The sequence below is a fragment of the Oryzias latipes genome, chromosome 16 (genome assembly GCF_053564925.1).
Source record: "Oryzias latipes strain Hd-rR chromosome 16, Olatipes_Hd-rR_3.1".
In the NCBI taxonomy this organism is placed as follows: domain Eukaryota; kingdom Metazoa; phylum Chordata; class Actinopteri; order Beloniformes; family Adrianichthyidae; genus Oryzias; species Oryzias latipes.
The window spans coordinates 9,639,639-9,889,437 of record NC_136252.1 but is presented as its reverse complement, the minus strand read 5'-3'; the positions used below and the strand labels follow the sequence as shown (position 1 = coordinate 9,889,437).

At 43.8% G+C, this 249,799-nt stretch overlaps 11 protein-coding genes and 3 long non-coding RNA genes across 59 annotated transcripts; 7 read left to right on the top strand and 7 right to left on the bottom strand.

Moving 5' to 3' along the window:
• Positions 1 to 5,230: 5,230 nt before the first annotated feature.
• On the bottom strand, positions 5,231 to 6,533 carry LOC110016612 (uncharacterized). The gene is made up of 2 exons (XR_002875023.2): positions 5,998 to 6,533; positions 5,231 to 5,903 (listed from the first exon to the last, which is right to left on the bottom strand). It is a non-coding gene; the product is annotated as an uncharacterized LOC110016612 (long non-coding RNA).
• Positions 6,534 to 6,619: 86 nt separating this feature from the next.
• On the bottom strand, positions 6,620 to 9,430 carry LOC111949009 (uncharacterized). Of its 38 annotated transcripts, none has more exons than XR_013648138.1 (10): positions 9,187 to 9,416; positions 8,768 to 8,827; positions 8,268 to 8,345; positions 7,660 to 8,123; positions 7,495 to 7,522; positions 7,386 to 7,404; positions 7,211 to 7,225; positions 7,046 to 7,082; positions 6,905 to 6,964; positions 6,620 to 6,786 (listed from the first exon to the last, which is right to left on the bottom strand). It is a non-coding gene; the product is annotated as an uncharacterized LOC111949009 (long non-coding RNA). The 38 variants fall into 38 exon arrangements; XR_013648141.1 differs by having other exon boundaries at positions 7,046 to 7,077; XR_013648136.1 differs by having other exon boundaries at positions 7,495 to 8,123; positions 9,187 to 9,424.
• Positions 9,431 to 16,136: 6,706 nt separating this feature from the next.
• preb (prolactin regulatory element binding) lies at positions 16,137 to 27,191 on the bottom strand. 3 transcript variants are annotated; one of them, XM_078932787.1, is made up of 10 exons: positions 27,170 to 27,191; positions 24,502 to 24,654; positions 23,198 to 23,393; positions 22,018 to 22,262; positions 20,096 to 20,176; positions 19,895 to 20,022; positions 19,650 to 19,823; positions 17,878 to 17,950; positions 17,653 to 17,812; positions 16,137 to 17,576 (listed from the first exon to the last, which is right to left on the bottom strand). In XM_078932787.1, exons 2-10 carry the CDS (start codon positions 24,634 to 24,636, stop codon positions 17,482 to 17,484), a joined length of 1,287 nt encoding a protein of 428 aa, XP_078788913.1. In that variant the 5' UTR covers positions 24,637 to 24,654; positions 27,170 to 27,191; the 3' UTR covers positions 16,137 to 17,481. The 3 variants fall into 3 exon arrangements, with proteins under 3 accessions (XP_078788913.1, XP_004077683.1, XP_011483222.1); XM_004077635.4 differs by lacking the exon at positions 27,170 to 27,191 and adding an exon at positions 24,831 to 25,037; XM_011484920.4 differs by lacking the exon at positions 27,170 to 27,191 and adding an exon at positions 24,892 to 25,034.
• rbm42 (RNA binding motif protein 42) lies at positions 26,764 to 36,341 on the top strand. The gene is made up of 12 exons (XM_004077636.5): positions 26,764 to 27,135; positions 27,802 to 27,858; positions 28,614 to 28,749; positions 28,874 to 28,943; positions 30,161 to 30,229; positions 30,831 to 30,985; positions 31,710 to 31,874; positions 33,608 to 33,742; positions 35,123 to 35,240; positions 35,643 to 35,740; positions 35,969 to 36,065; positions 36,145 to 36,341. The coding sequence occupies exons 2-12, from the start codon at positions 27,803 to 27,805 to the stop codon at positions 36,255 to 36,257; spliced, it is 1,212 nt and encodes a 403-aa protein (XP_004077684.1). The 5' UTR covers positions 26,764 to 27,135; position 27,802; the 3' UTR covers positions 36,258 to 36,341.
• A 13,623-nt stretch (positions 36,342 to 49,964) lies between these two features.
• Positions 49,965 to 56,513, top strand: fbl (fibrillarin rRNA 2'-O-methyltransferase). Its single transcript, XM_023963943.2, has 9 exons — positions 49,965 to 50,103; positions 51,066 to 51,200; positions 51,276 to 51,419; positions 53,350 to 53,444; positions 53,689 to 53,859; positions 54,031 to 54,163; positions 54,250 to 54,362; positions 54,490 to 54,635; positions 56,007 to 56,513. Exons 1-9 carry the CDS (start codon positions 50,094 to 50,096, stop codon positions 56,029 to 56,031), a joined length of 972 nt encoding a protein of 323 aa, XP_023819711.1. The 5' UTR covers positions 49,965 to 50,093; the 3' UTR covers positions 56,032 to 56,513.
• Positions 56,514 to 57,114: 601 nt separating this feature from the next.
• On the top strand, positions 57,115 to 102,421 carry dyrk1b (dual-specificity tyrosine-(Y)-phosphorylation regulated kinase 1B). 3 transcript variants are annotated; one of them, XM_020709959.3, is made up of 13 exons: positions 57,115 to 57,955; positions 94,902 to 95,065; positions 96,312 to 96,431; positions 96,527 to 96,715; positions 96,960 to 97,107; positions 98,709 to 98,858; positions 98,936 to 99,072; positions 99,263 to 99,409; positions 99,487 to 99,627; positions 99,872 to 99,992; positions 100,096 to 100,278; positions 100,642 to 100,745; positions 101,002 to 102,421. In XM_020709959.3, exons 2-13 carry the CDS (start codon positions 94,997 to 94,999, stop codon positions 101,509 to 101,511), a joined length of 2,019 nt encoding a protein of 672 aa, XP_020565618.1. In that variant the 5' UTR covers positions 57,115 to 57,955; positions 94,902 to 94,996; the 3' UTR covers positions 101,512 to 102,421. The 3 variants fall into 3 exon arrangements, with proteins under 3 accessions (XP_020565618.1, XP_011483224.1, XP_004077762.2); XM_011484922.4 differs by lacking the exon at positions 57,115 to 57,955 and adding an exon at positions 81,431 to 83,301; XM_004077714.5 differs by lacking the exon at positions 57,115 to 57,955 and adding an exon at positions 81,888 to 83,313.
• LOC144984447 (uncharacterized) lies at positions 70,250 to 70,816 on the bottom strand. The gene is made up of 2 exons (XR_013648120.1): positions 70,708 to 70,816; positions 70,250 to 70,401 (listed from the first exon to the last, which is right to left on the bottom strand). It is a non-coding gene; the product is annotated as an uncharacterized LOC144984447 (long non-coding RNA).
• A 3,952-nt stretch (positions 102,422 to 106,373) lies between the features above and the next one.
• On the top strand, positions 106,374 to 115,509 carry ppox (protoporphyrinogen oxidase). Of its 5 annotated transcripts, none has more exons than XM_078932784.1 (13): positions 106,374 to 106,507; positions 106,869 to 106,956; positions 107,438 to 107,605; positions 107,706 to 107,821; positions 109,420 to 109,552; positions 110,943 to 111,087; positions 111,196 to 111,389; positions 111,653 to 111,713; positions 112,841 to 112,959; positions 113,182 to 113,295; positions 113,963 to 114,112; positions 114,252 to 114,294; positions 115,195 to 115,509. In XM_078932784.1, exons 2-13 carry the CDS (start codon positions 106,873 to 106,875, stop codon positions 115,323 to 115,325), a joined length of 1,458 nt encoding a protein of 485 aa, XP_078788910.1. In that variant the 5' UTR covers positions 106,374 to 106,507; positions 106,869 to 106,872; the 3' UTR covers positions 115,326 to 115,509. The 5 variants fall into 5 exon arrangements, with proteins under 5 accessions (XP_078788910.1, XP_078788911.1, XP_004077687.1 ...); XM_078932785.1 differs by having other exon boundaries at positions 106,375 to 106,507; positions 107,471 to 107,605; XM_004077639.5 differs by having other exon boundaries at positions 106,419 to 106,558; positions 106,871 to 106,956; positions 107,471 to 107,605.
• A 1,056-nt stretch (positions 115,510 to 116,565) lies between these two features.
• Positions 116,566 to 130,679, top strand: sacm1lb (SAC1 like phosphatidylinositide phosphatase b). The gene is made up of 20 exons (XM_023963964.2): positions 116,566 to 116,703; positions 116,871 to 116,968; positions 118,432 to 118,506; positions 118,592 to 118,719; positions 120,281 to 120,430; positions 120,738 to 120,797; positions 121,554 to 121,587; positions 122,703 to 122,804; positions 122,936 to 123,021; positions 123,135 to 123,221; positions 123,306 to 123,374; positions 124,309 to 124,388; positions 124,461 to 124,559; positions 124,632 to 124,770; positions 125,134 to 125,203; positions 125,291 to 125,363; positions 125,990 to 126,083; positions 126,250 to 126,342; positions 126,413 to 126,470; positions 128,137 to 130,679. Exons 1-20 carry the CDS (start codon positions 116,675 to 116,677, stop codon positions 128,271 to 128,273), a joined length of 1,761 nt encoding a protein of 586 aa, XP_023819732.1. The 5' UTR covers positions 116,566 to 116,674; the 3' UTR covers positions 128,274 to 130,679.
• A 10,147-nt stretch (positions 130,680 to 140,826) lies between these two features.
• On the bottom strand, positions 140,827 to 167,371 carry slc6a20 (solute carrier family 6 member 20). Its single transcript, XM_004077640.5, has 11 exons — positions 167,016 to 167,371; positions 153,428 to 153,568; positions 151,211 to 151,302; positions 150,907 to 151,134; positions 149,125 to 149,235; positions 148,806 to 149,047; positions 148,305 to 148,467; positions 143,217 to 143,418; positions 142,608 to 142,767; positions 142,330 to 142,495; positions 140,827 to 142,101 (listed from the first exon to the last, which is right to left on the bottom strand). The coding sequence occupies exons 1-11, from the start codon at positions 167,137 to 167,139 to the stop codon at positions 141,937 to 141,939; spliced, it is 1,794 nt and encodes a 597-aa protein (XP_004077688.1). The 5' UTR covers positions 167,140 to 167,371; the 3' UTR covers positions 140,827 to 141,936.
• Positions 167,372 to 190,768: 23,397 nt separating this feature from the next.
• On the bottom strand, positions 190,769 to 196,243 carry ggctb (gamma-glutamylcyclotransferase b). Its single transcript, XM_004077642.5, has 4 exons — positions 196,000 to 196,243; positions 195,628 to 195,773; positions 195,394 to 195,526; positions 190,769 to 194,643 (listed from the first exon to the last, which is right to left on the bottom strand). Exons 1-4 carry the CDS (start codon positions 196,108 to 196,110, stop codon positions 194,434 to 194,436), a joined length of 600 nt encoding a protein of 199 aa, XP_004077690.1. The 5' UTR covers positions 196,111 to 196,243; the 3' UTR covers positions 190,769 to 194,433.
• Positions 196,244 to 196,879: 636 nt separating this feature from the next.
• Positions 196,880 to 211,622, top strand: tcaim (T cell activation inhibitor, mitochondrial). The gene is made up of 11 exons (XM_004077716.5): positions 196,880 to 197,004; positions 200,682 to 200,770; positions 202,120 to 202,243; positions 203,196 to 203,346; positions 203,423 to 203,675; positions 206,889 to 207,011; positions 207,106 to 207,203; positions 207,378 to 207,469; positions 207,545 to 207,777; positions 208,332 to 208,463; positions 210,706 to 211,622. The coding sequence occupies exons 2-11, from the start codon at positions 200,739 to 200,741 to the stop codon at positions 210,929 to 210,931; spliced, it is 1,464 nt and encodes a 487-aa protein (XP_004077764.1). The 5' UTR covers positions 196,880 to 197,004; positions 200,682 to 200,738; the 3' UTR covers positions 210,932 to 211,622.
• A 936-nt stretch (positions 211,623 to 212,558) lies between these two features.
• On the bottom strand, positions 212,559 to 221,949 carry LOC101168569 (uncharacterized). The gene is made up of 6 exons (XM_011484924.3): positions 220,490 to 221,949; positions 216,482 to 216,650; positions 215,610 to 215,860; positions 214,137 to 214,234; positions 213,861 to 214,068; positions 212,559 to 213,155 (listed from the first exon to the last, which is right to left on the bottom strand). Exons 1-6 carry the CDS (start codon positions 221,834 to 221,836, stop codon positions 213,018 to 213,020), a joined length of 2,211 nt encoding a protein of 736 aa, XP_011483226.3. The 5' UTR covers positions 221,837 to 221,949; the 3' UTR covers positions 212,559 to 213,017.
• A 260-nt stretch (positions 221,950 to 222,209) lies between these two features.
• Positions 222,210 to 224,079, top strand: LOC101157180 (chondroitin sulfate synthase 1). The gene has a single exon (XM_023963911.2). It carries the CDS (start codon positions 222,210 to 222,212, stop codon positions 223,635 to 223,637), a length of 1,428 nt encoding a protein of 475 aa, XP_023819679.1. The 3' UTR covers positions 223,638 to 224,079.
• The last annotated feature ends 25,720 nt before the right edge of the window (positions 224,080 to 249,799 follow it).

Sequence of the window (249,799 nt, the reverse complement as noted above, 5' to 3'; positions counted from 1 at the left end):
AGTTGTACTCTATGTGACCCACTATTGGAGAAAATTTTCCCTGGATATTGAGTTTGGAGTTTGTCCTCCAAATATTTTATTTCAAATGAACCCCGGGATGTTTGCTTTAAACGTCTTCACAGATGCTACCCAGCCAAATCCTCACTCCACATAGACATTGATAGAAACTGCTCCTTTTGTAAATTAGACACTGAAACAATCATACATCTATTCTGGAAATGCCCCCAAACAGCAGCTTTTCACAAAGACTTCACCTCTTTTGTTCAATGTAAAGTTTATAAAAAAATTGATTTGGTATACAAAGAAATATGCTTTGGTTTTTATAATGTTAAAAATTCACTAATAAAGGGAATACTACTTAATTAACCTTTTATTAATACTAGCCAAATTTCATATCCATAAATGCAAATTTTTCTGAAAAATAGCCCATGTTCAACCTTTTTATGACTGAGTTAAACCAATATACCAGAGCAATAAAACCTTCTTCTAACCCCAAAGCTCTAAGAACTTTTGACTCCCTGGAATTTTGTAAATGTACAGAATAGCATCTTACTGCTTTTACTGCTCTTGTTTATTATCCTTTTTTTTTTCCTTTGTTCTTTATGTTCCCCTGGCACATTTTGTTACTCATTTTTCTACCTGTGTACTTTAAAGTTGACTTGTTTTGTACTATGATCCTGTAAATCTTAAATAAAGTTTTTTGAAACGAATAAATAAATAAATAAGTAAATAAAAATAAAATAAAAAATAAAAATAAAAAATAAAAATCCTAAATAATACATTTAAAATAAACTGGATCAAATCTTACCTAAAAAAAATCCTATTTCATTTTGGAATATATTTCTGCATTTTATATTTTCAAATTTAGGCGGCCCTAATTTTCGTCTACTTTGCCTTTACAATGTTGATAAAATGCAAGCTGCACTATCGGCATTTAATAAAAAACTCTTCCTGCTTGGGCACTTTTATACAAACACAATTTCTCTCCCCATAACTTTTTATTTGGAACAACAATTACATATTAGACAAGAACAAATCTTTATTTTTCCACATTGGTTTGAGAAAAAAATTCTACTGGTGGGTCAGCTTTCTGACACGAATGAGTATTTATTAATGTATACTGAATTTAATTCTAAATACTGTGACTCCTAAAGAGTATGCCATTGTGTTTGATGCTGTTTCCAAAAAAATATGTCAAATGTTAAAAACTGTTAGGAATGAAGAAATTCCCTCTATGGATGCGACTGACACCACCACAGGAAAAATCAGTTTCACTCCTATATATATATATATACACACTAAAAACAAAGTTCCGAGAATTTAAAAGCACTTAAAACTATCTCTGTGTGTAATAGAGGGCTGCCTGGTGACCCCCCTCACAGTCAGACGGTCCTGGTTCGAGTCCCGGCTGGTCCTACCTGTGTGGATTTGACATGTTGTCCCTGCACATGCATGTGTCATTGGTTAAGGGATTAGTCTAAGTGTCTCTAGGTGTGAGTGTGTAAGAGTGTGGTTGTGTGTCCTGGGACAGACTGGCGACCTGTCCAGGGTGAACCCCGCCCACACTGGGACGGGCTGCTGTGAACCCATGAGCCCCAAAGGGTCATAAGGAATTAAGAAAATGGATAGAAAAGATTCAATATGGTTTCATAAAATTGAACCTGTTCAAAAGCATTAGACAGCTTCAAAGTATGTTTGCTTCGTTCCAAATATGTGGTAACTGTATCTTTCAAAATCTTTATTTCACTTCATGTATACTGTTGTTCTTTCAAACCTTCCACGTGGGAAAACTTTTAATAACAGTTTTGGTCATTTGTTTGTTTCTTTACCCCTAACATTTAGTGTTTATCTGGGTTTCTCTTTGCATTCATATTTATCTTTTCTATCCTCTGGCATTTATTTAAAAAAGTTCCTAAATAAACTTTCCAGGGGACAGTTTCAGGGGGGACACAAAATCAGACTCATTTGTCATTTCTTTGTTCTTTTGAGGATCAAAATCGTCTAAGTCCTCCACCGGTTTGAAAAACTAAAGTTCATAAAAAAAATCCAAACCATACAAATTTTTATTTTTGTAAATGGACTTTTTAAGGCAAACACAGACTTAAAATTGACTTTTTAAATGTGTCTAAAGTTGTGATAGTGAACACTTTTTCTTTGCTGTGATAATCCTTCCCACCTCACAGGTGTGCTATATCACGATGCTCATTAGACAGTGTGGTTATTGCACAGGTGTGCCTTACAGTGGCCACAATTAAAGGTCACTCTGAAATGGGCAGGTTGTTTTATTTTATGGGGTGGGGCGGTCTGGGAGACACAGGTCACCATTTGTCTCATTCATCTCAGTCACATACAGTTGATCGGGTTGTTGAGTGGCCATGGTGGTGGTGGGGTTATGGTATGGGCGGGTGTTTTGTCACTGATGGCATTGTGAATGCACAGAGACAGCGTGACGACATCCTGAGGCCCGATTCCTGAACATCACCTCATGTTACTGTAGGATAATGCACATCCCCATGTTGCTGTTCTCAGCTGGAAATATCCCAGTTCTTGCTCGGCTAGCATCTTCTCCGGAAACATGTCACCCACTGAGCACGAAGAGGAATGGCCCATCATTCCACAGGCCACAATGTTCCAGATAATGGTCTTTTGTTTTTCATCAGATCTTCTGTGATGAAGTGAGTCCAACTTTAAAATCCAACATTTCAGCTCTCTTTCTATCTAGGGTAGAACTATGAAGGTAAAAATGTGTCTAAATAGACGAGCTTGTAGATTTGATGTGAGAGCTTCCGGCCTCAATGACTCTTCTGATAAATGTTTAAATGTGACAAGTATCTCAATCATTTTGTATTAACACAGAGAGTGAACCACAAATGCTCTCAGCTGGCCTGGGAGTGCCTCGGGGTCCCCCCAGAGGAGCTGGAGGAAGTGGCCGGGCGCGGGAAGTCTGGGCATCTTTGCTTTGACTGCTCCCCCCGTGACCCGGTCCCGGATGAGCAGAGGAAGATGGATGGATGGACAGAGAGTGAACCACAAATGCATTTCAAAAGAAAAATATCAGATTTTTTTGTCTTTTATTGAGAATTGTTCTCTGCGAGCTGTAAATGCAGACACAGCAGTGGTTACATACTTTCATATTTCAAGAACTTATAAATAGTTTGGTTCTATTTTATTGTGATTTGTTGTCAGGGTAGAGTAATGCTTTATATTTATGATCAATACTTTATGAAAAGTATTTGTACATGGAAGAAGTCGAGAGAAGAGCCCTGGACTCTTTCCCAGGTACTACTCCAAGCCACTGGTTCAGATATGTGGACGACACTTGGGTCAAGATCAAAAGCCAAGAAGTGGAGACTTTCACAGATCATATCAACGCAGTCGACAAGAACATAAAGTTCACCAGGGAAGACACAAAGGACAACACCCTAGCCTTTCTAGACTGTGCGGTGATCATTGGAGAGGACAGACAGCTCCAGGTTGAAGTGTACAGGAAGCCTACTCACACAGATCAGTACCTTTTATTTGACTCAAACCACCCTTTACAGCACAAACTAGGCGTCATCAGGACATTACAACACAGAGCCCAGGAGGTGCCCACAAGCTCTGACGGAAAGAAGAAAGAAGGGCAACATATCCGCCAAGCCCTCCGAACCTGTGGATATCCCAAGTGGGCATTCACCAGATCCCAACATACAGGAAAACAAGACAAGAAGGAACAAGAGACAAAACGGAACAGTATTTCAATTCCGTATTTCTCAGGTCTGTCTGAAAAACTTAAAAGGATTTTCAAACAACATAACATCCCAGTTCATCTCAAACCAGTCAATACCCTCAGATAAAAACTAGTTCATCCAAAGGACAAAATTCCCAGCTACAAACAGAGTAATGTTGTGTACTCTATCCACTGCAAAGAGAACTGCAATGAACAGTATATAGGAGAAACCAAACAACCGCTACACAAGCGGCTTTACCAACATCGCAGAGCCAACCCAAGTGGACCTGAGTCTGCAGTACATCTCCACCTGAAGGCCACTAACCACTCTTTCGAGGACAGTGAAGTCCGAATTCTAGCCAGAGAGAAAGGATGGTTTGAGTGAGGAGTGAAAGAAGCCATCTTTGTCTAGAAGGATAAACCTTCTCTTAATAAGAATGGTGGTCTCAGGTTTATTCTTCCATCCATCTACGGCAGTGTCTTGAAACCCAAACAAATCACACCAGTTCCACCTGAGTCGTTAACCGCTGAAAGAGAGGACCAATGTGGAGAGCGAGTCACTGACTCCCCAACCCCCAGCTGAGGACAAAGGACTATTAACGACCCGAAACCATGTAGGCTAAGTGGACAACACCTCCAGTTTCGGGTCTGACTCCTCCCCCATGGACGCATATATATACCAGCTCTTAGACCAGCTAATTCAGAATTGACAAAGCCTCTTGGATTAGAGGCGAAACGTCTTCTTACTTTAATAACCAAGTCCGGATGACATCCCCTAAACCTACTACAATGGAACCAACCTGGATGAATGAGAGTCTTCATAGACACTTTATGAAAAGGTTTAAAATGCAGTTCGCGCTGAGACAACTGAGAGGAGGACACAGCGACCCCGTGTGCGTGAACAGTGAACTGCATGTGACCGAGTTATTTCTTTCTTTGATAAGTACAAATCCTCCTGCAGTCATTAATAAAAAACTCAGCAATCAGCAGATGTTCAGGTCCAGACTCTCTTCCTCTATTCAGCAGAACAAGAACACAACGCAGATTTCTATGGGTTTAGTGATGCGCATCATGAACTAAGTGTGTAACCAGGCCGGTTACACAAATGATAAAGGTTCTGTTTATTTGAGACATTCTTTACACAAAGGTTTTTAGTATTATTTTGTTTTGTTTTGAAAAACAAAAAAAATCTGTTTTGAATGTAAGCTATAAAATGTAATGTCTACTTTTATAAAGTCTATTTTAGTTTTCAATAATAGCATATTTTTATTGTATCACAAAAATGGCTGAAAATGAAGGAAACGAAAAACAATGCATGCAATTAATGCATCTGCTGATTGATAGTAATTATTATTAAATGAATGTCATCACATTTACATTGTGTTCATATGTTGTGTAGATACTTCATGTGAGTCCAGTTCATGCAAGTCAGGAATCCTCAATTCTCTAAAAAGCTGGATTTCAAAATAAAAGACCTGTTGGAGTGGCTGCTCTTTTTAAAATGGCAAACACTGATCACAGTTGAGGCAAAACAAAAATAAACTTTATATCAATAAAACTGAAAAACACATTACATTAACAAAAAGATCACATTAAACATCAAGTAATTGGCTAGAAAACAGTTTTTAAATTTTCTTTTTTACATTTTTAAAACATTTGTTCCATCATAAAGTTTTAAATAAAGAATCAGTGCAGAAGATAAAGCTGACAGCAGAAAGATAAAGATACAGTTTTAGCATCACTAAACTCAAACAGATATGATAAGTAACACAAACACACTTTTGAAGTAAAAAAAAAAGCCATTTTAAACCTGTTCAAAAAGTTTTTTCTCACTGCTGGACAGAAGATTGAAAAATAAAAACTTCACATGAAACTGTACTTTTCAGCTTTTTCGAGACAACAACCAAACAGAACCGAAAACGTCCTTTCAGCACAAGTCAAGAAGAGGATGAGTTGACCAGCAGCGTGCTGGTTCCCCTGAGCCAGCAGAGGTTCTTCAGAACTGTTGATCTGCTCCTGGTGTTGGCATGAAGAGGAGCGGCTCTGAGGCGATGAAGGTGTCATCATGGAGCTGCGTGGAGCCGGTTCTCGTTCAGCATCTTGGGAAGCCGTGGGGAATGAACAGGAAGTCCACGGTCCGTGTTCCCTGAAGGACGTGTCCTCATGAGGAACACAGGTGCATATCTTTAGCCTCCTGGAAAACGTGAACATCAATTTTTTAACTTTCATTTCCTGTAAAGAGCACTGAGTCTTGGTGTCGTCTTTGAGATAAAAATGTTGGTTCTTACTTGTAAAAGTGGCCTCATTTTCGGTCATTGCTGAAGCTGCAGGAGATCCGGAATGAGGCAGCCCATCCGTGTTTGGGTTTTCTGTTTCCTCTGCGGTGGCTCCAAACATCTCAGCATCTACATCTCAGCATCTTCTCTCCTTCTCTTGTGAACTCATGGTGCAAAGCCCCCCCCCCCACCATGACTTCTTAACAAGATCCTCCTACAGGAAACAGAAACATGCATGTTTAATGATTTGATTCATTTACTGAGACGTTGGGTTTGTGCTGCTGAGATGTTTGTCCAGGTTTGTTGTGTTGGAGCATGTGGAGCCAGACTGTGGGCTGTGGAAGGACTGGAGCTGCTGGGAACCATGACTGAGAGGAACTCACCGCCAGAACACTGTAGGAAACCAAAGGTCTGTACTTTGCATTCGAAGCATCTGGAACTAAGACGTGTTTGTGGTTCAGATAGAAGTTTGTCACCAAACTCAGCCTCCTGTGAAGGAAGATCTCCTGGATTTTGCTAAAACCTGCTTCACTCTCAGTTTCCAACATTGACCTGAGGCAGAAAACAGAAAAACACATTTTATTATCTGTGTTTTTTATGGCTGAAAATCCATTTTTACTGCTACTTTCCTTTGGATCTGTTTGAACTTGAACAGCTGAAGGATGGCGTGAAGGATGAAGGAGGAGGATGATGATGGGGGATTCTGTCAAGAGGAACTAGAAGAGTCCACTTCCAAACAGAGATGCTGGTCATCCTGAAGAACGCTGCTCCTCCAGTGGGTCTGCTCTGTTCTGCTGGAGGCTCAGACCGGTGGAAATGGAGAACAAGTTACAAAAGGAAAAGTCGTCTCTCTGCTTCTTTAAATGTTTTACAGTCATCAAGCAGAAATAAAATGGCGGTTCTCTAGACTGGAGCTCACCATGACTGGGATCCAGGCTCTGATTGATGAGGCCTTTGGGAACTCCATCCATCCTCCAGCCTGGAACAAGACTCTTATTCAGTAGAAACATGGAACTTGCTGCGTCTGTAGGGATTTCAAAATAAAGGCTGCCATACTCACAGCATGTTTCCGAGATGGAGTCATTTCTGCAGCTTTTCTTTTAAAAATATAGATATCACTAAATATCTCCTTAATGATTATTAACACAAAAACAGCAAAACTCTTTCAAAGTAAAAGCTAAACGTTTGCAATGAAAAGGTTAAAGGAAACTGTGTTTCTACTTACCATGACTTGGTTAGTCTCATTCCAAACAGTGAACATAAACAACAATAAATAGTTCAAATAGTTCACGTTAGTCATTTGATTGCAAAAAAAAAAAAAAAAAAGCTTTTGAAAAAAACAAAGATGTTATTCTGTAATCCTGTAATCAATCTCTAAAAATCATTCAAGTTTGACTCACCTTAATCCTGAAGATGATCCTTTTAGTTTAAAAAAGAATTTGTCAGTTTTGTTCTTTTTGTTTCTTATTTTGCACAAGTTTGCTAAAAGTTATAGAGAAGGGAACTTACTGATTATTTAAACGAGTTTTCGTTTCAGCTGCTCAAAAGGAAAAAATTGAAAAGAATTAGTTTGAAAAGGTAATTCTTATTTTGTAAAAGAAAAGTTCACATTGAAAAAAGGAAGGAAATAAATGCTATTATTTTAAAGTTTAAACTAGTGAAAAAAATACTTACTTTTTTAAGAATGAAAGGCAACGTACAATGAAAAACGTCAAAAGTAATCATAAAGATAAAATGGAAATAAATAAGGAAAACATAAAAAAATGATAATAAAAAATAAATAGAAACACAAAAAGTTTTCTTATAAAAGGAAAATAAAATAGGTAAAAGAGAGAAACTAAGCTGGATTTTTTTTTGCGGGGGGGGGGTTAAGAAAAAACTAAAAGACTAAAAGTAACAAACAGGAAAAATATTAAAAAAAATAAAGTAAAATGTAAAAAGTGAGCTTGTGTGTGAGTGTGTGTGCTTGTCTGCATGTGTGTGTGTGTGTGTTTCATCTCCTAGCTGTATGGAGAGTCATCCGGCCATCCCCTAAGAAGCTCCTGAATGGCCCGGGCAACAGAGTCCGGCAACGGCGGAGATTGGGGAGCGGCGGGCTGAACGTTCTCCACGGGCTCCTGGGGGTCCAGAAGCAGAACCTTTGACAGACAGAGGAGGAGGAGTCAGAAAATCCTTCAGCTGCATCTTTACCACACCTGCAGCGGGTGGAGCTGTGTGTGACACTACAGGTTTGTTTCTTTTCAAATGAAAGGAACTCTTCTACAGACATCTGGAATGCTCACATCTGGCTCTGGACGCGGCCTTCTGGCTGGAGGTTCGTCTTCACTTCCTGAGCTGCTGTCCTGCTGCTCCCACTGTCTCTGGAACACAAACCACCACAAAGAACGGATCTCAGAGAAACACCACAGACACATCTGGAAGGTCAGAGGGTTTGGGAATCTCGTCTAAATAATCGGATCATTGGAATTTGAGACAAATGATTCTAGTTTTGATCTGATGACTCAAAAATGAGTCCGATTGATGACAGTTTTGTCTCCTAGCTGCCATCAATCAAGACGCACAAACACAACTTGATTTGCATAAACTTGTGCTGAGAAATGAGACAATCATCTTTCATGGAGGTTTTGAACCTACAGTCATAAAAAACACAGCTGGTCTTCCAGGCAAATCCTAAAGATCTAACATGCACTAACCTACAGTGAGATCCAGTCAATAACATGGAGATTCTGGGATTTGATTCGTAATATTTAGCATCATTTCTCAACAGCAGATGTCTGTTTACCTTCCTCGTCGGCCTCCAGCAGTAGTCGTGGTCCTGGAGATACGAAGGAACTGGAAACATCTGTGAATATTGGCATGCGAAAAAGAAGATAAGTACAGGATTGGCAAACGTTTCTCATTTTTAACAACTGTTTTCATCCACATGACAATTCCAGCTTTACCTTCTTCTCTACAGTCACGTCCTTTAAAAAAGGTTTAGCAGAAATAGATCAATAAAAGCTCTTGAACTTATTAATGTAAGACCTGATATGTAAAATTAAGATCATTGAGTTAATGTGTTATATTATCAAGATAACAACTAAACGTATCTGGAGTGAATGCTAACATTATCTGAGCTAAATGCACGGAAACGTTTGTGTTCATAAAGAAAAGTTTTTAAAATAAGAAGGAACTACAGACAGGAAAAAGCTCTAAACTCACCTTTCAGGCCTGAATCACTTTCTTCAGAAACTTGGGGAAAAGTCGCTTTTGTACCGTCTTCAGTGAAGTCTGAGCACAAACTGAACTTTTTCAGAACTGATTCCTTAAACCAAAAATAATATTCCATCGACGTGGCAACCAATAGTTTGTCAGATAACAACTTCACTCTGAACTGTTACAGAATAGAACAGCATGGAACAAATAGATTCTAGTCTATTTGATTCTGCATAAAAACAAAGTGGTCACCGTGGATACCGATATTTTATTAATAAGCAAATTAATTCCCATGTTGTGTTTGAGCTACTGTGTGTTTAGTGAGAAAATTTTAAGAACAGAGATGACTGAAACATCCATCTATATCTTGGGATTTCTTAAAACTTTATTTTTTATTTATTTCACATGTAATTCAAATGGAGTTGATTGAGATACCTGATTGTTTGGATCTTGTTTGAAGAAAGGAACCTCCCTGAACATGTAGGAGTCATCGGTTTCATTCAGGATTACGGAGCAGAGAAAGAAAGTGACTTCTTGGGTTCTTCTATTCTCAGACACGGTGGTGTTTTTCCACATACCTCACATGTTCCGACCGATGACTTCTGTTGGAAGACAAGTTCTACTGTGGAACACAGATCACTGATCCACTTCAGACTAGGGGTGTAGGAAAAAATCGATTTGGCGATATATCGCAATATTTCACTTAGTGATACTTGAATCGATTTAAAATACTGTCAGGACGATTTTTATGTAATTATTTCTGAGTGTCCTTCAGCGTCTGACTCTTGTTTTCCACTTTGACCTCCGACCGCTAGTTGGCAGCAGAGCACACGGAGTTTGAGCAGCTCTACACGCACAAAACAACAACAAGATCTCAGAGAGAAGCAGCTTGTTTTGTTGTTATGAGACATGAATTACTTAGTTTTTACTTGGGATGGATACCAAACCAAAACTCTGAGCCATGTTGCTGCCAGTAACATATAAAAAAGCGGATTGCAGTGCTTTTTAGGTCAGATAAGAACAAGTGAAGCCCTGCAGCTGTGCAGCGGCTAAAGCACGGAGCAGCAGGCAAATGCTGTCGGCCAAGCGGGTTAAAGTTCTGCAGAACCTCCCAGCAATAGATTCTAGTTCAGCGAACTGATGGATCAGACTGATGTGAACAACACTCTGAAAAAAGGCCAACGTCATGTCGAGGAGCAGTCAAATCCATGTTTACTTCCGTGTCTGAGCAAACGAAGCTGCAGCTGCAGTGCAGACTGTCATGTAAATAAAGCATCTTAAGCACATTAAAGCATCTCCTTCAGCCTGTCATGCTCCCTCGTCATCACACTTTAAGGTTTCGGTAAAAGAATTAGTGTTCTTTTTTTCCCCCTTTTATTCTTGAAGCACCGTTCAGGCTCCTGGAGAAGCTACATTTAGAAATATTGAAAATACTTCCTCAGTCAAAAAAAAGTGTTCTGGTACAATATCGCGGTATGTATGGGATCATTGGATGCGTATCGGGATACGCGACGTATCGTCAGACTCCTGATACTTCAGACCACGTGGTGCTCCTTTTAACAGGAAAGTCTTTTGAAAAGCGGACTGCGCCCTCTTCAGTTTTTCTGTTGAACTACAACCATTTCTGAACGTTAACGCAGAACAGCCACCGTCTGAGAGCAGGAACATCAGGAACCATCGGTGAGTTCTGTCCAGGACGGCCTGCTGTGGTTCTTCCAGTTCTTGTATGGATGTCAGAACCATCATCTGTGGTCTCAGTCCTTACAATTCTAAGCCAAAGCAAAATGTCACAAACTGTTCTGCTGCATCATCACTGCGAGCACGGCCATGTCAGTGAAGCTCCTGATGCGTGAGGACACCTGTACAGACCCATCCTGTAGATGAGCGCCCTGCTGCCGGCGTGGTCCCGCTGGGGGAGGACGGCGTGGTGCAGGAGGCGGAGCACAGACGAGGGAGACAGGCAGCTGCTGATCTCAGGACTGTCCCTCCACCATCGCAGGTAGTTCAGCAGTAGTTGCTGAGGACATGACAACCAGCACAGCAGGCTAGTGGGACAGTGTCCATTCAGACACTGGGGGGTTTGGGTTCAAATCTATAGCTGGGTCATTCCTAAAAACTTCTTCCTTGATACTCAGTACTAGCAAATAATATTCTAAACCGCTCTGACTGCAGTCTATGCAGTGAACATGTTTCCTACTTCAGCACACAAAACAATTCAAAAATACTTTACCGTGGTCAGGGTGAATGCTCGATTCTGATTGGCTGCTGGGTGTGGATTAAAAGCGACAATATACATCTGAAAAAGAAGTTCCGGTCACATATAGTTTAACTGTTCTGTATCACTGTGCCAGGTTCTTTAAAAACAAACTTTTGTTGATCATGTGGACAGAAACAAGCGGTAAAAGGTGAACTTTCTCTCTGAACTGAGGCTTTATTCAACGTGACAATCAGCATAAAAACTGCTTTCCTTTGCCGCTGCAGTCGAGGTCGGCACAGTCGTCATGTTACTGTGACAACACGCCGCACCACGTATCAAATAGTCCGCTATTTGTGAAAAAAGCGATCTAGACCAAAAAAATACCAAGAATAAAATACTAAAAACTGTTTGAATATTTTTTTTCTTTGGTAAGTGGCCATAGTATAAGCGGGAGAAGTGTGCATTATCACAAATTAACGCACGCTAGGGCTGCACGATATGAGGAAAACTCGCGATATGCGATATTGGTGATTAATATTGTGATAACGATATAATTTATAATATATGTATATAAACAAATATCAAACCAACCAAAAGGATCATTTCCATTTCAATGCAACAGTACAAAAATTAGACTCCAAATGACCCTTGTCGACATAGGAGGCAAACATCAAACATAAAAGGGCTCATCTGATTGATCAACAACGTAAACGGGTCCTTCCGATTGGTTAAATGCATAAAGGGATTTATTTCATTTGTTCAATATTTCAAGCTGCCATGAGATTGTTTTTAGCACATTTAAGGTAAACATTTATTGCGATTTTCGCCGTCTTTTGCGGTTTGCATATTGCACAGCTTAATGTCGCGATACCGATAAATTTGCGGTATATTGTGCAGGCCTAACGCACGCAGTGCGTTAATTTGTGATAATGCAAACTTCTCCCGCTTCGTCCGCCATTCTTTAGAAATCTGACTTTAATACCGACTCAAAAATACTGTTAAACAAACTTTATGAAGATAAAAGGATGCAATAAAGGAAAATGTCTTAAAATCACAATACATAACAGTGCAAAGAGTAAAAACATACATAATCATTATAAAATGTACTTTAAAAGAAAGGAAAGAGAAAAGAAAATGAATAGAGTTCAGTTTTATACACGGCTAAACATGAATGTTTTAAATCTAGATTTGAACATAAACACTGTACAGCTGGAAGAGAACAATTCTCATTAAGAGCCAAAAAAACCTCTTTAGACATGCATTTGTGGTTCACTCTCTTTGTAAATACCAAATGATTGAAATGCTTGTCACATTTGAATGTTTATCAGAAGAGTCATTGAGCCCAGCAGTCTGAATCTGTGCAGATCTTTCTAACTTTACCAAGTCCTCTGATTGGTTGACTCCCCCCTCCTCTGACCCCACTCCCCCCTTGTTGCATTATCGGACAGGGATCAGTTTTAACACAAATGTCCCGCAAAGAATCTGTCAAAAGTCTGAGCGCAGTTGGGATTCGCAGCAGCAGATTCGAGCAGCTGTAATCACAGATTTGAGGTTGTAACGCTGAAAGAACACAAGCAAATGGTAGTTTGTCAGTTGTGATTTTGTTTGTCAAACTTTTCAGCAGAAGATTTTTACACACAGATGCAGATTTTTGGTGCGAAAGTTCTCACATCAAATCTACAAACTCGTCCATTTCTTAACATTATTACTTTCATAAGAAATTTTACGTTGGCTTTTTGAAAATGAAATCTTTTGTTTGGCAAATTTTGTGTCAAAGGCATGGACAATAAGAATGGACACTTTGTATTCTGTTAGACTCTGATTAGGGGGGTTATTGGATTTTTTTGTGATGGGGATGTATCTTTATGTATTGTGTATTTTGTTTTTCAGTGTCATACAAGCCCGTGTGGGCTAGGCATATTAGTGCATGACACTTAAATAAATCAAATCAATCAATCAATCAACCAATCAATCAATCAATCATAAGTACCCGAGTCTGGCAGGACTCTCAACAAACCTCCAGTCTGAAACTCTGAAAAAGACTCCGACCACGGGAAGTGAGGGGGAACATCTGTGGGTTTAGTCCGTTAAAAGGGACGAAAAAAGGTCTGAGAAAAGGCAGACTTCCCTCTGCTGGATGAAGAACAGATGAGCTCTGAAGTCACTTTGATGACTGAACGCTAATTCTGTAAAGTCAAAGTAATTGAGCCTGGACCAGGCAGCCCTGCAAAGAATGCTCATTTAAAACTAGTTTTAAATAAAAAGGTGTGTGTAGGAGTAAAGAAAACTGTCATGTCCACTTTGGTCCTTTGTGTGTGGTTGTATCTAGGAAATGTACTCTTTTGGATTTGAGTCTAACAGAAATATCGTTCCCATGAAGAGTCCTCCAAACCACCACACACCCCAGAGACAACCAAACATCTATAGCAACAGAAAGACTTCAGAGAACATTTTTGCATTGCAGAATTTGTCCCACTCTGCCACCAAAATGTTGGCACACTTGCTGCCTTTTAGCCCGTCACCATCCTTCAAACATATTCTCCATCAGTGACGTGGGGTGAGGTTGATGGCTGGTGAAGCACTGACTCCTCAGGACTCAGATTTACAATGAAAGAACTAAATATTTCACCTTTCATCCAACGGCAGCCAACAGCTTATAAAATACACACAAGAACATATTTGTCCTACAGAGAATGTTTCTTTTATTGACATGGATAGAACACTCTTCTTGTGTATAAATTATTCATATATCTTCTTTCTCTTTTGACTTTTCCCATCAGGGGTCGCCACAGCAAAACAACCGAGGAGGAGTCGCATGGTGAACTTGGCAATGTTTTACGCCGGATGCCCTTCCTGACGCAACCCTCTCAATTTATCCGGGCTTGGGACCGTCACAGAAGCAGAGAAGGGAATAGGGAGCAGCCTGGATTTGAACCCAGGTTTCGCAGACGGAAAGGTGCTGCAAACCAGCACAAGCTAAACTGGCTCCCTTATAAATTATTCATATATACTGTAAATAAATGAAAGTAAACAGGTGTGTTCAGCACACATTTCATTTAGACCCTCAGTAACTCTTTCTGGTATCTTTCCAACTTCAAATTCTGGTGTTTTAATCATTTATCAAATATTGTTGTGAAAATGATCATAAAAATAAAATAAATGATTTTACTTACATTTTTTTCCACTTACTCCCATGTTAATTTTTTGAAAACATACATTGAAAAACATGTTTGGCCTTACTTTTTGAGTCCATGTCTTGATCGTTCTTCACAGAAGGCTCTATGATCTGTTGGAAAAGTCTTCCTTATTTTCCTTTAGTTTATTTGAGTTTCTCCCTCTCAATATAGCCATCTCCTCTTTCTGTTCTGTTTCTACAGCACCAGTGTAAATAAAAAGCCGCTGTCAGCTCACGTCTGCCCCCTGCTGGCGAGGCCAGCCTCACCTAGAGCCTTATCTGCGGGCCTACAGCAGTGTTTCCACCGCATGTCTCTGTTAAACATGGAGTCCTGCCGTCAGACATGAGGGGCAGCACTTCAGTATAGTATTTGTAAAACAGGTTGTGTGCATTTCTGATTATTGAGACTGAATTAACTCCATACTTCAGAGCCTCACCCGGAGTTTCCGCACCGTCTGCTATCGCGCAACACTCAAATTCGGCGATTTTACTTCAAACTGTGGAAAACGTGTTGGGTTGACTGAAAGTGTATATTTAACACAGATCATTTGGACATAATATTTATTTAATTTACCTTTTTTCTATTTTATCACGGTTATGACAGGTGAGGCTGTGCCTCACTTGCCTCACCTGATGGCACGTCACTGTAATCTCCATCAAATTCAAAATATCTTTTGAGATTTATATGTAAGTTTTTAGAAGGATGAACATCACAGTGAAATAGCTGTCAGATTAAACACATTACACAGGAAAAGAAATAAACCCATATACAAACATTAAGCCAATGACAGCAAGCCAGGAACGGTGAATAGAGCTTTGTTACTACCCTGTTAAATGCAGTGCCACTCATGACCACTAGGTGTCACTGCGGAGAGGGCTTTTGAGTTGGAAAACTCGCACTTGATTCAACTGTTTGAGGTTACTGTATTTATCCAGTCAATAGGCTTCACTCAGCATGGCTTAAGGTCCAGCAGGGCGATATGGACCACAAATATCATCTCCACTTTTTTTAAACCAAATTTGGATTCTGATTTTAACGTTTGCAGCCAAATAGAACATAAGCGCTAAGTTTATACAACAGTGACCACATTCCAAACATAAACTTAGTGTAATGTCAGCAAGAGCATGTTTGTGTTTTGTTTTTTTCAAGGTCAAACTGTTTTTGCAGAGTGCAGTTTGTGTTGCCGGGTGCAAAACCGAACCATTTCCATAGAACTGAACCAACGGTTCTGGTGAAATGAGCCCCAATGGATGCTGGGAAAAAAAGACACTTCACCCCCCTTTTTGTCTAGCACATCCAAACACGAGCAGTCCTTTCTGTTCAGAGGATTTCTCTAGAGCTAAGTTAGTTAGTAAACCTTCACTGCTATTAGTTCAGCTGCTAAACGCATTCAATGGATGAATTAAAAGTGGTTTTCCGCCTCCGTCAACAGCTGCTAGAAGTTTTCATGCTGATGACTTTGATCACACGTGGATCATTGATCTGTAAAATCCTTTTTTGTTCCGTTATTTTGGTCTCGATTATGTTTCAGATTTTCTTCCCAACATCAAATTGGAAACGAGAAAAAAACATTAAACCACAAACCATTTCTTACCTTTTATTTGTTACAATGAATTATTCTCTGGATGCATTTTTATTTCCAAATGATCGTTCTTTCTTCACTGAGAGCTGACCTGTGGTCAAAGTGCCACATCATCATCATCATCATCATCACTATTAACTGCCTTTCCACCGACCACGGAATTGTGCAGATTGGATTTGCGATGAGGCATCCGCCTCATGGAAACACGACTATTTCGGAAAAAAAAATGGCATTTATCGGGGGGGAAAAAAGTTCTCACGCTTGGAGGAGATGCTTTTGAGACATGTCGAAATTCAAAACTGTAATGATGGCGGATGGCGTTGCGCTTATTGAACAGCAGCCGCCACCAGAGGTCCTGCAGCTACACAGCTCATCAGACGTTGAGCGTGTCGTGTGGAAATGTTGGATCCACAGCAGACGTCTCCTTTGTTAGATGATAGATGAGCGCTAGAAAATACAGAAATCTGAATGTATCTGCTGTCAAAGTATTGATCACATCCGAATGACTTATCGCGTGAGTCGGTTCGTGTTTATTCACATAATGATAATTTAATGGAAACAGTGTAATTGTGTTTTTTAAACATTTGTAGAATTATGGTGAGGTTTTCTGCGTGTGATGGAAACAGCTGCTGTCACTCAGGCTCTAACTGAAGCTTTTCTCCTCGGCTCAGCAGGATTGATGTTCACCTTTCGCCACATCCCTTCGGGGTCGCCGCAGCGATCCTCACATCAATTCTGAGCGTGTGAACAGAAACCATCTTTCAGGAGTTCGAGGATTTAGAGACAAACATCTGCTGAAGGGAAGCGTCATCTTCTGGCATCTCTTGGTCTCAGACTAGGAGAGGCCCTGAAGAGCTGACATTTCTGCTAAAGCCGCATCCCATCATTCCGTAACGACACCATAGACACCGTTTTCGTGTTGCTAGAACCCCGAACACCTTTCTCAGAGACCTGTGCCGTCACCACCTTTATGCATCTTCTCAGTAGAAAACGAATTTGAAAGTTAAAATTCATAAAATCAGGAGGATTTAGAGCTTTTAGTCTCATTCAGTTTTTTCTGCTTCCCGACCACAAACATTAATGCTGCTTCATTCAGACAAGTCAGAGGAGAGCGGGCAGCCGTTCGGTTGTGTGGTTTTACAAACAGTTGTGTAAACCTCCTGCTCCACGTTTGTACAAACATGTATTTTTCTGTGGGGAACATCAAGGTCGAGCCTGCAGTGACCTTTAGGGCCAGACAGGTCAAATCACCAACGCTCCTGCCCTGAGACCACTGAGCAGATCAGGACGTCTAGCAGAGCTGCACCTGACGGCAAAGTCCAAACCCCGCCAGCGTCAGCATCCGCCTAAAGCAGCCCAGGAAAGAGGTGCTGCAGGAGGAGGACGGCTGCCACCACCAGCAGCCCGCAGAGGAAGAGGAGCAGCCAGACGGGGAAATCTCCTGAGGGCAAAGCCACAAAACCAGATGAGTGGAGGTCAAGCAGCTTCCTGCTGAGCGCCGATGAGGATGGACTTACTGCGGCGGGCAACAGCGTGCACCTGACAGCGACTGTCTACAGCCACGCTCAGCATGACGGCTTCGTTGGTGCCCTTGATGCTCCTGCCCTTCAGGGTGTTGGGCAGGAAGACCAGATCCGTCACCACGATGCCGTGGGATTCCTGGACATAATACAGCCTCTGCACACAGAAATACAGCGCCGTCAGCACGCCGTTGCTCAGGTGAGTCCTGTACTTGCTCATACCTGTAGGGAGAAGGCGATGTAGATCGCCACAGATCCTGTCACCGTCCCAAGACCCAGAAACGTCCCGGAGTCGCTGTGGAAGAGAAGCCGAAGTTCATCGCAGAAAGAGGGAAACCGCAGAAACTTCAGGAGAACGTTCCAGTTCAGAGTCTGTGAACCCGTCTTCATTTCCCATCATCCATCTGTTCTCACTCTCTCCTGTTAGCTTGCTGCCTTTAACACCCCAAACCGAACATTAGCGGTACAACAAAAACTGTGATTCATATCAGAGCTATCAGTACAGTTCTGATCCAGAGTCCAGCTCAGACGAGGAAAACAAAGGCGCACATGGATCCATTTGTCTGCCAGTGGATTAGATCCAATTATACTTTATTAATCCAACAAGGGGAAATTTAAGGATGCATCAGAATGAAGCAGAGCAGGGAGACTGGCCTATTTTCTACATCCCAAATGCGATCTTAGTTTGGGGGTGTGAGAGGCTGTACGCTAGTGGGGGGGGGGAGTGTTAGCAGATGGATGATGGGAAATGAAGGCGGGCTCACTCCGTGCCAGCTGTCTCAGCCACAACTCAGAGGTGAGTTTCTGATGAACTCCTGCAGAAACTTTGTTCTAGAAATCCACATAGGTTTGTGGATTTGGCCTAAAATCAGAACACTGTGAAAAGAGATGAGCAGATGATGGGAGTGGGCCTTCAGGGACAGCTGCATCAACCTCAAACATCTACAAACACTTTCAAAAGTCCAACACTTCTGCTGAGGTAAACATCGGTTACACCCATTCTCTACTAACAACATACATGCTGGGAACATGTTTGGATTCAATGCTTTGTGGTTGAATTTGGATTATTTTAAATAATAATGAGACTCTGTATCATCTGCTGAAAGAAACCAAAAACCATCTGTGACCAGAGGAGACGTGGATCCTCTACCTCAGTGTTTTACAACCAGTGTGCTGTGGGAAATTGCCCTCATTAACTGATCTAAAAACATTTACCATCTCTAGGAAATCAGCTCTTTGTTCATCCAAACAGGCCCTGATAAAACACTGAGTAGTTAGGAATATGAAAGATAGTAAAATACCTTTTTCTTTGTGTTTATTTGATTCTATTAAAGAAATTTTGATAAGAATGACAGTACCATGATTTAGCAGCAGCTTCAACTGTTTTCTGAAAAGTCCCGCCCCTTTAACTGTCTCCTCCAATCATTCTTGGAGTCTTAATCACATGTCATCGGTCTGACCAATCAGAAGTGGTTAAAGTCTTCACTTCCTTGTTCTGATTCTGCTCATAAAGTCTCTCAGTTCTAACAAAAATACCAGCTAAAGCTCGTCTTTAGCGGTGTAGCTTTCCACAGAATCTGGTATCAGACCGTGGAACAAGTGAACAAAACAATGAAGCTCAGAGACGCAAGTCTGTCTGCGTTCGCCGGATTTTTGCACTACATCTCCCATGATGCATTGGGTTAAAGTGACAGCGTCTCGGCGCACAATAAGTCTCTCTTCTTAACGTCTTAAAACCACAACGAACACACAAACAGTTTTTTAATCTTCTAGTTTAACTTTTATGACATCTTTTAGAAAAACCGCTGCAGCTTCCAGCTTTTTCTGCCACAATCATCACAAACATGCATGTGAGATTGCAGAGGGGCTGTAGATCAATATAGACTATGAGTTTCTACTTTTTTTTTTTTTTTTTGGATGCTGGTGTGCCGCAGGATTTTTGTCAAGGTTAAAGTGTGCCGTGGCTCAAAAAAGGTTGAAAAACACTGCTCTACCTGACGGTCAGACAGGAGAAGACCTCCACGCCGCAGGCAGACGTCAGCATGGGCAGGAAGCTTTTGCTGTCCCACTTGGTGAGGTAACAGGCTGCAGGTTTCCGGCTTCGTTTGTGAGGGATCTGGACTGTGTAAAGCCTCAGAGCATCCTTCTGGTCCTCCACCCTCCCAAACCTGGAACAAACAAGCTCACGTCGACCAGCTCACCCTCGGCAACGTTCACTGCTTGATTCGTCTTTGCTGACCTGCAAGCCAAATATCTGTGAGACTTTGGAGCCACTTGGGGCGTGGTTTCCTCCCAGTTCAGAGCTGCAGCCATCTGGTTACCACTCCACACGCTGCACGCAAAGTCCCGGCCCACAGTCACAAGATGCTGCAGAGAAACAGAGAAAATATGCATGAGAAGCACCAGAACGCGCTCACAGACGGAGGTGACGGAGCTTCACCTTATTCCCAGGACTCAGATCCAAGTCTTCAATCTCGCCTTCGTGCGCTTTGAAGTCCAGCTTCTTCTTCAGAGACGGGAACTGTAGGAAACAAGCAACTGATCAGTCCAGTCGCTTCCACAGCCCGGCAGAGACCCAGGGCTTCTGCAAGAGTCTAGGAGGACGTGAGAGTCCCAACATGAGCGTGTCAGGAGCTGGAGGCCAGCTTTCACCTCCAACTGTGACAGAAGGAGAGCAGCTCAGAACAAGAAGAGGATCCGAGTCTGAATGTTTCCAGCATTCACACATTTAGCGTACTAAACCGCTGGGTTCATGCACAGCAGCCTGTGGCGGTTTCTAACAATATTTAGAGAGCTGCCTCTCTAAGACGCAGCTCATCATCTGCGCTGTTGCTTCATTTTGTGCCACTTCCCTTTTCTTTTTTTGCAGCTCATTGTGTTCTGCGTCCTGATTGGCTGTAGATAGTTGGTACCGGGCCGCAGAGAAAGAAACATTTACTACATTTACTTTGATTTACTTATATTCTGATTCTAACGTTTTATTTTGGAAAACTACTAGATTCTCTTTCTTGACGCATGTGGAGTCGCTCAATGGAAATGTCCATCTAGCCAAGTTAACAAAATTCAGAAGTAATAGAAATGTTTATTTTCATTAAAAAGATTAATTCATTTGTTTATTTTTTAAAAAATCATCGATTTATTAAACTCATTACAGAAGTTGTGAAATCTTTTCGTAAACAGAGTACAAATGATGCCTGATACTCATCGTACCACAGATTAATAACTTAGAGAGGCCTGTCAGTTTTTATCATAGGTAAACCTTAACGAAAAGACAAACTGAGAAAAAACAGTGGGAGAACCTGCACAACGAGTGGCTGACTGAATACTTTTTTGCCCCACTGTATTTTTATTTTATCATCAGGATCCATCTCATGACGGCAGGTGAGGCCGTGCGGTTTTCTGGTTTGGTTTCCAGATCCTCTGGCTCAGTGTTTTTCAAGCTTTTCTGAGCCACGGCACACTTTAACCTTGACAAAAATCCTGCGGCACACCAGCATAAAAAAAAAAAAGAAAAGGAGAAACTCAGTCTGGATTGATCTACAGCCCCTCTGCAATCTCACAGGCATATTTGTGATAATTGTGGCAGAAAAAGCTGGAAGTTGCAGCTGTTTTTTCTAAAATATGTAATAAAAGGTTAAGTTAGAAGATTTAAAAACTGAGTGTTCGTTGTTGTTTCAAGACGTTTAACAAGGACGACTCATTGTGCGCTGAGACGTTGTCACTTTAACCCAATGCATCATGGGAGATGTAGTGCAAAAATCCACCGAACGCAGATAGAGCTTCATTGTTTTGTTCACTTGTTCCACGGTCTGATACCAGATTCTGTGGAAAGCTACACCGCTAAAGACGAGCTTTAGCTGGTATTTTTGTTAGAACTGAGAGACTTTATGAGCAGATTTAGAACAAGGAAGTAAAGACTTTAACGACTTCTGATTGGTCAGACTGATGACATGTGATTAAGACTCCAAGAATGATTGGAGGAGACAGTTAAAGGGACGGGACTTTTCAGAAAACGGCTTTAGTTGAAGCTAAATCACGGTAACGTCATTCTTATCAAAATGTCTTTAATAGAATCAAATAAACACAAAGAAAAAAGTCTTTTACGATCTCTTTTATATCCCTAACTACTCAGTGTTTTATCAGGGCCCGTTTGGATGAACAAAGAGCTGATTTCCTGGAGATGGGAAATGTTTTTAGATCAATTAATGAGGGCAATTTCCCACGGCACACTGCTTGAAAAACACTGATCTAGTCTACATTTCCAGGTGTTTGCCTTTACTGCTTCCTAAACTGAACCTCTCAGGACTGTCAGGAGATCCTGGCAGAGTCCAGAGGACTGGGAACCCCTCGCTGAACACTCACCTCCCACACACGGACATGTCCATCGGTGCCTCCAGTCAGGAGCAGACTCTTGTCAGGACTGAACCGGACCACCTTCTGGAGCGGCTCCTGGGGGTTCAGGTCCGACTGCACATCAGCCAGGTGGGTCACAACGATGTTCGGGGTCTCTGCTCTCGTGTCTGAGCCACGCCCTCCAGGCTCCGCCTCCTCACCTGCGCGCCGCTTCACATCTCGCTGCCGGACACTTCCTTTCTGCGAGTCGTTTCCTGCGGACAGACACGCCAAAGCTTTTGATGACTATCATCAGACAGAAAGACTCTTGGTGGAGATGCTTCCCTTCAAGCTACATTCACACTGACCTCGGAAGCGTGCGTTCAAGAAACCACTTCCAATCAAAAGTCTACGTAAAGGCCTGTTTGTATGCATGTTTTGGGCTTCCGCATTCCAAACTTTTGTGTTCACGTGTCGCTACGCAGGTTTTTTTAGTCCGTTTTGTGGCTCTACATACAAAACACGGACGCGTGTTTTCCACACGCTGGCCTGGAACGATGGCTCCATCGTGTCTTGCTGCATCACATGTGTGATGTCAGCTGTGACACTTGGTCGTTTTTTGGTTGTAGTAAAATAAACCTACAAAGTGTCAATCCAAATGGAATTTTCTAAGACCGGTTATCGATTTCTTTCCTTCTGAGACAGTTTTATGATGTTTGAATCTGCCTCAGACAGATCGATCTGGTCGGATCGTAGGAACAGAAATCGATTCATTGATTGATTGATCGATACATCCTTATGACGTACACACCAGCCATATGATGCGGTAGAAACATCACTGTCTAATCCCAGTCCCTCTGTCTAATCGCGTCTGTTTAATCCAGTCCCTCAACGAGGACTCAATAGCAGCGCTTTTTGTATGTGGAGCCCGAAAACAGTCGTAGAAAGTTGCGTAGCGACTTGTCAATGCGGGAGTTTTGAACGCAGAAGCCCGAAACGCACATATTTACAGAGACTTTACGTTGTCGCTTGAACGTCATTTGCCGAGCCCGATGTGAACGTAGCTTCAGACAGAAGGTCCTGAGGTTAGACAAAAGTTCACCTGGAAGCAGAAACCTGCTCCCATGAAAAGCACCAGCCTCCACCATGAGATGCTTGAGGCTTCCACGGTCAGAACCACAGTCAGTTTCAGCTCAACAGCAAGCCTCACCTTCACTCTGAGCAGCTCCTCTCTGCTTCGGAGAGCAGACTTTGAAGGTCAGGAGGCAGCAGGTCCCGTCCTGCCCGGCAGCAAGCACACCGTCGCCCACAGCCATGTTCATGGTGGCTCGCGTGTCCGTATCATGAGCGTGAAGCAGCGTGGCGCTATACTGCTGATCCCCCTCCAGCTGTAGGTCCAGGAAATGCTGAAACACACAGCATCTCGTGATGTTCCTCACACTCATTCAGCAGAACCGCACCGGGTCACCTTCAGCGCCAGCCCCTTCCTGAGCCGTCTGTCTGCTCAGTGGGACTCTAGGTCAGAGTAGATTCTCCCTCTGCACCAAAAACCCGCTCTGGTTCTGTTTGTTCTAAGACAGGTCCACTTGGAACGATCCAATTACTGTTGATTGCTGTGACTCAAATGTGTGAGGGAGTGTCAACAGGTTTTAGTATCAAGGATCTCCTAGTCGGACCAACTTCTTTAAGATAATTCCTCCTCCAGCCTCGTGGACCTGCAGGTGGACCGTGGAGTCCTGCAGGTGGACCGTGGAGTCCTGCAGGTGGACCGTGGGAGTCCTGCAGGTGGACCGGGGGAGTCCTGCAGGTGGACCGGGGGAGTCCTGCAGGTGGACCGGGGGAGTCCTGCGGGGAGTCCTGCAGGTGGACCGGGGGAGTCCTGCAGGTGGACCGGGGGAGTCCTGCAGGTGGACCGGGGGAGTCCTGCAGGTGGACCGGGGGAGTCCTGCGGGGAGTCCTGCAGGTGGACCGGGGGAGTCCTGCAGGTGGACCGGGGGAGTCCTGCAGGTGGACCGGGGGAGTCCTGCGGGGAGTCCTGCAGGTGGACCGGGGGAGTCCTGCAGGTGGACCGGGGGAGTCCTGCGGGGAGTCCTGCAGGTGGACCGGGGGAGTCCTGCAGGTGGACCGGGGGAGTCCTGCAGGTGGACCGGGGGAGTCCTGCAGGTGGACCGGGGGAGTCCTGCGGGGAGTCCTGCAGGTGGACCGGGGGAGTCCTGCAGGTGGACCGGGGGAGTCCTGCAGGTGGACCGGGGGAGTCCTGCAGGTGGACCGGGGGAGTCCTGCAGGTGGACCAGGGGAGTCCTGCGGGGAGTCCTGCAGGTGGACCGGGGGAGTCCTGCAGGTGGACCGGGGGAGTCCTGCAGGTGGACCGGGGGAGTCCTGCGGGGAGTCCTGCAGGTGGTGCGGGGAGTCCTGCAGGTGGACCGGGGAGTCCTGTAGGTGGACCGGGGAGTCCTGCAGGTGGACCGGGGAGTCCTGCAGGTGGATAGTGGAACCTTGCAGTGATGTTCTTACCACGGCGTTCTTGATCCCCGTCTTGGAGGCTCCTCCTCCTCCAGCTGTGATCAGCAGCCCCGTGGACGGGTCCACTCTGACGGCGTACAGTGGAAACGGAGACCTGTACAGGTCCGGAACCCTTCTCTTCCCCATGACGCTCCCCAGGCTCACCTGACAGGAACAATTTCACCACATTACACACAGAACCAAAGTCTTCACGACACAGAACCAAAGTCTTCACGACACAGAACCAAACAATTCCACAGAACTTAAGTTTCAGTCATTTCTGCAGCTTTTGTTTGTTATCATCACGCGCGTGCTACAGACAGAGCGTGACACAGACGGACCTCGCTCCGGCTCGGTTCTGACAGGAAGTCGTAACGCTCTCCGTCGGGCCAGTTAGCGCACCTGTGGGCCGCTGCTCCCTCCAGCGTCTGTCCCGCTGACCTCAGCTCGGTTTCGGCCGTGGAAGCGACGACGTTCACCGGTGAAGTTGAAGGCTGACTTCGACAAGCTAAGCCGAGGCTCCGCCCACCACCACGTCAGCACATTTCTTCTTTTTCTAACGGAAGTTTTTCACCTAACGGGGAGCGATCGCCACCTACCGACGCTGACCGGTACTGTGATAAAATACCAGCTAAACTATCGGCATTCCACAATCGACTCTTCCTGCATGGCCACTTTTATACAAACACAATTTCTTTCCCCACAACTTTTTATTTGGAACAACAATTACACATTATACAAGAACAAATCTTTATTTTTCCACATTGGTTGGAGAAAAAAAATTCTGCTGGTGGGTCAGCTTTCGTAGCTTTCTGACACGAATGAGTATTTGTCAATGTATACTGAATTCAATTCTAAATACTGTGACTCCTAAAGAGTACGCCATTGTGTTTGATGCTGTTTACAAAGAAATATGTCAAATGTTCTAAACTGTTAGGAATGAAGAAATTCCCTCTATGGATGCGACTGACACCACCACAGGAAAAATCAGTTTTACTTCTACCCACAAGAACAACTACAACAAAAAAACGTGGTTGTTTCAAAGGGATGTCATTTCTATACCAATTAACAAAACCTACTGGAGACGTTTTGTTCCAGACAGTATTTGGAGAAAAGCGTGGAGTGTGATCCAAATATGTATGATAGATAGACACAATTTACCCCACCAATCAATTCATGCTAAGATACATTAAAACAATTGACCCTAACTGTACTTTTTGCAAAGAACATCCAGAAACAATTAACCATCTTTTTTGGAATTATACTTAAACCAGAATTTTTTTGAAAAAAGTGTTTAAAATTCATCAAAGAACATATTCCCCTCAACTTCACTCTGAAATTTGAACATATAACTTTTGGCTTTCACGATAAAAATGTGGACTCAAATAAAAAACTCATAATTAATCTTATTATTATATTTGGCCAATTTTATATTCATAAATGCAAATTGTCATCATCTTCTATTTTTCCCACAATATTAATCAAACAAATTGAAATGCATGTCAGTACTATTTCTAAAAGCCTCAATCAGAAAGTTATATGTAGATATGAAAGTTGAAGAGCCTTGAATGTTTTTGTATAAAAAATACATATGTGTGTTCCCCTGACATATATGAAGTTTATTTTGTAAAATTGTGTTTTATACAGTAATCCCGTTCTGTACAATAAATTTTAAGAAAAGAGATTAGAAATATTTCATGTCACGTTATTCTTTTATCATACAACAAATTCACTGACAGATGTTTCCTAACATGTACCATAACATACAATGTATTTAAAATAATCCAGAGCACCTTATTAGTGGATTCATTCTTTTTTTTTTTAAATAACTTTGTTTATTTACTATTTTCAATTATTATTTTATTGTTATTTTTGATTATATTAATTATTGCTTGTTTATCAACATTTTACATATTAACAGGCATACAGTGCATAATGAGATGTCAGAGCAAGGACAGTGCTATGTAATATGTGGATTATTTCTGATTCTAGAGATCCAGTAAACCCAGGTGAAGTCTGACGGACTGACTCTTTTGATGGAAAATGCCAGTTTTGGCAGAATAATGAAACTGGAGAACACGTGCTGTTGAGGTGTAATAAATCCTGGAGACAGGAGGGAAGCATTTCAAACACAAATGAGGAATTTTTTTAACTAAATGCGCAGTCTATACAGTTTTATAGGTAATGAATGGAGTCACGGATATTTGATTAAATTTCGGTGAAAAACGGGATACTGGGAGGATGCGTCTGGGGGAGAAACAGGTTCAACACTCCAGACCAGCTGGTGGCGCTATTGCGTCGTGACGTTACCGATCGCCAAAAAAAAAAAAAAAAAAAAAAAAAAAGAAGAAGCAGCAGGAGAAGAAGAAGACGAAGAGCAGGCCGGGAATCTCCAGCGATAGGAATCATCTTAGCCGGTGGACTCTGCCCATGACTCCCGCTCTTGTCTTGCTGTAAACGGCCTCTATAACAGCCCCTCACCTGGAAGCATCGGACAGCAGCGGCGGAGCTCAGAGCTGCGGCTTCTGGGAGCTGTGGGGCGCGCGCACGGCTAACCGAGCTAGCTACTGGAGATCAGCGTGAAGAGAGCACGCACACACATACACACACGGTTGCTGCGGGATCGGAAACTCCTCTGAACGCCAAGTGAGCATGCGCCTGACACCTGTTCCTCACGTACCTGCTGACATCAACTGATGTCTGATCCGTAGCGGGTCTTTTAGTTTTGGTGATATACCGTCATCCTTTGCGGCCACAGCAAACCTCGAGAGTTGAAAACCAATCTAAACTGCAAGCTTTGGTGTTTCTCTGCACCGTTTCGAGCTGGACTCTGCTTTAAGAGACTTCTGAACTGCTTCAGTCCAGAGACTGTCTGGCTCGCTAAACATGTCAAAAGAAGCTGGAGATCCAGACCTGCACGTGTTTGTCATGAATCCGGTCTTCTGACACCAGAACACAGAGGAGATTCACCAAGAATCTCCAGGATCATTGGAAATCACTGGGATTTTCAGTAATTCTCAGGAATCATCTGGATTCTTTTCATCACTGATTTGATCTGAAATTCCACTGGAACCATCACAATTAGAGCATCATCAGATCTTCAGGATGTTAGGCGTTTATTCTTAAATCATTTGCTTGTTTTGACCTGAAGTTGGGTATCACCTAAGGGAACTGCAGCAGCTTCTTTGATGTTTGATTAAAAAACGTAAAGCGGCGACTTTCAAACTGTGATTTTCTTTGTTACACATTCAAACATATGAACATCTTTATCACCAGGATCTGCATGTCTAACTTTTTTTTCTTTTCTTGCAGCATGGCGGCCAAATCTGGAGATGAACGTCTGAAGGAAATGGAGGCTGAGATGGCGCTGTGAGTTCAGCTTCACGGATGACCTTTTTGCAAATCCCCCCACCCCTTTAGTTTAAAAAAAAAAAGGCTCTCCAGACAGCTTCAGTTTTTGTTCCATTTGTTCCATTCGTCCATCCATCTTCTGAATCTGCTGAATGCCTTTCGGGGTCACGGGGTTGCTGGAGCCTGTCCCAGCTACTGCTGGGAAAGGGCGGAGTACACCCTGAACAGGTCACCAGTCTGTTCCAAACTCACATGCACACCTAGGGACAATTTAGAGACACATATTAACCTCTGAAGCATGGTTTTGGACTGTAAGAGGAAATGGGCGTGTCTGGAGAAAACCCACGCACGGACGAGGAGAACATGCAAACTGCACACTAAAATGTCCCAGCTGGGATTTGAACCATGACCTACTTACTTTGCAAACACACTACTCCACCATGCAGCCCCTTTTCATTGATGGGTCAGCCTAAATGATTTCTTTGCTCCTCTCCTTGACCTTGTTGCCAAGCGTAGAGAAGAAGCAGGAAGTGTAAATGTCTGCAGAATTAAATTCATCTTTGCACCGACGTAAACATGCAGCATATAGAAAAGTTGTAGTGCGACTACAAACATGTGAAGATGGACTACAATAAGCCCATTTGAGTACAGGAGTCCTGTTCACCAGTGGGAGGCCTTCAGTCAGAGGCTTCTACAGTGAGGGGGGAGGGCGTTTTATTTGTTATGTACGTGTTTTCTCCTCCAGCAGTAAAAAAGCTGTAATGTCTCTGCAGTTTTGAGCAGGAGGTTCTTGGTGGACCAGTACCGCTGTCAGGAAGCCCCCACGTCATGGAGCAAGTTCCGGTGGCTTTGGCCGTCTCAGCCGTTCCTATGGTGCGGCCCATTATCGGCACCAACACTTACAGACAGGTCTGTGTCATCAGCCTTTCTCTGAGAAGATTCAGGATGATGATGATGATGATGATGACTGCAAGCATTTCCTGACTTTCTCCTCTCTGGGCGGCTGAACTTCTTCTTGATGGGTTTCCTCCAGGTCCAGCAGACGCTAGAGGCCCAAGCTGCAAGCTTTGTAGGTCCTCCTCCACCCACCTTCATGGCACCAGGTCAGGAACCCACGGAAACATGGCTATCGATGTCTCAACCTATTGTTTCTTCAAGAATACTTTTTAAGGAAGCTATGGGAGTAACAGGTGGAGATTTCTCCCTGGCATTTCTCCAAAGTGTGTTTTCTAGGTTCTAGCTGCACGTGTCTATGTGCAGCCAAAGCCCCCAGTGTAGCTCTATGTATCCAAGGCAACCACTGTGTTGCCATGGCAAAGCTCTGAGAAGAGCAGCATGGTGATATTTTGTAGACGCATCAGTAAAGAGAACTCTGCTTCATTTCCACTCTCACCTGGCCCCATCTGATGAGCTCTCTGGTTTTTGAATTCCATTTTCCATGGATTCAGCATGAAGATCAAACTGTAGGTCAGCTGAGGTGTTCAGAAATGTTGGGTTGATCTGAAAGCAGCCTTCTTGTGGGTGGTCTTCATGTTCTGTACAGATTCTGTGTGGGGTTTAGGTCTGGGGGGTGGGGGGCTTCTTTAATGTGGGAAGATCCTGCTGGAAAGTGAAGCCATCATTTTCAGTTTTCTGATGCAGTCTAGTGCTTGGAGACGCGCTCTGGTCAGCTTCCATGACGATGACCTTCTGTCTGTCGGCCTCTGAGTTCAGACTGTGAATGAAGTTCTACTAGGAAAGTGCCGGGCCTGCAGTCTCCTCCATGGCTGTGTGATCCAGACCCAGTTTACAGACTGAAGAACCCGTCACAGTCTCACGTAAAGATCTTTAGAAATGGGTTTTGGCAGGTTTATCAGTGTGGTCATGGCGGTTTATGTCATCACAGTAGCTGCATTTCCATTGACTATGAAATGGCACAAATTGGATTTGCCATTATAAATTCACGCCTAACAAGAGATTTGAGAAAAGAATTTATTGGAAAAACGTTTCTACATTTGGTGGAGGTGGTTTTTAGGATTAAATGAGTCACAGGACCTACAACCGGACGGCGACGCGCTTCTTGGTAGGAACTGGCTGGACAGCGGGCGCCACCAGAGCTCCCACAGCCCCACACAGCTCATCCAAAGTTGAGCGTGTCATGTGGAATGTTTTTTTACATTCCAGAATTTGGATGACGTTTTCTGCGTGTGTGTGTGTGTGTGTGTGTGTGTGTGTGGGGGGGGGGGGTGGGTGTGGGTGTGTGATGGAAACACGGGTAGTGAGGCTCACACCCCCCTTGGTTTTCCTTCACTCACTGTTTATGTGACTCCATCTCTCACAGGTCCACCGTCTCGTCCTCCTCCCCCCATTTTGAGACCGGCTTTCGTCCCACACATCCTGCAGCGTCCTGGTAGGACAACCTCTTGCTGTCACACACTGATATATGTTTCGCTGCCTAACACTGGTGCGAACCTGCAACCGCCGGGAGCAGGGTGGGGTGTCTGTCCCAAGGACATTTTGACACATGGACAGGCCAGGACGGAATTAAACCTGCAATCCTACAATCACAGGCACTTCTCTAACTCTGGAGCATGGCCGCCTAACACACTGAGGTTAGGTTGGGCGATGGACGGGTCCACTCCTGCGTCCTTAGTGGAGAGCATGTCGGCAGAGATGGTCAAAGTTTTCCCTCCTCCTCCTCCTCCTTAAATGAATCTGTTAGTCACTGTTTTACTTCTGTTACTAAACTCTTGGTTACTTTTTGTCTCGAAATCTTATCCACATGTTATAAACTTGAAAGATGAAAATCCCTGTTTGACTGTTAGATGATGACTTCACCCGTCAGACCAGAATCTACGTCTTTTGTCCTGGCACGTGTGTTGGTGTGTGCACATACCTGTGCACGAGGGGATCTGGTGGTTCAGGATGGACGGCATCCAGAAAGCTGGTGTGGGTGTGTGTGTGTGTGTCACAGCTTGAGGTTCTCTCCTGTGTTCCTGCTGTCTGTTCAGGTGGACAAAGGCTGCCAATGATGCGTGGACCCCCAGTCGCGCCCCCTTTGCCCCGGCCTCCTCCCCCGCCCCCCATGATGATGCCTCCTCCGCTGCAGGGTCCCATCCTTCAGGGACCTTCTCAGTCTCTTCAGCACATGGGTGCAGCTCCTCAGGTCAGAGTTGGTCCTGCAGGATTTCAGAACTAACGATGCCTGAAAGAAATGGAAGTATTTAGGATTGCTAGTCCAGTCTAATCCCCCATTTATTCACTGAAGGTCCATAAGAGAAGTAGCTTTGGTCAGTCAGGAAAATAGAAAGTCAGGTTTGAGGAGCTGCTGATGATTGAGTTGGTGAGCCTCAGTTCAGACAAATCAAATTAAAAAATAATTTCAACAGCTAATAATAACAAGTTTAACCATGAGAAGAGTTGAAGGTTCAAACCTGAGTGTGACAGGCAAGACAAGAGGAATAGAATGAACGCAGTTCATGGTTTGACTCTGGAATTGAGACTTTTCCATCCCAGTTTCAAGACAATAACCTTTGATCATATTCAGTGATACAATCATTTGTTTTCATTCTCATTCTTTTGTCATTTAACTTGGTAACAAAAACAAACACATCAGTGAACAAACATGAAGTCGTGTTTGTGTTTTTCCATCAAATGTCTCTAAATCTTTGATGGTCCCTCAGCTATAAGGTCCACATGTCTGTAGACCGATGCATCTTTGTTAGTTTGTGTTCGGAAAAGCCTCGATAAAGATGTCTGCTTTATAGATCTGTGTTGGTCTGCATCAGTGACCAACATATTACATGAAGGAATGATCAGTGCCCCTCCCCTTTTTTAAATAGGTGTGACAGTATGGACATTTCTTATAAATATTTGATTTATTTACTCAGGTTCCTGACATGGTATCTATGGCTCCATCTCCAAGATCAATGGCTCCACTCTCCATGAAACCTTCACCATCCGTCATCCAGGCAGCTCCAACGGTTTACTCGGCTCCTCCTGTCACGCTGGGTCATAAGAAGGTCGACGCCCGCACCCAGAGGCAGGCCAGAATGGTACCCACCTCCTTTCACCACAACACTAGTCTGTCCAGCTTCCTACCCAAAGAAAACAGGAGGCCCTCTCCTTCATGTGGTCTACACAACACAACATGCGGTCTGCACTACACAACATGCGGTCTGCACAACACAACATGCGGTCTGCACAACACAACATGCGGTCTGCACTACACAACATGCGGTCTGCACTACACAACATGCGGTCTGCACAACACAACATGCGGTCTACACAACACAACATGCGGTCTACACAACACAACATGCGGTCTGCACTACACAACATGCGGTCTACACAACACAACATGCGGTCTGCACTACACAACATGCGGTCTGCACTACACAACATGCGGTCTGCACTACACAACATGCGGTCTGCACAACACAACATGCGGTCTGCACAACACAACATGCGGTCTGCACAACACAACATGCGGTCTGCACAACACAACATGCGGTCTGCACAACACAACATGCGGTCTACACTACACAACATGCGGTCTGCACTACAAAACATGCGGTCTACACAACACAACATGCGGTCTACACAACACAACATGCGGTCTGCACTACACAACATGCGGTCTGCACAACACAACATGCGGTCTGCACTACACAACATGCGGTCTGCACTACACAACATGCGGTCTGCACTACACAACATGCGGTCTGCACAACACAACATGCGGTCTACACAACACAACATGCGGTCTGCACTACACAACATGCGGTCTGCACTACACAACATGCGGTCTGCACTACACAACATGCGGTCTGCACAACACAACATGCGGTCTGCACAACACAACATGCGGTCTGCACAACACAACATGCGGTCTACACTACACAACATGCGGTCTGCACAACACAACATGCGGTCTGCACTACAAAACATGCGGTCTACACAACACAACATGCGGTCTGCACTACACAACATGCGGTCTGCACTACACAACATGCGGTCTGCACTACACAACATGCGGTCTGCACAACACAACATGCGGTCTGCACTACACAACATGCGGTCTGCACTACACAACATGCGGTCTGCACTACACAACATGCGGTCTGCACTACACAACATGCGGTCTGCACTACACAACATGCGGTCTGCACTACACAACATGCGGTCTGCACTACACAACGTGCGGTCTGCACAACACAACGTGCGGTCTGCACAACACAACGTGCGGTCTACACAACACAACGTGCGGTCTACACAACGCAACATGCGGTCTACACAACGCAACATGCGGTCTGCACAACGCAACATGCGGTCTGCACAACGCAACATGCGGTCTACACAACGCAACATGCGGTCTACACAACGCAACATGCGGTCTACACAACGCAACATGCGGTCTACACAACGCAACATGCGGTCTACACAACGCAACATGCGGTCTACACAACACAACATGCGGTCCACACAACATGTGGTTTACACAACGCAACACAACACAATATGTGGTCAACACAATATGTGGTCAACACATGTGGTCCACACAACACATGTGGTCTACACAACACAGCATGGCGTCTACACACGGCAACGTGCGGTCCACGAACAGTTACAGGTTTTCTTCACATTGCAGCGTGTAGTCTACACAATGCAATGTGTACATTACACACTGTAACATGGTGTCTACACACCGCAGCGTGTCGTCTCTTCCGGAGCTTCTGGGTGTCAGCATTTGGAGCAGGTTCTGCAGCTTTTGTTGTGTTTCCTTCAGGAAGAGCTGGCAGCGCGGGTTGCAGAACAGCAGGCAGTTGTGACGGCAGCAGGTCTACTTGACAGGAAGGACAGTGACGACAGCAACACAGTGATCGGTCCCAGCATGCCAGAGCCTGAGCCCCCCCACCCTGAGGTGAAGTCACTGTGCTCTCATTGTGTGGCTGCAGGCCTTCCAATAATATCCAACTGAAGAAACTAATCTGTTTTTCCGCTTGTGACATATCAGAATATTAGGATGTAGAATGTCCGTTTAAATGATCATGTCTTTAAAGGAGCATCTCCTCTGGTCTCTGGTAGGTTTGTTTGATACGGATTCAGGTCTGATTTGGTTTCTTCTTTCTGCTTCGGGTCTTCTTGGTTTGGCTCACCTCAAACTGAACTCTGGGGGAAACCAAACAGTCCCATGTGGTGGAGATCCACATGTTCTGCTTAAAGACAAGTCATGTGGAATGTCACATGACTTTGTGAAACAAAAGCATCATCAATCCCGTCTCCATGTCTGGGTTCATGACATCATGGCAGAGATTCTCCCAGTACGGTCAGCGTCTTGTACTGCAGGTGCTGCGTCTGAATGACGGACGCTTTCAGCGGTACTTCTGTCTCTCTGAGACCCAGTTTGATGATCAGCTGCCCTGCATTGGTCTGAGGAGGGAAAAATGAGAATACATTTAGAGGAACTTTGCATTATTGCCTTGATTGAAAAAAGAAAAATTTAAAGTTCAGGAGGGGAAAAATCAGATTCTCCTCTGTGTTGGTTTTGGACTCCACCTGCTGATGACATCATCAGCACAACACATGCTCAAAGCTGAGTCACTGATTGGTTAATGCAATGAGTCTTCTTAACCACAGTTCAGATATTTGAACTCTGGATATGCTGTGAAGCCCAAAACGAGTCGTGGCGCCCAGAATGCGCTGCTGCCAGACCAACGTAGGAGCTCTGATCGCTCTGACTCACCCCAGAAACTGGCCTCACTAATCTCCACAAGAGAAGACTTTTTGGAGAAGGATAAAGCCTCAAACGTCAGAAGCTCACATGTGGAGCAAATGACTACCGAGCCTAGGTGTCATTCCAACACCTGATTCCACCAGATGGGAAAGGGGAAACAAAACTACCATGCCAAGTCAAACCTAAAGGTCATTTGCACATCGGTGCTGCGATACGGTCAACTTCTGTAGAATCTCACCTAAAGGAAACATTAAATGAAACAAGTGGTCCTGAAACTGACCCCCGAGGTGCAGTGAGGGTGAAAAGAAACAATTCAGAGGAGGGGCCAACCCAGCAAGAGCTGCAAAGTTAGAACGAAACCAATCATGATCCGAGGTCTCCCAGGCCACCGACTTCTCTTCTAATGAGTCTGAAAGTAGGCTCTAATCAAATGCTGCAGGTCTGTGTGGCAGCAGAACCACTGTCTGGTTCTGTAGGGCGGTCCCTATGTGGTACCGCTGCCCACTGATGGTTAAAGAAACGGAGGTAGAATTGAGTTGTGATGGATCCGTGTGTTTATGCTTCTAGCCGGTGGAAAGCGTTACAGAGGACAAAAAGAAAGGAAAGTCGGAGAAGGTGAAGAAGTGCATCCGAACTGCAGCAGGAACCACCTGGGAGGACCAGAGTCTTTTGGAGTGGGAATCAGGTAAAAGGAGGCTCATGACGCTGGAGGACAGTAGGCTGCCACAGAACCGCACACAGAACCAAAGCAGTTCCTTAAAGCACAGTCACACGAGTGTCCGTCTGAGGAACACTCGCTTCATCTGGAAATGTAGAAGCTTTTTCCACAGATGAAAAAAAAACACCAACATTTATACAGAATCCAAGTTTGTTGTATATTTATAACACTTTCTAACCTTCAATAAAACCCAAACCGCTTTCCAGTCGGTCCCACTCCCCCAGGCTCACAGCCACACTCTGATCAGGGAACAAACGAGAAAAGCCGGCTCGGTACTTTGAACTGAACCGTCTGGGTTTGTTCAGTCAGACCCGCTGCGTAGCTGACCGACACGCTGACCCCTCCCACGCCTGCTCTTGTCTTCAACAGACGACTTCCGCATTTTCTGTGGAGATCTTGGGAACGAGGTGAACGATGACATCCTGGCCAGAGCCTTCAGCAGATACCCGTCTTTCCTCAAAGCCAAGGTGAGCTGCTCTACCGCTGTGGTAACTCCTCCTCAACAGGACCGAACTGAAGAAGAGTTGGCCTCAGTGGAGGGAGTCCATCTTTGTTGAGGCTGGAGTCAGTGTGCAAACATTTCTAGTGTTATTTGAGTGTTCACAGTGAAGACAATCCCTCCCTGCTGCATGCCTGAATCCACCTTCTGTGGGACTGAATCCGTTCAGGAGAACTCAGGGTGTTGTTGTCAACAGGTGGTCAGAGACAAACGCACTGGAAAAACCAAAGGATACGGCTTTGTGAGCTTCAAAGATCCCAACGACTACGTCCGTGCCATGAGGGAGATGAACGGTGAGCGTGTCCTCACAGGCCTGCGGCATCCGCTCGCACTGTGGAGTCTGACCCGCCCTCTTCTGTGCCGCTTTTGCAGGGAAGTACGTGGGCAGCCGGCCCATCAAGCTGAGGAAGAGCATGTGGAGGGACCGCAACATCGATGTGGTGCGCAAAAAACAGAAGGAGAAGAAGAAACTGGGCCTCAGATAGGCTGGGTGTGGGGATGTCACCAGCACACGTCCCTGAGTTTCTGTTCACATTTGTTTGTTTTACCTCAATAAAGCGTCATCTTTACCTCGGACGTGTGGCCTCTTCTTCCGATGGATGTAACTTCTGCATGAAGGCAATCGATGCTTTATACATCTGTAAACGTCAATGTGGGTCTTACAAACATCCAGAGGAGACCCGCGGGCCGAGTCGTGCGGGAGCACACAGCCACAGGTTCTACACAGAGACCTCCAGCGGGCTCAGTCTAAAACCTGGAGCTGGAACCCACAGATGGTTTCAACAAATCATCACAGAACAGGAGTGGGTACTTTGATGTTCTTTGGTTGCTGTTTAAAGGGATGCCATCTTTCAGCTACGCTAGGCAAACATTTGGAGTGGGAATTTGAGCCCCTGAAGTTCTGAATTTGGGCCCCTGTAACACAATGACCCACTCTGTCTACTTCTTCTTCTTCTTCTTCTTGTGATTTTATTGGCGGGAGGCACTAACGTGAAGGTGCATTACCGCCACCTACTGTGTTGGAGTGTGGGTCAGAGTGGGGATTACCTAACCAAATGTAACTTAAAAAAAAAAAAAAATAAAATAAAAAAAAAAAAATTAAATAATAAACTAAATTCTCCTCAATAACCTAGTTCTTTTCAAAAAACCTATAATCGCACCATTGAAATTCTCCTCCCCTCCCAAAAGCTTCTTTAAAGTCATTTGCTCACCCTCTATCATCCGTACCCTACTTTCCAGTTGTCGTCTTTCCTCCCTATACAGTTCACACTGACATAGCACATGCTCCACCGACTCTTCCCCTCTCCCGCACTCACACAAACCAGTTGGATGTTTCCCTATCAAATGCAATGTATTATTTAAACCAGTGTGTCCCATCCTCAACCGTGATATTATGCAGCTATCTCTGGTGTTTACTCTGACATTCATACCTCTCCCTACTCTGTCCTGAATACTAAATAGATGTCTTCCTTTCCTCTCCCTTTCCCATTGTGTCTGCCATTCTTCCATAATACGCCTCCTAACAATTGCCCTAAATTCTGTCCTATCTAATGGAATTTCCATCTCTATTCCCCGTTTCAATGCCCTTTTTGCCAGGAAGTCAGCCATTTCATTTCCCTCCACCCCCCTATGTGCTGGTACCCACATGAATCTGATGTTTATTTTCAAGTTTGCCAACCTGATCAAACTCTCATAAATTTCATATAAAATATCTGATCTGCTCTCAGAATTGTATGACTTCAGAGACATCAAAGCTGACAATGAATCTGAACAAATTATACCATCCCCAATTCTGTTCTGTTCTAGCCAGTGTAAACTATATGATATTGCCAACATTTCAACTGTAAAAACTGAAAGATCCTTTGACGTCTTAACTCCAACAGATTTGTCCAATGTAGGGATACAGAAAGAAAAACCAGTTCGCATTGTTGCTGGGTCTTTAGATCCATCTGTATATATGGGTATAAATGAAGCGTGGGCTGTGTCTAATCTGTCTGCTGTTAACTCATCCCAGTTTCCCTTCCCTTTTCTATCCTCCATTGTTCTATGGAGATACAAATCCACTTGCGCAGTTGGAAAAATCCAGAAAGGAGTGGTCGGGTACAAAAACGTCTTAACTAGGGTTTTGCCATGAATATTTGCTTTTTTCGCTAACCTAGCTAATTTCCAAGCAGCACTTTCATTTGTCCCATTATCACTTTCCCAACAAGGATCAATAGCCCTCCTAACCATGTTCTCTACATCTACACAACCCTGTATTTTCACCCAATAGTTAAGCATCAGCTGTTTAATTCTTAGTTTCAATGGTAGCTCCCCCATTTCAACTTGTAATGACACAGCAGGAGTTGACCTCATAGCCCCAGTGCATATTTTCAAAGCCTGATTTTGGATGACTTCTATTTTATGTAATAATGTTTTGCACGCTGTATTGTAAACAATAATTCCATACTCTGTGACTGACCTAATCATTGTAATATATATTTGTTTTAAAGCCTGTGCACTAGCTCCCCACCCAGTACCTTTCAAGCATCTCATTATATTTATGACTTTCTTACATCTCCCTACTATACTATCAATGTTCTCTCTCCATTTCAATTTTGTATCCAATATAACACCCAGGTACCTAAAACTATGTACTTGCTCAATTGCTTCTCCATATAACCTTAAGTTCAAAACAGTTCCACGTTTCCTAGTAAAAACCATGCATTTTGTTTTAGTTACTGAAAATTTGAATCCCCAGTCATAAGACCAGTTTTCCACCTCCGTAATCGCGTCTTGTATTTTTCTCTCCACATAATGAATATTTCTTCCCCTCTTCCACAAGGCTCCATCATCTGCAAATAGTGCTTTCCCAAATTCACATCCAATTGAATTAAATATATCATTAATCATAATTGAAAACAACACAGGGCTAATCACACTACCTTGTGGGGTTCCATTATCCACTACGTACCTATTAGAAAAGGACTTTCCTATCCTAACTTGAACATATCTATCAAACAAAAACCCCTTAATCCAATTATAGATTCTTCCATTAAGTCCTAACGTACCTAATTTTATCAATAAACCCTCTTTCCAGACCATATCATAAGCCTTTTCAATATCAAAGAATACCGCCACCAAATATTCTTTATTTACTTGGGCTTTCCTAACGTCTGCTTCTAGACAGATTACAGGATCCATTGTCCCTCGACCTTTCCTAAAGCCATTCTGATATGGGGACAGCAAATTTTTACTTTCCAGGTAATACTGCAATCTCTCATTTATCATTCTTTCCATCACTTTACCAACATGTGATGTGAGTGCTATAGGCCTGTAATTTTCTGGGCTGCTCGGATCTTTCCCAGGTTTTAATATGGGAATAACCACCGCCTCTTTCCAATTGGTCGGCAATTTACCTTCACTCCAGACCCTATTATACATGTCCAATAATTTCAATTTCATTTTCCTACCTAAATGTTTTAACATAACATAACTTATACCATCCCTACCGGGTGATGTAATTTTAGATTTATGTAGTGCTAAATCCAATTCAAAGCAGGTAAACGGAGCATCCATGGTTGTCAAATAAGTGTTATCATCAAAGTCCTTGTAGTGCCGTTCCCTAATTTCATCTCTCCTCCCTTTCCTATACCCTGACAAATTCTCATTACTTTGACTTCTCACAAAAGTTTTAGCCAACATTTCTGCTTTATCCGTATCCGATATCGCCAGGTCATCACCTATTTTCAATACTGGATATTGTAACTCCCTCCTTATACCCTTCATTTTTCTAATCATTCCCCAAACCGTATTAACTGGAGTTGTTCGACCAATTTTATCACAAAAAGCCCTCCAGTACTCCCTTTTCTCCTTTTTAATAATCCTTCTTGCCTGTGAACAAAGTCTCTTATAATTCAACAGATTTTCATATGTGTGTGTCCGTTTTAAGAGTTTCAAACCCTTATTCCTATTCTTAACTGCTATCTTGCAGTCTTCAGTCCACCATGGAACATTTTTCCTCGTCATAGTTGCTTTACTTCTCGGAATTGTTTTTTGCGCCGCTGAAATTATTAAATTTCGAATTTTCTTTTCCATTTCTTCAGCCGTACTCTCCATACTAATGTTTGAACATTCCTCATCACACATAAAAGTAAATTCACCCCATTTTGCTTTATGAAAAAGCCATCTTCCTTCCTTTCCATTACTTGGTGGTTCTCTATCACCACCAACCCTAGAGAACACAGGATAATGGTCACTCCCCATTGTGCTGTTGTGTACATTCCACTCACTACCCCCTGCCAAAACGTTTGAAACAAAAGTAAGATCTAGTGCTGACATATTCCCTGTTCGAACATCAGTTCTTGTTCCTCTCCCATCATTGAGACACACCAAGTGTAATTCATCCATCAAATCCTCTAATACCTCACCATTAACATCTGTCACCTTCCCCCCCCATAATGTGCTATGTGCATTAAAATCCCCACAAACAATGACATGCCCATTGTCTAGATGAATAATTGATTTAAGAAGACTGAGATCTAACTTTTTGCATGGATTATAGTAATTAACAACGTTTATTCTCCCCAGACCAATATAAATTTCAATGCCAATAAATTCTTCTTGTGTCCCTATCTTAATCACCCTGTAATTGAAATTATTTTTTATAAATGTGGCACAACCACCCCCACCTCCCTCTGCTCTATCACACCGGATTCCCGTATATTGGGAAATTCTAAAATCTAAATTTGGCCTTAACCACGTCTCTTGAATACATATAATATCTGGTTTTTGATCCAGGTCATCTATACACTTTTTCAATTCCTGTCCATTTGCCAATAAGCTCCTTGCATTCCATTGAAGTATAAGAACCATTTACTATCCCACACTTCCCACCTCCTGACTAGACTGGGCACTAAGGTTATTCCGAACCTCTTCCCATGTCAACTCATTGATGTCCAAATGGTTCGCTGCTGCTTTTACAATGATTTGTATTCTTTCTGTTTTTGATTTAGTTTCCATCGTTGCATTTATAACTCCAGCTACAAACGTGACCAGTTTCTTCAAATCTATCAAAACTCTCCCCTCAACATTCCTGTCCTGTATACTGTTTGGCACTTCGTGTATGACTCCTGCCTGTCTATCAGAACTTTTACCAACCATTTTAACTGCATCTGCATATGAGATTCTATGTAGTACTCTGGTTTTTTGAATATGGACTTCTCTCCTCATAACCTCACAACCTGCATATGCAGCACTATGGTCCCCCCCACAGTTACAACACTTTGGTTTCATCTTGTTTCCACAGGACTCATAGCCATGATCTTCTCCACACCTAGGACACCTCTGCTTGCCTTTACATACAGCAGCAGTGTGTCCAAATCTCTGGCAGTGAAAACATCTAATGGGTTTAGGAACATATTCCCTCACAGTATAAGACATGTATCCCAGGGACACTCTGTCCGGAAGGCTCCTTCCCATAAATTCCAACAATATTCCCTCAGATTCCCTCCTCAAACCATCCCGAAAAACACTTAATCTCCTTGCTTCTCTTATTTCTGCCCCTCGTAGGTTAGCTTTAAATTCCGTAATAGACATTTCCACAGGTATGCCCCAAATCACTCCCCTCCGCCCCTGACCTCCCAATCCTACCTTGCTCATACTAACAATTTTATGTTTCCCCACTTCTCTCATTTTACAGGCCCTGTCCCTCTGCTCCTCACTTCTACAAACAATCAACAGGTTCCCATCTCTCAGGACTTTAGCAACTTTAATGTCCCCCACTTGATTCTTCAAGATAGTCGTCAATTTTATCGGGCTCAAAGTACTTAACCCTTGTCCTTCAGAAAATCTCAAAATGACTTTATAGCCATCCCTTCCTTCTTCATCACTGTCAGTTGACATCACTCGTCTTTGTTTTTTAGGATCAGCTCCATCAAAACTATTTCCTCTCTTTTCCCTTCCTGTTTCAATCCCAAAGCTCATCTCCATACTATCCTCACTTTCACATCCCCCGTCATCTCCCCACTCCTTCCCAGTCACAACACAGCTGTGCCTACCCGTCACCGCCTTAGCGTCCATCTTCGATTTAGCCATCAGCCCTCCTGCTAGCTCCCCCCACTCTGTCTACAACAGAAAGACCAAAAGATGCCATAAACCAGAATCACCGGGAGGGGGTGGGGGTGGGAGGCACCAGAAACACCGGGAGGGCGGGCACTTCCGGGTAGGAAGCGGCACGGAAGGTTCGAGGGAGAAGCCGCTGCAGGTTGTTCCGAACCGGTAACGAAGGACGGTCCAAAGCCTCTCGGTCCAGTTAGAGATCCGCTGAAGTCTCCTCAGAGAACTGGACCTGAGAACCGGCAGAGGAACGGGGAAAGGACGGGAAAACGGCAGGGAGACCCGGGGATCCAGGACCGAGGAAGAGGTCAAAGCCTTGAACCTGACGATGACTGAAAACCACGAAGAAGAGGCGGGAAAGCCTCTGGCTGCAGATGATGACCTCTGTCAGAACCGGATGTAAAGTCACACAGGTGAGTGGATTAATTAGGCTGAATACCTGTTCGCTGTGAGGGAGGAGGAGGGGCCAGGGACGTATCTAAAATGTCAAATGGAACTGGATTCACCTGATCCTTACGTCATTATTAGAAATAGCTTAAAGAGAGCTTTCCAATGACATAAAGATCATCCAGATAGCTCAGACATCCGAGAATGAGAAAGTTATGCCACTTTTTTTTGGGTGTGTGTGTGTGGGGGGGGGGGGGGGGGGGGGGGCAGGAATGAATCCATCAGAGGATTTGATCATAGTGGATGTCTGGAGATAAACGTAGAGAAGCAGAGGGAGATGTTTGGACACGTTGAGAGGAGGAGCTGTGAGGATGAAGAGGAGACACCAGGAAAGAGAGGAAGACCAAAGAGGAGGGTCATGGAGTTAGAGGAGGAGGACATGAGGATGTTGGTGTGCGTGAGGAGGAGGTCACAACAGAAGAACTTCTGAATAAAGTCAGGCATACCTGCAGATTACATCCAGATTCTTCATGGATGTTCGTCCCTAAAGCAGAATCTCCTCTGCTTTAGGGACGAAGGACTGTCCTGACGGAGTCTGGATCCATGTCTGAGGAACTGAAATCATTCCATAAGATATTAGGCTATTGGGCTTTTACTTTTTAATTTAATTTTATTTATTTGGGGGCAGGGGGGTGATTATTAAAAATTTATGAGAAACGCTTGAAATGCATTCTTGAGCTTTATTTAACACTTCATTTAAAGATTTTCAATTTTTTTTATAGAAACACAGATACATATAAAAAGCAACTTTAGAACTGTACAGTTGTAGAGGGAAAAAAACAAGTATATACACATGTACATGCCTATGCAAATAAAAGTAAAATAAAACCTGCCAACCAGTTGCATGTGAAATACCATTTGCATATAGTTTACTCTAGGCAAATTTTTTATAAAACAGACGGAAAAAAAAAAGAACAAAAAAACAAACAAACCAAATAAGAGTCAGTTAAAAATGAACCAAAAACAGCATAAATGTTGCAACATATAAAAAACCAAAAACACACAAATACACATACGCTGCAGCTCCCTCCAAAATCGCTGATAAATTCTTTAAAACCCCTGCCTCATGCAAATGGCAAACCCTCAATATATGTAATGAAAGGAACCCACATTTTATGATATTTGCCCATTGAGCCCTGTATACTATACCCAAGGTATTCCATTTGTAGACGCATCATAGCTTCTCTCACCCAGGGGGATGTTTATCCTTCCACTTCACTAGGATCAGTCTTCGTGCCAGGAGAGACAGAAAAGCTATTGCATTCAATAGCTTAGGCCCAAACACTGTTGTAAATGGATTGGGATCTATTTTCCTCCCACACAGATGTGAGAAAGTTTTTAAAGCAGAGTCCCAGAACTTATCCACGGCAAGTACATGACCAAAACATGTGACTCATCGTGGCAGGTGACTGGTTACATCTTGGTCATCCATCGTCACCGCTGTTGTATATCTTTGCCAGCTATGCCTTTGTTAAGTATGAGTGATGAAAAACTTTGAATAGTGTCAAACTGTGTCTAATGTAGATGGATGTTGGATGTATGAGAGTATTACTTATGTTCCAGATTTCCTCTGGAATCTCTGAATTCAAGTCTTGCTCCCAGGAGTTTTTCAACTGATTTAGCGACGTAGGATCAATGAGATGTAGTGGATTATATATTTGTGAAATCTGACCTCTGGTGGTGGGTTGAGGCTGCAGGCAATTTTCGAAAGAACCGGGGAGCGGTTGTGTTGGATAGGTAGTGTGAAGTGTGTCCCTACAAAGCTGCGAACCTGTAGGTATCAAAAAAAAAAAAGAGACTTGGGAATATCAACATTTTTACATATGTTTTCAAAAGAAACGAATGAGCATTTTTGAGCTCTTAAGTGTATTATAATTAGGCCTGCATAAAAAATTGGAAATTTGGCGTTATCGCGATATTAAGCTGTGCAATACACATATCGCAAAAGTTGGCGAAAATTGTGATAAATGTTGCTAAAACAATCTTATGGCAGCTTGAAGAGTTTAAAAATCAAATAAATCCCTGTACGCATTTGACCAATCGGATGGACTCATTCACGTTGTTTACCAATCAGATGGACTCCTTTTATGTTAGATGTTCGCTTCCTATGTAGACGAGGGTCATTTGATGGATAATTTAAATTATATTGACTCTAATTTGAATTAAACTGTTGCATTGAAATGGAAATTATGTTTTTGGTTGTTTTGCTATTTGTTCATGTATCGCAAGCTATATTGTCATCGCAATATTGATCACTAATATCGCAAATCGCGGGTTTTCCTCATATCGTGCAGCCATAATTATAATGTTCATTCCTCACAGAACACCTGAAAAGTGTATAAAGTGTGTAGTGTTTTACAGCCTTAAAACATCTATAGAATAAATGAGTAAATCAGACTACTTTGTAAATTTTCCCTATCATGGGGCATGTTCAGAGTGAAATTCCTGCAAAAACAAGGGACGACTATACTAAAAATGTAATTACAGCATTTAGTAATTATCAAAAGCTTTTATTGACAGACACACTAACTTTATGGAACGACTCAATATTTGCAGTGTTGACGCTCTTTTTTAAGACCTCTGCACAGCTCACTGGGATGCTGTCAATCATCTTCTGGACCAAATCCTGTATGATGGTGGTCCATTCTTGCTCTATCAATGCTTGATCTTTATCAGAATTTGTGGCTTTTTGTTTGTCCACTCGCCTTTTGAGGATTGACCACAAGTTCTCAATTGGATTAGGATCTGGGGAGTTTCTGGCCATGCACCTAATATTTTAGTTTTTCTCCCTAAGTCATTTATGCCTCATTTCCACTGAGCGGTCTGGTCCGGTATGGTATCGTCCAATACACTTCCAGGATAAAATGGACCCATCAAGCCAGACCGAACCATACCATTTTTGGGCCCTTATTGGTTATAGGTCCATAGAAAAATGAAACAGACCAGTTAGAGCGGATCTACTTTTTAAACCCGTTGATTGGTTGAAGGTCATTACGACAAAAGAAAGCTCCAAGAAAGTGACTGTTTTCCTCATCGCTGCCTGTAATCTTCTCTCAAACAACATTAAATGGTTTCTATGTACAAAGAACCAAAAGCCATGCGGTAAAATTGACCTGCTGGATGACCTCCACCTCCTTGAGATACTTAGCTATAAGACAAACCATTGGACAAAAAAATACCCACTATGGAAGCAACGGTTGGAGGCTAAAATCAAGGCAGCTCAGAGGGATGTGAGTCAGCTAATAGAGGCCCAAAGAGGTGCAATGAAAAAACCAAGTGCCTATGGCCCATACTTGAAACACAAAAAACTGGCAAACAAAGACACCTGGCCTCTAGCAGCTGCCTAAAGAGGTACACAAGAGACAATGAAGCCAGGCGGATAAACAGGCTGTTTGCAACTCAACCTGCTAAAGTTTACGCTCAGTTGCAGGGTCACTGAGTGTCAGGGTCAGCAGAACAGACACATCAAGGTTTGAAACTAAACAGTACTGGAAAGGTATATGGGAGAAAGAGGCAGCACAAAACAGCAATTCTCAATGGCTGGTCTCTGAGAAATAAACACAACAACCATCACAGTGGCATCCAAGAAAGAGCCTCATGTATTAAGAGCTGGACAGCACCAGGCCCTGACATGATACATGCCTACTGGCCAAAAAAAAACTCAATGCACTCCATGACCACCTGGCAGCACAAATGAACCAGCTGCTAAGAGCTGGGATTCATCCCGAAAGGCTTTTACAAGAATAGAATATTAGAAGAAAGCCTATGACTAAATGCTGCACATATGGACCACTAATACTTGGAGCCGTATAACATCAACATCCTTCATAGGAAACTCAATGAAGTTGTGGAAAACACCCTTGAAGCCAATGGCAAGCCATTTGCACCATCAAATGTGGCATATACCAAGGTGACGCTCTGTTCCCACTGCTGTTCTGCATAGATCTGAACCCCCTCTGCCAAATAATCAACAAGACTGGCTATGGATACCGACTCAGAAATGGGGCCACCATCAGTCACGTCCTCTACATGGATGACATCAAGCTATATGCAAAGAGTGAGCGTGACATTGACTCCCTGATCCACACCACCAGGATCTACAGTACTGACATTGGGATGTCATTCGACCTCAAGAAATGTAGCCAGGTGGTGGCAAAGAGAGGCAAGGTAGTCCACACAGGAGGGGTCTCACTCCCAGAAGGAACAATAGCAAACATTGAGGACAGTTACAAGTACCTTGGAATTCCATGGGCAAATGGCAACCTGGAGTAGGCAACAAGGAAAGCTGCAGTAGCCAAAAACCTCCAACGAGTAAGGCAAGTCTTGAGAAGCCTGCTCAATGGCAAGAACAAGACCTGGGCAATAAAGGGTTACACACTACCAGTTATCAGATACCCTGCAGAAATAATAAGATTACCAAAGGAAGAGATAGAAACCACGGATGTTAAGACCCGAAAGCTCCTCACATTATATGGAGGGTTCCATCCCAAATCCAGCATCCTGAGACTGTATGCTAGCTGCAAGGAAGGAGGCCGAGGACTGGTGAGCGTGGAAGCCACTATCCAGGGTGAAACATGTGCTCAGTGAATGTCTCAGGAAATGGAGAGAAGTTTTTAGAAATGCCAAACTTCACACATATACAGAGAGAGGCAGAGAACGGACAACTAGATAGAAAATAGAGCAAGCTAATGGAGAGATGTCTTATATCTTGCAGCACTAGAGAATACAATTTTTTTTATTGCTGTCGCCTTCGTGTTGCCTGCTTCTTTTCAATGGACAAATATACCACTTCTATGGTGTCAATTCAGCGCCTTAAGTATTGTGCATCAAAACTGTAAAACCGCGCATCAAAAAACAAACCCCAAATCTGCTAATCAAAATGCATAAATTGAGAACCAAAACCTATAATTTGCAACCAATAGCTATAACCCAAAACACAATCATATTTCTCAGTTGCCAATTTGTCTTCTCGCCATTCTGAAATCGTCTTTTTGAGTTGTAGTTTTATTTTGAAATCCTCTTTTTGAGTTGCGCTTTTATTTTTTGCGGTTTTGATTCTAAAACCTGTCGACACGTAAAATCATCCTCGTCATCCAGTAGCTCATTGGCTACCGAATAACTCAGTCTTACGTCAACATACCAGTTTCGGAAGGTGAGTTTTTCATATTTTTCAAATCTTTTTCTATATTAAAGCTATATTAGAGCTCCACCAGTAGCTGCTAGTGAAAAAAAAGATGTTAGAAAGTAAGATGTTGCATGAAAAACTATCGCCATTCATTGTACAAAATGTTCTCCTGTGGTAGCCATGCTAGCTAGCTCAATGGTAGTGCTGTTTCCGGCTCATTTCATAACTTTTACGGATTAAAAAAAGTCAATTTTTTACGACAGTGGCCGGGATAGGCTCTGGCAGCCCTGTGACCCCGAAAGGGAAAACGGGATTAGAAGATGAATGAATGAATGAGTTTCAGCAAGGGGACGGAAGGCAGATTGGAAAAGTTCATACAGATTATTGGAGGAAATATCATGAGCATGAAGCTGAGCAGATACTATTTTCTCAAGAATTTTTTAAATGAATGGAAGGTTGGAAATGGGACGGTAATTATTGAGGTCTGTGGGATCTGAACCCAATTATTTAAGTATGGGAGTGACAGCAGCAGTTTTCAGTGCAGAAGGAACAATTCCAGAGGAATGAAGCATGGATTATGTTGGTGATGAGAGGACAAAGAGAAGGAGCAGTAGCTTTAACAAGGATGGTGGGCAGTGGGTCAAGCTGGCATGTGGAAGGTTAGGATTTTTTGAATTAATGTAGAGATTTGACTAACTGTGGGTAGGGTAAATGAAGAAAACCAAATATCAGACTTAAAAGACGGAATGGAAAATAGAAATGGAGCAGAGTAGGGGGTAAACTGTTGATGGATTTTTGTGGTGAAAAATGAAGCCAAGGTGTTGCAGAAATCAGTTGAATAGAGGTGTGATGGAAGGGAGTTAGGAGGTTTGATGATGTTAGAGATGAGGGAGAAAAGAATCATTGATTATTTTTTATTTTAATTGATTAGATTGGAGTCGTAGGCAGATTTGGTTTTTGAGATGCAGTCTTTATAGTAAAGAATGTGCTGTATGTACATGTACCTGTGCGCTCACAGACACTGCAAGTGTATGAGCAGGATGACGTTCATGTTAAAAATAATGTACGCCGGAGACTATCGTGTCGTTTGAAAACTATAAATGTTACTCTGAAGTCCATCGGACAGTTGCGATCAAAAACAGCTGACATCAGTATGAACGAGTATAAACCAGCCCTTTTCTGATTTTGCTTGGTTATTATTCAACAAACTGAACGTATAAATTCCTAAATGTCAGTCACTGCGACGTAGGGGTGTGTATTGGCAAGAGTCTGCCTATAAGATACTTATCCCAATACTCGTCCCACAATACGATATGTATTGTGATATTTAACCGGAACACATTTTCTTTCTTTTTTTAAATATGACTTGAAAAAACTCTACCAGAATTTCAATACGTCTTTCGTTGTAAAAAATAATTGTAAAATTTAGTTTATTTAATGATCACAATGTTAATAATATATATATAAGTTGATTTTACCCAAGCAAATTCATAGTGCTTTTATTTAGGTAACTTCAAATATATAAAGGGAACAGTCAACAAGTATTTTGACAACAAAATAATTTTCAGAACAAGAAAAAAAATGGAATGACTGTGCCTTAACCAAAAAAGTATGATTTAGGAAATAAATAAATGTTTATTTTTCTACATTAAAGTAAATTCTCAAGTACCTTTAAACAGTTCAGGAGCCTGAATGGTGCTTCAAAAATAAAGGGGGGAAAAAACGAATTATTTCCAAAAACAATAGAGTGTGATGAGGCAGCATGACAGGGTGGAGAATCTTTAATGTGGCTATGCTTTATTTACATACATAATATTTGAGCGAACCCCTATACTACAGTCACAGGGCCCAATGAACTACTGTGAATGACGCTGCCCCCTCTATGCTGACAATCCAAAGAAAGGCTCTTTCCTCACAGCAAGAAAGCTCCCAGTTCAAGTCCCGGCTGGGGGACCTGAAACAGAACATCAGTGGGGGACCTTTCTGTGTGGAGTTTGCATGTTCTCCCTGTGCATGCATGGATTTTCTACGGGGACTCCAAAAACATGCTTCATAGGTTAATTGGTTACTCGAAATTGTCCCTAGGATGCATGGGTGTGTGATTGTGGCCCTGCGATAGACTTGCGACCTGTCCAGGGTTGTACCCTGCCTTCGCCTGCAAGTGGCTGGGATAGGCTCTGGCAGCCCTGTGACCCCGAAAGGGAAAAAACAGATTAGAAAATGAACGAATGAATGTTTACGTATGTATTTTGAGCATAAACAAAACTAAATATTTTAGTTGCCAAAACACTTTACACCTGCCTTTTTTTTAAATGGGCACCATCACACTTCTCCATTCCTTAGGCATCTTCTCACATTCTAACATCCTGTTGAACAACTCAGTCAAAAGCTCCACTGCCATCTCTCCTAGACACTTTATTTTTGTTGGACTTTTTATTCTAAGCGGGGGTAGTCTGTGCAGAGACATGTCCAGAGCTACAGGGGGCAGCACCTCTGGAACAGAGCGGCGGAACGCCCCGACTTCGTTTGAAAACGGAAGTCGTTCCCTGCTGCAAAGAATAAGAAGCGCACGTGGCCACGCAGCTCGCACGCGCGGTTGGACCCGGACGGTTCGAAGAATCAGAGGTCAACTTTCCCGGTTCTTAAAGCTATCATGAAGCCAGGTAATATCGTAAGCTCCGCCCGGATGTATCTATAATGTCAATATCTCAGCTCCGAAATAAAGCATTTTTTGCGTTAGGGAAGGAGGGGGGTAACAACAGAAGTTGCCTCGTGCGCCGATAAGTTACATGTTGGTAATAATCAAACCGATTTCCCATCATGCTCGGCAGCGGCGTCTACGAAGCCCCTAAATTTTATTCAGATGGTTCGTGTTTTGGTGGGGGGGCTTCTCGCTAATACTCCCGAACCGTGAATGTTATGGGTCAGAACGACGGAAAGGACAAACTCTCCATTCCGAACCCAAAAGCTAAGATTCTCCCCGAAACCAAACCACGAAGTCTGCGGTCACGTGATTTTTATTAGGATTAGATTACCTTTTTTTTAAGGACGTCGCTGTGTTGTCTCTAATGACTCTTGTTTGAAAAAAAAAAAGAGAGATTTTGTTTATGAACAGCCACTGGCCCTCTTTACAGCTCATGATTGGTCACGGCAGGCAGAAAACCACGCCCCCAATTTGGGGCAATTTTAATTATTCATTTAAAATAAGTCTCCAAACTCCTATCTCAAACAATATAGTTAAACTTTGTATACAATCTAGACGAATTGGACGATCTCTGACTTCACTGGTTGGACTGAAACATAAAGTGAGGGGGGGACAGAGTTAAGTCCCCCACAGGTGTTGACTTTTGGGCAGGACCAAGGCCCCACCCTCCATTCGAAATCCAAAGTGTTTCAAGTCCCACTACGATCATCATTGGATCTATTTTCAAAGTGTTCCCAGTGGTCTTTTAATTCTGATTTTGTCGTTTTCAGGCAAGATCCATAAACTGTTGTTTCCTAGGACATAGTTCCTGCAGAGCAGCAGGAGTTCATTAAAAATTCACCTCTGAGTTGTAGGCGGGACTGTAGGCGTGGAGTTAGTGAGACCACCTGACTGCAATCTTTCATGTGTTGTGTGTTTCAGGATTCAGTCCCCGTGGAGACAGAGGAGGAAGAGGAGGAGGAGGATGGGGTGGAGGACGAGGGGGGTTCAGTGACCGAGGAGGAAGAGGGGGGTTCGGTGACCGTGGAGGAAGAGGCGGGTTCAGAGGTGGACGAGGTAAGAACGGCGCCGTAGTTCCGTTCCGTAGACAGCCAGCAGAAGGATCTGTTACTCACAAAAGCCTCTTTTTAGGTGGAGGATTCCGGTCCCCCGACGGTGGAGGGTTTCGAGGACGCGGGGGCGGCAGAGGAACCCCAAGAGGACGAGGAGGGAGAGGAGGCCGTGGAGGGTTTGGAGGAGGGAAGAAGGTGGTGATAGAGCCGCACAGACATGAAGGTACTTATGGACTCCTGATGATGATCTTTTCCATTTTAAACAGGCGTCTAAAAGCTGATTTCTACCTGCGGTGCGTCTGCGATGTGGTGACACAAGAAATGTGCCAATCAGAATGTTTACACCGTCTCCGTCACATGTCCGTCCCTCCACAACCCAGGCTTTACGCAGCAGTTCTATTTTCTGCCAATCGACGCTTCAAATTCGTCCCTAAAAGCCGGGAAACGGATCCGGGTTTAAAGATAAAATCTTCTGTTGTATTTTCAAAATAAAACTTTCTAAGACTTCATATTTACAGTGACGTGTTCACATGATGACGCACGTCAACACCGCCGCTAACACCACCACGGACGAGGAAAGTTTAATTGTGGAGGTTAAAAAACACATGTATGACACAAAATGTGTATTTTACAAGGACTCAGTGAGGAAGAGGAGGGTACGGGGTTTGATCGTTTAAGTATTGGATGAGCAAAGAGACACGGGGTTGAAAGGCCAATCCACTCCTCCAGGGGGAGGGTCTTGAAACAAACTCCTCAAACAGCGCGACGGCGGCACACTGCAGAGGGAGCAGTGTAAATTCAGGGTTACTCTTCACCCAAAGCTCATCATGCACGCATGAAAAAGCAAACAAGATGAAAACGACAGAGAATCCTCATTCAAATGTAGACGCAGCAGGTCAGTCTGAACGGACAGAAAGACACGACTACCCCCAAACCATCCTCTAGTTGTTTTTAACATTGAGGGAGGCTTTGTCCTGAAATGAAATGGACTTGGTTCTGTTGTTCTAGAAACCACCAAACAGAACCGGCTTTTTTTTTTTTTTTTAACTGGGGTCTTTGGAGAGTACGTGGAGCATGAACATTTAAAGTTTCCGTAGAAAGAATGTTCTGTTTGAACAGAAAGATGTCTTCCACCAAATTTCATCAAAGCTCTGCTTACAGTTGTCTGGATGAGCTGAAGGCTTTTCAGAGCTGTTCTGGAACAGCCCAGTCATCAGGAAGTTCCATCACAGATGCATGGACTAGTTTCTGTACGGCAGGACTCGTGCTGTTTCAGGGTTTCCTCGAGTTAAAGGTCATGTTGCTGTGGTGAGAGTCTGAAACTGACGTAGGAGAGTTAAGTCAGTTTGCTTCAGATGTTTGTCATGGATGGTTCCTCTGAAGTGAGTCATTACTACTCTACAGGTCTATAGTGAAGAGCTGAACAGCTCTGTTTCTTAGCTGAGTTAAAGGTAATGTAAATGTGACGTCTTTAGAGGAATGAACAGGGGTCTGCAACCACAGGCGGCCCCTTTAACAGTCTGTGGTAGCTCTTTGGCTTTAACCTCTTCAGATCTGTGTGTGGACATCACAGTTAAATTGGGTTAGATGACCACATTTCTGCTTAAACTGAGCCCTGTAATTACTTGATTCGAGGGTTATCTCAAACATTAGCCTGGGTCTTAAGAGGTTTAAACAACGCACAACGATGTCTGGTTGTTGTTCAGAGTTTTTGAAGTCTGTATTTTGCATTTACACGAGTGGATTTAAAAAATTGTTTTCTACACCTATGTTTAGTTTTGACAGTAAAAGAAATAAACAGGATGAAAGCGCACCAAAGTCATGACAGAAAATGTCACGTTTGACCTGTTTTTTGTGTATTTTTATTGTAAGTAAATCTGCTGCATCAGAAGGATCTTATTTGACACAGCGTGCACTTTATTTTGAAAGGAACACAGATCTGCTGCTGTAAAGAGTAAAGAAGTTCCAGATGTTATCTATAGAAAAATATAAGATTTTAGAAATATTTAAAAGGTAAATCTTACAAAGGAATGGGTGTAAAAAGGTGTATTTTTCTAAAAGGTTAAGTGGGACGGCCCTTTGAGCGTTTCAGAATGAAGATGTAAGGAGGTTATGTATGTGGGTCTGACGGTCTGGGTCGTGGTTTCTTCCAGGGGTGTTTATCTGCAGAGGGAAGGAGGATGCCCTCGTCACCAAAAACATGGTGGTGGGAGAGTCTGTGTACGGGGAGAAGAGGATGAGCGTGGAGGTAAAGAGCCGCTTCTGTATTGTGAGGTTGTCCCTGTAGCTCCAGTGCTGAAGGGTTGGTTAACCCTCAGCCTCTGGTCCCTGCAACAGCAAAGTGTAAAAACTGAAACCATAACTCCTGTTTTTAAAATGTTTGGATCCTTTCCTGCTAGATGACGTAAACTCTTGGCTGGCTTCTGCAGCAGAGCTGGACTTGGTGGATTTTTCTTCTGGAAGATGATTGTGGATTTCCTGTTTTTGATCAGGAGGGTGATACTAAGATTGAGTACAGAGCCTGGAATCCTTTCCGCTCCAAACTAGCAGCTGCCATTCTTGGAGGAGTTGACCAGATTCACATCAAACCCGGAGCCAAGGTCATGTACCTTGGAGCCGCATCGGGAACCACGGTGTCCCACGTCTCTGACATCGTTGGGCCAGTAAGTACATTTCAGAAGTAATCGCATTGTTGTTGCTGTTGTGAAAATGCGTCACTGCTGTCAGTACCCATATGTGGTTTGATCAATATGCAGCTTTGACACATTTTGTCAGAATAAACCGTCTGACTCCGCCCCCTCTAGACTCATGTTGGATCTTGTTTTTGTTTTAAGGAGGGGCTGGTCTATGCAGTGGAATTCTCCCACCGATCTGGCCGCGATCTCCTCAATGTGGCTAAGAAACGCACCAACATCATCCCCATCATCGAAGACGCCCGCCATCCGCACAAGTACCGCATGCTGGTTGGTAGGTGTCAGTGCCTCAGCACAGCGGCTGTGCGGACAGAGCGCTTCTCCTCCCCGGCCTCACGTTGGCGCTGTGCTCCTCTGCAGGCATGGTGGACGTGATCTTTGCTGACGTCGCTCAGCCTGACCAGACCAGAATCGTGGCCCTTAATGCTCACAACTTCCTGAAGAATGGTGGACACTTTGTCATCTCCATTAAGGTATGACGGCTCACATTTCCGTTGGAGACGCACTACCCTGGGGATGAGGAGAGGATGTGGTGTTGAGAAGGAATCCGTGTTTTGTGTGTATCTGTTCGGTTCTGATCATAGTTCTCTCCTGATTCAGGCCAACTGCATCGACTCCACAGCAGCTCCAGAGGCTGTGTTTGCGTCAGAAGTGAAGAAGATGAGCTCAGAGAACATGAAACCGCAGGAGCAGCTCACCCTGGAGCCCTATGAGAGGGACCATGCGGTAGTGGTGGGCATCTACAGGTAAAGTATGGAACGTTTGACGGCTTGGGTCAGTGGGTACCAGCAGGTGATGGTAACACATTTCAGAGGATCAGACATGCTTACAGCCTGCGCTGCTGCACGTCCTGCTACTAAACCCAGAGAACACTGCTCCATTTTTAAACCGCTTTGATCTAAAATCAAACAGGAATTTGACATATTTTGCCATTTTGGTCTGTATTTAGAACAGCAGGGGCTTGTCAACATGCAGCCTCTGAAGCTACGTTCACACCGGGCTCAGAAACGCATGTTCAAGCAACTGCTTCCACTGAAAAGTAAATGCGCTTTTAAGGCTTCCTTGTTTTTTGGAAGTCCGTTTTTGGGCTCAGTGTACAAAATGCACGGCCACTGAACGCGCATCACTAGTTTAAACCCGTTGAACTTTGACTAATCGGGGACTCTTTGATGGCGACGTCTGGATGGCGTCCTTTTCAAAACACGGAAGTGCCAATCGTATAAAAATTGATCGTGAAGGAGAAAATAACTGTGGTTTAGTGTCCGGCCGGAATTCAATGACACAAAGTCTTTCATATATTGGAATAGAGCTGCGAAAGAAAGTCTGGAGCAAAATTTACCCGATTAGCACCGTTTCCACATTTCCCACGTAGACTTGTCCAACTGTGAGTGAATGCGCCAATAATGGGCAACACCGTCTGCTAAAAGCGTGTTCAAGAATGCCCGTTGCGTTCTTGAACACGCTTCACACGACCGGTGAGGACATAGCACAAGTCATCTCTGACCGTCAGTGATGCTGCAGAGACGAAGACGGGCGCTGGTTTCAGTATCACTGTGTTTAACCGAAGGAGCCTTTTTGCAAACGAAAAACATTCACTTTGAAGAGTGAATGTTCTTTATTTGGCATTTCGTTTAATATTTACAGTAAACTTTTATCAGTAAACAAAGGAATGTTGTGTCCGTTAACATCTAAATACAGGGAAAGAAAAGAAAAAGTAGAAGCAAAGAACTCGTGGAAGTGCAATCAGAAAAGCCTTTGACCCACATGTTCGTCTTTAAACTTCTGTTTTTTATAAACGCTGCAGCGCTTAGAGTAAAATGTCTGCAGAGATTTAACATTTGTACTCCACAAAGAGGACATGATGGTTACATCCTCTCCTCACTTCATTTACTGCATCTCATTGATGTAGAACAAAACCTGATAAAGGGGAAAACATCCTGGTATGTTCTGGCTTTCTGTGGATGATCTGGTATCTCATGAACTGTGAACTGCTGTGATTGGCTAAAGGAGATCTGATGTTTGTGTTTCATGAAAAATCCAACATCTTTAGACGTCAGATAATTGGATAATTGGGTTCAATGTCAAAGAAGTGACGTCTTTCTGTTTTCTGATTCCAGACCGCCACCAAAGCAGAAGAAATGAGGTGAACGAGAAGACCTTTGACACTGGCTGTTTTTACCTTTTTTTTCTTCCCTTCTTCTTCAGTGTTTTTTTGCTTTTGTAAAGTCCTGAGCCCCCCCCCCCCTCCTCTGACTAAAGACTGGTTGCCCTAACTTCCTCAAAGGAATAAGCAGCCCTGTTCTCTGACTAGACGAGGCTGGAAAGGTGTCATTCGTGGTTACTCGCTGCGACTTCAGCCTACTGCTGTCTAAGAAACCTGCTAACGCTTTGAGGTTCAGTTGTCACAAGCGTGGTCCGACTCACATGTTCGCTCATCCCTTCATGGATGTTTGTGGATCTCTCCATGGAAATAACCTATAACTGTTTAAGGAGCCTCTCCAGGCGTGAGAGGAAGACCACTTTCATTTGGTTATCAGTCCATCAGATTGCATGGTTGATGAGAAAATATATATTTGAACCCAGCCGTTTTTCTCCTTTTTTTTAAATAAAGAAGAAACTTCTAATTTCTCTGTTACTGTTTGAAATGAGCACATGTCAAGAACTCCGTGTCCACATGTTTACCAATGTCCCATTCAGCTCTTCCCATCTGTCCCAACGCTGTTGGAACTTCATCCAGCATCTGCTTCAGTCGCTGAGTGACGAGACACGAAGGCATCCCTATTAGTCAGAAGGAGCCCATGGTGCCAGTCTAAGCTTCTGCAACTGTTCCTTACTGATGGCCTACAGATGCTTTAGGATCCAGCTTTTGGTTCTCTCCATTGTGGGACGTCAGTGTGCACGCGGAAGCCAGCCATCCTCTGGTTCATCTGCATGCCAGCAGAGCCTGGTCTGGCCTTGGTTTGCACCAGATTCAGGTGGGCTAATGCCAAACCCAGAGAAGCGACAGTGTGGATCAAACCTGTTACTGTGGGGTTTGTTGCCGTTTCAAATTGTTCAGCTAACCTTCAAAGAACCTAGCTTGAGCCAATGTGATCCATCCCTAACCCTGGTACAGCTGGTCCAGGCTAACCTGACCTGGGCTCTAGCGGGGCAGGGGCAGACATCCGCCAGGTCTGCAGCACAGAGAAACCGCACTCTCTGGCCGCCAGCAGAGGGCGCACTTCCCCCCCGAACTGGGTCGCCTGTTTGCGAAACCGCGCAAATGTTAACTCGTGTGACCTCCTGCCAAATTAAGCTACCTATTAAAAAACTAAACTTTACCCGCGAGCTGTTTGTTTTGGCGGCCATTTTGTGGGGGAAGTCGTCGGAAGCGTGAAGGGTCGGACGTGTCCGCGCTCGGGAGCGCGCCTCAATGCGCCCCCCACCCCCCGCTCTGACCGATACTTCCAGTACAGGGCCGGCCAGAGGAGGGCTACCTGTCGCAGAGCCTGCTCCCGTTTTCCAGCGCCTTGTCAGCGCTGGTGCCCCGGCCGGCCGTCGCCCCTGCAGCCGTTGTCGCCCCCCTCTTTTTTTTCCCCCCCTTCCCGACTTCGATGACGGCTCTGCATTCGGCAGCTAGCATGCTAGCTACTCGCGAGCTAGCCCCGCTAGCCTGTTATCTTTGTATGAACTAAAAAGCGGCGGAATTACGAAATTGTCCGAACCGGATTCTCGGAGGGCTCTACCGGAAACCGGAGAGGAGCGTCAATGAAGCTGGCAGGATAGACGAGCGAACCGTCTGCGGTCACGGCAGCGGGCTGCCCACCTCGGCTCGCTGCGCCGGCACTCGGTCTCCGCGGTAACCCGCCTGTCCGCGGTGCGGGAGGGGGGAGACTCACCTGCCTGAAAATAACGTCTTTGGGAATCTGAGGAGGGAACGGAGGTTCGGTTGTGTTTTATTTGGATCTGTACTACGGAGGACGAACGATCGACCCAGAGAGGAGGGGGCTCGGTTCCTTTCGACGAAGGGAGAGAGGGGTTGAAACATGGCTGCTTCGCAAGACTTAGTTTGATCCTCCGCCCTTAGGTAAGACCGCCGCCGAAGGCTCGTTTGGGCTACGTGATGCTGCGGGGAGGGTCGCTTTTGCAGCCGGCGGGATTTTCTGTACGTGTGTGTGTGTTGGGGGGGGGGGGGATTTTTTTTCCCGCCGCCCTGCACCTCCGGCATGATTGGGGGGGCTACAGCGGGTCAGCATGTGGAGCAGCAGTGGGGGGTTGTTCGGTGTGGGGGAGCTGCCCTGCACTGGCTGTTGCACCGTGTGGTTCTGATGCGGACGGTCCAGTTGCCCCTCGCAGAGAGGGGGGCATTTGCACCGGGGTCATGGGTGGTCTGATCGGCGCTTTGCCGCTGAGGAGCGCCGGTTCCCGGTTGGCTGGGTCCTCAGAGCTCGGTCTGCTGGGCGGCGGGTCCCGTCATGATGTCTGAACGCTGACTCTGCTATTGCTAGCTGCTAAGCGGGTTTCCTGCAGCAGCCCCCCAGCGTCTTCCTGTCCATGACGCGGGAGCGGGGCGCCGCCTGCAGACAGCCGCTCCACTGAGCGCGGATGGGCACTGGCAGTGCAGTGGCAGCCATGGCCGACCGGTCTCCCCGTCAGAACATCGTCGGCCCGGTTCCCCTCCATAAGGCGTGCAGATGATGAATGTGGATCGGTGCAGTCTGAGGCTGTTCAGATCCAGGTTTTCCTTCAGAGGTTCTGGTTCTTGAGCGGCAGCCCAGGTTCCTGTTGGTCTGGGCTGGTATCAGAACAAAGATGATCCGTGAGTCCATGCAGTGATCAGGGCCTTCCCCTGCTGTCCGAACAGAAATTCCTCATTTTGACATTTAGCAGGTACAGGAGGAACCGAAGAGGAAGCCGTTTTCAGGGCTTGACAGCCTGCAGCATGTCAGTGATGTGGTTTGGGGATAGAGATGCTGCAAGGAGTCAAACACCTGGAGCGAGTGGATCTGATGGTCACCTGTAGGGCATTATCTTACCTTGTGAGGTTTTTAAGGTGGATAACCCACACAGCAGGGATGTCCAACCCTGGAGATCCACCAAAAATCCTAAAACAGGTCGGGGAGGTAAACCTCAGTGCCCATCAAGAGTAAAATTGCAGGTTCATGCTCAGGCTTTCATTTGATATTTCTGTCGCCACTTCCAAAAAGAGTGGACGTGTTCTTGATAGCCATATGTGTGCACATGACCAGCTGGTGGGGAACATTATGGAGAACTTTGATAGCAACCATGGTTTATTCCAGTGAAGATGCTGGATGTCATCATTTAGATCAGCGGTCCCCAACCTTTATTGCGCCACGGACCGGTTTGATGTCTGTTAAAATGCTCACGGACCGGTATGTTATATGTGGCGGACACACGTTGCAGCAACGCTGCAATAAAGGCAGAGACACGTGATGAGACGTACTCTGTACTTTTATTTTGACGTGTAAAACATTGTACATCGCACAGCTGTCATCATCCTCTCCCCTTCCCACACTCATGGTGCTAAAATGAAGTAAACACAACAGGAAGAAATAACTAAGGGTGAAACAACATAACTGCCAGATGAACGGCAAAAAGAAACACCCGTGCTCAACCCTATTTTGACCAAAGCAGGCAAAGGGGATTGATTTCATTCCCTGTGAAACTCCGACAGCAGACCAAACGTGCACGTCATCGACGCTACAGTACAACAAAGTAATATGATTGCATGAAAACTGTGGTATTTTCTAAACATAACAATAAACACCAATGATGACATGAGCAACGTCCTCTCTGCCTGCAACACTCTCTGGTCGCTATTATTATAACATTTAAACATGCCTTCAAAATAAGTGCATGGAGAATCCAACTCACCACAGTGCTGAATGGTTGGACGGAATCGCCCGTTGGGATAAATCTGTATTTTAAGTAGGACTTCTGATACTGTCTATTAAATGCAGCCATTTTTTTTGTCCCGGAAGTGGAAGGCTCCTCTTCTGTCTCCTGGCTGGGCCTTTTCCACTTGGCAAAGAAAATTTTAGAAGATGTTTGTTTTTGATTCATTTTGCTAGTTCCTGGGTTTTATTTTAGCGGTATCCTATCACGCTCATCTTCTTTCGGATTCTGACATAAATAAAACGGAAGTCATGTAAGTTATTTTATTTTTTTCTGTGCGGCCCGGTACCAAAATGACCCACGGACCTGGGGGTTGGGGACCACTGATTTAGATAATGGAAAATTGAATGTTGTGGTGATGGGCTGTCTCTGCTGACCATGCTTGGAGAATCTATAGATGTGACGGCGGCCAACGTGTCAGTGGCGAACATCTAATAGCTTCATATTTTGTCTGATCCAGCATGAAAGGGAGCCTATTTATTTAGGCAGTGTTTGTCTGTTTCTTTCACCTCCTGGGGGTTATAGAGTATTAAGTAATGTTTTTCCTTTTTAACAAAAGTTAATATTTCCATTTTTCCAAGCTTTTAGTGACTGTCCTCTATCTTCAGTCTTCTCTCACACAACTTTCCCTCCGCAGAAAGCATTGTTTGGGAAATGTAGAGCAGCTCATTTGAGTCTAACTGAAGGAAACTTTAACATGCAACAGCTCCTCAAAGTCAGACAGGTGTCGGTTACCTTGACTGGTTTACCAGCAGGGCGGTTAAACTGTGCTGAAGTTCTCCAGACAATATGACATATTACCAGTCATGTGATGTAGATCACGTCGGTGCACACGCTCTCCTCATTGGTTTTGCTGTAGCTGCTGGGTTCTGTCAGGTGTTTGCTGCTGCCAGGACAAAGCGCTGAACTGATCTGTGCAGACCACAGTTCTCCATGTCCAGGGCTTTTCGTGTTCTTCACAATTTGGACTTGAGTGTAGATTCCGCTGTTTCAGCTGCCATACAGTAGGTGGCAATATTCACTCTTAATTTTTTACCATCCTCTAATACAATGTTTTTCAACCTTTTCTGAGCCACGGCACACTTTAACCTTAAAAAAAATCCCGCGGCACACCAGCATCCAAAAATTTAAAAAAAAAAGGAGAAACTCATAGTCTGTATTGATCTACAGCCCCTCCGCAATCTCACATGCATTTTTGAGATAATTGTTGCAGAAAAAGCTGGAAACTGCAGCTGTTTTTTCTAAAAGATGCAATAAAAGATAAGTTAGAAGATTTAAAAACAGTTTGATGTGTGTTCGTTGGTTTCAAGACGTTTAACAACAGATCTCCGTATGCGCTGTCACTATCACAACCCAATGCATCATGGGAGATGTAGTGCATAGAACGGCCGGAGATTACTTTTCGGAGCTTCATTGTTTTGTTCACTTGTTCCACGGTCTGATACCGGATTCTGTGGAAAGCTACAGCGCAAAAGACGAGCTTTAGCTGCTATTTTTTTTTAGAACTGAGCGACTTTACGAGCTAAATCGGGACAAGGAAGTGAAGACTTTAACCACTTCTGATTGGTCAGACTGATGACATGTGATTAAGCCTTCAAGAATGATTGGTGGAGACAGTTAAAGGGACGGGACGTTTCCAAAATACAGCCGAAGGTGCAGCTGAGTCGCGGTACCTTATCAAAATGTCTTTAATAAAATAAAATAAACGCAAAGAAAAAGTTTTTTATGATCTTTTATATTCCTAACTCCTCAGTGTTTTATCAGGGCCTGTTTGGATGAACAGAGAGTTGAAATCATGGAGATGGAAAATGTTTTTAGATCAGTTAATGAGGGCAATTTCTCACGGCACACTTGACCATCTCTCACGGCACACTAGTGTGCCACGGCACACTGGTTGAAAAACACTGCTCTAATAGATAAACGACAAATGGCTTTTGGGCTTACTGGAAAACAAACAAACTTCCAGAGCTAAAAGTGTCATTTTGATTTTTTGCAAAGTATATTATTATTTGTGGTTTCTTCATATTGTGGTTTTACTCTGAACTTTTTTTAAATTAATTAACAGCCAATGCCATTGAAGTTGTAGAGTAGAGAAGGCGGTGTTTGTGTCGCCTCCTATGACCCAATGCTCTCATTTGTCTGCAGAGTTAATGTTTCTTCTGTGTATCACATTTTGTGTTTAAAGATCCACTCCGGTCATCTTCTGATCTATTTTCAAAGTGTTCCAGTGATCTTTTAGTTATGATGATGCCGTTTTTAGCTGAAAATTTTTTTTATGACAGAGGTTCTGCGGAGCAACAGTAGTATATTAGAAATTCAGTAAGCCTGCTCTCATTTCCCATCATCCCTTTGGTTCCACGCTCTCCCACTAGCTTACAGCCCCTAACAACCCCAACCTAACATTAGGGGTGCAACAAAAATGTCGAGCAACATTGAGGCTAAGCAGTCGTACAGTTTAGATTCAGATTCCAGCTCAGAGGAGGAAAACAAAGACGTACGGTACATGAATCTGTTAATCTTCAGGTGGATGCATCAGAATGGAGCGTATCAGGAAGCATGTGGCCTGCTGATTGTAGTTTGCATGTAACAAATCAACCTTTTTCCAATCGCCTCTTTTTCTTAATTTTTTTTTTTTTGCCTGCTCCAGATTTACCCCAATTGAAATAAATAGATAACCAGAAATCCAGTTTGAATTTTACTTTATATATGTCCTTCATCATGAGAAAAAAGTTAAAGCACCTTTTTTTTGAGTGGCTCTTTAAATTCAGCTCAGGTCTGATTAACTACCTGGAGCCTGATGGGGAAAAGGACTAAATTGGAGGAATGGACAAAATCCAATGAAAGCAGATGTATAGAAAAGCTTTATTGGTACAACAGAAGTGATTGATCAGCAAATGCATAAATAATGTTCAGTCTGACCTCCCATCACTTTGTCTGTTTGAAAATACCTTTTCTAGTTTTCATTCCTTCTTTATGGTTCTGTGCAGAAACAGCAGATCTCTGACCGTGAACCCACATGCAGCCGATCTCTGCATTCTCAGGGTTGCAGTCAGAAAAACAAAAATGAACTGAAATGACACAGTTCCAACTGTCAGTTTCTGAGCTGCAGTCATTGGTTGATCTTTTCCAGTGTTTATGTTTTGAACTCATTGAAACTATGGGTTAGTTTGTGAAAAAGCTGAACAAACGTCCCCAGAAGAGCCTGATCAGAAACACCCCATGACAGTTTGAGGTGATTCAACGGAAGCAGCACCTGAGAAGCTTCTGAAGAAGCACAGCAGTGAAAGATGATCTACCAACCCACAAACAGTTAAAGTTCCAATGGGTCAGTGTGGGGAAGCACAGATGGGTCAGCGTTAAAAAGCTGGATGAGGTTGTCAAAACCATGAACATGTATTTCATTCCTGTACTTCTGATGACGTTTGGACAATCCCCTTCCCACATGCTGACCGCTAAACCAGAGGTCCAAATGAACTTGCCTAACGAGGGTCCTGCTTGGTGCTTGATAACAGACATCTGATGTCTTGAAAAGCACATCAGCTAAACAAAGGTGATCCATGTGAGATCAAATGCATGCTCCCAGGCCTGATCAAACCTTCAAGAACATTTGATGCCCTTCATGTTGATGATTTTCTACACGGTGAACATCGTGTAGCTGTTTTTTTTCTTGCGAGGAAAACAGTGGTGGCCTGGGATACCAACACTACTTTGGGGTCCCATTTTACTTTTGTGTACATCTTACTTGTAAAATCTAATGATTAAAGAAACAAAATGATGATGGGATATTAGGGGTGGATGTTAACAGGTTGGGCAGCTGCTTATGTGACGTACATCTGAGAGTTAAAGGGCCTTTAAAGGAGACCGTGTTGACCTGAAGATTCAATATGTCTGTTATTGATGCTGCAAAGATAAAGTCAGGACACCTGAGTTGGGACTCTGTAGGTCATATTTGGTTATTTGAGTGATGGTTTACTCAGAAGTTGATCTATCATAGTCAAATTAAGCGTTTTAGTGTCAGAGTGGATGCAGGTACATTGTTGGGGATACAATTATTGTGGTGTACTAACCTATAGAACCATTGTTTTACTACATTAACATTTTACTGACACCATAATAAGCTGTTGTTAAAACATTTACACACAGTAATGTCTATGAATTATTTGCTTATTGTTTTACACTGGAACAAGACAAAAACTGAGTAAAAGTCAAATATAGTCCCCAATAATTGACTGGACAGAATTATTGGCACCTTTGCTTGAATTTTGGTTGTGCCCCCTCTGAAAAAAGAATCCAAAGCAATCTCTGTAACCATGACTGAGCTTCTCACTCTTCTCCACTGGGATTTTGGACTCTTCCTCTGCAAACTGCTCATCCAGGCCTTCTTCCAGCTGCTGTTTGAGGTTCCCTGCAGATGTTCAATGGGATTCAGATCCAGACTCAATGCTGCCATTTCAGAACTCTACAGCACTTTGTTTGGAACCATTTCTGAGACGTTTAGAAATGGGTTTCAGGTCATTGTCCTGATGGAAGTCCAATGTCTTCTGGTGGAGACGCAGCTTTACTGTGGTCTCATCTGTCCACAGAAAGATTGTGTTTGGACTCAAACTCCTGCCGGGTTTCTTTGACAGGACTCTGACTACCTGTAGGTAGCATCGGTAATCACATTTTCATGTCTGGGTCATTCACATCCCGGTACGGTCTCCGTCCTGCCACAAAAGCCGCTTTATGCTGCTACTTCCGTGTCTCTGTGACCCACATTTATTCAAGAGGGGAAATATAAACAAGAATGATGGATTTATTATTGTCTGTTTATTAACATCCAAAGGCTACATGCTACATATCCCATCATGCATCACACATCTCCCATAATGCATCTCGACCAATCACTGTGGCCCTGTAACTGTGATGCGTTCATAGACAATAGGACAAATGATAGGCTACGTAGCATGTAGCCTACTAGCCTTTGGATGTAAAGCGATTGCTAACGAGTATGTTAATAAAAGACAAGTCCTGAATATTATTTTCCTATTCGACCCTAAACTACGATATCCCATACTGCAGCTGGCTGGCCGGTAGACGGACAGCCAGCTGCCCCAAATGCCGGCATGACAAGCAAAAAAGTTCTGTGGCGGGGCTAGGAGCTATGTCCAGAAGGTGAGGCAGGAAGCTTGGGCATCCAAAATCGTATGACATTTTTCTGAATTTCATCGAGACAATAATAAATCGATCATTCTTGTTTATATTTTCCCCCTCTTGAACGAAAGTGGGTCACAGAGACACGGAAGAAGCCGGAGGAGGGTTAAGCTTCTGGTTAGGGTTAGGCGCGCAGCGGCGACCAAACGGTTCTCATCCACGGCTGTTACGGCGGCACACCGCTCACGCGGGAGATGGTCAGATGAGGAGAATAAAGGTCCCACACCTACATGCGTGACAGCTAGCGGGGCTTGAACATTAAAAAACGTAAACACGTGCGAGCAACAACAAGATGAACCAGCACCTCGCCTGGATGGTTGGGGAGACCAGGCCGGGGGGGTGACGAAGGTGAATCTGTAGCGAGACTGAAGGAGAACAGGAAGTTGGAGTTCGTTTTAGTTTTAATATGCCTCTCCCCCTTAGTATGATCTGTGTTATTATCTATTTATATTTAATTGAATTTTTTGTAATGTATGTAGACTTTTTTTAATCAATTGGTATTTTAAATTATTTGAATTGATCACTCAACTACAAAAACTCATCAAACACATGTCCCATAATGCATGGTTTTGTAGTCATCAGGGCAGCTTTCAGTCAACAAAGTACTAAATGTCCAGCTGCGTTGCCGTAGGTTGGCGCCTTGATCGTGATATTTTTGTGATGATTGACAGATGATGTTGGAGCAAAAGCATGCGTCTCACACCAGGTGATCTGCACAGTGTTGCGTCCACCTGGGTGATCTCAAACACGCTTATTGTGCATCTTGGCTGCACTTTTTTGGTGTCACCAACATACATTTCAATCGGTTTTTGAGCTTTTCTCTGATCTCGGGTATCTGTATCGATTGTTCTGATCTCCAATGAACATCGGCCGTTCTTTTACAGTTTACCTTCTTCTGTCAGTTTACCTTGTTGCATCTTCAAAAGTGCAGAATAAAATGTGACACTGAATTTGAAACAGCACATTGCAATTTCTGCATCTATCATTAAAGTATTTATTAGTAATACAGTAGAAATTAGTAGATTTGGTTAGAATGTTGATTTACGGTATGCGCCCCTAAATTTTCTGGTTGTGCCCCTAAAATTTTCAGTTGGGGGCCACAGTGCTCCTAGTGAAAAAAGTTAGTCTGGAGCCCTGGATTTTTCTTTTTTTTCTTTTATTTTCATCCATTGAGTTTATCTTAAGAGCTGTGGGCTGAAGACCTTATGATGATGATGATGATGATGATGCCCACAGGAACATGAAGATCTCAGGAGATGAGCTTGGAATCCTGTGATTGCCCGTGTTTTTTCATAAACCTTCTCTAAAAAACCCCAGACGTCCCTTTACTATTCCTTCTTTGCTCCATAGTCGGTGTGAAACGACACAAAGGCGGAGTCTTTCCTTTCTCCATTTTAACTGCTTCCATCTGATTGCTGTATTGCCCTAACCTTTTACCTGTCTCAGGTGTGTCTGAACACAAATGACAGGAGCATCACATCCATGAAAAGCATTCATTTCATCAAACTTTGACAATCATTCTGTTCAGTCCATTTTTGAGTTGTGTGTGAGTTGTCGCGTTTGACTTTTCTCCTGTTTGTGTTGTTTCGTTGCAAACAAAAAAAAAACGCGTGAAGAACAAGACATTCGTGTTTGGAATCATGTTGTTTTCTGACAGAATAGTAAGGGTGCCATTATTTTTGGGGAGGTATTAAAACACCACATGTCAGGTTTCATCAATCAAGTGATATTGAATGTTTTCTTCTTGAACCTGCACTGACCTACAGGTAGACTGTAACTAATGTCTCTGACTCGCTTCATAGTATTTTTCCTAAGTGGACTGTATAAGCTGAAAACTTCAAATAGAAAATAGTCTCTGAAACGTGATTTAAATATGATTTAACTTAAAACCAAAAAACAATTTGTGACAGAAATGGAAAGCCAGGTTTCTCTCTGCGTTTTGAGTGAAAATGCTAGACAGACTGTTTCATATTTATTTGCATAATGTTTAAAGTCATCCAAAACTATGCACAACCATGTTTCTTTTTTTTAATCAACCTGAAAACTAGAAACCTGTAAATGCCTGCTGTAAACTGATGAGTTATTTGGGTATTTTTTAATGGTTTGCTCAAACATTTGGTAATTTTTGAAGTTGGCAGATAAAAATGTTGGCAGTGAGGAACCACTTTCACACAGGTGCCTGGTTCTGCCTCTGTTCTATGTAACAGAACCTGTTCAGTTGCATAATATTTGGTTCTGGATCAGAGGAACAGTTTTCAATATACAACTGAACATCTGTATCCTTACATTAGAGTGATGCTGCAGTGGCACAACTAATAAATGATTCTATGTTTAGATTTTCAGTTTGTATTTTTTTCTTTAGAACTGAGTAGACATTACAATGTGCTGTGAACAGCAGACATTTCTTTGCTCGCTTCTTTCTACATTGGACATTTATATTCATTTCATGTTCTATACATACCTGAACTCCTCCACCTGTTGAAACCCAAAGTCCCAGGCTTAGAGGTGGAAAGTCTCATTGGAGCTGCTTCTCACTCTGACTGCTCCAGTTCTAAAGCTCGAGGTCGTGGCTTGATGAAGCTAAAAGATCCTCCTCCTCATTGCAGAGATGGGCCGTCACAACCATAGCTATGGAGTACACCCTGTCAAAATGAAACGTATGTGCATAAAGTAATACATGGGGTCACAGGCGTGTAAATGTATATTGAGTCACGAAACATCGATTCAACTAAGTGCGCATGTGTACTGAGGCTCATTTATTTAACTAAAATAGAGTAGAATCAAGTTATATTGATGCCACAGCAGGGATGTTAATTTGTTACAATAACTCTGAAATAACTGCCAGTTACGTGTCTCCAAAAATTCCTGAGTTTAGACACTTAATCCTCCATTTAGAAAATGATGCTAAATGATATTATAGAAGAACTGGACGGCTGCACTACCACTAATTCCATTGTTCCATTATTCTGTAGTCGCGGTGTCACGTTCTCTGGGATCAACAGCGCCCTCTGCTTTAAGGCACGAGTACTGCGTGCCTCACTTAATGTTTTCTGAAGCGCATTTTTAGCGGATAAAAAAAGACCAAATGAGTCACAAACCGACTCCAATGTAATCAGCCAGTTGGTGAGAAATAGAAAAATAAAGTCATTAAAAATAAAGCGTCTTTTATGATGATTGAACGATCGAAACAGGAAAGCGCATGCGTCAGCTGCAGTCCAGTTAGTGTGTGCAGGTGTCTGGGCGCAGGGTCGGCATGGGTCTGTACGGGTGGTCTGTGCCTCACCTGCCGCTCTCTCGTATATTTGAACAGGTTTTTGTTTTTACCAAAGAAATGTTGAAAACCCACGCAGAAAAAAGTAATCATAGAATAGACATGTCAAAAATATTAATATTTGATTTTTAATACAAAAAATTAGAGTAAAAGAAGTGTATTTATCATATATAACTTATGTATTTTTTAAGCTATATTCCCCCCCCCCCCCCCCCCCCCCCCGTCTGCACGTCACTGCCCTGACGGATACAGTTGACTGTTTTCTCCAAGACCAGGGGTCTGCATGCTCAGACTCCAGAGCCACCAGCAGCTCTTTTATCGCTTCATTCTAGCTGTCTGGCTGGAAGGAAAATGCATGAAGTTTACAATAATGCAGTCATCTGTCTTAGCTTGTTGGGTAATCGGAGCTAATCTCATCTTCATTTAGAAACCCCTGCTGACATTACAGCTGAAATTTAGAATCTTTTTATTAATCTGTATTGCCTGGATAAATAAAGGTTAAATAAAAAATAAATACACCACTCCTCCCAAAAATTCAGTCATTTTAGAGAATTGAGCATGAAATGATGGTAATTTCCTGTCATTGTTCATTAGAAGTTTAAAGAACAAATTTTTCTCCTGGTTCACGTGCTGTTGCATGTGCATATGTGTATATATGTGCTAAATCAACATATATACCGGCATGTATGTTTGTGTATATCCTTTAAATATGGGATTCTAAACCTATGTTCTCACATTTATGTTTTTACATAAGCTCTCATTTTTATTTATTTTATGTTTTAAATGTTTCCATTTTTATTGTAAATGTAATTGATTATTTCCCCCTAGCCCTTGAAAAAGAGATTCGTAATTTCAATGAGACATTTCCTTTTTTTAAATAAAAAAAAAAAACCAATGCTAAAACAGCAAAAGGGATGATGGCCCATTAAAGTAGAAATGGCCTTTTTTGATTTGTCTTCTTAACATTTTTAGTTTAAGTAACTCTGATGGGACGTGATTTCTTTTATTTTGAAAGGAACTTGTTTTTTGCTGCAGTCAAAAGTAAAATGAAATAAAATGAGAACAATCAGAAAAATATATACATTATTGGAAGAAGTATAGTTTATAGAGACGTAGCATAATTATAGTGTCGTCTTTTTCTGAGCAGGGACGTGGTTCTTTGTAGTTTGTGCCGGGTTTTGTTCTGTAAGAAACAAACGGCCCCTTTAGTGTTGAAGGTTACAGACCCCTGATCAAGACCATTCAAACTCCCACAATCCCTTAAGGAGCCAAGAGGCCAGGCTGAAGAACTGCAGTAGGATTCCACACAGGACCGAAACCACGATGTTCTTCCTGAATCAGTGACTGCAACACTGTCTCCTTCAGTACTCCAGACTTACCAGGGAGACTGGCGATGGGATTTCCTAAGACCCATCTGTCCATTTTTTTTGTCTCTTAGAGAAAAACCACCATTTAAAATCCAGGACGTTCATTCACAGAGACATGTCAACTAGGATAGTAGAACGCTCACTCATCCATCTTCAGAGGTGGTCCAGACCCACAGCTTTCTTCTTTATGGTCACTTTCTGTAATTCTCAACAAATAGACGACGTTTCATTGGCTCTCTCCTATCATCTCTACTGCTGTGACAGACCGTCTCAAAGATGATCTGCATGATTTGTGGAAGAACAAGAACAACAAAAGCACAATAAACAGCATCTCTGGCTGAACCATCCTCCTCTTTGCCTGCAGGGCAAGCGTCTTGGGTTGCAAAAAGACATGCTGCTCACCTGAATGATGTAGCCCTGACGTGGCTCCGGTGGTTTTGGTTCTGAACCAAACCAGTTCCTTTTGGTGGAAATGTGCTCACAGCAGCTGTCACACATCAGAGTGTCCGAATCCGCCCCATTGGGCTCTTCTGTGAGGGAGCAGTGAACTGTGGTCACAGGCAGGATTCATTTGGTAATGTAAAGGCGTAATCCTCGTTTTGATGCTGAGTGTCGAGCAGAGAAGCATCAGGACTCATTTTTAGAATCTTTAATATGACCTGATTTGAACCCACATAACATACTTTGTTGAAAGGGTTAACTTGATCTGCACTCCTGGGTCAGCCTGGAATCATCTCCACTGAAGCTGCTGATGCATCCTGATGTAGACTCCAGCAGCTCAGCCTCCTAAAGACACCACTTAGTGTTGAAAGACCACGGTTTGTTACGGGATCAGGCTTTAAGACACATTGTGTTGTTTTTACTACCCCTGGTGTTTGATGAGTGGTACTGCAGCACTAACCTTTCACACAGTTGATGTCCTAAACAACAGTGGACACACAAAAGTCATCATGACTGGAAGCAATACTCCAACAGGCTGTTGTTTCTATGCTCTGTAGCCAGGCTGAGGTCATTTTGATTAAAATGAAACATCCTCACATGCGTTGGTACACTAACTCTACAGGAATGATGGGTAGTGACAGAAACAGTTACTGTATTGTGGTTCCGCTCATGCTGACACTGAGGCCACAGAGATGGTCGGTCACGTCTGGATCATGGTCAGAGATGGACTGAAGCTTTTTTCCTGTCTTTACCTCTGCCGTCACTCAACGGATGAGGGAGTCTCTCCATGTTTCTAGAGGCTGGTCTGAAAGCACATCTTTACTTTATTAGAGTTGTGGAAAACCTCATTCATTTTTCAGTTTAAAGTTTGGGGAACCAGGATGAAGCAGGTCAGGCTTATGCCGCCTCTCTGACCTGAAGTCATAACAGACGGGATCATGTGAACGGTCTACAACTGGATCCTAAACATTTTCTCAAAACATCATTTTTGATGAGTATATTGTATTAAATAGTTTTTTCAAATGACTAAACATAAACAAAATAAAAGAATACTAGTGTTTCTTTGACAACACAAAGTCTCAGCTACTGATGAAGAACAATGGATTGAAAAAAGGGAAAATTCAAAACTACATCCTGTTAAAATAAACTGGAGAGCACAACTTTTGTTTTGAAAGTGTTTTTTTGCTGTTGTTGCAAAAAAACATCAGTGCTGCATATATATTCTAATTACTATTATTAATATTAAAACTATGCAAACTGTTTTATGCAAAAAGTCAGCTGTCTTAACTTGAGTGAGAAACAGTCTGGTGACAAATGTTGTCAAAGCGTCTTGAAGAGGCAGAGATGCTCTGCCGCCTTGAAAAGGTGCTTCAGGTGAGTCCAGTCCACTCCCACCTGGACCTCAGCAGGTCGCAGACCTGCAGAGATCAACAAACACTAGAACTCACCCACTCAGGGAGCAAACACACCAATGAATGGTCAGTAATATCATTTAAAAGGGAAATGCCAGTGGCTGGACATGCATGTTCAACACAAAGTCAAATCAGTAAGCTGGTATTTGTTTTAAAAAGTTAACACACAAGTCTTTAGAAATACTGGCCAGTCTGAGCTTCTGTGGTTGTCCTGAATCTACTGTGCAGCAGACCGAACCGGTTTGTGTGACGCCGAGTCGCCTAGATCTTCACAGTTCTTCACCTAACAGTCAATGTATGGAAACAGAGTGATATCAGCAATTTATATTCTCAGTCCTCTCAGTCACAGAGACCTTTTACAGAGCAACATGAGAAATGCAGCCTAAAGGAACAGAACATCCGTCTGGGATTTCTCATCATACACAACAAACAAAAGGTCATGTGACATGACTGCTAACTGTGCTAGCAGTTATTAATGCCTGATCACATTCACTTCCATTAGCAGGAATTCCTCAAACTGTCCGATCTGCGTTCAACGAGTGAACAAGAGGAATGTAAAAGGACATGATGGGCTGAACTCACCTGAAGCCTCCTGCCTACCTGTCCTGTTTGAGTTTGCTTTCAAATCCTCCTGGGTGGGATCCACCACACGCTCCTCCATCCCAAGTGTGGTCTTATTGAATTGGATTGGCGTTTTGGCTGTGGCTCCCACTGGATGTGCCCTGGAAACCCCGGGTGTCACTACTTTGTGATGTCAGTGTGGCATGAGAAGAAGTCTGTCAGAACACAATGACATTTTTTATACTGAAATTAAGAATTGATACATTTTTGGTCTAAAAAATTATTTGAAATATATTTTGAAAGTCCAGTAAAAGGCAATATGATTTATTTTTAAATGAAAAAAGAAACAAATATTTGACCTTTTAAGTTTCTCGTTTCTGTTTTTTTGTTTCCAGGAACTTTGTGTTTGTATTTCCTGAACTGCATTGTTGTTGCTGCTGCTTTGTCGATCAGCACTCTAGCATCACAGGAGCTTCACCTACAGCTCCCTCTCTTAACTGTTACTGTTATTGAAATGATCCATCACAGTCATGCTCAGATGTTTTGTATTAGACAAAGCCAGTCATTTTTCAAAGTAAAAGCCCATATCTTGTCTAACCAGCAAAGGTCTGAGGAGCATGTTTTTCTTCTGAATAACCTGCTGAAACCTAACTGGTTTTATGACTCTTCTAAAATTGCAAGATCAACATCATCGACCAAGTTCAATTCAGTTTGATTCATTTAGCCCAATGTTACAGCACAGTTGTCTCAATGGGCTTCACTAATTGTACAAACCATAAAATCAGTTATAAAATACAATATCTGATTGCCAAGCTAAACTCAACAGACTTGGCTAAACTGGGCGTCCCTGCCCTGCGACCCTCCTTCTCTGTGAGGTAAAACTCCTAAATAAAACAATCAATTCAGGAAAAAAAAAGAAGACACCTAAGGATGTCCACATGAAGTTGATATCAGAAACATGCTGAAAGATATTTTACTGTCAGTTTTTTGTTGTTTTTTAGAAACTGCTAATAAAGAAAGACAAAAAACGCAGTCGAAAGAAGATAAACAGGTGGGAAAAAAAGCTTACGAATGTTTTTTGGGGACCTGGGGCCTCATTTATAAACGTTGCGAACAAAAGAAGGCGTACGCCACTCTCTACGCAGTAGTTGATATTTATAAAAAGCAAACTTGACGGGAAAATGTGCGGTCCTTCACGCAAGCTCTGACCCAGGCGTACGCACAAAAACGGGTGAAAGGAGAAACGGCGACACCGTCGGCAGATGGAAGAAACACGTGAAAGTGAAAATGACAATCCTGCCTCTCATAAATAACATGAAGACTTCACAAAGCAAGTCTTACAATTAACAGCCTACAACAACACGTTTGATCGATCAGCAGTGAAACAAAAAAAAAAAAATCAAACGAAAATTACAACAGAAATTCAAATGAACACTTATTTGCAAAAAGAAAAGTGAAATATGTTCTACAATATTGGCATGTTGTGCAATTCATCCTCATAAATAATATAGTTAACAGAACGAAATAATGTACAAAACTGATATTCTCACCAGTGTGTCCGTCTGGCGGAGCAGATATAGGTGCAATTAGACAGACAGACGTATTAATTGTCCACTGGGGAAAGTTGTTTTCATATTAAAACGTTTCTTCATAAGCTATGGAATTATGGTATTCATGCATATGCCTTTAATTTGTTTATTTTTGATAAAACCATGTATGGCGTATGTCTCAACCATTCAGAAAGCAACAAGGAATTACATTTGCGCTGATCAATTTCCCATTTCCACGTCGATTATTACCGACATCTGTAGCTTGTCAGATGTAATGCGTAATGACGCACAATGGCTGATCTTGCGCCCTTAGAAGATGTGGCAAATGGAAGAATTCGGAGTGAACGCATCTTTAGACAGCAAGAAGAGGACGAGTGGCTGATGAGCCGGTTCCGACTTCCTCGAGCCGTCCTCTAGGACCTCTGCGGGCTTTTGGGCCCGGCGTTACAGAGGAGCACTCGGAGGAACCACACGTGTCACCCGGTGCATCTGGCGTTCCGGTGCCCCCCCAGTGGCAGAGACACTCTGGCGATGCAGCACTAGACGTTCTTTATGCCTCGACTTTGATGTCCGACCATTTTTTTTTCCAGGGTCCGAGGTTGTGAGGCTACAGCATTTACGGCGTCTGCCACCGTTTGCCACTCACGTGCCTTTTAGGCATTAGTAATGCCCACACTGTGCCCTCCAAACAACACTTTTCTCCTCTTTCCCACCTCGCCAACGATAACTTCTACTTCACATTGAGTGAAGTTACGTTTTTTTGATTTCCTCTCTGTGTGTGCCATGATCTCGCAAGACATGAATATTCATTTGTGGGCGTTTCACGGACTATTTATGGGCAACTATTGGCGTGTCATGAAGCCGCAAAAGCTGCGCTGCATTTAGAATTGGTTGTGATTTATTAAGGGAAAGATGCGTAGGATGTGCGTGTGCACAGTTTTATAAATCCGAATATTTCTGTGCGTACGCACGTCCTATGTTTCATCCGTACGCCACTTCTGACGCAAATCCTACGCAAAGTTTTATAAATGAGGCCCCAGGTGATGAATTAAAGTCCCACTCTGGTCATCGTTTGATCTATTTTCAAAGTGTTCCCAGTGGTCTTTGAATTATGAAGATGCCGGTTTTAGCCAAAAACAAAAAAAAAGATTTGTTTTCTAGAGCATAGTTTCTGCAGAGCGGCAGAAGTTCATCAGAAATTCACCTGGGAATTGTGGGCAGAACTGTTGATGTGGAGTTTGCCTATTTCCCATCATCCCTTTGTTTGCTCTCTCCCTCTCCCTGGCGAGCAGCATTGGAGCTATCCAGCCATACAGTTCTGATCCAGATTTGAGTTCAGACGAGGAAAACAAATATGTACACACGGATGTATTTATCTGCAGGAGGATGCATCAGAATGAAGCGGAGCAGGAAGAAACTACATGACTTTTCAAACGTCATTTTTCATCTGCTCCAGATTCACCATGATTTGAATAATAAATGAAACGAACAGAAACACAGTTTTAATCTTAATTTTCTTTCAAATGTCATCCATCAGGAGAAAATGCTACAAAAAAAACATGTTAAAAACACAATTTAGATTGGAGAGGGTCTTTAATGGCAGCCATTCATTATTATAATGAAAACTTTGATATGGAATATGTATGAACCTTAACTTGGCTGAAGAAAACAGCAAAACACTGAATTGTAACTTATTAGTATCTATTATATTTTTCAGGTTGATTTAAAAAAAGATGAATTGAAAATGTATAAAAGGATTTTTTTATGTGCAGCAATACTTTTTAAAGGTAACGTGAAGTTAAGTATTTTATCTCTCAACAGTCTGTCATCCCATTAATGGTTGGTTCATTTGAACAGTGAGATAGAAAATCAAGAAATCAACTTTACAGAATGGATATAAATCTATTTGCATTTCATTGAGGGAAACAGTATTTGATCCCTCTTCTCACTTAGTACTTTGTAGCAAAAGCCTTATTAGCAGCACACAGGTTAAAGGTTTCTCATAGTTGATGAGCAGGTTTCTGCACATATCAGGAGGATTTCTGCTCCACTCTTCTTTACAAATCACTTCTAAATCATTCAGATTTGGTGGCTGTTGCTCTGCAGCTCTGAGCGTCAGCTCTCTCTGTACGTTTTCTATAGGATGGAGGTCCAGAGACTGGCTGGACCACTCCATGACCTTGATCTGCCTCTTCAGTCAACTCCTGCCGTGTCGTTTTTGGATGATTTCTCTCTGTTCTCATGTTCATGGAAACCCCACCAGGTCAGATCTGGTTTGAAGCCTCAGACCTGTAGGTCGATTGATGGTCTGTTCGACTAAATCACACAGCACCACAGTGTTCCAGCATTTCTTTTAAGTTAACAAAAAGGTTGTAAGAATCAGCTAAAGTTATGATAACTGTATTTGTGTGTACTAATAAAGCCATGATTTAAAACAAATCTCATGTAGGCTAGAATTAGATTTTTGGGTGTATTTCAGAAGAAGTGTTGTGTTTCTTGAGGACTGACACAGAACCGTATTGCACATAATGATATGTATAACAACAAACAATTACGTAAATAATGACAGTCCATAACCATGAGTAAGGTTTCGCACTGGGATGAGTAACTCCAGAGTATAAATGTAAACGTTCAAGAGTCCAGTTTCAAGCATGAGCTAAGTATTAAAAGTCTGGGTAATGTCCAACAAGATTAGTAAAAGTGCATGTGTAAAAGAATCTGATGCAAGGCCTCCCACCTTCCAGTCTGTAGGGTGGGGTTCAGTCTTAAGGCCCGTACACACCGGGACGAATATTCGCCAGGCGTTATTCGCCAGCGTTTTTCGCCACGTTTTCTGTGTTCACACCCAGGCGATTTTCGCTGACGATGAGCAGAGCGAACATGCAATTTCATTCCCTGACATTAGATGGCGCTTAATGTAAACAGAAATACTCCTGTACACAAGGTGGCGTTGCGCAACTTTACGCTTCTTAAAGTCGCTTTTCACTCAGAAGAAGAGAGCAAGTATTTACGCGCTTGTCAGAATCATACATAGAAAACATGAATATTTCAAGCACCAGTTGCTCCAACTGGTACTTGGTTCGGGGATATTTTAGAATGTCCGTCATTATTTCTTCGTGGCTGTGTAGACGCTACTTGGCGTCTATCTTCTTCGCTGGTATGTGTGCTCAGAAAGGCAGTTTTGTGTTTGAGCGCCCCCAAGTTGTGTTTTACTGTAACTTCAGAAGCTCCAGACACGTGTGCAAAAGCGCCATTCTCATTGGTCGAATAGATTTCGACGCGGCCCGTCAAACCAAAAAAACGAACCCGAGGTGTTTTTTAAAAAGTGACGCTTTCACGCGTGGCGTTTTTTCCCGTCGGTGTGCACACTCACATTGGTGCCCTTTGTTTAGTCACGAGGCGTTTAACGTTGGCGAATATCGCGCACGAAATTCGTCCCGGTGTGTACGGGCCTTTAGAACTTCAAAGGACTGCAGTGTCAAAGCCTTGGAGCTCACCAACCAGCACTAGAAACTAGGCCAGCACAAAACAGGAACCTTAATGAACAACACTAACCTTAAAGTAACAACAGAGTCTGATCTCCATGTTTAATTGTTCACAATTCATTATAAAAGCAAACTTTGCATGGAGCAAAATAGATTAAATCAAACTTCATTAAAGGGTCCTATAGATCCCAGTGATCAACCCAGTCCAGTCAATATCAATCAATACATGTGCATCGTTTCTCAGTACATCATCAGGAAATAATAAAAATGTCAGCAATTATGCATTTAAAATCACAAATATGCACAAAATATACACAAAGCCTTTTTAACTAAACACATACAACCAACACCAGGACAGGCTCAAGATAAAATCATGGTTTTCAGATGATCAGAACAGTGGGGCAAAAAGTATTCAGTCAGCCTCCAATTCTGCAAGTTTTCACACTTAAAATGATGAGAAAGGCCTGTCGTTTTCCTCATATACCTCAACTATCAGACACAAAATGAGGAAAAAAAATCACATTGTGTGATTTGAAAATAACTTATTTGTTAATTATGGTAGATAATAAGTATTTGGTCACCTACTAACAAACAAGATTTCTGGCTCTCACAGACCTGTAACTTCTTCTGTAAGAGGATCCTCTGTCCTCCACTCATTACCTGTATTAATGGTACCTGTTTGAACTGGTTATCTATATAAAAGACACCTGTCCACAACCTCAAACAGTCACACTCCAAACTCCACTATGGCCAAAAGAGTTGTCTAAAGACACCAGAAACTAAATTGTTGACCGGAACCAGGCTAGGAAGACTGAATCTGCAATAGGTAAGCAGCTTGGTGTGAAGACATTAACTGTGGGAGCAATTATTAGGAAATGGAAGACATACAAGACCACTGATGTTCTCCCAAACATGACATTTTCTATGTTATGACTTTGGTGTGACGTCATCCTTTTTCTTCTTTTACTGTTAAATAAAATCACGACAACATTGGTGTTGAATCTAACTTGAAAAAATCTAGACATTTAAATTAAATGAAACACTTGAAAAACGTTGCTTCTGAAGAGCAACTAGATACTGTGGGACAGCTAAAGATCTTAATGTGTGCTTTTTGCTTATTTTAATAATAAACTAATCGTACAACAGATTAATCATTTTATAAAAAGGCAAAAATGAAAAAAAAATTAAACAACCAATGTATTATTTATTTGAATTATTAGCATGTTTTTTTTTTTACAACCAAAGAACCACCATAGAGGGATCAAAGAACTGCATGTGGCTCTAGAGCCACAGGTTGCAGACCACTGATATAGACGAACAGCAATTTAGTTATAGCTGTACTTGTTGCAATGTCATTAAAGGCATTTCAATTCAAATAGCAGGTGAATCTTGTTAAATAGACTTTAATCTTTACAAGTTTCTTCTGGTTTTGATTAAGTTAACGTGTGTATTACTACTCCTGCAGGAGTATTTTCAGTTTGAACCAGGGTCCATTTTTATTAATGTGTTAGGCAATTATTATTAATTGGTGCATATAACTTGGATATTATTACAATTTGCAGTTTTCACAGGAGAATAAACATGTTTGGGACAGAGACATGTTCTTAGCTTAGAGTGAATTTCTGTGTTAACTCTTCTGCTCTGTGTGGATCATACTGCCATTGGTTTCCTTTTGCGCTTCAGTCATTTATTGCTCAGGATTTTGGGACTGAACAGGTAGAAAACCAAGAAGACTCTGACCAAAGATTAATGACTGCTGATTTAGATCACAGCAGTCTGAATCATTGCATGGAAATTGGAGCCACTATTCTGCAGAGTGCTATCCATTGTTGTTGTTGTGTGTGTGTGTTTTTTTCTTTTCTAAGATGTGTTTCTTTAGAAATGCTGGCTGCAGTCTCCTTCTTTTCCTGTGTCATTCCTGCCTCCTGCTCCAGCTCTTTGACACCACCCAGTGCTGAGAAGGAAAAGCGTCTGTAAAGAGCTTCCTGCTAAAAGCCCCTGCAGTAGCTTCATGGTTATTCTGCTCCTCTATCTTTCTCTGCATCATGTTTACCTAGCAACAAGCATCACAAGGGGCCAGCAATGCTATTGGTCATTTGAAATCGCAACAGGGACCAATGGCAGGCCTGTTGCCATGGTACAGTGTGGTTGCCGGGTGGAATTTTGCTGCAGGCACGTGAGTGTCAAAGTCTGCTTCCCTCCTTGCCTCTCCTCTGTCTGGCCCTCTGTACTGGGGAGCATGATTTGGAGAGAGCCAATCATCACGTCCTGGAAGGGAAATACGAAACTTTATTTCCATATTCAATAAGGTAGCTTTCAGAGGAGAAGGAGCGTGGCCCCCCTGCAGTTTTAAATAAAACATTTGAGCTTCGATTTAATACAGTGGGGGCTTCTTTTCTTCATTTCCATTGCTTAGCTAAACTAAAGATAGCTAGCACCTCCATTGTCCAACCTTTCATACCATTGGAAAAGCAAATTAGCAATAAGAAATTGTTTAATTTCTTCTAGATTGAAGATTCAAACCATTCTTGCTGCTGAATTTGTGGTGCAGCAGGGCTCTGTGCTTGCTAGCGCGGGGTTGGACAGCAGTCCTGCCTTTCCTCTGTGTGGCCACAGGCTGAAGGCCAGGCTGAAGCCATAAGGACACTAGGAGGAGGCTGCAGGAAGCCTGCAGGGTCCTGGAGTTTAGCTTCCTGGCTTCTTCTCTGAAGCCCTTAGTCTCAGTTTCATTCCTGCGTCTCATTTCCACTCAGACAGTCTTGCTAATGCTGCAAAACTCTGCACTGACTGGCTAAAGTTCAAATATGACAGGACCACAGTAAAGTATGGGGGTCAACTTCTCCAGTCCTCATGAGCACGCCTGTGTGGACATTTTACCGGTCAGTATTCCTGATGACACTCGGCCTAACAGGAAGCTGTCCGGTTGGGGTTCAGAGTGGTGAAGTTACAGAAAAGAACATTAGAGTCAGTGGGACACAAGAAATCCTAAAACACAAACAAACTTTTGATGGTTTTACTTGGCTTCTTGCTATGTTTGTGTACACTTTTACTAGGATCAAATGAACACTTTCAACTTTGTTTTATACATGTTAGTCCAGCTACACAGAACTGGAAGTTTAGTGTGAATGCTGTGTGATAAACTCCTACAGTTAGTTACAAATGGAAAGGCAGACTGCACCTGTATGTATGTTGTGTTGTTTAAACTTCAGCTTAGTCAAAGTGTTGCTTTATGTTCTAAAATTGATATGCTGCTTTACTCTGTGAATAAATGAAACACTGCACAGCGCCGTTTGTAGAAAATATTGCACACAAGTTGTGACAATAGCCAAAACAGGAAAACAAATACATTTCTGTAAAGGTTGCTAATAAAATGCATTTTAAAGTAGTGGCGCCTTCTTCTTCACAGGGTCCCACTTTGACTTTGGAATAGCTTAATGCTGTTGCCTCCTACATGACCATTGCAGGACAGATGTAATGATCTGGCTCTGGGATGGTTCCATTGTGATCGGATGGTTTTGTTTTGTTCTGGTGCCACAGGAACGCTCCAGTTTCATTATTTTCCAACTCTGGAACGTTTTTGTTTTGTTCCAACATTTAAAAGTATTTTCCATGGCTCAATTATATTCCAGTGGTGGAACGGCTTTATTTTCCAGTTGAAACGGGCTAAAAAAAAGGCGGCTATGGACATTAATATGATATGCAACAAGATGATAAAACAGTTTAGCTTGGTCTGGCATGAAACAGATCAGTCTAAAGCAGGCCAGTGTGAACGAGTTTGATTAAAAACAGGCTGACATCAAACTTTAAAATAGACTGATATGAAACAGGATAGGTCCAGTTCTGTGGGGTGGTAGAGAACACCCTCCCTAGTCCCTACACACACTTTATGTGAGGTTGATCAGGCTGATCAGGGCCAGCTGACTCATCCCCCCGTAATGACAAGTTGCTGCTAGTTAAAGATGAACCCCCGCCCCATATTTGTGGTGCAGCTCAGTGATGTCGGTGCGCCAGCGCCAGTTTCCCTTTAAGGAGCGTCAATTGGCGCGTGACAGCGCGAGCTGTTCCCAGGCAGCATTGTGCCGGATTTAGACGGGCGCTTGGATAGCAACAGCCTCGGCCGGTTGGTGGGGGGAGTCAGAGCCCCCAGCTGAGAAGTCACTCAGGCCGCCCCCCTCCTCCTTTTCTACCTGACATCTCCAAACTATGTCCGCGTCACTCCCAACTCGAGCCGCTCAGAAAAGAGACTACAGTGAAACGGATCATGTCACCCCTCCCACAGACCGTGACATCAGCCAATTAGATCCGAGCTCGAGTTTGTGTACCCAATAGGGGCGCAGTCGCCTTGGCGCTGGGTAGCAACAGCGCTATGGCAGCATGAGTGAGGGCAGAGGCTGCGAGGAGGCGAGGGCGCCCCGCAGAAACAATATTTCTGCAGCCCCACAACAACAAGAACTATTTGATCCAAGCTGTTGGCTTTACTTTAAAAAGTACTCCCGCATTTACCGTTTCATTCATTTCCAATATATTTATCCCGCTGTTACTATAAATGGACAGGACGGGAGAGGTCTGCTTGGACCAGACCAATGCGCCCTAGGGGTAGGGAGCTATGCTATCAGTCAGTTCAATTTTGTGGAGCGGCTCCTTGTACAGGCGGGGATTCCCAGTTTTTCTTTTAAATTTTGTCGTTTTACTGGTGCATGTGTTTTTCTTTCTTTGTTTGCCGTTTTTGTGGTAGCAGTACATTAACATGCCCTAGTGGACAGGGGTTTACACCCCCCCGCCCCATGCTCTTGGTACGGTCCGTGTGCAGTGTGAAAGAGCAGAATAGATTCTTGTGCGGACACGCACCGAGCGGGAGCGACGACAACATGGCTTATTTGAACCCCGCGAGGCTTGTTGCCGTGATTGAGTGACACAGAGCTGGCGGACCGGACCGAGGAAAGCGGGGAGCGCGTGAGGAGCTGAGAATCACCCCCTCCTACTCAGGGACTGTGGATTTGCTGTCATTACCTTACCTGTCGTTGTGGAAACGCGTAAGGGCTTATCCGTGACCCCGGCACTCGGAGAAGCACCCCAGTTACACGTTGGAAACCGGGCAAGCCTCCCTCCCGATCTCTACCCGGCTTTATCACTTTTTACTGTCAGCATTCTGCTCTCCCTTGGCGCTGGGAAGTCCGCCTGAAACTTTTTTCTGCGTTGCACGCAGCAACACTTTGCGTTGAGTGGCTTATGTACGTGTTTTGGAGGTATCGGTGACCTCATCACACCGTCCCACGCTGGCGCGTGGGCACCGGAGCAGGGGAACGAGTCCACGGACCCCTCGGTGCTGTGGATTAGCTGGGTATTCTGTGACCAGAGCAACATCCAGAAACACTCAGTAACTGGAGTTATTTTTAGTGGAGGAATGGGGTAAAGGCGGACAGAAACCTCACCCCCCTCCCCTTCCACCGCAGCATGCTAGCCGAGCACGGCTAGCACTGACCCGAGATAGCACCCTGACCATGTAGCCTTAATGCGCTTGGAATAGCGGAAGTTCTGTGTTCCACTGGACAAGACTACCGTCAGTTCACTTCTGGATTAGGACTAAGGGATGGGTGAGGACTGGGCAGTGAGCTCCGGGAGGGCCAGCCTCTAACTCAGTGAAGATATCAGAAACTACACACACACACACACACACACACACACTGCTTTCTTCAGGGCTTGGTGGAAAACACAAGAGTTAGTTGGGTTACAGAGAAATACGGAGGCTCCAGCTCTTATGACCAGTTGAACGATAACCACACACTTAAAAAACCCTTCCAGCTCCAAAACACAGTCTATATGTGAAGTAAGAGGTCTATTTCTAAAATATAAGCAGCCCAGCTCAGACAGATTCAGTTTTTCTATATGTACCTCAGAATTGTGCTGCCTGTAACCCGCCACTGCCTTAGATGTCACAGAAGAGTTGAGGGGAAAACGAAGAGACAAGAAGGTGCCTTGTGATTAGTTCTTCTGTTCACCCCCCGCCCCCCCTTTGATGAGTTGGATGTAAAGTGCTGTTGTAAACTCTGGGATTAAAGCACGCTTCCCCCACCCCCATCCCCCCCCTTGTCAGAGCTGTGTGAAGGACAGTGTTTCCCTTTTGGAGTAAATATTGGAGCGGTTCCATGGTGGTCACGTCATCATCCGTGGACGACAAGACCGCGCCGTCCTGCAGGATGGTCCAGTCGGAGCCGTGGATCGCCCCAGCCTTGCTTCGTAAGAACAAGAGTTAGTACAGCTACACTAATGTGTGTCCTGCCTGCTGTGTGTTCTTGTAGGGCGGTGTTGGGGGACCCCCCCCAATTTCTTAAATTGTGTTTTAGATCAGTGTTGTCCAGCCTTGGATCTTGTGACACACTGTCCTGCACGTTTTCTATCTTACCTTGGCTAAACTCAGCAGGATATGATTGATGACTGCCATTCTAAAGCCCATGCAAAGGGTGGTGATGAGTTCATGAAGTGTGTTTGAGCAGAGAACTTCTGAAAATATGCAGGATAGCAAGGCCTGAAGACCAGGCCTAGGAAAACGCAGTTCCTCAAACACTTTCTGCCCCCCACACATTTTAAAAAGTGTCGGTCTCAGTATTACTTTTTTTTGTCAAATATTCACTTTTTAAACAAAGTTTTTATTAAGTTCACAATTTAAGTTAGTTTGTTTCTTCTAAATCTTGATACCCCAGAGTGTCACCCATTAACATCATCTGTGTTTAGGGTGACACCTTATGCAGACTTGAGAACTCCCAGCAACAGTCATGTTTTTTTCTTTAGTATCAGTAGTGTCTATTCACAATAAAGTGACACAAGTAAACATGTTTTCCCAAGAATTTACACAGATTTAATGAGAAGTTTTCTCTGAATGGCTTGCACAGATCATGAAGTTTTGGTGTAGTACTGTTCTTTTTTATTATTTTAGTATTTTTTTATGCACAGTAAAACTGTTGTATCTCTCTGTAAATGCTTCAAACTGTGGATGGGTAAGAGTTGTGTCATAATAACAAAGCTACTTTTCTCCATGGCTGCACAAATATTTTGAGGAGTGCAGTGTTCCCTCATACATGATCTAAAAATAACCTGCAATAAGGGAAATCTGCGAAGTAGTCTACTTCATTTTTTACTGTAATTGCAGATGTTTTAAGTCTTTAAAACTCCTCACTACACACTTCATCCACTTTTCTCAGACAGACTTGACAATTTGACCCTTTCTCACTCGTTTAAACTCTCAAAGTTCAAACTTTCATGGCAAAGTAAGTCCAGGATTATAGAATATAAACAAAAATCTGCTGACAATTGAGCATTCATGTAAATTTGTCAAACTGAACACATTCTGTACTGGTACATGGCACTGAGGAGATTGATTGACAAGGGTCTACAGCCAATCAGGATACAGAACACAACACACTGGAAGAAAAACAAAGTTTTACCACAAAGAAAAATTGCAAACCATCGAGACTGAAAGGTGAACTGCATTATAGCGACATTAAGAAAATGTTGTAAATCTCTATGGAGAGCACCTGAAGGAGCATCTGCTGTGGTTCATGATACACAAACTGTTGCAGTTTGCAATGCAAACATTGCAGGACTGTTGCACAGCCATGACAAGGTTGTAACTAGTGTTTTACCTGCCTTAAAGAAGGTGGTGGTGGTGTCTGATGGTGAACTTCACAAAATGTTCTTTAATTTAATCATTGCATAATTAAAATATAACATTTATTACTTTCCTCTATATCTTCACTAGCGATACCTTTGCATTGAGGCAGAGTATTTGACACTCCAAGGTTTGGTTTCTCCAATCGTCCTGGAATCCTGAGTGCAGAAAAAGCTTTTCCAAGAAACAGATATGAGCTGCACCACTTAGACCAAGATTATGCAGAGAAATGAAGGAAATGTTTTGAGGAAGAGAACAATTACAAATAATCTGAAAAAGCTGTGAAAGTTAGAGCCTTTAGATTATTACTATTATGTTTTGTTCAAAAATATTTTAATGATTGATGGCGTTAAACCAACTTTACCTTTTAGATTAATTGTAATGTAACATTTTTAAATTAAGTGCTAACTCCGTCTGAACTTTTAGTTGTTGGTTATTGGAAGTCAGATTACTTTAGAGCTTTCACTTGGAGTCTGTGAGAAGCCCACTTCAGCTGAGGGTCAGGCTCTGAATGTGTCCTCAGCTCAACATCTCCAAACTCAGTAGTGGTGGTCAGACTCGCTTCTCAAGGTATTTATAGAGTGAGGGAAGACATTTCTCAATCATAACCACGGCCATGTATGACAGGTGGTGGAGCCTTTTGCCTCCATTTCCAATGTCTGGGAATACTAAAAAGTTGCTTTAAAATCTAGTTGATGTGGTTTAAAATCCCTGTTTTTTGTTTTTACTTTGGGCCCTACATGTCTGCAGGAATACTGCCCTGAAAAGTTCCTGCACTTTTGCCCCCATCGCCCTCTTCTGGGTTGCTTTTATTGTTTGCACATTTACCTCATATTGTCAATAACATGAGTAACATTATTCTGCTTTCTGGTTGTACCTGACTATATTGACCCCTATTGAGTTAAATCTTGTTCAATCTTTTTTTGATTAGTTTAGGGTTTTTTTTTTTTTTTTTTTTAGAAAGTGTTAATGTAGCTAAGTGCAATACTTTAATACAGGATGCAATTCAGACAGTCTTTTAATGAAACTGGACATTGCAAAAGACAATACTCTTCTTAGCAAACAGATTATTGTATGTTACTATCAGTTCAGCTCAGAACTTACTTCAACTCATTTCATTGTGTCATGCGCTAATTTTAGAGGGTGGATTTGTGCAGCTGCAGTTACACAAGTGGAGAAATACTTGATCATGCATCCAATTAAAAGCTGTTAGCTGGGGCGGAAAACAAATATGGTGGAGGCAGTCATCAACCGATTTGCGGTGAAGGAAAACCCCTGGTAGCACCCTTTTCCTTCACGGTCACCATTCTGTAGCAACTACAGCACTACACATTTGTTGTTATAGTAACGCAACAGAATTTTGTCACTACACCTGTGAAATCTGTGTTGTCATTGTGTCTTTATGATTTCCTCAGTGGGGTTTTGTGTTACCTATGATCTATGAGTACTTGAAGCTGTTGGCTCTGATGCTGAGGGGGTCACTACGCTGACATGGTTTCGGCCTTGGAGCAGCATCAGCTCCGGGGTTACACCTGATGTGCAGGATTTCCCTGTTGCTGCAGAAGTCATGGTATCTGTAGCCTCCTCTGGACTCTGAACTGGGTCGTCTTGATGATGCCCGCAGTTCTTATTCCCCCCACCATGGCCACGCTCTTATTTGTTGGTGTTTTTCTGATCTTTCAACCTGACTGAAGGGTTTTCTTATGTGGTGGTGGGGTGTTCTGGGGAGTCTGTGGCATCTGTCTTGAGTCCTATTTCAGAAGTGGCATCACCGTCTGCTCCACGTGTGTCTGTGGAAACTTGTGGGATGTTTTCAGCAGCAGTGTTGCTATTGATCCAGCTGTGTGTTGGAGCTGTTTTTTTTTTTAATTTAAACACAGAACATAAAGATGTGCGTTTGGTTACACTGTGCACACAGCTGCTGGGTCAGATGTTGGTGTGGAACCTGGTTCTTGTGAAGCTGGATTCAGGGCCAAAGGCCAGAACGGGACACAACATTGTTGTCAAAGAATCATATCACTGCTTTTGTGCTTGTGAGAGGTGGGCTAATTCTGAACTCCATGTCCCAGAATGCCCTGTATAATAAAGAGCAGGTCTCTGAAGGGTGAGTTGGTTAGCTGCTTCCAGCTGATCCCTCCCTGTGCATGTCAGGAACATATCTACACCTGTGGTCGGTGACAGAACAGAACACTGCAGCGTGCATGTGTGTGGACTGATGTGCATGTAGACCAAAGGGTGCAAATGTCATCTTAGCTCAGAAGCATCCTTAAGACAGTCTGTGTGGATATTTTCTGATTTCACCTATAGACCTGTTGCAGTCATGTAACTGAAACTTGGCTGGAATGTAAACAGTTGCCATATTGTTTGTCATATTCACAGTAGAATGTTGTACACTTGATTTGCACAGTAGATCTGATACGTCTGTTGCCACATTTCACAAATGAACAAGAAACACTCACCAGCTACTTTATTAGGCACACCTGTCCAACTGTTCTTTAACGCAAATTTCTAATCAGCCAATCACATGGCAGCAACTCCATACGTTTAGGCTGTAGACATGGTCAAGACGCTAGGGTTTACAGAGAATGGCCAAAAAGAGAGAAAATATCCATTGAGTGGCAGTTCTATGGGTGGAAATGTCTTATTGATCCCAGAGGTCAAAGGAGAATGCCCAGACTGTTTCCAGCTGATAGAAAGACAACAGGAACTCAAAGAACCACTGGAACCAACTGAGGTCTGCAGAAGAACATCTCTGAACGCACAACACGTCCAGCCTTGAGGCAGATGGTCAGAAGACCACACCAGGTTCCACTCCTGTCAGCTAAGAACAGGAAACTGAGGCTACAATTCAACAGGATCACCAAAACTGGACACAAGAAGATAGTCATAACATTGTCTGGTCTAAAGAGTCTCCATTTCTGCTGGCACATTCTGGCGGTAGGGTCAGAATTTGGCATCAACATCATGAAAGCATAGATCCGTCCTGCCTTGTGTCATTGGTTCAGGCTGGTCGTGGTAGTGTCATAGTGTGGGGGATATTTTCTGACCATGTCCATCCCTTTATGACCACAATGTACCATCTTCTGATGGCTACTCCCAGCAGGATAAGGCGCCATCCCATAAACCTGGAATCAATGAGTTCACTGGACTCAAATGGCCTCCACAGTCTCTAGATCTCAACCCAGTAGAGAACCTTTGGGATGTGGTGGAGTGGGAGAATGCATCATGGATGTATAGCTGAAAATTCTGCAGCAACTGTGCGATCCTATCATGTCAACATGGTCCAAACTCTCTGAGGAATGTTTCCAGGACCTTGTTGAATCTATGCCACCAAGGATTAAGGCAGTTCTAAAGGCTAAAGGAGATCCAATCCAGTACTAGCAAGGTGGACCTGATAAAGTGGCTGGTGAACATATATGTTCAAGGTTAGCAACCTCCAGATTACGGACACGTATCGGTTGCTTTTGAAAGGGCCCGGCCACTATTAGAGACCGGCTTCTTGAGTAAAAAGCACCTGTTAGACCCGGCATTTATTGGAGATTAGCATCTATTAGAGACCTGGAACTATTGGAAGATATACGGTTAGTACTCTGGGTTTGCCCAAGAAGTTGCCGTCTCTTCAGTGAGGATCAAATGTGAACTGTCATGCAAGTGGTCCATAGAATTCTTAATGGCAAAAATAAAGCCTAAAGTGGGTTTGCCATTTTAACTAGAATTGACTGCACCCACATTGACAACCTTCACAAATGGCTGATTGGATGGGCCAAAGTAAAGTGAAGCTTTGTTGAGTCCATCCAGGGGTCTACCCATCTGCCAACCATGCTACTAATTAAGCCCAAATTTACTGAAATGTCAGGGGGGGGATCTTATTACACATAATTAAAACAGGGCTATGAACAGAAACAATAACTAAAGAAGTTTTTGACACTATGCTGTAAATGCTTATTTTTGGTGTAAAGTCAAACTTTCAACATGGTACTTAATGATATGGGTTCAAAAGAAAAAACAAGTTCCTTTTTGAAACCAGCCTCCAATGGTTATTTGACCAACTACAATATTTGCCACGTCTGCTTCAAATTTGGGGTGCCACCAAGGTGGAGGCTTGGTGGCACCCCAACCTGTACTATTCAGGAAAACGATCTTCTGCGTTATGCCCTCCAGCTAGGGAATAAATCATTCAAAAGGGCTTTTATTTTGAAAAGTCTATGGATCTTCCTAACAGTGCAGCTGGAACGTGCACAGGTTGAGATAAATGCAGGGCAGGTGGATTCAACAAGCATTTTTTCATTACAGATAGGTTCTGCTGTAAACCCTGTGTGTGACGGATGTAAACAAAGTGTTATTCTTACTCAGGTGAAAAATCCATTTGTGGTCTGCTAACTCCCTTAAAGCCAGAGAGAAGTTTTATATCACACATTTTTGATCCACTGGACTCTTGTCAGATGAAAAAAAGGATTTTCAGGGTTACGGGAAAACAGCCTGGATTTCCTGGAGGGCTCTTCACAATAAAAGCCTATTGGCTGAATTTATATAGTTGAACAGGTAACAGTTTTTGAGGCTGCTGCAACTTGGATGAATTGAAGGTCATGCTTTTGAGACATTGCATTGAATTGGACAAAGCACAGCTTTCTGAAGCGATTGGAAAAGAAATCCCAGGTTGTTGAGGTCTTTTTGAAAAATGCTGAGCAGCTTTCTGAAATTATTAGATATGAAGCATTGGTTTTAAAAAATGGCTAAACAATACATTGTAGGGTTTTGAAGGTATTCAAAGATGAAGCTGAGGTTTTCTGAAATGATGGATAATATGGTGTGGATTTTGAAAACAGATGATGTAGTTCATGTTTTTTTCAAAGGATTGGGACATGAAATAATTGAACAATGACTTCTTTCTGAGGTGTTGGCTGACAGTGCAGGTTTTTGAGGTGATTGGGCAATATGACATCAGATTGGGAAGTTGTTAGATGATGCTGTGCAGAACTGTGCTAGGATTTGTGTAGGATTCAGATGTCCCCCTCAAAAATGGGATGCTGCTAACTTTCTCACAGTTTTGCATGTATTATTCCCTAAGTGCCTTATGTTTGTAAATTGCTGGTGTTTGGTCATGACTCGTTGTTTGTATCAGTGTAGTTGTCAAGTGGTTCTCGTGGTTTGCCATAAGGATGAGGTCACAAAACCTCTGACCCAGCTTTGACCCCAGCCTGTTATAGGCCCATTTCTCAGTACATGGACTTTTGTAGTCCGTGTTGGACTGCCTTTATGTTTGTCCTTGCTCCTACATGGGTGCTCAGATGCCTTTTTGCAGGACAGTAGTCTGGAGGCCTAAACTCAGACCATGCAGTGATCAGAACATGTATGTCTAATGTGCGAGGCGGGTTCTGGGTCTGTAATCACTGATCACTTTTACCTACATGGTTTAGGATAGCACCTATCAAGATCAAATCTGCTCATCCAGGTCATATGAAGGGAAAGGTTCCAGGCAGGATGGTCAGCTGAGGCATGAGTGGGTTAATCAGGTCCTGTCTGGTCCCTTCAGCCTCTTACTCAAAGGAACAACATTTTGCCTCAATGCTAAACTTTCCTGAGCTGATGCCCGCTCAGCCAGTTCTGTTCCGACTGTTTTGTGGTCCAAGACCATTTTCCCACATTCTTCAGTGTTCCTGATGGATGTGGAAAACTATCACCGATGATGTCCACATTGAGTCTCCAGCCCTGCTTTTGTTCCTGCAGATGCTTTATTTGGGGGTCATTTGTGAGTTTGGGTTCCTCAAAGCCACAGCAAAACTGGGCCGTCAGCTGATGAACGCCTGCTGTGTGCAGGAAAGGGAGGAGCTGCAACATCTTCGCAGCAGTCAGACTGAAATCTTGATAGAAGAATTGATGGAAGGGTGAATGAATTAATGAATAGCAGACGAGTGAGAGGCTAGAGTTGCTAAGGGAGAGGATGTGTGCCTGCTTCTATTGTAGGCAAAGGCAGGGCAGAATGGAGGAACGAGCATTAATGAGTGAAGCGCCCCGTTGCTGAGACAGCAGCCGGTTTATTTATAGAGTAATGGCCACTCAACCCTTAGATACCACCGACCAATCAGCTGACGGGAAGAAGGGGGAGGAACCTATGGCAGCACAGGCTGGGAAGTGCCAGATTAAGGAAGTGCTGTGCGAGCCTCTCAACCTCTTAAAGGGCCAGTGCAGAATTCTGAGGGGAAGGCAGAACCTGTGAGACAGTGGAACTGAACCTCTGCTTCTAGCTGAGAAGTGATGATGGAGGACTGGGACATTTTCTGCACTGAGGACGTCCAGCTCTGCTGACCATGTGTCGCTAAACTCGATCTGATAGATCTGCTGGCTTCGTCCTTCACTAGAGGATGTAGAGAATGTTGTTCCTTGTCAGGTTCTGTTCAGAGACTGAGCACCACCCTCCCCTGCTTTCATTGGAAGCCTGTTTTAATCAGAAGTCACAGTCTGATGGTGGCTTGGTGAATTTAAAATTTAAATGTCCTGTGGAATTGTGGGAGAAAGGATTTGCGAGAATCTAACTCATTCCCTAAATTCAATTGGATCTTATTCACTTGTCATTTGTTCCCATTACGGACACCACCATGTTGGAAACAGAAATTGTCAATAAGCAGTGATTGATCTGAGTTGGTCTGAGTCATTGTTTCTATGGCAACCACTCTCGCCAGTCAGGAGATTGACAAAACCTGTCCAACGCTTTGAGCGTTGGACGTGGGGTCCAGCGGACACCACATACTTTCATTGAGGCATCTGATTGGTCATTTCATAAGATGAATAACCTGAGCTATAAAATAAAACCAGGAAACAAAACCCAATGAGGGTTAGCAAGAACACGGGGAAAATGTATCGGAGCAAGAATGGTTCCTCTGACAAATAGAATTAATGAGTAATAGCTGTTTAGTTTTCTATAGAAGTCTTAGGGCTTTTGGCTTCTTGGAACTAGTGCTTCCTGTTTGGAACGCCATGGGGCAGAGGCGCTCAGTCCAGGAATCGTATATGTCAATGAACCTTACAGCTTAGTGCCTTGCAGCCCGTCCATCGGTCTGTTTTTGTACGTTCAAAGGAACATTGGATTGGTTGCATTGTTTAATTCCCAAATTCCTCAGGCTTCAGTTTTGGTTACCGTTGTTTTTGGAGCTTGAGCCTTGGCCTGTTTTTCTTTCTTTCAATTTAAATTTAGATTTAAAAACCTGAACAGCAAAAACTTCTGCATGAGAGTTTGTCTGAGCGCCCACAGCTGATGGGGCATCACAGCCTCTTCCTCTGTTCTGTTGCCCTGTCTGCTGTTCCATCTGTGACTGGGGTCACATGACCTATCAGCAGGTGTGTCAGCTGTCTCCATTAAAGTTTGAGGCTATGATCTGCTGATGTGTGGTGCCCCCTGCAGGACAAAGCGTGGAGCTGCACTGAGAACAGATATCTGGCTTCACAGACAAACTGACAGAAAAGGGGGGGGGGGGGGGGGGGCATCTGTCCATTTATGAGCTGAGGTCCAGGCTCAGGCAAAACTCTGATAGACACCAGGTCAAACCAGGAAGTAGAAGCTTTCCTTCTTTGTGACCATTTCTTTAATGAAAGGTTCAAGTGGTCATGACTAAGCTTGATCAAAATCATAATACATTGTAGAGAATCTTACCTTAGAATAAATAAGACCGTGCCAGATGTATTAGTAAAAAAACGACTATGTAGGTTTTTGTGATTGTTTTAAACATCTGTGTATCTATTATTATTTCACTCTAAACTTTAGTGCACTCATGCTCTCCATGTGTTAAAATATTTATTTAACATATCTCTGCCTCACATTCATGAAAAGGACTCCCAATATGTTCAACATTGCTTTCAGTTATAGCCTAACTTCTGTTTGATACTTTCGCAACCAATTTTATATTAAATGCACAAAAAAACTTTTCTGCAATTTTAGATTGCATGTAAAACCCATAATTGAATCCAACTTCTTTATAGTTTTTTCAATTTTCTATATTGCCACAAGAACATAAGTACAGTCAGAACAGGGTCAGTAGATTAGTGGGATCTGTTATGTATGCAATGTCACACCTTTCCAACAGACTAAATTGAATTAACTGGTTCTGCACATTCACACCACTATTCTTATCAAATTTGCACATTTTTAGAGGTATTCAGCTAAATAAAAACCTGTATTATGTATTTAGAAAATTGAGTTTTGGGTGTTTTTAACATGTTTTTGTGGCGTATTTCTGAGGATGGAGAACATGTTTTAACCCTTGTGCTATCCTAGGCACTTTAACATTGGGAGTGGGGTCATCTAGACCCACTAGACAGTGGGCTAAACCCTTTTTTTTTCAATGACGTTATCTTAACTGGTTTCGATGGATTACTAGAAATCCTCTTCACCTTTATCCACCTTTGTCATGGTATGGATAACACGTCAATGTAAGGGAAGGGTCATCTGGACCCCATAAGATAGCACAAGGGTTAAACAAAATTAAGCTTAAAATAGCATTTCTAAGTATTTGTTCATGTATATAGTTGGAATCAGGAGCAGACGACAAAGTGTCCTTGGATAAAATTTTTAGTTGTTAATTAAAAAGTTACAATCAGTGGGCCTCAAGCTTCCTGCTCTGCTCCATTCTGATGCATCCACTTGCAGACAAATGGATCCATGAACGTCTTTGTTTTCCTCGTCTGAGCTGGAATCTGGATCTAAACTGTACGACTGGATAAATCCAATGCACCCCTAATGTTAGGTTGGCATTGTGAGGTGCTGTAAGCTAGTGGGAGAGCATGAAAACAGATGGATGATGGGAAGTAAGGGTGGGGTGACTCCACGCCTACGGTCCCACCCACAACTCAGTGGTAAATTTCTGATGAAGTCCTGCCGCTCTACAGAAACTAAAGTTAACGTCCCATTAGCTTGTTTGAAATTGGACCCATCCCCTGGGGGAGCGGTGGGCTGCAGACACAGCCGCACTCGGAAACCATTTGGTGGATTAACCCCCCAACCCAACCCCTTAATGCTGAATGTCAAGCAGGGAGGCCTTGGGTCCCATTTTTAGAGTCTTTGGTATGACGCGGCCTGGATTGTATCTCGCGACCTTCCAGTCACAGGGCAGACACTCTACCACAAGTCTTTGAAAATGACACAGGTTTTGGATTTTGGCTTAAAATGGCATAATCATAATTCAAAGAACACCCGGAACGCTTTGAAAATCGAGCGGAGTGGGACTTTTAGAACTCCAACAGATCGATCAGGTTAGATTTAATCGATTATTCGTCACACCCTTTCTGTAATTGTAACTGCCAAACTGAAATAATTATTTTGCCCCCAGCTAGCACATTGTTATGCAGGCCTTCTATATTACGCCGGATGTAGAGCTGTAGGATGATCACAACTCTTCCAGATTGCAAGTCTTCAAAATTTGTTTTGTTGAAGCAATTTAAGGCCAAATAAGAAAATAAATACAAATAGTCAAATCCATGGCATCTGCATGATATTTTTGCTCATAATTCTCACACATGTTCTGGACGCTTTTCACCAACCTTTAACAGGTGTGCACCTAATGTTTGCAGCTGCCATGCAAATAGTGTTCATTTCATCTGCATTAGTCCGTGTTAAACATGTGTGTTCCTTGTAACAGGCCTGGTAATACATGTGTCTAGAGATCCCAACATAGTAGTTTCAGATCCCTGTTAGAGCAATAAATGGATTTTTGTTTTCTGGGTTTACTGCATGCTCTTCAGTTGTTACTACTCCCAAAAGAAGGGCAGGTTGGAATTTATGTTATAAAAATCTTTTAACATCGTGTCAAGCTGATAGGATTGGTTCAACTTTAGCCAGCAGTGGGAGAAACGATTACAATATCTTTCAAGGAAATGCAGATCTAGCTGAGATGCCGTCTGTAAAGTTTGACTCCAAATGAGACAGTCCTTCTTGGTGGGATTTGTAGTTTTTACAGTGAGTTCTGGTTGCAGAAAGCTGGAGGGGTCTTCAGCTGTATTAAAGGACGGCCCTGCTTTTAAACAGTGGCTTGTCCTCGAGCATCTCTGTCATTCAGAGATTCCTCCAGATTCTTCAGTGTGTGTTTGTGTGTCTGTCTCTGCTATGGCTGCTAACAATGATGAATTCAACAATCTCATATGCTCTCTCTCTCTCTCTCTCTCTGTGTCCCCCGTCCTTCAGGTGTAAGCAGCTCAGGATGCCCACCCACCTCCTCCTCCTCCTCCTCCTCTTCCTCCTCCTCCACTGCCCAGGGCTTCTCCCTCGCTGAGCCAGCCATGACCAGCCAGCACACTCATACTCACCCCTCCTTCAGCTCCATCCACTCCATGGCCGAGCAGCAGCAGGTAACCGTGATGCCCTTAGGGATTCCTCCCCCTTGAAACGGGATGTTTCTTCACCGGAGAATGGGACCCACTTTGTTGTGTGAGAGCACCTTAGCGTGGTGCTACATTCACACTGAGCATGTGTGAAGTGCGTTCAAGAACCTGCGTTCAACACGTTCTTGAACGCACTTTTAGCATGCGGTGTTCACACAGGTCTGTCGCTACCAGATAGGAACGCATGTTCTCACAGTTGGAAGAGCCTTGGTGTGAAATGTCAAAGTGGTGCAAACTTTTTCATTCACAGCTTTATACTGATATAAGAAAGACTTGCTATCATTTAAATTGATCACAAACTAAAATGATTAATTTCTCCTCCCCGATCAATCTTCAAACAGTTGTTGGTTCCGTGAATAAAAAAAAAGACCCCATCCAGACATCACTACCAAATCCAAGTCCCTGATTGGTCATAATTGAACTGGTTTAACTTTTGACCCACGTTTAATGGCCGCACAATTCGTAGAGCCCGAAAACGTAGAGCATATTTATAGGATGTCTCTGCAGATGGACATTTGGACTCAAAGAACAAGAAACTCCTTTATATCCCACCAACAGGATGGACAATGGCTCTGACGAGGAGATGCATCAAACCTGAACCAACAGCAGAGGACGGAACGTTATGGCGTGTCTTTTTCTCAGGATTATTTTGGTGTTTGGACACCTTTTATAGGATATGGTCCAAGTGGACAGAGTAGATTAAGGCAGTTGGTGCTGCTGTCATGTAGAACAGTGCTGGTTCTCACTAATGAGTGGGATTTGATCTATAAGTCTACTGAAGAACAAAGAAGATGGGCGTAGTGTGAGAAGGAAGTTCAAATTAAGTTAAAGATAGGAAGAGCAATGCCTTGGGCTTATACGACTTCTGGCTCAGTAAGGTCTCCTCAAAGCTCCTCCTCCTGAGCAGCCTCAGCAGGAGGAGGAGCTTTGTGTCAGAGAGGAGTCAGCTGACCTTCAGGAGGCGGGGTCAGGAGTCCGTCACAGGTGCAGTTGACACTTCTTGTGCCTCTCCTCTGCCTAGGACCTGCCTCACCCATTAGGTTTTACAACCATGGCTTGATTTTAGCTTAACCTCTGTCAGAACAAGATGAAACCTCTTACCACGAGTGAAGCAGGTTATTAGGTCCCTGGGTGGGGGCGGGGCCATCTGACTGCATGTGCTGCTGCTCTGACAGTGGTGTTACTGTAATTGTGTGTATGCTTTTGTCTGTAGGTGCTGTCTGACATGACCATACTTCAGAGGAGGATCCCCCCTAGTTTTAGAGACCCTGCCAGCGCCCCCTTGAGGAAGCTCTCTGTAGACCTCATCAAAACTTACAAGCACATCAATGAGGTGCGGTGCATCTGGTTCACACAGGTTCAATGTGGGGCGCTGCCCTCAGGCTGTCTCATGCTGTTGCTTCCTGCCTCACCTGTCCTTTCCCCCAGGTGTACTATACCAAGAAGAAGCGGCGGGCACAGCAGGTTCCTCCTGAAGACAGCAGCACGAAGAAGGAGAGGAAAGTTTACAATGACGGCTACGATGATGACAACTATGATTACATCGTAAAGAACGGAGAGAAGTGGCTGGACCGCTATGAGATTGACTCTCTGATTGGGAAGGGCTCCTTTGGACAGGTAAGGCTGCTGCAGGAGCTCCACTAAAGGCAATGCTTCTCACAGTCAATAGGACTCGGACATGCCGGGGGGGGGTATACACAAGTATGACCCTGTTTGAACCTGCAGGACCCCTCACAGACATCCTCAGAAACACGGTGTCCTTCAGAGAGACTGCTGACTGTTCTTAGGAGCTGTTTTCAGAAAATACAGCCTGGGATTGTTTTTGTTTGGGAGTCACATGACTTTTCCTAAATGTCTGCAGGTGGTGAAGGCCTACGACCACCATGAGCAGGAGTGGGTGGCCATCAAGATCATCAAGAACAAGAAAGCCTTCCTGAATCAGGCTCAGATTGAGCTGCGTCTGCTGGAGCTGATGAATAAGCATGACACGGAGATGAAGTATTACATCGGTAAGAGCTCACCTGCATGGTTGTAGACATCCTGGCTGCGCCACTTAGAGAAACAGTTAGAACCGGGTCAAAACGTGTGGGTAGAGTTCTGAATTTACCCAGATAACAGCCATTTGAACCAGGGCAGCTCAGGTTCATTTGTGTAGAGAGTAAACCTGCAAGCCAAGGAGCCTTTTGAGAAAAAAACATCAGAAAAAACACTAAATACACCACAAAAGAAGACCCAAACAAAAGGGGGCCTTCCACTGTTCCACGACCAGATGGAAACCAGTGTTGTTCCTGGAGTAGAGGTTCGACAATCGGACGGACTTTCCTCTCCAGAACCCTGGCATTGACCGTCCCAAGGAGGCTGAGGAGTGTGAATCCACGGTAGTTGGAGCACACCCTCCGGTCCTCCTTCCTACAAAGGGGAACCCCCCCACCCCACCCCCTTGCCAGTCTAGTGGTACAGTCAGCCAATACACTCCCATGTACTCTTGGCGGACCTCAGACACTGCTGGTGCCGTGCCACTGAGGAGCTCCTTGGCACATGAAGCTCTTTCCACCTGGGGGCACAACATTGAAACTGGACGCCCTTAACACACAAATTGTGTTTGGCGTGAACCTAACTTCAGTATAGCTAGTGAGATGTACAAGGCTGGGGCAGTTATTACAATTTTGAGTTTTTACGTACCTTCAACACAAAGTGTTGTCTTTTTGTAGCTTCCCCATGGGTAAGCACTTCTGACCTGTACTGAACCATACTGAACCATACTGAACCATACTGAACCATACTGACCTGTACTGACCTGTACTGACCTGTACTGAACCATACTGACCTGTACTGAACCATACTGACCTGTACTGACCTGTACTGACCTGTTCTGACCTGTACAGGGGTTCTTACCCACAGGCTTAATTTGTTCCGACACATTTGTTTTAGTTTAAACTAAAATAAACTTTTAGTCCTATTTAAGGCATATTTGTTTTAATCTAGTTTGAGATGACTAAACATCAGTTTACAGTTTATTAAAGATTGATTATTGAAACAGAAATTTTAATTGTATTTAATTGTTTTGTATCTGTAAGGCAATCTTGGGTGTCTAGAAAGGCGCCATATAAATAAAATTCATTATTATTATTTTGCTGATGTTGTTCATCAGAAGCAACTTTCCAATTCCTTTGAGAAAATAATTAGCAACATTCAGGGATTAACTAATAAGTCATTATCTTGAGAAGTTGGGGCCTATTCTTGTTCCGTTGTCTAGAGAGAACAATTGTGACTGTCCCTCCCATCTATCAGATATGGCCGTTTTTGCAGAGACATTAAAGCACAGAATAGAAAAAGTTTTCATTCAAATTGTGTTTATGTTGCTTATGACGTTGGACCATTATATAACACACCGTCATGGCCGCGGTGTACTGACCTGGCTCCACTTAATTGGCCTCCTTTCAAAGTGAAAGTGTTGTCTTTGTCCCTGAGCTGTTCAGGGACTGTTGAAGAAGAACTGAGTTCTAAAGGAATCACGTGACTGTCCTGACTCCTGTTGAAGCCATGTCTTAACCTCCATGCCTGTCTCCCGTCTGTCTTTGTGTCTGTCTGTCAATCTGTCTCTGTGCAGTCCACCTGAAGCGTCACTTTATGTTTAGGAACCATCTCTGCTTGGTGTTTGAGTTGTTGAGCTACAACCTGTACGACCTGCTGAGGAACACCAACTTCAGAGGAGTCTCCCTCAACCTCACTAGGAAGTTTGCACAGCAGCTCTGCACAGGTACGTGCATGGAAGCAGAACCACGCAGCCAGTATGTCCGTCTGTCCGTCTGTCTGACGACACTGTCTCTGCTGCAGCATTGTTATTCCTGGCCACTCCAGAGCTGTCAATCATTCACTGCGACCTGAAACCAGAGAACATCCTGCTGTGTAACCCCAAAAGATCTGCCATTAAGATCGTGGACTTTGGATCATCCTGCCAGCTGGGACAGAGGGTGAGCTTCATCTCACACCTTCATCGCATGACTCAGAGAGGATCATGGGTTGGGGACGATCACATGACTCGCCTGTTTTCATGACGGACTGAGTTCAGACTTCACCCGGTCCCTCTCTGATTTGACAGCCGTTCTTAACGGGGGTCTGCGTGTGCACTAGTCCAAAATGTTCCCATGGTTCTCTTCACAGATTTACCAGTACATTCAGAGCAGGTTCTACCGTTCTCCAGAGGTTCTTCTGGGAATGCCATACGACCTGGCCATTGACATGTGGTCTCTAGGATGTATCCTGGTTGAAATGCACACAGGGGAGCCTCTCTTCAGCGGCTCCAATGAGGTCAGAGCAGCTTAATCCTAATGAATTCCCGGCTCCGCTCTGGCTCCGGTCCGGGCTCATGATGTTTTTTTTGACAGGTGGACCAGATGAATAAAATTGTAGAAGTTCTGGGAGTTCCACCTAGCCACATGCTGGATGCAGCTCCTAAAGCCAGGAAGTACTTTGACAAGCTGTCAGACGGACTGTGGACTGTGAAGAAGAACAAGGATGTGAAGAAGGTACGTCTCTGTGTCGGTGCTCTTCACAGGCGAAAAGACTTTAGATCAAGTGCAGTCAGAAAGAAATGGCTTTACCAGCTACTTCTGGAATGACGTCAAATGGACCGGCACTAAAGCCGGAATTGTCCCACCTCGTTTTTGTGTGTTTACCGTTTCTGAGGCCTCAAACCAAACAGACCCAGAAAGCAGGTTTTCCTGACGGGAGGGGTCTGCTCTCTGAGCTGAGTCATTTTTTTTCCTGCAGGAGTATAAGCCCCCAGCCACACGCCGCCTCCACGAGATATTGGGTGTAGAGACTGGGGGTCCAGGAGGCCGGCGGGCCGGAGAGCCGGGACACGCCCCCTGCGACTACCTGAAGTTCAAAGGTGCGTCTGCTGCAAGCCCGCAGCGGGGGAATGCAACCAAAGAAAAATGTGCGTCTGTGTGGACGGGGTGTCAGCATCTGAACGTGTGCGTTTGCTCTCCCAGATTTGATCCTCCGCATGCTGGACTACGACCCCAAGAGTCGCATCACGCCCTTCTACGCCCTGCAGCACAACTTCTTCAAAAAGACCACTGATGAGGGAACCAACACCAGCTCATCCACCTCAACCTCCCCTGCCATGGACCACTCCCACTCCACCTCCACTACAAGCTCTGTGTCCAGCTCTGGTACGTGCACACCCAGAACCATTTGACTGGTTCGGATCGGATTGGGGTGGACAGTTCTTGACATGAACCCAGAACCCAGTTTTCTTCACTTCTGTTAAAGGAAATGATATAAACTAGTCTAAAAAAAAAACTGCACAGGAAAACCAGAACCAACAGGACATTTCCGTCCCACAAACACTGGTTTATGATTCCATTTGTGTGCTTCCTACAATTGAAGATATTAACTCGTAAAATCCCTTTAAGCCCCGCCCAGCATCCTGGACGAGGTTCTCTGTGGACCTGAGAACAATCCAGTGCAGTACAGAGAACAGCAGGCGTTCAGAACCAGAGTTCTGTTTGGTCATTTGTGTTTCCTTCTTCCAGGTGGATCAAGCGGTTCTTCCAACGACAACCGTAACTACCGGTACAGCAACCGCTATTACAACTCTGCTGTGACCCTGTCTGACTACGAGATGACCAGTCCACAGGTACTGCCCCTCCCCCACCGCATCACCAGCATGTCCTTCTGTCCTTGGTTCTGTCTCTGGTTCTGTCTGTGGTTCTGTCCTGGATCATCCAGGCAGATGGAAGCTGGGAAGATCCTGCACATTTTAAAATCGGTCTTCCAGAACTTGGTCAGGACGTGCACGTGGTTAACAAACAGGGAAAAGTGCAGCTTTTATTTTTGTGTGCGTTTGGCGGCAGCAGTGGACACGCCTCTAACGTGTCCCCCCCATCTTCCAGGCGCCCTCGCAACAGCAGATGAGAATGTGGTCTGGCAGTGACAGTGGGGGTCAGGATCCAGCATACACCCAACTGCTCCTCCACAAGCCAGCCGCTACCCAGCAGCACCAGCGCCACTTCTTGGACCCGCCGCACCACCCCCACCCCACCTACTCGCACCACGGAAACAGCGGGCGGGGACTGAGGCAGGGTGGGCAGGCAGGAATCGGTGGAGGTGGGGGTCCGCAGGGATCCTCACCCCAAATGAGTGACAGCATGGATGTGGGCGTGTCCCTTGGGCTGCATCACCTGGGGGCGGTGTCTTCCATGGAGGGGTCTCAGTTTGGCTCCGCCTCCCTTCCCCTCGCTCTGCCCATCGGACTCTCCGCCTTCCGGACTCGGACAGCCCCCACTGCTCAAGGGCCGCAAGCTCCGCCCCCTGAGGACTACTACCCTGCCTCCAACAACAATAACCCTGCTGGGGGGGGCAGGGGGCGGCCAGACTCGGATGAGGGCCCAGCCAACTCTTGATAAACCCTAAAGCACGCCCTAAAGCCATACACCTGACCCGGGTCCAGACTTAGAGCCGGAAGGGGGCGGTCTGTGTGCAAGCACACAGTCTACTGCTTGTGAGGGGGGGGCAGCCAGAGGAGGATGCTGGGAGAACTTTCATCCTCTTTAGTTTGTTGTTGGAGGGGGGGGGTTGTTGTTTTAGTCATGTTCTTGCTTCTTTGGTTTGGTTTTCTGGGTGTGGGGAGCTGCTTGTTCTGTTGTGTTTCAGTCTGGAGAGGATAAAGAGGCGGGGGTGGGCCGCATGCTCTCGTCCTGCTCTTTGCTGCAGCTGGAGCTGGGGGGGCTACACGCCCAGACACCGCCGCAGCCGACTCTTCAGCTTCGCTTCGGTCCTCAGCACCTCGCCGCCCTGACGTCATCACAGCGTGCGGAGCCGGGCATGGACCATACAGGCTCAGAGCAGAACTCCAGCATGCGTGGAGTTCTGGAGGAAGACCCTCTGCTGCCGCTCCTCTTCACCCCCCGCTCCCCTCCCCCCGCTCCCCCTCCCGTGGTGTTTCTCCTCCAGACGGCTCCTCCTATCTGTGCTGCTAATCACCATGACAACCGGTCCGGATTGCTGCTAAAGATCCACCACAGATCAATAAGTAGAAGCCGAAAAACGTTTGAACTGAGGATCAATAAGAACCACTGCATCTCCATGTATTTATTACTATTTAACAAGAAAACTAACTGAAAGGACACTTTCTTTCTGCTCTTCTTTGTTTGGTTGCCTTCTTTCTGCAGGTGAGCTCTGATTGGCTGTTGTAACAGTGTGGCCGGTAACATGGGAATGCCGCCGGTTTTGGGGGCTGGGTGGAGGGGAAGGGTGGGGCAAAAAAAAGTTGGATATATAATAAGAATAAAGAGTATACTTTTGCACACCAAAGTCCAGCAAACGGCACGTCTTCTTTCTTGCTCCTGATCTGAAGCCTGGAGAACGGCTGCATGACCCCAGAGGGACCGGCTGCCGTCAAACATCGCATAGTTTCATTAAACCTGACTGGCAGCTCTGCGTGAAGGAGAGTAGAGGAGCTGTTCCTTGACAGAACATGCTGTAGAAACATCTGGAAGAAGGTAACCATCAGCAGGTATGGTAACCCAGAAGGGCCACATTCCAGGTTCCTCTGAACCCACCCAGTCCCTTTGGGTCACCGGGTTGCTGGGGCCTATCCCAGCTACTATTGGGTAAAGGTGGTGTACACCATGAACACTTCTGTCCCAGGGTCAAACAACCACACACATGCACAGGGAGAACATGCAGAGAAAGGCTTCTGATGGGATTTGACCCTGGACCTTGCTGCCATGTAGCCATTCCACCATCAGTGCAGCCTGATGGATTACAAAATAAGAGCATTGCATGTAAACTGGCTCAGCTGGGTAAATGCTTCTGTTTAGTTTGACGTGCTTTGCAGAAAAGAATACAAACAGGGTTAGTTTAGATCAGGGGTGTCAAACTCCGAGGGTAAACATCCTGCTAGGTTTTGTAAAAACTGAGTACCTGGATCAGGTTTGTTCTGCCAATCAGAAGCTTCACTGGCAGCTTAGTTGAAAAGCATGTAAGACAGCGGCCCTCAAGGCCTGGAGTTTGACACCCCTGGTTTAGATGGACATGAATGGGCCGCTCTAAGGAGCTCAGTGGATTCCAGCATGGAACTGCCACAGGACGCCACCTGTGCAACAAATTCAGTGGTGACATTCCCTCACTCCTAAATAATCCACAGTCAACCGTCAGCTCTATCAGAACAAAATGGAAGAGTTTGGGAACAACAGCCACAAAGTGGTAGACCACATAAACCAGGGCTTCTTGAAGTGTGGCCCTCAATAAAAGAGAGCCTTTGAGGACAAAACGTTGTGTTGGCGAGGAGAAAAGGCGCTTTCAAGCTAAGTGGACAAATGCTTACTTTGTTTACCTCATGGGCTGGATAAGTTATGTGCCTTGTTTGCAAGCAGGTAAATGCAATGCTCAAAGAATTCAACATAAACCATCACTATGTAACAAATCATAAAAACTATGAGTAATTTACTGGCGAGGAGTGCAACAATGAGCTCCAACTACAACAATGAGGCTATGCTGCGCAGCAGATAATGTTTACAAAAATGGCTAAATCCAATGAAGCTGTGACAGAAGCTATGTTGTGGTTTGGGAAATGGTCCAGTGTAGCAAGCCCTTAAGTGACGGGGAGTTTGTAAAAAGAATGTAAGCTGAAAGTAGCTAACATTGTTTGTCTAGAGCAAAAGAAAATCTGTCAAATAATACGATTACTAGACGAGTAAAAGATCTGGGCAGCAACTGCGAAAGCATCTGGAGGGCCTGGTTAATTGTACAAATGACAGTTGGTCATTAAAGTTATTAAAAATAACTTTTTCTGTTTATCCATTGTTTTCCCCAAAATTGGCCCCCAGTCTAATGTCGAGTTCCTAATTTGGCCCTCCGCTACAAAACTTTGAGAACCCCTGACATAAACTGATGGAGAGGGGTCAGCGGATGCCGTAGTGCAAAGAGGTCGCAGACTTTCTGCACGGTCAATTGATACAGAGCTCCAAACTTCATGCGACCTTCAGAACAGCCCAGGCACAGCACGCAGAGAGCTGCATGGAATGAGTTTCCACGGCCGAGCAGCTGCATCCAAGCCCCACATCACCAAGAGCAATGCAAAGCCTCACATGCAGTGGTGTAAATGGCTGCCACTGCACTCTAGAGCAGTGGAGACTCCTTCTCTGGAGTGATGAATCAGGCTTTTCCAACTGGCAATCTGATGAACGACTCTGGGTTTGGAGGTCTTCAGGAGAACGGTACATTTCAAACTGCTTTTTGCTGAGTGTGAAATTTGGTGGAGGAGGAATTATGGTGTGGGCTTGTTTTTCAGGACTTGGACTTGGGCCCCTTAGTTCCAGTGAAATGAACTCTGAATGCGTCAGGATACTGTTGCCGTCTCGTCCGGCCTTCGCAGATTCGGATGGTTCAGGATGTCCAAAAATGAAATGTGCGGTTGGGAAATGAAAGGACAGAGTTTGCAGGAATTTTCAAACCTTTTGCGAAAGGGGAGAGGCGGAGAAACACGACCTGTTAGGCTTTGTGGCTGTCCGCTCTCTCTGTCCTCAATGCAAAAAGGCTTTTTTTATTATTCACTAAGGGAAAATGAAAACATACAAAATACGTCATTAGACTGGTGTGTTTTTGTCTGGTCTGCATTACAGGTGCTGTGGCTCCATAAACACTCCAGTACAGAAAAAACAGAGACCACAAGTCACAAACAGGCCTACTGGTGACCTCGGCACATATTATCTGCTACTGAAGGCAGGAATCAAGCATATTGCTGCAATACAATATACATGCATATATAGAATCCATTAAATGCAAAATAACAAGAACATAGAACATATAATAGAACCCCTGTTCACCTCAACAATACCAAAACATTTTTGGACAATTTCATGCTCCCAACCTTGTGGGAACAGTTTGCAGTAAGCCCCTTCCTCTTCCAACATGACTGTGCACCAGAGCACAAAGCCAGGTCCAGCTAACAACCACGTTATCTGAATGAACCAGTTAACAGAAACACAAAAACGGTGTTAATGGTGGAGTCAGAACGGATTCAGAGTTAGTCTGAACATAAATACTTCCAGTTATTGTTATCATTTTTTATTTTATATTGCATTTGTTGTTTGTACATGTCCTTTATATTTTTCTATATTTGTCATAATTGTATGCAACTGTCACAAATTGTGAACCTCAAATATTTTTTCAATAAAAAAACAAAAACAAAACAAAAATACTTCCTTACATCCATTAAACTCAACAGGCTTTTTTTTAATTGAAATATAATCATTACAAAACTCTCGCAGACACAACCACACAAAGTTGCAAGGCACAGCTCTTCTCAAAAACAAAGATAAAAAAAACAACAACAATGTATACATATATAAAAAATATAACACAATTTCAGCATAAATTAAAATATAAGGCAAACAACAATCTGGACCCTAAATTTGAACCATTCTGTGGCAGATTTACAAATATCATCAATGACAGGATTTGAGTTGTGAATACATTTCAATGAGGTTAAATACAATTTGACTTCATTCTTAAAACACAGGAAATTCGGCCGATCTTTTTTCCCCTTTTTCATATGAATATGATATTTTCCCAAAAGCAGGAGGATGTTCACCAAGTTTGTTGTCTCTTTTGGCAACTTACTGTTATAAAACAAAATATCTTTTTCTGTGATATGTATGTTGTTATTTTTTTTGACAAAGCCAGTAATGAAAATCTTGCCAGAATCTTTGGATCACTGGCCATGAAAAAAACAAACAGGTGTCTGGTTGTTTCTGGGGCTACATGACAGAAATCACACGGATCAACCTCAAAGCCAAATCTACTCCTCAATGTCTCTGCCGATGGGTAGTAATTGTTTATAATTTTGAACTGCATTTCTTTAATTTTGGGCATTTTATGAATTTCCATGGTTGAGCACCTGATGTGACAGGTGTCTCAGTTATTTTATATTTCACTTTTCTATTAAAGTCATGGTATAATTTACCTTTAAAGGATTTGTTTAGGTATTTATTGTCACATTTTTTTTCACTAAGTTTTATTTCTCCTATTACTAAATTTGGTAAAAAATCAACAGGCTTCTGCTGCAATTAGGATTTATGCAGGCAGGAAGTGCGTGGGAGGGGCCATAGAAGTGCCGCCCACATTATTGACATGCGCGTTTGAGGGATATATAAACATTTGCGGAAATACTAAAGAGCGCCAATAAAAACACATAAATTCTTTTAAGTCGTTTATTTATAAATACATGTCTAAAAATAGTAAAACAGAAATAACTGACTACTACTCTTACAACTGTGAAGAAACAGGAAGAAGCTGACAGTCGGCGCATGCGCGGAGCAGATTACATAGCCGGTAAACCCCACGCGCGCTGACCAGCTGGACAGGGCAGGATTCTCTTCGCAGCGCAACACACACCCGACTCGGTTCCTCCGTCGCGAACCAAACCAGAACCTCACACTCAGGCTGGTACGCACGCGGAACTTGTGTTTAAAAATGGGCCCTGGTTCTAATAATATAAATCCAGGTTTCGCCCGGACCGGACCGGGCCACTGCTCCATGATGGACAGGTGCACTGGACTAACCTTACGTTTTCAGAAAGGCTGAAAGAACCGGGAGCTCGCGGATCCAGAACCCGGACAGAGTTCGGGGACTGTCCTGGGCTAAACACGTCCAGGACCATTGTTTGGACCTCATGATCAAACGGCCCCCTTATCTCCCGCGGCAGACCCGCCCCTCCCATTCCACGCCCCCTAACTAGGACTTTCTTGTGTTTTTCAGTCATGAGGACGGTGGCGGTCCTGGGAGGAGGGGCGGGGGGGCTGGCTGCATCCTACTACCTGTGTAGGAGCCTCCAGGTTACCAAGGTAACGCAGCATCACTGTTGCACTCCTAAAGCGTGCTTTGTTTGGCCTCAATAAGAGTCTTTTAACAGGAGAACAGATTCAAACTGTTGTCGTCATTGAAAGCTTTAGTTCTCTGTTCCACATCACAGAAGACTTCAGCGGCTTACAGCTTCCTTTTCATGTGTGACTGAAACAAGATGTCAAACTGTCATTTTAGTGTTTGTCCTTTAAGATCGGTTTAAAAAAACGGCAACATAAAATCTGCTTCAGACTGTCCACTGATGGAAATGATCTGAGCTCACTGATGCTAATGTGTCTGTTATCTGTAATCTGTGGATTGATAGAGAAACGACCCTCCCTCTATGCCCTCCACCCCTCCAGTGGTTTTCTGCTGACACTAGTCCCTGGAGGATGATGCATCATCTGTCAAAGAAAGATTCAGGCATATCTGCAGGTGTTTCTGTGCAGTGACTTCCGCAGAACACTTTGTTTAAACAAACAGGAAACCTGTACACCCCCAACCCCCCCATCCCAGGTCATTCTGATCGAGTCCAGCAGCCGTTTTGGAGGTTGGCTGAAGTCCACCAGGAGACCAGACTCTGCCGTGTTTGAACAAGGACCCAGAGGGATCCGACCTGCTGGGGCAGTGGGCCAAAACACCCTCAACATGGTAAGATCTCCAACCCCCACCCCAAGGGGGGTGAGGAGGCTTCACACAGGAGCAGTTTTCATGAGGGGCTGAATGACTGTGGGGAGGGGGTTGTCTGCAGGTTGATGACCTCGGCCTGGGGAGGGAGGTCCTGCCTGTCCTGTACAGCCATGTCGCCTCCAAGAACAGATTCCTGTACGTGAACGGGAGGCTGAACAGGATGCCATCAGGACTGAGGTAGTTGCCCCCCCCCCCCCCCACTGTGATAGTTATAGGCTAGATTCACTACAGCAGCGGTCCCCAACCTTTATTGCGCCACGGACCGGTTTGATGTCTGTTAAAATGCTCACGGACCGGTATGTTATATGTGGCGGACACACGCTGCAGCAACGCTGCAATAAAGGCAGAGACACGTGATGAGACGTACTCTGTACTTTTATTTTGACGTGTAAAACATTGTACATCGCACAGCTGTCATCATCCTCTCCCCTTCCCACACTCATGGTGCTAAAATGAAGTAAACACAACAGGAAGAAATAACTAAGGGTGAAACAACATAACTGCCAGATGAACGGCAAAAAGAAACACCCGTGCTCAACCCTATTTTGACCAAAGCAGGCAAAGGGGATTGATTTCATTCCCTGTGAAACTCGGACAGCAGACCAAACGTGCACGTCATCGACGCTACAGTACAACAATGTAATATGATTGCATGAAAACTGTGGTATTTTCTAAACATAACAATAAACACAAATGATGACATGAGCAACGTCCTCTCTGCCTGCAACACTCTCTGGTCGCTATTATTATAACATTTAAACATGCCTTCAAAATAAGTGCATGGAGAATCCAACTCACCACAGTGCTGAATGGTTGGACGGAATCGCCCGTTGGGATAAATCCGTATTTTAAGTAGGACTCCTGATACTGTCTATTAAATGCAGCCATTTTTTTTGTCCCGGAAGTGGAAGGCTCCTCTTCTGTCTCCTGGCTGGGCCTTTTCCACCAGGCAAAGAAACTTTTAGAAGATGTTTGTTTTTGATTCATTTTGCTAGTTCCTGGGTTTTATTTTAGCGGTACCCTATCACGTGACTGAGACGAGAGTAACATAGACGGATGTAACAGAAAATCGGGCAATTTTTCAAAATAAAACATCTTTCAGATTCCGAAATAAATAAAACGGAAGTCATGTAAGTTATTTTATTTTTCCTGTGCGGCCCGGTACCAAAATGACCCACGGAGCGGTACCGGTCCACGGCCCGGGGGTTGGGGACCACTGCACTACAGCTTCCAGCTCAGACGAGGAAAACAGAAAACATAGATCAATTTTTCTGCATCACAATGGAGCGGAGCAGGAAGGTTATGGGAGGCCGATTGTCTCAACGACGTCACAGCGACAGGCTTTTTCAAACTGCATTCTTTTGTCTGCTCCCAAATCACGATTTGAACAAAGAAATACTAGCTGGAGTGGGTCTTTTTACAAAAATAACAGAAAATAAGGTTTCTAAATAGAAAAAATAACGTTGTGAATAAAACTAATTGAATAAAAAATCAGTCCAGAAAGTGAAAGTTTAAAAATGCTAATACGTAAAAAAAACAAGTTTTTGTTGTAATAAATGATAAAATGGGCCTTTTGACCTTTGAAGTGTATCATTATGGTAATTTCTCCTAAAAAACAAATCCATTTATGCATCGCTGAGTACTCCTCTAAAAACTTTATCTGTGAAACCCCTCCCAATCCACGAAAGCGAGTGGGTCCTCACAGAGGTGCTGTGGATCAATGGTGTGTTAGCTGTTCTTCTCCTGACAGCAGAGGGATCTCTTTTCCTCCTCAGGGGGCTCCTCCGGACCACCCCACCCTTTTCTCGGCCGCTCCTGTACAGCCTGGCCTCTGAGATTCTGGTGAAGAAGAGCAAAGAGGAAGACGAGTCGGTGCACTCGTTTGTGTCCCGTAGACTGGGACAGGAGGTAAGAGGCGTCCTTAGGTTCTCGTCTTGACTCCGATGTTCTGTCACAGACAGGCCAGATCTGAATTCTTCCTCTACCCCTACATTTAGCCCTTCAAACGGAAAGTCAAAAAAACAAAAGTGTGTTCTAATTTGGGCGTCACTCCCACTCGATGACGTCATCAATAGTCGGTCATCCATGTTACCAAGGAGCTGCTAGCGCTCTGAAAATGCACAACAACCAACATCAGTGCATCATGCTAAAACAAAAGGTTACTTACATTTACATGTAACCGTCTGTGCTTCAGAGCACACCCACGTACTTTCAGACACCCCTATCCCTGCAAATGCCCCTACAATTGGATGTATTGGAAGAAGCTGAAAGGATTAGGAGAAACTTTGAATTTGGCCAAACTCTGGATGCCAAGTGACTCTGAAAGAGGGCAAAGCAGTCTCTATTCTCTGGTCCTGGGTTTGGACGGACTTCCAGCAGCTCACAGGCCTGCTCTCTCTCTCTCTCTCTAACACGCCTTACTGACTTTATAGTGATGTCAACATTGGGAATTACTTCTAAAATGCTCAAAATTACTGCAGATATCAGATGGAAATGTCTGCACAACAGTTTTTTTTTAAATGGTCTGGAAAGGATTCATCTGTCATAGAATGCTGCAGGAAACACAGAAAGGTTTTCAACAGCAGAAGTAAAGTCAGTTCTAGGACAGAAATTCACCTCTGAGTTTTGGATGGGACTGTTGGCATATCGTTGGCATATCGTAATCCTCCACTTATTTCCCATCACTCCTTTGCAGGTTCTTCTGCTAGCTTGCAGCCCTTCACAACCCCAACCTAAGATTGGCAGTGTAACAAAATGGTGAAAAATATTGGAGCTATGCAGCCGGGACAGTTTTAGTCCAGATTCCATCTCAGACGAGGAAAACAAAGATGTTCATGGAATCTATTTGTCCTCAAGTGGATGAATCAGAATGGAGCAGAGCAGGGAGACTTTGGCCCGTCCATGGCATTTGCTGTGTCACAAATATGGGCTTTTTCAAACCACAGGTTTTTATCTTTTCCTGATCCATCACTATTTGAATAAAGACATACTAGGAAATGCAGTTTAAATCCTAATTTTTTTTATACATGTTAAAAACACCACAGAACATGTTAAAAACACCACCGGCATTGGGGTGGGTCTTTAACTGCTGCCAAAGTCCACCACTGTCTGTTCTTGACCTGGTAGATCAATGGCGACAGGGTTGTTGTTGTTAACCCGGGCCGTGGCCAATCTAGTATGGGAGTTCTGTTTATCCACATAACGGATTTGGCTTTGGTTTGACATTTGATCCATACATGGCGCCAACACACACGAGCCCCCTGTGGTTGCATGATGGTGTTTCTGTGTCTGTGTTCAGTTGGCAGACTTGGCGGTGGATAGTCTGTGTCGAGGTGTGTTTGCGGGGGACTGCAGAAAGTTGAGCGTCCGATCGTGCTTCCCCCCTCTCTTCAAGGCGGAGCAGCAGATGGGTTCTCTCATCCTGGGAATGCTGCTGGGCTCAGGTACGTTGGACCACCTTCCTCTATGCAGCTGTGACTACGGTTTCCATCCTCCCGGACTTTAAACCTTTGTTGGATGATCTGAGTTGAAGACGGTGTGTACATCTACAGGTTCAACGGCTACCGTCACTCCTGGACCTTTGGCCAAGAAGGCCAAAAAAGAGTCTTGGGCTCAGTGGTCCCTCAGGGGGGGGCTAGAGACCCTACCAGAATCCATTGCAGAGTATCTCCAAAGGAGCGGCAAGGCGGAGATCCAGAAGAATGCACCTGTGAAAAACATTAGTCACTCGGAGTTGGGCTGGAAAGTAAGTAAGACAGATATGAACCAATGGTAACAGAACACAGGCCAACCTGAGGACCCCGTACTACTTAGACGGGACCAAACGGGGTTTGGTGAATCTCATGGGTGGTGAGCTGATCCACATCTAGTCTTCATCAGTGAAGAGCTTCCCGTCACTGGTGTGCACAGTTCTCCAGCAGTGATGTGGAGACTGAAGAGCTCTGATTGGTCAGAGAGAAGCTTCAGCTGCTGGTGTTGTGTGTTTGTTTGTGTTCCTGACTGTTACAGATTCAACTGGAAGATGGAGTTGTGTCAGCCGACCACATCATCTCTGCGTTGCCAGCAAAAGGTCAGCCTCCAGATCTTGTACACCCACTGGAGTTCCTGCTGCCAAGTGTTGTCTGTGCAGGGATACGTTGGTGCTCTTTTTTAAACACATAAAAGCTCTCAATAATCACAGAACAACCTCAAAACAAACTAAAGGAACCACTAAAAACAAGTGACTATAAATCAGATATTGTTAATAAATTGCTTAGAAGAATTTTAGATTCTAAAATAAGGAAGTAAACAGGCCTGGACACAACGTGTGCTTCTCATAACTTCATATGTAACCCTTTATGTCATTACTAGAGCCCCCAACTCTGCTATACCATGTTTCACCTACTTCCACAAAAGTTCAGGATTCAAACTGGGCTTGATAGATGTCCACAACAGAATAGTCTGGTTCCGTGGCCTTTGTCCCTGTTGGGTTTTTGTGGTTGTATTTTGGGTCGTTGTTCTGTAAGGCTACGTTTAGACTGAACGCGACTCACGCACCAGGGGCGTCTAGTTTCAATCGGAGGTCCTGCAGCGGGATTTGAGCATCAGGTGTGATGTGGCAGTCTAATAGCAGCGTGGTTCGAATATCTGAACTTTAGCAAAGAATTCACATCGGATTGACCAATCAGGAACTCAGCTCTTGCTGAGTTGGTGATGTAATTGGCGGGTGGAGTCCAAAGCCAGCATGGAGGAGAAGCTGATCTTTGCCGTTTTTTTTTCTTCTCCTGAACTTTATATTTTTCTTATTTTCATTGATTCATGGCTACTTATTTTTTCCTCTTTGACTAATGCGGGACAGCAAACTGAGACAGAAGTACCGCTGAAAGCGTCTGTCATTCAGACGCAGCTCTGCCTGCAGGAGTGAAGCTTGCCGTACTAAGAGAGTCTGTGAAGGATATCATGAACAGACATAAAGATGTGATTACTGATGCTTTTGTAGAGCTCCTCTAAATAAACCTGATCTCTAAACATCATCCATTCATGGTTGTAAATGAGACATACAGACAGAGCTTCCATGTAGCGATGAGGCGAAAAACCTTGAACAATAGCTCCTTCCACATGCGTCTTTTCGAGATAGAGGCGACAGACGCCAAGTTGTTGCCCAAATTGCGTTGGGTGTGAACGTAGCAGTAGCCCACCCCTTTTTTGTCTCTGTAGCACTGGCGTGTGTCCTCCCCCCATCCTGTCAGAGTCTGACCCAGATGCTGCAGGACGTCCACGCTGTCACTGTTGCTGTGGTCAACCTGGAGTATGACGGTTCCATCCTGCCTGTACAGGTGAGATGCTCCTCTCTTGGGGTGTGGCGGCACAGAGCCGGGTTTTAACATGGTAATGATTTATGCTCTTCTTTGTCTTTGATTGTAGAGTGTTTGTAATGCACCTTTAGAGTTTCCTTTTTTGCATCTCCAGTTAAAAGGCAAAGCTTGATTAAAAAGACTGAAAAAGCAAGGGCGGCCTCAGTGATGTTTTTAACTACTCGTTACTACTCTGTGTCTCAGGGTTTTGGGCATCTTCTTCCTTCATCAGAGGACAAAGGTTTACTTGGAGTGGTCTATGACTCTGTCCCCTTCCCTGAACACAACCAGCCCGACAGAGAGACCACCAGACTGACGGTACACACACTCTCATGTGCACGCGCACACCCTGCCCCTGGCATGTCTCGCGCCCCCAGCCGTCCCCCCAGTCATCTGGATGAAGCTCATGTACTGGACTATTTAAACATGTAGTTGTAGAGTTAGATAAGCTAACTCCTCTCTAAGAGTTCTGGTACATCGCCTGTCCGTCTTGGGGGAGGAACCCTCCTTCATGTGGACATCCCTGAGGTTTCTTCTTTTTTTTTTCCAGAATCCGTTTATGTTTTTTTATAAATATGCCTTGCCCAGTTTAGTTTAGTCTGCTTAGTGTAGTTTAGCCAATACTATTGTATTCTATGACTTCATGTTCTTTATGATTTCATACAGTTGCCGGTATAAAGCCCATTGAGATGACTATTGCTGTAATATTGGGCTTTATAAATAACGTTGAATAAAAAAAACAGTGTAGGGTCCTGCTGGGTTTGAAAACCAGGAAAACATCTAGGAGTCATCCTCGTACATTCTTCTGCAAGGTATCAAGGGAAACACTGATCAGATGGACAGACGATGAGCTCTAATACCCAAGAGACACAGAGCGAGTGTGTAGCTGGCAGCTCCACAGCACCCACTTTCCCACACAGCAGATGCACCACTGGTTGGTTTTCATGCCAAACCCGTGATCACAGGTCATGCTTCCTTCCTTCAGGTGATGATGGGTGGCGCCTGGTTCCAGGAGGTGTTTGGTGATCCAGAGTCTGTGACATCAGAGCATCTCTTAAAGCAGGCCTGTGAAGCAGTGTGCTGCCAGCTCGGAGTCAAGGCGGCACCCATTTGGAGCCATGTGTCTCTTCAAAGGGTACGGCAGCGCACTTTGTTTTAGAAACGTGGTCTTTACTTTTTTCATCTACCTGGTTAGCTGTGCGTATGAATCGTGTTTTCTGCGGTTGAGAAACCAGAGCAGGATCACCTGAAACGGTTGATGTTGTTTTCCTCAGGACTGCATACCTCAGTATTATCTGGGACACTCCCAGAGAGTCGGTGAGTTTTGGCCTCTTGTTATGCTACGTACACACCAGGCATGTAAACGGGCATACGATGTTCACACTGGACTGTCACTACTCGATACTAGCGCATGTACGCACAGTTGGAAGAGGCTTGGTGCAAATCTGGTGAATCTGGCTTCTTCTCTCACAGCTCTATTCTGATAAATGAAAGACTTGGGCCGAATCCAAAATGATTTCTTACGGCTTCTCACTACCCCAACATCTATCCCTCCAAGCGGAGAGATATGGAAAAAAAAGTGACTTCAAATCTGGACGTTACTACCCCTTGATGACGTCATCAATAAACTCCTGTCATTTAAATTAGTGCGTAGCGTTTTAGTCCTGCAAAAAAAACTCATGACTTACATTTAAATTTAAACTTCTGTGGTTCAGAGCGCACCCACGCGGATCACCCTACCGGCAGATCAGTCCCTACAGCTCCCCTATAAACACTTCTGTACTTCACTACAGCCACAAATGCCCCTACTGTTGGAGCAATAGGGAGGAGTCAGAGGTCAGAGGGGTCTGGGTGGGAGCAGTTTTGGATACAATTTTTGTGTCGTGTAAATTCCAGTTGGGTACAAACTCCAATTATTCATTTTCCTCCATGATCAATTTTTAAACGGTTGGTACTTCCATGAATGAAAGGGGACGCCATCCAAAGCCGAGTTCAACTTTCAACACGCGTTCACTGACCCTGAAAATGGACTTAAAACTCGGTGGCGATGCGTAATCACCAGAATTTTGAATGCGGAAGCCTGAAACGCACGCTCACATAGACTTTTCATTGGAAGTGGTCCCTTGAAAGCACGTTGCTGAGCCCGGTGTGGACGTAGCTTTAGTGAAAGGCTTGTTGTCAGAAAAGGCTGAGAGGGTCTTTTTTTCTCCCCCCCAGAATCCATGCGGAGCTTCATCAGGAGCAGGAATCTCCCTCTGTCTTTGGTCGGTTCCTCCTTCGATGGCGTCTCGGTGAATGATGTCATCTTTAGTGGACGTGCAGCTGTGGAGGAGCTGTTTGGAGTTTGATGGTCATGACCATGAACGCAGCAGCTCGTGAAAAAGAGGAATTACTACCAGATTTTAATATAAATGATGTCAATAAGGAGAATCATTTTTCTCACCTTGTAACAAGAGAGATGGGATTAATTTTTTTTATCAGCCTTAAATTATAAACCTTTGTGCCTACAATAAATCATGAATGTTCGACTAACTTCGTTTTTTTTCATTTAACTCCTTTTTCAGTAAAGAGCCTGATGTTAGCAGGACATCTATCAAATGTTTCTCAGTTTCAAAGAAATCTGATTTCTAAAATGTGCTGTTTTCCTCCTAGAATATTTGTTCCTCAGCACACGGACAGACACCAACAAAAGAACTGGTTTATGAACTGAAATTGGTTACTTTGAATGTTGAACAGACAAGGATGCTTTTATTTTCTGCTTGTTTTTTGCTGCGGCATAGGGAGATGAGCTTTCAGCAGATTCTTTTGTTTTCTAATTTGTCCTGTCCAACAGCTGAGTCAAAAGATCCGAGCTGAAGGCCTCTTGTGTCAGATTTTACTGTTACAACAGGGATTTATGAGTATTTGGGCATGAGGTGTATACTTATATAAACCCCCTTTGGATTTGAGGCTAAACTTTCTATTAGTTAGGTTTGTATATTTCTAGTTGGATCGGACAGAAGAAAAGAAGAGTGATGTTCGAGATGGGGGGGGATAAAGGAATTAAAGAAAGGGGAGAAAAATTGGGTTAAACAAGTAGGGGGGGTGGGTAGAATCATAAATAGCGGCAACAAGTTTCTGTAAGTTTATCATTATTACTTTCAGGTGTAGATGTTGGTTAAAAGGGGCGTGGCCTACACACTGAAATGTTACAAATATACCTGTTTGCTCCAAACATCTTCACGCACAAACATGTCAACATGTACACAATACAGCTCACACATACTTATGCATGCAAACAAAATGTGTTTGCCTCTTCATCACATCTCTTTCCTCTTCATGACTGGACTGGTTTTCTTTGAAATGTCAGAAAGAAAGAAAGAAAGGTGAGTTGTGAGCTGGTGCTGGGAGGGGGTCGTGGATGGTTTCTCCTCCTCTGAGGTTTTTCACACATCAGCCTATGACGCATCTTAAGCAGTCTCAAAGTTAGGCTGAGACTCGTGTTGAAAATAAAAACAATCTAAGAATTCGCTTGAAAGAGCAAAGGCTGTTTCCTAAACGCATCAGTTCATCTCCAGCAGCCAGTCCTCGCTTTGGTTCTCCAGAACCCTGCAGTTCTGGGTTTGGTCGTGGGGGGGCGGCCGCGTGCCACGACAGTGGCGGAGCGCGGGAAAAACCAACGGAGACGAAGAAGAAGGCCACGTCACTGGAAGCCAAGATGTCAGCGTCCTATGAAGCTTTGTGTCTGTAAGTGCAGCGATGAGCGCCGGTTCTGTTTGCACGGACGTTACCGGTGCTTGTGTGGCGTGGATCAGACAGCCGGTCACCGGACGGCCATAGCTGCTTGTTTGTTTGTGTTGAATGTGGTGGTGAAGCGGTGCATTCTGGGAGCTGTGACTGCGCTGTCCTTACAGGCGGACCACACCAGACAAGTTCTACATTGAGGCGTGCGGGGAGGACTGCGAGGATGCTCTGGTCATCGACAGGGTCTCCTCTGAGATCCTCCTGTCCGGTAGGATCCACCTGCAGACCCCAGGCCAGAACCTTCTGCAGAACTAGAGCGAGGACCCAAATAGTTAGAACTCTTCCCTGATGAAAACACATTATAATTAACCGCGTAGGTAAATGTAAAACATGATGATGATACCTCAGGCTTAAAACAATCCCACACCAAAGACAAAGAACCTGTGCTGTTTTCTCGGTCTAGCAGTTGTTAGAAATTCACCTCTGAGTTGTGGGCAGGACTTGTTCCAGTGCAAGCCCACCACCATTTCCCATCACCCATCTTTTGACATGCTCTCACACCAACTTGCAGCCCATCACAACCCCAGCCTAACATTAGCGATCCAACAAAAATGGCGGCATTATCCAGTCGTAGAGTTTAGAGCCACACATTTGTCTGCCAGATGCATCAGAATGGAGAGGAGCAGGGAGCTCGTGGCCGCCCAGCACATTTTTTGAGTCACAAATATGATCTTTGTCTGATCCTGATTCACAGTTTGAATAAAGAAATACTCGGCAATGAAGTTTACATCTGAGAAATCATGAGAAAAATGCCACAAGATGTTATGAACATCATTTTCATCAGAGTGGGTCTTTAACAAATTTGCTGCCTGGTAGATAAAGTGTTGAGTTAAGAGGCTACTGGTGTACTCAGTATTACCAAAAGTATTTTCTCACCTCCTTTGACTCACATATGAGTCCCATTCCTAACCCTGAGTTCAATATGATGTCGGTCCACCTTTTGCAGATATTACAGCTTCAACTCTTCTTGGAAGGCTGTCCACAAGGTTCAGAAGTGTGTGTCTAGGAATTTTGGACTGTTCCTCCAAAAGCTCATTGGTGAGGTCACACACTGATGTAGGTGGAGAAGGCCTATGTATGCTATGGGGTCCAGGTCAGTACTCTGTGCAGGCCGGTCAAGTTCATCCACATCAGACTCTGTCATCCAATTACTTATGGACCTGGCTTTGTGCTCTGGTGCACAGTCATGTTGGAAGAGGAAGGGGTCCGCTGCAAACTGTTCCCACAAGGTTGGGAGCATGGAATTGTCCAAAATGTTGTGGCATCCTGAGGCAATCAGAGTTCATTTCACCGGAACTAAGGGGCCAAGTCCTGAAAAACAAGCCCACACCATAATTCCCCCTCCAGCAAATTTCACACCCGGCACAGTGCAGTCCAAAATGTACCGGTCTCCTGAAGACCTCCAAACCCAGATTCATCCATCAGATTGCCAGATGGAAAAGCCTGATTCATCTCTCACCTCATCTCAACCCCACACGTGAATGAGGAGAACATGCAAACTCCACACAGAAAGGTCCTAGCCAGCATTTGAACCAGGACTTTCTCACTGTGGGGCTAGAGTGCCAACCACTACACCTCCTGGTCTAATTCTGTTGAAATAAAAAGCTCTAGTTCAGATCCCAACGCCGCCATGCTTTTTAGTAGGGTGCTCTAACTCTTTGTGCTCCTCAGGGAGGAAAGACATTCCTGCATCAGCCGAGACCAGGATCATATGTGGGATCATGGGGACCATACATCTAGTAGCAGGTGAGTCTGTCGGTCCAGAGACACATTCAGCTGGTCCTGCGGTGGAGGTGTGGATGTTCTGTGGTTGTGTTCCTCTTCATGTTAGGAATGTATCTGGTGGTAATCACGGACAAGGTGAAGGTGGGAGATCTGCTCGGTCATGCTGTCTGGAAGGCTGTGGGCTTTGACGTCATCTCCTACAAGAAGACAATTCTGCATCTGAACGACAACCAGGTAAGTTTCGTTGTCACTGATTGTCTTTCCTCCGCTCTGGTGAATCACCTGCACCGGTTCTGGTCCTGTTCACCTCACCAGGATCAGCTGCTGATCCACAAAACAAACTTCTTTTGTAAAAAAGGGGCTGTAGAGGACCAGCCAATCAGAAGTGTTGTGTCCCCTCACGGTGTGTTGATATGAGATAAAAGGCTCAAACCAAACTGAAGACAACTGACTATTAAATAAAAACAGTAAGCATTGGAACTGTTTTAACTTTTAAACCAAGTCTAAAGTTGCAGTTTCTTTTATTCCAGTTGATCCCATCGACTGTTTAGGAGAAGTGGACTGAGTGACGTCACCCACAGAAAATGGTTTATTCCAGCTCCAACCAAATGGAGTCAATTCAGTCGCCATTTTCCCTCAATACGACCACCGCCATTTGGAGCCAGAAATTGTCAGTAAACAGGAATTGTCGGTCTGAGTCGATGTTTCTACGGCAACTATTCTCACCAATTGGGAGTGAGCGTGTAGGAAGGCCACACCCCTACCACTTGAAAGCGTTTTATTGGTCAGTTTATGACTTGAATAATTTTAACTACAGGAAGATCAAGTTAATAAAGAGAATAATCTAGAGCATGTTAAATGGACCAGATTAAGAATGGTTATTCTGTCCAATAGAGAGACTGAGTAACAGCTGTTTGTTTCTCTGTAGAAGTCTGTGGGATTTGGACTTCTTGGAGCCAGCAGGTACTTCCTGTTTGGAGTGCCAGGGGGGAGGGGCCAATCAGTCCAGTTGTCACATACAGTCAATGATTGTTTCCCAGTCGGGTCTTCATGGACTTGTTGATGCAGCAATTTCATACATTTGTTCTGAGGACGCATTAAGGTGGAGAAGACAAGCAGTCTGCTTGCTAGGCTACATGCTAATCCTCATTGGCCGGCTCTTTCAAGGCTCTTCCTTGCCAGCGTTGGATCCCTTGACAACTAAACGGATAAGACTTGTCTCGCAGAAGGTGGACAGCTGTATGGCCATCATCTGTGTAACCAGGCAGGACTGGCAGGACTGTTTGACTGCAACACAGTCAAACAGCTGGTTAAACAGGACAGCTTATGGAACCCAGAATCGTGAAATGAGCTGTACAACGGCATAGAGGGGATAGATTAGCTTTCCTACACGGAGTAGTGGTTTGTTGTTTTGGAAGAAAAGGTAAACACGTCTGATCTAAAAGAATTTGTATTGAAATCGAAGGTCATTTAAAAACCTGGTTGTCCATCTCTGACAGTGAACTGCTGTCCTCCAGCCAACACATGATGGGGGGGGTTCAGGACAGTTTAGAGCAGAGGTGGGCACTGAGGGCCGCATTCCTGCATGTTTTCCAGCATACCATGCTCTGGCATGTTCTGATTGGCTGGACACACCTGAACCAGGTAATCAGCCATGAGTATGGCAAGGATGTCTGGAAATCATGCAGACACACCGGCCCTCGAGGCCTGGAATTGCCCACCCCTGGTTTAGAGGAAGAGTCGTCTGTGGAGCTCCTGCTCTCATCATCTCCCTCCTTTTTGGCTTGCCTTGCAGATGCAGGACAACAAGACCTTCTTGTCTATGATCAACGGCGTGCTTCACACCGATGCCTTCTATTTTGCCACCACCTATGACCTGACCCACACTCTGCAGCGGCTGGCCAACACTAGCCCCGACTTCCAGGACACGAGTCTGCTGGAGAGGGTGAGCGCCACACATCCAAAACTGCAGCGGGCCTTCTGGACCAGGGTTCTGACAGCCCACAGAGCCTGAAAGCCTGACATCTGCAGGACACACGGCACCAGCGGTTCCAGAGACAATGAGCAGGATTTTTCACCAGGAACAACGACATGAACTTTAGGGAACTCTTTTCATTGGCTGGCTAACTGGCTAACTTCTGCGTGGTTCTGACCCAAACAGGATCCGTCCTTAAAATCCGCAAAAGCCAACTTCACACTTGCTTGCTGCAGAACTACTAACTCAGTTCCTCTTGGTCTCTGTGTTTGTTCAGGCAGATCAGCGGTTTGTCTGGAACGGCCACCTGTTGAGGGAGTTTATGTCTCAGCCTGAGGTAAGTCCATCCATTACAGTCGTGGTGTTCCGCAGGGCACTGTGCTTGGCTTGCTTTGCATGCGTCCTTTTAGTACATGTATAGGAAAAAACGACATACTTTATCCTTTTATTCTGATCCAACTCTACTATACTTCTCAGATACAGCAGATGTCACCCAATTTACAAGATATCAAGCAGTATTTGAACTTCTAGATTTATTAGTACTTTCAGATTAAACAAAAGGTTCTTGGAGCTCTTCAGGCAGTCACTCAGCATCGATATCATTACATTTTGTATTCATTTGGTCAGCAGTCCTACTGTGAGAAACCTTTGAGTTATTTTGAAGCAGTATTTAAGTTTTAACTGACACGTAATTCAAGTTTCTAGAACTTTCTTCTCCTCTGTTTCTGTTATATTTTAAAAATCATGTGTGTTTCAGAGGAAATACTTCAAATTGTTCTACTTTAATTCTCCAACTTCTTAGAGAATTCTCCAACTTAAAAAAAACTGCAGTCACAAAGCAGAGTCTGAATCCCTTTTTTTTTTTAAAGCTTCGAAAGCTCAAACGGTCTCATCTCAAAGAACTCCCAGCTCCAAAACTCCCAGACTACTGATCTGCTGCTTGGTCCTAGAATAGAAGGCAGAGCCGTCGACTGTCAGCCTCCTTATTCCTGGAACCAACTCTGCTTTAGCTCAGGAGAACCCAACCCGGAGCAGAACACGCAGAGCTCCAGACGTCTTCATCAATGTTTCATTTGTTGCTCTTCTTTTTCAGTTGCACAAGTTTGTGGTGCCTGTGATCCATGGTTGTATCCTTTGGTTCTGCAGCTTCTCACAGAGATTGCAGGACAGCATTTAGCGAGCTGAAAGAAAAATGTTTCCCAAAAAGCAGAGCTCAGTCTGCGTTACACAGAGAAGGAGAAGCGGGCACAAAGCGTTCCTGACACGGATCCTGGAAAGCGGGATGTCCTGCAGAGCGGCCTGTCAGGGCTTCAACAAAAGCCTCCACTCTGCAGACACAAACCTCTGAGGTGACTGGATGAGCTGCGTTGAACTTCACAGAGGCAGACGTTAATGCAGGGAAGCAGAGAGAAGAATCCGATCCATCAGTTTAAGACGCAAGAAAACAACTAAAAAAGGGAGGTAGTAATAGATTAGATGTAATAGTAATAGATAGGTAGTAACCGGTTACATTTTGTAAAACCGGTACTCCTGATAGTTTTACTGCAGCAAACCTTCACAGTTCAAGTCGTACTGTTGTCAGAAATCCTGTGAACGGTAAACGGCGTATACTCTTACAGAGCTTTACTACCTTGCAGTTAAGTCACTGCCCCGTTCCCCCATGAACACACATTCACGCACTGATGGCGGAGGGGCGTGCAGTAACTGAACCTGTGATCTATGGATCAGAGGTCGACCACTGTGCCTCTGCCCCACAGCCGCTCCTTTATTGACGTTTTTTGCAGTTATTTCACTTGTGACTTGATAACTCTTAGTAAACACTACTTGTTGATGTAAAAGCAGAATCCTCTTGAGTAGATTCTGTGTGCACTGCTGGCTCTCTCTGTCTGGACGCGTGTCCTTTTTCCACAAGTGGAATGTTTGGGGACAACTGCGTCTGTCAGTTGTTGGCAAAGAGGCGGGACCTGCGGTGCTGAGGTAGAGTGGTCCACCTCTGATCGGAGGGTCAGTTCCTGACTTGCCTGCCAATGCAAGGCGAAGACACTGACCCTCATGTTGCTCCTGGTGGTTATATGTTGGTGCCAGTGTTCAGCAGTGGAGCTGCCATCAGTGGGGGGGGGGTAAATGGGACCGTGACTGTAAAAGGCTTTGGGCCTTAAAGCAAGGCAGAAAAGCGCTAAATGAGTTTACACCATTTACTGTTTGTTGTTATGGATCTGTGGGTTTTCTGAACTCTAAGCAGTCATCAGCATCAAGTCCAGCTGCATCAATGGGAAGAAGTTTGAGTGGAGCATCATCTCCAGACGGAGCTGCTTCCGAGCCGGCGTGCGCTACTACGTACGAGGTAACTCTTCCTGGGAGCAGACCAGAGTCCAGGACCCCTGTGGAGTTTCAGTGTCTTGCAGAAGTTCAGTGTCTCAGTCTCTGCATCTGAGCACATCGAGGACAGTAGGAAACGGTGTTTTTCTGCTGCAGGGATAGACGTGGACGGACACGCCGCCAACTTTGTTGAAACCGAGCAGATTGTGCAGTATGGTGGAAGCAAAGCTTCGTTTGTTCAGGTGAAACTGCTGCTCAGATCCAAATGAAGACCTCATTTCTTCTGGTCTTCCAGCTCAAACATGAGATCCACCCTCACTGGGTGTCTCCTGCTTCTCTCTTTCTTTCTTTCCAGACCAGAGGCTCCATCCCCTTCTTCTGGTCTCAGAGGCCCAATCTGAAGTACAAGCCCAAACCACAGATTAGCAAGGCGGGGAACCACGTCAGTGTGCTGTCTGATTTATGAGACCCTCCCCATAGCCCTGCGGGGTCTGTGTCTGATGCTCTTTCCACCGTCTCTCCTCAGCTGGATGGGCTGCAGAGGCACTTCGACTCTCAGGTTCTGCTCTATGGCAGACAGGTGGTGCTGAACCTGGTGAGATGGAAGAATTTCTCTGCACCTACAGCCCTTCAGAGGAGCTGTTGAAATGCTTTTCAGATCGTGTGAGCGTAAAAATCTACCTGCAGGAAACAGAACAGAGCCGGTTTTTACACTTGGAACAATCCAGTGGATGAAATAAACATTTGATCCCTGAAGGATTCAGTAGATTTGCTCTTTTAAGAAGAAACGGACAGTCTGTCATCCTAATGGTTGATTCATTTGAACAGTGAGATAGAAAATCAAGAAATCAACTTCAAGGAATTGATTCTCTAAGTCATGAAGGTGTTTGTTGGTAGACTTCAGGGGGTTCCGCACATCTGCCTTCTTTAGCTTCTTTTACTTTGCCAGCACTGCAAGATGTTAAACCATTGTGGTGTAAAGCCTTACCAATGGTTTTCTTGGTGACTGGGGTCCCAGCTGCTTTGAGATCATCAGCTAACTCCTGCCGTGTTGTTTTAGGATGATTTCTCTTTGTTCTCATGTTCATGGAAACCCCACCAGGTCACATAAATTCACCTAGAAAATAAAGAGAAACACAGTAAGAGACCACACCAACAAGCAAAGTTTCTTGTGTAGAAGGAAGAAACGAGTCTGATGGAGAAGTGCCATCATCCTTTATCTTGAAGGGACTGTTTCTCTCTTTGCTCCGTTTATTGATAATACAAGTAGCAGGTTACAACTTACAAGCAGAGAAACGGCCTTGAGAAGTTCATTACGGTGTTATATAATGAACCTTTTCAGTTCAAACAGCACCCGTCCTTATCTGCTGAGGACAGTGTGTCGTAAACCCCAAATCCTAGTTTGGGGTAGGAAGCAGTAAACCTACTAAATCAGCAAGGGATCAAATATTTATTTCCTCCACTGTAAATGAAGTCAACCTCAAGCAAAAAGATCAGGCAGCATCTTCAGGCTGTTTTTCTATTTGCAGATTAACCAGAATGGCTCAGAGAAGCCTCTGGAGCTGGCCTTCAGAAACCTGGTGACTAGCCTGGGTACCGGCATGGTCAGGTGAGGCTCATCTGTGTTCTGCTGGAAGATGGGCAGCTGCAGATGTTTGGGTAATGACCAGCTCCTCCGCAGGTACGTGGCCTTTGACTTCCACAAGGAGTGCAGTCGCATGAGGTGGCACCGCCTGCAGATCCTGCTGGACATGGTGGCTGAGGCGCAGGAGGAGCTTGGGTCAGTGGAACGGGCCTTGGTCCCTCACTGCCATGGTGTTCTCAGTGAAAATGAGATGTTGTCTGTGTGCAGCTTCTTCCTCGTGGACTCTGATGGGAAGGTGCTGCTCAGTCAGGACGGCACCTTTCGGAGCAACTGCATGGACTGTCTAGACCGAACCAACGTGATCCAGAGCCTGCTGGCCCGGAACTCTCTTCAGGCTCAGCTGCAGGTACCAACCATGACCCGGTCCAATGGGCTGAGCCAGACTCAGCTCTGCGGTTCGACCTGGAAATGGGCTTCTTCTTGAGAAACATTGCATTGCTGTGTTCTTGCTGGTGTCGTCATGACGACACTAAAAAACAAAACCTCACCTGCTGCCGTCTAGAACCGTTTACAGATGCTTCTGCAACAATCCTGGTCCCAAGAAGAACCTGCTCACAGGCAGGAAGCAGCTCCATCTGCAGAAGATGGTTCATTGATTGAAGCGTGTTTGTGTTTGTGTGTGTGTGTGTGGGGGGGCTCCTGGGTCATTCTGATATTGTGCCCATTTCCAGGCTCTGTGGGATCCTGATGATTGTGTCTGTGTCTGCAGAGGATGGGCGTCTTGCACCTGGGCCAGAAGCTCGAGGAGCAGTTGGATTTTGAAAAGACATTTAAGAATGGTGGGTGACTATTCCCAGCTGCAGACTCAGGAGCAGTGAACTGAGGGGGGGTTGTGATCTGATGAAGTCTCCTGTGTTGGGATGCAGCCTGGGCAGACAACGCTGACGCGTGTGCGAAGCAGTACGCCGGCACCGGAGCTCTGAAGACGGACTTCACCAGGTCAGTTTTTCCCTTTTTTCAGCCTGGACCACTTGAACGACAGGTTTGGTTTAATGAATTCCATTGGACTCCATCTTCCCTCCTCTATTTCTGTGGATCAAATGAAATCTTCTCTCTTCATAGTTTTTACCAGATGAATTTGTCAAGGCATGAAGCTGCGTCCTCGTTTACTTTACATCATTTTTGTAACCACACTTCCACTAAACGCAGCGTGTGTCGCTGAAGAGTCAACGCTGGACTTTTGTTGATTCTCAGTTTGGTTCCTGTGGTCTGAAGTGTAGCGGCAGCTTCTGCTGGGACTCGTGCACAAGCCTGCAAGCCACCGCATTGCACTGTCCTCTGCACTGAAGAGGTTTTTGTAAAATTCAGAGAAGCTTCTTTTACCTCACGAGGTTCAAATCCTCCCTCAGTCTTTATCTGCATGCGTTTGCCCTGACGTGCAGGAACGTCTGTGCTTGCTCATTTGAACCAAAGGGTGATTGGTTAAAACAAAACCCATAGTTTTTGAGTTCCTCCTGAGGAAGTTACCAGAATGCTGCAGCTCTGCAGCCATGCACGTGACCTCTGATGTACGTGACCTCTGATGCACGTGACCTCTGCATCACCCCGGTGTGACCGCATTTCAGGACTGGGAAGAGAACTCAGCTGGGTCTGCTGATGGATGGCTGGAACTCCATGATCCGATACTACAAAAACAACTTCTCTGATGGCTTCAGACAGGTGAGCCTCCATGTGTGCAGGTAGATGCAGAGTTCGGGTTCATCTGACCTCTAGGTTTTGGTTTTTCAAAGATGATCTTTAAAATCTTAGTGAGAAAAAAAATCGAAACACTTTTTAGATACATTTTAAAATGTGGATGTTTACTGTGAATCATCTCAAACTCCAGGACTCCATCGATCTGTTCCTGGGGAACTTCGTCGTGGAAGAGGCGGACTCGAGTTCCCCCCTGCAGGAACAAAAGGACTGGAAGTTCCTGACGGTAAGACGAGTGTGAGGCAGACCGCCAGCCCCGCCTCCTGCAGCCGCTCATGCTTTGCCTGTCTTTGCAGCTGCCCATCATCATGGTCGTGGCCTTCTCCATGTGCATCATCTGCCTGCTGATGGCTGGTAAGACCTGAACACATTCAACACAGTCTTTGCTTCTGGATGGGGCGGGGTCTTAACTGGTCTGGTCCAGACTGTTCACACTGAAAGCTCTGTAAAAAGAAACAAACTTTCGTCACTGCATCTGAGGTTGACACTGAAGTCGTCTTTGAAGGCTTGAGGGACCTGCAGCTGGAACAGAGGCGTCTGATTTTCACTGGTCCGTCTGCGGTTCATCTGCAGTCTGTCTGCGTTGCATCTGCAGTCCGTCTGCGGTTCATCTGCAGTCCGTCTGCGTTGCATCTGCAGTCCGTCTAAGTTGCATCTGCAGTCCGTCTAAGTTGCATCTGCAGTCCGTCTGCGTTGCATCTGCAGTCAGTCTGCGTTGCATCTGCAGTCCGTCTGCGGTGCATCTGCAGTCCGTCTGCGGTGCATCTGCAGTCCGTCTGCGGTGCATCTGCAGTCCGTCTGCGTTGCATCTGCAGTCCGTCTGCGTTGCATCTGCAGTCTGTCTGCGTTGCATCTGCAGTCTGTCTGCGTTGCATCTGCAGTCTGTCTGCGTTGCATCTGCAGTCCGTCTGCGTTGCATCTGCAGTCCGTCTGCGGTGCATCTGCAGTCCGTCTGCGGTGCATCTGCAGTCCGTCTGCGGTGCATCTGCAATCTGTCAACGCTGGATCTCCGATGCATCTCTGTTGTGTTGACACAAAAATAGAACTTTTATCAGAATTTTAACATCGCCTCCGTCACGTCTGCGTTCCACGTCAGTCCCACCTTTCAGCAACTTAAGTCTTTCACAGGAATTCTATTCTCAGTCCGTTGAAGCGTCAATTTTGCGGCAAAAAGCCAGGCAACCGGGATTTTAAAATAAAATTTTCCGTTTTACTTTCAAAATAAAACTTTATGAGACTTCATTTCATATTTACAGTTTAGTGAAAACGTCACAGATAACGCCACCATGGACGAAAAGTTTAATTGTGTAGGTTCAAAAGTGTGTCATGAGATGTAGTTTACAAGAACTCTGTTAGGACGGAGAGGGCATCAGCTTCGAGTGCAAGGAGCTGCTTGACACAGAGGTGACGGGAACCACTCCTCCGGGATGCAGGGGGGAGGGGGTCAGACAAGAAACACAATGGAGTTAATGCAAAGGAACTGACCCTCGTGGGATGGACTCCCCACGCAGCGCACTGGAGACGCACCGCAGACAGACCCGTGTAAATTCAGGATCAGAGATCCTCACAAGTCCTGAAAAGTATTTACCTCCAGCTTTCTGAAAGGGTCAAACCTCCCAGAAGTTCTCTGCACTTTTATCCTAACTTTAATCAGTAACTGAGCCTGAAATGGTGTCTTTCATATCGATAACCAGTTCAAACAGGTACCATTAATACAGGTAACGGGTGGAGGACAGAGAATCCTCTGTACAGGTCTGAGAGCCAGAAATCCTCTTGTTTGTAGACGACCAAATACTTATTTTCCACCATAATTTACAAATAAATTCTTAAAAAATCAGATAACTGAGTGATTTCCCGGATTATTTTTCCTCATTTTGTCTCTAGGTATACCTGTGATGAAAATTACAGGCCTCTCATCTTTTTAAGTGGGAGAACTTGCACAATTGGTGGCTGACTGAATACTTTTCTGTCCCACTGTATATCTATCTGCTCCTCCTGATGATGCCTTTGTGTCCTGCAGGGGAGACCTTGACTGAGACTCTGGCTTATGTTCTGTTCTGGGGGACAGCCAGTGTTGCAACTGCTGGCCTGATCCTCTTCAACGGACGGGACTTTGTGGATGCTCCCCGCCTGGCGCAGAAGGAGAAGCTGGACTGAATGTTTGCGTGTGGACGGCAGCTGGGCTCCGGCGAGCCCCTTGCCTTGCCCCCCGGCTCAAAGCGGCCTCGTCATGCCTGGAGCCTTTACTGACACCGGGACAGAGCCGAGGGTTCTGATGGACTCAGAGCGGGCAGGGAGTCAGACCGAGTGCCGGGCTCACTGTGGTCCACACGGAGGGGTCACTTTGACTGATTTTTACCAGAAACCAGAGCGGGATTTGGTGCCAGATGTGCAGCCACGTCCCAGGCTCTTATGCAGCGACACACAGAGGAAGCTGCTGGCTGCAGTTCCTGGTTCCGTTCTGATGCTAATATGCTGACTTCAAAGGAACACTGAACTGCTCCAAAAATGAATACTTCATAAATCTCATGTCAATCCCACGCACACCTCAGAACCAGGGTCATCTCAGAATCCTGGACTCTCAGCTGTTCAAATCCAGCCAGCGGTCAGGCTCACTGATCTTTAGGTTCCAGTCCTCAGACTGGGCCAGAGTTCTGCACAGATTGGACCTTCTCATATCAGTGGTTCTGTACTGAGCTATGCTGGATCCCATCTGTTCTCCTGGTCCATCTCCAGCTCTCACATTGGCCATGATGATCTGGGTTTAAAGTTTTGATGTTGTTTGTTCCACATTTCACTATAGGGAGAAACCCTGACATGCCTCTAAAGCAGGGGGGGGGTGTTATATCTGCATGTTTTTCAGATGTCTGTTCCTACTGACACCTGGATCAGGTGTGTCCATGCCAGGACAGAGTATGCGGGAGTCTGTCTGGTGGGGGCCTCAGGCCTTTCCTCTCAGTCCACACTGAAGACGGACTGCAGAGACTGAAGATGGAACTTCCACTTTCTGGAGTTGCAAATGTATGAGGTGAAGCCCGACATGCAGCTGCAACAACATTGTTTTCCCTGAGAAAACGACTGATTTGAAACTAAAGTGGCACAGCTGGGTATTTTGGTCTTTTCAGTGGTTGACCTTCTTCTCTGTCATCAGACATTCGGGTAAATGCCTCTCTCTCTTGTGGAGACGGTGACGTTTGATTAGCCTTTGAAACCTGCCGGCTTGGCTGCCTCTTTTTCTTCTGGAGGATTTCCAGCAGTGAGGTGGTGGGTCTGCTTTAACCCTTGTGCTATCCTAGGCACTTTAACATTGGAAGTTGGGTCATCAGGACCCACTAGACAGTGCGCTGAACCTTTTTTCTTCAACGATTTGTGATCTTCACTGGTGTCCATGGATTACATGAAATCTTTCCACCTTTGTCATGGTAGGGAGAACACGCCAATGGAAGGGTGGGGTCATCTGGACCCCATAAAAATGGCACAAGGGTTAAAACCAGTGTGTGAAAGGTCCTAAAGGATTTTTGGGAATACCAAAGGCCTTTGACGCCGAAGGCTCCTTCAGTTCCTGTGGGGTCCTGGAAGTGGGATCTGGGTGGGACACAGCCTGAACGGATGGCTGAGACTTTCTCCCAATACGCTTTAGGTTTTCACATTCTTGGACAAAACAGGTTTTTCTGAGCTGTTGGCAGATTTTCCTGTTAGATGTCGACTTTCCAGTCGTTTGTAGCATTGCTGCCGTTGGTGGTCTCATCCTCCTGACTGTCAGGCAGACGCCCCATCCGTTTATCATTGCCTGAAAGGGTCACTCTGACCCGCTTGACCCGTTTTTCCTCCGCTGGGAGAAGTGACAGAGCAGCAACCAGTTATAGGTGCTAGCACTCACCTGTAGCAGCTGTTTGGCAGACCAGTGTCTGATGAATGTGTCTCTGTGAGATGTGTTGCTGCTTTTTAATGGGGCAAAATGACCCTAAATCAGGCGTCTGCAGCCAAAGAGCCATACATGCTGAAGAGCCACAACATGGTACAAAGAGCCATACATGGCTCTTTGTACCATGTTGTGGCTCTTCAGCTTTTAAGAAATTGCTAACAGTTGAAATAAATGTTGGGCTTTTAGTTCTGGTAAATCTGTTGATAAAGTTTTGTGTTTATATTTTGTCAGATGACGGAGCGAGGTGATGGTAAAAGTGGGTTTATTATAGAAGACTTTTATAGCATATGTTCTTATCTTCTGCTGAGCAACAGCGTCTAGCCGCTGTTCAGATTTGAACCTTTAGTTTTTTTCTTTTTGTTGGATTCTACACCCATGTTTTCATGTATATATTGATCGTAAAAGAAAAAGAATGAAAAAGCATCAAAGTCCTAATGAAAGAACGTTTGAGTCTTGTGCAGTTTTAGTTCAGGTCAGTTTTTGTATTTTAAAGGAACTACTATGAGCTACCTTCAAAAGTTCACATTGATTTATATAGAAACAAATAAGTGTTCCTATAATTGTAAAAATTAAAAGTCTTTATTTTATGAATGAATGACTTAATGGCCACAACAACAAGTAAAGTGTATTTTTCTGAACATGGACTTTCTCTGGCTGAGTCCGTTCCGAATGGCGTTTTCAGCATTAAAGGTGGCAGATCCCTGGAAGGCGACTTATGGCTGCTCCACCTGCTGTAGTTCAGGAAAGTATTGCTACCTTAGTAAACTTGTGAATGTTAGTATTTGGAAGTAACTGACTTAAGCTCCCCTGTTAGCTTCTAAAGACACATTAGAGAACTACCATGCAGTTTGCCCCCCACCCACATTAAAGGAAAGAACCTGAATCCTGGTTCCTTCCTAACTCCATATTTAACAGAGTTAAAAAAAGAAGCACATCATCTATAAAAATGATTTCAGGCCGTTAGGACTGGCTCAAAGCCATGATCCGGGGAGGGGGGGGGCTGGACTTACAGCATTTATTAAACATGTCAAATATTAACAACAGCAGTAAGATAAAGTTTGTCATTAGTCCTGTGTGAACCCAGCATGTACGCTAACATGTGAGAACGAGACCATTTTCCTGTGGCCGGAGAGGCCTGGAGCGGCACCAGCAGGAGGGAAGAGACCGCCGGAGGGGGCGACCCGTCCGTCGTCTGAATCACAAATGGAGGGGCAGGAGGGCTGGCAGTGGAGGCCTGCAGACAGCACCAACACTGGTTTCTGGGGAAACCCAGAGCTCTCCTAAAGCTGAGGATCCTGACAGAAATGGTGGAAACCTCAGACGTTCAGGTTTAGCTCAGTCGTATGCAGAGAGCAGCACTTCCTTACAGGCTGCTGTGGTGGGGGCCCGCTCCTCCCCTGCAGATGTGATGTGGACAGATCTTCCGGGTGGGGGGTGTTTCGATTGTTTTTACAGACCTTTGTTTGCCACAGAGCAGCTGTGAGTCTGTCTTTGCTGTTTGCACAGAGATGCCAACCAAACTAACGTTCAAATGGAACAAAACAATAAAGCTTTAACTGAAACTTCAGCCGTCCTTTCTGATGACTGAAACTCATGATGAGGGTGGGGTTGCTCAAGCACCTGCCCCCTTTGCCCAGATGGTATTTCAGAGTACAATGGCCTTCTCTGGCCACTAGGAGGCAGGGACATTGGTACACTTTTATCTACAAGGCCTTGCTTGGATCACTGCCTCCCTACATTTGTTCCTTAATCACAAGAAGTGTGGAATCTTCCTCCTTAAGAATCTTAAGACCAGTTGTTGCTTTCTGTTCCATTTGCCCGCACAAAAAGCCTTTGTCCACTCTGCTCCTTTTGCTTGGAATATGCTACAGAAAGACTGGAAACTAACTGAACGGGCATCTTTAAATGTTTTTAAGAACAAGCTCAAAGCATCAGAGACTGAAATAATAATGTGCAACTGCTTTTTATGATGTATGTGGTTTTAATGTTTGTTTTTATGTATTTTTTGTATTGAAATGTGCTGCCTCTTGGCCAGGACTCCCTTGGAAAAGAGGTTTTTAATCTCAATGGGACTTTGCTGGTTAAATAAAGGTTAAATAGCGAAAATAGCCAGTGTCCTTTTTGTGTCCCAATGTCATGTGTGAAAGCCTGTCTGTAACGTTCATTTACCGATAACATCCAATCAAATAATGCTAATTTTTAAAAAAAAAAACCGCTAAATTCCAAAAATATGATCTTGGCCGTTCCTGACACATACCTGGCAGCCCCTCCTCACATGCCCCGCCCACCCTTCACTCACTGAAGCAGAGTGAAGTGCACTACAAGCGGGCAGGAGATGGTTGTGGCACTGCAGATTTCTCAGGTGTTGCCCCCATGACAAGGGGGGGGGGGTTGTTTCTGATTGCCAAAGTTTTTTTTTATCTTACCATTTCATTTTCATTGGTGTTCATAGTTAATATAGTTTTGTATTTTTCAGTTAGTTCTTTTAACTTTTGTTTTTAATTCATTTTAGTTTTTTTCCAGTGTAGATTTACTTGTTTCAGTTTAGTTTTTATTGTTTAAATATTTTTAATGTTTTCATTTTTCCAAACTTAAATTTTTTATTGATTTTCTCAGTAAAATAAAATGTTTTATCAAATCTACTTTTTTTTTCTCAGTGGTGGCAAAGACAATGGCTAACTATTTACTGGAAAACAATTATATTGACACCAGCTGCCAAAAGGCAGGCATCGCAGGATTCTCAGGTTGTGTGGAACACTCGACTATGATTTGGAACCAGATTCAAGCAGCCAAGCGCGAGAAGTCTGACCTGCATGTGGTCTGGCTGGATCTGGAAAACGCCTATGGTTCAGTTCCTCATCAACTCATAACCTTTGCGCTAGAATTCTTCTACATCCCAATTTGTATCCAGAGGCTAATATGCAACTATTTCAGTAGTTTCCAAGTATGCTACACCACACAGGAAGCTACCACCAGTTGGCACCATCTTGAGAAGGGCATCGCAATGGGCTGCTCAATCTCTCCCATCATCTTCACGGCAGCCTTCGAGGTCATTCTGATTGGTGGTAGGCAAATGGGGCGAGGGACAAAGTCACAGTCAGGCCAGCGACTACCAGCCTTGCAGAATTACATGGATGATGTAACAAGCCTGCTGCAAACAGCGCCATGTACTACCAGGTTCCTGAAGAGGTTTGAAGATCTCCTTGGATGGGCCAGAATGAGAATCAAACCCTCAAAGTCTCGCAGTCTCTCAATCCGGAAGGGGGTGAGGAATGACCACATCTCTTTCACAGTGAATGGAGAAAGAATTCCATTGTTGGCTGAGCAACCAGTGCGAAGCTTGGGAAGACTGTATACGGCGGAGCTGTCTGACAACCACATGCCGGCCACCATTATGCTCCAGCTTAGGGATGGACCGGAGAGGATTGACAAAAGCCACCTCCCAGGGAAATTCAAAGTGTGGTGCTACCAATTCATCCTCTATCCACGCTTGATGTGGCCCCTGAAGTTGTGTGAGATTATATCATCCACAGTAGCAAAGATGGATGCCAAAGCAAACAATTTCATCCGTTAGTGGCTTGGCTTACCTCGAAGTCTGTCCAACACAGGCCTTTTTGGGAGAAACACACTTCAGCTGCCACTGAAGCCCATCAGCCTAGGCTACAGACAGGAGAAGACAAGGCTTGTGCTTGAGCTGAGAGACTCAACCGACCCTGTTGTAAGAAACACCAAGGCACCTGTCCGAACCGGAAGCAAATGGAAGGCAGAAGAGGCTGTTGACCAGGCCATCAGCAAGCTTAAGCACAACGAAATCGTGGGAAAGACGCAGTCCGGCAGAGCTGGGTTAGGCTGGGGAACAGCCCCCAAGTTCTGGTCGAAAGCCACAAGAAGTGAGACGAAAGAGCTGGTAATTGAAGAGGTGAACAGGAGCGAGGAAAACCAGTGCAAGATTAAAGCACTCAGCCAGCCACAACAAGGGCGTTGGACAACATGGGAAGGCGTTGTCAATAGGACCATAGGGTGGTCTAACATATGGAAGATGCCTCAAGCAAGGCTGAGCTTCCTTATCCGGGCCACCTATGACACCCTACCCAGCCCCAGCAATCTGAGCCTATGGTTTGGCTCAGAGGAAAACTGCCATCTCTGCAAGACTCCAAGCCCGACGTTACAACACATCCTGTCCGGTTGCAAAGCAGCTCTGGCCCAGGGTAGGTACAGATGGCGGCATGACCAGGTCTTGAGGAAACTGGCAGAGGTCCTGGAAGTACGGAGGATGGAGGCAGCTAAAGATCGTCCCACGAAGACACCGTCTTTGATCCACTTTGTTGGAGAAGGGGCTGGAGCACAGAACACCAACCAGAGAGGGACAACATCACTGCTAACACCAGGATGCGAATGGAACTTAAGGGTGGACCTCGACCGTCAGCTCAAGTTCCCACCAGAAATAACTACCACCGCTCTGCGACCAGACATCATCCTGTGGTCCTCTGCAGCCAAAGCAGTAATCCTGGCAGAGCTCACAATCCCTTGGGAGGGAGGAATGGATGCTGCATATGAAAGGAAGAAGGACAAATACACAGAGCTGGTAGCTGAGTGCCAAGATGCTGGGTGGTCAACCATCATCTGCCTGGTGGAAGTCGGCTGCAGGGGCTTTGTTGGAACATCCACCGAGCTCCTCCTTAAGAAAGTTGGAGTGACTGGGTCGAAATTGAAGAAGGCATCCAAGGACTTGGCGGAGGAGGCTGAAAAAGCCAGTTTCTGGCTATGGTTGAGGAGGAAGGACAGTTCATGGGGAAAAGATGGGTCCTAAGGGCAGCTGCGGGGGGCGGCAGGGAGACGTCTCTGCCGTTGCTCCACCACCACGAGATGTTCCGGGATTAATGGAACGAAACATCAATGAAGGGTGGCTCCCGGCTGATGACCCTGCAGCTGCCCTACTGACACCGTCGGAGGTGCGTCAGGCAGAAACGCCGTGCAGGTAGCGTTTACCTGTGCTTACACCTAGTTTTTAGTTTAGTTACTTGGAACAACCTTGGTGTGGACAAGTATGACGGACAAAATAGCAGATGAATGTCAAAGCTAAAGTTTGGTCTCAGATGGACACGAAGAGGAGAGTGAAAGGTCAGGCGAGGTAGAAGGAGAGAGAAAGAGAAAGATGTTGTTTACCGAAAACAGGGAGATCGATGGAAACTGTAAGAAGACAGTGGCTGAAGAAAAAGAAGCAGAGATTGAGTTAAAGCCCACAGAGAGGAAACAGCTGGTCAGGAGATGGGGACAGGAACCAGTGAGAGGCCACGCCCACACCTGCTTGGACTAACACACCCAACTGATCCCGCCCAAGACCTGCAATTTCACATCAGATATTACAATGTCTTTATTCAAATGACACCACAGATGTGTCACACACTGAAGGAAGGTCCTCCCTGCTGTTGTTCATTTCTTGAAGAAATGACCCTTAACCCTTGTGCTATCTTAGATGACCCCACCCTTACATTGACATGTTCTCCCTACCATGACAAAGGTGGAAAGATTTCATGTTATCCATGGACACCAGTGAAGATCACAAATCATTGAAGAAAAAAGGTTCAGAGCACTGTCTAGTGGGTCTAGATGACCCAACTCCCAATGGTAAAGTGCCTAGGATAGCACAAGGGTTACAGGTCCTCCAGAGCTTCAGCAGCGGATGCAACGATCACTCTCAAAACTTCAGCTTTGATTTGGTCCTCTGTCTGGAGGCGACCGAAACCCTACCTGATGCACTGAAGCAGTAAGATGTACAATTGTTGATGGGTTTTGCAGAGGCTGGCCCTTAGCTAAACAGAAGTGGTGTTTATGATGTCTGAACAGAAGGAAAGCTGGGTCAGTAGACCTTGACCTTAATCGGAGGTTCCAGAACAAGCCAGAAGAAGAAAAGTACCAGCCGGGTTAAAGCTTGTTGCCACAGCAGCTACAAGCATCCAAGCTTTGGCAACCTTAGAGAAGTACTGTGTAGTTATAATATGGGTTGCCATAATATAGTCATATAGTCAATCATGGAAGTTGTCGTCATAAAGGGTTACATTTCAGCTCCACGTCCCCCTTTTTAAATGTCAGCACCGCTCCAAAGGTCTCTCTGCATGTGTGGCATTCAGTTTCAATGAGTAGGCCACAAAAAGAAGGTCCAGATGCCAGATGCTACCTGGACGAATCCGACCGCTCATTGGATCCTCCTGTCTTAGCAGATGCAGGTTAGCAGGGTTTGCTCCACCCTATGGGGAGGGGGTCCTCTGATGTCGAGCACCCCCCACTAACCAGTTAGTAACCAGGCGTCCACAGTAACAAGTGAAGACAACACTGTAACCGTGCAGAACACTGAAGGGGTCTGGCTGTGTTATGTGGGCTTTCACACCTCTGCAGACTCGCTGTTTTGGGCTACAGAAGATCTACTCACCTCAACACACAGAGCAATGGACAAAGCCTGAGCCCCCCAAGGCTGAAGTACAGAGTGCAGGTGCTATTTTTGGCAGGAGTTCCTCATATTTCATTTCCTACTGTGAAATGTCCTCACAGTCTGGGAGTCCTGAGGCTGAGTGTGACGGCATGAGGAGCATGTGTGAACATCTGAGCAAACATAAGCAGTTAACTGAAAGGTGTTTATGTTTCCTCTCTGCTCTCCAAGTGAATCTTTGTCCTCTCTGCTTCACGGTTCAAACCTTTTAGGGTCACATTATCAGCGCAGATTAGATATGATGTTAATATCATTGTGGATCACTAGTAACTCACTTGAACAGCCTTGGCAGAGTTTGATGTTTCCCTTTTTTAATCACTTTACGGTCTTCATGTGTTTTCCTGCACACTTTTTATTTGTTTATGGTCATAAATGTCTTTTTGTGTCGGTGCTTTATTCTGGAAGGTCAGTCTACATCAGTAATATGTGTCTACACACAAACGCACACATGCAGTTCAGGGGTTACCCACTGCTGATGGAGATGCAGAACAGGCCTGCTTTTACCAGCTGAGTGGAATATAGAACAAGTACAGCTTCAATGATAAAGGCAAAAATGTTGATTCAACATAGACCGGTGTCAGCTGCTGGGAAACTGGGGTTGGGAGGTGGGATGGGGTGGGGCTGCTCTTGATAATATTACTGCCTTTACTGAGGCAGCAAGTTTGGTAAATGATAGATAGGGAGGGGTGAGGCTTGACTCCTGTAACCCCTCCTTACAGCCTCTGTCTTTCAGCCGCAGTACAACTTGAGAGCAACGTTGATGGTAAAAATCAGAGGCTTTCAATTGGTGGTTGTTCATCTCTTTGCCAGAAATGAGAGGTTTTAGGTCCATGAGAGGTCTCCAGGTTTAGGAATTCTAAAGAACTGAACCCTTTGAAACTTTAATTTGTTCCCATCTATGAAAAAAATCACTGATGTTTTTGCTTTAAACAGATGCTACATTAAGGTAAATTTGGTGCCGAAGTGGTCTGATGAACTTTTGTACCATGGGCATGAAGGGGTTAAAGGACTGGACTCTACACTTTGCTGTTGGCATTCAAAGGTTCAAACTTGTGTCGGAAGTTCAGGATGTTTTTGTGTAGAGCACATTAGGAATGTTTAGTTGATGCTGGCCCACACCGTGCTCCATGGTTGTAAGTGTATGGCTGAAAAAATAGACATAAGGACATTATTTGTTTTTTTCTAACTTGTCCTGTCCAACAGCTGAGCAAACAGATGAGAGCTGAAGGCCTCTTGTGTTGGACAGATTTTACTGCGCTGATAGAGGGTTGTGAGTCTTCTGACACCAGAAGTGTATGTTCGTATAAACCCCTTTTGGATTTGAGGCTAAACTTTATTTATGTTAATTATAATTGTATGGATTTCTTGTTGGAGCGGACTGAAGAAAACAAGAGAGCGGCATGTTAGAAATGAGGGATAAGGGTTCAAAGAAAGGGGAGAAAAGGCGGGTTAAAGAAGTTGGAGGATGAATAAAGAAGTATGGGGGGAGTAGAAACACAAAGCAACAAGTAGCTGGAGGTCTATCACTATTATTGTCAGGTGTAGATGTTAGTGAAAGAGGTCGGGGCCTATCCACACACTCAAATATTGCAAACATACCTGTTGTCTCCAAACATCTTTACACACATACATGTACACAATAAAACTACACTCACATACCTGTGCATAGAAACAAAAACACGTCAAGCATTTATCATTCTGCCACGCATACTATTTGTGCAAAGGTGAGCAGACACCTGTGCTCAGGTGAGCATTTATGTTCTACTGTGGTGGATGATGGAATGTAAAAAGAGAGGAGTGCCCCCAGAGCAATCCCCCATCTGAAGCAGCAGAGCCCCCCCCCCCCCCCCCCCCCCCGACACCTGTGCAGGATAGCAAGTCAAGGGGAATCTGTCCGCCGGGTAATACAACATCAGCCACCCAGACCAGGGCCGGAAGGACCACCACAGGAGCCCCCAGCGCCAGATAGTAGGGGTGCATAGGGGCATGGAAAATGCAAGCTCCAGCCCAGTCAGAAAACAGCCTTTCTGCCGCGCCATGGGGGCCCGCCACAGGGCTCCACCTACCAGGGAGAGCTCCCTCAGCCCTAGACAAGCCCCCACCCATAGGTTCTGAGCACCCCCACCACCACTTCAGCCCAAAGGGAGATTTGCCTCATGCTATTGGCAGCCACCCAAGAGAAGAGGTGGAGTCCTTGAAAACGTGGTAAACATGGACCAACCAGGCTCCCCCACTGTTGGAATTTTGAAGACGCAACACTCTGAGGCAAAGACCAGAACCAAAGACCAGAACCAGCACCACAGGGACACGGACTTCCCCAGCCTCAGATGTGATGTGACCCCAGGTCACAGCCTAGCCAGAGAACTCAGGGATTCCTCTCCCTGCACGGAGAGAGGACTGCCCGGCCCGGGTACCCAGTACCCAAGGGTCACAGCCACCTCCATTGAGGGATGGTACCCTCACCAATGGATGGGGTAGGGAACAATAGATCAGTAGCCATGAGACATGAGGACATATTTATCATTCCAGGAGCTAAATTTTCAGCAGTGCCATGCTTCTAAATGAAATATCAACCAAAAGCAAAAAGTCTTCCCACCTTGGTGTGAAAGAACGCCTCAAAAGATTCAGAGAATAGAGGAGCCAAAAAATATATTTTTCAGTCAGTAAACCTGTGAACTAATTACGTTGTCAGAACATCACATTTACTGGCTGAAAAAGTCACATGGGGTCTGTGCTGTAGGGCAAAAGCGTATTTGTCAGTCAATGATTCTAGAAGTTGTTCCACTTAAAATGTTGACTTTGGTTTGTAACGTTCATCATTGACTCATTTCAACTGTAACAACAGACAGTAAACTAATTATCCAGGAAATCACAATGATTGATGATTGATAATTGTATTTATTTATTTTTATATATAATGAAAGTTCACCTCAATACTTCATAAGGTAATCCTAATCTTCAGCAGGTTTACACTGTAGCTGCTACTTTTGGTCCATTCCTCCATGCAGATCTTCTCCAGAGCTGTGATGTTTTGGGGCAGTTGCTGGAAAGCAGACTTTCATCTCCATCCACAGATTCTCTGTTAGATTGAGGTCCAGGGACTGGCTAGGACACTCCAGAACCTTGAATGTGTCTTGTGAAGCCACTCCTTTGTTACCCAGGTGATGTTTTTGGGATCACTGTTATGGTTGAAGGTCCAGCCATGTTTCATCTTCAATGCTCTCATTGATGGAGGGAGATCTCTCTCCAAAATCTTTCCACACATGGGTCCATTTATCCTTTCTTTCGTACAGATCAGTCGTTCTGTCCCCTTTGTAGAAAAACCACCCCCACCATGATGTTTCCACCCCCATGCTTTATAGTGGGCATGGTGTTTTTTGGAATGAAACACAGCATTCTCGTCCCTCCAAACACGGTGAGTGGCGTTTAAACCAAAGAGATCTTGGTCTCATCTCATGACCTTCTCCCAGTCCTCCTCTGGATTATCCAGATGCTCTCTGAAGAACTTTAGACGGGTCTGGACATTTTCTGCCTTAAGCAGAAGGACCTTTGGAGCTCTGCAGGATTTGAACCCATGACAAGGTTGTTTGTTACTATAGTAACCTTTGTTACTGTGGTCCCAGCTCTCTTCAGGTCACTGATCAGTTCTCATCTGTTTCCTCACCGTTCTCCAGATCTTTGTTCCATCTGGTGAGATCTGTCATAGAAATCCAGGTGGAGGGAGATCATCAGTGATCTTGTATTTCTTCCATTCTCTAATAATATTTCCAACAGTTGATCTCCTCTCATTAAGCTGCTGCTTATTGTAGATTGGTTCATCAACAGTCTTGTTCAGGTCTAAATGTTGTCTCTGGTGTCCTTTGACAGCTCTTTGGTATTGGTGGAGACGATGTGGTCTGACTGTTAAAGGTGTGGACATGTGTTTTTATATAGATAACCAGTTCAATCAGGTGACATTAATACAGGTAACCAGTGGAGGGTAGAAGGGCTTCTAAATAATAAGTAAAGGGTCTGTAAGGGACAGAAACTGTGCATGTTTGTAAGATCTTAATACTTATTTTCTGCACTATTGTACAAATAAATTCTGTAGAAATCTATCAATGTGATTTTTCTGGATATCTTTTTTTATTCTGTTGTAACAGTTGAAGTGAATCTATCATGAACATTACAGACCAGATTCAGCTTTTCAGTGGAACAACTTTCAGAATCTGTGACTGACAAACATTTATCTGCATCATAAAGTTGACATGTCTGCAAGACTTAAAGGATATCAAAAACAATAAAATTCACACCAGTCCTTACACAAACATCGTATTTATTTAGTAAAAACAGATGGACAAAATAATAAAGGTGCTCCACTGATGTCAAACTAACCCTTGGTGGATTGTGCATGTCAAATCAAAGGCATAAAACAATGAAAACACTGAAATATTTCAGCAGATTAAACACATTTAAATATCAAAGATGAACATGTTCCTGTGCTAAAACTATGTTTCGGCACATGAACACATCTACTGCTTCAAACACCGGCATGAAGGCATGAAGGCATCAGTGTGAAGTTGACAGATACGAAACTAGTTATCAAAAAATAGTTCATATGTAGCAAAATGACATTTTATACACCATATGTGTTCATCAACAGGCCTTTCAGGATCCCACATCTTAGTCAAATCCCACATTGACAACTTGCAGAAATCACAGCAGCTGTTTCCTCAGGGATGACCTGGAATCGTCCCGTTTTGATTGGAGGGATGAAAACTACTGCTTTTTACTTCTCTGATCAGAAGATTCACAGCGGATTGCTGGAACTCGCTGTTTGCATAAAAAACAAGTGCAAATCTCTCTTTGCAGGTGTTTCGTTTCATCTTACTGCGTGATTCAGACTTTCACTCAACTTGAAGCAGCGATTTTGGAGCAGGACAACGCAGCACTGTGCCTTAAAAATAGGGAAGAAAACAAACACTTGTGTCGCTCACTCAGTGAGCTGCTCTACATACATTCATGTCAGGATCCCACTGCTGTTCAGTCACATCATGTTAGATACTGAAACACTATCAATAAAAAGGAGAAATTACAGTAGACGTACACGGATGAGACTGCCAACAGCAGTGAGGGCTCCAGCTGCTCTCAATGCAAACACTCCTCACCAGGTGTGAGAGGCTTGGATGAAGAGGATGCTGATGCAAACAGAGTCCTAAAAGTGAGGAGAGAGACCGTTTGATCCGACAGGGTTCCTCCTCCCTCTGCTAGATGTCAGCAGGAGGAGCAGCTTTGACTACTTTGAATGACAGCAAGGAGGAGGAGGAGTTCAGCCGATGTTCAACTTTCTCTTCCCGATGAATGCTGGAGTGTTGACGAAGATCAGACAGAGCTGAGACCGTCTCTGCCCGACCGGAGCTCGAGGCTGGCTAAGCAGCCACCGTGCTCACCACCTCCTTCTGCACGACGCCGTGTTTCCTCTTTCGACAAAAGGCATAGAGAGCCGCCAGAGGAATACAGCTCACCGAAGACACGAGCAGCAGCCCGATGAAGACCTGGCCGAACACCGGATACTCCATCTGTACCGACTTCCCCTGAAAGTACCACAGAGAATGGACACCATCATTAGCGTCTGACCCTCAGTTCCATGCAGGTGTGAGTTCCAAAATGAAGCGATCAATCACAGGAATCAGGAGCCACTTTGGGTCCCAACCAGTCCTCTGTGAGTTTTCTCAGTGTGGAACAACTTGTATTTTTACTATTGCTTTGCACTGTTGCTACAGGAACTGATATTGAACTAACCCAGCAACTGCCCCACTTACCACATCTTTGTCCCATGCCTGATAGGTGGGGGTCCCTCCCTGGATGTAGGTGACGATATAAAACACAAAAAGGCTTATGAGGAGGAGGGGGCTCACTACCACCCACATGATCTTCCAGTACCAGTTGGGACGGTGACCCAGCATGTCCTCTATGTCCTTTTCAAACCTTCAATGAGAGCAGAAGAGAAGATAGTTAGCAGATGGAAGGGACCCCCACCGCCATTAACGGTACAGGAAGTGTCCCTGTAAAGGACGGAGTTTCTTCAAACACCACCCACCTTCTGATTCCATAAATGTAGCTGACAGTAATGACTTCGATGAGGACGATTAAGAGCAGTGAAAATGTGGCTCCGTAGTCGTTGAACATGGTAAACCAGTAGTTCCCAGAGGGGGTGGTGAACCCCAGGCCCAGCAGCAGACAGAACACACACACCCCAGCTGCAAGACAGACCATCAACCATCAACCATCACTTTAAAGCCATCCCACCAAATCTGGTAAAGAACAAGCAAAAATGGCGGTAAACACTTTTATTAAGTGATTGCAGTTTGTATGTTTTCATCTGCTACGGATTCACAACAATTTGAATTAATACATACTCCTCAATTATAATCTCAATTTTATTTATATATGTTCAGCAGATTTATATATGTCTTCCGTCATGAGAAAAATGCCTCAAGAACATGTTAAAAACACCATTTTGGGCCTGTTACATTCACCAAACAAAGAGTCTCATAACGTCTGTATACACAAACATCATCGGTATGACTGAAGATTGTTATTTCATTTAAAACTTTACCACGACTGACTAAATTGTTGACGCTAAAAGTTACGCATTGACAGACCATTCATGGTCACAGCTAGATGTGCGTTTTTATGTGGTCCGTACCGTTAAACACCTCGTCACTGATGCAGGATGTGATCTTGAAGTCTCTCAGAGGCGTGATGATGGCTGTGATGTTGCCGAGCATGCTGCCCATCCCCAGCAGCAGGAGCATGAAGAAGTAGAGCACGGACCAGAGCTGAGACAGAGGCATGTTCTTAATGGCTTCACTATAGACGATGAAGGCCAGGCCGGCGCCCTCCACAGCCTGAAACCCAGATAGACACCATCAATCATGTATGATCCATTCTGGATCAACGTGATCATTTTTGATCATCAGTGTAAGGACGGAGGCCCATAACAGTACTTGAAATACTTGAAATACTTTCCTATTGTGTTCTGTTCCATTTTTTTTTAATGTCACACTTAAAGCTGTAAAAAACTGACAATATTAAGTTTCTTTAAAGTTCTCTTTAAACAGTGACATAAAAGAGAAAAACGGTTTCAAATCTAATTTACAAACACATTCAGAAAAACCAGGAGACAGATTGATTATTTGTTTTTAATGCAGGACTCTAAAGCTCACTTATCAACATTTTGATTTTTAATGATGTACAAGTAGTAATCTTTCCAGAGCTAGAAAAAAGTTGTACTGCCCTGAACTTTACTTTGAAAAACAAACAAAGACATAAGCCTCGATTACCCATCAACCCTATTCAAGTTGAGTGCATTTTCAAATATGTATTGCATGTGTTGCTGGGAGATCTAGTCAAAGTGATTGTCTAATGGATGACAAGTGCAGACTGAATATTGACAGGAGGATTTCACGTGAACCGTGGATTACAGAGTCTTTACATAAAAAAAAAAACACAACAGGGAATAGAGGAAGAAAGGAACGGGTCTCTGCTGGAACAAATAAAACAGACGTCCTTTAAACTGGTCTGACATCTAATATGCATAATGCTACGTTCACACCGGCCTTGGAAACGCACGTTCAAGCGACCGATTCCAATGAAAAGTCTATGTAACAAACGTTTTCATGTTCTGAACTCTCGCGTTCAGGCGTCGCTATGCAAGTTTGATGTTTTTGGGCTCTTCGTACAAAACGCGTGGCCATTGAACGCACGTTGAAAGTTAAACCACTTGGTGTATGGATAACGTCATTTTTTAAAACACAGAAGTACCAACCATTTGAAAGCTGATCATGGAGGAGTAATTGATTAATAATTACAGTTTGTGCCAAGCTGGAATTCTGTGACACTCTAAACCTCTTCCAACTGTGCGCTAGTATCGGGTAGCGAAGGTCTAGTGTGTACACCATATGGTAAAAGTGTGTTCAAGAACCCGCGCTCAGCACGTTCTTGAACGTGCATCACATGCCCGGTGTGAACGTTGCATAAGAAGCATGCTTTCTCTGTGACACAAGCGTAAAAGCAGCATGCTTAGGCCAATGCAAAGCACACTCAGGGTCAGCCTGTATCTGCACTGATTGCCAAAAATGTCCTTACAAGAGGGATCAAAGTTGGGGCACGGGTGGTGGTGAGGGCTACACCTCCCCCAGAGCGCCGCCGCCAGAGCCTGGAGTGGAAGAAGAACGCAGGAGAGATGGAGGGAGAGGAGGAATGTCCAATGTAAAGATGAGATATTGGTGAAACACAAAACATTCTTGTCTGTTTGGATTTGGGACTGACACATAGAAACACTGGAAGCCCCTCCCCAGGTGGTTGCAAAAATGTACAGCAACTGTAAGATCCAGGCAGTGTCCAAGGAGTCATCAGGGTCAACATAGCTGCCAAGACCAGACAAGGTCCGGTTTGTCCAGGATGACATAACCGTCTAGAAAAAGTCTTAGTCATATGCACCCATAGGGGGTTGTACGGGTGCTGTGGGGTTTTGGGTTGTCTGGGACTGTGGAGGTCAGAGACAGGATGACACACTTGCACAGGAGCGCAGGTGTGTCTTGCAGTTCCTTTGACGCTCGTGCAACCACCTCAAGGGACATCACTAAGATGAAATGTACCTTTGTTGTGCGTGTGATATGCGTATCATTAGGTATTTGTAGGGCTAACTGTTCGCTACAGGCACTTATAATGTACATATGATGCTGTTGTTCAGTGGCCTTGTGCCACACTCTAGTCTCTAGTGAGGTGTGAGAAGTGGCTTTGAGCAAGATTTAACCCTTGTGCTATCCTAGGCACTTTAACATTGGGAGTTGGGTCATCTAGACCCACTAGACAGTGCTCTGAACCTTTTTTCTTCAATGATTTGTGATCTTCACTGGTGTCCATAGATTACATGAAATCTTTCCACCTTTATCCACCTTTGTCATGGTAGGAAGAACACGTCAATGTAAGGGTGGGGTCATAGGATAGCACAAAGGATAAAGGGATTGAAAACCCAAAAATCCATACGAAATGTCTACTTATCTTTACATGTTAACTGTAACTAACCCTAACCCCTCACTACGACCTGTCACCCGCAGCATGCCTGTAGAAAAAATGTGCATGAACATTTTCGCTCTACATTTTTACCTTGTGGTCTACGACCTTTATATTTTGTGCCTGTCACTTGCGTGTCTCGTGTCGGTTTGACCAATTTTAACCTGCAGACAGCCGGTATCCGCCTGTAAGGTCAGGTGTGACTGAGGCATAATTATTTCGGACCTTTATGTATTTGATATTAATGGAGAAACTGTGAGTTACCTGTGAGTTATATAATATTTTCAAATAATAAAGAGAACATTTAGAATTATATTATAATATATTACCCAGGGTTCCTACATGTTTATTCAAGTTAAGACTTTTTAAGACATTGCACATGTCTCTGCCTAATTCCAGCCCTATGGAGGAAAAAAAACAACAGATATCCTTGAATTTCAGAACAATTACTTGTCAGGAGTGGAGTAACGTAATAAATTACAATTACTAGACTATAGAAACCCTCATGACTTCATTCCTCACATTTTGGTGCAGTGCAACCAAAGGTGACAAATCACACAAATGTATGGAAAGAGTCTGACATTGTCTCTTGCGTAAACCAAACAAAACGAATATTAATAAAAAAAACAGTTACTGATGCATGTGGGCTAATGCAGAGTGATCACAGTAAGATGAAGACAGTGGAAATATAGACATGTATGAATCTAGGCCCATTCGGCAACTGGAGATATTTGGATTATTTCCAATTAGTTGAAAACAAAGGCAAACACATTTCAGGTAAGTGCGATTTTGTCTTGGACGTGAACTGCCTTCCACTGCCCTAGTGTCAATGAGCAACCTGTCTAGAACTATATAGGCTACTATATTATATTATAGATAAATTATGCTATATTTTTTCATGTTCATGTGGTGAAATTAACGAGGTGGGGCAAAAACCTGATTGGCTTTGAGTTGCCTGTATGTTTTTATTTTGAGGGTATCTTGTTTGTGTTAACTTTACTCCCTTTTGAATTTGTATGTGAGTGGAAAAAAGTAATGAGTGGTGAAGTACTTCTTAAATGAGGGAATAACTAATGTAATTGAATACTATTTCACCCAGTAAATAAAGTGAAGTAATCAGTTACTCCTTAAAAATAATTCTTATTCTTGTTTACTTGTTTGTTTGTACAAATATTTCATTTACATTTGATTATCTTGAATCTGAAAACTTTACCTGGACTGTTCAGTATCCAGTACTGGTTGAGGTTTTGGCTAAAGATGACCAGGATCCATTTGAGGTCAGTGACTCTGATCGTTTAAAATGAACCAAAATCTACTATGAATCGGATCAGAAATCACAAATTATGATATGAATCGCTGTTGAAATGAATCGTTATAACGTTAATACAGATAAATATATTTGAGAACTAGACTGTAAATAAAAATGTAGACGAGGCTTTGTGAAAAAATATTCAAATTGATTATTGTACTAAAAAACGTAAAAATGCAGAAAATGCACTCTCTCCTTCTCTTCTTCTCTACTAATTTCAGCTTGTACATCATTCAGCTAAAATTTTTAATGATATTACTCCACTTGCTCCAAAAATTGATAAATTGATTCAAAAATCTTGCCTAATGTAACATAAATTTGCATGTTTTTAAATTTTGATACTTGATGAAATTTTGCTATGAAAATCTCTGAAACAGTGTTTTGTCTATTTTACAGATATAGTATTTTTTTTATCATATGAATGACTTTTATAAGTAACATAATCTGCATATATTTTATATAACTGATCTGCATTTGCCATGTTGATTTCTAAAATAGTTATTTTTACATTACAATTAAGTAATTCATCTTTGTCATGTGCTTTATTGATACTTTATGATTCTTAATTCTGTCTGATAAAAGCCAGGAACCGGATATTGATAAATCATGTAATAAAATGGTTAAAGTATAACGAGGTGGGATTATATAAATTCGCTTCCTTCCACTTCCTTTCAAGCAATATTTATTAATATGCCTGATTATCCTAAGTTTGATTAGTTACTGTATGAATGTATAGCTGATGATTGTATTGCTTTTGGGTATTTCTATTTGATTGCTTGAAATAAACCATTTCAAATCAAAAATTCAAATCAAATCAAATCAAAATGATGAGATAAAGTGCTGCCTGGTTCACAGTTTTAGCCAGCGGCTGCTTTTCTCTGAGTGGTAAAGCAGCAAATACTAAACGCATAGCCGTGCGTACCTCTGCCAGATCTTATCCCGGTACCGGTCCCGTACCATCCCTGGTCACAACACTTCATACCTGAGCTCATGACCCTCAAAGACAACTTTTTTTTATTTGCATTGAAGCAGACATGGAGGAAGCGCTTGTGCACCAGCTAATGTGAGTAAATGTTTAAAGGTCACCTACAACATTTGATCTTTATTCAGATGGGTTTGGTCTTTTGTGCTCCAGACGGAATGGTTGCATTGTATTTTTTCTTGATTCAGTATTTCATGAAAACATCATTTTGACTGCATCAGCGTCTTCATACCTCGATGCCCATATCTGGAAACCAGTGCATGCAGCACTGCCCACATCAGCTTCAATTAGACTCAAAGATCATGCATCTTGCCCATCTACATGTTAACGCATGTTGAAAACGGCCCTCATTCATCATTTTCAAAACTGACAGTCTGCTGATAAAATGTTTTTGTGCGCTTCAGCAGAAAGAATGAAGAACCTACCGTGTCCAGCTCACTCTCCAGGCTGCAGTCTTCTAGTCTGCTGGACAGCTCAGCGAACTGCTGCGGGTACGTGGCGTTCAGCCTGTCCATAACCTCCAGGACGTTGTTCAAAGAGATGGAGTCTTCGGCGAGGCTGAAGGTGTTCAGCAGCAACACACGTGTCCTGCAAGACCAGTGCAACAACAGCATGCTGAACCTAAGGTTTTCTCTGGTTTGTCTTTGCGTCTCAGCTCCTCTGTTGGGGGGGCAGAGCTCCCCTGATCCTATGGTGAAGTTCACTCCATTGACTTCCTGTTTTATTTTGCAGAGCTCTGCTCTTGAGTGTTTGTCAAGACTTAGTTTGCTTTCATGAAGTTGTTATAAAAGAGCCAATAAAAGGACTTGGATCTGTGATAGGACAGTCTTTTATAAATGCGACACAGGTATGAGGAAGAGGAAGAACGCTGATTCCAAACCCCCCCCATCCAAATGCACGATAACATGCAACAGAGACACACAAACCTCTCCAGACAGTTCTCATAGTTCACAGTGGCCTTGAATCCGTAGATGGCAAACGTGATGATGGCAGCAAAGATGGAGGTCCCGCTGTTGATAAATGAGACGACAATGGCCTGCCGCTGGAAGTTGTTGTGGTACTGATTGTAGCTGGCAAAGGCTATGAGGGAGCCAAAACCCAAACCCAGAGAGAAGAAGATCTGGGTGGCCGCATTGATCCAAGTCACAGGATTGGCCAACTGCTCCATCTAAAAGGGCAGAAAAAATTCGGTTTACTCTAGCAAAGCTTTGAGCATTGTGGTCACAGCGGTGGATCTGGCCTCACCTTCGGTGTGAACATGTACCTAACACCGTTGAGGGCTCCGTGCAGGGTGAAGCCCCGAACCAGGTAGATGAAGAGGACCAGGTATGGGAAGGTGGCTGTGAAGTACACCACCTGTAGAGCGAGACCACCACCAAAGTCAGTGCTCTTCAAACGCAAACATTTACTTCAGCTTTCTGTGCAAACTTTAGGACCCTAAAGGACCTAAACGTCTCTGTCAGGATGGTTTTCTGTTAAAAAAAACAACAAAAGCAGATCAACTTCCTCCATTTTCCTAACTCGCGTTATCCCTTTCAGGGTCACAGGGTCACTGGAGCCTGTCCGGGTACTGTCAGGCGAAGGCGGGGTACAGGTCTGGACAGTTTACCAGTCTGTCGCAGCGATGAACTTTTCCAGAGAAAAACATAAAATTCCATTTGAAAAGTGGAAAGTTTTTTTGCTAAATTTACAAAAAAACTTCAATATCGACTGCAGCATCAAGAAGTACTAACACAGTACCTCTGTGTTAGTACTTTCACGTGTACACACGTTACTGCTCAAAGGCTTGGGATCCTTTGAAATTATTTTATCCATTAAAACACATCACAATTTGTCTGAATAGAAAAAACAACACGCAAACACTATCAGCATTAAAAAAATTGAGATATTTTGTTGTTTTTTTTATGGTAGCCCACAGAAAGCAGCAAATGCAGAATGTGGCAAATACAGCTAGGTTGACTTAAAGTATTTTATCTTTGTCTTTGCTGCTTGTCCAGACCCTGCTGGTTAACAGGTTTTATTTGGTTCCATTGTCATTTGACGACCCGAGGCATCACTGTCGTCCTGCACAGACGTGCAGTGCACTCATCCTCTCCATTCCCTGTTTCTGCTGCTTCCCAAAATGGAAGACTTCGTAGCATTTTAAGTGGTTATAATTTTGTTTAAAGTTAAATAACTTTCCCTTCTGAGCCCCACAACAGACTTCCTTTTATTATTCTGTCGTTCTTTCCTTATGTCCATTTTAAGCTTGTTGAGAAACGACTCCCCAGCTTAGTTAAGCCACTGAACCAAACTCAAGAAGGGCAACGTAAAGGTTAAAAAAGTTTTCTTAGCAGCTTTTCATGGAAAGTGATCCAGAGGACCAGCATCTGCTTATAACACATTTTCAGGCAAAATAATAATTTGTTTCTCTTTCTTTTCAAAAAGTGAAGCCAAATGTTTGCGCGTCAGTGTTTCCCTGCAGATTTACATACATACAGTCAGATTGTTTAGGCTCTTGTTGTGTCTGTGACCTCTGAGAGCCACAGAAATAATTTAGACTTTGCATTACTGGATGATTTTGCTCCCATTGAAGCAGCATAGCTGGTCATAGCTGTCATTTTAAGAAATGTGTTACTGCGGGCAGAGCAACAACACTAGAGGAATACAAACGCATCACTAAAATGTTCCTACTCAGTAACTAACATAGTAACTAACCTCCTTTTAAGTTACTTCAATCCTGCTCTCTGCCTGCAGACACAATCATGCTTCCGTACCCAAAAGTTTGACCTTTCGTCAGTGTGTTCATCGTTTCAGACAGAATCTGAGAAAAACATCAATGGAGATGACGGGCTGCTGAGAGCTACAGCATGAAGGAGTAAGAGGATGGAGGTCAGAGAGGCGCAAACCGCTGTGATTGGCTGGAAACGAAAATGCCGCCAAAACTCCAAAACAGGAGCCATGAAGTCGGGGGTTTAATTCCCGGTGAGCTGGTGTTATTATTCAAGCCTGCACACAGAGTTCCACAGAGGGGGGAGCTTTTCTTACCTTTCCTGTGGACTTGACCCCCCGCACAATGAAGAGGAAAGTAATGACCCATGCCAGCACAAGGCACAGAGCCTGGCCTGTGTGAATGCGTCCATTCTGCTCAATGGAGGGGGATATGTCCAGAGTTTCTCTGTAGAAGAAATACTGGGTGGGTGTAGCTCTCTCACACTCCTCAAGAGGTCCTGTCCGGTTGGAATTTACGGGGCAAGCCGCCCAGGGCAGGACAGACTGTGAACATAGAAGTGTTCCAGTGAGGTCTCATCCAGCAGCACGCATCTGAGCTGATCATTCAGCAGCAGCTCACCTGAAACGAATTAAAGAGGTACCAGAAGCTCCATGCGTTGATGACGTTGTAGTACAGGCACAGATACAAGGAGGTGACCACACTGGCAAGACCTGAACCACAAGAATCTCACATTTAACACAACAACACTGTTGCAGTATTCAACGGCAAAAATCCCAGCTGTGAGCATCTAGTGTGGCTTTTTAAAAATAAAAAGATGCATCTCAAAGCAAACACACAGATCATTCTAAACACCAACCTAGACCTCAGTTTAGACCTCCATAGCTGTCTATGCGCTGTGTGGACCAAGAAAACACTCACAGCGTAAAGTTCCATCAAGAATTGGTGCTCACGTGTATAAAGACACACATGCACACATTGTTTTTGTTTACTCCTATCATTGTTACAGCAACACAAGTTAAGACAGATTTGCATCCAAATGGGGAGCGTAAATGTTTTGAGTCCTACACGAAAACGGCATTAACAGCCAAAGCTAGAAGTCATTTTGAGTAATGCTGCATGTTTGTGACCAAATGATAATGATGAAGAACAAGGAAAGTAAGCCTGAATTTTGCTTTCAAAGCTGAGCATAAATGTGAAATGTTATTTGATAGAAGCAAGTTAAGGACTAAACCAGATTATTTTAAATAGCATGTGTTTTTCAAACAGAGCTTCTCACTTTATCTGCATTCCTGGTTTTTCAGAATTTTGCTAATTAGAATGGAGGCAGAACCTTTAGACGTCGTGCTCCTCTCTGGTGGTACCAACTCTCTGCTTCAGATCTAGATCTGTCTTTAAGAGTGTGTTCAGAATGGAAAAGTCCGTTGGTCCAGACTGAGTCCACTCAATTTGGTCCGGATCAAGTACTGAACCTTGTGTTTGGTCTGTAGGCATATACTGCTGAGGGTTGTTCTGTTAGAGCTGAGTAGTTTTTCTCAGTATGATTTCTCGTGGATATCCTTGTTTCTGTTACTAATTTATGCCTTAGTCACATGCACCCGAAAGAGGGTTGATCCGAACGGGTTCTGTGGGTTTTTGGGTTGTCCGGCCCCTTGAAGGGTCATATGAAGGAGTGACTGCATCTTGCAGTTTCCTTGAGGCTTGCACGGCTGCCTTAAGGGATGTCATCACAATGGAGCGAACCATTGTCGTGCGTGTGGTACGTGTTTTGAGACGTATTTGTACGGATAATGTAAGTTACACACACTTACTACGTACGGGTGATGCTCTCATACGGTGTCCCACACTCTAGTCGTTAGTAAGGTGCTAGTACTGGCCTCTTACTGACCACATGCAAGTGCTGCCCACATGGGGTGTGCAGGTATACGAACGCCTGTAGGACATCTGGAGGCCTGTAGGACACAATGTCCACACAAACTACACTCTGATTGTCAAATTTCCTATTTTCTAACAGTCGCGTAAGTCGAACAGCACTAGCGGGCTCTTTGCGCAGTCCAAAGAATTTGAGGGGGGGGGTTGACAACTATTGAGGTCTAAACCGTATCCACCATTAACCCTTGTGCTATCTTGGATGACCCCACCCTTCCATTGACGTGTTCTCCCTACCATGACAAAGGTGGATAAAGGTGGAAAGATTTCATGTAATCCATGGACACCAGTGAAGATCACAAATCATTGAAGAAAAAAGGTTCAGAGCACTGTCTAGTGGGTCTAGATGACCCAACTCCCAATGTTAAAGTGCCTAGGATAGCACAAGGGTTATGGGTGTGTGTCAGCAATCAGCAGATGTTCCAGTGTTTTAGTTTTGTATCTTTCCTGACCCTAAACAGTCATGAGTGCTGTTCCCCCTCCCCACATCTCTTTCCTCCAGTTCTTCTACTTGGAGGGAGTTCTCTTCACAGTTACCAAATATGAGGGATTACACCAGGAGCTTTTCCACATAACCTGCCCGTTTGTTGTAAAGACAACCAAAAACAAAAAATTGTACTTTTTGGAATGACCTGGACTGAGTGGGAATCTTGAATTATTTCAAATAAAATGGAAAAATTGTGAAGTGTTTATTTTGTTTGTAAATATATTTTTTAAACATGTAAGCAAATAATAAATACTCTTTTTAGCAAGCAGCCTCTACTTAATTTAATTAGGGATTTGCGTTGTTTTTAAGTAGAAGTACAAAGTTTGTTGATGGAAAGCAAACAAACCTACAACATATGATCAACAGTGAGGCACAAGCAAAAATAAGAAAAATATGTTTGCCGTGTTGAATTTAGAACTTACCTACTCCTGACAGGTACGGGCTGATGGCAGTCCACGCCCCAATGCTGCCCAAGCGCATCTTCTGACCAATGGCAAGCTCCATGTAGAACAAGGGCACACCTTCCAGTATCAGCATCAGGAGGTATGGGATTAAGAAACCCCCTGAAATGACAAACACACTTAAATAAGCAGCTGAAGTCTTATTCCAGATGTGTGGCTGTTTTGCAGGAAAGACTTTCTCTCATGCATGTCTGTCAGCGTCACTCCGTCACGTGGTTTCATCACAGGAGCTTCTTCTTTACCTTTCTGCTGCTTCTTCAGGGGTCTCCACAGTCAATCATCCACCTCCATCTAAGCCCAGCCTCACATCCTCCTTTTCTACATCCCAGATCCTCCTCTTTCCTGGTAGCTCCAACCTCAGCATCTTTTCACCAACATCATCACTGTTTCTCCTCAAAATCTGTCTTGCAGTCTCTAAACCAACATGGCTGCTCACACCCCAGTCATCTACACCTTTACTTTCATTCCTAATGACACTCTTTAGTCACAAATCACACCTAAAACCTTTCCCCACCCGCTCCCACCTGTTTGCACACACCTCTTCACCCCTTTCCCACACTCTGTTGTTCTGGACTGAGTTTATAAAGTCCTCCACCTTCTCCACCTCTGCTCCCTGTAACCTCACTGCTCCACTGGAGTTCCTCCCACTTACACACAGATACTCCGTCTAAAATCGAATGGTTCAATTAAAGAAAAACACCAAAAACTGTCTTGAAGGGTAAGCAGGCACACATGAAAAGCTGGCAGGTCTATGAATCAATGAGCAGGAACAAATATGCAAAGGCTGCTCATCCAGAGAAACATAACATTAAAGGCTCTTGGCTGTGCCGGAAGCAGTCATTGCAGCCTAAAAGAGATGTCTGCACAGGCAGGGGAATGAATCGGATTCTCTCGCAAGTACATTTTACAAACAAGTTTGTACAAGAGATTCAAAATTTAATCCCGTTGCCAAAGACAGGGACTGATTCATGGACCCGCCCCTCCATCAATCAGGCCCCCCCCAGGACAGGCACTGTGGCGACGAGCATTTCAGCTCCACCTTTCCACTCTGCTGTTTCCAACCGTTTATGGCTGCACGGCTGCAGCACCCAGACCCTCTCGTCGGGTCCAGATGACCCTGACGTCGATAAACCCAAGCAGAGGCTCCTCGAAAATGACGTAGAACAATATTTAGTAAACTGAACTTCAGTCACATTTTTTTCAACTATGAAACAACTCTTGAAAGTTTTACTGTGGAAATGAAAACCTGTAGCAACACTTTACTTCCAGGATTATTTATTTCTGTTAAAAGTATCGCATCACATTTGTTTAGTTAATATAGCTAGAGCCTTAATAAATTGACTGAAGTGTATTTTTGCCACAGCTCCCAGTTAAACTCTTCTGGATCCAGATCATCCCCAAAGGAACTCAGAGCCTAAACCTAATCAGCCTCTTAGAAGAGGACACTTCAGCAGCAGGTCTGCAAGTTGGGAGGACTTGGATCAGTTGGGTCTCAAATCAAAATCAGAAACCTGCCCTGTTTTCCAACAACACGTCAAAGCAGATCAGAAAAAATGCAGGAAGTGGAACACTGATCACTCTGTGATCCCCAAATGATGGACATAGTTCTTGTCAAACAGCAAATCAGCTTGATGGATTCTTCACATGCATTCAAGTAGTATCAAGCAGGGAGGCATTGGGTCCCATTTTTAAAACATTTGATATGACTTAGCCTGGGTTTGAATCCATGACCTTCCAGTGGCAGGGCAGATGCTCTAACCACAATGCCACTGAGCTGGTAGTGGTTCTAATCACCATCTCAGATTCTGGGGTGGCACAGAGATCAGAGATTATGCTTCCATCTCAGAGCTCAAATTGCCATCAACATGTTTATGACCAATGAGCTGCTGTCTGAGTCCATTTCTGTGAGGGCCCACCGAGAGGATCAGTGGTTCTGGGCTGACCCCACGCCTCATGTCGCCCATGATAACTAGGTGGCTTCCTGCTGATGCTCAGACTTTTTCTGTGCTCAGCAGCAGCCGTGACAATTATGTAACGCCTGTGGCACCCAACACACGTTTGAAGTGAGGTTGGATAACTAGCATTGGTGGTAAATAAACAACTGTTTGGGGACCCAGCTCATCACTTGCATATAACCAGCTGATTGTTGGACCAAAACCAGTTGGTTGTGCAAAGCCTGCTGATTAGTGTAACTGCTTTACAGCAGCAAGCACTGCAGGCAGAGAACATTCTACCAGATTCAGTTCTTAAAATCCATCATTGCACAAACCTTCACTGCTCTAGCCGTACCCTAGCCCCACTCTGGCAGCGTTCTGGGCCCACTCTGGTACCACTTTGGCACCGCTCTGGCTCCTCTCTAGCTTTGCAGCACCAGAGGAGGACAAATGGGATGTTCTGGCGTCATAAACACGGGTGTTAGCTTTTACATCTGTGTGTCAGTTTGCTCACTGTGTTGTCATGGTCTCACTGAAAAAAGCAACAGGCTCTTCATTCAGTTACCGTTGAGTCAAAGTTTTGATTGTGAGCGGTCAATGTCTGTCAACTCCCTCGCCACCTCATAAATCCACTTGTTGGGGAGTCGACATGAATTCCTTCTGCTTCTGCCATCCGCTTATTTACCAGACTGTTCAAGATTATTTCAGATTCCTTGCTGTACATAATAAATAACAAAGTTGTGGTAAAACCCAGAACATTCTAACATTAGGCCGAATTAAAGGATTAAAGGGTCGGGTCACTGGATTTGGATCTGGTCCAGTCTTGAATTCACGTCCACACATTTTCGCTCTACTGCTCACATCAGGACAGTGATTACAGCAGAAGCGTGCTTATTGTGGAAGTTCTTACAGTAATGATCTCTGAAGAATCAATAAAAGCATAACAAAGCTCCCATCCAGTCACATTATTTCTGCTTTAGACCCTTTTATGGGGGGGTCATTACAGTTTACGGCTGGCTTTGCCCACTAATCTGTGGAGATCCAGTCAGGAGGAACAGAAAGGAAGAAAGTACAACAACAAGGAAACAAAGCAAATCTCCAGCTTATCAACCACACATGTGTTTACAGATACTGCAGTTTATCTGGGGGAGGGGCCACACAGTCACTTATTAAAACAGTGTTCATGAAAAGCTGGCACAGGATGAAATGAAGATTAGAATTTAACGACAGCTGAGTTTTGGAACAGGTTTTATGTAATCCTTTGTCGCTCCACCTTCAGGGCAGACGCCTGCGTCATGTAACCACAGGGTGAGGGGGCCAAATGAGGCACAAACATTACCTTAGAAAAGGTTGACAGAAAGGAGAGATGAGATGGATGAAGACAAACACTGCTCGTCTTCAGAATTCTTCATCTCTGCATATTCATGTGAAACACAGAGATTCCCTGAAAGCAGTGATCTGCTCATGACTGAGCTCTGAACGTAGTGCCATGTGCACACACATGGGGTGCACACACATGGGGTGCACACACATGGGGTGCACACACATGGGGTGCACACATTTGGCACGTGGCAAGATGCACATTCAAGAAGGCGTTGAACACGGGTTCTTGCACACGCTATCAGCACTTGGTGTTCACACAGGTCTGTCACCAGCTGATATTAGCGCATGACCTCACAGTTGGAAGAGGTTTGGTGTGAAATGTCAAAGTGGTGTAAATCTGGGGAATCTTGCTCCAGGTTTTTCCTTAACAGCTCTATTACTATTTGTGAAAGACACGGTGTGATAGAATTCCAGCCGAGGACAAACTGCAATTATTAATTACTCCTTCATGATCGATTTTCTTTTTTATTTCCAACTTTCTCTATTGAACATTTCGTAGTAACAGACATTCAAGTGAAAAATATTTACAATTTTGAATGAGAAAACAATCAAGGAATGTCACCCCCCCAAAACTTTTCCCCTCCCACTCTATCATCCTAATCCCAGCCCACATACCCCAGCTAACCCCCCCTCCCCTCCCTTACTTGGCTAAACATAAAAAAAATTAAAAATAATAAATAAAATATTAAATAAATAAATAAAATAAAATAAATAAAAGGCAAATAGAATGTAATTTGAGTACAATTATGAATTTAGGAAGGCAAATCAGTAGAAACATGAATATCGTTCAGTTTTAATCAGAAGGTAAGACCAGGGTATTGACATACTGTAGAAAGGGATTCCAGTTGGGCTGAAGGGATTTAATTGAGCCTCTGAGCGAGAACCAAAGTTGCTAAAGTTTAAGATTTACGTAAATCATGTCGCGCAGCCAGTGGACATTCGAAGGGGGTCGGGGATCTTTCCAGCTCAGTAAGATCAAACGACGAGGCAGCAGAGTGGTAAAAGCCAAAGCCCGTTTCATCGTGCCTGGTACAGCATCATCAGGAGTGAAACCAAATATTGCGGTGATCGGATTAGGTGTAATATGGTATGTATAGGCTCCTGATAGCACGTTAAACACATTGAACTGTTGCAACTCCGGACACGACCAAAACATGTGAACGTGGTTAGCAGGGGACCATGATCGATTTTCTGTCAATTAAAAACCGGACACAATCCATATGCTACTACCAAATCGGAGTCCCTGAATGGTCAAAGATCCTGAGAACTGACCTAAAAACCTCAGCAGCGACACGTCAATGTTTTGAACATGACTCATCCCATGGAGGATAGGAAAGCTGCAATTGGGAACCATTTGGTAGTTTCACTTCTCAATCCAAGCCCTTAATGCTGAGTTCTAAACAGGGAAGAACAGGGTCACATTTGTAGAGTTTTCAGGTTTTTGACCTGACAGTGGATTTGAACTAACAACCTCCCAGTATAAGGGCAGACAGTCTCACGAGACCACTGAGCTGGTCTGAGCACTTAGATACTCACAACACCTGCAGGCACTTGAATAAGCTGATTTTCCTCCAACCTAGTTATGGGGAATAGAGAAAGTTCTGCACTGAAAGGGCTGTGTGTAAATTTGACTTAATGATTTGTTTTAATACAGAAAGGTCTCTCAGCCTCCTTCAGAGCTCCACAGGAACACAATACAACACTGTCATTGTCAATACACAATATGGATTTTCAGCAGTTTACTTACTACGCAGCATTTCTGCCCCTTAATCCTGTTTTCACTGACTGTGACTTTACTGTCTTTCATTTGGTCTGTGTTCAAACTCGGAGCTCTTACTTCCACTCGCTGATCACACCATCCGATCACAATCTGATTTCTAAAATAGTGTTTTCAGTAACATGTGGACACGATAACCTTTCATTAATCATTTACCTGATTAGCAGCTATCATCCTTCCATCTTCCAAACTTGCTAAATCCTTTTAAGGGTCACTGGGTTGCTGGAGCCTATCCCAGCTACAGTAGGTGAAGGCGGGGTTCTCACTGCACATTCTGTCGCAGGGTCACAGCAGCTATCAATAATGAAATATAAGAATAACACATGCTGGCCCCGGCCTGGGTGACGAATGGGATCGCCCGGGGGGCGGTTGTTCTCTTTCTGCTGCCGTGCGGGCGTTGGGGGGGTTCTGGCTGCCGCTACCACTGCGGCGGGGGTTTTGGTGTGGGGATGGCTGGGCACTCTCCCTCCTTCCTTTCACATTCCATCATCCATTTTAGAAGAACATAAAGACTCACTTAAGCACAGGTGTGAGCTCACCTCTACATAAATAGTTTGCGTGATTGAATGAAATATTTCACACTAGTTGGTTTGAAGGCATAAGTATGTGTGTGTGAACATTATTAGTATTGTGTACATGTTGACATGTGGACATTTTTTGAGCCAACAGGTGTGTTTATAACGTGTGTGTGTGGACAGGCCCCGCCCTTAAAACTTGTATTACATATGAACCTCACTGTAATGAGTATAACCATCCAAAAACTTGCTGCTTACTTCATTGTTTTACCCCCCCCTCTTATAATCACCCTTCTACCCCCCCCTCCAACATCCCTCTCTCTACTTCCCTCCTTTCCTTTTCCGTCCAGTCCAACACAAAAATTTTTCAAATATGATTAAATGAATAATGAATAAAGTTTGGCCTCGATTACAAAAGGGGTTTATTCAGACATAACTCTGGTTTGTCAGAAGACACATAACCCCTGTTGTTAAAGTAAAATATGTCCAACACAAGAGGCCTTCAGCTCCCAGCTGTTGGACAGGACAAGTTAAAAAATACGGTAATAATAACAACACATCCTTTCTTCTCCTCTATAAAGCCAAACATTCTGTCATGAATCCACCTCTTTCTGATATATTTCATGCTTTTACATCAGAGCATTTGAAAAACTGAATACAGTGGACAAAGATCAGATGAGACCCCAGAGTAGCATTGTGTATCCACGGCAACCACAATCTCTTTTGAGTACAAATGAAAAACAACAGCACGTTTTTTTATATTGCAGACGTACAAGTCTCAACATTACACAGCCATCGCTACAGCCGTATTGTTCACAGAGAACAGAGCTGCAAAAATAAGAGTAAGTTTAAAAGTCACTTCAATACAAACTAGAGGTGTTCGGATCTGAAGATTTTGGCCCTGATCAGAGTCAGAGTCGTTTGATTTGGACACAGATCCCGCTTCCAGATCCTTTTGCAAAACATTTTTAAAAACTTTTATAAAAAATGATCCAGGTTGGTCCCTCTTTTTATTTCATTTACCTTCTTTTATTTTTAAACATTTAAACAGAGAACATCTGGGAAGTAGCTTCAACAATCAAGTACAAATAGTGGAACTATATAAAATTATTAATTATTAACTAGTAAAAATGGGTAAATAATTAGTAACGTGATAAAGTTTGGAAACTGTAGTTAGTTCCTTCAGAACCATAAGTCTTTTTTGATTTATTGTGATCTATGTTTACATGAAAAATTGTTAATAGTACAGAAATGATTTTCCTAACAATATTTGTTGCAGTTGAACAGGAAGCTGTTAATTAGTATTTGGTGACTGTAGCTTTATGATCCTCAGAACTATTAACCATTTTTAAACATATGTGATCGCACACATTCAAAACTAAAAACAAGGACGGTCCTCCAACGTTGTTGTGGTGTCATGAATGGGATGATGAGTTTTCATGACGAGCTCATGTCAATTAAACATTTATTAGTTTTGGTTGTTGTGAGACATTATGGATTAATCTATTTTTTTAAGTACTCTGCAGCCGCATCACTGCCGTCTCTGTTGGCAGCAGGAGAGCACCGTTCTGCTTAAAAAGAAACAAAAATCCAATCTTTTCTGCTGAAATGCCTTTGTAGGTCGATGTTTGCATTGAGACAAAAAGCAAGAGACATTTGCTGCCAGTTTAAAATGTTTATTAAAAGAGTTTTTGAGTGAATTTAGTTTTTTTAGTGAATATCTCACCAACTTAACTGAACTGTTTTTTGTGCCTCCTGCTCAAACTGCTGCTTTAGTCCGCTGCGCTTTACAACAGTAAAACGTTGTGATCCGTTCATGACATGCAGACTTCTACAAGGACATTTATTTGAAATACATACCGCTGATCAAAAAAAGAAAAAGATCCCATTTGGATCAAGTCTGAAACTCTGTGATCGGATCCAGACATCCCTAACGCAAAAATAGTTTTTCTAAATAAATCCGATAACCACCAAGATCTTCTAATGGTGGCATTTCCATAGTCATTAGATTTATGTGGATATGTAAACAGGCTCAGTGGGCCTGATGCAGCCTGTAGCAGCTCCTTATCATTTGATTTTTGATTTGATTTTATTGATTTATTTCAAGCATTGTAGTCAAAGCAATAAAGAATTTACACATATTTATCAAACTCATTACAGAAATGATGAAATGCATGGATTTAAAAGACAGAAAACAAAACAAAAATGTCACTTAAATCATATATGCTTATTTAAATACAGTGATCATTAACTAAAGTTTAAGTAGAGTTTGATTTATTGCTTGAAAAGCAGTGGGAAGAAGCAAGCTTATATAATCCCACCCCCACTGAGTTCATTCATTTGATAATTTTACAGTGTTTTAAATCCGGTTCTGATCAGATAGATTCTCTTCAAGTAACAAAATCCAGTGCCTAGAAATGATTGATGATCTTCAGAAAACATTACTTCATGATTTCAGTAAACATTAACGGTACCGATATGTAATAATAATTGATTATCATTAAAACACATGATAACATTAAACCAGAAATCATGAATGCAGGTGAGCCTGTCAGCTAAGCTGCAGCCTTCTTTGCTCTGAATTCTTTCACTGAGCCAACTTACTTCATGGATTGGGGGATTTGGTGCAACAGTCTCCTGAGCTGAGCTGCACACCTTGGACCTCAGAGAAAACAACAACAACAAAAATTCTCTATAAACTAGCATCTAACAAGAATCATCGCCAAGCCTCTGTCTTTGAACTTGCTTCAAATAACTCCCGAGCTCTGAAGAGAAGCTTCAGTCTATGACAGGAGATGCACATTTCACACACCCAGCTACATTCCAACAAAAGGAGGCAGACTTTCACAGCTACACCAGATTTAAGATGGACCTACACCCTCTCAGGATGGAAACTTCCCTGCACCTCAGTTCAGAGATGACCAATCCCTGAACAACAAAACAAAGAAAACGAGGGAAAAGCTGCTTTGGAGGAGAATCTCTGAAGGCAAAGAAAAGAAAAGTGACAGAACGTGTCACCACTGCAGTATCAAACAGAACCCATCAGCTGGGTTCTTCAAATAGCAGAACCAGACCGCAGAGAGGATGACCAGCAGGTGACAGGGGGTGAAACAGGTTAGTGTGGACACCAGCATCTGCAAACCCAAAGAGAGACCCCACCATTCCCTCATGATCCCCACCAGGTCTTTGCTTCAGAAGAGGCAGGAGGACAGCCAGGCTGTCTCCTCCACCAGCACCATGCAGACAAACAGAGCAGGGATCACATCACCTGCTGCTTTGAATCCAGCTCAGCGGAGCTCACTGTCCGTTTTACTGAGAAAACCTGGATTATGTTAACTATTGATGCAATTACACATCAAACCACCTCGGCTGCGTTCATGCTAATCATCATTAGCATGAACGCAAAACCTTTTTTTCTTCATGGTTAAAACTAAATTCAGGTGTCTGGGGGTTATATTGATTTCAATTCTGACTAACATTTTACACCTTTTATTGGGTACAATGATTACGGTTAACATTTCCAGGAGAGAGAATGATGTTTTTTTTTCTCTCCGTTAAAAATGTATCTTGAACAAAAATAGAATCCTTCTCTTAGTCGACTAAATACAGACATGAAACACAACAAGTGAAAACACAAATTAAGCATCAATGTGCACATAGTTTATTGGTTTATAGGAATCTACTTAGTACTAGTGAACATCTGCCCTCATATACAAGCACAGCACCCATGACTGTTAACATGTAAGCATGCCTCTCCTGCACACATGCACATAGGGCTCCGGGAATTGGACGGATGGGACATGCTGGCGGGGCAGATCCGGGGGTGATTCTCTTTGGGGCCTCGTCCCCCCCCCCCCCCCCCCCCTCCACTTTGACTCCCATATTAGACACTTTGATTCTTCGAGGGTTTTGTGGGGATTGTCTGATGGAGGGGGATACGGTGAAACATCCGGGCTCATCTCTCAACGGTCTGCTCCCCAATTTTTAACTTTCACTTCAGACACCACATACTGCATGTTGGCACCACACAGGCAGCAAACACACACTTACACAGAAGGAACCCAGGGTGGCGGCCTGTCTTCACCCACCTGGACCTCTCCGGGCAGCCTGGCGTGGCTGGGCGTGCAGTGATAGGGGGTCGGTGGGCTGGAGGGGGTTACTGTGTAGCGACGGCGGCGGGGGGGCAACCAGAAGAACGTGTGTATGTGTGTGACAGTGCATGGGTGGGGCTGTAGAGGGTAGCGTAGTGTGGGGGGAGGTAGGGGTGGAGCTGTGGGTGTGTTGTGATCTTTGGGCTGCTTGGGTCGGGCACCGGGGCTGGCCTGTGGTGACAAGGCTCCGGCTGGGTGATGGGCTGCTCCGGGGCCCTGGTCTCATCTTTGGCCCGCGTCCAGGGCCGGGTGGCCCCCATGGGTGCTGCCCGGTACAGCGAAGTGCGCCTGTCCTGTGGCCTGGGGTTCCTGGGTCCTGACGCTGGGTTCACCTATGCCTCCCGGTGCCGGACGGGGCCTGTAGGGGGGCCTCCTCTGCACCTGGCTGGGTTGGTGGGCGTTCCCCCCCGCTTGGGTTGCGTGGGTCCCATCGCTGGGGACACTCCTGGTCCGGGGGTCTCCCCCCCTCTCCTGGTCTGGCTGGTCGGGCTGGGGAGGATCTGGTTCCCTAATGATCACATGGTTCACTTTGGCAGCGTGCATGTAGCCCCACCCCCACGTGCACACTGCCACACTGCTCCCTGTCTGCTTTATCCCTCCTCCTAACCCACAGAGTATCGATGGACAGATATCTTCCGCTTGTTTTAGTGTCACAATTTCACGTTTGAATGTATATTTGCCTTTCTGTAGATGTAGCATAAATGTTTCACATCTTAAAATAATAATCTATTCAAATTAGCAATTCAGGACTTGTAACCCCTTACTTTCCCCCCCCTCCCTCTTTATTTTTTTTTTCTAACACCCCCCCTTTCCCACAAACACACACACTTTCCCCCTCTCCCTCCCCTTTGATAAAAGGAATATGCATACATACTTAAAACACAAAATGTAACAAATAAATAAGAAACAATTTAAAAAAAAACAGAAAGGGGTTTATACAAATTTACATCCTGGCTATCCGAAGATTCATAACCCCTTTTTGTGATGGTATAACCTGTCCAACACAAAAGGCCTCTAATCTGTTTGCTCAGTTGTTGGACAGAACAAGTTAAAAAGAAGTAGAAAAAAAAAGAAATTCACCTCTGATTTGTGGATGGGACCGTTGGTAACCCCGCCCCCACTTCCTGTCATCCGTCTGTTTACATGTTCTCCTGCTAGCTTACAGTCCCTCACATCGGAGCTTTCCAGGCGTACGGTTTAGATCCAGATTCAAACAAAGACGTTCATTAATCCATCTGTCTGCAAGTGGATGCATCAGAATGGAGCTTCTTCTTCACATCTACTAGCTTCACATCTGCCCCCCATCATGAGAAAAATGCCACAAGGACAAGTTAAAAACACCAAAAGCATTTTTTTCAAAGGAGTAGGTCTAGAAGGTTTGACAGGTGCTACCCATAACTGTCAGTGTGAGCGAAACAATCGACAACAGAGAAAAGCTCAACTACATTCCAGCTCAGGCAGCAAACATTAACATTTCCTAAAGTACATCAAATGTTTTGACAGGCTCTGGCTGTTCCCCTCTGAGGTTATCACATGTCACTGACAGCCGCAGCACAGCAATGCAGCAGAGACGCAGACCTGCTGGAAGAAGCCACACTAAAGTCACTTTAGAGCCACACAAAGTCACTCCAGAGGCTGTGGCTGAAGAATCGCTCCAGAGCCCCTCCAAAATCCCTCTGGACTCACATCCGACTCACTGCAGAGATTTCCCCTAAAGGCTATGCCACTCAAGAGAATCTCCAGATGCACACCAGAGCCTGTTCAATGCCACATCAAAGTGTCTCTGCACCCAGAGAACCTTCAGTGCGAGGAACTGGAGAGCCATGCCAGAGACAGAAAGTCTTGCAAGGATCCCTCCAGAGTCCCAGTGGAGATGACTAGAGATCAGGTCAGTAAAGCATCATGCCCGAGTCACATCCAGAGGCAGAGATGCAGTTCCTGATACGACCACTATGAGGAACAATTGTTGAAAAGGATGGACGGCAAGTGTAAAAACAAATATACAATGTAAAGAATTTACAAGAACAATGTTAACGTGGTGAATTTATGATCTAACTGACTGGGATACAAATATATAAATACAATTTCTTTAGTTTTGCTTTAAAATATTGTTTTTTTTACTGATCTTGTCGTGGGTCATAATGATGATAACATGACATTATTATAAAAGTAAGTTAATAAAGTTATTACTGAATATATCTTTATCTAAATGTTATAGATTGAGCGATGGATGTATTATGTAAGAATTCTGACCTTTAGTTTGTTTTGTTAAGTAATTTTGGTTAAAAACATTTTGGTTAAAAACAACACAAAAACAATCAAAGAATCAAAAAATGTTCCCCTCACCAAATCCAAAAAGGTTTGGACACGCCTGATTTAAAGGGCCTATATCATGCAAAATCAACTTTCTGAGATTTTAAGTGTATAATAATGTTCATTTCTCACCAAAAACAACCCCAATGTGGTCTTTTGATCCATTTCCGAGTATTCCTCTAAAACCTATAGCACGACTATAGCTTTCATATAGTTATAGTTTTCCTTGATGACTTCAAAATAAACGTGACATTAGAAAAAGAGCAAGCAGTTTGAAAACAAACAGTGGAACCTGTCAGAGCCTGGATGGACAGACCAGACTGCTGCAGAGGATCCTCAATAAGACTAAATGATAAAAAAAAGGTCAAATCACCAACTAGAGTCAACAAAACAACTATGAACTTTGTTAATTTGTGCTTTAAAAACACAACAAAATAAAAATTTAATATTATTATTATTATTTTTAATAATTAAAATAAAATGACCAGGAAGACAAAATAGAATTTCCTTGCTGTGTTTTTTGTAGATACCTTTTGGTCACTTTGAGCAATTATTATGGGCTGTAAATCAGTTACTAATAATGAGTAACTAAACATATAAAAATACTTTAAATATCTTCGTGTACTTTGTTGCGGACACAGTATGGCTTCCTTTTGTTCTTTCTTAGTATCCTTAAAAAATCCATGACTGAAATGTAAGGTAATAACAATGATGGATTTGTGTTTTAATCTGCAGACACAGCGCTGATTTGGACGAGCTGTTCTGGTTTAAATGCATTGTTCCAGTCAAGCAGAGCTGGTAATTTTCCACTGTTTCTGGTGGACTTTTTTCAACATCAGATGAAAAAACTGCGAGAACCCAAACCTAAAATGATAACTTTGATCACATACCCGCGCACACGCACGCTCTTACACACACACACTCGGACGTTTCAATTAAGAGCAGGTGAGAGTTGGACCCAGCACCTCTGTCGTGATTGGTTAAAACAATGGATGTGAATGAGACGGACACATCTGCTTCAGAGGACATTGTGGGGCGGGAGGGGGACTGGGACTCCCCTCTGATTGGTCCATGAGAGGGGTTCTGCTGGTCCGTCCACGCCAACAGGCGCTTCTATGCGCGCGTGTTTGCCGCACGCAGACAGCAGCGCAGCGCTCGCGCGCAGCGGCACGCGCTCTGTATCAAATGGAAATTTACAGAGTGAGGGAGCCCCGGGTCCGAAAATTATAATAACGGTCCCTACAGGTACCGCTCTGTCCAGCTCCGTGCTCCTCGTCGGCAGAGCCCGCAGTCCAAAGTTACTCACATACACGGAACCGAGACTTTCATTCAGCATAGGTGCGGAACCGGACCGAGCTCAGAAAAGGCAGCTGAACAACAACAAGTCGTCCTAAAAAAAAGTTCTTTGGAAACTTTGGACTTTTCCTCCTAATCCAAATAGAACTGCTCGAACCGGTCCGGAGCCACTTGACTCACCTCCGCCGTGCATCTGGCACAGGTACGGGAACCGCCACACGTTCCCCAGGCCCACCGCGTAGGAGACGCACGCCAGGATGAACTCCGTCGGGCTGCTCCAGCTGTCCCGAGCATCTTTCCCCATCTTTGTATTCGTTCGCGGCTCACGCGGCTCTGGAGCTGGCAGGCGCGTGTGCGGAGCGGCGAGCCCACCGAGCTTTTAAGCATCCCTGTGACGCGGCCGCCGCAGGAGGAGGGTCCTTCCGGACCGAACAGGGCCGTGTTCCCCCAGACCAATCAAACGGCGTCCTGTGATGTGTAGTACCATACATCACATCTGCTCGATGTAAAGTTTATTCCTCGCCTCGGTCCCTAGGCTGAGCGCTGCTGTCAATCATGCAAGTGGATGTGGGCGGGGCTTCGAAGCCACCTCTGTGAAGCTGTGATCGTCCTGCGTGGAAAATTACTGCAGCCCTCCTCAACACCTAAAGAACAATTCCCATTCTTTCCCATGTTAAACACTCAGCACTTACAAAAAAAAAAAAAAAAAAAACATCTACAGAATTAACCTTTTAGATGTTAAAGGCTTTTTTCTTAACCATGACAACTGGGACTTTTTACTTTTACCAACTGAATTCAGATAAAATGTTGTTTTTGACCTGAACGATTTTTGTTGTGAATCAATGACACTGAATGAACTTAATTTGGTTATTCTGAGCGCTAAGTTGCTTTTACTCAGAAATGAAATTTCTAAGATGTTCTTTTCTAGAAATGCATTTGTTACTTTTGGGCTGTTCTGCTGTATTTCCTGATTACTGGGAAGGTAATCAGGTCATCCAGGGTCACTCTGAGTCATGCTGTATTTCACGGTTTTTCTTCATTTTTCTCACTACAGATATTTTGGTCATTCACCTTTTTTAAAGATAAACCCACATGAAAACTGTGTTTTTAGTGTCTTTAACATGTCCTTGTGGAGTTTTTCTAATGGTGGAAGACATAAGAAAAATAAGATCAACATTGTATTTCTGAGTATTTCTTTATTCAAGTCGTTGTGAATCATTAGCAGACATAAAAATGCAGTTCAACAAAGCTTATAGGTGCGATAGAAGATACTACGATAAGCCATAAGCACCCTGCTCCGCTTCATTCTGATGCATCCACTCGCAGACAAATATATCCGTGTACGTCTTTGTTTTCCTCGTCTGAGCTGGAATCTGGATCAGAGATGTACGACTGGATGGCTCTGATATTGCTCGCTGTTTTTTGTTGTACCACTAGTGTCAGGTTGGAGGTGTGAGGGGGCTGTAAGCTAGCTGGAGAGCGCGTTAACAGAAGGATGCAGGGCCAGGCTTACTACACACGCTCCCGCCCACAACTTGGAGGTTGATTTCTAATGAACTCCTGCCATTCTGCGAAAACTGTGTCCTACAAAAATAACATTTATTTTTAGTTTGTCTAAAAATGGCATAATCATCATTTAAAAATTACTGGGAACACTTTTAATATAGTTAAAAAGATGATTGTTTAGTAGCATTTTTATGGGAATTATCTTTGACTTCTCTTGTCTTCAAACAGATGTTCCAGTGTCTTTTTCTGTTTTCTTTTTTGTCCTCTCAGGGCTCAAATCTGTCACAGTGGAAGGTTACAAACCTCACTGAGTCTCTACCTTTTCTGTAGTTTTGTTTTTACACTTGCCGTCCATCCTTTTCAACAATTGTTCCTCATAGTGGTCGTATCAGGAACTGCATCTCTGCCTCTGGATGTGACTCGGGCATGATGCTTTACTGACCTGATCTCTAGTCATCTCCACTGGGACTCTGGAGGGATCCTTGCAAGACTTTCTGTCTCTGGCATGGCTCTCCAGTTCCTCGCACTGGAGGTTCTCTGGGTGCAGAGACACTTTGATGTGGCATTGAACAGGCTCTGGTGTGCATCTGGAGATTCACTTGAGCGGCATGGACTTTAGGGGAAATCTCTGCAGTGAGTCGGATGTGAGTCCAGAGGGATTTTGGAGGGGCTCTGGAGCGATTCTTCAGCCACAGCCTCTGACTTCAGAGTGGCTTCTTCCAGCAGGGGGTTGTGAAGGCTATAACAGAATAAACAAGCAGTGGATCCAAAGTTCCTACAGCTAAAGGGAGACCGCAATGTAAATGTTGGTGAACTACTAGAACAATGTAAATCATTATAAACTGTGAGGGACCAAGCGCCCGGAGAGGACATTCAAGATTCAAGGTTAAACTTTTGTTTATTGTCATTTCAATTATAGTACGGTAATTGCGGAGAAATAGACAGACGAGACCAGATGTTGTTCCTCACTATTGTGACAGTACAAAGAAAGAAAGCAATAAAACAGAATAAAGGCTGAATAATAGCACTCAACTAGAATAAAATAGCAATAAAAGAGAGACCAGCATTTAGTGTTAAATAAACAAAGTGACTATGTATATTTAGCAGCAGTCTGAGTACAAAAACATATTAACAAATTCATAACAACCAAAAGAAATAAAGCAAATAAACGTTTAATGAGTCTAAATATGTTCCTTGTTTCTACCCTGGGAAATGTGTAAAATATTTTCATACCCACTCCAATGAAAATGGTGTTTTTGGTGTTTTTCACATCTTCTTATGGCGTTTTTCTCTTGATGGAAGACCGATATAAAGTAAGAAAGACGGTGCCACTTTCTGTGTCTCTGCATTTGACCCATCCCCTGGGGATTGCTGAATTTCATATCAGTGGCTCCATTGATATGTCCCCTGTATCATTGTTTATTCCCCTCTGGGAATTGAGCCCTGGGTTACTGCATTGCATCACTTTACCTTCCCAACCGAGCTACCCAGCCGCAGTTAAAACTGCATTTCTGAGTATTTCTTTATTCAAATTGTTGTGAATCAGAAGCAGATGAAAAAATGTCTGTTAGAAAAAGCTTGTAGAATAGAATAGACTAGAATAGAGAAGAATAGAATAAGATAGAATCTTTAATAATCCTGCTGAAAATTCAAAAGTTGAAAGCTGTTTAGATTCACAACAATACTAGCAAATCTGGAAAAAAAAATAATAAAACCATCAAAACATTCAAATACTAAAATATTCAAGACTTAAAATTGAATACAATAAAACCATTAAACATTAAAAAAAATTCAATATGGTTTTCCTCTGATGCTCATTTGGAGCAGTGACAGAGGTGCTTTAGGATGTGCTTGTCATGACTATAGAACGACAGAGACCCAGATGCTGAAAACCCGGAATGAGACACAGAGCAGAGATGTCTTGTCGAGAAGGTGGATTTAATGTGATGGCAAGTCAGGTAGGACACAGTTCCTGGAGGTCCGGAGAATGAGTAACTGCGGCTCGTGGCGTCACTGGTGGATATGCTCGTACGGGTTTGGAGTCGGCAGCGTGGTCCCGTCTCGTGAGGCAGCTAGTTCGGCAGAGGCTCGTGGTGAGGGTGGAGGGAACAGACAAGAAGAGGTTTCCGGATAACGGCTGCTGTGGGCGACCACTCGTGGCTGAGGTTTTCATCAGGGGCAACGGACTGGCGTTGAATGAAGATCCTGGAGCTCCTTAAGAAGGCAGGTGTGGTGATGAGGTGAGTGGAAGCAGCTGGGAATAATCAGGAACCAAGCGGAGAGGAGAGGGGGAGGAGTCTGACAGAGGCACCATGACAGTGCTCCATTTTTTTAAAGAAATAACCGAAATCCGCAATTCCGCAACTAAGGGGAGCAAAGTAAAGGAAAACAGGTGAAACAGCTCATCTCTGCATGTGCCTATTGTGAAACCTAACAGCTCTGATTCTGGGTATGATGCAGTTTGGTTCCGCACGAGTCCCACCGCTGTTGCATTGCTATAAAAATGATCAGTAGTGACACAATAATGACCAAAATGTTGTGAAAAAGAGAAAAAGGTTGGTGAAGTGCTGAGCTTTCCAGGTAAAATGGAAAAAGTTTTAGTCGTTCACAGGGCTGAATGCAAAATCTGCATGTGACAAGGCAGAACACAGGACTGGACTCAGATGCAGAGTTTAAGATTATTTGTAATTCTCTCAAGAACCTCCAAACCATTTTCGGATAGTGAACTTATTGAAAAATGTTGAAGGCTGCAGAAGTCTTGTGCCCCAATAAAGCAGTCGACCTTTGCCAACATAAGTCTGTCAAGGATTACGATCAGATACACTGTGGTGTAAGAGGTGCAAAGTGACGTCACAGCTGAGTTTCTTGAGTTGATGGACACAACAACAGCTGATGACATAGTCAGCTCTCTTGTTACAGTGCCAGACTATGTTGGAGTGAACTGGTCACGTGACGTCAGTCTGGTCACTGATGGAATCCCATTTTAGGTCAGGAAGAAGGCAGATGTTTCCACAAAATTCAGGCAGCCAACCAGGAAAAAGATTCCAGGACATTTCATTGTGTTTTGACAGTAAATGTGTTTCTGCACAGGATCTTAATCCTGATCGTGATGGCCGGGTGAAGTTTCAGGAGAGAAAGGAAGGTTAACTCCAAATTATTATGTTTACAAATGTAACTAAACAAAGCCTTTTTTTGCTTTCATGTTACTGGCCCGGGCCACTTGGGATCAGACGGGTTGAATGTGGTTGGTCTTCTTTCTCTTTCGGCTTTTCCCATCAGGGGTCGCCACAGCGAATCATCCTTTTCCACCTCACTCTATCATGGACATCTTCTACCCTAACATTAGCCAACTTCATGTCCTCTGTTAAGACATCCATGTATCTCCTCTTTGGCCGTCCTCTTGCCCTCCTGCCAGGCAGCTCCATCTCCAACATCCTTCTACCAATATATCCACTATCCCTCCTCTGAACATGTCCAAACCATCTCAGTCTGGCTTCTCTGACTTTGTCGCTAACACAGGCAACATGAGCCGTCCCTCTGATGTACTCGTTCCTTATCCTGTCTAACCTGGTCACTCCTAAGGAGAACCTCAACATCTTCATCTCCGCTACCTCCATCTCAGCCTCTTGTCTCTGTCTCACTGCTACCGTCTCTAACCCATAGAGCAGAGCTGGTCTCACCACTGTCTTGTACACCTTTCCTTTGAGTCTTGCTGGCACTCTTCTGTCACACAACACTCCTGACACTTTCCTCCAACCGCTCCAACCTGCCTGCACTCGCCTCTTCACCTCTTTTCCACAATCCCCATCACACTGAACTGTTGACCCCAAGTACTTAAACTCCTGCACCTTCTTCACCTCAGTCCCCTGTAACCTAACGCTTCTACCTTGATCCCTCTCGTTCAGACACATGTATTCTGTCTTACTACGACTGACCTTCATACCTCTTCTTTCCAGAGCAAACCTCCACCTCTCTAGCTGTTCCTCCACCTGCTCTCTACTCTCACTGCAAATTACAATGTCATCCGCAAACATCATTGTCCAGGGAGATTCCTGTCTTACCTCGTCTGTCAGCCTGTCCATCAGCATAGCAAACAAAAAAGGACTCAAAGCTGATCCTTGGTGTAGTCCCACCTCCACCTTGAACTCCTCTGTCTGACCTACAGCACATCTCACCACCGTCATACTTCTCTCATACATGTCCTGAACTACTCTGACATACTTTTCTGCCACTCCAGACGACCTCATACAGTACCACAGCTCCTCCCTCGGCACCCTGTCATACGCCTTCTCTAAATCTACGAACACACAATGCAGCTCCTTCTGACCTTCTCTGTACTTTTCCATCAACATTCTCAAAGCAAAAATGGCATCAGTGGTGCTCTTACGGGGCATGAAACCATACTGCTGCTCACAAATCTCCACCTTCTTCCTAAGCCTGGCTTCCACTACTCTTTCCCACAGCTTCATTGTGTGGCTCATCAACTTTATTCCTCTATAGTTGCTGCAGTTCTGCGTGTCACCCTTGTTCTTAAAGATTGGGACTAGAACGCTTCTCCTCCATTCCTCAGGCATCTTCTCACTCTCTAAAATCCTATTGAACAACCTTGTTAGAAATTCCACTGCTGTCTCTCCTAGGCACTTCCATACCTCCACAGGTACGTCATCAGGACCAACGGCCTTTCCGCTCTTCATCCTTTTCAGAGCCTTCCTAACCTCATCCTTTCCAATCTCTGCTACTTCCTGCTCCACAACAACCACATCTTCCTCCCTTCTTTCCCTGTCATTTTCCTCGTTCATCAGCTCCTCAAAATACTCCTTCCATCTTTTCTGTACACTCTCTTGGGTTGTTAGCACCTTTCCATCTCTGTCCTTAATCACCCTTATCTGTTGCACGTCCTTCCCATCTCTGTCTCTCTGTCTGGCTAGCCTGTACAAGTCCTTCTCTCCTTCCTTTGTGTCTAACCTGTCATATAGCTCATCGTAAGCTTTCTGTTTGGCCTTTGCCACCTCTCTCTTCACTTTACGCTGCGCTTCCTTGTACTCCTGTCTACCTTCCTCAGTCCTTTCTACATCCCACTTCCTTTTAGCCAACCTCTTCCTCTGGACGCATTCCTGTACTTCCTCATTCCACCACCAAGTCTCTTTACCGTCTTTCCTCTTTCCAGATGACACACCTAGCACCTTCCTACCTGTTTCCCTGATAATCTCTGCTGTAGTTTCCCAGTCCTCTGGAAGCTCATCCTGACCACCCAGGACCTGCCTCAACTTCTGCCTAAATTCCTCACAAGTTTCTTCATTCTGTAGCTTCCACCACTTGGTCTTCTTTTCTGTTTTCCCTCTCTTCTTCTTCCTGACCTCCAGAGTCATCTTACACACCACCATGCGGTGCTGTCTGGCTACACTCTCTCCTACCACCACTTTGCAGTCATTAACCTCTCTCAAATGACCTCGTCTACATAGGATGTAGTCCACCTGAGTACTCCTACCTCCACTTCTGTATGTCACTCTATGTTCCTCTCTCTTCTGGAAGTAAGTGTTGACTACAGCCATTTCCATCCTCTTCGCAAAGTCCACCACCATCTGTCCCTCCAGATTCCTTTCCTTCACACCAAACCTGCCCATCACCTCCTCATCACCTCTGTTGCCCTCACCAACATGCCCATTAAAGTCTGCTCCAATAACAACTCTCTCTCCTCTGGGAAAACTCTCTATGACCTCATCCAACTCACTCCAGAATCTCTCCTTCACTTCTAACTCACAGCCAACCTGTGGCGCATACCCACTGACTACATTCACCATCACCCCTTCAATTTCTAACTTTAGGCTCATCATCCTGTCTGAGACTCTTTTCACCTCTAGAACACTGTTTACAAACTCCCCCTTCAGAATCACTCCTACCCCGTTTCTCTTCCTATCAACACCATGATAGAACAGTTTGTATCCTCCTCCAATACTACGTGCCTTGCTGCCCTTCCACCTTGTCTCCTGCACACACAGTACATCTACCTTCCTTCTCTCCATCATGTCTGCCAGCTCTCTGCCTTTCCCTGTCATTGTGCCAACGTTAAGAGTCCCTATTCTCAAACCTATGTTCCTGCCTTTTCCCTTCTCTCTCTGGCCACGGACCCTTCTGCCTCCCCTCTTTCTTCCACCAACAGTAGTCAAATTTCCACCGACACCCTGTAGGTTAACAGCATCGGTGGCGGTCGTTGTTAACCCGGGCCTCGACCGATCCGGTATGTCTAAAGTGTTGTGGATGATTCGCATGGTTATTTTGGCAATTTTTTACGCCGGATGCCCTTCCTGACGCAACCCTCTCTATTTATCCGGGCTTGGGACCGGCACAGAAGTTACTGGCTTGCAACCCCTGTGGCTAGATTTGACGGGTTGAATGTGGTTGGTCCCCGAACCAAAATGAGTTTGACACCCCTGCTCTAAATAAACGGAATGAACAAAACAAAAACACTTCTCTCTGGAAGCAGCATAAGCATAATAAACACAACAAAATGGAACGGACATACCATCTGCAATGATTTAATGAGTATGCATGGACAAAATGTAATTAACAAAATATTCAGATATTTTTTCAATTGTCTTTTGGTCATAAATAATTAATTGTTTTAAGCATATTTTGCAGATGTGTTTTGGTGCATCCCTATTTTTTGTTATAGTAAGCTATATCAATAATTCTAATCCTAACTACTCAGTTAACTCCAGGTATTTTATCAATTTATAAGTAAGTGCAATAAGTTTGCTTCCTAAGATAATTCTCTATCCCATATAAGGTAAGCAGGCATCGGTAAAAGCTAAAAGCATGATTAATCAGGTGAAAATGTACAAATCTGCTGGAATTAGAGCTAAAATTTGAGACGTTAGTTCTGTCAACAAAACTAATATTCTGCTATCTGAACATTCTTCCTAACACTTACTTCTGTAAATTGTTATATTGGGTTATACATGGCACATTGAAAGACTAGCAAACTATACAGGATGTAGCCTGCTTCCCCCCAGCAGTGGCTGGGATAGGCTCCAGCAACCTTGTAACCCCAAAAGGGATAAAGTGGGTTTAGAAGATGGATGAATGATGATATATCATCCAGTGACGTACGGTGAGGATGATGGCTGGTGAGGCACTAACTCCTCAGATGTCAGATTTACAATTATAAGAATTGAATATTTCCCCATTCATCCAAAAGCTGGTAACAGTATATAAGATACACACAAGAACATATTTGTCCTACAGAGAATACTTCTTTTATAGAACACTCTTCGTGTATAAATTATTCATATATACTGTAAACAAATGAAAGTACAAAGATGTGTTCAGCATATATATCTAATTTTGTTTGAACGGTTTCTAAGGACTGAGCAGCATTTCTGCTTTGAAAAGCTCACACCGCCCCAAAGCCGCCGTGTGAGCTGGTGGACTGAGCTCTGCTCAAAGACACAGTTCTACCGGGAGAAACGGTTCTCCTGAGTTCGGCAGCTCGTTCACCTGGAGCTGTGGGACGGATCCCAGTCTGAAGTCTCCCACACATAACAAAGCATCCTCTTCCCCCCCTTCCCCTCAAACACAAAGCTATAAATCCAGCTGCTCTGCTCAGAGACACGGTTCGCTCGGTCCAGCGGCAGCCGAGCCCGGACGTCGGGGGTCACAAAGCACTCCTCCCCTGCCCCCCCCGGGGAGCAGCGCCCTCTCCCTTCCTTCCTCCTTGGAGAAGGAGGGAAGGGAAAGGCGAGGAGCCCGCAGGGCGAGGGCGGACTGCAGAGGCGTCAGCGCGTCGCACCGGGCGTCTGCGGAGCAGCCGGTCGGTCCTGCTTGCGCTCCAACGCCTTCTCTGGAGCGAAACCCCGTCTATGCATGACGTAAAGCCAGGGCAGTAGTGACACAATAAACTGTTTACATGCACCACGGTCGGATCAACAATCGGCATAACCCACCTATCTCAATCGGAAAGAAATTTTGATCCGAACGAGTCTGATCGGGGCAGACTGATCCGAACGGCCTGTTTACATGACGCATTTCCTTCCGATCAGGCATCCATTCCGATTACTTTAGTCCATGTAAACACAGAGTCCTCGGTCTGTTCTGTTTCTACTGCACCAGTGTAGCTACAAAGCAGCTGTAAGCTCACATCTGCCCACTGCTGGCGAGGCTCACCTTTTTTCCGCCCTTACAGTAGCACTCGGACTGCACGTCAGACATGAAGTGCTTTGAATCCTCACCCGGCGTTTCTCCTCTGTATGTTATCGCACAACACTCCAATTCTGAGATTTTATCCTCAAAAACTGTGGAAAACATGTCGAGTCAACTGAAAATTTATCTTCTACACGGATCAGTGTTGAAGCGTTTTTTGATTTTATCACGATGACAGGTGAGCCCGAGCCTCACTTGCCTCATCTGATAGCACATCACTGATATCATCATAATTAACAATGGTAAATCATCATTTAAAACAGAAGAAGTTGGAGGAAGGTTAAAAACTTTTGCTGAGAAATATAAACTAATGTCCGACGATCAATATGGTTTCAGAAAAAATAGATCAACATCCATGGTGATTATGCAATTAACTGAATAAATTAGAAATTGCACAGATAATAAGGAGTTAAAGGTAGGAGTGTTCATCAATTGGAAAAACATTTTTGACACTATTGATCACAACATTTTATTAATTAAATGGGAAAGATATGGAATACGAGTACTGAGATTAAATTGGTTATTCAGAATACATTAAAAACAGTTTGTAGTGTCAGGGTGAAGGGGGCTGAGCGAGCAGGTAGGACCCAGACGCAGAGGCAGGAGGCACACGGTTCCAAGGCAAGGTGTTTAATCACAAACAAAAAGCGCCGCAGAGCAGGATAACAAAACTAGAACTAAACTTACTGTGGCGTGGCATGAAACATGGCAGAAGACTTACATGGAAGAGACGTTACGACGTTAATGGACCAGCACAAGAGGAAGGGAGAGACAAGACTTAAATACAGACAGGGCAGACAAGACACAGGTGAACAAGATCAGGACAGATAGGGACAAGGAAGTAAAACTCTTGAACATGACAAAACAGAACACCTTTCAAAATAAAACAGGAAACAGAACCAAACATGACAGAACAAGAAATAAAGCAAAAACAAAGACAAAAGAAACCCAAACCATGACACTGTAGTACTTGAAAATAGTAAATCACCCCTGCTAAATTTAAGCAGTGAAGTACCACAAGGGTCAATGTTGGCAAAATTGACATACACATTGTGTCAAATACACTCAAATAATTTTTATATGGCAACGATGAAAGAATAACATGTACAAGAATGAATCTTAGGGAAGTTGTAAAAATAGTAAATACAGAGTTAGGAAAACTAAAACAATGGTTTGACATAAATAAACTCTCATTCAATGTTAACAAAACAAAATTCATTATTATTCTGAAATTTCTGCAGATCTGGAGGTATGAGTACCGTAGCTATTAAGAATCATGCAGTGAAAAGAGTGACTGAAATTAGGTTCCTTGGAGTAATTATGGACCAGATAAATACTCAGAGCTGAACTTGCTGAAAGCATAGCAGTGTTGGAAAAACGTGTCATACACTTACTCACAAAGCACGTTTACTTGTATATTCATTGATAATACTACCATGTTTACAGTACAGTGCAGACGTTTGAGAGAATACTTATAAAACAAACTTACAGTCTTTGTAAGTTAAAAAAAAGCTATTTGAATAGTCCATGGTGTGGAATTCGGGACACATTCAAATGCAGTGTTTTAAAGTCAAGTTTACAAAAAAACGTGTTTTCATATTTTTGGTGTGGATTTATGGATTTATGGATTTATAGATTGGATGCTGGTTTAGAAAAAAGCAAATGTATATATGTAATTAAAAAACACACAAGCCGGCACTGATGGAACTTTATAATAAGAACGAATGAGCAGATATCCCGTTTCTATGGGTGTTACACACAGAGAATAAATGGAAGGCTTTGAGAATGAATAACTGCAATCTGATATATGCACAATATGAGGGGTTGTAGAAAGATTTTCCTCTACACTCTTTTTCGAGCACATTGTTTTTTTTATTGGTCTATCTAAAACTCATACGTTTTCTGTTCAAGCTTAAAAAATGAAATGAAAAAAAATTATAAAACATAAAATAAACAAAAATGGACATGAATAAATGAGCATAAAAATGTTATTTTAGGATGTGAATAGAAAAATACAATAACAGTGGAGCAGTAGGTTGGAATGTAGTAATGAGTACATACAGCATATGTATAATATTAAAAGGGCAAATGTGACAGTAAAACCATAATTAGATTACTGCAGACCCTGCTGAGCAACCGGAACAGGGATGTTTTTCATAATAATCATTACTTGTTAGGAGAGGAAACATTGAAAAACACATGTCAAGCATGACTCATACAAATGCAGCTGGTTGTGTAAAGGCTCACCTGTTGTTTCCTACTTTGTTTCCGCATTATTGTCTCCCCCATATGTGATGTCCTGTTAGTTAAGGCCTGTGGAGGCCAGTAAAAGGCATGTAGGGCAGGAGGGTAAAACACAATAGGATGCCGGTTTTCTGTGATACAATGTGATACTACAGGGAGTGATGAACAGGGAGTTCATTATTTTGTGAGATGGTTCCAACCATTTCAATTCTTTCATTTGCTCATTGTTGCCTTCTTAGCTGCATTGGTGTGCATGTGAACAGGTTTGAAAATGTTCATTTCTGCATTATGGTAGCCCTTTTTTATGCTTCAAATGACACATTCTCTGTATTTGTTTGAGTCTTACAGTGTTTCTGTTAGTTCAGGAAAAAACGTATCTTTGAGCTGTGTGACCTGATGTATTAAATATAATACAAAGTAAAACTTACATAAGAAAAATCATATTTGAATATGTTTTTGTTTTTTTTGTTCAGAGGAACCAATACGACGGAGGCTCAAAGTTCAAAGAATTTGAATCTGCCAATTATTTAATGGTTCAGGCTTTTCAGGGCAAATACAGTGGTGGACAACATTGTTGGTACCCCTCAGTTAAAGAAGTCCACAATGCTCACTGAAATGACATGAAACGTTCAAAAGTAACAATAAATTAAAATTTATTGAAAATTAAATAATCAAAATCAGCCATTACTTTTGAGTTGTTGATTAACAGAATTATTAAAAAAAAAAAACTAATGAAATAGGGCTGGACAAAAATGATGGTACCTCCATAAAAGACTGAGAACTAATCGCCCAGGGGGTCATGATGAACTCAGGGATGTCCTTTAATTGACATCACAACTGTTTTCAAACCCATAATAAGTCAGTCTGCCTATTTAAAGAGAGACAAATAGTCACATTGCTGTTTGGTGACAAGGTGTGAACCACACAGAACATGGACAACAGAAAGCCAAGGAGAGAATTGTCCCAGGACATTAGAAACAAAATTATAGACAAACATCGCAAAGGTAAAGGCTATAAAACCATCTCTAAGCAGCTTGAAGTTCCTGTGACGACAGTGGCTCATATTATTCAGAAGTTTAAGACGCACGGGACAGTAGCCAACCTCCCTGGACGTGGCCGGAAGAGAAAAATTGATGACAAATTGAGGAGACGGATAGTTGGAACTGTCTCCAAAGAGCCCAGAACAACCTCCAAAGACATTAAAGGTGAACTCCCAGATCAAGGTACATCATCGTCAGATCGTACCATTCGTCGTTGCTTGAGCCAGAGTGGGCTTCATGGGAGACGACCAAGGAGGACACCACTGTTTAAAGGAAATCATGAAAGAGCCAGACTGGAATTTGCAAAAATGCATGTTGACAAGCCCCAAAGCTTCTGGGAAAATGTCCTTTGGACAGATGAGACAAAACTGGAGCTTTTTGTAAGAGACATCAGCTCTATGTTGGTAGACTCAAAAATGAAGCATACAACCAAAAGAACACTGTCCCTACTGTGAAACATGGAGGAGGCTCAGTTCTGTTCTGGGGCTGCTTTGCTGCATCTGGCACAGGGTGTCTTGAAGTTGTACAAGGTCAAATGAAATCTCCAGATTATCATGGCATTCTGGATAGAAATGTGCTGCCTAGTGTCAGAAAGCTTGGTCTCAGTTGTAGGTCATGGGTCTTCCAACAGGACAACCATCCAAAACACACAGCCAAAAACCCCAAGAATGGCTCAGAGAAAAGCGTTGGACTATTCTGAAGTGGCCTTCTATGAGCCCAGATCTGAATCCCATTAAACATCTGTGGAAGGAGCTGAAACATGCCATTTGGAGAAAACACCCATCAAACCTGAGACAACTGGAGCAGTTTGCTCATAAGGAGTGGGCCAAAATACCTGTGGACAGGTGCAGAAGGCTCATTGATAAATACAGAAACCATTTCATTGCAATGATTGCCTCAAAAGGTTGTGCAACAAAATATTAAGTTGTGGGTACCATCATTTTTGTCCAGCCCTATTTCATTAGTTTGTTTTTTAAATAATTCTGTTAATCAACAACTCAGAAGTAATGGCTGATTTTGATTGTTTAATTTTCACTAAATTTTAATTTATTGTTACTTTTGAACGTTTCAAGTCATTTCAATTCAATTCAATTCAATTCAATTTTATTTGTATAGCCCAAAATCACAACAACAGTCGTCTCGATGGGCTTCGAAGTAAAACATGAACTCAAAAGGATCACGAATACAAAGAGTTTAATAGGAAAATACTAAAATGAACTAACAAACTGACTAAGCTATACTGGCATCCCTGCCCTTAGACCCCCCTTCGCGGTAAGGAAAAACTCCCAAAAAAAACGGATTCTGGAAAAAATGAAGAAACCTCAGGGGTGCCCACATGAAGGAGGGATCCTCCCCCAGGACAGGCAGGCGATTTACCAGAACTCTTAGAGAAGAATTAACTTATCTAAATCTACAACTACATATATAAAAGTCCAGCAGACGAGCTTCATCCAGCCGTGGTTATCGGGACAGTCAAAGGCGCGAGTCGAGCCGGAGACAGGAACCACAGCCAGGTGTAGGAGCAGGAGCAGAGACGAGGTACTCGGTCAGGTACAGAGCAGAGACGAGCCAGAGGCAAGATCCACAGCCAGGTGTAGGACCGCGAGCAAAGGCGAGGTAGACGGTCAGGAGCTGGAGCACGGATGAGCCAATAGGAGTCTGGAGCATTGTGGACTTTCTTTCTTTAACTAAGAGGTACCAACAATGTTGTCCACCTCTGTATGTTCATATCCTATATTATATTGTTTAGTTCAGCTCTAGCCGAGGGGTCCATGCATTAATTTTTCACAATTGTCTGTTAAATAATATGAGTGACAGGAGAACGCCAGTTTTGCGAATTTGCCACGCACACACCATTCAAAATCTACAACTTCTAATTGCAACATCTTTTTCTCAAACTGCTGGTATTGTAAGAATTTTAAATTCTAATAATGAAAATTCCTTGTTTGGTTAAAAATACTAGTAATTTTTTTACATGTTTTGGTAAGTAGAAGACTTCTCATATGAGACAAAGCTTTAAAGTGTCTCACTCCACAGAGGTGCTGGACCTGTGTGCGTCAGGGACTGTGGAGTGCAGCTTCTTAGCTGTGTGCTCCTCCTGGCTGGACTCCTCACAGTCCTGTGGTGGTCAGCTGCAGCCCATGCAAACTGCACAGCGTCCTCCCAGACACAGGCCTGGATCTCAAAGTCCCTCATGTTTATCTGGAATGTTGTCACAGTTCTGCTTGGGTGGTTGAGAGACCTGGACTGTTTAATGTGTGAGCACAGGAATCTTTCCTGGAATGTATGGAGGTAAAAAAAGAATAAAGAAAACCGTTAATCTTGAATCTTTGGAAGACATGCTTTTGCTTGTGTCCAAATGCACTCAAAGAATGTTACCGTTTGAGCTAATGTGACTCAGGACAGCAGCTCTACCATTAATTGTTTTCTTTGGTTCTCTTCAGCTTCCCTGTGATTTTGGGATTTGTGCAGCTTTTGCAGTGAGGGTCTTGGCTGAAAGATCAGATGGGTCTTCGGTCTGCAAAATGTCTATGTGTTGAAGTTATCATCTGGACTGAGGATCTTCAAATGTTTCTCCACTCATCCAAGTGGCTTCATCAATGACTTCAGCATGTCAAGACCAAATCAGCAGAACCAAACAATCAGGATCAAACCATCAAGACCTAACCAGTATGACACAACCAGGACGATTTAACCAGTGGGACAAAACCAGAAGTACCTAAGCAGAAAATAATACCAGCAAGACTAAACCAGCAGCACAAAAATAGCAAAAGTGAACCACAAGAAATACAACTAAAAGGACTAAACCAGTAGGTTTTCTGAAAAAAGGTGGGATTTTATAGATTGGATAAACATGCGTTTCTCCTCGAGCAAGAAGTTTAGGATTGAATTGGTTTATCAGCTTCAAATCAGTCAGTATTACATAAATGATAGATGTGAGAAGTCAGAAGAAAAACTGTTGACCTCCACCTGGGTTGTGGCCTTGTGAGGAACCTCTCTTTTAGGAAGTGATCTTCTCTCTCACCAGATTTTCTGTGGTGTTGAATATCCAACTGTTCTGTCCAATGGGAGTAATAAACAGTTTATTTTTTCCTTCTTGCCTTTTTTTTGCTGGGGAGGAGTGACTGCTGTTTTTGAAGCCTCCCACTTTGTGGGGGGGTTTGAGATGTTTGGGAAGAGGACTCTGTATACCTTAGTTACAATTGCCCTTACGTATTGATATGGGCTGTCTGCAGCTTAAAATGGGCAAACCTGTACGTGGAAGCAGGTGGCCTGCACAAACTGTTAAAAACAAGCCATGGAGTGAACCGTAAAGCAACAATGTCTATGTACATTTTTCCTAAGGGCATGCTACGGGTGATCGATGGCTATCCTGACTGGTCAGGAATCTGGGGCTGCAGTGCTTTCCCTGGGTGGGGCCCTGCGCGGCGCCCCTGGGGGTGGTGGGGTGACTATTCTTCTGGCTGGGCTGGAGCTTGCACTCTGTGCCTCCCTCCTCTCTGGCGTTGAGGCCCCTGTTGCTGTCTTGCTGGCCCTGGTCTGCGGGCGCATTTCCTCTACCTTGTATACCGTGCAGGTGTTGGGCATAGCAGACACCTACAACACATGCATTTGCAGAACGAGGACCTGAAAGACGCCTTGCACCCTGTGTTGGATTAAAACCAAATGAATGTTGGGTTAAAACAACCTGCAACAGCCTGTGAGATTGATTCCTGTTTTCTTGTGGGGGTATCAGAGGTCTTTCTTTTAAGTTGCCGAATGTTGTTTTTGTGCTGCATGTTAGAGCAGCTGAAAACCTTTAAACTTCCATTGTTGTCCATTGGCCTTCACATAAAAATGTGCATGAATGGTTCATTACTAAGTTACTGAATGTACTGACAGTAGTTTCATATAACCCGCCAGATTATTGTTTTTACGTGTAATTTCATGTATTTATTAACCAGCTGTCATGTGTCTGTGGCTGGACTTTGGATGAATGTTGTTGCTAATGTTGGTAAAGATCTGACATCCCTAATCTTTTTTGCTCAAAGTGAATAAATTGATATCACTACTTGGAAAAACTTGAAAAAGGACATCGTTTCTACATTCTAAAGTAAAGAAGTAAAATTACATTAAAACACAGACTTCAGTTCACATTAAAAAGTAATTGACTTGCATTACTTAATGATATGACCGCCGCAATTAGAATGACACATTTTGGGTTACATTACCTTTTACATTTGACCCCTTATACTAAAACATAAATAACTATTGAATTTCATTCATTTCATCATTTTAGTGGCTGTTTTTATATTCTTAATATTTTTCTTACCTTAACCATCATTCTTTGTCCAAAACCCCCGATTCTCTTCCCTCAGTGCTTGTAACTGTGCAGAATCTGGAAAGCCTTTAGATCGATGGCTTCCCCCTGGTGGATTAGATGAACACTGCATGGGTGTAATTACCTACATTGAGTTTGTGAAGAAAAAGGTTTTGGGTATGTAGAAGAACGCTCCAAAAGCCATGTATCACATATGATATGAATTTTACTCTCAATCTCTGCTGAACAGTGTTGTGCAATCTAAACAAGGAGGCAAAAACGTTGCATCAAGGCTGTAGTAAAAGATGTGTTTTTTTTGCTAAGTGAAGCAGCGGCTGTTTCAACCCTCTACTGGTCATTAACCAACATCTAACTGTCGTCCAGCATTGTCACTCATGTTTGGTTGGTTGGTGTGTGCTTCTGTAAACTTTTAGTTTCAAGGTTTCACTCTGATCCAGTCTATTGCCACATCATTATTTGCTGTTGCCATGGTGTGGTTAAGGTAACTTTTTTTCAGTTTTTATTCAAAGGTTTGGAGTTTCATTTAGCTTTAATATATTTGAAGAAAGGCACTGAAAAATGCATCTCTAATAATTTTTGTATGTGTAGAATAACTTCATGCGTTTGTTATTAACTTTATCTAAGTGTAAGAAATGGTTTGTGGCTGTAAAAATATTTTTCACTCCTTCAGACCCATTCTACGTCTTTAGAAATATTATTCTGGTCCTCAAAACAGCACTCACACACACATGGGTTTTAGTGCTGTCATGCAGATCTAGCACTCAAGTTAAATCCTTTTCCTCCTGGTCATTTATGTGCTATCTGCTTCCGATGTGAGACAAAAGGTGTCACATGAGCAGATGCAGATGTCAACAATCCAGTGATGATGAGAACAGTTAGCTGGAGGGAGTTTGGACTCCTTACCGGTTTATTGTTTGTGCATGGTGCATCTGAATCATGTCTGGCAACAATAAGAAAACTAAGGTCCAAAGTTTCTTCTGAGCCACTCCCTTCATGTTTTTCCTCCCACTTTTTTTTAAGCAGATATTTCTCTATAGAAGAATTACAAATGATCAAAAACAACTAGTGTTTAGAATCTTTACATCAACTCTAACTATTTATTATTTTATCTGTTTTGTTTTCCTTTATTATTTTAAATCCTTTTGTGTATTTCTTTATGCGATGATACATTGCCTTGTGAAAGTATTCTGCCCTCCTTGAACTTTTCAACCTTTTGCCACATTTCAGTCTTCAAACATAAAGATATAAAAATGTAATTTTTTGTGAAGAATCAACAACAAGTGGGACACAATCATGAAGTGGAACAAAACTTTTTTTGACAGAAAGTTTATGTCAAAAGTCAGATATTGTGCCTGTAGTTCTGTTTGTATTTGGAGAATAAACACACATGTGTGATTGTGCTGTTATTAAGACAGAATTGTGCAATACATTTCAACAGTACAAAAGCAGTGAATCTATTTTACATTAAAAAATGGTATTACACAAGTGCAATATCCATCCATCCATCCATCCATCCATCCATCCATCCATCCATCCATCCATCCATCCATCCATCCATCCATCCATCCATCCATCCATCCATCCATCCATCCATCCATCCATCCATCCATCATCCAACCATCCATCCCAATATATATCCATTCATTTTCAATATTTATCCATTCAACCTGCTGTATCCCTTTTGGGGGTCTCGGGGCTGCTGGAGCCTATATAACCTAGCTACTTTATATAAACTGGCCACCATTGCATATTTTTGATAGACCCTAAATGTATTTAAATGTGAAGACACCACAGCGTGAGTGCAAAAAACGAAAATGCATGCATAGTTTTCAGTTTTTAAAAAAGCCGTTACTGTTTTCTGGCAAATGGGCACAACAAACACATGGAGACTCGGAATCTTCAGATATTCAGAAATCCATCTCTGAAAATTACTAGACTGTGTTTTTGTGAACAGGGACAGTGAAACTGCTTTTCTATTTGCAAGAAGAGGACCTCATAGAGCACTTACCTCACTAAGTTGATGGTAAAGGCACCTCTTGCTGACACCGCCCCCTGCTGGGCAGGTACCAGCACCTGGACATGCAGGAGTCATCTGTTTCTTCAGAAAAACTGGAAAGATTCTATGGAAGCGATTATGTAGCATAAATAAAAAGCAAAGTCAAAACCAGAAATGCTTTTTCATTTTCAAAATGAAAAGGCATTTTTTGACTCAAAATTATAATGAAAAAGCAACCAAAATGCTTTTTCATTTCCTTCCTCAACACAGCTTATTCTGTCACTTAATTAAAATTAAAATGAAAATGGTATTTGACATTTCATTTTCATGACGTTCCATGATAAATGTGTAGCATAATTCATTTAGAAATGTCTAATTTGACATTCAAAATGGATTAATAGAAATGCTTTTTAATTTTTAAAATGAAGCTGCATTTTTTGACTCAAAATTAAAAAGAAAAAGCAATACTTCAAAATGCTTTATCATTTTATATTTCAACACAGCTTTTTCTGTCACTTAATTAAAATGATAAAGAAAATGGTATTTGACGTTTCATTTTCAAGACGTTCCATGGTAAATGTGTAGCAAAATTCATTTAGAAATGTCTAATTTGACAATTAAAATGGATTAACAGAAATGCTTTTTAATTTTCAAAATGTAGCTGCATTTTTTGACTCAAAATTAAAAAGAAAAAGCAATATTTCAAAATGCTTTTTCATTTTATACCTAAAACCGCTTATTCTGTGTCATTATTAAAACGAAAATGCAAAGAGGGGATTGCATTTGCATTTTAACATCCACCCCGCGCACCTTGTCACAATATTCATTTCTAAAAAGCATTAGCAGAGGGGAGGCGGGGCGATGACGTCACTGCTTTCTCCGTGTGTCCGGCTGCTGACTGACGCACACACACGCACCAGGAGCAGACTGTGTTAGCGGCAGAGACGAGGGTTTTGTGATGGTTGTGAACTTCTGATGAGTTTCCACAGCTTCTCAAGACTACATAGCAGCATGTCCGCCTTCTGCGGTCCTCCTCCGGACGCACCGCGGACAAGCTTTGTTCTTCGGACCGCCAGCTGCCTTCGCACAGCGGAGCGCGAAGCTCCCGACGATCGCTGAAGGCGGAAATGCTACTGCGATCTGAGAAACCATCATATGAATTTGTGTTTCCAGTGGTGTCCAGAACAAAATAAAGACTGATTCCCACATATTTACACCTTGATCTGCAGCTTCGCGGTGAATTTGCTGTTTGATGACAGCTGGAGCCCCATCAGACAGCAGATTTCTCCATGCTAAACGTTGCTGGTTGGACCAAAAACACTCACTCAGCGCGAAGCTGCAGGAGACTATCTTCATAATGGGCTTTTATTACAGCCTGCTCTGCTCGATCATATGTTTTTAAATCGGTGCGTCAGACGACGCTAAAGTTGGCTTATGATTCACAGCTTCTGATTCGCGAGGGCACTAAAGGAACATTCTGCTGCATTTCTCACATTAAGATTACGTAAAACCGGGTCCTGTTCAAAAACCGCTGGACCTGGCCTGCTCAAACCTGGATTCCTGGATCTTAATAAATCAAACAGCAAATTCACCGCGAAGCTGCAGATCAAGGTGTAAATATCTGGGAATTACATGTCTTTATTTTGTTCTGGACACCACTGGAAACACAAATTCATATGATGGTTTCTCAGATCGTAGCAGCCTTTCCGCCTTCAGCGATCGTCGGGAGCTTCGCGCTCCGCTGTGCGAAGGCAGCTGGCGGTCCGAAGAACAAAGCTTGTCCGCGGTGCGTCCGGAGGAGGACCGCAGAAGGCGGACATGCTGCTATGTAGTCCTGAGAAGCTGTGGAAACTCATCAGAAGTTCACAACCATCACAAAACCCTCGTCTCTGCCGCTAACACAGTCTGCTCCTGGTGCGCGTGTGTGCGTCAGTCAGCAGCCGGACACACGGAGAAAGCAGTGACGTCATCGCCCCGCCTCCCCTCTGCTAATGCTTTTTCGAAATGAATATTGTGACAAGGTGCGCGGGGTGGACGTTAAAATGCAAATGCAATCCCCTCTTTGCATTTTCGTTTTAATTATGACACAGAATAAGCGGTTTTAGGTATAAAATGAAAAAGCATTTTGAAATATTGCTTTTTCTTTTTAATTTTGAGTCAAAAAATGCAGCTACATTTTGAAAATTAAAAAGCATTTCTGTTAATCCATTTTAATTGTCAAATTAGACATTTCTAAATGAATTATGCTACACATTTACCATGGACCTTTTTGAAAATGAAATGTCAAATACCATTTTCTTTATCATTTTAATTAAGTGACAAAAAAAGCTGTGTTGAGGAAGGAAATGAAAAAGCATTTTGGTGGATTGCTTTTTCATTATATTTTTGAGTCAAAAAATGCAGCTTCATTTTGAAAATTAAAAAGCATTTCTGGTTTTGACTTTGCTTTTTATTTATGCTACATAATCGCTTCCATAAGATTCAGCAAAAACCTGGAAATCTACATGATGAACTGGATTACTGGAAAAAACCCTGCATATCCAGGCTATGTTATTGCCTCCATTTTCCTTTATTTCTAGTTCAGTTGTGCATATTATTTTGAATGCTGACATAAACCCAGAATGTGGCAGTTTGTCTGATGGATACAGTTATGGAAACACAAAAGATTGACTATAAGAATAACACAGCAAATCCTTGTTTCTCTCGATCGCAATTTGCATGTATTTTTGCCCTTTGTGGCCCTGTGTCACTGGTGAGCAGTGTTGCGGCTGTGTAAGACCTGTGTAAAGACACCAAAACCTGATGTGCAAATGAGAAAAGAAAAATCGCACGAGAGTCTGCATGAAGTTTCTAACCTTTGCAAAGGGGAGAGCCAGGGACGTCTACAGAAAAGAAGTGCTTCTCTTTTGTTTTGATCTGCTTTGTTCTGAACGCCCCCCCTCACGGCAAGCCGCTTTTATTACCCAACATGTGGAAATCAAGTCGTGGCATACAATGGCTCTGTGTCTGTTCGCACAAGCACGAGTTTAGGAGACCAACCGTTCCTGGTACGATGGACAGTTGGTTCCGCGTCCCTTAAGCACAAGCAAAAAACGGACACAGGTTTCAGCACTTCCATGTCCTTATAGGGTGATTCATCCGTTTGTTCAGTTTGCAGCAAGCGAGCACAATCTTTATTAAAACACACACACAATGTTCATGTATATAAAGGACCAAGTAAATGCATAATCAAAAAGTATAATAAATTATCTAATCATTCCACAGGAGATTACAACAAAAACTGAGCTGATGTTTTCTGTCCCAACCTCTATGGTTCTGGTTCGGGAGGTCAGTTCATGTGGGCTCCGGGGACTTGATGACAAGTATCTGCAGCTGAGATGGGACAAACCTGCCACCTTCTGTTTATGTATTTAAAACCAACTAGAACGTATCAAATGTTGCAATTCTTGAAAGTACCACTGTAGGGTGGTGCAAGAAGAATGCCATTTCCCATTTACACCAAAAACACACATCGCTACAGCCTGATGTAAAAAAACAAGATTTGATTTTTCTTTTATGTTTTTATTTAGCTATCTTTTTAAAACGATGAGTAGTCCTAAATTTAATGGTATATCTAGAAAAATGCGAATATTGTGAAAAAGTTAAATTATTTTGCCAGTCAATTCAAAATGTAAAACTCGTCTGAAGCGGAAAGTCAGTTTTTGGAAATGTCATTCCTAGAATCTGATGGACGAGTATAGAGGCATAGAATCCATGTTGTTTGAAAGGGCCAATATGTTTTTCTTAAGCCTTTCAGAGTAAATTATGACCATGTATGTTTTAATATATTAACTTTGACACTCTAAAGAACAATAAAAAAAAGAAATACTAGTAATTTAGCAACAACATCAATGGGGGACCTTTCTGTGTGGAGTTTGCATGTTCTCCCCGTGTATGTGTGGGTTCTCTCCGGGATCTCAGGCCTCCTCCCACCATCCAAAAATATGCTTCATAGGTTAATTGGTAACTCTAAATTGTCCATAGGAGTGACTGTGAGAGTGAATGGGTGTGTGATTGTAGACATTCTACCCTGCAACAGACTGGCGACCCGTCCAGGGTTGTCCCCTGCCTTCGCCCACAAGTGGCCGGGATAGGCTCCAGCAGTCCCGTGACCCCGAAAGGGAACAACGGAATAGAAAATGAATGAATGAGTTATTTTTGCTTCTTAATTTTCTTACCCGGAAGTAAAACGACTTGATCTCTAAGAAAGGCCTTTTATACCCTGAACTCTAGTTGCAATATTTTCACACCAAGGCTATTCGGAGTCCATACTGCCCTAAAGTTTGATTTATTTGGCTCCTGCAGTGCCTTTGGTGCTGTTGTCATGAATGGAACTCCTAGCCTGCTTTCCACAGCACAGCTTCTTGGAAGCAGGAACAGTATGTTTCTGCTGCGAGTGAAAAGACATGATAGAAAGCTTAAAAAAGCTTCTTAGCTAGAAAGCTGTTTTGTAGCGTTCTGCTTTCAGAGAAAGCTACTGCTTTGTAGCCAAATGTAAGTGTTTGCTGGAAATTAGTGCAAACAAAACAAAAGGAGCTTCTTAGCAAAAACACACAAAACTCTCAAATAAACTTCAAAATCTATGTTGTTTTGAGTTGTACCAGATTTATTTGCATGACAGAGCACTGTCATGGTAAAAACTGTATGCTGGCCACATGATGGAAGAATTTGTGTTGGTGATGTACAGTAGATAGTTAGCATGAAATAACCAAACAAGCCTTGGTTGTGTTTTCAGCACAGTTTTAAAACCATTTGTTGCTGTAAGTAGGCCCTAAGACAGCTGGAGACATTTTAGAAAAGTTTCAGAGCAGCCTCATGGAAAACAATTACAGCAGTCTACTGTAACTACAAAGTAACAAATGCACAAACTCATTCCTTTGAGTCATTCTGAGACAGGATGTTCCTGTTTTTGGAAATATTGCAAATGAGAGAAGAATTTTCTAGAAACCTGATTTATTTGAAATTTAAAGTTGAATCTTCATCAGAAATGACTCATAGGTTTCTCACAGTTGGTCTGGAGACCAATGTGATCATATACCGGTAGTTACAGAGTGAATTCCTGAAGTGCTCATGTCCAAAATCAACAACCTCTGTTTCATTTGACTGTGGTAAAAGAAAATAAGATCTTTAAAGTATTTAAATCTTTAACATATGCTTCAAATCTTGTATACAGAGACATCTCAATCTTTAAAACATAGCTGCTGCACTATGCTTTGGGTGGTAGTTGAAAGTGGATGTCTTGGCTGCCAACCCCCGTTTTTGGAATTTTTCATTTTGGACTTGGACCTTTTGAATCCCAAAAGGGGTACAAGTTCCTCTTTGAGTCAATGTCCCAGCTTCCCTTTACATCTGTTTTAATGTGGGAATTAAAAACAGGATTCACCCGTGGACTGCCACCTTAAAGTGGTGGAGGGCTTTGAGAGCTCAAGTGATCCTGGCGGCTAAGCTAATGGCCCTGGTAAGGTCTCCCATGGGAGACATGTCCTGGGTGACAAGCCAGACAAAAATCGATTCACAACCCGTTCATGAGTAATAGAAATCTAGATAAATTTATGCCGCTCCGTTTGGTATCACCAAGTTCCCATTCTGATGCCAGGCCTGGGGTTAGGGCTCAAAGTCAAGTGCCTAGTGGGCTGGGCTTTTCCAGTGGGTCTTGTTCAGGTCCTTCTGTCATAGAATTTGGCTTTTGGGACTTCTCCTGCTCTGGGAGGGAAGGAGCCTGAGCTTGTGCAGGCTTGATATAGTAGGGCTCACCTCCTCACATGGCTGGGGCTCCGGAACTCAATACCTTATGAGGGGTTGGACTCTCTACCATTGTGAGAGGCGGAGGGCTTGTTTGAGCTTACTTGTGAGTCCCCAGTTCAGCTGCTAAGTGTTTGAGTTTACCTTAAAAGATAAAAGGGTCATATTCCTAGGGTGGAGGGTAGGTCTCTGACTGTGGTTTTGGCCCATGGGTCAAACGACAGTTACCAATACCTGGCCTTCTTTGTGTCTCTTGGAGGGTTACTGGAAAGCATTCCAATGGAAATGCTTTGCCAGACCCAGACGTACTGCTGAGAATGTCTGGCTGATCCCTCCATTAGGGAGGTCTTTAATTCCCACATTAAAACAGATGTAAAGGGAAGCTCGGACATTGACTCAAAGAGGAACATGTTCTTAATCCTTGTTGTCTCTGTGGCTGTTCCAAGATGGGGTTGCAAAGTCTCTGGTGCCTGTCACCGTGGCAATGCCCACACCCAGTGGGGGGACACCATAAGTAAGGGATGGCATCAAGCAGATGGACTTCTACCCTGCATGGCTGGCTTGTGGGACTTCTGAGGTAGCTGACAGGTATCTTAAATATAGAAAACTGCAGCCCAGGCTGTAGAGAAGGTAAAAACTTTGTCCATGAAAGTGTTCATTGAGGCAATTGGGATGGATCATTGGTCAGCCCCAAAGAGATTCTGGTAAACCATTTGGCGCCTCAAGAGAGGTAAGCAGTTTCTGCTGGCACCATTTCGGTTGGCTGTTGACTTTGACTGGGAATGTTGATGGAAATTTTCTAGCTAGGTCAGAAAACTAAGCTCTTAATTTACCTGTCAATTTTTCTTCCTATACTCACCTGTGATCACGAGCTCTAAGAGAACAAGGTGCCTGAACAGCCTAGTGGCCTTGTGGGACTGAACGTTTGTGAGTTCAAATCCAGACCGAGTCATACCAAATATTCTAAAATTCTTCCTTGCTTGACGCTCAAGTGGTTGGATTGAGGGTTAAACTGCCAAATGGTTAATGAGTGATTTTGGTGAACAAATGTCACACACCTAGGTGTGTGACAGCTAACTGTGTACAGTCAAAGTTCCATTCACACACACGTTGACAGCTCTGCTGCCGAACACTGGTGCCAACCTCTAACCACCAGGAGCAATGTGGGGTTCAGTGTCTTGCCCAAGGACACTTTGACTAAGTGGCAAGTAGGGCGGGGCCAAAGCAATCTTCCAATCAGAGGCCTGTGCCATATAGTTTTAAAGGTTAGGGAGTAGTGAGGGAATTTGGCCAAAATAGCTGCGTTTCCATCGCACATTTGCACAGAAATGTATAGAAATTCAGAAAATATTGAAAAAACAAAATTTCGCTATCACACTATTTCCATTAAATCCTAAATAGACGAATAAACACAAACCAACCCACAAGATATGTCATTCAAAAACATGGTAACGCATGTGAACAGTCCTTTGATTTACAGCAGATACATTGAAATTTTTGCCACGGCAGAGGTGCTCATCATCAACTTTCAAAGGAGACGTTATCAGTTATCTAATGTTGAAATAGCAAAGACTTTTATAAAGGGATCTGATATTTACTGAACATTTGATTATTTTGTTATTCTCTACAGTCAAAGCATGTATTTGACATTTATTATTTACTTATATTCTTACTCTGCATTCAACACAGTTCAGTGGGGTTTTGGAGCAGATGGCAGAAGACCACAGAGAAGGAGAACTCTGCCTCTTAAAACTGAAGGATTTGAAAAAAACTATCCTCATCTCTAGAAAAGAGAGCTGCACCATCCAAAATAGGGTGGTATCTCAACAGCAACATCTTGAGCTTGACTCTGTATTAGATACAAGCAAGGAGTAGTTTGACTTGCTTTCATCGAATTAGATCCTTTTTTATTCATTGCTATATTTAATGCTATAGTTTTAATGGTTTCCATAGTTAAAAGTCTCTGTTCTTGATGCACTTTTATGTTTCGTTGTTCTTTGCTATTCAGACTCAGTCTGTGAAGCAGCCTCCAGCTATAATTCAATCTGCTTCTTGCTGTTGCAATTGTTGATATTCTCTCCCTATTAAAACAGGTATTGTTTTGTTCATCAAAGAAGAACAATGTTCTTCATTAGAACCCTTTCATGGATTCCCCTCAACACCCTGGAGCTTTCCTGTTTTAGGATGAAGGAGTCCGTCTCTGAATCCAGTGTCTGCTGAACTTCTGCTCTCAGATCTTTATTCACAACGTGTTTGCTGGACATGGATTGTATATGTGCGGTTGACAGTGTTGTTGTATAGTAGTGTTACGCGTCAGTGTTGTTGTACATTAGTATTACTCTTGTAAGTAAGCTTTGTTGTGAATCGGTTGTTTTTAGATCTGCGTTGTTTTGTAATAGTGTTGTCTAAGTGTATTGTGTTAGTGTGCATTTTTTCAGTGTTTTCATGCCTTCGTTCTTTTGTGTATCATTGTTGTGTGGCGTTGTTGTGTATCGGTGTCTCTGTTGTCTGTCACTGCTGGTTTCGGCAGAAGGTTCCCAGCACCTGGAGCGGCTCAGCTGATTCAGGTGCAGAGCAGGCAGCCCCTCTGGCCCTCCTCAGCACCTGCTCCAGTTCAGTCATGACGGGCAGCGGTCCCTCGTACATGTTGGTCCTGACGGCTCGGAGTTTATCCTGGTATTCCATCGGCAGGCCGTTCTGTTGCGCTCCCATCATGATCACCTGTGGGGACGCACACGGGGGAAACCCGGACAAAGCCAAGGGCAGAGGGAACAAAGAGACAAAAGTGTGAGCCTGGGAACATGCTGGCGCTCCTCTGTCAGCTGATTCCAGATGTTTCACAGACACATCCATGAGGGAACACAAGCGCACTCTTCTGACCCACCTTCGGATCACTGCTTCTCCTTTAACCCACACATCGTACTTTTATTCTGCTTGAACAACACGCTAAGCGTGTTTTCCCTCTGTGTTTGGATGAACAGTGAAGGATCAATCTATGATTGGAATGAGTATTTTTTGGTTTGTTTCTGTTTTTCTTAAATTTAGAATTACTTAGAAGACCAATAAACAAAGCTCCATCCCAACATGATGCAAATCATCAAAGCTGAGCACTTTCATTATCAATGGAAGTATCAATAGAAAAGAAACTGACCTTAATAACCACAATAACAGAATTTAAAGCAGGTTTGGCAACTTCAAAAGAACTAAATTCCGCAAAACTCCTGACTTTTAAGTGAGCTACAAAAAAGCACTTAAGCTCCCTCCTCTATCATCATACTTCCAAGTCCTCATACTAAAACACCAAAGAGGAAATGGGACTATCTTTGCTAATCACAGCAAAAAGAAAGTGAATGGTTCAAAACCAAAAGAGGATCTCATTCAATCAAAAAGACAGCCCATAAAAACCAGGAGTAACCTCTGCAGAGATATTTCCTTTGACCTGCACATCCCTAAAAGCAGAAATCCCCTCACCTGCAGGTACTGGGGTGATGGAGGCGCGTACACACAGCTGTTCATGATGTAGGTGCGGCAGCTTAGCTCCTGACCCTTCGTCTTCACCGACAGCTCCACGGGACTGTAGGCTCCCAAGGTCACATTCTCCTGACTGAATGTGCACAGGAATGTGTGTGCACACACACACACAGAAGAAACAGGTGTTACTCCAAAAAACAGAAACTAAAGGACATTTGCAGAAGAAACCTTTACTTGTCCAGTGACTCCAGATCAGATGTGCTCAGCCTCCACACAACCCCCCAAACCTCGTCCCCCGGGCTGTGCTCTATGGTGGCCACACCGCCGTGCCACCGGTCACTGGTCAGGCCTTTGTGGTTTCCAAAAACCAGCTTGTAGTCCTGGAACAAAACATTAATGCATGCAGTGTGAGTTCTATTGCTTGATTAGACCTCTATCACCCATGGTAACCAGATATCGTTGAACATCAGCAGTAATTTCTTATTGGCCTAATGATATGTTATTTATTTAGACAATTCTCATCTCAGGCAATTCCAGAGGAATATAAAGTTGATCCACCAAGGAGGATGAAACATCAGCCTGTTAAATGTTCTTCGTCAGACTCACCTTGAGCCTCGCCACACAAAGAACTGTCGCTGAGGGATTCTTCAGACGCAGGCGCTCCTTCAGTAGGTTACTGCCATACGCAAAGTACAGGAAGGTGCGGTTGTTCTCCATGCTAGCATCAACTGCTATCAGGAGCACAGTGAGGAAAAAGCCCAGCTGAGGAGCAAGAGGGTGAGTCAGAGTTGGCAGAGAGAAAGAGCTCAGGCGAGGCCTGGAGCTCCGCGGGCTTCCAGCACACGCACCATTCTCTTGCTAATCCAGCCCATCAGCACAGCCTCTGTTCATGTTTACAATGCAAAGTTCACCCCATGGACCCATAGACAACATCACATAACACACAGGTGTGTGTGCACATTCAAGCACCAACCTCCACCTTGTAGCAGAAGTGAGAGTCACTGCTGATTTTTTTTAAAATCAGGCCTGGTTTGTGTTAATTAAAGCACATTTACACCAGTCAATCAAGAAAACAATTGGAGCACAATTGTTCTCTTATTCCAATTCATCCTGGCCTGCTCTTCCATTGTCCATAACAGTTTGAGCTTCAGAGATGATGCCACTGCCCACCCACACCAAAAATGTTTGGAGACAGTCCACAGTGTTTTGGTTGGTTTATCATTTATAATCATATTTCTAATTAAATATACGTGTCCTCACTTTTCTCTATTACGGTTCTGATTAAGTTTATTTGGTAGATAAATAAGCTATTTGCACATTTTTATTATATTGTATAATTACAACTGTAACATTTTCATAAGGTCCTCCCAAAAGAATAGACATTCTACTATACAAAAACATTTAAGGTTACCAAGTTGCTTTATTTCTTATGTTTATGCTATAATAATATACCACCACTTTACAGAAAATTCAAGTGCTGTGTAACCATGTGATGGTGATGTTCTCTGTTCGGCCGCCAGGGGGCGCGGGCGTGCGTTCGCTCAGTGAAGCGGCGCAGAGCCGTCAGCAGAAGAACAGCGGTGTAAACAGGATCGGCTCACTGCGGTTCAGGTATCTGCGTGTTTTCGGATGAACTGACTCCCTCAGACAGCTCTTGCATATTCAACGGAACCACCGAACTGCAGCAGCTCACGACAGCCGGGGTTCGGTAGAGGTCATGTAGGGTTACTTGGATGACATGAGGGGTAACGGGCCGGGCCGAATCACAAACCGCACGAGAGACGGAAGTCTCCTCTGTGGTCAAGTGACACGCTGCTCTTTAAACTGCGAGTGCGGAGTCACTGGACTCCTTACCCGCAGAAAAACAACAACAGATGTGTCTTTGCGGTTCTGGGACACGCCCACAGAATCAGTTAGGTAGCTGACGATAGGACGGTTAGATGTCAATCCAAGGACCACGCCCCTTCACGGATGACGTCACTACATCCAGATTTCTCCAGAGTTTAGTCAACTACAAACACAAACTTATTTACTGTTACACCTTTCATTGTACTGTTGTGGATAAAAGGCACAAACTAGCTTTACTTTAGACAATGAATACCGACACTTAGGGGTAAAAATCACACCCATATGTGCTTAAATAGGGAGTATTTTCTGTTGACTGAATAGAAGAACTGGACTGAGGAAGCAGTGCTCAGCATAAATGAGTACACCCCCTTTAGGAAGTTTTAATATAATCAGTAGCTCAACGTACAAAACAAACATTTCCAAATGTTCCACAAGGTTGAGTTTTATTGAACACTCCATAACATGAAGTTACGGTTAATGATCCAACTTGGATCACATCATCTACAGTTTTACTTAAACTGGTTGAAGCAAAAATGAATACACCCTGCAACAAAAACTACTACATCTAGTACTTTGTATGAGCACCGTGATTTTTAAGGACAGCACCAAGTATTCTGGGCAAGGAATGAACAAGTTGGCGACATATTACAACATCTATCTTTTACCATTCTCCAAGAAGAACCTCTTTTAGAGCCTGGATGCTGGATGGAGAGTGATGCTCAACTGGTGGCTTCAGAATTCCCCACAGGTGTTGGATTGGGATCAAATCAGGAGACATACTTGGCCGTTCAATCACCTTCAGCCTGTTCTTCGTCAGAAGTGCAACAGCCGCTTTAGAAGTGTGTTTTGGATCATTGTTGTGTTGGAAAAGTGCTCGACAACCAAGTGCATGAAGTGATGGCAGCATCTTCTCCTCCAGTATAGAGCTGTAAATTTTTGTGTTCATGATACATCAGTGAAATGCAGCCCCCCCACACAACAGCACTCATGCAGCCCCACATAAGGACGCTGCCACCACCATGTTTCACTGTAGGCACCATGTATTTCTCCTTGAAATCCTGAACCTTGCAAATCCATCCAGTTTTAAAAGCAATCGTTCCAAAAACGGTGATCTTTGTCTCCTCACTCCAGAGTATTGAGTCCCAGTAGTTTTCCTCTTTTTTCAGCACGGGCCCTAGCAAATTCTAGGCGAGCACGTTTTGTGCATGGGCTTTAGGAGAGGCTTCCTTTCGGACAATAACCACGCATGCCATACCTCTGTAGTGTGCGCTGTATTGCGTCTACCATTAATTTGGTAGGAAAATCACTTTTTTGTGTGTGCAAATTAACATATCTTGTGTGCAATGTATTTTGTGTATGTTGTAGTGTAGTATTTTTACAGAAAATGACAAATGTAGTAGGGTTTACTCATTTATGGTGAGCACTGTACCTGCTGGTTCAAATAAGCCAAAATCCCATAGACTTCTATGCCTACTGTTACTCAGTCATTCTATTGGTCAGTTTTTTTAACATCTTCTAGATATAGTAATAGGTTTAGGGGATGTCATCTGGACTTAGTTTTTAAAGTTAATAGACGTTTCACCTCTTATCCAAAAGGCTTTGTCAATTCTGAATTAGCTGGTAAAATTCAGGTATTTAAACCAATTTAGCTGGTAAATTTCCGGGCTGACTCCTCCCCCATGAACGCATATATACCAGCTCTTCTACCAGCTCTTTAGAATTGACAAAGCCTTTTGGATAAGAGGTGAAATGTCTTCTAACTTTAAAAAATAAGTCCAGATGACAGCCCCTAGACCTACTACTATGATGGAACCAACCCGGATGAATGAGAGTCTTCACATCTTCTTGATAGTATTTTTTTTCCATAGTTTTTCTTTATTGCAAGTTATTCAAGTTATAAACTGACCAATCAGAAGCCTCAATTAAAGTAGATTGTGCCCGCTTGCTCCCATGTCCAATGCTCAAACAATTTGATTGGCACATTATCCTGAGCCCGCTGTCAAGTGGTAGGGGTGTGGACCTTTAACAAGCTCACTCCTGATTGGTGAGAGTCATTGCCATAGAAACACTGACTCAGACTGACTTGGAGGAATCACTACTGGGTCCAACACAGTGGCGTCCTGATCTAAAAAAAAATGGCGACTGAATTGACTTCATTGGTTGGAATCAGAAGTAAACCATTTTCTAACTGGTCCAGTTCTCTTATACAGTCAATGGTTTTACCCTGTTGGAGGACAAAACCTAGAAGGCTACCAACAGACAACAGCTGCTGTCATTATAGCTGTAGTACAGACAAGAAAAGAAGCACTGCAGGTGAGCAGACCTGATAGTGGAGACGTGAATATCATTTTAAGTAGAAACCGGAGACAAACTGGGACGGCATTGGACTGACTTCATGTCTGTTTGGACAGCACATATAAACTTCCCTTTATACCTCACTTTTGGACCTCATTTTCTAATTGATGTTGGCCAGCAGCAACAGCATAGACAATGCAAGAGCAATGTGTTGACAATGCCAGGAAACCAAAGCAGTGGAGAATATTTCCACTTTGAAACGGCATTACAACATTTTCTTTGGACATTTTTCTTTAGAAAAAAGAACCACTAAAGTCAAGCAAAAAGCAAGATTCTTATTACTGCTTTGACTCAAGAACAGTAACACAGAGAGTGGGATGGGCATAGTGTAGACAAAATATATATATAATATATGTATGAATGAAGGGATGGACATCATGCTTAAAGGAAAAGAACAAGAGGAAAAAACATTTCATAAAAATCCTGAAGCCCCTTAAAGTCCCTCTCCAATCATCTTTTGATTATTTTTCCAAAACGTTCCCAGTTGTCTTTTAACTGTGATTACACAGTTTTTAGCCAAAATCTAAAAACAGGGGTCGTTTTCTATGACAACGTTTCTATAGAGGAACAGAAGTTCATCAGAAATTCACCTATAGCTGTGGGTGGGACTGTTGGTGCAAAGTAAGCCTGCGCTAATATTCTATCAGCACTTTGGTTACACACTCTCCTGCTAGCCTACAACCCCTCACACACCCCTCAAGTCTGGCATGTCAAGGTAAAAAAAAATCTTTAATCTTAGCAAAAACTCAGTTATGTACAGTCATCCTCCAAATCATTCCAAGAAGTAAAACTTGAACAAAAGTTTTCCATTTTCAGAAACATAGATCTTTGATGAAATCATCTCTCACTGGTAATCAGAGAGCTGAAAAACACAGTTTCTGCATTCTTCCATCTCTATAAGTCCAGGGCAGCATGCATGTGAACAACTCTAGGAATGAAACTAGCCAATGTTAACCCGCTGCTGCTGAGTCCGATGTTCCCACATCAGGAAGTGGATGAGTGCACTCATGGAGTCATGGACTCCAAGATAAAGAGGTCTGTTTGAATAAGACAGATGACAGTTTCCATCTTCTGCTCTTCCACAGACTCAACATCAGGAGTTCTGTCCAGGAACAACCTGAGACCTATCCTGAGCATTAGCCATGTCTGTGAGCGCCGTCCTGAGCACCATGAGGTACTGTGATTGTCCACATGGTTGCTGCACATTTTGTAAGTGTTTGGTGCTGCATGGCTTTCTGTGTGGTTGTAGTATATTTCTGTCTGTTTCAATCAGTTTCTGCATATTTCCTGCACAAAGTGAAGTCATGTTGCTGCCTCAGCTCTGCTGTGTTCGTAGCAGATGTTCTCTCTGGATGCTACAGAAGACTTGGGTTTTTAATGGTTGTCTCCCCACCTGGACTTTGGTCACCAAGCTCTTTTCCGTATCACATCATTAGCTCTTGTATTTCTGTTCTTGCTGCCTGTGTGGTGTCACCTAAGTACCACAAACGGTCTATTGGCTGATTTTCATTTCTGATCGAGATGCGAAACGCTACCTGACACCTTTGACTGAATCATTGCTGCATATCTAAAATGACTGGTTATAATAGGAACACAATTACCGTATGTGTTGGACTGTAAGTCGCACTTTTGGGAGAAATGTATTTAACAAAATACAAATGTGTGGACTTTGCATGTTTTCCCCGTGCATGTGTGGGTGTTCTCTGGGCTCTCTGGCTTCCTCCCACAGTCCAAAACATGCTTCATAGGTTGATTGATGACTCTAAATAATAAGTGTAACTGTGAGGGTGCATATGTGAGAGGCTGTGTGGCCCTACGACAGGCTGGCGACCTGTCCAGGATGTACGCCGCCTTCATCCAGCCAGGTTAGGCTTTAGTCCTGAAAGGGATACAGCTAGTTAAGAAAATGAATGGATGGACATTTGGGACCAAGATAAGACATTTTGTCTTGAGAGGTAAACCACAATGGAATAGATAACCATCACATACTTGTACACACTTCACCAACACAATGATGCTTTTAGCTTCATGAAGCATAAGCGTAATCAAGTATTATTAACGCAACGTATGAACAATGATTAAAATACCATAGCATAAAGGACATGCTAACAAGGCAATTGAACTCTTAATATCACTTTAAATCACTAAATCCCTTAAACTTTTGATCCTCTGTGTTGCTTTGGGAATCCACCAAGGCTGGTGTCAGACTGAGCAGCACTTCTTCTTCTGCATTGCTGTCAACAGCAAATACTGAGACACACACCTACAGTGCCACCTAGTGGGTTTTGCTATTTATTTTTAAAAATCACAAATCAGTTGCACCCCCAGTTAAACTATGCAAAAAATCCCGAATTTTACTCTGAAAAGTACTGTAGTTACCAATGACTTCATGATTTGCAAACCATTTAAATAAAAGTCACAATGGAGTTTATTGGGTGAGCTGTTGATGTCCGAGCCCTCACTCATGCAATCATGCCGCCACCGTCATGATGAGAAATAACCTTCATCTATCTCCCCCTACAGGAAGTGCCTGCTGCTTCCCTTCCTGCAGTTTAGAGCTCTGTCGGGTGCTGAGGCTGTCAATGCTCTGCGACCCTTTTACTTAGCCGTTCACCCAGACTTCTTTGGTCAGCACCCTAAAGAGCGGGTATGTAGAAATTCTATTCAGTGTTCTTCTAAAGAACCACTTCACAGCTGTGCTCCACAACCAAACCAAGCAAAATATTTGAAATTTGTTACAATCCGAGTCTCTCCAGATCATTCCAACAAGGACACAGTTGCTTATTTAAATTATTTTCTATCAGACACTGTTTTTTTTTTTTAATGTAAAACGTACCGACATGTTTCGGTGGAATGCCTTCCACCTTCAACTAGTTAGGTATTAGTTATAGTTAGTTAGCTAGTTAGTTGAAGGTGGAAGGCATTCCACCGAAACATGTCGGTACGTTTTACATTAAAAAAAAACAGTGTCTGATAAAAAATAATTTAAATAAGCAACTGTGTCCTTGTTGGAATGATCTGGAGAGACTCGGATTGTAACAAATTTCAAATATTTTGCTTGAACGGCTAAGCAGTATAATTTTATAGACACAATGAACCTCTTTGAATCAAGGACACAGTTTCTAAACTTCATTTGATAAAAGTATAACAATCTGTTTGTGAGGTTTTGTGTGATCCCCTAATCCCTCGAAGGATAAGGTGTGGAAATATCAGGGGACAACTTGAAACATTGTTGAACATCAGGAAGCTTCTAGGAACATCTGAACAGAATTATGTCTATTCTTCTCAAATTTTCTTTCCAAAAAGTTGTTAGAGAAAACCTAAGACTATCAGAACATTTGGGAAAGGTTAAGGAATCTGGGATGCACATGACGACCTCCCCCAGTGGCGTCAGGGGAAACTGCAGGATGTTTGCATAATCTTAGTGCAGACGGATGGCATAGAAAAGCCCCCAGTGGTCTGGTCAGAGCATGCTGCTGTTTGCTGGAGAGAGTAAATGACATGGATAGAAAATATTTGGGATGTCAGTAAAATAACAGCAGCCATCATAGATCTGAGTTGTTATGAGGGTCTTCATCACAGTGTTTCCTTCATGACAGGAAGTGAATGAGAACTCCCTGAAAAGGTTGAACGGTTACCTGGAGAGCCTGCAGAAGTCTGGCTCACGCCACATCGAGCCCACCAGGCTTACTTTCTACATGAGGGACACCAAGGATAGCAGCAACACGCAGGCAGAGCCCCTATCTTCAGGTAAAACTGTGTCCATGGTGCTTCTAAAGGAGGGGTACGTTCTAGGGGGATATTTCACATTGTTGCTGGTTCGCAGGTTTCCGGACCGTCAGCTTCACCCTACGCACCAATGACGTCCAAAGTACGGTGATGGAGGTGCTGGGGTCCTGCAGCCTGTCTGTGGAGCACATGCAGGAGCATAGAGGAACTGAGCCCTCTAAAGGTCCCCTTAAAGGAGGGGTGCCGTTCTATAGACCCATCAAATGGGACAAAAGTTATTACGCCTTCACAGGTTTCAGGGACCCGGAGGAGGAGCTGGAGCAGGCCAGACGGGTGGAGCCCATCCTCAAGTCAGTTTACATGCACACTCAATACTTGAACACAACAGTTGAACACGTAGACTTCTCCCCCAAAAGCTCTGTTTCTCTGACAAGTATTCCGGTTTATCTGATTAATTTTAGTTTTACAACAGTACGGAAACAGGAAAGGTTTGTTCTCTGAAGCAGAAAGTCGCTGCTCCAGAAAATAAACCTTTTCTCATCCAGATGTGAAACCTCCAGTAGAGTTTCAAACCTGAGACAAGTAACAGTGACGTTTGAAAGTTACATTACATCCATGGGGTTCTTTTCCTTGATTATGATTGGTCTGTAGACAGAAGCAGCTTTTTTAGAATCCAAATAAGCAGAACAGAGACCATTTACATTTTATAAATGGAAGCAGTCTCCTTCTCAGGGTTTTTGGACCTGTGTTTTTCTTCATAGTTACACCAATCTGAGCTTGAAGTTTGGTGTTTTGTCAGCCTCATCCCAAGAAATGTCTATTGAATGAAGTAGAAAACATCAAATCCTGACAGATTTTATAATAAATGATGTGAAGGACTGGAACATGTAGACCAGGACAGTCGACAAATCTCTCTGACTACTGCCAGTTATCTCATTTTTATAGACATGTAAACGGGTTCAACGTCGTGTTTCTAGGGCTATTTACATTCTCTGTAAAGAATAGTGTGCCAATGATTAGTTGCTTTGGTTATTTAGCATAGTGTACATTAATCTGCTCTTACTAGGATCATTAGCTGGGCGAACGTTGACCAGGCATATTTTGGAGAGCAACTTTCCAGAAAACCTCTTCCTACATACATCAGTGGAACTGGAGAGAACTGTTTCTTCCTTTCCGTCTTCTCTCTTCCCATCAACACCCACTGGAGTAGAGTCGGTAGTTGAATGTTTAACAGATTCGCATTTGTTACATTTCAAAGTCATTTGTTTGTTAGATGCACAACAATTGAAACATATACAGACCCTTACAAAAATGTAAATATCATTCATTACCATAATTCAATTAAAAATAAGTAACTTTCATAGAATATACTAAGGCCCCAATCTTTAATTGATTTTAAGTATTTAATTTTTTAAATTTACATTGGGGTTCCAGCTCAAAACCCCCCTTAAAACAGGATTTCCGAAGATTAGAAAACTGTGGAAAAATCTGCCCAAATTTCTGCAGGACGTGAATGTTTGAAACAGATTTTCACCACCTAATCGTCTACTAAACTCAAATAACCTGCACAGCTTCCCCAGATGTCATTAAATGGTCATGATGTCATGAGGGAAGATTTCAGGCTTGATAACTTTCCAAAAGACCATCATGGATCCCCTCCATAGTCTGGGTAAACCACAAAAGTTCCTAGCTAAGGACGCTGGCTGTTCACAGAGCGCTGTCCACATACGGTAGATACACAGAAAGTCCAAAGGAAGGACTGTATGTGGCAGGAGAAGATGCAACAGCTAATGACTAGACCGTGGGCTTCAGTGGATCATCTAAAGGACAAGATTCAAGAACCTGCAGACCTCCAGAGAGAGTGGAATGAGGTGGAGGAACAGCTTCAAAAACCACCACATTCAGACGCATTCTGGAGACGACCTCCAGCTGTCGGGTTGCCTTACAGCACGAAGGCCCCCAGTTCAAGTCCCAGCTGGGGGACCCGAAAAAGAATCACCAATGGGGGACCTTTCTGTGTGGAATTTGCGTGTTCTCCCCGTGCATATGTGGGTTTTCTCCAAAAACATGCTTCATAGGTTAATTGGTTAATCTAAATTGTCCCTAGGTGTGAATGTGAGTGTGCATGGGTGTTTGTGGCCCTGCGACAGACTGGCAATCTGTCCAGGATGCCCCCTGCCTTTGCCCATGGGTGGCTGGGATAGGCTGCGGCAGCCCCATGACCCCGAAAGGGACAAAACCGGTTCAGAAGATGAATGAATATTTGAAATAAATGAAAAAATAGGCACTGAATCTGCTTTATATTCTATGAAATGTAAATCTTTTGAATGGGATTACGGAAATGAATACACATTTTAAATGGTATTTCTTTTGGAAAATGTGTTGCTTTGACAATCTTTTTCTCTCTTAAGGGAGTTTTTTTCCTAAAGCCTCTAGTCCATGAGTTTTGTTGTGCACCGGGTACTAATGGTCTGGTTAGCTGTTCTCTTTGTTTCTCGCTCTGAGTGCGTTCTCTCCAAACCCGTGTCTTTTTCCTCCAGTGGTGGATGGTGCATACTGAAACTTGGGTCATTTGCCTTTGCCTGTGTTTAAATAAACTGCAAGAAGTGTGAAAAGGGGGAAAAGGTACATTATAATGCTTCTGTAGATAGAATCTTACATCATCCACCTCTCTAATGGTACTGCTTTTCCACAGCTGGACCCGTGTTTCTTGCAGTGTCAACATAGGAAAATCACTGCAAGGATCCCTCCTGTTTTGCTGAATTTACTTCCAACAGTAATTTGCTTGACTCTTAATATCTGTTGATCTTTTGGTCCTATTTTGGTCCAGGTTTCATAAAGAGAGCAGCCTCTACAACCTCCAGAGAACCAAAGGTTTTTCTATCCTGTCCCACATGAGTTGTAGTGCAACAAACGGTTTATTCGCTGCTTTAAACGGCCTCCATGTTTGATTGACTCTGGGCCCAGTGATTTAATCAGGAGACCATTTTATTCCCCATGCTTGGAGATCACAGCTCTCAGGAGCAGTCAGGGAGGAAGATTTTTAGGATAAATCTTTTTCCGGTATGTCATCAAACTTGTCAAGCTCAGATGTTAACAGCTGGCTCCTCACTAGATATTTGGCAAGTTCATTGCGGTCACTGGACTGGTATTTACTATAGGAGAGTTGCCAATAGTTGCCAGTGGGGGTGAGTGGTGGAAGAATTAGCTGATTAGAGCTTTTTGGGTTTGAAGTCACTGATCTCGGCAGGTTTTTTTTTTAGACTGAAGACTTGTGTCCCTGTTGTACCTTTGCTTCATTGGTCTGTAAACTCTGATCTGGTTTAATGTCCTTTGATTTTATTTGAACTAATTCTTTACTAGTGATTTTACTTTGCAGTCTTACATATTTGCTGTTCGCTCAAGGGCACTTTGTGTCGGGGATGGAGGAGTTTTCCTGTACTGGCAGCAGTTTCCATTCCATTGCTGCATCACCTTCTGTCTCCAGTGCATGGAGTAAACATTTTTAGTCTGAGATAAACCTGCAGGTATGTCAGGTCAGGATCTTTTCTTCTCTTTGTTAGAGTTTGGCTGAAGAACAACAAGCCCAAGGCGATGAAGAAGCACAACGCCAGCTTGCCGAGAAGGGAAGAGTTGAGCAGGCTGAAGAGGGAACTGTGTGACAGATTTGACCTGCTGGACATCAGGTAATGTTCTTCATCTGAGACTTTGTAAGGATCCTCTGATGCCCAGAAAGGTTCTTTGTAGTTTTGGAAATCTTCTGTTTGATCTGTCCTGCAGATGGCAGCGCAGTTGGGGTGTGGCTCACAGGTACAGTCAGCTGCAGAGTCTGACCCGTCTGGCTCATCAGAATCCAGATGCCCTCATCCACTTGCAAGGTGGACTATCCCTCAGAGTTCTAGGCCTGCTTCCTTAGCCTTCCTCTGCCCTTCCTCAGACCCGGTTTTACCTGCTAGATTTCCTTTACATGTTCTTCTGGTTCTTTATTAAGGAGGAGCTTCCTCAGGACCACCTTCTAAAAACTTTTTCCTGCATCTTCTCCTTCCTTCTAGGACATACCATAGTATTTGCTGACCAGTCAGGAATGAATTCTTCCGGACATGTCCTTCTGGGAACCATGGACGTTCATCACCAGTGGACTAAAGTAAAGCAGTAGCAGAGCTCCCGGCGGGTTCTCTGTGTTCCTCAAAGTGTCTAAGCTGTGCTCTGCTGTCTGCAGCTCTTCGTGCAGCTGCCGAGCTTCCGAGGTCTTCAGCACCAGACGGACTGCCTCAAAGAGAGGATCAGTTTCCTTCTGGGCGGAGCTCAGGTGGTCCACATGGAGAGGCTGGGACCAGTGCGGCCCATTGCAGAACACTACAGAGTGCTCAGCACTTTCCACAAGAAACTACTGTCCACGCGGCTCCACCTGCACCCCCGTAGCCTGCATGGCCTCACCATGGTGCTGGAGAAGTAAGAAAACTCATCCACAGACTCCCCATAAGTCATGGGGGGGGGGGGGGGGGGGTCTGGGGCAGTTGCTCCCATCCTTCAGGTTAAAGTCAGTGGAAATAAGGTTTGACTTGAGATAACCGCAATTTAAAAACATACCACAACTTTGTTACGATGGTGATCTCTGACTACAAGCACCCCAACCTTTTTTTGTCTTGTATGATTGAGAACCAATGCTGTAGACAACCCAGAACATTTTATTATTTCAGAGAAGCCATGACTTTATGCTGGGTTTGAATTAGCAACCGATTTCTTTGACCAAGTTTGGATGCAAGAGGTTTGGGAAGGAAGTGTTTCTTACAGAGAAACATCTGGACACTTATAGGGCAACCATTAGCAGGTCAGAGAAATCCCTAACAATTCCTAATCTCAGAGAAGCAGAGAGTCTGTCTCATGAGGGAACTCAAGAAGGAGCTGACGAAGAGGAGCATCACAGCCCTGCTGTGATGGAGAGCCTTGGACTCCAATGAGCATGACTGTCAAATGACTTGAGCTGGTGTATGTGTGTGTTGCAGTGACCGCTCCACCCCCAGTCTTCATCAGACAGGCCACTTTATCATCCCCTCCACCTGTGACCCCACCCACCTGCAACTTTTCCTCCAGAGCCACGCCCCTGAGGCCAGGCGTCTTACCTTACAGACAAACCGGTGAGTGCACTGTGGTACGGGACAGGGCGAGTCTGGTCTGCTGCTGAACTCAGTTCATGAAGTTTTTTGTGATCTTTTCTTTCCAATGTCTCAGCTGCACAGTCATGGCCAAAAATAATGGCACCCTTACTATTCTGTCAGAAAACAACATGATTCCAAACACGAATGTCTTGTTCTTCACGCGTTTTTTTTTTGTTTGCAACGAAACAGCACAAACAGGAGAAAAGTCAAACGCGGCAACAACTCACACACAACTCAAAAATGGACTGAACAGAATGATTGTCAAAGTTTGATGAAATGAATGCTTTTCATGGATGTGATGCTCCTGTCATTTGTATTCAGACACACCTGAGACAGGTAAAAGGTTAGGGCAATACAGCAATCAGATGGAAGCAGTTAAAATGGAGAAAGGAAAGACTCCGCCTTTGTGTCGTTTCACACCGACTATGGAGCAAAGAAGGAAAAGTAAAGAGAAGTCTGGGTTTTTTAGAGAAGGTTTATGGAAAAACACGGGCAATCACAGGATTCCAAGCTCATCTCCTGAGATCTTCATGTTACTGTGGGCATCATCATCATCATCATCATCATCATCATCAAGAGGTCTACAGCCCACGGCTCTGAAGCTAAACTCTAGGATGAAAATAGAAGAAAAAATAGAAGAAAAGATAATTGGAAAAGTGGATTAAAAAAATAGATAAACTTCAAACAGATTCAAGCTGATATGCAGACGACCATAATAACAATATCAGCTCACATGATCTCAGATCATCTGACTGTCACCATCTGAATGAAACCAGATGGTGGGAGACCCAGGTAGTCAGAATCCCCTTCAAAGAAACCCGGCAGGAGTTTGAGTCCAAACACAATCTTTCTGTGGACAGATGAGACCACAGTAAAGCTGCGTCTCCACCAGAAGACATTGGACTTCCATCAGGACAATGACCTGAAACCCATTTCTAAACGTCTCAGAAATGGTTCCAAACAAAGTGCTGTAGAGTTCTGAAATGGCAGCATTGAGTCTGGATCTGAATCCCATTGAACATCTGCAGGGAACCTCAAACAGCAGCTGGAAGAAGGCCTGGATGAGCAGTTTGCAGAGGAAGAGTCCAAAATCCCAGTGGAGAAGAGTGAGAAGCTCAGTCATGGTTACAGAGATTGCTTTGGATTCTTTTTTCAGAGGGGGCACAACCAAAATTCAAGCAAAGGTGCCAATAATTCTGTCCAATCAATTATTGGGTTCTATATTTGGCTTTTACTCAGTTTTTGTCTTTTTCCAGTGTAAAACAATAATAAAAATACTGAATATTTTCAACCATTTTCTGAGAAAAAGTTGCAGTTTCCTTCATATTGAAAGGTTATGATGTTTGAACCTGACCATAAATTAAGAAACTAAACTCCATCTAAGCTGGGGAAGCATTTAAGTGCTGCATAGAGATGATGAGGTCCAAGCTCAAAGTCTGACTGTAACCCTTCTGCTATCCTATGGGGTCAAGATGACCACTGACGTGTTCTTCCTACCATGACAAAGGTGGATAAAGGTGGAGAAGATGTCATGTAATCCATGGACACCAGTGAAGATCACAAATCATTGAAGAAAAAAGGTTCAGAGCACTGTCTAGTGGGTCTAGATGACCCTACTCCCAATGTTAAAGTGCCTAGGATAGCACAAGGGTTAAACATAGCAGTATTGTAAACACTTAAGTTATTGTGTTGAATTATACAAAAAGTAGTTGATGTTCTTCAACTATTGACAAATGTTTTAAAAAGCACACATATTGCTTGACAGACACACTAATTTCCAATTTAGCAGATGATGCAATTTTTGTCGTTTTATCTCTGTAAAATCTGTTAAGGAAACAAAGATTTCTTAGAATAAAAACCAGCAGTTTATGTCTGAAAGAATTGCTGTAAAAGAAATGTGATGGATTTGATGAACCAATATTACATTTCTCAACTGGAAATTGATTCGTCTACTTGACTGTAATGGTTCAGATGTTTATGTCTTATCACAGGTTTGTCTCTGGCAAAGCATCTTGATCCTTGTTGAAATATTTATTGGAATTAAAAGAATGCATTTGTCCTCTTGTCAAGAGCTAAGTACTAAAGGGAAAAAAAGACTGTGCTCATGGCTAAAATGTATATTCACAAACACGGAATGTGCCACACTACTGCGTGGCTTTTGAAAAACGAATTCCATTCATCAGAACTGTCCGTCTCACGTGACCTTTGTCTGCGTTTGCAGGCTGCACGCTGAGGAGAGTGCCGTGCTGAAGGCCTGCCTGCAGACCCTGTCTCTCAGGAGCCTCTCCAAGGAGCCCAGCGTTAGTTCCAGCCAGATGATCCAGTGCTGCAGCAGACTGCAGGAGCAGCAGCCGCCTCTCATGCAGGGCCTGCATGTCTGCGTGTCACACTTCTACTCAGTCCTGCAGGACGGAGAGCTGTGTATTCCATGGGACTGGCACAGCTGAGGCGCTCAACCAGACGAGACAATAGACATGGATGCATCCTGATTGGGCAGAAATGGAGGAAGTGTGCACATTTGTCGTCTTCTTCAGACACAAAAAAAAGCCCACATCAAGCATATGTTTACCCCCCCCCCCCTCCCCAAACTGTAAAGAACATCAGAGCTTCCTCCCAGATGGATTTTAGTTGCTCGGCAGAAAATGAATAAAGCAGAGACTCATACCTAATGGATATCGTTGACATCTTCATTAACTAACAAACTATACCAAAGGCAAACATCCAAAAGGTCCACAGTTCATTTTTCATTTGTTAGACAATGTTTGGGTCGTCATTAGTCCAGTCCTTGGAAACCACAGGAATTCAAGAACAGCTTTACCTGCATAACAGGAACAAGGCTTCCTGCCTCCTCCAGGTTTGTCATCCGGCTGCTCCTTTTTACTGTGTCTTCATTTTTGTCATAATCAGGCAGATCACCGAGAATTTCTCTGCTAAAATCTACCTCAGAAAACCAGGGTTCTCCAATGTTATACCTGTGTTACAGAAACCATATCAGCTGAGAAAAATCCTTTACCAGAGGTCACTTTAACACACCAAGTGAAATATTCCCCTGGACCCGACATTCTTAATAAAGAGCGTTTCCTGAAAAAGTTCATATTCTGTTTTCTAACTTTATTCTGAATAAAATACAAATAACAATGTGGAGCTCTTTAATTCTCATCCAGTCACACAGACTTTGGTTCAAACTGATGAAAGCAGCTTCCATGAACAAGCCGTCTCCATGCTGGAATTTAGCAACAGAAATCAGTTTTCCATACCAGGCTTTTTCTGGAAATGAGCTTTTTTTGGATCCATTTTTATTCTTACTGAACTTTGTCTCAACATACGTATTTTCTTGGATGTGGAATTCTTTTATTCAGCTTTATTTTAAATACAGGTTGGTGGTGCAGTGGTTAGCACTTTCACCTCACAGTGAGAAGGCCCTGGTTCAAGTCCTGGCTGGTTTTTCTGTGTGAAGTTTGCATGTTTTTCTCTGCATGTGTGGGTTTTCTCCAGCTTTCTCCCACAGTCCAAAAACATGCTTCATAGATTAAATTGGGATCTCTAAAGCTGTGAGAGAGTGGGCCTGTAACAGACCGGCGACCTGCCCAAGGTGAACCCCAGCTCTGAGTACATGCTGGCCTTTGCCTTGAAGCAGGAGGGTTGCTCTGGTTTACACTGGTCCACCTGCAGTCCGTCCTCTTCTTCCTCACAGTCTTTGTAAAATGCACATTTTGTCACAAATTATGGTTTTGTACTTTGAAAATTCAACTTTAGTCATCCATGGTGAAAATGGACACCGCTGTGTTAATGAGCATCAGCATCAAAATATAAAATAAAAATGTTTTATTTTGAAAGTACAAAAGAAGTTTTTATTTGGAACCTGGACCGGTTTCCCGTCCCTCTATGAAATTGACGGGTGAATGGAATGGAAACACAACTCCAGCGTAAAGCTTGCATTGCAGAGGGACAGACGTCAGACACAAACCTGTAACGATTAATGAACATTACATTTTTTGTGTCAACGCAGACAGAGACACACCGCAGTGATCCTGCAAAGTGGTAGTAATGCTACAGAATGCATGGAATACAGACTTGACTCTAGACAACGAATTTTTTAATAAGTATTTCTGAACAAATTCCAGTTCATGTTATCTGACCAGACGATTGCATTTACACGCTCAGGTCCCATTCTGGATGTAATGTCCGTCTGCCTCATCATTCAATCCCTTCCTTAACAACTAATGTGCATGACCTCGCGTCTTTGTCAGTTTATAGGTTAAAAGGTCAGCTCACAGATGCAGACCTGCAGGGAAGGAGGCAGCAGTCCTTCACCATGAACCAGTAAAGTTCTGCTGCATTTACTGCTGCTCCTCAGGACTTCGGAGAACTAGAAGCAAAAGAACATTTCTTTCTCATCACCTGCCTCCATCAGCAGAATAGATTCAGAGACAGCAGCATCAGAGGAAGAACTCTGGAACAGAGCAGCTTCTTCCGGGTCCGATTCAGTTTAAAGTCCTTTTATCTAGAATGTCCATCACGTTATCACAATCCTCAGTCAGAGTCACCCGACCCTCCGTCCGAGTGTGGCTCCGCCTCCTCAGCACCACTGTCCTTGTCCCAGTCTTTCATGGTGGCTCCCATCATGAAGTCGTCACTGAGAACGCTCCAGGAGGGCTTCTGCTCTGCTGCCTACACACGTCCACACAACACAAACACACAAAGGGTTAACTGAGTAACTGAACTGCAGTCATCCAGTCAGAGACGGTACAAGACATCCCTTCTCTAAGACGGAAGCATTAGTTTCCTATAGAAACTGATTCCAAATTGTAATTTACAAAAGCAACTGCAGGAGAGCACGGAGACAAACCAGTTTTCAAATGGAACAACTTTCACCGCATTTGACATCACCCTCAACACTGAATGGCAGTGAGGATCCTAAAAAGATAACAATGCTGGACTTGTTGTTATTTTGCTAAGTTTGAGTTGAGCTTTGGTGTAAGATTTTTTCTCATTCTAGTCTCTGTGACAATCCCAGATTATCTGAAAATCTGATGTTCTTGTTCCCATCTCTTCCTGTTGCAGCTTTTCTGGCTCGACATTAATGCCTTTGTGATGTGGATCTAGTCATAGGATCAGATTTTAGGTACTGTCCTTTGGAGCTCTGGATCCATAGATCCCGTTTGTGGACAATTCTGGGAAATTTGAACTCCAAAATAGAGTCCAGTCTGTCTGAAAACCAAATCTACCCCCTCATTAGCAGTGGGAGGGGTCAAATATGGAGAAATGGGCGAGGCAACAACAGGTAAACAGCAGAGAGACACTAGACAGAATCAGGAGTCCGCATCTCCACAAAGTTATGATGAACACAGGGTAGGAACAAACGGATGGACTCACAGCACCCTCCTCAGGCTTTCCATGAGTGCGGCCCTCCCCGTGCACGCGGCCCCCTTCCTCAGTTCTCCTCAGAGCACCAATAAAGTCCTTCTTGGAGAAAGAGGACAGGATCTTGGCCTTCTTCCTTTCTGAGCTTCCAGCCTCCTTCACCTGTTGGTCCAGAGTCTTCTGATGTTTCCTCACAGCGTTGAACAGCTGCACCACCCCACTGTGACAGAGGCACATGTTAGGATCCAGACCCGGACGCATGGCGCTGGCGAAGGGGCGGGGACTCACCGTGTGGCTGTTCTCTGCAGAGCCCGTTCAGCCTCTCGGTCCCTCACCAGGTCAGGCTTCTCCCGAAACATCATTTCCCACGTGCGCTTCCTGTCCAACTGTGAAACACGGAAGCAAAAATAAAAGTGGTTCTTTCTGTGAACATAAATGAGCAAATGGAACACACACGTGTGCACATGTGAAAAGCACAGTTGGGATTTCTAAACGCTGAAGTCCCTTACAGATGGTGTCCCCTCTTTTCTTAACGAACAAGCTCGTGTCTTTGGACTGTGGGACGAGGCCCGAGTTCCTCAGAGAACATGCAGACTACACACGGGCCTTCTTGCTGCGAGGGAAGAGGAACCACCACTACTCCATCCACAGTCCAAAGAAATGGTCTGTATGGCCGGCCCACCTCAACTGGGTCACCGCCCTCACCAGGGGTGACCGAGCTTCTCCCCCTCTCTCTTAAGCTACGTTCACACCTGGCTCGGAAACGCTCATTCAAGTGGCCTTTCAGATGAAAAGTCTTTGTAAACACCGTGTGTGCGCATTTCGAGCTTCCGCATTCAAAACTCTCTGTGTCAAGTGTTGTTAATCAAGTTTTTAAGTCTTTTTTTAGGCTCTACATACAAAACATGCGGCCATTAAACCTGTCAGAAGTTAAACTTTAATCAGGGACACAGATTCGGTAGTGATGTACATCCATTGCAAATTTGATCATGAAGGAGAAATGAATAATTGCGGTTTGTTCCCGGCTGGAATTTTACGACACCAAGTCTTTCATTTATCTGAATAGAGCCGTAAAAAGAAAAAGCCTGGTGCAAGTTTAGCACCGGTTGGACATTTACCACCAAGCCTCTTCCAGCTGTGAGTATGTGCACTAATATAGGGTAGCAACAGTCCAGCGTGAACACCATATGCTAAAAGCACGTTCAGGAATGCCCGTTTAGTGCATTTCTGAACACGCCTCACATGTGACCGTAGCATAACGCCAGCCGCCCTACAGGGGAAACTCCTTTCAGCCGCTTGTATTCGAGACCTCGTCCTTTCAGTCATGACTGAGCTTCTGACCATAGGCGAGTATTGGAATGAGGATCGGCCGATAAAATGAGAGTTTGGTTTCCGGCTCAGCTCTCTTTACCACAAAAGACCGACACAAGGAGAGCGGAGCGGAAATCCTGTGGTCTCGAAACCAAAGCTCCCCGGGCCACTGCCTGTGCTGAGAGTTTCTGTCCGTCAGGATTATGGGTTAGCCATGGTCGACCTCTGTGCAGTGGTCGACCTTGGTGCCAGTGTAACACGACTCGTCTAACTCTGACACCACTCCAGCTGCTGACTGCTTCTCGCCTTACTCAGCCAGTTTGGATATGATTTTTGATGTGATTGACTGAATGTCAGATCCTAAATGCAACCACATTTAGCGTTTCATGTGACTAAAAATCATTTTTCCTGTTAGCCAGTCAGTGAGGGTCTCCTTACTGTCCAACAAACCTGTTTTTTTCGGATCAGCTGCTCCTCTCTTTCTGCTGCCTTTATCTTCTGCAGCTCTTTGTTCTTCAGCAGGATGCTGCTGTTGCTCACAGTTGTCTCTTTGCCCAGGATCTTTGCCATGGCCTCAGCCCACCCAGCACCTGCATCTTCTCCATCCTCCTGTTGGTTTTCCTCGCCCACATCATCTTCTTCTTCACAGATTTCTCCATCACAATCCTGCTGGTCCTCCAGCTGAGAGATGGCATCATCTCCTGAAAAGAGAAGACAGTCAACTCCTGGAACAATAACCAGAATGTGGTTTGTGTTGTTTTCTGTTGAACAGATAAGGACCACAGTTTCAAGAGGAAGCTACAGTTTAATTAATTCAACTGTAAGTATTAAATTAATTTTAACTTCATATAAAAATTTTTGTCTCGCTGACTATAGCTCTGCTTTGGCCATGACTGAAACATCAGTGTCACTACCACCAAAAGATTACGGTCACAAGTTTTCATTGAACTACTTTTAAACAACTTGTTGAGACAGAATAACAGAATTTGTGTTTCTGAATCAATTTTCCAAAGTGTTAAAAAGTGAGTTTAAAATTTTTCTAAAACAGAAATTAAATAAAACGCTCATCGTCCACATGTCCCAAACCTTAAATCTTTAAAGTCTACTCTCAAATCAGGGCTCTAAATGTGAGACTCAAGGGTGAATCAAATTCAAGTCCCCGGCATGATGATCTGGCTGCTACACAGCCACATGACAGCACATAGAACCAACACAACACATCGCAGCACACATTCCTCAGTGCCACATCACGCAGCTACGCAATGAGACTAAACCGTAACATGTCCACAAGAAACAGCTGCACAACCGGGACGGGTTTATACCTGAGATTATCCTTACAACGGCCATGGAGCACGTGAATAACAGCGCTTGCGAACAAGCGAAAGCAACTACAAAATACTTCCGGTTAGAATCTAGTGTGCGCATGCGCGGAACCTTCTCTTTCCGCTTGCCGGCCACCAATGAGCTACTTTTTAAAACTTTATTGACAAATATTGTTCATACAGAACATGACATTGCATCTACATGTCTATACAGTAAACTCTTGTTTTTCGCGGGGGTTACGTTCCAAAAAGAACCCGTGATAGGCAAAATCCGTGAAGTAGAAACCTTTTTTTTTTAACTATTGTTATACAATTAAACACTCTATTATACATTGATAAGAAAGAACAAACCATTTTACAGGCTCTAGCATTTGTTTCACAAATAAAAGTACTTTAGAAACGTTTTTTTTTCAACAAATAACTTCTGTACTGTACTGTCAAATAATAATTTTAATGAATGTGAACAGAAGGCTTCAAATTGCGGAGATTAGCCCCGCCCTCCACAACCCAAGTAATTGGATTAAACGGGAGAAAATTTAAAATGATTATGAATAAAATACAAAGTAGAGTCGGACAAATAGTGACTCAGGTGTATTTCACTGCTCTGCAGACTGAGCCGCTGCATCCTGACTCCGCTCTGCAGTGTTTTCTTCTTTTGAAGCCCGCGGTGCAGTTGTGTTTGTTTGGGGGAAAGAACATAGTGATAGGAAGATGTTGTTTCTCTTTTTTCTTCTTTGAAAAAAGATCCTTATACACCGACACACCACCATCAAGAGAATTTGCACGTACATAATGTTAATTTGACAAGCTGTTTTACGTACGTGTACATATTAAACTGCAACGTTATTGACGCACAGGTAGAGAAGAAGCAGAGTGACTTTTTAGCCAATCAGAATGCAGAACACAATGAACCATGCAAATCCGTGAAGTAGCGAAACCGTGAAAAGTAAACCGCGTTGTTGGCTCTCGCGCAGCCGTTGTCTCTCTCGCTGCCTGGGAACTCTCTCCCGACGCTGCAGCCGTCAAAGACATCCTTCTTCTCCACACACCGAGTTTGCTACTTAGCTCTCACAAATGGACACAGGAAACAATTTCTGTTCACTTGAAGTGCAGTACCCCACTCACTTCGTCTTTCTCCTTCACTCACAGATGAGGGGTCCCGCCTTCCTTTTTATTTTCAACAGCACGTAAAAACAACGTTTACATATGCTGACGCAATTACGTATTCCAAAACAAAGATTGTCTATAATGACAGACATCGCACTCTAACACCCCCACTCGATGATGTCATTCAAATCAATAACATTACATACCAAACATGTATGCACAGAACCTTTCCATTTTGGGTTTTGTGGCAGACTTTGTGAACACATCTGCCACCATACTTTCTGTTGGACAATAAACCAGTTCAACTTTTCCCTCTAATACAGTTGACCTCATAAAGTGGTATTTAATGTCCACATGCTTACTTCTCTGGCGGTTAACAGGATTCTTAGCCAGACGAATAGTTCCTTGATTGTCCTCAAAAATTTTAGTCGTAGTGTCCTGAAAGCTATAGTCCATATCTTTCAATAGTTGTGTGAGGTAAAGAGCTTCCTGGATTGTGCCTGCTAAGGCCATGTATTCTGCCTCACATGTCGGCAGTGCAACTGTCTGCTGTTTCTTGGTTTTCCATGAAATGACAGCACCATCTTCATTTAAACTGAAACAGTAACCTGTGGTGCTTTTCCTGTCATCTGGGTCGTTAGCCCAGTCTGCATCAGAGTAACCAGTCAGTCCCAGTTTGTTGACACTTCTTCTATAACACAACTCAATGCCTTTGGTCCCTTTCAAATACCTGTAGACATGTTTCACCGCTGTCATGTGCTTCTCTCTAGGATCTGAGAGATATTGTGATAATTTACTCACAATCCAACTGATGGAAATGAGGCTGCCCAACATTTCCCTGTATTTTCTCTGATTTGTTGGATCTCCTTCTGGAGTGAGATCACATTTTGCTTCACTGGGGGTAGCTCTGGCTTTACAATCACACATCCCGAATCTTTCCAGAATTTTCTCAATGTATCTGGATTGGTTCATTTTGCCAGTATCTGCAGTTTGGGTAAATTCAATGCCAATAAAATGAGAGAGTTGTCCCAAATCTTTCATTTTGAACTTATTTTTCAGTTTTTCCTTGACTTCTTCCATACCCTTGTCATTGCTCGCAGCAACAATGATGTCATCCACCCATACCAACAATATTACTCTTTCTTTGTCAGACTGTTTGGTGTAAACACAGTTATCGGTTTGACTCTGTACAAATTCATTTTCAGTCAAAAATTCATGGAGCATCAAGTTCCAGTTCCTCCCAGATTGTTTTAGGCCATAAATTGATTTGTTTAACTTAAATACCAGTTCCTCCCCTTTTTCAGACTTTACGTGAAAACCTTGTGGTTGTTCCATGTACAGTTCATAGTCGATGGGTGTATGTAGGTATGCTGCCTTAACGTCTAACTGATGCAGTTTAAGGTCATACTCTGTTGCTAATTGCATTAGCATGCGTAGTGATGTCAGACTAGCAGTTGGAGAAAACGTTTTGGAGTAGTCTAGTCCTTCGACTTGTGTGTACCCCTTTGCTACGTATCTAGCCTTGTATGTTTCATTCCCTTTTTCATCTTCTTTTATAGCATAAACCCACCTTCCCCCACTGTGTCTACCCTCCGGTAGTGGTACAAGAGGGAAGGTGTCATTTTCCTTGAATGAAACCATCTCATCTATCATAGCTTTTCTCCACCTGTCTGTTTTCTCTGATGCTACAGCCTCCTCATAGCTCTGTGGTAACCCAACAGTCATCCTGTAACAGTAGTCAACACTTAGTTCACTGTTCTTTACTGCACACTCATAGTCTTCCAAATATTTGGGTTTCTTTCTCACTCTGTCTGATGTACGTGTAGTTTGGGCGTCGGTGTCTGTCTCTTGGTTGTCAGTCCTTATCTGTTCTGTTTCTGACTGAATGTCTTTGGTTGGTCCTGGTACGTGCTCTACAAAGTAGTCTCCCATTTGTTCTGTGTCAGTCTGCGTCTGACTCTCTGTCTTTTCTTTTGTGATGAAGTGTATCAGTCTGTGTTTCTGCACACTCTTGGTTTCTGGAAAAAACACCATGTTTGCTGGAGAATGTCGATCAAAACCAACAAAAATCCCCCTTTTGCCTCTAGAGTCTAACTTTTTCTTGTTTTGTTCGTACACAATACACTCTGAACCAAATTTTCTCATTCTGGATAGATCTGGTCTTTTACCAGTGAATAGAAAATATGGTGTCTCCCCTGTTCTTTTACAGTAACATCGGTTTCTTATCACTGTAGCCATCCTGGCTGCATAAGGCCATAACTCTTTGGGTAAGCCTGATTCAATGAGCATACACCTCACCATTTCAAACACTGTTCGCCAGTTCCTCTCCGCGGTCCCATTTTGATGTGGGGAGTATGGAGCCGACCTTTCATGTTTTATCGTATTGTCTCTCAGCAGTGTCTGATACTCTTCTGAAGTAAACTCAGTCCCATTGTCTGATCTGAGACGTTTTACTTTACCATAGGGTGCTATGTCTGCTAAAAACTGTTTCGTAGCTTCAACTGCTTTGTTTTTGTTTCTTAGGAAGTACACATAAACAGCACCTGAAAAGTCATCAGTGAAAGTGATCGCATACTTGTACCCCTCAAATGACTCTGGTGCAATAGGGCCCCCCAGGTCCGCGTGTACAAGTTCTAATGGAGCTTTAACTCTGGCATCACCTTCTCGGTTTCTGGTTTGAGTAAATTTGCCTTGTAGACAAATCTCACATTCACCTGGTTTCTTAGCTTTCTCTCTGATTTTCATGCCATCCACAACAGACTCAAGTTTAAGCACATCACCATAATTACAGTGACCCAGTACTTCATGCCAGGTTTTTAGATCAAAACAGGTGTTACATTCATCATTATTGTCATAATCTGGTTTCTCTACAGTCTCCAGGTAATACAGTCTGCCTTTTACCTTCATGCTGCATGTTGTTCCATCAGGAAGAATCATCTTGCTGTTGCTCTTCTCAAAATGGAATTTTGCTCCCTTAGAAGCTGCAGCCTCCACAGACAAGATGTTCTGTGGGTATTCAGGAATCAGCAGAGCACATGAAAGAATGACGTTCACCACCTTTCCTTTGTCGTTGACCAACTCGATCTGGTCGTCGCCTTTCTTCAGGACACTCCCAGTTTTCCTCGTGCCATCTGCTAACTCCATCGCGTGATTCTTTGGATGAAAAGTTTTGTCAAACCTTATGAAGGCCTTTTCATCTGTCACAATGTGTGCAGAAGCACCGCTGTCCACCAGAAGACCTTTCCGTGGTGTAGACTGAGATGCATATCCATCCACCTTTAGAACGAATGAATTCTGCTCCTCCTCCGCTTGTTTTGCATCTTCCCTCACAGGTGTGCCGTCTCCTGGAGCCTCCAAGATGGCCGCCACCTTGTTCCTGCCCCATGCAGACTTGTTCTCCTTCGTGTACTTGCCATGGATCTTCTTGTCTTTGTTTCTGCAGTCTCGTGCTCTGTGTCCCACCTTCTCACAAATAAAGCATTCTCCGTTGAAATAGCTCTCTTCCTTGACTTTATGCTTTGGTCTGGAGACTTTGTATTTTGTTGTCATGACTTCATTGCTTCGGGTTTTATTCCGGTATTTTAGCGTGCATTCAAAACTTCTCAGCCGAGTTTTAAATTCTGTGAAAGTCAATGTCTCTCTTGTTTGAGTCACATGCACTGAAAATGGGTTGTAATCATCCGTCAGGCCTTTTAAAACCATCGCCACCAAAAGTGCATCACTGAGCGTCTCCTTTGCTCTGTTTAATGCCGCCACTATTTTCTCAACACGTGTTAAATAGTCCGCCAAATCTTCACCGTCGGCCATTAGCACGTTAGTTAGCTCTGTGTATAAGCTAACGATTCTCGGTTTTTCCTCCGACTCAAAATGGCGCCTCAATATCTCCAAACTTTTCCTCCCATCATCAGGAGCTTCATAGAGAATCAGCATTAACGTTTTTTCGTCCAAGCAGCCACACAGTTCTGCATAAGCAAGTTCATTCCTCCTACCGATCTCCTCAGCCTCAGTATCCACTGGGTCCCTTCCCAGGATGGTTTCTTTGAGTCCGATCGTTTTTAGGTAGGCCAGGAATCTTGCTTCCCAGATATGATATCTGGCTTCATCACCGTCGAATCGCGGCGGCGGTCCCCGTCCATACACGTGTGTGTTCGTAGCCTGCCTGGGCCCATAACCAGTTGGCTCTCGCGCAGCCTTTGTCTCTCTCGCTGCCTGGGAACTCTCTCCCGACGCTGCAGCCGTCAAAGACATCCTTCTTCTCCACACACCGAGTTTGCAACTTAGCTCTCACAAATGGACACAGGAAACAATTTCTGTTCACTTGAAGTGCAGTCCCCCACTCACTTCGTCTTTCTCCTTCACTCACAGATGAGAGGTCCCGCCTTCCTTTTTATTTTCAACAGCACGTAAAAACAACGTTTACATATGCTGACGCAATTACGTATTCCAAAACAAAGATTGTCTATAATGACAGACATCGCACTCTAACACGCGTTATAGCAAGGGATCACTGTACTCCATACTAACCTGTTGCATCTTGATCCAAAAAAGAAGGTCACAAACATAGAAGTGGGTGCAACAGTTTTAATTTGCATAACAGAACCTCTCTGCACAGCCTGACCTCATGTCTGTTCCAACTTCTTCCTGTTCAACACACAATGCCACAACTCAACTAAACTTGCAGGTCTGCCCACAGCTGGCCACACAATTACAATACAATATTGAAACACAATCTTCTCAGATTCAAGATACCACATCCCAGCGAGAGGACGTCCTGGAGTGGGAATTTCTGACAGGAAAATACCTGTTCTCCTCCTCAGACAGGCAGCCCCCCCCCCGCCGAGGGATGGACTCCTCTCAGAAACAAGCGCTAGATGACATCATCATGCAGGTGATGGAGATGATCAATGCCAACGCCAAGACCCGGGGCCGGGTGATTGATTTCAAAGAGATTCAGTACGGCTACCGGCGGGTCAACCCGCTGTACGTCCTGGACCTGCTGCTGCTCTACAAGAAGCACCAAGGAAAGACCATGACCGTTCCCGTCAGGAGACACGCCTACCTGCAACAGACCTTCAGTCAGATCCAGGTCCGGGAGGAGGAGGAGATGGACGCCGGGACTCTGGCCAGTCACATCAATAAAGAGTCAGACTCCCTGTCCTTTCTGTCCAACTCCCTGAAGATGTTGGTGCCCTTCAAGCTGGCCGCTTCCGGGCTGGACCAGAGGGAACCTAAAGAAAGTAAAGTCAACATCTTAGTACCTCTGTTGGGGCGCTATGACATATTTGTCCGCTTTATGGCCAACTTTGAGCGTGTGTGTCTCATCCCCAACCTGAACGTAAAGCTGCTGGTTCTGCTTTTTAGTACAGACAACAACACAGAACGGGTCAAGCAGGTGGAGCTGATGAGGGAGTACCACCTGAAGTACCCGCACGCTGACATGGAGATCAAGCCCGTAGCAGGTTCTTTCTCCAGGGCGCTGGCTCTGGAAGTGGGCTCCACCCACTTTACCAACGACTCCTTGCTCTTTTACTGTGACGTGGATCTGCTCTTTTCAGGAGACTTTCTGAAGCGATGTCGGACATACTCCACCCTGGGGGAGCAGGCTTACTTCCCCATCATCTTCAGTCAGTACGACCCCAAAGTGGTGTATGCTGGGAAGGTCCAGAGCAACAACCACTACGTCTTCATCTCCAAGAGGGGTCTGTGGAGGACCTACGGCTTTGGCATCGTCTGCGTCTACAAAGGAGACCTGGTTCGGGCAGGAGGCTTCGATACCTCCATTCAGGGGTGGGGCTTGGAGGACGTAGACCTTTACAATAAATTCGTTCAGTCAGGCATTCGGTTGTTTCGCAGTACGGACACTGGTATTGTGCATGTCCACCACCCAGTGGTCTGTGACCCCAACCTGGAGGCCAAGCAGTACAAGATATGTCTGGGCTCCAAAGCCTCGTCGTACGGTTCCACGCAGCAGCTGGCGGAGCTGTGGCTGGAGAAGAACGACCACGGCTTCAGGAGGCTGGTCAGCAACGACTCGGTCAGGACAGCGTAGAGGCAGCTGGAGGCTGTCTGCCACCCCACTGCTCCGCCAGCTGCGTCCGAGGATGTCATCACGCTGCTGAGAAGGTGACGTGTTCATGTGGCCCCGCACACACAAGGAGGAGGTGGACCCACAGCGCTCTGGACAATGGCCCCGCAGATCTTCAGGATGGCGTGAACGCTGTCTGTCTCCTTTTCTATTTCATGAAAGTTTTCCTGTTTTTATTTATTGAGATGACCAAGACGCTTAGCGGGACGCCCTGCAGGCCCGGCTCTTGATCTGGGTTTGTTCAAAGAGCTTGAGATACTGCTGTGCACATGTGCACACATGCACTCATTTTCCACGTCCTTGCTCAGACTTTGGGAGGAAACTCCTGAGGCTGAAGCGGCTCTGGGGTGGGGTGGGTTAATGGCTCTTTTTTTAATTAAACTCACTTGTTCAAAAAAAAAAAAAAAAAAAAAAAGACACCACATCCCCTCCCCTTTAAGATGTCAACTAACTTTCCAACATAGAGGCTGCTCCAATAAAACATGCAATTTGACGTTAGACAGAATAACATTACACAAAATCTTTTTTCCTTTTTTTTTACCTACTAACTGGGAAGGTACATCCTTCCCGTGAGATCCAGAGCTCATTTTTGCTCTACTCCTGGAAAGATCTCACTCTATCTAACAAAATCTTTGAGATGTCCTGGTAAATGTCTCTCTCTTTGTGAGCAACGCAACACAGGTGCAACTGGTGACTCAGGAGGAACCCTAGGGGGAGTCGCTGGTGTTGGGTCACGTGACTCATCTGATGACAGTTGGGTTGTAAAATCCACACATAAATGTGCAACATCAACTGCAACAGTTTCCCCATCTTCGCACAGCTCCCGGTCTGCCTCCGGTTCCCCTGGAACAGTGTCTTGCAGCCTAGCTCGGACTTGATCCACATGCCTCTTCATAGTTCGACCATTCCCGATGCTGACGTTGTACGACACTGGACCTGAGGAGTCCAACACAACTGCTGGTATCCATTTTGGACCATAGGAATGGTTTCGGATGAACACCTTGTCTCCTGATGCAAAACTTCTCAATGTTTTCTTTGTGTCATGTTGGTCTTTCTGTTTCAGTTGTTTTTTTTGAACTCTTGTTTTTACATCCGGCATGAGCAGGTCAAAAGCTGATCGAAGTCTCCGTGACATGATCAGTTCTGCTGGGGACAAACCTGTTGTTGTATGCGGTGTAATTCGATAACTGAACAGAAATCTTGACAGTTTTGTTTGGAGGGTGTCACCTTTTATCTTCTTCATCCCCTCCTTAAAAGTCTGCACTGCTCTTTCAGCCAGATCGTTAGAGGATGGGTGGAAAGGTGCAGATCTTACGTGGTCAATTCCATTTTGTTTCATGAATGACTCAAATTCTGCACTTGTGAAACATGTCCCATTGTCTGATACCAACATCTTTGGAAGACCAAACACACAGAAACTCTGCCTCAGTTTTTCAATGGTTATTTGTGAAGTAGCTGATTTCACAGAATGAATGTCCATCCACTTTGAATGAGCATCTACCACCAACAAAAACATCTCACCTAGGAACGGTCCTGCATAGTCCACATGGATTCTGGACCAGGGTGTTTCTGGCCATTCCCAGGGGTGTAATGGTGCAGCGGGTGGAGATTTGTGGTGTTTTTGACATTCTTCACATAACTGCACCTCCCTTTCGATGCTTTCATCCATACCTGGCCACCAAAGATATGACCTTGCTAGGCCTTTCATCTTTGACGTGCCTGTGTGAGTCTGATGTAGGAGCTTCAGGATTTTGTCTCTGCCTTTGGTTGGAATCACCACTCTAGCTCGCAGAGCAAACATCCATCCCTCACACTTAACTCCATTTTCCATTGTTGATATGACTTTAGTGTTCCGCCGGCCATCCTTTTAATATGTACTCATGGACTTGGGACAGAAGAACATCTGTAGATGTCCATCGCTTGATCTGTCTGGTGTCCAACAGTGTGTCATCCAAGACATCCATCATCAAAACTTGTTCAACAGACTCTTTTTCTGGTGTTGTTTCTGGCAGCGGTAATCTACTGAGTGCATCCGCGTTAGCATGGCTTTTGCCTGGTTTGTAGACAATGTCATACTCATATGCACTTAACATTACAGCCCATCTTTGCACTCTCAGTGAGCCCATTTGAGGTATTGGCTTCTTCATGTTAAAAAGAGAAATCAATGGCTTATGATCTGTGTAGATCGTGAAGACTCTGCCATACAAATATTTATGGAACTTCTTCAGACCAAATATTACTGCTAATGCTTCTTTGTCCAACTGTGAATATCTCTTTTCAGCGGGTGAGAGAGTGCGTGACATGAAACCTAGTGGTTTCTCACTGCCATCCTCCATTCTGTGTGACAACACAGCTCCAACACCATAAGGTGATGCATCACATGACAAAACTAACTCTTTATCAGCTGAATAGTGGATTAACACATCAGCAGAGCTCAGCAGCCCTTTTTGACTTTTCAAATGCTTCAACATGCCTCTGTTGCCATGACCACTTTACATTTTGCCTCAAGAGTTCATGAAGGCGGGCCAACAGGGTTGCCAAGTTTGGGAGAAATTTGTTATGATAGTTTAACAAACCCAAGTATGATTTAAGTTCAGTTACATTGGTGGGAGCCGGAGCATTTAAAATGGCTTTCACTTTCTTTTGCACTGGGTGGAGACCTTGTGCATCAACTTTATGCCCCAAATATTCCACCTCTTTTTGCATAAACTCGCACTTAATTCTTTTCAGCCGCATCCCTGCTTCTTCCAGCCTGCCCAGCACCGCAGTCAAGTTTTTTAGGTGGTCTGCCTCATCCTTGCCACTCACCAAGATGTCATCTAAGTAGACCACCACCAATGGTATACCTTTTAAAAGGTTTTCCATCTTCCTCTGGAATATGGCTGGTGCTGATGCTACTCCAAATGGCAGTCTGTTGTACGTGAAAAGTCCTCTGTGGGTGTTCACCGTCACATATTTCTTTGATTCTTCATCCAGCAGTATTTGTTGGTAAGCATGGCTCATGTGTAGTTTAGAAAACTGTTTTCCTCCTGAAAGCGCAGTGAAGAGATCCTCCACTTTTGGAATAGGATACTGCTCCAATGAAGCCACTGTATTTACAGTCATCTTATAATCTCCACAAAGTCTTACAGTTCCTGTAGGTTTAAGAATGGGTACTCAAATTCTTTGGATCACCTTATGTGCTGCTTACAATTTCCAGTTATATACTCTGCCAGTTACAACTCCAAACAACGAGGAGTTGCTGTTTTAATTAATAAAAATCTTAATTTTACTCATAAGGATACAGTTACTGACCCAGAAGGCAGATTTGTAATCATTAATATATCCATTCAGAATAAGGACTTTTGTATAGTGAGTATTTATGGTCCCAATGTTGACGACTCTTCCTTCTTTCACAGATTCTTCACCTCACTCTCAGTTCACTCTGACTCCACAATCATTATAGGAGGAGACTTCAACCTTGTTTTGGACCCTGAACTTGACAGACTCAGCACAGCAGCAAATCAGCGTACATGGCGATCTGCAAGTATTCTAAAGCAGTACATGAATGATCTGGGTCTCTGCGACGCGTGGCGCTCATGTCACCCAAACACTAAAGGGTTCACCTTTTTTTCTCCAGTTCACTATTCACACTCCCGTTTGGACTATTTATTAATCAGTAACTCTCTTTTAAAAAATATTCAAAGCTCCAATATCCATCCAATTATTATCAGTGATCATGCACCAGTCTCTGTAAACATTTTTAGGGAAAAATCCACACCCTCTGGTACAACCTGGAGGTTTAATACGTCTCTGTTAAAGGACCAGGAATTTCTTGAATTCTTTAAAAAAGAGTGGGCAACCTTCTTAGACTTCAACAATACTCCAGACATCCCACCGTGCGTTCTTTGGGAAACAGCAAAGGCAGTCATGAGAGGGAAAATCATTTCTTATTCAACGCACAAAAAACGCAAAGAGAAAGCAGATTTATTAGAATTAGAAAATAAAATCAAAACCCTGGAGACTGCTTATGCTGCTTCTGCACAGGAACGCATTCTGGGAGATCTGAAAAATTTAAAGCTGCAGTTAAATGACATCATCAATAAACAAACACAATTTCAAATACAAAGGCTACGACTTGAAAGATTTGAAAACTCTAATAAATCTGGCAAATTTCTGGCTAATCAGCTTAAAATTAACAGAGAAAAATCATCAATCACCTCTATTATGGACCAAACAGGAAATGTCACCCATGACCCGGTCAAAATTAATAACGCATTTGAAAACTTTTATAAAAACCTGTACACACCGCAGATCAATCCGTCAGAGCAAAGTATTGACTCATTTCTTAATAATGTAAACCTACCCAGGCTAAATGAGGATCAAATCACAAACTTAGATTCTCCGCTCTCGCCGTCTGAACTTCATGAAGCTCTGTTACTTATGCCCAATGGTAAAGCACCAGGGCCTGACGGCTTTCCTGCTGAGTTTTATAAAGAATTCTGGGAACAACTGGCACCAACATTTTATAAAACTGTCACATCTATTAATGAGAGCCAATCAATGCCACCTAACATGAACTCAGCCAACATAATTCTTCTTCTAAAACCAGACAAAGATCCCACTAGTCCTTCAAGCTATCGCCCTATTTCTCTAATCAATGCAGATGTAAAAATTATCTGCAAAGCACTAGCACAGAGAATAGAAAAAATCACTCCTCACATAATTCACTTCGACCAGACTGGATTCATCAAAGGCAGACACTCGGATGATAATGTCCGTAGACTAGTTAATATAATAGACTTTGCCACCATTAAAAACCAGGAAATGACGGTACTATCGCTGGATGCTGAAAAAGCCTTTGACAAAGTTAATTGGAAGTTCCTTATTGCTGCCCTCCAGAAGTTTGGTTTTGGAGAAGCATTCATCAATTGGATCAAAATATTATATCACAACCCCAATGCATCAGTTAGAACTAATAAACAGACTTCAAACAGGTTTTTTCTTGGAAGAGGAACCAGACAGGGCTGCCCACTCACTCCTTCTCTTTTTGCTATATTCATTGAGCCTTTAGCTGCAGCAATAAGACAGAATGAGAGCATTATAGGAATAAAAACCAAACACAGCCATCATAAAATTAGTCTTTATGCGGATGACATATTACTGTTTTTAAGGAATTTACATTCTGTAAATGAAACAGCAATGATCATAAATGAATTCTCCTCCATATCAGACTATTCCATTAATTGGAATAAGTCTGTTTTATTACCACTCAACAGGAATATGGAACAAAGACTCACAATTCCAGTTAAAACAGGAAATATCAAATATCTGGGTATCTACTTTTCCCCCAAACTATCAGAACTGGTGCAGCTAAACCACACCCCATTACTGAAAAGCATACAGGACGATCTAACACGCTGGACCAACCTGCCTTTGTCCCTTATGGGCAAGGTAGCCACGGTTAAAATGAAAATCTTACCCAAGGTTAATTATCTCTTCTCAATGATTCCCACACAACCGCCATTAAAATGGTTCAAAACATTAGACTCATCCATATCAAGCTTTCTATGGAACAACAAACCTGCAAGAATTAGTCTAAAAACTTTAAAATCTGCAAAAAACTGTGGAGGATTAGAATTACCTAACTTCCACAAATACTTTCTTGCAAATAGATTACAATACATCTTAAAATGGTTAAAAAATAATCCAGAAACCAACTCATGGTTAGACTTGGAACAGGCGTTATGTGGAAAGATCAACCTGTCACAGCTACCATTTATTAGCCAAACAGTTAAAAAACAGGATTGTTTCAAAAGCATTAATATAAATGCCACCTTAACAGCCTGGTGGGAATTTCTCAAAATATCAAAATCATCAATTCAACCGTGCAAAATGACACCCATCTGGAACAACCCGGACATCCTTATTAACAAAAAAATGATTCACTTCCCAGCTTGGCAAGCAGGGGGCATAAAACAACTAGAGCACGTAATTATTGATAGAAGATTCATAACCCCCCAGGAACTTCAAGACAAACATGGAATAAATAACTTCTTGGAATATCAGCAACTTAAATCAAGTATTACTAAAAAGTATAAAATTAAAGACGACGATTTAAAGCTACCAGATGTAGTTACCACTCTGATTAATTTTTCAATGAATAGAACTCTCTCCAAAATATACAAACTTTTATGTAATTTAGATAACAATATTGCCCTTCCAACAAAAAAATGGGATGCAGATTTGAGCATCAGCACAGATGAAAGCTTCTGGTCAGAACTTTGTCTAAACACCTTTAAACTGACAAAAAGTCCAAATCTGCAGCTAATCCATCTCAAAACTCTTCACAGAATTTACTACACTGGACAGAGGATGTTCAAGATGGGTCTCAGTAACTCAGACATTTGCGAGCACTGTGATAATAATCTACCCGACAGCTACATGCACGCACTGTGGTTCTGCACTCCTGTCCAGGCTCTCTGGCAGCAGGTATGTGCCGATTTATCAGTCTGGCTTAAGGTTTCAATCACTGCCTCACCGTCACTTTGTGTGCTTGGTGACATGAGTGCCATCGATATAGAAGAAGGATTAACTTCTATCATTTTCATAACTCTTTGTATTGCCAAAAAAAACTATTTTAATAAATTGGAAAAACAAGAAAAATATAAACATAAGTCAACACAGAAATCTGCTGTTTGATCATATCAGCTTGGAAAAAATGTCAGCCCAAAGCTCAAGTAACTTTGAAAGAATTCAGTCTCTCTGGTCTCCTGTGGTTGACTCCATGACTTAGGGGGTGGGGGGCTTGGTCGTCGCTGCTCCTTGCCCTTCTGCCGTGGTTTGGGGTGGGGGTCGGGGCTTCCGGTGCCTGGCGGGGGCGGTGGGGGGCTCCGTTGGTCGGGGGGTCGGGTCCGGTGCCTGGGTGGGGCGGGCTGGGGCGCTGCGTGGTCCTCTGGGCTTGGGTGTGGGGGTGCGTGGTGGGGGGGTGGGGTGGTGGTCTGGCTTGGCTTGGGGGGGTGGTCCCTTTGCCTGTGCTGGGGGGGGTTGGCGGGGGGCCCTGCTCGGGTGGGGGGGGCCCAGCGGCGCCGGATGGGCTGCCCATCTGCACCTGGGGCTGGGATCGGCCCTTCCCTGGCTCTGGGGCGGGACGGGACAACCCTCTCGGGGCCCCCGGTCGCTCTGGGTGTCACCCGCTTCGGCTGCGGGGTCTGGGGTGGGGTGGGGGGCTTGTCGGCCCTGTCCTGTGGGGGGGCGTTCTGGGGGGGAGGGGGGGCCCATTATTAGTACGGGTCGGGGGGGCTAGCGGGTCGGGGTCTCCGCTGAGGCAATCAGTGGTTGCCTCGGCCGGTTGGCCTCCTCGGTCCCGTCGAGGCCTGACCAGAGCTCTTCTAGGGCCGGCGTCTGGGGGTGGGGGCCTGGGCTTGCTCCGGGGGGGGGCGACGCTTTCTGGCTCCTCTCTCTCTGTGTGGGGTGGGTGGTGCCGGGCCTGGGGTGTCGGCGCCTCCGGGGGTGGGCCCCTGGGCTGGGTGGCCCTGGCCCCTTTGCTGGGGGTGGGCTGGGGGACGGCTGTTTGACCACCGGGGGACAGTCTACCAGCTGTCCCCAACTTACCCCCTTCCTTATATAACCTCATATTAGGGTGAGGGGGTGGGGGGTCTAGCCTGCGATGCGCCTTGGGGGGGGGCTACTTGGGAGTGGCCCCCCTCCTATGGTTGCCGTATGGAGTGGGCCCCCCCTCTTTCGGTTTTATTTGCACCTTAGACATGTAGGGTCCTTGGTAGGGGGGGTGCTTGGACATCACTGCAAGCAAGCAGCAGATGTCCTCCTGGCACCCTACCCGCCAATTTTAACCGCACCTTAGACATTTAGGGCCCCTTGGTGTGGAGGGTGAGGGGACATCACTGTGAGTAATCAGGAGATGTCCCCTTAGTGCCCTACTCGCCAATTTTAACTGCACCCCCCTTAGTACACACACCCCTCCCCCTTCAATATATACATTCAAACATAAACACACACACATGCACACAAACACCCTCTCAAACACCCATACACGCACACACATTTTACAAGGAAGGTGGGACCTGGGTCCATCTGTCCCCTACCCCTTCCCTGGTGGGGGGTGCGGGCCCCTTGGCGATGGCGGCCGTGTCCCTTGGGTGCCGGCTCCCTGGGCCCGGCGGTGCTCTCTCCGCACGGTGGGGGGGTTCATATTACACCTGAGCCGGGGGTGTTCGTGTCCCTGGGGGGTGGGTCCTGGTCCTTGCCCCTGGGCGCTGGGCCCCGCCAAACTTCCAACATGGCCGAGCCTGGTCGGGCCATATTTATAACATCCCTTGTGGGCCGCCCTTTTTTCCCCGGGGTTCCCCCCTCCTGGGCGGGGGCGGCGGGCCCCTGCCTTGCTCCTACCTGGACCAACCGTGGGCCGGGTGGGTGGCTGCCTGGAGTGCGGAGCGGGTCTCCCTTGGGGGGTCCTGGCTCGTACCTGGGGTCGGGGCGGGGGGATGCCCGGAACTCCTGGGTGGTGGTGGGGTGCTCATCTGGGGCTGTGGGCGTCCCTCTCCGGTGGGGCCCTGCGTTGGGCTCTTCCGGCGCGGCGGGGGGCTGCTTTCCTGGCTGGGCTGGGGCGGCGCTCTCTTTCCCTCTGCGCCTCCCTGCTCTCTGGCTCTGGGGGCCTCGCGGCGGTCCGGCTGGCCCTGGCCTGGGTGGCGGTCTTGGTCGCCCGGGGGGCGGTTGTTCCCTGCCTGTTCCCGTGTGGCGTTGGGGGAATTCCGGCTGCCGCTGCTGCTGCGGCGGGGGTATGGGTGTGGGGGTGGCTGGGCGCTCCTCCTCCTTCTTTTCACATTCCACCATCCATTTTAGAAGAACATAAACACTCACCTGAGCACAGGTGTCAGCTCACCTTTGCACTAATAGTTTGCATGATTGAATGAATGAAAGATTTCACACTAGTTGGTTTAAAGGCATAGGTATGCGTTCGTGAACACTGTTTTGTGTGCATGTTGACATGTGGACATTTTTGCGGCTAGCAGGTGTGTTGATAATATTTGAGTGTGTGTGAACAGGCCCCGCCCTTTTTGTACTACATTTGAACCGTACCGTAACGATAAACAACCAGTAAACCTGTCTGCTCTATGCTGCTTCATGGTCTTACCCCCCTTCCCCTCCTATTATCACCCTCCTACCCCCCCCTCTCTCTAACGTCCCTCTCTCTTCTTCCCCTCTTTCCTTTTCCGTCCGGTCCAACACCAAAGATTTTCAAACATGATTGAAATTAATAAATTTTGGCCTCAATTACAAAAGGGGTTTATTCAGACATACCTTTGGTTTGTCTGAAGATGAATAACCCCTCTTGTTAAAATAAAATATGTCCAACACAAGAGGCCCTCAGCTCTCATCTGTTTGCCTAGCTGTTGGACAGGATAAGTTAAAAAAAAAAAAAAAAAAAAAAAAAAAAAGAATGGGTACCACCGGTGCTACCCATTCAGCATATTTAACTGGAGAGATAATATTTTCTTTTAACAGGCGATCTATTTCTTCATCAACTTCTGCTCGCATAGCAAAAGGAACAGAACGCGGGCGGAAGAAACGTGGAGAGGCATCTAATTTTACCTGAATGGTGGCTTTTGTGCCTCTCAGGGTGCCCAACTCCTCTTTGAACACATTTTCATGCTTAACACTTGCTGTAGTGTGTTTTCATTTTCTTTAACCTTGTGCACTCTTTCAGCTTTGCATCTCTTTTTTATTTCTCTCCAATCCAGACTTAACTCTTCCAACCAGGCTCGACCTAACAAGCTGGGCCCTTCCCCCTTGACAACAATCAGGGGCAGTTTCAATGTCTGCTGTTGGTACTGTACAGTTACTTTTGTGGTACCAATCACCTCCACAGGACCCCCTGTATAGGTTTCCATTTTGATTTTGGCCAGGTTCAGACTGGGAAGTTTTGTGTTTTTCCATGTGTCTTTAAATGTGGCTCCACTCATGACGGTTAAACAACATCCGGTGTCAAGTTCAAAGTTGACATCCTGTCCATTCAGTTTCAATTTTACAGTGTGGGGCGCCACTTTTCCGAGGTCCCCTCCGGCCTGACGTCCTACCTTGTACACTTTGCCTTTTAGATTTGGTCCACTATTGATGCAGTTCAATGCGAAAGAGTCTTGGTCATCATCCTCACTTTTCTTTTCATCTTCTGTGTCAGATACTTCATGAGAGTGATAATGTGATCCCCTTTTATTTTCTCTCTTGTGATGTTTATGCTCATGTTTGTCCGGGTTGCTTTTAACTTTGCTTCTACAAGCTCTTGCTAAATGACCCACTTTGACACAAGCATGACATTTTTCGTGCCTGTACTTACAATCTGCAGCCGTGTGTCCAGTTCCTTTGCACCTGTAGCATTCTTTCCTGACTCCTTGGAATGCCCGGGTTTCCTGTTGTCCTCTACTGATGCTGTAGCATTTTGTAGATGTGCCAGTCTGCAGATCCTGTGCATTTTTAATTGCCGTCTCGTGTGATACTGCAATTCCCAGAGCCTTTTCAAAAGTGAGATCTGTTTCAGCCAGGAGACGCCTCTGAATCCTGTCATCATTAATCCCACATACAAGTCGGTCCCTTAGCCTTTGTTGCAGAGTGTTTCCATAGTTGCAGTCTTGGGCCAAACGACGCAGCTCATAATCCATAACTGTTTCATTAGGCTTCCGGTTACGAGAATCAAACTTATATCTCTGTACAATTTTGCTTGGTTTTGGGTCATAATGGTTCTTCATCAATAATACAAGCTCATTGAAGGTTGTCTTTTGGCTTGTCTGGGCTGAGGAGGTTGCGCATTAAACTGTAGGTCCGTGCTCCCACTACACTTATCAATATTGCCTTTTGTCTGTCTTCATTGTCTATTTCATTGGCCGCAAAAAACTGTTCAAGTATTTCTGTATACTCATCCCAGGTTTGAGTCTTCGGATCAAACGCTGCTAGCGTGCTAATTGTTGCCATGCTTCACTTCTCTGTGACAGGCTAACCACTTGTTAGCCACGTACCTTTCTGCTGCTTCTTTATTCTTTTCTCTCTCCCTTTTCTTTTTTTCGGAGGTCTATGGGCCTTTCTCCTCGTCGCCAAAAAGATGTTGCATCTTGATCCAAAAAAGAAGGTCACAAACATAGAAGTGGGTGCAACAGTTTTAATTTGCATAACAGAACCTTTCTCCACAGCCTGACCTCCTGTCTGTTCCAACTTCTTCCTGTTCAACACACAATGCCACAACTCAACTAAACTTGCAGGTCTGCCCTCTGCTGGCCACTCAATTACAATACAATATTGAAACACAATCTTCTCAGATTCAAGATACCACATAACCGCAAACACACATGAACAAATTTTTGTTTTTTACACATTGGTTTGACAATTAATTACTTCCTCTTGAACCCAGAAAAAACTGAGGTATTATACTAGGATACTAGGTCCTAAAAACCTCAGAGATTCTCTATCTGCTCAGTTAGTCTCCCCGGATGGTGCAAGTATAGCCCCCAATTCCACAGTTAGAAACCTTGGGGGTTTATTTGACCAGGATTTATCATTTAAGACTCACATATCTCAGGCGTGTAGAACTACCTTTTTTCACCTGTGGAATATTGCTAAGATCAGAAATATACTTTCTAAGAGTGATGCTGAAAAACTCATCCATGCATCCATGCATTTCATGTTGTTACGTCGAGGCTGGATTACTGTAACTCCTTGTTAGCAGCATGTCTTAAGAGTTCCTTAAGAAGTCTCCAGCTTGTTCAGAATGCAGCTGCTAGACTGTTAGCAGGAACTAACAGAAGAGATCACATCACTCCTGTGTTAGTTTCACTTCACTGGCTCCCAGTTGATTCTAGAATCAAGTTCAAGATCCTCCTGTTAACCTATAAGGCCTTACATGGAATGGCCCCATCCTATATTAAGGACCTCATGGTCCCTTACCATCCAAATAGAACACTTCGCTCCCAAAATGCAGGACTGCTTGTGGTTCCTAGAATTATTAAAAGTACGGTTGGAGGTAGAGCGTTTAGCCACCAAGCCCCTGTTTTATGGAATAAGCTCCCAGCTCATGTAAGAGAGGCCGACACAGTTTCTACATTCAAAGTTAGACTGAAAATATTCCTCTTTGGACAGGTTTATTGTCAGACTAGCTAGTACTCTGAAATTACTTAACTAAATGTTAATGTGTTTAAATTAAACTTAAGGTAGCCAAGTGGAGAAAATGTAGGTACATGGTTATGCCACTAGGTGGCGCTTCCTGAATTTTATTTTTTTATTTTTATTTTTTTTCTAACTTGTCCTGTCCAACAGCTGGGCAGGCAGATCAGAACTGAGGGCCTCTTGTAAAGGACATGTTTTACTTTAACAATAGGGGTTATTAATCTTCAGACAAACCAAAGGTATGTCTGAACAAACCCCTTTTGTAATTGAGGCCAAACTTTATTAATTTCAACCATGTTTGAAAATCTTTGGTGTTGGACCGGACGGAAAAGGAAAGAAGGGAAGAAGAGAGAGGGATGTTAGAGGGGGGGGGGGGGGGGAGGGTGATAATAGGAGGGGAGGGGGGATAAGACCATGAAGCAGCATAAAACAACAAGTTTACTGGTTGTTTATCAATACGGTAAGGTTCAAATGTAGTACAAAAAGGGCGGGGCCTGTCCACACACACACACAACTGTTATCAACACACCTGCTAGCTGCAAAAATGTCCACATGTCAACATGTACACAAAACAGATAGTGTTCACACTCGCATACCTATGCCTTAAAACCAACTAGTGTGAAATATTTCATTCATTCCATCACGCAAACTATTAGTGCAAAGGTGAGCTAACACCTGTGCTCAGGTGAGTCTTTATGTTCTTCTAAAATGGATGGAGGAATGTGAAAAGAAGGAGGGAGAGTGCCCAGCCATCCCCATACCAAGGCCCCCGCCGCAGCAGCAGCGGCAGCCGGAACCCCCCCAACGCCACACAGGAGCAGGCAGGGAACAACCGCCCCCCGGGAGAAAAAATCCGCCACCCAGGCCAGGGCCAACAGCACTGCCGCGAGGCCCCCAGAGCCAGAGAGCAGGGAGGCACGGGGGGAAAGAGAGCGCCGCCCCAGCCCAACCAGGAGAGCAGCCCCCCCGCCGCGCCGGGAGAGCCCAACGCAGGGCCCCACCGGAGAAGGGCGCCCACAGCCCCAGACGATCACCCCATCACCACCCAGGAGTTCCGGGCCAGGACCCCCCAAGGGAGACCCGCTCCGCACTCCAGGCAGCCACCCACCCGGCCCACGGTTGGTCCAGGGAGGAGCAAGGCAGGGGCCCGCCGCCCCCGCCCAGGAGGGGGGCACTCCGGGGAAAAAGGGGGCCCACAAGGGGTGCTGTAAACATGGCCCGACCAGGCTCAGCCACAGTTGGAAATTTGGCGGGGCCCAGCACTCAGGGGCAAGGACCAGAACCCACCCCCCAGGGACACGAACACCCCTGGCTCAGGTGTAATGTGAACCCCCTCCCAGCGCGGAGAGAGCACCGCCGGGCCCAGGAAACCGGCACCAATCAATCAGGTGAGATAACACTTTCAATCTTTTTGGCCCAGAGCCAAGTCCACGCACATTCCAGCTAACGATGTTAAGACTGTTCATAACTGCTCTAACCAAGAGGGTGTAAGGCTAAATAGAGCGTGTGCCGGTCCGTGTGCGCGTGCCCGCTGATCGATGAAGGAACTCTGTGCATTCGTGAGTGTTTCCTGACTGTGTAGGCTGCATGTTGCCATGTGTCCTATGTGGGTTTATGTGAGGTGTTGCGGGGTGTCTGCGAGTGTGAGCTGGTTCGCGTGTGCGTGCCCGTTCCGTGCATAAATAAAAACCAACTTATCGGGGGACTTGTTGCCTTGGGATAATTTACATATGAGGAGGGGGGAGAGAGGGGGAAACTAAAAAGAAGAAAGAGGTAAAGAAAAACAAAAAGAAACAAACATAACAAGAAAAACAACAGAAACATGAGAGGGAATAAAAATTAAACTGCTTCAACGAGATGGAGGTGGGATGATTGATGAACCGGTTTCATTCATTCAACATGAAACATGAAACATGAATTTTCAATGACCACTTCAACAAGGAAAGGGTGTACTCTGAAGAGGGAAAACGGTCGGACTGTTATTTGACAGTTATTTTGATCTGCGGATTGAAACCTGACGTGAAGAGCCGTTGACAGGCGTCAGGAAGGTTAACAAACATAAAAAGGTAAAAAAAAGAAGTGTGTTGACTGTAATTGTTGTAAAAAATATTCAGTTTTAAGATATTTGATGAAATTAGTAATTTGATTTGTACAACTGTCGCTGCATTTTAAGTGTGTTTCATAGCAGTGCTCGGAGGACTTAATGTGGCCGGTGTTCAACTTCGCCGTCATCCCTGTCACAGTTCGGGCCACAGAGCACCTGCTGTAGTTATTCTGATGTACTCTTTTTCCTAAATTTGATCTTTTTCTCTCTTTTTGTTTTGTCTACACTTGTTTTCTTTCGTGATTTTGGAAGATCGGAAAGTGACTGGCTAAAAGAAGCATCTAGATGGCATAATAGATTCACATTTTGTTTAATTTTTTTTAATCTTCCTGTTTACCATTATTTTTAAATCTGAAAACCTGAGTTACATTTTTGTTTTGGAATAAAGAACCCAAAGACAGTTTTGTGTCCTGTGCAGGCATGATTTAGCCAGGCTACACAATTTGGCACCAGGAGTGGGGTTCTGCAAAATCAGGAGTTTTTGCAATGTAAAATACTTTTTTTTTTTTTTTTAAAGAATACACAGAATAACTATAGTAGCACCAGCTCAAGTATCTGGTGAGGAAGAGACCATTAAAAAGGATCGTCGTGGGAGTGACCGCATCACCGGAGATCTGGTGGATTTCATCATGTCACATCTTAGAGGGCCAGCACTGGAGGAGATCAAGTTGTGCACCGAAGATGAGTTTAAGGTACCTGATGAAATTGTCAACTTACTCAGAGATTCTTACAGGGAGAAACGCAGTGTAGCACAACTTTTACAGACTTTCTACAGCTGCCACCAGGTAGAGGGTGAAGATTTTTTTGAATATTCTCACGCACTGTCACAGATCCTTCGCTCAGTTTTAAAACAAAAGCCAGACGCCATTCTTGATGCAAAGATGGCAGTCAGAGACCAGTTTGTAGAAGGAATAAGAGATTCCGCACTCAGAAGGGAGCTCCGTCGAATGCTTAGAGACAAACCTGATTCCTCACTCTTCGAAGTGCGCCAGGAAGCAATTTCATGGTCAGCAGAGGACAGGCCCATTAACACTAGAGTTGTAAAAAACAGGAGTATATTGGGCAATGATGGGAGTGATGGAAGCCAACATACACGTAGTGCTTCAAGAGGTCAACTGCCACATTAGATGATATTCTTAAAGTGGTCTCTGAACAAGGCAAAGCTATAGAGGAGTTGGTTAATGTGGTGAGAGAAGGAGTTATTTTGCGGGGAAGCTCACACAGAGATGGGAGAGTAAAGACAAAGCAAAATTTTTCTCAACCATCGATCTTGTTAGTGGCTATCATCAGGTTGCAGTACATGAGAATGACAGGCACAAAACGGCCTTTATAACACCTTTTGGGCTGTTTGAGTGCACTAGACTGCCTTTTGGAGTCTGCAATGGACCAGCAACTTTTCAACGACTCATATAGGCTACTATGAGTGACTTAGTGTTCCAGATCATGCTTGTGTACTTGGATGACATTTTGGTCTACTCACCAACATTTGATGGGCATTTGACTCGGTTACAGACTGTGTTTCAGAGGCTCGTGGAAACTGGATTAAAGGTGAAGGTGGAAAAATGCCATTTCCTCCAATCAAGCGTGCGGTTTCTGGGCAACCAGATTTCCGCTGATGGAATAGGCACAGATCCATTTAAGGTGGCGGCTGTTAAGCAATGGCCAGTTCCAGCTTCCGTTAAAGCACATGTGTCAAACTCAAGGCCCGCGGGCGAAATGTGGCCCGCCATGTCATTTTATGTGGCCCGCGAGGAGGACTGTGACGATGACCTCATCACCGCACTTTTTTTTCAGCATATGGTGCGTGATTAAAACTATAATAAACACATTAAACACATTCATCTTTGCTGATAATTTACTTTTTCTGCTAGTCCTGTGTTCAGACTTTCCTTCTTTCTTTCAGACTATTCTCTCCTTCTCTCCTATGGAGTCAATTCAGTCTCAATAATCAGAAATGCACACAACCTGTTTTACAAATACACACGCTCCGACCACGCCTGTCACTGTCTCTCCTCGGCCTCTGCTGCACGTGGCACGTGGCTCCCTTTACACACAGGCGCGCACTTTCAAAAGCACACATCCTCATTCTACAACAGTAGTTTCCGTCTAGTGAGGAAATAGGACACCGCGCCCCCTGGTGGTTCATCCCCGCGGTGATCAAAAATCCAACACTGTCACAGCTCTACCCGCGAGAGGGGGTGACCAAGATGGCGCTCTGAACAGTCGTGTTAATGGCTGAGCTCTGCAAACCTGTTTTTTGTTATAATACACGGTGAGCAAAGACCCTTTCTTGATTTTTTTTTTACTTCTTTACAATTTCTTTATACTTTTTGCATAGTTCTCAAAGCAATATGAGCAAAGCCGAGAAGAGAAAGACGGAACTCAAGAAATCGCTAGCGAGTGTTGGCTCTGTTAGCAAACCTGCTAACGTTAGCCAACCTGCAAAGCCGTCTGCGTCGAGTAAGACTACTGATGCTAAAGTCAAATTAATTGACTCAATGCATGACTACATGGAGGCAGTTTCGGAACCATTCCTAATGGAAGAAGAAGACTTTCCTGCTCTTCCCTGCACACCCACTGCTTCCCCAGCTGGTAAGCTGAGAAAAGTCACAGAAACGGAGACAGAGGCTGTTCTTTCTCAACTCTCGTCACTCACACAATTGATAAACTCGAGGTCAGACACTCTGGAAAAGTTAATTAGCGGCAACTCCAGAGAGATCTCTGAGATGAAAAAAGCTGTGCAGGGGGGTGGCTGTGGCTGTGGGTGCGTGGCGATCCCTGGGTTGCTAAGGTCGCGGGCCTGGGCTGGCTTGCGGGGACGGGGCGCCGGTCGGGTGGTGGCCGGCTCTTGGGTTCCGGGGGCCCTGGCTTCGTCCCTGGCCTTTGTCTCGGTGTCCGGCGCCCGGTGGCCCCCATGGCTGCCGCCTGGTACGGCTAAGCGCTCCTGTCTTGTGGCCTGGGGGCCGGACACTGGGTTCGCTTGTGCCTCTGGGCATTGGGGGGGCCCCTGTAGGGGGGCCCTCTCTGTGCCTGGCTGGTGGGGTGGGCGGTCCCCTCCTCCTCCCCTCCCGGGCTGCCTGGGTCCGGATGCTGGGGGGGCTTCTGGCCTGGGGGGCTCTCTTCCCCTCTCCTGGTCTGGCTGGGTAGGATCTGGCTCCCTTTATGAACACACGGTTCACGTCGGCAGCATGCATGTATCTCCACCCCCACGTGCACGTGCACACTCCACACTGCTCCCTGTCTGCTTCATCCCTCCTCCTTACCTACAGTGTATTGATGGACAGTTTTTTTTTCTCGCTCATCTTAGTGTCAGATTTTCACCTTTGATGTAACATTCGTCTTTCCAGCAGATCTGGTATAATTGTTACAGCTTAAATTAATAACTTAGTCAAATCAGTGCTTGTATCCCCCACCTTTTCACCTTTCTTCCTTTTACTCTCTTCCACCCTCCCCTCACATTCTTCCCCTCTCCCTCCCCACACACACTAAATGTAACAAATAAATAAAAAATAATACGACAAAAAGGGGTTTATACAAATCTACACTCTAGTTTCTTGAAGCTATATAACCTCTTTTTGTGATAGTAAAACCTGTCCAACACAAAAAGCCTTCAGCTCTAATCTGTTTGCTCAGCTGTTGGACAGAACAAGTTAAGAAAAAAAAAAAAAAAAAAAAAAAGAAAAAAAAGAAAAAAGCTGTGCAGGAGAACTCCATGCAAATCTCAGCTGTAAAAGACTCCGTTGATGTCGTTTGTACTGAAATTAGTGACATGAAGAACAGAGTGATCCACGCTGAGGCACAACTGGAGAAATATAAAACAATCGTGGAAACACAGGAAAAAAGGATCTCCCAGCTGGAAAGCTACTCCCGCCGCTGGAATCTGAAACTTCGCGGTTCGGCTGAGAAAGAAAATCAGAACGTGCGGCAAGAAGTGATCCAGATCTGCCAGTCTGTTCTACCGGAGGCGAAAGACAAACTCCCCGATGTTGTGGATACGGTACACAGACTCGGCCCGAAGAGACTGAACAACAACCAACCGAGAGGGATCATCATCCAGTTCACTGGGAGGATTCACCGGGATGCTGTCTGGCGCGCTGCAAAGAAATCTGCCTTCCTGAAAGAACACAACCTGAGGATGTCGGAGGATCTGTCTGCTGAGGACCGCGAACGGAGAAACCAACTGTGGCCGGCCGTGGAGAAAGCCAGGAGGGAGAACAAGCTGGCGTTCTTTGTTGGAGGACGTGCCTTTGTGAATGGTAAAGAAATCCTGCCGCCTTAACGATGGCTACAGATGTGGAAGCTGGATCTGAACGTTTTTTGCTATTTTCCACATTTGTCAAAAATGATACTGTTGCTTAAAATTTGATTTTATTTGAGCTCATAAGCTATTGCATTCAAGCTGCTACTTTTTATTTTAATTTTTATCTTGCTTTAATTTTGTTTTTGATATAACATTATAATGTTATTTTAAGTATTACACTATACTTAAATGTGAATCAAGTAGCAGCATTGTGGGTTTTATTTTTATTTATTTTTTTCTTAAAACATTTACTCTTATGAGTAAGATGGGACTAATAAAGCCCATCACTTTGACGTTATTTCATAAGCAAATAATTATTGTTAGGGTCTTAGTTCACAGCTTTTTTTGTAATGGTTTGCAGGTTCTTATCCTCTTTCTGTTCCTAAGCGACCAAAAATCCTTAACTTCTTTTTTCTTCTTCTTTGGTCTAAATATCTTTTGTTTTTGTTCTTTTTTTCTATTTCAACTTCATGTCTTTATCCATTATTTCTTTAAATGCGAGAGGTTTAAGAAACAATGTTAAACGTAAAGCCATTTTTTTGTTTTGTAAGCAGTTTAATTCAGATTTTTGTTTTATCCAAGAGTCCCACTCAACTGAACAAGACAAATCTTTCTGGAGGTCACAGTGGGGAAATGATGTGTGGATGTCACATGGTACAGAGCGAGCTGCTGGTGTCTGCATTCTCAAAAACAGATTCAATGGAAAAGTTTTGCTATCTGACAGCGATAAAGATGGTCATTACATTTTTATGATACTTGAAGTAGCCCATTCCGTCTTTATTCTAGTCAACGTGTACGGGTTCAACTCTCAAACAGAAAATAATCTTCTCTTCAATAGACTAGAAACACGTTTATTGCACTGGCTGTCTAAATACCCAAAGTCTTTTATAATATTTGGAGGGGATTTTAACACAGTTTTTGATAATTCTATGGATAGATGGCCTCCCAGGAGTCCAGACTCTAACTCTCCTATAAAGTTGTTTGCACAAAATTTAGATTTAATTGATTCTTGGAGAGACTCGCATCCAAACCAAAGAGCTTATACGTGGTGTAACAAATCACAGACCAGACACTCACGCATTGATTTCTGGCTTACTTCTAAAGACTTAAAAAATGTTAAAACAGATATTCATGCCACACCGCTTTCAGACCACAAAACAATTCATCTAACCGTCCCTTTGTCGAGCTCCTCTGGCACTAAAGCTTCATACTGGAAGTTAAACAGTACCATTCTTGAGCATCTGGAGGTGATTTCTGAAACTCATCGTTTAATAAAACTTTATTGGAACAAAGCACTAGCTGAACACTCATTCTGTAATAATTGGGAACTTTTGAAATACGAACTTGGTAAATTTTTTAGAAAATATAGCTCTGATTTAACAAAAAAAAGAAGAGCTGTTGAGACAGATGTAATACAGAAGATTGCTCTTCTTACAGCTAAGCCAACAGAGGTCCTAGATGAAACGGATAAAACAGCTTTAGTAGACTTACAACACAAGTTAGATGACATTTATAAACGCAAAGCAGAAGGAGCGTTTATCCGATCTAGGAGAAGGTGGATTGAAGAAGGAGAGCAGAACTCTGCCTATTTTTTCAGGCTAGAGAAACACCAGTCCAATAGCAATTCTATTTCACAATTAAATATTAATGGGGTCATTTCTGATGATAGAAGGACCATAGCAAAATATTGTTCTGATTTTTATAGTAAACTCTATTCTTCCAACTATTGTTCAACATCTGCCCTTACCTTTCTTAACACTGTCAATAATATTACTCCAGTGAGTGAAGCGGACAGAGTCTGTTGTGATGATGTCATCTCTTTGAATGAGGTTACAGATGCTATAAAATATCTGAAAATAAATAAATCTCCTGGAAGAGACGGCCTTACTGCCGAGTTCTATAAACAGTTTTCTGACAATTTAGCCCCATTTTTATTAAAAGTTTTTGAAGAAAGCATTAACAAGGGTGCACTCCCTCCAACGTTATCTCAGGGACTTATTACACTGATCCCTAAACCGAGAAAGGATCCTCTTTCCTTAGATAACTGGCGACCAATCACCTTATTGAACTGTGATTATAAGATATTGGCTTTGATTCTTGCAAATAGAATAAAGCCAGTCTTAGATACAATTATTGATGAAAATCAGTCTGGATTTATGCAGAATCGTCACATCTCAAACAATATTAGATTAATTTTAGACATACTAGATTACTCAGAACTCGTGCAGGATGACAGTCTCATTCTTTTTCTAGACTTTTATAAAGCCTTTGATTCTTTAGAACACAATTTTATTATTGCTGCTTTAAATAAATTTGGTTTTGGTCAATTCTTCTGCAATGCTGTTCAAACTTTATATGTCAATAGTAATAGTTCTATAAAACTCGCCAGCGGAACTTCTCCTAGATTCTTCTTGAAACGTGGGGTAAGGCAGGGATGCCCCTTATCAGTCTATCTGTTTCTTCTTTCTGTTCAACTCCTTAACCTACATATCAAACTCAGCCCATTAAAAGGTTTAATTGTGGCTGAGAGGGAAATATTCATAAGTCAACTAGCAGATGACACTGCTCTCTTTCTCCGAGACGCTTCACAAGTAGTTGTGGCGATTAATATTATCCAATCCTTTTCTAAAGCTTCAGGACTTACCCTTAATTTAAATAAATGTGAAATTCTGCCTGTTAAAAACTGTTTACTTACATCTATCCAAGGTATTCCTGTAAAAACATCTGTTACGTACCTTGGTATTCAAATCACTAAAGATATGCAATCCAGATGTTCTATAAATTTCTCTCCAATAATAGATAAAACCAAAAAAAACCTAAACCAATGGCTGCAAAGAGACCTGTCTTTGAAAGGCAGAGTTCTGCTTACAAAAGCAGAAGGAATCTCTCGTTTGACGTATGCAGCTCAATCTCTACAGGTTAATAACACAGTCTGCAATGCAATTAATAGAATATTATATAACTTTCTATGGAGAAATAAAACTCACTATATCAGAAAATCTGTTATTTTAAATACCTCTGATAAAGGCGGTTTAAATTGTATTGATTTCACTTCGCTTAATAATACACTCAAGGTAATCTGGATTAAGAAATATCTTAATAACCCCACATCTATCTGGAACTTTATTCCACATTTTGTATTTTCAAAGGTAGGAGGCCTTAACTTCCTGCTGTGCTGTAACTATAGTATTCCAAAAATCCCTTTGAAACTGTCAAATTTTCATCAACAGGTTCTCTTAGCCTGGACTCTGATCTACAAACACAACTTTTCTCCACAGAGTTGTATTATCTGGAATAACTGTAATATTGTCTATAAAAGGAAAACTCTGTTTTTAAATAATTGGTTTAATAATGGTATAATTTTCCTCAATCAATTATTCAAAGAACCTGGATTATTATATAACTACTCAGATTTCACAAAGCAGTATAAAGTACCAATAACTCCCAAAGAATTTGCAGTAGTGTTTGATGCCGTCCCATCTGGGCTTTGCATGCTATTCAGGGGTTTCTACAGCGCTCATCCTCTGACTCTTCATCCTCCTGATGTGCTCAAATCCCCTCTGGGTAATTTCTGCTTCACTTCCGCTAAACAGTTGAACTCAAAAATCAGAGCTTTGTTTCAAGATAATTTAGTTTCTGTTCCATCAGCTATCTATTATTGGGCTAATTTCACTTCTAACATTGATTGGAAAAAAGTCTGGTCTTTACCACAAAAATACTTCTTAACAAATAAAGTCAAAGAAATCTCTTTTAAACTCCTACACAGATTTTATCCAGCAAAGCATTACTTAACTAAATTTAAGGCTGACATAAACACCAGTTGTACTTTCTGCCAGAAACAACCTGAAACCTGCTCTCATTTATTCTGGTCTTGTGAATTTACATACAGATTTTGGAAAAACATTCACAAATTTATCACCGATTCTATTTTTGCTGACATACAACTTTATTATAAAAACATACTTTTTGGTTTTCATAGCTTTGATGTCAAAGACCGTGATGCTTTCTTTTGTGTAAACATGGTATTATTTATGGCTAAATTTCATATACACAAAAGAAAATTTTCCAATAAAAAACCTGATTTCTTTGTGTTCAAACTGGAACTGCAGCGTTATTTAAACTTAATTTCTGCTTCAAAAAATACAAAAGCTCAAAAGACAATTAGCATCTGTAATTCTTTTGGCCTGCTGACATAGATTTACTCTCGCATTTTCTCTTTTCTCTTTATTTTTTTGTTTCTTTTTATTTCTTATTACCTTTTGTGTTTGTTATTAATAATTAGTATTTTTTAAAGAATGCAACACGTTTGTTCTGTATTCAGAATTCTATTGTACATTATATGTGCATAATTGTTGTATTTTCTTGTTTTGTATGTTGCAATTGTTCAATAAAAAAAAAATAATAATAAAAAAAAAAGCTCTACCCGCGAGAGCATAAAAGTCTTTAATTTCTTAAAATAAAAATTGGTGTGTATTTACTCATATCTAGGGAGAATTGGACTTGAAATATGGGATTGGGCAACTATAAATTAGGATTTAAACACTGTCCATATAATCTAACCTGACAGAATCAAATGTAAAATAATTTATGCTAGAGTAATAAGCAAACACATGTTTTCTAAGCAACTGTAATTGTCACTTTAAAAAGTTATAATAAATAAATAAATTAGTTATTTAACATCGAGGAGTAGCTACATTTATTTTTCATTACATATAGTTACATGTATAAGTTATATCTGGCCCTTTGAGGACAGCCACTATGCTGTTAAAATGAGTTTGACACCCCTGCGTTAAAGAGCTGAGATCATTTTTGGGCTTTTGCAGTTACTACCGCCGGTTTTTGCAGGGTTTTTCGCAACTGGCAGGTCCCTTACATGATGCGGTCAATACCGGCATGAATCAGAAAAACACGTCTAGGTCGAAATATCTGTTTAAAAGTGTTTGGACTGCAGAATGTCAAGATTCCTTTGAGGAGTTTAAAGAGAGACTGACTAGTGCCCCTCTACTTGGATATGCTAACTTTTCCCTCCCATTTATCTTGGAGACAGATTCCAGCAGTTTAGGACTAGGTGCAGTGCTCTATCAGATTCAAGATGGGGAGAAGCGTGTTATAGCATATGCCAGTAGGAAACTGAGAGGTGCAGAGAAGAATGATCGGAATTACAGCAGCATGAAGCTTGAGCTTCTTGCTTTAAAGTGGACTGTATCCGAAAAGTTCAGAGGTTATCTTTTGGGGGCCAAATTTACTGTTATGACAGACAATAATCATCTGTGTCATCTCGACTCAGCAAGGTTGGGCGCCGTTGAACAGCGCTGGATAGCACAGTTGGCCCCGTTTGACTTTGACGTTCGTTACCGGGCTGGGCGATGTAACGCAGCAGCAGATGCACTGTCTAGGCAGCCATTAGCAGGGGAGCCGGAAACAAATAGTGACGAGGAGTTTGATGGATGTATATCCATTTGTAACCTCATTCAGAGAGGAACATCCCTAGACCCAGATTTGTTGTGTGAAGGCATCAAATGCTGTCAGGTTAGAGAGATGCGGGCTACAGCTGCTGAGCAGGTTGTTGAGAGCAAAGATCTTCAAGGTAACACGCCAACTCTGCCAGGTTACTCAAAAGAGGAGTTGAGGCAGTTTCAACAAACAGACCCCACCATTAAGTCCTTTTGTCAGTTTTGGAATCAGAAGACAAAACCCACTTATCAGCAAAGGAGGAGTTTGGCTAAACCCGTCATCTCCCTGCTCAGACAGTGGTCAAGAATAAGAGATGTAGATGGATTGCTATATCGTGTTATCAAGGATGATCATAAACTTGAGCGTCAACAGCTTCTTTTGCCCGAATGTTTGAAAGATTCAGGACTTGAAAGTGTGCATAATCAGATGGGTCATCAAGGAATAGAGCGCACGCAGAACCTTTTGAAACAGAGGTGTTTCTGGGTTGGGATGTATGAAGATGTTGAGGGGTGGGTGAAACAGTGTGAAAGATGTATACTCACCAAGCTGCCACAACCCCACATACGTACCCCTATGAAACAGTTTCTTGCTACACGCCATCTTGAGGTAGTTGCAGTGGATTTTACGTTGTTGGAGCCAGCTTCCGATGGTCGAGAGAATGTGTTAGTTGTAACTGACGTTTTCACCAAATTTACACAGGCGTTTCCAACACGAGATCAGAAAGCTGATACCACGGCAAAGGTCTTGCTCAGAGAGTGGTTTATGAAGTATGGGGTACCTGAGAGATTACATTCCGATCAGGGAAGGAACTTTGATAGTGAGGTTATTCAGGAACTGTGTAAATTGTATGGAGTTAAGAAAACGCGCACCACACCCCATCATCCCCAGGGTAATGCCCAGTGTGAGCGTTTTGATAGGACTCTGCATGACCTGCTGCGCACACTGCCACCAGAGAAAAAACGTAGGTGGCCTGAGTATTTGCCAGAGTTGATTAATGCATACAATGTAACTCCACACGCCACCACCGGGTACTTACGGTACTATCTCCTGTATGGGGTACATCCACATCTCCCTGTAGATGCTTTGTTAAATCAAGATCAGGTTGTATATAGAAAACATGACTGGTTGGTGGTTCCTCAGGAACGTCTGCATGAGGCACAGAACAGAACAAGGCAGTTTTCTGAAGAAAAGCTGCAGAACGGCTTGAACTGGAGAAGAACAAAGTTTATTGTCCTCCTGTGGAAGTAGGTCAATTAGTTTATCTCCGTCAGTGGCCCCAGGATAGAAACAAAATTCAGGATGCTTGGAGTTCAGTGATTTACTGGGTCCTGGATATTCAAGACAGTACACACACTGTGGAGCCATTGGAGGGTGGTCCCATCAAAAGGGTCCATCGAGTAAACCTAAGACCCTGTCCCGGCCCAGTTCCAGCACCAAGGAAATTGAAAAAGGACATTTCCACTTCTACTGTGGCTCCTCCTGTAGAAGTTTCTAAAGAGAATCTGGAGTCTGACCCAGATTATGTACTGTTGTAGGAAACAACTTATCCACACTTGGACCAAGAACTGAACACAGACACTGGTGGTGTTCCTGATTGCCAGGTCTTGGAGTCCTGGAGCACTGGTGGAACGGTTGGCGGTGGAACATCCGTCCGAGGTTCAGAACTAAGGAACATTGTGACAAGTAGCATGTCTGAAAGAGATGCTGAGACTGTGGTGCCGGTTCCAGCCCCTCGCCGGAGTCAGAGAACAACGGCGGGATTACATTCAAATCCACATCATCTCCCCAGATCAACCTGTAATGCTATTTCTTTATGTCCTGATGTATTGTCACAGCTGTTGATCAATATGGGTACAGCATTCTTCAGGGAAGCAATGAATGACGGAAAGTGTGTAAATTACGTCACCGAGTGCGGTGCCTGGAAAGCAGGGAATTTTCAATGACCAGTTCAACAAGGAAAGGGTGTCCTCTGAAGAGGTAAAAACCGTCGGACCATTATTTGACAGTTATTTTGATCTGCGGATTGAAACCTAACGTGAATAATAATTGGTACTTTATTGATCCTACAATGGGATGAGCCGTTGACAGGCGTCAGGAAGGTTAACAAACATAAAAAGG

Excerpts from the sequence above, each read along its gene's own strand:
- slc6a20 (XM_004077640.5), bottom strand. The coding sequence starts at position 167,139 with ATGGGGAAAGATGCTCGGGACAGCTGGAGCAGCCCGACGGAGTTCATC. Across the intron at positions 149,236-150,906 it reads GGGTCAAGTCCACAGGAAAG|GTGGTGTACTTCACAGCCAC; the intron begins GTAAGAAAAGCT and ends CTCGCTCTACAG. Across the intron at positions 142,496-142,607 it reads TACATTTATGGAATCAGAAG|GTTTGAAAAGGACATAGAGG; the intron begins GTGGGTGGTGTT and ends CTCTCATTGAAG.
- tcaim (XM_004077716.5), top strand. The coding sequence starts at position 200,739 with ATGTCTGTGAGCGCCGTCCTGAGCACCATGAG. Across the intron at positions 200,771-202,119 it reads GCCGTCCTGAGCACCATGAG|GAAGTGCCTGCTGCTTCCCT; the intron begins GTACTGTGATTG and ends CTCCCCCTACAG. Across the intron at positions 207,778-208,331 it reads CTCACCATGGTGCTGGAGAA|TGACCGCTCCACCCCCAGTC; the intron begins GTAAGAAAACTC and ends TGTGTGTTGCAG.
- rbm42 (XM_004077636.5), top strand. The coding sequence starts at position 27,803 with ATGGCGGCCAAATCTGGAGATGAACGTCTGAAGGAAATGGAGGCTGAG. Across the intron at positions 31,875-33,607 it reads CCCAGAGGCAGGCCAGAATG|GAAGAGCTGGCAGCGCGGGT; the intron begins GTACCCACCTCC and ends TGTTTCCTTCAG. Across the intron at positions 33,743-35,122 it reads CTGAGCCCCCCCACCCTGAG|CCGGTGGAAAGCGTTACAGA; the intron begins GTGAAGTCACTG and ends TTATGCTTCTAG.
- ggctb (XM_004077642.5), bottom strand. The coding sequence starts at position 196,110 with ATGGAGAACAACCGCACCTTCCTGTACTTTGCGTATGGCAGTAACCTA. Across the intron at positions 195,774-195,999 it reads TTTGTGTGGCGAGGCTCAAG|GACTACAAGCTGGTTTTTGG; the intron begins GTGAGTCTGACG and ends GTTTTGTTCCAG. Across the intron at positions 194,644-195,393 it reads CATCACCCCAGTACCTGCAG|GTGATCATGATGGGAGCGCA; the intron begins GTGAGGGGATTT and ends GCGTCCCCACAG.
- LOC101168569 (XM_011484924.3), bottom strand. The coding sequence starts at position 221,836 with ATGTCTTTGACGGCTGCAGCGTCGGGAGAGAGTTCCCAGGCAGCGAGA. Across the intron at positions 216,651-220,489 it reads GAACAACATGCAGCATGAAG|TTTGTCAATAAAGTTTTAAA; the intron begins GTAAAAGGCAGA and ends GTATGAACAATA. Across the intron at positions 213,156-213,860 it reads GAAAGCCTGAGGAGGGTGCT|GCAGCAGAGCAGAAGCCCTC; the intron begins GTGAGTCCATCC and ends GGACGTGTGTAG.
- preb (XM_078932787.1), bottom strand. The coding sequence starts at position 24,636 with ATGGGGAAGAGAAGGGTTCCGGACCTGTACAGGTCTCCGTTTCCACTG. Across the intron at positions 22,263-23,197 it reads AGGAGCTGCTCAGAGTGAAG|GAAACGACTCGCAGAAAGGA; the intron begins GTGAGGCTTGCT and ends GTCTGTCCGCAG. Across the intron at positions 20,177-22,017 it reads GACATGTCCGTGTGTGGGAG|TTCCCGTCTCTGAAGAAGAA; the intron begins GTGAGTGTTCAG and ends TGTTTCCTACAG.
- sacm1lb (XM_023963964.2), top strand. The coding sequence starts at position 116,675 with ATGTCAGCGTCCTATGAAGCTTTGTGTCT. Across the intron at positions 116,704-116,870 it reads TCCTATGAAGCTTTGTGTCT|GCGGACCACACCAGACAAGT; the intron begins GTAAGTGCAGCG and ends CTGTCCTTACAG. Across the intron at positions 123,022-123,134 it reads GCAAAGCTTCGTTTGTTCAG|ACCAGAGGCTCCATCCCCTT; the intron begins GTGAAACTGCTG and ends CTTTCTTTCCAG.
- dyrk1b (XM_004077714.5), top strand. The coding sequence starts at position 83,211 with ATGGTGGTCACGTCATCATCCGTGGACGACAAGACCGCGCCGTCCTGC. Across the intron at positions 98,859-98,935 it reads TGCACAGCAGCTCTGCACAG|CATTGTTATTCCTGGCCACT; the intron begins GTACGTGCATGG and ends TCTCTGCTGCAG. Across the intron at positions 100,279-100,641 it reads AAGCTCTGTGTCCAGCTCTG|GTGGATCAAGCGGTTCTTCC; the intron begins GTACGTGCACAC and ends TCCTTCTTCCAG.
- LOC101157180 (XM_023963911.2), top strand. The coding sequence starts at position 222,210 with ATGTCTGTTCCAACTTCTTCCTGTTCAACACACAATGCCACAACTCAA.
- ppox (XM_078932784.1), top strand. The coding sequence starts at position 106,873 with ATGAGGACGGTGGCGGTCCTGGGAGGAGGGGCGGGGGGGCTGGCTGCA. Across the intron at positions 107,606-107,705 it reads GCCAAAACACCCTCAACATG|GTTGATGACCTCGGCCTGGG; the intron begins GTAAGATCTCCA and ends GGTTGTCTGCAG. Across the intron at positions 114,295-115,194 it reads GGGACACTCCCAGAGAGTCG|AATCCATGCGGAGCTTCATC; the intron begins GTGAGTTTTGGC and ends TCTCCCCCCCAG.
- fbl (XM_023963943.2), top strand. Across the intron at positions 51,420-53,349 it reads AGAGCCGCACAGACATGAAG|GGGTGTTTATCTGCAGAGGG; the intron begins GTACTTATGGAC and ends GGTTTCTTCCAG. Across the intron at positions 54,363-54,489 it reads ACTTTGTCATCTCCATTAAG|GCCAACTGCATCGACTCCAC; the intron begins GTATGACGGCTC and ends CTCCTGATTCAG.